The sequence below is a fragment of the Pinus tabuliformis genome, chromosome 2_2, assembly GCF_031772625.1.
Source record: "Pinus tabuliformis cultivar Carrire ecotype Pingquan chromosome 2_2, CPIR1, whole genome shotgun sequence".
Taxonomy (NCBI): domain Eukaryota; kingdom Viridiplantae; phylum Streptophyta; class Pinopsida; order Pinales; family Pinaceae; genus Pinus; species Pinus tabuliformis.
The window spans coordinates 439129531-439409424 of NC_142300.1; the positions used below are offsets into that span (position 1 = coordinate 439129531).

At 39.6% G+C, this 279894-nt stretch overlaps 1 protein-coding gene across 4 annotated transcripts; it reads right to left on the reverse strand.

The window, feature by feature from the left end:
* Nucleotides 1–86976: 86976 nt before the first annotated feature.
* LOC149193158 (diiron containing four-helix bundle family ferritin protein, putative (Protein of unknown function DUF455)) lies at nucleotides 86977–242853 on the reverse strand. 4 transcript variants are annotated; one of them, XM_089404799.1, is made up of 8 exons: nucleotides 242037–242853; nucleotides 201132–201373; nucleotides 181784–181880; nucleotides 88288–88471; nucleotides 88036–88117; nucleotides 87590–87671; nucleotides 87384–87415; nucleotides 86977–87296 (listed from the first exon to the last, which is right to left on the reverse strand). In XM_089404799.1, the coding sequence occupies exons 1-8, from the start codon at nucleotides 242616–242618 to the stop codon at nucleotides 87170–87172; spliced, it is 1428 nt and encodes a 475-aa protein (XP_089260925.1). In that variant the 5' UTR covers nucleotides 242619–242853; the 3' UTR covers nucleotides 86977–87169. The 4 variants fall into 4 exon arrangements, 3 of the variants coding, with proteins under 3 accessions (XP_089260925.1, XP_089260927.1, XP_089260926.1); XM_089404801.1 differs by having other exon boundaries at nucleotides 87384–87455; XM_089404800.1 differs by having other exon boundaries at nucleotides 87384–87473; nucleotides 242037–242852.
* Between the last annotated feature and the right edge of the window lie 37041 nt (nucleotides 242854–279894).

Genomic DNA, 279894 nt, shown 5'->3' on the forward strand with positions numbered 1-279894 from the left:
AAAGCCGCAGTGATGAAGAGCATGATGGTGAAGTTCAAAAGAACGGAGTGTCACGATGTCCACTGAGTCCTAATTCTGAGGACTATGAGAGCAGCAGTTTTGAAGAGCATGATGGTGAAGTTCAAAAGAACGGAGTGTCACGGTGTCCACTTAGTCCTAATTCTAAGGACTATGAGAGCAGCAGTTTTGAAGAGCATGATGGTGAAGTTCAAAAGAACGGAGTGTCACGGTGTCCACTTAGTCCTAATTCTGAGGACTATGAGAGCAGCAGTTTTGAAGAGCATGATGGTGAAGTTCAAAAGAATGGAGTGTCACGGTGTCCACTTAGTCCTAATTCTGAGGACTATGAGAGCAGCAATTTTGAAGAGCATGATGGAAAATTTTAAAAGAATGGAGTGTCACAGTGTCCACTTAGTCCTAATTCTAAGGACTATGAGAGCAGTGGTGATGAAGAGCGTGATAACGATTTTCAAAAGAATGGAGTGTCAAAGTGTCCACTTAGTCCTAATTCTAAGGACTATGAGAGCAGTAGTGATGAAAAGCATGATGTTGAATTTCAAAAGTATGGAGTGTCACGGTGTCCAGTTAGTCCTAATTCTAAGGACTATGAGAGCAGCAGTGATGAAGAGTCGGATGATGAATTTCAAAAGATTGGAGTGTCACAGTGTCCACTTAGTCCTAATTCTCTGGACTATGAGAGCAATAGTTATGAAGAGCGTGATGATGAATTTCAAAAGAATGGAGTGTCACTATGTCCTCTTAGTCCAAATTCTAAGGACTATGAGAGCAGCAGTGATGAAGGACAGGATGATGCACTTAGTCCTAATTGTAATGAGTATAAAGGTAGCAGTGACAAAGGACAGGATGTAGCATCTTCAATAAGTAAACAGTTACATTTTCGACGTAGTCCTAATTCTATGGACTATGAGAGTAGCACTGACAATGCACATGAGGAAGAATATCCATTAAACATCGAGTCAGATTTTCCATTCAGTCCGAATTCTAAGGACTACGATAGTAGCACTGAAGAAGCAGAAGATGAAGAATATCCTCCAAGTCAATATTTGAAAAGCAGAGCTGATCATAGTGTGGATAACATTCCTCTTAATGATGATGAAAAGCCTTATACAAATGATGATCCAATGATGGAGATGTTGCCAAGAAATATTGTATCGAGGAGTAGGAGCAGACCTTTTCGTATCAATGCAAGTTGTTCTAGTTATACAAGGGGTAGAGCAGAATATTTGACGAGAAGAAGTTCTATCAGTGCTCTCATTTCAAGTGAATGTTGCCAAAAAGATTGCTTGAAACATATGGATTTCAAATTTGCATTAGAAGGAAGAAAGAGATATTTGTCAATGAATAAAAGCATGCAAAATTCATATTTAGTTGGGTGCATGCAATCTACATTGTCATGGTATGATTATCATATTGGGACTTTATTTATCTGTAGAAAAGTTTCAAAATGTTTCATTACATTGGGAATTTTCGTCTCTCGAGAATTCAAGAAAATTTGGAAAAGGATTCCACATTTTATTCAGAAGTACGTCATAAAAGACAGTTTGGGCCATTATCAAATATTGCAATGTCATGGATGAAAGATTTCTTTTCAAAGCATGGAGAGTGTATGCCAAATAGAGAGACAATACATATTCCAGATAATTTTTCAAGACGAGAAATCTACAACTTATACAAAGAATATGCAGAAGGTGCCGAGGGACATGGCCAGTTGATTACATATCAATATTTTGTGAAGGTATGGAAGAAAGAATTCAACAATGTTCGTATTCCTAAGAAGACAAGGATGGGGATTTGCAGTACATGTGCTTCTCTTAAATCAAAAAGGGGAAAATGTGAAGGCTCAGAAAGAGGTAAGCATTCATAACTTTAACTTTTAAAATTGTATAGTCATCAACTATGAAAACATATTTCTTAATGAATTTCTTTTATGTTGTGTAGATTTAATTGTCAAAGAACTTCAGGAGCATCGCGAACAACAAACAAACGAAAGGAAGAAGTTGTACAAGCACCGAAAGAAGTGTTATGATAATCCAAATAAATATTTGGGTTTGATAATTGATGGTATGGACCAGAAGAAAACACTTTTACCACATTTTGTTCGCACACCCAAAAATTTACAGGAGGAAAATTTTATTCAGTTTCCCTTGGTTGGTTGTATGGTCTTCAATGGGAAAATGTTGCCAAGGGTGTACTTCACAGCTCCAAATATTCATAATGATGCAAATTTGACCATAACCATAATTCATGATGTGATTTCTCATTGGTCTGGTAATCTTCCTGAAGTTTTGTATCTACAATTGGACAACACTTGCCGTGAAAACAAAAATCAGGTTGTTTTTGGATATCTAAACATGCTTGTTGAATTGAGAATTTTTCAAAAGGTAAAGGTTGGTTTCCTTCTTGTTGGGCACACTCATGACCATATTGATCAGATGTTCAGTCGTTTTTCAGTCACATTGAGGAGGAAGGAAGTTGGGAGCTTGCCATCACTAATTGAATGTATTAAGAAATCATACATGCCAGAGCCTACTTTTGATGTGTTGGAAGAAACTGTTGACATGCGAAGGTTTATTCTGGGATCATATGGTGAGGGGAAATGCATTGAACAACTTAATGACATTAGCTTCCAACATCAATTTCGTATCAAAAAAATTGATGGGAAAACACTAATATGGGGCAAGAAGTATTCAACTACTGCAAAATGGGCATCGTCATCAGGTTTGCAATTTTTGAAGTTCATTCCAGATCATCCAATATTTGCATAAAAAATATTGTTATTACAATGAGTTGGTGAAGTTCAGAATGCACGCAGACAGAACAGAGATATAAATTATTCTGATTGCCTGGAAGAAATTAAAAAATGTATTAGATATACATATGAGTACTTTGACATTGCTGATTTAGTTTGGTGGGAGTCATTTTTCAATAATCAAAGTGATCTCATTTAAACAACAACAAATGAAGATATACCTTTGAAAAATCCATTTATTTGGCCACAAAATGTGTCAAATGAACATGAGGAAGTAAACATTGTTGAACAACAACAATCTCAAGGTATTATTAACTCTTCACAGGCAGCGGAAAGAGAGATGTATATTGGTTCTAGAAGATCTCGTGCACAACGTGAAGCCATGAAAGACCTTTATAGGGGTTCAGTACAGGATATTAAGGAGGGTTGCATGATTGTAGTGCTAGCAGATGGAGATCCCAATGGCTATCCATTTTGGGTTGCTAAAGTTATAAAGGTCTTTACAGAAAATGAGGATGTTACAAGTGTTGAAGTACATTGGTATGCCACAAATACACACCCATTCAATGGTGTGTATAAGCCAGAGATGGTAGTTGACAAAAAAAATGGCAGAAAAAGAAAAAGAAAGGGTACAAATGTAAATCGCCGCCGCACAGACATATTAAAATTGGAGGATGTTGGCATACTTGTTTATGACTTCAATTTAACAAAGAGAGGAACTCTTCGCTTCAAGACGATAGAGATTATAAAAAGGTTGTTACCAGAAGGAACAATGTTGACATGGGAGTCTGCTGAAACCAGTCGTAGATCTAGAAGAATTTTGAAACCTGAAATGTTGGGCATGCATGTGGACTCAGATGGGGCACTAGTTGATGAAAGAGAAGAATATGGAACATCTTCGTCAGCATCCAGTCAGTCATCTGAAGATGTGAACTCTGATGGTGTGAGAGAAAATATGAGTGATTTTGAATAATTGTTTAAGACAGTTTATATCATTGATGTATGCATCGTATCTTTTTCCATATGGTGTTGAATGAGAAGTTTTGAGGCATTTTTATGTTGTTGGATTATATGTCTTAATTATGATAAATTTTATTTTTTAAAATATCTACAATGCAATATTAAATTAGAGATATAATGTATGTTTTATTCAATATACAAATAATGACTTTTGAATTCATTTAATGATGTAATTTGTTCATAATGTCATGGTTTTTTAATTTTATAGTTGAAAAAATTTTAGTTTCTTTTGTATCTAGCATGTTATGGTTGAAAACATGTTAAATTTATACTTAGGAAAGAAAAATGAGATTCTACCAAAAACATTAATGTGTTTTTTTCCTCATAAACAACTTTGTTTGACACATAAAAATTTGGTTTTATTAGCATTTTTTTTTAAATTTTGAAAATTGACCCTAAAAAAAAAATCATTATTCGAGTATCATCATTTTCATTTTGAAGCTATATTTTGCATGAAAATTTCATAGTAAATTTCGTAGTCACTGCCATTTTTAAAACATGTTCAAAATTAACGCCTAAAAAATAAAAACATCGTTCCAGTATACACACTTTTTGTTTTTAGCACTGTTTTTGATGTTTTTTTGGGGTTTTTTGGCCAGAGTTCCCGTTTTGAGTTTATAGTTCCCGTTTCAAAGTTTACATTGTTATAAGCATATGACCCCCACTTGGTCTTGAATGTGGTCTTCAGTCTACCATTTGGATGTACAAGTATTTGATTATATCTTGAAAAACCATCTAAAAAGGACATCAGTTCAGAACCAGCAACAGATTGTAAAATTTGCTCCACTGGGGGTAAAGGAAAATTGTCCTTTTCACAAGCTTTATTCAAATTCCTAAAGTTGATACAAATGCGTATGTATCCATTATTCTTTCTGACAGGCACAAGATTTGAGACCTACTTGGAATGTATGACTAGAAAAATTATCGTAGATTTAAGAAGCTTGTTTAGTTCAGTTTTAATTTGAGCTTCCAAGCTAGGGTGGATCATCCTTAGCTTCTATTGAATAGGCTTGACGTTTGGAAGCATAGGAATACTGTGCTGAATGATGGATGTATCATAGGTTTTCAGATCATCATAATCCCATTCAAAAACATCCTTGTACTTTTTCAACAAATGAATGAAAGCAAATCTTTCATTTGGTGAAAGTGCAAGGCCCAAGTTAATGTTCCAAGGTTTATGATCAGATCCTATGTCAACTAATTCATATCTCAAGGTATAACTATGAGTTTTACAATTGGTGGTCCTTTTTAATCTATCCTTTAAGTCATATAAGTCTTCCAATTTAACTACGGGTTTGGGTAAATTATTTTCATCGGAAGACCTATTTTGCATCATGTCATGCTCATATTCATCAATAACTTGATCAGAGTAAGAACCTTCTGATGCTATGAAACTCAGAATATCATCATCATGATTAAACAAACGCCAATTCATTACATTATCTGGAATGGAGGGGTGAAAAATCAATTCAATTGAAAATCTATCAGGGCTAAAATCCTCGGGTGGAATGAGCTTAGAAGCAACATTTTCTAGGAGGTAGGAACTAGCATTCTGTATCCTTGGGATGGGATGTTTGTCAAATGTAGTAAAAATGAGTAGTGAGGTCTTGAATCAAATACTGAGAATGTCTAAGGTTACTACAAACACAGTGGATGGTGTTTCTAACTTGTTTAATGACAATCTCCGAATCACCAAACACTTTAAGGTATTTGATGTCAAGACTAATAGCCTTTTGTAAACCCTGAACCAATGCTTCATACTCAACAACGTTATTGGTCTGATAAAATTCTAATTTGCATGCAAGCATAATTTTCGCACCTTCAAGAATTACCAAGATACAACCAACTCCTGCACCTTCACTAGATTTTGAACCATCAAAATAAAGAATCCAAAATAAACTATCATGCTTATTTACAATGTTTTCTACAATATTAATACACTTAGATGAATTTGTTTGTGAATAATTTTCGATTTGAGATGAAACAGAATCAACTAAAAATGGAGAAGTTTGTGCTAGAAAATTTCCGAAGAAATATTCAAAAGAATAGTTTCCAAGGATGTTATTTGAAAATACTACTAGTTTGTTTTCTTCATCAAAATCGGTGACTGAATGCTTCATATGCTTCTCCCTATCGACATGAATTTGATTTGGTTTTCCATTATAGAGAAGCCACATATGTGACGAATCAGTTGCAAAATAGCCATGTAGCTTTTTAGACCAGTCTCTACTCAAAATAAGACCATAAAACTGAGGGATGTCAACTACTAATATATCAATTATCTAACAAAACTTAGAGTTTGAAGATGGTCTAATTAAGACAAAATTCATTTCCCTAAAACTCTAACCTTTAAGTGATCTAATTGAACAATTTCTACAACAGATTTCTAGGGTGATATATTCAGCTTAAGGCAAATTGCATAAGGCATGATATTAGATGATCCACCTAAATCTACTAAACAATTATGAACATTTTTTTTTTAATTTCAAAAGTCAAGAGAAAGGGAGGAGTACGAGAGTTTGATCTGTCTCCGATTAGAATAGCATCTGAAGGGTCAACTTTATCTGAGGATACATTAGGAGGCTTACTTTTTCCTTTTGAAGATTTCGCAGTAACAATAGTAAGTAATGGAGATGCAGGAATTGCATTTAATTTCTTGAGTAAGAATTTCTGCTGTTGTTTCAACTTTCTAACTTCATATATGGAGATGATGGATTTAACCTTATTTATGTCCTCCACAATGCTATATTCGATGGTATCAGAGACTACAAGGGTTTTAGATGAAGAAGTAGACTTAGAAGTAGTAAGATCAAAATTTGAGGGAGGAGTAGAAGTATTTTTAGCTATGATTTTGTCTTTGGGAGGAGGACCAAGAGACTTCTGTTTTTTATTTGCTGGAGGCGCATCAATAGGTCCTTTGCTTCTGGTACTGACAAGTAGGGCTTCTTCTTCTTCCTCATTTTCTGATGAAGTTAAAATATAATCCCACAAACCATGAGCTTCTTCTAATTCTTCCTCTTGGAACTATTCAATGGATAGGCCTGATTCTTCCTTTTCATCATCTCGGTCAGATTCTGCATTTGAGATGATGGTAGGTGGTTGTGATTGGGATGGATGAATTTTTCTAAAAGGCTAAAAAGACTTTTTGGATGATTCAACAACCTGTTTCTTAATCTCTACCATTTCGTTTGACATAGTCTTGAGAACCTTTTTTAATCCTTCTAGATCGAAATGATATTTTTGAGCTTTCTTCTTTGTTTCATCCTTGAAAGTGACCTTTTTGGTTTGCTTCCTTTCCTCAAGAGTTGTTTTTTTCTCAAGGGAAAGGATTCTATTTTCCATAGACATGACCTCTTTCATATTATCATATAATGATAATTTGTTTTCCCTATCTACAAATATTGCAATATTTGATGGGAGGGCACTAATGTACAATTCAACTTGTACATCTACTCCAGGTCTAGAAGTTTCTGGGATGTTGTTCATCAACTTGTTAAACCTTGAATTGAAATCCTTAATATTCTCACTTGGATTAGCTTTAAGATTTGACAAATCGTTAATCAAAGTGGTGGTGGTTCGGTCATCCCCAAATTTGAGTAAGAATTGTTCTTCTATCCCAGTTAGATATAGACCCAGTTGGAAGAGAAAAATACCATGACCCTACTGATCATTCAAAAGTATAAGGAACTAGTCTAACAACACAATCTTCTTTATTGACACCATTTAAATTAAAGGCCAACCTCAAATTATGAAGATGTTCCTCTACTGGGAGGCCATCATCAAGATTACATTTAGGAATCCATCTTTCTAGGTGTTTAGGCAGAGGATGTAGTGGTGGAGCCATCCAAACTACCCCAGGATTGTTCCATGGTCTGTTGGCCATCCTAGGATTTATTACAACAGAGGAAGTTGTAGAAGATGAAGAGGATTAGGCAGTGGAAGATGAAGAAGATTGGGCAGTGGAAGATGATGTCGTAGTGCTACTGATTACAAGAACAGAGGAGGTTGTAGAAGATGTGAAGGATGAAGAAAAATGGACAATGGAAGATGTCACTGTGGTGCTACTAATTACAACCGCACCAAAATATTGTGTTTGAGAAATGGATGAGATGAGAGGTTGATAAGAAGAAGGTAAATATGTAGAAGAATAAGTATGACCGTGAGGAGTAAAAGGAGGATATGATGATGTGATCTCACTAGCAAAAGAGTGAGTTTCAGGTGTGATTTTCTTTCTCTGATGAGTGATCAATGGAAATTCAAAAGGTTAGACTCCAAGCTTTTCACTTTGGGATCTAGTTAGTACACCTAAATACTGTAAAGAGGATGTAACACTTCCTTCCGATATGTTCGATTGAACGTGTTTTTCTCCAGAAATAGATATTTACTCCAATTTATGGATTAAATACTAAACTTCAGGGGACTCTGAAAGTGGAAGTGTGCTAGGAGTGTTGGTGGTTGTTTGAGAAACTTCAGATTGTGGATTTGAATATTTAGAATGTGATCTGGAAGTTGGTGGTGATTTTGAGGGGGATTGACTCTTTGAATGACCTTTTAATTTAAGAGTGGATCTTCTTTCCATTCACAGTCTGAAGGCCCTCCTTCTAGCGCCAAAAACGTTGAAGGCTAAAAAATACCGGCCTCAACATTGGGGAAAACCACTCGGTCGGGAACTTAGAGCAGCTCCTTTTCCGTTTGGGATGGTGGCTCCGAATGGGTTGATGGGACCAATTTTACTTAAAAATATATACAAAAAATGGATGAAAGATATATAGGTGTGAAGCTTGATGAATGTAGATAAAGCAGAGAAATAAATATAATCAAAAGCCTTACAATATCTATCTCGTGACAATGTTCTATAAATGTGACTTAAAAAGATTTCACTTATAATATGATAATGTAGATAATCAAATCATTCATGAATATAAAATGAGTAATGATAACTAATTTAATTAGATTAGTTGATAAAATTCACTGCGCATATAAGATACCGTTGTTTGTCTATATACTTAAAATATTTTGATTTAAACACATCAATAGTGATAATTCTTCAATCGCATGCAATAACATATATGAAAAAATTGAAATAAAATAATAATTCAACTCATAAACATAACATCAGGATACAGATAGTAGTACCCGCTACACATTAAATATGCTCATAAGTAAAATTGGAGTGGTTCTTCTTTCTATTAAGACTTCTTTTCAGCTACAGTAGTGTAAACCAAAAGGCTTCTCTCAAAAATTCAAAACTCCATTCTTCATAACAATGAAGGGGATTTATAGTTTGAAATCAACACTCAAATATAGAAAAGTTCCATAAAATGCTGAGGTGGTTTAAACAAACCACACTTAAAACAAAATACAAGATAATATAGTGTGGTACTATAACAACTTGATCATGACTAGGAGGAGGACTGCTTTGCCATTCCCTGTCGAAGCTCGCATATGTCTGTCATTGGCATCAACTCAGGTGGATGGTGAGGAATAATGTGCATTTGAGCAGTGAATAATGCATCGTTGAGTGCTTGAAGAAGATGAATGGCTGTATTTGCAAGACACCTCAACATCAACCACTGATTGTGAGGTTTGACTAGGAAATGTCGATGGCATTCCAAGTCAATATTTGATAGGGCCTCTATTTCATCAACCTTCTTCTTTGATGATTCTTTCCAAGTCCTTGTTAGCAATTTTACATTGGGCAAGGTATCTTCAGGGAAGTCCGAAATTAGATTAGCCTGCAGTAGGTTGTCGCTCATTGGTTCAATGACGTTGTTTGATATGTCCCTGACACTATAGATTGCCATCTCCGAATGTTTGAGCCTAATCTCCCATTCTTGAAAGACAATGTATTTATGAGATTCTTCTATTTTGGGGAGGTCGGATGATGAGCCCTCAGAGCTGTATTGCCAAACAATTAAGTCAGAAATCGTTTCCTCAACCTCTCTGCAATATATCCTGAGATCGGACAGTTGATTTATAAGTCAATCACTTGATTGGAATAGGTATTGGATGATGGCCAGTTTTTGACAAAATACAACCTATTGTTGATCAAGGAGGTTGTTCAACTCTCTTGCTTCGTTCTCGAACTCTGTTATTTCTGGATTGGCCTTCAGTTGCTCAATCCTGTGTTGCAACTCCTATATTTGGGAATCCCAACTCTTCATGTCAGATTCATATTGAATCTTCATGCTATAAAACTAGTTTGTAATTGTGCAAGCTGAACTTGCCATTGATGAGAAACTCCCTACTTTTCACTCTCTAAACCTTGCTAAAGCTGCCTTATTTTATCATCCTTCTCCCTAAGGAGCTGTTTCACCTCTAAGGCTTTATCAATTGTTTCACTGGCATAAGCTCCTGCATACTGTGATAGTCTTCCTAGATGTTTAGCAAGGGTGTCTTGGGCATCTTTCCAGAGTACTTGAAAGGAGGCATTGTCAAGGAATAAAGCCTGGCTTTGTTCAGTTCTTCTCCTCTTCCTCTCTCTGCTGACCACTACCTTATGCTTCAGACTGTAAAATACATCAAGAGGAGGATTCTCCTATACTTTCAAAATGACCTCGGAGGTCAAAAATACTGGGATGATCTCTGAATCATCAATGTCCACATGCTCCTTGGAAGCATCAACTGTGAACAAGGCCTTCTCTATGACTTTAGGAGTTTGTGTGATATTCATCTGGAATGGAGTTTGTAGATGTTTAGGGTTAGATTCTTTGGCAAAATTCTCCCAAATAGCTTTTAGATTCTTATCTATTAGAAATTCCTTTGCCTGTGAAGAAGAAGAAGCCTCTGTCTCTTTTGTATGCGCTACATCTGAGACCTGTGATGTTCTTGCTCCTTTGTCCCACTCTGTACTCTGCTGATTAAGTTTTAAGAAATATGTGGGCAAGTGGGAAATCCTTTTAGTCCTGTACTGATTGAACTGCACCATTTCTTTGGGACTGAATTGGACTGTTGCCTCTTTCTCAACCTTTGAATAGTCGGAGGCTGACTCAAACAAATCATCAAACTTATTAGGTTCATTTGTGAACTGCCTGAGCTTTTCCTGAGTTGTAACATTCTTGGCAGTATCATTGGGGTCATACTGCCGATTCAGAATGGTTGGAAAGTTCATAAGCTGGATTTCCTCAATTTCCTTAGTAGCATGCTTGAAATTATCAAGGGAATAGACACCACAACGAAAGGGAAAGATATGCCACATTGTCTTTTTATTTTCTTTCATGACCTTAGATAGGCCATTTCCCACAGTCTGATAGGTTATTTCCCAAGCTAGGAGCTTGTCGGGAATATATAGGGGAAACACATGTGGGTGTGCAAGGCTACCAAAAACCTGAACATAGGTAAATGACTCCTCTCCAAAACATCTACCAATTGATAAGAGGTTGTTATTGGCTTCAGGTGAGATTCTAGGGAATTTCTCATTAAAAACAAGATGGTGGATCAGAAGCACTATGCCATGGACTTTTTTTTATAGAAATGGGGCTGATATTTTGACTCCCAGAGAATACTATGATAGATGTGGATATGCATAAGGTCCTGTATGGTCCATTTCCATCCCATGGATGGGAAATCAAAAGTGAAGCAAATAGAATCCATTACGTAGGCACTCATGTAAAATGGGGGAACAATATTTAAAAAAAAATGCATTTCTTTCTATATTCTAGGATTTGGACAATTAAATTATTAGATAGAATAGTCCCCTAGTCAATAACATAGCTATCAAAGGTTGCATCAATCAGAGATACCCATTGCTCTGAAAACTTTTGGGCATTAGCATAAGCAAATAATCTACACATCATGACGACAACATAACATTAGGGTCCAACCAAAGAAGCTATAAACTACATACCCTTGTCCTCTCGCTTGTGCTTGCTAGCATCTCTTCTCCATCCTTTGATGAGCTCAGATTTGTCCTGATTTTCCTTCATGAATATCTCAATGAAGTCCTTATCATATTTCTTTTGAGGTGGCAGTCGCTGGTACATTTGAGACAAATCTTCGCTGGTGAAAGAGCCGATGACATGTTCCTCTTGGTCATAAATTTTATGTCTGTAATGTTTAGATGGTCGACGACCCATATGATCATATCCGTGTAAGGCAAGATGTTCGACTGAGCAACAATTCGGTGGAGGAACGAATTGGCCACATCACTGTATGTAGTATCAGAAACCGGGAGTGAATCTTCAGCTGTGACTACTCTTTCTGTGACCCTTGGCTCTTCATATTTGAATAGATTATACATGGCCTCCCAGGTATAAGTTTTGGCATCCAGGGTGCATGTGGTATCAGAGAATAGTGTAGGAATTTCTGCAGTTTCAGTGGGAGGAGCGATTGGTTGTTGATGAACAACAAATTTTCTTCTAGGTTTAGTCGACCGAGACATTTCCGTTGAATTATGTTTATCGGGATTGGCCTACCAAGAGAAACATAAGAGTGAGCAGCAACTTACACTTAGAGCGAATAACTTAGAGCAAATAATTGATTACACATGAATCCAAGAATTTTATGAGCGAAATATTAGGAAATCGTTTGTAATAATGAGGACGTTTATTATATCGAAAACCATAAATTCACTACATTTCACCATTTATTGATAAAACATGAATCCACATGGGCTACGTTACACATCAGCATATCATAGACTTTATCGAAGAAATTACATGGTTGCATCGTTAAATTATGCAACATTGTTTATCTTTGATAAGCTTATAGCGTATAAAGGCTTAAAGTTACAGGCATGAAGAATTACTGAAAGTTTTGCATTAGAGGTTTCATATTGGGGAGTTAAAAGGATAACTTCTAATTAGGAAATCCCGATATGATAGTTTTGAAATGAGAGGCGGGTAGTTTATCGGAGATCGGAGATCTGAGGTGAGACGAATATCGGAGATGAGCACTATGGTACTGGCGGGGTCACATATCAGAGAATGTAGTGGGAAGGGATATCAAAGATTGGAGGATCGAAGGGTCAAAGGTCTGGTCATGAACATCAAAATGAAAGCGTCGATATGGAAATCCCAATATGCTATGTGGTAGTCTTGCAAGGTCGGACCTTTATTATTATAACACAAATATAGCTCTTTTATTATTTTAAGGTTTAGACCTTAGACAACTCGATCGGGGAATGTTTTAATCAGAGTTTTTCTTAAGGGGACACGTTGAAATGTTCTGATAAAATACTTTCGAAGAGAGTTTAAAGTAAAAGCCAATGTTTAAAGGCTTAACCTTTGATATTTGAGTTCCGATAAGGGAAATCTCTCTATTCAATCAAGCTTTTGGAACAATAAAGCTACAATTACCTTGTTTTACTAGATTTTATTTTAAATTTTAAAAGGGTTCCCATTATTTATTAGTTCTATTATTAATTATAATGGGTGTTTGTTGAGTAGTACAACAATTGGCGACATATTCAGTGAAACAACTATGTCTGTTAAAAATAAATGAAGCTTTAAACAATTAAACAAGAAGACTTAGAAAGATAAAAATTCTTGAAGTTTAGTTTGATAAAATTTACTCTGAATAAAAGAAATCATCATTTTGTGAATTATCTCATAACCTATTTATTGATGAAAACCTTTATTATCCATGTTTGTCATTTAATCAGTTATAAAGATAATGTTAAGAACTAACATAAGTTTAGCTTTTAAGATAGACCTATTTATGACTGGTAGATCCACTGCTGCCAACAAGTTTCCATAATCTCGACAAGGTTACCATTTAACCACAAAGATATCAGTGTCCCTTCCACTTACATAGTTACCACACACTTGTCATAAATCTGAGCCTCATATCTGCAAGTATCAAGGTCTGAGTTTCAACGATCCTTCAAAGAGGTCTGCAATCCGAGTCTGAGGTCTGTCCTCCAAGATAGCTGTCCGAGTCTTTATTCGTGGCCTCTTATCCACAGATCTGAATTCTACACAAGTGGTTGTTCTTTATTCCGACCCTTCAACAAATTTTCTGGGCCTCCCACATGTGATAATGATCGATGTCTTTGCAAGTTAAGCTGGCACAGAGCCCGAGATATACAACACAGTTCTGAACCCTTAATTATCTTGTTGATCCGAGGCTTCAATAGAGACTGTCCACACGTTGGCTGCCAGCAATGTGACAGTCTGAGCTCCAAAAAACACGCACTGTTCCGAGGTGGTCTGCTTCAGGTGGCTGTTTCGATATTTTTAATTTAACACAAAAAATATGCCCACGCAATAAACCTCGACCTACTATTCTAGGTTATCACCGATCCATTAGTGCGTTTGTTGTGATTTCGTGAGATGTGAACTATTTTCAAGTGCTCCTCGCTTATTTTTTTCTTCTATGTGTATATGTGTTTCGTGTATCTTCTTTTCGAATTTCATATTCTCATGTATACATGTGAATATCAAAGGTGGTGGTTGACATATAGGGGAGCCAACATTGCTGAAGCTGAAGCTGACGGGATATGAGGTAAGTTTATAATGCGTAGTCATACCTCTCATAAAGTTTATAATGTGTAGGTATAAAGTTAAAATTTATATTTACTTTAATAAAGTTAAATCTTTTATTAAATTATTTACTTTTAATATAAATTTAAGATAATAAATTTGTTATAATGTAAAGGTACGAGTTTTGAGATTTTTTAGGATTGCTTTTAGGATTTAGGGTTAGATTTTTAGGGTTGGGGTTTTAGAGTTAGGGTTTGGCTAGGGTTTTTTTAGAATTAGGATTAGGGTTTAGGATTTCATTAAAGGATTAGCTTAGGGTTTGATAGAATTTTAGGAACTATGGGATTGAGTTTGCTCCATGTACATCTAGGGTTTTAGTATGGCATTATACTTAGGGTTTCATGGGCAATTAGCAAGGCTAGGGAATCATGTTGACTTAAGTGATTCTAGGGTTAGGGTATCCAGGACATATGCACATAGGAATTTATCCTAGGGTTTGCACAGAGAGAGTCTACCATGTTTGTTTTGTTGAAGAAAGTGTAACTAGGTTTGGTCTTCAAAAATGTACTTTTGATATTTGTCTTTATTCAAGAAAAATAAAATTATTTTTGTTATATTTATCAATGAGTTTCTTGCTTATTGAAGTAGGTCAAGCACATATTTAAGTGCTTCTAGGAAGTCAAAGAGTCAATGTATTTATTGAAGGCCTTAAGGGCATGTTACACAATGCACATACTTGTATAAAAGTCAAAATAAATCTCTCCAAAAAAAGTCAAGTCCTCTCCATGCAACGACATCATTCAAAGAGAAAAAACGATGAAAAATCTTCAAGTCGTCCTACAGTCATCAAGTCAGCCTCAAGCTAGCATAAAGGAGGGACAATCCTCTATATATAGAGGATTTCCACTCCTCCAATGATAAGCCAACTCACACTGAAATCAGCAAAGAAGGATAGCTGAGAAAAGGTGAAGAAAAGGCAAGGTTAAGGAGCCTCTAGTGTAGTGACGAAGGATAAGTCTAAACCGAAGTTGAAGGGACTGTTTTTAGGGTGAAAAACAGTCACACATGCGAGAAAAGGAAGGCAGTTTGTGGATATAACAACAATAGCGTCATAGCTTCTCATCTCTCATCATTTGGGCTAGAAACTTAGGCATATAAGGCCTCCTGCTTAAGTGAAGCTAAAATGAGCCTAATATACAAGGATACCTACCACACGTGCGAGAAACTAGGGCTGCTGCGCAGTGACATCAAGCCTACGTCTACACCTCAAGAAGGAAATCATTTGGTCAAAGACAAGGAAGGTGTCTCCATAAGTGAAGTATATTACTAAGTATAAAAGAGAAGCATCTCATCTAGATCTCACATAAACAAGGTCTCTCTCAAGTCAAAGAACGAAGAAGGAGAACGAAGTGACGAATATCAAAGGGCCGAAAGAAGCAAGACTAAGTGCGGGGAATGAAGTGCAGAAAAGAGGAAGGACTTGACTTTTGCTTGAAGGATATTATTTTCATGAGTCTAGGGTTTGGCATTGATCAATAAAATTTCAATAAGAGAAATTTACAAAAGGGTTTTCCTCTCTAAGAGAGAGAGGTTTTGGCCTTGGCAGAGAGCCAACATCTTATGTTTTGGTAGCAGTTTGATGAAGTAAACAAACACACTAATAATAAGAAGATCAAGCTAAGATAATTTGTAAAAGAACTTCAATTTTTTTTATCAAGTCTAGAATAATTCTACTATACACTATTGCCCTTGATTATTCAACATGGTATCAAAGCTTAGGTGACACATCAAGAAAAGGGCATCTCAAGAACACTCATCAAGGAAGGACATCTACAAAAGTTGAAGCATCAAGTAAAGAAGTCTCAATCTCATCAAGGACAAGAAAGGACTACAAGAAGACTACAAATCAAAAGGAGAATCCTTTTGTATAAAGGCACCTATAAGAAGATCAAATCAAGGAGGGACCTACATCAAGCCACACCATCTTCAAAAGGAAAAACACTACAAGCCAATTTATCAAGCCATCAATCAAGTCCATTTGAAGAAAGCAACTTAAAGAACATCAAGATCCAAGGAAGGCAAGCCATAAAATCTTCAAGAAGAAAGCAAGTCCACTACATCTCAAACTCTATCGAGTAAATATATGTCCCCATCTGATAATACATCAATGTATTTTTGCAAGGAAAGCAATAAATTGGTTGGGACCACTAACTTACTTGCATGGAAGAAGAGGACTAATTTACTTCTCAAGGAGAATGAACTTCTATAACACATCAAAGGGAATATCACCATCCATGCTAAGGAACAAACTCAAGCTATAGCCAAGTACAGTAAGGATGAGACAAGAGCTCAAAGAATTCTACTAGAATCCATCAAAGACTCTCTCATTCCTTATGTCTCCAAACTTGAAACATCAAAAGAAATCTATGACAAGCTAATAGAGCTATTCTTGGTAAGCACAACTAGAGAAGTGATATCTCTTCAAAATGATTTTTATAAGATGAAGATATCAAAGGAAAGAATAGCTCCATATTTCATGAAGATCTCTGAGATGAGTGATCAACTTCAAGAGTTGGGAGAAGTCATGTCTGATAGAGAAATGACAACTGTAGTACTCAATGCTCTACCTGAGGATTGGGGAAACTTCACATCAAACATATATGCCAAGAATGAAGCTACCCCACTAAGTGAATTATGGTCTCTATGCAAGATAGAGGAAACTAGACTCAAAGCAAAAGAGGATGTGGGATTAAAGTAGCAAGCATTTGCAACCATGGCCAAGAAAAAGGGAAAATTTGGCAAATTTGGTTCACAAAGAACAAACAATAGAGTTATGTCCAAAATCCAATGATTTGGATGCCAAGAATACAGACACTACAAAAGAAATTGTCCAAAACTTAAGAAGGACAACAACAGCAAAAGAAAAAGGGAAGAAGCTCACGACTCAAGAGGTGAAAGAAGAAGACAAGAAGCAAAAGAAGGAAGATCCTCCAGATCTATACTATGATTAAGTATGCTTCTTTACTTAAAGTCTTCTTTCAAAATTTTGAGTAGTATAGGAGCATGTAAGAATAGAATAAAAATGCATGACTAGAAACATCTTCTAGAATCTAGAAGCATGATATACATAGAGTTCAAAATACTCATGTAGAAGGAACATTTAGAAATAGAACAAAATGCATGGTTAGAAATATCTTCTAGAAGATAGGAGCATAGTGTAAATATAGATCAAGATATTCATATAGAAGAAGCATACCAATTATAAGACCTCATCCATGATAAAAGAATAAGTGATCATGATTGTAAATCCTAGAATGCCATCATTGTCAAAATAAAGAGACATTTGCAAGATGAGGATCTACAAGATCCTATGACAAGAATCTTCAAAAGAAGGTTCATAAATAAGAGCAGATGTGTCAACAAGAATTCCATTCATGGAATACAAGGAAGAATGATGTGCAGGAAAGAATGGATGAAGCAAAGAAGGGCTACATCAATCAAGAAGGGCCATCAAATGAAGTTGATATGATCAAAGCAGGATCAAGATGAGGTATTTATGCACTAAAAGGTAAATTCATGTCCTCTTATATATCATTAAAGTCATGGGAATAGATCTAAGACATGATCAAGTACAAAAAGGTCTCTTTCACCAAAGACATACTCAAGAGCATGTTCAAGTCAACAAGAGAAGTGCTCACATAAGGAGCATAAGGTTATTGACTACTCCATGAAGCAAGTGAAAATGCTCAACTAAGGAGTGCAAGATTGCTAACTAAAAGACATGTGAAGAAGAAATGGTGACTAGTTCAAATAAGAAGGAAAAGAAGAAAGTGCTCTCATGGGGGAGTATATGGTTGTTATCTAAACAACTCGAGAAGAAGCAAATGAAGAAAGAGATCAAGCATGTGAAGAACACCATGGTCGTAAGGAATCACTATTCGAAAAGATCCATTAAGGACATCTCCTGAAAGAAGGCATGACAACTCTGACAAAGGAAGAAAAAGATCAAAGGACCCTTGACACCTATGAAGGCCCTGAAGATATTAAGGTGCATATAGCTTATTCAACTCTACGAATATGTCATGATGAAGAGGCCAACAAAGCACTATCTATTGTTGAAGCAAGTAAGGATGAAGTCATGAAGGGCTGCCAAATCGAAGCATGGAAACAAGCAAGTACAACTATGCATCTATGTGACAAGTATTCTAAAAGAATAGACACATGACAAAGGAGTAGCCAGATGATGAAAGAACCTGACACACATCTAGAAGGACACTTTCCATGAAGAAGCAATGACATGACAAGCCAAGAAGGAAAGTGATTGATGGTCGGTGCCCTACCTAGAAGAAGTTAGAAAAAAGAATTCATGACATCAAAGAAGGAGATCAAGCAGTTGAAGGACCCACAAAGAAGAAGTTGTTGATGAATGGACAAGTCCCTAGATAAGAGGGAGTTATAACAAGTTCCAAATTACAAATTAACTTGGACAAGTACCTTGTCAAAGGATACTTTGGCATGTCTTCCTCAATTAAGAGGAAGAGATAGACACAAAATTATTTTCTTCACTTAGGGCATCCAAGACAAAAGTAGGCAAAAGGACCAATATTCTTTGAGGGCTGGGAACCCTAGACAAGAATAGTCCTAGAAGGTCATACTCAATGAACACTCGAGTGGGTATTTACCTTGAGAGACAATGACTAAGGTGTCTATAAGTCATTGGTCTCACCAACATTGTGCTCTGATCTTATGAGAGATAGAGTTGTTAGTCAAGGCCTTGTTATGGACAATGTTGGTTATTGTGATTCTATAAGAGATGGATTTCTAATCTGGTTTCTCTTATGTGGATTCTTCAAGATTGAAAAATAGCCAAACACATTGTAATGATTTATGAATACCTCCCTATTTAAGAGGGAGTGTTGAATAAAGTGTAACTAGGTCCGGTCTTCATAAATGTACTTTCTAAAAATAGCCAAACACCTTGTAATGATTTATGAATACCTCTCTAGTTAAGAGGGAGTGTTGAAGAAAGTGTAATTAGGTTCGACCTTAATAAATGTACTTTTGATATTTGTCTTTATTCAAGAAAAATAAAGTTACTTTTGTTATATTTATCTATGGGTTTCTTGCTCATTGAAGTAGGCCAAGCACATATTTAAGTGCTTCTAGGAAGTCAAAGAGTCAATGTATTTATTGAAGACCTTAAGGGCATGTTACACAATATATATACTTGTATAAAAGTCAAAATAAATCTCTTCAAGAAAAGTCAAGTCCTCTCCATGCAACGACATCATCCAAGGAGCAAAAATGATGAAAAATCTTCAAGTCAGCCTACAGTCATCAAGTTGGCCTAAAGGAGGGACAATCCTCTATATATAGAGGTTGTCCACTCCTCCAACAATAAGCCAACTCACACTGAAATCAAAGAAGAAGGATAGCTGAGAAAAGGTGAGGAAAAGACAAGATTAAGGAGCCTCTAGTGCAGTGAGGAAGGAGAAGTCTGAACCAAAGTTGAAGGGATTGTTTTTAGGGTGAAAATAGTCACATGTGCGAGAAAAGGAAGGAAGTCTGTAAATATAACGACAACAACATCATAACTACTCATCTCTCATCGTTTGGGCTAGAAAGTTAGGCCTACAAGGCCTCCTACTTAAGCAAAGAAGAATATCTCTCAAGCAAAGCTAAAAGGAGCTTAATATACAAGGATTCCTACCACATGTGAGAGAAACTAGGGCTATTATGTAGTCACATCAAGCCTACATCTACACCTCAAGAAGGAACTTGTTTGGTCAAAGACAAGGAAGGTGTCTCCATAAGTGAAGTATATCATTAAGTATAAAAGAGAAGCATCTCATCTAGAGCTCACATAATCAAGGTCTCTCTCAAGTCAAAGAATGAAGAAGGAGAATGAAGTGACGAAAATCAAAGTGCCAGAAGAAGGAAGACTAAGTGCTAGGGAACGAAGTGCAGAAAAGAGGAAGGACTTGACTTTTTCTTGGAGGATATTCTTGTAAAGGGTCTAGGGTTTGGAATTGATCAATAGAAGCTTCAATAAGAGAAATTTAGAAAAGCGTTTTCCTCTCTAAGAGAGAGAGGTTTTGGCCCTGACATAGAGCCAACATCTTGTATTCTTGTTTCTTATGTTTTGGTAGCAGTTTGATGAAGTAAACACACACACTAATAATAATAAGGTCAAGCTAAGATAATTTGTAAAATCACTTCACAAATTGTTATCAAGTCTAGAAGAATTCTACTATACACTATTTCCCTTGATTCTTCAACATGCATAAAGAGAGTCTTCTGTGAGGTTAGGGCAACATCACAAAAAGGGCTATTCATGCATCATAAGAGTTAGGACATGTTCCATCTCCAACAATGCCATATTGACATCAATGACAACTTTGACCAAAAATCTCCCCCTTTTAATTGATGGCAATATTCTCGGCCTTTCAACATTCTCTCCCCCTTTGACATCAATGGAAAATGGGGTGTCCAAGTACTCCCCTTGTCAAGCTGCTTCTTGACATGCTGCTCCATAATATTTTATTTATCAATGATAGTTCTCTATGATAGATATGTTGCTCCTCCTGTCATGGTGTTCCTTCTTCTGACAATGTGGTACATGATAGATGTGTTTGAATTTCTTCATGTGATGAACCAAATCCCCCTACTTGCATAAACTCCTCTAGATCTTATTTTTGCTCAAGACAAGAAAGATTGCTAGCTTGTGATCAAGTGGAAGACATCTTCAATATAACCTGATTTTATTCAATGGAATTACTGTTGAGAGATGATATATCAAGAGATGATTGTTAATCTATGACTCATCAAGAGTTTCATAGGGATATTCACGGATAGCTTCTATAAGTATAATCAAGAATCAAAAGCTCCCCCTAACAGTATGCATGGTCTCCTTTTTGGCAGAATTTCATCAAAACTTGGAATATCATATCTGCCAAAGATGTACTCATTAGATCAACATGAGTTGATGTCTTGAGTGTTCAAGAGGCTTTCTGATCTGTTGATGATGCTGGACCCACCAACTTGTCAAGGGGATATCCCCGGTAAGAAGTCCCAATTAGACCTCAGACCGTTTGGTGTAGGAGTCTCAGCAGTGGGTCATAAGGTAATGCCTTGACCGCAGTGTCGCACAGAGGCAAGTAGAATAACTCTGTCAGTAGCAAGGGTGTGACTGATGCAGTGAGTCAAGGAAGGTGTATGAGAGGTTCCAACACTTCGAAGGGGGAAGGAGGTGAATGTGAGTTCCAGGTTGAAAGGGATCAGTCCCAACTCGGCTAGGAACACACAACACAAAGGACATGCACAGCTTCCGACGAAGCAGTCTACTCAGATGAGGAAATCACATCATACAAGGTAAGATAACACATACAACACTCGTGCACCAATCCGAGATGAGTGTGATGGTTGTTATAACAAGGTTCAAGTGAAAGGTCTGTCTGATGTCCGATAGAGCAGTCAACATGGACGGTGACAACATTAACAACATATGCAACACATTAACAATAAGATTCATATAATTTCATGTGAATCATTTCATACACAAGTACGTAAGTTAAACAACACATATCATTAAAGCAACCAGAGCAGTCCAACTACAATAACAACATATGCATGAAAATGTGCTGGCTCTTATTATATAAAGAATTGTAAGTCACAATCATACAATACATCCATGTAAACCTGCTAGCCCCAACAATGGAACGTTACAACCACATCCGCCTGCTCCTCCAAAGAGATGTACTAGCTCCGTGCAGTGGAGAAGCCAAGGCACGTTACAATACTGTCCAAGCCTTCTTCAAAATAGTCTTAGTAGAAGCTTGGCTGACCAAAAGCCTATACAATGAGTTATGAGGGACTATTTATAGCAAAGGGTGGGGTGACCCTTGACATTCCCCCTTTGTGACAGTTCAACTACCCTCATGACTCTTCACCTACTGTATGACTGTTATGTCCAACTATTGACACTTGACTTATACTTGACATGACTCAACATTACAATGCACATGTAATCATGTGAAACAACATGGCTTGATCAAGCCTTGCATGACATCACTGACACTCGGTCCATTGTGATGAGACCAACTCTTTGACACGCTTGTGATGGTGAAGGTGGCGAGCTGATGCCAAGCTCAGTTGTCTGCGATGGTGTGTATGCACCTCATGGTGACATCTTGCTGAAGCGAACTCTTGCCTCCGTTGCAACCAATGCATTGGTTCGACCCCTTCATCCAAATCATCTGCTAACATGCGCATGGTCTTCCCGAGAACGGTTGAACCGACAACACACTGATGCATAGTGTCCATGATGATCTTCAAGTGTGTGTTGGTGGTCATGCACATCAACTCATCGAAGTACATGTTCATCCCCAGTTGGAATTGCTTCTTGCCTTCGCCTTAGTGAATGTGTTGAATGGTTGGATTGCATGTGTGTGCTCAATGACATGCATGCTGTTGAATCCCTTGCATGCAATCAACAACATTGCTCAACATGTCTTCTCTATGTCAGTTGTTGGGATGGATCCTTAACTTGTACGGACACAGTTTCATCTGTGAGTGCATGTTGCGCCCACTGCCATTCTTGTTCCTGTTGCAACTCATTCATCTGTCTGTGCAGCTTCATGTTCTTCCTGAGTTGTTGCTTCAGCACATGCAACTCCTCCTTTGTTCCATCTTCTACCTTCGCAAGATCTTCATGTCGTACTATCACTTCATAGCTAGAGTCTCCAAAGTTTCTTTCATTATCAATGGACCTGCTTGAGCTTGCAACCTTGTCCCACCTCCATGTTGTCAATAACCCTTCTCTTGCATTTGTTGCATTTGGTATGCTATCTTCAACTGCTATTCATGATGCTTCTCGCTGTGATGTTGTCGTTGTCATATCTTGATGTCCTTCTCTACGAACAAATTTATGTCTTCGTGGGTAGGCAAGTCCATAGACACTTGATCGACTGCATCCCCAAGTGTGCTCTAAACAGTGTCTTTGTCTCTGCTCTCTTGGAAACCATTGTACTTGTACTGCTGAGAGGCAGATGAACACCTGCGATACCTGGAGACATGGTAACACTCATGGTAAGGAATGTGTTAGTCGAAAACCAAAATGAACATGAGAACTGACTTGCAACATCCCTAGGTGAATGATCATGAAGGTTGTGCAATTTCGGCCGGGAGGTCAAGAGACCGACTGCCAAGACTGCACAAGGCACAATCTGGGCTGCTAGGAGACTGACTAATTGCTGGAATTGCACAATGAATAATATAGTATGGCTACTAACTGTTGGGATTACACAATGCACAATTCTAGCTGGGAAGGACTATTGACCTAGGAACAAATTTGCGCAATTTCTTGGGCCAAGCAGCCACTATCCTCCAAAAATGCGCAAAACAGTCCTGGAGGCCAGTGCTGGGCAGGAACGCGCAAATGCCCGGGCCAAGGTTGGCCCGACTTGCCGATTGGCAACTGAAAACAAGTAAGTCAGTGAATGCATGGTGACACTAAGTGATAGCAGAAGTGATTAACAGTGCATGCAAAACATGAATGAAAGATTCAACAAACATATCAACATGCATGTGGGTGAGATAGTTTTCCGGATGGGCGAACGTCCATGAAAAACAATTTCATGCATGCAACTGCAGTGAGATAGCAACGAAAACTGAAACAGAGCTAGGACAAGCTAGTATACATGTAAACAATAGTAAGTGCTCAATGAAATCAAGCAAACGATACTCCCACAAGCGAAAACACAAAAAGTGATAGAAATGCAGCACAAGGCATGGGAAGCGAGCTTACCCCAAAACAACTGAGCTGAATGTGCCGACTGCTCCTAGATGTGATGTGGGATGTCAGAGCTACAAGGTTGATGTGAGGAATGAGCTCTGCAACGTCTGGTTGATGAGTTTTGATAACATCGATGTTGTAACGTGCATGCCACAAATCTAGGGGAAGCAACACTAGGTGGGAGGTTTCTGAAATGATCCTTGGATGTAACCTCCAACTGCCAAACATAAATCCCTGAAACAAGGGATTCCTTTGCATGCTGCCTTGGGAGAAGCAACCCATGCATGTAAGTCAATTTTGCTCGATCCCGGAGGGAACCGGTCAACTCAGATGCACATGCAAGACACTGCTCAACTTCTGGAGAAAAATGCACATTTTTGGCTGGGAGTTGGGTTGGCTGCCAGGAGATTTGCGTAATTTCTGGGAAAAGCAACTAACTGCTGCCCAGATTTGTGCAAATCCTAGGCTGAACAGTTTGTTGCTGGGAAAATTTGCGCAAATCTTGTTGGGAGTTTGGCTGGCAGGATTGCGCAATCTTGGAGCCCAGCACGCTGTCAGAGAGGATTGCGCAATCCCTGGAGGGAAGGTTGGTTGCCCTCCAGAAATGCGCAATTTTCAAGGGGAAGCTGTTTAGCCTGCAACTAGACCAAATCCGGGTGAGCAGCCTGTGAAGGCAAAAGATCAAACTGTGATCGACAGGCTGCCTTTGAGAAAGAAAGACACTAAAGCTTGGGGACTTGACGAAGAAAGGCAAGCTGTTGTGAAGGTTGGTAGGGAGACTCCAAAACAGGCTAAGGAAAAATTTTGGAGGGTGGTTGTAGCCACTACAACACTTGGCGACACACTGGTAGAACTCCAGCTCTCTGAATGGACCTTGTTCGTGAAAAGCAAGTCTAACACCTTCGGAAGTATTGTTCATCTCTCAGCTTGTCTTGGCTTCACACTAGCTTGATTGTAAGATGTAGCATCTGCCAGAATCTTGGTCAATTGAAAAACATTCCAAGCCAAGGCAACACAATTGTTTCGATTGGGGTTGAGAGGTATATACGTGCACAAGCAATACAGTCGTCAGAGTCTAAGTTTCATCTTTGGTGTTGCTCCACTACCAGCAGGCCTGGACAGTACCTCGGTGGAGTTACATAGGAACACAAGCATGGTTCCGCTGCCAGCAAGCCTGGTCAGTACCCCGACGGAGTTACTTGCATCACCTCCCTGCACAGGAAGCCTTTCTCTTCTTTCGCCTTATTCATATTTCATTTTGAATTTTTTGACTTTTTATTTTTTCATTTTCATTTTCACTGTGCATAACACTTGTTCATTTCAGAGGCGGAAGAGGGATCCCGATTTATTGAGAGCAGAAGAGGTTGTTCTAGCAGAGAAGTCGTTTATTGTATCTATGATGTGCCTACTAAGGTTTTCCCCCTCACCTTACTCTACTTGACTGAGATGACAAGGTTTAACCCAAAAACAACTGACTAGAGAAGGTGACACTAGTTAGCATGCAAGCATTGTGTTTACACCAAGGTTCACTTCGAATAGTACGTATTTTCCTTCGATCTATCATGGACTAAGAGTAACAAGCTCATCATACAGAGGCGAGATGACAGATAACCAAGTAGTCATAGCTGTACAAGCCCTCTTGTAATTTACCTAGCTCATTTCATGAGTCACACATGGTTTCATGCAAACTAACCTACGAACGAAACGAGCGAATGAACTAATCAATAAACAAAGCAAAGCAAGAGCAGAAGCAAAAAATGAAAGCGAAGCAAGTAAACAAACAAGCAAACAAAGCATGTAAGAAAACAAGCATGCAAGCAAACAACTGAAAGCAAACACTACTCCTACTCCTACACTAACGATGCATGGGCCTGATCACATGAAGTGATATTTCCAATGCAACCATCGGTGCATTGGTAGACCCATGTTGGTGAAGGCTTGGTCTGCGAGTAACCCAGTTGTGCGGACCAGCAAACAAGAAAGATATAACAATGAAGACAACCACACTTCATGTTTCAAAGTGCCCACGAGACATAAGTGAGTGCATGTGCATGACGGGTAGTCCGTGGACTTATCGTGGTGTTGTGTGACACTACGTGCAACTTTGAAGCAAAAGCACACTCTTGACTGTGACATGTAAGCAAACAAAAGAAACAAAAATAACTTGCGTTGCACATGAGTGCTTGCCATGTAAGACTCCTCCAATGCATAATAATGGGATCGTGTAGTTCGAGTGGAGGAAGTAAAATCTGAGTGTTAGATTGATCTTGAGTGCATACATATGAATGATGAGGAGCCTTGAGTGTTTGAAAAATTTCCTGATCGAAAGTGAAACCAACCTCAGGACAACGAGGGCCTAACATAACCATCAGCTCAGGCTAAAGTGCCTCGATGGTTTGTGGGGTTTCGACTTCGTTGACAGATGGATCTTCGTAGACCAGTGGCTTAGACAAATTAACAATGAGTGAATCAACATCATGATCAGGTGATGAGGTGAAGAGATCACGACAACCAATATCAAAAAATTCAAGAGGTTGCTCGACATCCTCATGATTTGACGAATCACACAGCGGGGTAGATGAGAAGGAAGGATGTTCACCCTTTGCGTTTCCAGAAAGAGAAGATGGAAGATCAAGTGGATTTTCGATGAATGATTGGTCCTCTCTGATGTTGGATGATGGGCTAACATATGGTATGTCTTGCAATAGATCAACAATGGGTGCATCCATGGATGAAGACACACATGCAAAATCATGGATGGCAGGTTCACCAACGATGTTAGGAAAGAACGAAGGGGGCTCAGACCGAAGGGAGTCATCTTTCACGGAGTGTTGATGCTCAAGCTCCCACTCATACTTTTCATGAATGACAATACATGTTGGTTGTGCAACACCAACTCTGTTAGTGGGTTGTTCCTCATTCACAACAAGTGAAGAGTTCAGAATGGACGAACACAAGACAACATCATCTAGAGGAACACCCGGGTGCAAAGACGAAGGTAAAAGAAAAAAAGAATGCATATGAGAACTCGAAGGACTCAACCAAATCTGCGCGAAAATTATGTGGAGTGATGTTGGGAGGGTGTGAAGGTTGAACATGTGTGTGAACATGATCCTCAACATCACAGGGTGATGGTGGAACTGTTGAATGAGAGGGAGGCGGACAATCTGTTGAGACAGTGCCCGCTCCCACATGAGATTGCGTAGTTCCATCAACGAAGAAGGTTGAGTGAGGCTTGATCTCAAGCTTTCTCTTGGGATGAGCAGATTTCTTAAGGCAATACTCGAACCGGTCCCAGAGATAAGGAAACTTCATCTAGCTCCTCGGAGTTTGAAACTGTAAGTCCCAGAAGCGCTGCCAAAAATCAATAACGGATTCATGTGGAGCCCTCCGTTGCTTTAACAGTTTCCGGTCAAGATGGTCTGGATCAAAACGATAGAACATGTCTCCAATAAGATCACAAATGTGCTCAAATGAGTGCACAGTGTCAGCCGGTAGGCCGAGCACCCAATGAAATGGAGATTCGCGAAGTGTGAATGTAAGCAGCAAACCGACCTGTTCGTCAGTAAACTCATCTTCCTCATGAATCATGGAAAGAAAGTTATGTAAGTGCTCAGGCCAGGCGACTTCGACTTCACCATCACACGTGTGAGTGGACAAGAGATTGAAAATCTTCCCCGAGATGGAAACATCTTCACGATTCAAAAAACACCTCGGGAGAAGAAGAATGCAAAACTCCATGAGAGGTATGCAAAGGTTCAAAACTAGTTGAGAGAACACTGCTTGTCATTAGGCCCTCCTTCTAGCACCAGAAATGTTGACGGTGTTGGACCCGCCAACATGTCAAGGGGATCTCCCTGATAAGAAGTCCCAATTAGACCTCAGACCGTTTGGTGTAGGAGTCCCAACAGTGGGTCGTAAGGTAATGCCTTGACCACGGTGTCGCATAGAGGCAAGTAGAATAACTCTGTCAGCAGCAAGGGTGTGACTGATGCAGTGAGTCAAGGAAGGTGTATGAGAGGTTCCAACACTTCGAAGGGGGAAGGAGGTGAATGTGAGTTCCAAGTTGAAAGGGATCAGTCCCAACTCGGCTAGGAACACACAACACAAAGGACATCCACAGCTTCTGGCGGAGCAATCCACTCGGATGCGACAATCACATCATTCAAGGTAATATAACACGCACAACACTCATGGATCAATCCGAGACGAGTGTGACAATTGTTATAGCAAGGTTCAAGTGAAAGGTTTGTCTGATGTCCGACAGAGCAGTCGACACAGACGATGACAACATTAACAACATATGCAACACATTAACAAGAAGATTCATATAATTGCATGTGAATCAGTTCATACACAAGTCCGTAAGTTACGCAACACATATCATTAAAGCAACCGAAGCAGTCCCACCACAATAACAACATATGCATGAAAATGTGCTGGCTCTTATTATATAAAGAAGTGTAAGTCACAATCATACAATACATCCATGTAAACCTGCTAGCCCCAACAGTGGAACGTTACAGCCACATCCGCCTGCTCCTCCAAAGAGATCTGCTAGCTCCATGCAGTGGAGAAGCCAAGGCACGTTATAATACTATCCAAGCCTTCTTCAAAATAGTCTTAATAGAAGCTTGGCTGACCAAAAGCCTATACAATGAGTTATGAGGGACTATTTATAGCAAAGGGTGGGGTGACCCTTGACATTCCCCCTTTGTGACAACTCAACTACCCTCATGACTCTTCACCTACTCTATGGCTGTTACGTCCAACTATTGACACTTGACTTACACTTGCCATGACTCAACATTACAATGCACATGTACTCATGTGAGACAACATGGCTTGAGAAAGCCTTGCAAGACATCACTGACGCTTCTTCCACTGTGATGAGACCAACTCTTTGACATGCTTGTGATGGTGAAGGTGGTGAGCTGATGCCAATCTTGGTTGTCTGCGATGGTGTGCATGCACCTCATGGTGACATCTTGCTGAAGCGAACTCTTGCCTCCGTTGCAACCGATGCATTGGTTCAACCCCTTCATCCAACTCGTCTACTAACATGCATATGGTCTTCCCGGGTATGGTTGAACCGACAACACGTTGATGCATAGTTTCCATGCTGATATTCAAGTGTGTGCTGGTGGTCATGCGCATCAACTTGGCGAAGTACATGTTTAGTCCTAGTTGGACTTGCTTCTTGTCTTCGCCTTGGTGAGTGTGTTGAATGGGTTGGATTACATGCGTGCGCTCAACGACATGCATGCTGTTGAATCCCTTGCATGCGATCAACAACACTGCTCACCATGTCTTCTCTATGTCAGTTGTTGGGATGGATCCTTAACTTGTACAAGCGCAGTTTCATCCGTGAGTGCATGTTGTGCCCACTGTTGTTCTTGTTCCTGTTGCAACTCATTCGTCTGTTTGTGCAGCTTCATGTTCTTCCTAAGTTGCTTCTTCAGCACATGCAACTCCTTCTTTGTTCCATCTTCTGCCTTCGCACGATCTTCATGTCGCACCGTCACTTCATAGCCAGAGTCTCCAAAGTTGCTTTCATCATCAATGGACATGCTTGAGCTTGCAACCTTATCCCGCCTCTGTGTTGTCAACAACCCTTCTTGCATTCATTGCATTTGGTATGCTGTCTTCAACTACTATCCATGATACTGTTCCTTGTGATGTTGCAGCTGTCATATCTTAATGTCCTTGTCTACGAACAACTTGATGTCTTCGTGGGTAGGAAAGTCCATAGACACTTGATCGACTGCATCCCCAAGTGTGCTCTGAACGATGTCTTCATATCTTCTCTCTTGGAAACCATTGTACTTGTATTGTTGAGAGGCAGATGAACACCTGCGATACTTGGAGACATGTAAACACTCATGGCAAGAAATCTGTCAGTCGAAAACCAAAATGAACATGAGAACTGACTTGCAACATACCTGGGTGAACGATCATGAAGGTTGCACAATTTTTGTTGGGAGGTCAAGAGACCGACTGCCAAGACTGCACAAGGCACAATTGGGGTTGCTGGGAGACTGACTGACTGCTGGAACTGCACAATGCACAATCCAATCTGGCTTATGACTGTTGGGATTACGTAATTCCAGCTGGGAAGGACTGCTGGCCTAGGGACAGATTTGCACAATTTCTTGGGCCAAACAGCCACTGTCCTCCACAAATGTGAAAAACAGTCCTGGAGGCCAGTGCTGGGCAGGAATGCACAAATATGGAGAGGAAGGTGAGACTTCCTTTCCAGGATTACGCAATGCAGCCTTGGTGAAAGCAGAGCCCAGGCCAAGGTTGGCCCGACTCACTGACGGGCAACTGAAAGCAAATAAGTCAGTGAATGCATGATGACACTAAGTGATAGAAGAAGTGATTAACAGTGCATGCAAAACATGAATGAAGGATTCAACAAACAGATCAACATGCATGTGGGTGAGGCAGTTTTCCAGTTGGGCGAATGTTCGTGAAAAACAGTTTCATGCATGCGACAACAGTGAGATAGCAACAAAAACTAAAATAGAGCTAGGACAAGCTAGTATACATGTAAATGACAACAAGCGTTCAAAGAAATCAAGCAAACAATACTCCCACAAGCAAAAACACAAAAAGCGACAGAAATGCAGCACAAGGCATGGGAAGCGAGCTTACCCCAAAACAGCTGAGATGAATGTGTCGAATGCTCCTAGATGTGATGTGGGATGTCAGAGCTACAAGGTTGATGTGAGGAATGAGCTCTGTAGCATCTGGTTGATGAGTTTTGATAACATCGAGGTTGTGACGTGCATGCCACAAATCTAGGGAAAGCGACACTTGGTGGGAGGTTTTTGAAATGATCCTTGCATGTAACCTCCAACTACTAAACATAGATCCCTGAAACAAGGGATGCCTTTGCATGCTGCCTTGGGAGAAGTAACCCATGCATGTAAGTCAGTTTTGCTCGATATCGGAGGGAACCAGTCAACTCAGTTGCACATGCAAGAGACTGCTGGACTTCTGGAGAAAAATGTGCATTTATCGCTGGGAGCTGGGCTGGCTTCCCAGGAGATTTGTGCAATTTCTGGGCAGAGCAGCTGACTACTGCCCAAATTTGCACAAATCCTGGGTTGAAAAACGTGCTACTGGGAAACTTTGTGCAAGTCCTACTGGGAGGGTTGGCTAGAAGGATTGCACAATCCTTGAGCCCAGCAGGCTGTCAGAGAGGATTGCGCAATTTCTGGAGGTAAGGTTGGTTGCCCTCCAGAAACGTGCAATTTTCAAGGGGAAGCTTCTCAGCCTGTCGCTGGACCAAGTCCGAGTGAGTAGCCTGTGAAGGGAAAATATCAAATTGTGATCGACAGGCTACCTTTGAAAAAGAAAGACACTTAAGCTTGAGGACTTGATGAATAAAGGCAAGCTGTTGTAAAGGTTGGTAGGGAGACTCCAAAACAGGCTAAGGCAAAATTTTGGAAGGTGGTTGTAGCCGCTACAACACGATCCAATTTTCTTCCTTCTCCATACTTGTGTAACTTTATTTTCTTGCTTGGTAATCATGTTTTTAGCTTGTTTAGGGACCCAAGTCAAGTTACAATCACAAGCCATATGTCCAATTTTATGGAAATTGAAGCATTCCATCTTATTCATGAATGAGGAAGCATTAGATATTCTTACAAAGTTTCTTCTAGGAGATTGAGGGGGGCCATTATATTTGTCCATGTGATATGCCCTACAATATTTTTCCATGTGCCCAAAATTTGTACAAGAATAGAAATAACCAAAAAATATGCTTTGGTATGTGGAGAATGGAGATTGCCTTGATGTACTTCTAAAGTCATTCAGTCTTGGGATGATTTAATCAAATTTATTGCCTCTTACATTCTTGACACCATCTGTATATATTCTTGGAGTAGGGTTTCTTCCAATGTCATCTTGACTCTTTTCCTTGCCTTTGCTGGAACTGGGAGCATCAATATTTCTACCAAGCTTCTCCACATCCTTGTTGTTTGAAGCATTAGGGTTTGCATCATTTATATTTGAGGGTTCACCTGCATAACCAAGACCTGATTTATCAAGAGGATATCTTTGATGACTTAGGATGTCATCTAGGGTTTGAGAGCACTTTAGTCTCTTGTTCAGATGATCAACTTCATTCTTTATGAGATTAATTTATTCTTTCATCATCTTGCATTCTTCATCCCTCTTTGCTATATGGTTCTCCATTTGTTCCTTTATTCTTGTTGCTTCACATGATTGTGCCTTACGTGAGGTGATTTCTGATTTTAATTTGGAGATATCTTCATCCTTTTCTTCTAGTTAGCATATCATGGAATTTCTTTCCTTTTCTGCTTCATCGACTTGTCCTTCTAAGAGTGCCAAAGCTTCCATCACCTTTTCAGCTCCTTGTGCTTGTTTCTTTGCTGCTTCTAGTTGAGATTTAAGGGAGGGGACCTCTTCCTTGTATTGACCAATTTTCACTTCAAGGTTGTTCAAGTCCTTGTTCAAGATGGCTTGACAAAGTGTTTTCCCTTTTCTTTGCTTTATCCAATTGATTTGTCATGGATAAGAATTCGTCATGATGCCTTTTCTTGTTTTGATGAAATTCCTCCTTTAGCTTGGTGAGCTCCTCATCCTTTTCTTGTACTTGAAGCTTGAAAATGTCAACTTCCGTCCTTGTCTTGTCAAGATCATGGTCACCATTTTGTGCTTGCTACTTGAGCTCCTCATGTTCCCTTTTCAAATTGCTAATCTCTTCTAGGGAAGCTACAAGTTTTGCCTTGAGATATTCTTCATTTTCTTCATCTTCTAGGTCCTCATAACAAAGGGGATTTATAGTTTGAAATCAAAACTCAAATATAGAAAAGTTCCATAAAATGCTGGGGTGGTTTAAACAAACAACACTTAAAATAAAATACAAGATAATAATAGCATGTTGTTATAACAAATTGATCATGAACGGGAGGAGGAGTGCTCTGCTATTCACTGTTGAAGCTCGCATATGTCTGTCACTAGCTTCAATTTAGGTGGATGGTGAGGACTAATGAGCATTCGAGTAGCGAATAATGCTTCATTGAGTGTGATTAAGATGATTGGTTCTATTTGCAAGACACCTCAACATCAACCACTGATTGTGAGGTTTGACTAGGAAATGCTAATGACATTCCAAGTCAATATTTGATAGGGAGTTTGTTCCCTTAGCCTTCTTTGATGATTCTTGCCAAGTCCTTGTTATAAATTTTACATCGGGCAGGGTATCTTCAGGGTAGTCCGAAATCAGATTAGTCCGCAGTAGGTTGTCGCTAATTGATTCAATGATGTTGTTTGATATGTCCCTGGCACTATATATCTCCATCTCCGCATGTTTGAGCCTAATATCCCATTCTTGAAAGACAATGTCTTCTGAGATTCTTCTATTTTGGGGAGATCGACCGATCGTTCATTGGAGATGTTCTGTCAGTCAATGAAGTCAGAAATCATTTCTTCAACCTCTCTGCAATATGTCCTCAGATCGAACAGTTGATTTATAAGTGAATCACTTAATTGGCATAGGTCTTGGATAATGGCCAACTTTTGACAAAATACAACTTGTTATTGAACAAGGAGGTTGTTCAACTCCCCTGCCTCCTTATTGAACTTTGATATTTCTGGATTGGCCTTAAGTTGCTCAATCCTATGTTGCAGCTCTTGTATTTGGGAATCCCGACTCTTCATGTCAGATTCATATTGAATCTTCAGGCTATCAAAACTAGTTTACAATTGTGCAAGCTAAGCTTGCCATTGTTGAGCAACTCCCTGCTTTTCACTCTCGAAAACATGTTCAAGCTTCCTTATTTTCTTAGCCTTCTCCCGAAGGAGTTGTTGCACCTTTGAGGCTTTATCAATTGTTGCACTGGCATAAGCTCTTGCATACTGTGATAGTCTTCTTAGATCTTCAGCAGGGGTGACTTGAGAATCTTTCCATGGTACTTGAAAGGAGGCATTTCCAGGGACTAAAGCCTGGATTTATTTAGTTCTTCTCATCTTCCTTTGTCTACCGACCACTGCCTTATGCTTCAGGCTATAAAATACATCAAGAGGAGGAATCTCCTCTACTTTCAGAATGACATCGGAGGTCGGAAATACTGGGATGATCTCTGAATCATCAGTTTCCATAGGTTCCTTGGAAGCCTCAACGGTGAACAAGGTCTTCTTTGTGAATTTAGCAATTTGTGTGATCTTCATCTGGAATGGAGTTTGCAGATGTTTAGGGTTAGATTCTTTGGCAAATTTCTCCCAAATTAGTTTTAGATTCTTATCTTTTAGAGCTTTCTCTGCCTGTAAAGAAGAAGAAGCCTCTGTCTCTATGAGCTAAATCTAAGACCTGTGATGTGCCCGCTCCTTTGTCCTACTTTGTGCTCTACTGATTAAGTTTTAACAAATACGTGGGTAAGTGGGAAATCCTTTTAACACTGTATTGATTGAACTACACCAATTCTTCGGGATTGAACTGTGCTTCTGCCTCTTTCTCAACCTTTGAATAGTCGGAGGCTGACTCAAACAGATCATCAAACTTATCAAGCTCATTTGTTAACTGCTTGAGCTTTGCTTGAGTTGTAAAATTTTTGGCAGTATCATTGGGGTCATAGTGCCGATTCAGAATGGTTGGAAATTTCATAAGTTGGATTTCCTCAATTTGCTTAGTAGCATGCTTGAAATTCTCAAGGGAATAGACACCATAATGAAAGGGAAAGACATGCCACATTGTCTTTTTGTTTTCTTTCATGACCTTAGATAGGCCATTTCCCACAATATGATAGGTTATTGCCTGCGCTATGAGCTTGTCGGGAATATATAGGAGAAACACATGTGGGTGTGCAAGGTTGTTGAAAACCCGAACATAGGTAAAGGACTCCTTTCCAAACAATCTTCCAATTGATAAGAGGTAGTTATTGGCTTCAAGTGAGATTATAGGGAATTTCTCATTAAAAACAAGCTGGTGGATTAGAAGCACAATGCCATGGAAATTTTTGTAGAAATGGGGCTGATATTTTAACTCCCAAAGAAATACTATCATAGATGTGGATAGGCATAGGGTCCAAATAGAATCCATTGCGTAGGCACTCATGTAAAATGGGGGAACAATATTTTAATAAAAAAATGCATTTCTTCCTATATTCTAGGATTTGGAAACTTAATTATTGGACAAAATAGTCCCCCAATCTATAACATAGCTGTTAGAGGCTTCATCAATCAGGGGTACCCATTTGTCTGAAAACTTCTAAGTATTAGCATACGAAAATAATCTACACGTCATGGTGACAACATAACAGTAGGGTCCGACAAAATAAGCTATAGAGTACATACCCTTGTCCTTTCACTTTTGCTTGCTAGCATCTCTTCTCCATCCTTTGATGACCTAAGATTCATCTTGATTTTCCTTCATGAATTTCTCAATGAAGTCCTTATCATATTTCTTTTGAGGTGGCAGTCGCTGGAATATTTGAGACAAATCTTTGTTGGTGAAAGAGCTGATGACCGTGTGCCTCTTGGTCATAAAGTTTCTGTCTGCAATGTTTGGATGGTCGACGACCCATCTGATCATATCTGTGTAGGGAAAGATGTTTGACTGTGCAACACTTTTGTGGAGGAACGAATTGGCGATATCACTGTATGTAGTATTAGAAACCTGGAGTGAATCTTTAGCTGTGACTACTCTTTCTATGACCCTCGGCTCTTCATCTTCAAATAGCTTATACATGGCCTCCCAAGTAGAGGTTCTGGCATCCGAGGTGCATGTGGTATCGGAGAATAGTGCAAGCATTTCTGTGGCCTCGGGGGGAGTAGCGACTGGTTGTTGCTGAACAATAGGTTTCCTTCTGGGTTTAGTCAGCCAAGACATTTCCGCTGAATTATGTTTATCGGGACTAGCCTGCCAAGAGAAACACAAGAGTGAGCAACAACTTACACTCAAAGCGAATAACTTAGAGAAAATAACCAATTACACATGAATCCAAGACTTTTATGAGCGAAATCTTAGGAAATTGTTAGCAATAATGAGGACATTTATTATATCGAAAACCATAAATTCACTACATTTTGCCATTAATTGATAAAACATGAATTCACATGGGCTACATTACACGTAAGCATATCAAAGAACTTTATCAGTTAAATTATATGGTTGCATATATTGTTTATCTATGATAAGCTTATAGCGCATAAAGGCTTAAAGTTGCAGGTAGGAAGAATTATCGGAGGTTTCATATCGGCGAGTTGAAAGGATAACTGCCAATTAAAAAATCCTGATATGATTGTTGCGAAATGAGAGGCAAGTAATATATCGGAGATCAGAAATCAGAGGTTAGACCAATATTGGTGATGAGTGCTATGGTATTGGCGGGGTTTCATATCACAAAATGTAGCAGGAAGGGATATTGGAGATCGAAGGATTGGAGGTTTGGTCATGGACATCAAAATTAAAACACCGATATGGAAATATTGATATGCTACGTGGCAGTCTTACGGGGTCAAACCTTTATTATTATAACATAAACATAGCGCTTTTATTATTTTAAGGCTTAGACCTTAGGCAACTTGATCGATGAATGTTTTAATCAAATTTTTTCTTAAGGGGACATGTTGGAATGTTTCGATAAAATACTTCTAAAGAGAGTTTAAAGTAAAATCCAATGTTTAAAGTATTAAGCTCCGGTATTTGAGTTCCGATAAGGGAAATCTCTCGATTCAATCAATCTTTTGGAACAATAAAGCTAAGATACCCTGTATTATCAGAATTTTTTGGGTTTTATCCTAAATTTTTAAAGGGTCCTATTATTTATTAGTTCTATTATTAATTGTAGACTTCGTTGGTGCAAGGAGAGGATTTGACCATGCTTGGAGGTGTTCCCATGACCTTGTATGATGAATTACATGATGTAACATGCCCTCAAAGGGTCCTAGCATAATTACATTTTGACTTTGACTCTTTAGAAGCACTTCAAAATATGCTTGACCTATTTTCAATGAGCAAGAAACTCATTGAAAAATAATACAAAAATAATTTCTATTTTCTTGAATAAGTACAAATATCAAAATTACATTTATGAAGACCTGGCCTAGTTACATTTCCTTCAACACGAGACAAATCAGATTTGTATTATCCACATTTTATGTTCAAAGAAATATATGTATTTCAGCTTTTGTCTCAATGTTTAGCCTTCACATTGATTAGCATATCCTTTGCACTTCACATCACTTTTAGCCTTTTATATTCAACGTTCAACATTTATGTACACTTTCCATTCAACATAAATTATCACCAATGTGCTCAATGACATCAATAACATTCATCGACATTGATCAATTAGCTTGATTTGACATCAATGTCAATATTGCCAACATTCTCCCCCTTTGGCATTGATGGCAACACGACTATTCCTCCTCCTAGGCAAAAATAATATCTCTTCTTCTGCCTCCGTCTGTCTCATGCCTCCCCCTTTGGCATCAATGACAAGGAGTGGCTGTGATGAACTAGTCTCTGATTTTCATGCCCTCAAAGAGCCAAATAATGCTGCATATGAATGTGTTGAAGCATATGAATGTGAATATGAATACACCTTGGAATATTAATGAGTAGGGAATGCTGCCAAGACGGTCAATGAAGCTCAACAATGTTGCATATATAATAACACTGCATATAATAATGAAGGCAATTAACAGTGCATATGCAAAATTTGTAATGCCCTTTCAATGTAATCCTCCTTCAATGTAAAGTCGTTCCCATGTTGCGTAATTCTTTCTATTGAGCACTATGGAATTGAGATAGTTGGACCATCAAATTGTTGACACATTGTTTGGATGAACATTGTTGCAAATGACAAATTAGGGTTGCTCTAGATTTCTGCTTGAAAATGAATGCTATTCCAATTTTTCTTCAACATGTATTAACATTAGAAAGAATGCATTGGATAGACACATTGCAAAGCATTGTAAGAATTTTGTTGGGAGAACACTTTGTAAGGCATTGCATTGATGGATTTATAAGGTTGTTGAAAACATGGTTGAATATAAGAGGCATAATAACAATAATAATATGTCTGCATATTAATTCAATGTTTGCAATGAAAGTTGGAATATAATAATGCATTATAATAATAACCCTGCAATATTATCACTGCATATGTCAAGCAATAACATGTTGACCCTTCTCCAAGAATGAATTTGTATTAATGTTGCTCCATCACTCCATGTATTGTAATGTATCAATCAACAACCCCAACAAATAAGCAACCAATACCAATATGACCCATGTCTATTATCAACCATATACCAACACTATGCACCAACGTATTCACCAAGATAATATTCACTATTTACCAACATATTCGCAAAGTAATATTCACCAAGCTTTGCACCAAGATAATATTTACTTGCAATTGTGTGATCTTGTTTGACTAATTCTACTAATGATTTACCTGTCAAATAAATTCTCATGCACCCATGATAAAAAGAAACACCAAATATATCCACATGTGAATTCCACTCATCATTAAATCTGCCCTTATATAAACAACTCATGGTTTTTCTTGATAACCATTTTTCTTGTGAACCAAACCCATTCTCAAAAAGATTTAGTAAACTATGTGCCCCTCTGCAAATTGTAGCTCTCAAATTATGTGTCAACCCAGCATATTCTCTCAAATAATATAATAATAATGTTTCCATATAATATCAAAGTTAAATAAACCAACCCATATGCTGCTCTCAAATAATAATAATAACGTTTTTCAGTTAAACCATGCTCCAACCCAATTCAACCCACGCTCCAACGCTTTTCATTTAAACCATGCTCCAATGCTCCAATGTAATTCATACTTCAACGTTTCATTCACTTCTAATTCACATTTAACGCATACTTCAAAGTGATACCATACTTGATAGTTCAACGCATTAATATTTCAAAGTGACAGTTCAACCCATTAAAGCATTAACACATTAATATTTCAAAGTGATACCATTAATATTTCAACGATGTTGGGTAATATATTAATATTTCAACGCTACTATGTAATTTAAAATTCGAATAATTCTGAGGATAATGGAAGGTGCTTCCTTCAAATCAGATTCACATAAATGCCTCCACCTGGTAATTACCCACCTTCAATTTCACCACCTTCTGGCTTAGACCCTACCCATACCATTTGAATTAATCGCTTAGGAGGGACTGGTTGAGCGTGCAGGATTACTTTTCAGTTTGACCTACAACATCCAGTAGTTATGTAATGGTTGAAACTTATTTCTTTCATTTATTAAAGCCAAACTTACAGATTGAGATTGGATGGGATGGGCTTAGGATGGCACTTATTGAGGTCGCGCTGCAAATAAAAATAGGTTGGAGCTGGTAATGGAACGTTGATACCATAAATGAGTTGGCGCCATACCAAAAATGTGTTGTTGGAGTTGATAGTACTATTCTCAAATACGTTGAGATCAAGCTGCAAATAACAATATGTTGGAGCTGGCAATGGAATGTTGAGCTCCAAAATGCGTTGAGCTAATACTGGAAATGAAATGGCGTCATACCATAAATGTGTTGTTGGAGTTGATAGTACTATTCTCAAATACGTTGAGGTCGAGTTGCAAATAAAAATATGTTGGCACTGGGAATGGAATGTTGAGATTTGAAATGCGTTGAGTTGATACCAGAAATGCATTGGCGCCATACCATAAATGCTGGAGGTAATGCAGTGAGGTAAATGCTGAAGGCAATGGCCGTTATGATTCATTTCCAAGGCTACAAGGTAAGCTTAAAATAACATATTTGAAATGTAGGATGTCTGTAAGAAAACTGAGTGCCTAGGGCTCAAAACCCTAATTTGTCTTCTTGATGTAATAATGATTAAGCAACCATATCTCCAATAATACTTCAATAATGAACATAACAATAACATTATTGTTCAGTAATATTAATGATTAATCAACGATATGTTTCCAAAGTTGAATACCTATTGTGCAGTCTCAGCCAAAGGAGAAAGTTCTCATGGCACAAACCATGGACGATGCAGAAACAAAGCTACTTGCCCAGATCAGAACATTAGGAGAAGGAGAGATGAAGGAAAAGTTACTAGAAACTTTTCTAAGCACAATGCACAAAAATTAGGGGAGCAGTAGCAAGACTGCCTCTAAAACTGAACCAAAGGCATTATTCATCGATGCCTCATTTGAAAGAAATACAAGATCTTTCCAAAGAAGCCAACAACAATCTAAGACCAAAGCCCTCACATTAGGAGAAGTCAGCCAAGAGATTCATCATCTCAAAAAAGAGATTGTCTCTCTAAAAGCACAGGTCTATGAGTTAGAAAAAGGAAAGAAAATTGAGGATGCATATGATGAATACTACACTAACCCAAATATTGAAATATTTGAAGGAAAAAAGGATGATACAATAGGTTTCACCGACATGAGAGTAATGGCTATCCAATACCAGCAACATCATGTTATGTTAGATATCTGTATAAATGGTGAAATGTTTTCCCTAAGAACACTTATTGACTCCGGGGCAGATGTCAATATTCTGAACTCAAAAATAGTACCTGCAAAGTACTGGGTAAAATCCTTTAGACAAGTGATTGGGTTAGGAAACAAATATCTACTGTATGAAGTCCCTCAGGCCTCCATTTTCTTTAAAGAGCATTGCATCAAATTAAAAAAATTTGTTGCAGACATTCCTATTGGCTGTATTTTGGGGAATGTATTTTTAGCAGCTGTAGAGCCACATGGATCAGCCAGATTGAAAAATGGCAAGGCTGGTTATTTTATATCTGTACCAAGCTCAGATGGAAAATTACAAACAATCAAGTTACCCTTTGTCTCTACTCCCAGAGTGTCTACTATGGTACAAGCAATGCAGCAGATCGAAAAAGCAAAAAATAAAATTGAAGAGCTCAAGGAGCTAAAGACCACCATAAAGATAGGAGACTATCTTCAGACTCCTATAATTAAACAAAGGATCTCAAGTCTGAGATCACAAATAGAAAAAGAATGATGTGCTCAAGAACCAAATGCATTTTGGCATAGAAAACAACATTGTGTAGAATTGCCCTACAAAGATGAGTGTGAAGGGAAACCCTGCAAGAGCAGAGCAGTCCCTATGAACAAAGAATATACAGATCTCTGTTAAAAAGAGATAAAAAGCCTCCTGGAAATAAGATTGATTAGAGAATCCAATAGTCCTTGGAACTGCGATGGTTTTTATGTTAATAAACATTCGGAACAGTTAAGAGGCATCCCAAGACTGATCATAAACTATAAACCTCTAAATATTGTCCTCTCAGATGATACTTACCCCATTCCTCACAAAGGAAATCTTCTAGCAAGAATAGCAGGGGCTAAAGTATTTTCTAAATTTGATATGAAATCAAGATTTTGGCAGGTGGCAATCAATGAAGATGATAAATTTAAGACAGCTTTTAGTGTCCCAACAGGACACTATGAATGGAACATCATGCCTTTCGAACTAAAACATGCCCCCTCCAAACTCTAGAAGGTTATGGATAATATTTTCAAGCCATATTTTGATTGGTTACTAGTATACATTGATGATATACTTATATTTTCTAAAAATGTCCATGATCACTTTAAACATATCCAGAAATTTGTACAACTTGTCAAAACCAATGGATTGGTTCTTAGTAAGAAAAAGATTGAATTATTTCAGACAAGTATCAATTTTCTTGGCCATACAATTAAAGATGGGTAGATCACTCTGCAAAAACATGCTCTGGAATTTGCTGATAAATTTCCAAATATTATCACTGACAAAACTCAATTACAGAGATTCTTGGGATGTTTAAACTATGTAAGCAGTTTTTACAAAGATTGCGCCAAAGATAAATCATTACCCAATAGAAGACTGCAAAAACATCCAGAACCTTGGTCTCGGGCCCACACTGAAGCTGTCAGAAGAAGTAAAATAAAGGTAAAAACTTTTCCTATTCTTCATATCGCTGATAAATATTCTTTCAAAATTGTTGAAACAGATGCCAGCAATGAAGGGTGGGGAGGAATTTTGAAGCAAAAGAAAAAAGGATAAGAACAAATAGTTTACTTTGTCTCAGGGACTTGGAGCCCACCTGAGAAAAACTATTCCACTATAGAAAAAGAGGTCAAAGTAGCATGTAACTGCATTGATAAATTTGAAATCCACCTGATACACAAAAAGTTTCTCTTAAGAAAAGATGCCTTTGCACTAAAGGAAGTTCTTAGTAAAGCTATAAAGAAAGCGGGAGAAGCTAAGTTCACAAGGTGGCAGGCTCTATTTACAAATTTCGACTTTGAAGTCGAACACATCAGAGGCGAAAAGAATTGTCTGCTTGACTTCCTAAGCAGAGAATATTTAAATCAGAAAGACACTGCCATGGTGATAGTAATAGAATGGAACCCTTCCCAACATACAGGGACTCTAAGAAGTATTTATGAAACACAGAACTGGGAAGAAAACTGTTCCCAATGGAAACCAACATGGCAGCTAAGACACACAAAAGTGCTTGATGCAAACTTGCAACCTCATTTAGATATTCAACACTTAGTACCTGAAAGGAAAGTCTACCCCAAAGGTAGCAAATGGATACACAACATGGTGTATCAGAGGAGTATGATGGCCGCACATTTGGCTGAAGAATCCCTAAGCCAAAATTTTAGAGATATCAATATGATCTGGACAGAAGGAAGCAACCAGAGGAGAATCTTCAACAAATATCTTGCCATAAATCAGACCAGATGGTACGACATGCCAGAAATGTGGCCACAAGGTAATCCAAGAATTATCTTCCCGGATACCATTTACAACTTTTCAGACTACAAAAAGTTGTGGTGGGACATCATGAATGTAGATGGAAAAAACGAAACTCACTACACAAGAGTAAAATTTGGGGCCACATCGACTCTACAAAGACTACGGCAACATGAATGGCTTCAACAATGGTGGAACGACTTCGACCTCAACAAGACTGATATGGATCCTCTTTTCTTCCAGCGTGACTTTCAATATGAATGTGACACTTGTGGATTTTTAACTGAATGTTGGCATTCTCCATGTAAAACTGTTGGAGATGTCAATAATTATCAAGACAGTCAAATTCTTGGTTACTTTATGAAAAGACACCATGAATGGTTAGTCATGACTAAGATTAAACACCAAATCATCTTAAGAAAGCCTATGATTGTACGAAGAATTTATACAAAGGCTTGGGATTCTTGTAGATATTCTCAGATAAGATTTCTAAGGGCCACACCCTTGGGGGACTAATGGTTCTCGTGGGCTTGTCCTTAAAGCTTCCACAGTGTAATAATGATGTCTAGTCACAAGACTAAATGTGACCAATTTTCTCGTGGGCTTTTCTGTTTAAAAGCATCCACTATGTAAAAGTTATTTACAGTACAAAGTTTTCCATGGGATTTGTTCAAATCTTCCACAGTGTAACCTAGTACGAAGATTCTTCAGTCACAAGACTCGGAGCACTTCTCCGACTTTTGGTGAGCTTTGAGCCACATCTCTTCGACTGACGAAAGATAGTACTGAATCTGTCTGCCTGACTATCGGATGTTTGTCCCCTCATTTTCCTATATAAGGAAGGAGTAAGGCTCATTCTGGGGCATTCGGAGTGTGAGTGTGATTTTGGTTATGTTTTTGAGTTTTTGAGTCCAAGGAAGAAGTTCTTGCTTCCACCTCTTTAGAGTCGGATCTGAGAAGCCTACGCATCAGAGTGAGAGCTCTGGTGAGAACCTAAAGTGGCCAGATTCTTAGGTTTTTTAAGTCTATGTGTTTTCATAAGAATTCAAGTTCTAAGACAGAGTCTGTGAAAGGCCAGGAAGCCTTCAGATAGCTTCTTGCTTGACAAGTCGCAACATCTGATAAATGCCTACACAGCCTGTCTCTGGAAAACAGCTTCAAAATTTCTCTATGAATTTGTAAAGAAATTTCTGCATAGATATATGAGTAACCATTTTTTGAGCATGATACATTCTGCTTGAGTACATTTTTCATTTCTGCATGTGTTAAAATTGTCTGTTGAGGTAGTATCTGTGAGACAAGAGGTTTGCTTAAGGTTTGCTGGAGGTTCGCCGAGGTCTGAGGAACACCAATCCGTTAAAGGTAGGAGGTCGTGTGAAGGACGCTAGAGTGTGAAAGTCCAAAGGTTCATGTACGGGTTCGTGTAAAGGTTCGTGTATTGATCACAGAGAAGAGACTCAACAAGAGCAAGCTTCACGCCTTGATCCAAGCCTCCTTATATAGGATCCAAGCCCTTTAGAGGATCATAACGACACTTATAGGATGAGCGTTGGGAGCCATGGGCCTCCACCACAATAGAGCATTGATTGCTACACCATGGGCTTCTTCAGCACCACATATTTCTTGTTCGTGCCCAAACCATATAGAGATGATGATGTAACTGGACCACGTTGCCTAGTCGACCACACACTTGCACCCAACACTTGGTTGCTGATCCAGGGCCCAAATGGTGTTTTGTCTCAGGCATGCATCATATTCTAGCCCTCACTTATGGAGTATTGACTTGTTATTGAGCCATCGGAGACCCATGAGACCATTGATTGTGCCCCACAACCACTTGGGAGCACCACAAGATGTTTTGCTTGGAAATCAAGGGGCCACCCACTTGATCATGATTTTTGGAGCCCTCCTCTTCATCATGGCACATTGAGCCCTCATCTTGGCCTTCCAACGACCCTTTGCACCATTATTTTATCATTTCGACCTCATTAGGAAGGCTTATTTTACACATTTGAGCTATTTTGTGGGCTTGTCATCAAAATTATTGTTATTTTTCATATTAGAATATTATTAGGGGCTCAATTAGTCCAATTAGGCCAAATCAAACTTCTAAAGTCTCATATAAATAAAAGAGAACCTCATTTGTATTTGATCATCATCACTTGGATTCTTGTCTTGTAAAAGAACTCACACGTCTTCTTTGGAAGCTATTGGAGTATCTTGCATGCACTGTGATATTTGGAGCTAATTTTTTATCTTGTCTCGGAGCTACTTCTTGAATATGGATGGATATAGTGCATTATTCTTTTGTACTTTATTTTTGTTGATGAAATCTTTCTCTAGAAAATGTCTAATGTATGTAATTGCTACAACTAATGTTGTTAGAAAATCGGAAAGGAAAAAATATTTTGTTATGTTGATATTTACTTGTGATATTCTTGTAGTTTTATTATTTTCTCTTATGTTCTTCTATTATCTTAGTTTCATCAAGCAATAATCAAAACAAAGTATGAAGATCAACGACACCATATGTAGGCACTCAACCAGGGCTAAAACCCCTCTATAGGGGAAAACCCAGCCAAACTCTTCCACTAGTAAATCAAATTGAGATATACGAAGACCTTAGACCCAAAAGGCCTTCCTCCTCCACCAAGTCAGCCTTCCAATATGACTCAACAAACTTCAATAGTATCTTCTTGTCCAACTGATTTGATAATCACCCTATGAGTGATCTCAGCTAAAGATTTAATAAATGAAGGTATTACAGACTCATGTGCTGGTGTGTGTCTATGTTATTTAGGCAACGGATCGATCAGATTGCAAATACACAGACACTTGAAATGGAAAACAACAGAGAAATACAGTAAGCAATTATAAGAACACAAGAATTTAATAAGGAGTTCACCCTATCCTCCAGGGCTACGTCTCCAGTCCAGCTCTCAGTGGTGGCCTTCTTTTATTGTGTCTTAAAGCAGAGAATTACAATGAAGGAGCTCAATGTGAGTCTCCTGAACAGAATTTGCTTGGCAGGGTGGTTCTTGGATGCCCCAAGCCACTAAAGTACACAGACTCTTTTCCTTACTAGCTCTGTGACCTTCTGGTCTATAATGGAGAGAGCCCAATGTGGTGCTCAGTCCGGACAGATCCTCTCTGGGATGGCTTGAATCCCTCAAGCTCTCTGGTGCTCGATGCTGCCTTCGGTCAGCTCGGCCCTCTGTCTTCCGTTCTGCTTTTGCTTCACTGTCTTTCTTTGGTTTTTCTCTGTCTTCTTCCTTTTTCTGTTTTTGTCCTCCTCTCAGGGTTCTCCTGTCCTTCTGCTTTACCTGTGCACAACTTTAAGGCCACTCGTTCTCATGGCTGTTCGGTTATTCTTCCACTTCCCGTCGGATCACCTACTACAGCTTCACTTGGATTTCCCTGTTCGGCATCATCATCAGGCTCACAAGGAGTGGCCACTTGTGCTCCTGCAGCTGCACCAACTCGCTTCGTCGGTTTGGTTTTTTCATTACGTCGTGGAATGAGTCTTCTGCCACCTTGGCAGTGAAATCGGATGTCAAATTCTTATAAATCGCGGCTTAATCCCCCCATCGATTCCGCTTTCCCATCGGGCGCAATCTCAGCCATTAGATCTGGGGCCTCCAGATCCGATGCCATTCGCACGTTTCGCGCGGTTGACTTGCTCGACCGTTAGCGCGTGATCAACGGTGGTTTTCTCTCTCCTCCGCTTGCCACGCATTGGGCGCTGAGTGGAATCACTCTGTTTTCGCCAATTCCGCTTACCACTTGAGGATGCCCTCGATCAATACCGCCGATTTTTGGAGAGCGGGTCCTGCCTTGTCCTTTAGCCTTTTCCCCAAGGTTTTCCCGGCTCTTCATGCAACCGAGCGCTCGAGGCCTTCCCATTTCAAGGGGTTTTGCCTAATCGCGCATCAAAAACTGCCTCCGTTTCCCGATCCGGGCTTCTTAGGGGCTAGTTTCGCCTTCCGCGTAGTCTCCATGGGCCTCGGTCAACGCGCTTCGACCGAGGTCCTTATCGCTCCACGCTGGCTGCTAACTGCCACTGTTCAGAGGTGTTTTTGACCGTTGTTTTCTTAATTCTTTGATGGTTGTACCGACCTGATACAGTCATGGTCCTTCTGACAATTCTTCATGGATCCAATTCAGATCACGGCCTTCCCACTGAAAAGATTTTGGACCACCAAAAGTTGGTTTTTAAGCATCGACTAAGTGAGGGAATTGTTTTCTCACTTGCCCAATCTCAATCCACTTTGCACTGCTCGGCTTTGAACCTTTGAGCCCAATCTTGAGGTACTCCACATCTCCCCTGCGCGTCATCCTCACCTTTTTGTCCAGCATTGTGTCCCCCTGCAATTCATTAAGATATTCAGGTAGCAGGTCATCGATAGAAGGCAATTGACTCTGCTCTTCAGGGTCCTCAATCATTGAAGGTTCAAACAATCTCAAGCAATCTGCATTTACGACTGAGTAGATGTGCATGTAAGCTGGTAGATCAAGGCGAAAAGCATTTTCACCAATCTTCTCAAGTATCTTGAAGGGTCCATACCTGATAGGCTTTAACTTTTTACCTTCACCTTGCATCCTGTCCTTGCTGATATACAAACAGACCTGGTCACCAACTTGAAAACTATGCTCCATCCGATGCTTATCATGCCTAGCCTTGTACTTGGCTTGGCTCTTTTCCCGTTGTTCCTGTACTACCTGGTGGATCTCCTGGATCTGTTCAATGAACCTAGTTGCCCTGTCCACATCATTGTGTCCATCAACCATAGTATCTTTACCAAAGACAAAATCCAAAGGAGACCTTGGTGTGAAATCAAAACAAGTCTCAAAAGGAGATCTTTGTGTAGAAGAATGTTTTGCTCTGTTGTAAGCATGTTGCACATAACATAAATGTTCATCCCAAAGCTTAGGATGCTTGCTGCAATATCCTCTGAGTAACTGGATCACTGTCCTGTTAACTACTTCTGTCTGGCCATCAGTTTGTGGATGAAAAGCTATGCTTTTCTTTAGTTTGGTGTCCATCAGTTCCCACAGACTTGACCAAAACTTCCCCACAAATCGGGTGTCTCGATCAGATACAATAGAAGTGAGTAATCCAAAATGAACCCATACATGTTCAAAGAACAATTTTGCAGTCTGTTCAGCGGTAATCTGTTTATTACAAGGTATCAAAATACACATTTTGCTGAACCTATCCACAACAACATATAGATAGTCATGACCTTTCTTAGATTTAGGCAGTCCTCCAACAAAATCCATGGAAACACTTTCCCAAGGGTGAGAAGGTATTGGTAAAGGAGTGTACAAGCCTAGTTTTCTGTTGCTAGGCTTGCTTTTAACACACATAGTACACCCTCTTACATATCTAGAAACCGTCTCATTCATTTTTGGCCAATAACAAAACTTTTGCAGCTATGCAATTGTTTTACTTACCACAAAGTGACATGATATCAGAGAGGTATGTGCTTCCCTAATTATCTTTACTCTCTCAGTTTGTGGAATGCAAAGTTTTCCACAATGGTATAAGAGTCAGTCTTTTACATGATAATCAAATTCTTCTACTCTTTTGCCTTGACTCAAAGTTGCATATACATCTTTAAAGTCTATATCTTTAGCATACTAGATGCATTTATAATGGGTCTAGATAACATGTCTGCAGCTTTGTTATGTATGCCCTTTTTATATCTGATGACTAAATGAAACTGTTGTAGAAAACCCATCCATCTGTAATGTCTTGATTGCTGCAACTTAGTTTGGGAGTGTAAATATTGAAGTGGTTGATGATCAGTATGTATCACTGTCTCTTTGCCCATTAAGTAATGTTTCCACTTTTTCACACTCTGAACTAATGCATACAATTCTTTATCATATGTAGGATAGTTAACAACTGCAGGATTAAAAGTCTCAGAATGATAAAATGTGGGTTTACCATGTTGTGTCAACACTGCTCCCATGGCATAGTCACTGGCATCAGTTTGGATCTCAAATGGTCTTTGCAAATCAAGTAGTGCCAGTACAGGTGTTGTACTAATCTTTTCTTTCAAGGTGTCGAAGGCTTTCTGATGTTTGTCTCCCCACTGAAACACCTTGTTCAATCCGGTTAAAGCATGTAACGGAGCTGCAATTGAGGAGAAATTAGAAATGAACTTCTTCCGTTATTGTGCTGCTCCTAAGAAGCTTCTTACTTCTGTAGCAGACTTGCATTTAGGCCAGTTCACAATGACTACCACTTTAGAGGGATCTATCTTCAATTCACCACCCCTTACTATATGACCCAAATAATTTAGAGATGTCTTGCCAAATTCGCATTTTGAGAGTTTAACGTAAAGTTTTTCTCTTTTCAAAACATCTAGTGTCTGCTTAACATGCTTTAAATGTTCTTCCCACGTTTTACTAAAAATCAGAATGTCATCCAGATACACAATAACAAAATCATCAAGAAAAGGTCTGAGTACATCATTCATTAATCTCATGAAAGTAGCAGGAGCATTGGTCAAGCCAAAAGGCATAACCATCCACTCATACAATCCCTGTTTTGTTTTGAAAGCAGTCTTCCATGCATCTTGTTCTGCAACCCTGAACTGATGGTACTGTGCAAGTCTAGCTTGGTGAAATAAACAGCTTCCTTCAATTGATCTAAAAGATCATCTATGCGAGGAAGGGGATAACACTTTTTTATTGTTATCTTATTCAGTGCTCGGCAATATGCACATTCTCCACAAGCCATCTTTCTTTCTCACCAAAACAATTGGTGACCCACCTGGTGATGTGCTAGGCCTGATAAACCCCTTCTCGAGCAACTCTTGCACCTGCTTCTTGATTTCAGCATTCTCTAAAGCTGACAACCTGTACATTCCAATGTTAGGCAACGGAACATCTTGCTGCAAAATAATATCATGTACTATTTCCTTTTTGGGTGGTAGACCTTTAGGTTCTTGAAACAAGACATCATATTCTGAAACAACCTTTTCTAAATCAGCTTGTTGTTTAGAATTACAGCCCTCAAATACATTGGTTTTATCAGGTTTCTTTTCCTTTACAACCATCAGTAAGAATTGTTTGCATGAATTTATCATTCTTTTCATCTGCCCTGAGTTTATGAGAGTATAATTATTCTTTAGCTTATGAGCTCTTACAAAGTATTCGATTCCATCTTTAACAAGTAGATACTTGTTCTCAGCTCTATAGAAAATAGTCTTTCTATCATACAAGTAAGGACTTCCTAAAACAATTCCACATATATCCAAAGGAATTATGTCTAACTCCACCTCATCTACAAATGCTGACCCAAAAGAAACTTGAGTTTGCACTGTCTAGTCACTTGTAGTTGTGCTTTATCATTCAACAATCCTAATGGGTATGGTTTCTTGTGAGGTGTGGTTGCTAATCCCAATTTATTTACAATTGCTTCAGAAATTAGATTTACTTGTGAGCCACTATCAAACAAAGTATCAATCTTTTGATGTTTGGAAACAACTCGAATATGGAAAAGCTCATGTCTTTTTCTCTCATTTTCTTCATCAATATCAGATTGAGCAGAATTACTAGTAGATGCTTCAGAATTCTTACCTTTTATACCCGTGGCTGCAATGGTTGTTTCATCTCCCGAGTTTGACCCCAAATCTTTCTGAATCGCTGCAACAGTCTTCTTCTTCTTGCCCTCGAACTTCTTAGGTCTCAGCTCTGGATGCAAAATCCAACAATGCTCATCATCATGCCCACCCTTTTTACAGTGAGTGCATGAAGCTTTGCTTTTCTGTGCAGTGTTAGCCTTCCTTGCTTTCCACTTCTACTTTCTTTTCTCCTTGATCTTGCTTGCAGTGGGTTGGGATGGTCCCCTAACTTCTGGATTTCCATTCTTTCCTCTAGCTTCTAGATGAGTAGCTTGTACAGATACCTCATCTATACTAGTGGGATTAAACATGAGGATGGTATGTCTCATGTAGCTGTGTAGACCACCAATGTACTTCAACAGAGTTTCTGGTGAGTCTAATGAGATTCCTAGAATCAATGCTCTCTTTCTAAATTCTTGAGTGTACCCTTGCAAACTTTGCCCTTTCAACTGTCTAAGAGTTTTCCAACTCATCATGGCTTGTTGCATGTAGGCCAATGGATAGAACTGTTTTTTTATTGCAGAAACAAATTCACTCCAGACAGAGATGGTCTTACCATGTCTTTTCATGTTAGCTTGAGCTCTGCCTTCCCACCAAACCAAGGCAGTGCCTCCTAGGCGTAGGCCTGCCAGTTGAATCTTTCTCTTGTCTAAGTCTATGTTCTGTATCCTGTAATAAACATCAATTTGTCTAATCCAATTGTCCAACTTTTCAACATTTAACTCCCCATCATATATAGGCAAATCAAATTTAACATCTAGTTTGATTAAGGATGCCTTCTTGTTATGCACAGGGCTATTAGGAGGTGTGAGAAAGCTTTTCTCCTTCCCTTTTCCTTTAGAGTGGTCTTGGAAGTGAGACTCATCTTCTTCTTTGTCTTGTTTAGAACCTGATGAATCTTCAGCCTTATGTTTTCTAAAGTCCCTATACATTTCTTCTACCATGGACTTTATAGCTAGGAAGCTTTCTATGAATTGAGGGTCTGGCCCTACAGAACCTTCTTCTGACATTGTCTTCCGAGGATAGACTCTCCCAATTTCAGGATTAGTTTCCACCAACTCCCCTTCTCCTAATTTGAGCTTTGATCGAGTGAGCATTCAACAGCTAAACTAACACAAGCTTGTCTAACCTTTACAACCTAGAGCTCTGATACCACTTGATTTGATAATCACCCTATGAGTGATCTCAGCTAAAGATTTAATAAATGAAGGTATTACAGACTCATGTGCTAGTGTGTGTGTCTATGTTATTTAGGCAACGGATTGATCAGATTGCAAATACACAGACACTTGAAATGGAAAACAGCAGAGAAATACAGTAAGAAATTATAAGAACACAAGAATTTAATAAGGAGTTCACCCTATCCTCCAGGGCTACGTCTCCGGTCCAGCTCTCAGTGGTGGCCTTCTTTTATTGTGTCTTAAAGCAGAGAATTACAATGAAGGAGCTCAATGTGAGTCTCCTGAACAGAATTTGCTTGGCAGGGTGGTTCTTGGATGCCCCAAGCCACTAGAGTACACAGACTCTTTTCCTTACCAGCTCTGTGACCTTCTGGTCTATAATGGAGAGAGCCCAATGTGGTGCTCAGTCCGGACAGATCCTCTCTGGGATGGCTTGAATCCCTCAAGCTCTCTGGTGCTCGATGCTGCCTTCGGTCAGCTCAGCCCTCTATCTTCTGTTCTGCTTTTTCTTCACTGTCTTTCTTTGGTTTTTCTCTGTCTTCTTCCTTTTTCTGTTTTTTCCTCCTCTCGGGGTTCTTCTATCCTTCTGCTTTACCTGTGCACGGCTTTAAGGCCATTTGTTCTCATGGTTGTTCGATTCCTCTTCCACTTCCCGTCGGATCGCCTGCTACAACTTCGCTTGGAGTTCCCTGTTCGGCATCATCATCAGGCTCACAGGGAGTGGCCACTTGTCCTCCTACAGCTGCGCCAACTCGCTTCGTCGGTTCGGTTTTTCCATTACGTCGTGGAATGAGTCTTCTGCCACCTTGGCAGTCAAATCGGATGTCAAATTCTTATAAATCGTGGCTTAATCCCCCCATCAATTCCGCTTTCCCATCGGGCACGATCTCAGCCGTTAGATCTAGGGCCTCCAGATCCGACGCCATTCACACGTTTCGCGCGGTTGACTTGCTCGACCGTTAGCGCGCGATCAGCGGCGGTTTTCTCTCTCCTCCGCTTGCCACGCGTCAAGCGCTGAGTGGAATTGCTCCGTTTTCGCCAATTCCGCTTACCGCTTGAGGGTGCCCCCGATCAATACCGCTGGTTTTCGGAGCGCGGGTCCTGCCTTGTCCTTTAGCCTTTTCCCCACGGTTCTCCCGGCTCTCCATGCGATCGAGCGCTCGGGGCCTTCCCATTTCGAGGGGTTTTGCCCAGTGTCGCGCATCAAAAACTGCCTCTGTTTCCCGATCCAGGGTTCCCAGGGGCTAGTTTCGCCTCCCGCGCAATCTCCATGGGCCTCGATCAACGCGCTTCAACCGAGGTCCTCATCACTCCACGCTGGCTGCTAACTGCCACTGTTCAGAGGTGTTTTTGACCGTGGTTTTCTTAATTCTTTGATGGTTGTCCCGACCTGATACAGTCATGGTCCTTCTGATAATTCTTCATGGATCCAATTCGGATCACCAGGCGCTACAACCCAACAACAACTCATATTTTCGGCCCAGCTTTAAGACTGTAGTTTCGAACCTTCTAGCAGCTCAACAACTTTGCATCTGTGAGAAAGAAAGTGATAATTTCAACTTCTTGTGCTTGATAGAGACCTCCTCCTTTGCTAGCCCTTTCCTCTTTTTCCCTTGAATTTCACACTTTGTCTTTCCCCGAAAATTGCAGATCGAACTTGATGACTGAGTGCTCCAAATGAGGTCAAGTTGTTGTCTTTATATAGGAAATTATGCCCCCTCAATTAGGTCAGATTTTTCAGTTTGAGGCCTGCTTGGTGGAGAAGGCCTAGAAGACCTAATTTACATCAAAATAATTTTTTTTCTTGATTGACAATGCCCAATAAGGGTCTATTACATTATGACATGGACAAGGACACTTGACATAAATTCTAGAAGCCTACAATGGAGTCTTATGACCTATTAACAATTGACCCAAGCATGAAACCTATGTTTTAATAAGTCAATTTCTTTTATAATTAAATTTATTTTTCTTTCTTTTGACAAATACATTACATCATGACTCAAATACAATTATGAAGACCGACACTAGTTACACTCTTCAACACTCCCTCTTAACTAGGGAGGTATTCATAATTACATATATAGAGAGAGGTACATGGAAGATCTCAAAATGATATGCTCTATGAAGAGTCACAGCACATGCAGTGCCACAGATTAGATACCTGAAGGTTACTCTAATCGGGTGGGACTAAGGTGAACTCAAGCTTTAGCCACTCTAGGTACTATCAGGATTTTAAGCTCTATCACCAACCTAGGGATCTAGGTGTGTATCCAAGGTCAGAGCTCCATGACCAACGCCACCCTCCCTACTTCGGGATCTAGACATCAACACATAGGTCAGCCAGATGTCCTCCCAAGCATCTTGCCATAAGATGCTTCATCTCTCCTAATAAACTAAATCAGATATATCCACCAATCCAAGCATGCTTCAAATGTTTAATCTTTTATGGAGAGATCTCGCACAATCACAACCCTAATCAACAATAAACCTTCAAATATATATACAAGTAAACACAAACCTTCGGGGTCCTTAATCATTTTGATGTTGCTTATATCATCTTCAAGTTATTCAAATACATCTTATCAGAAGTTTTCCTTTTCCATTTCTTCAACAACACCAAATACAGTCTCAATACTTTTCAAGTCTTTTGTTTATAACTTCATGAATGACAAACATTCATTTGTGGTACTTTCATTCATTGAGTTTCATTCTTACTTCAAGGTATTCATTATGATTGTCATAATATGCCCTCCCTCTCAACTGGAGATATATACCCTTTCTTCTATCCAGGTTCACTCTCAATTTAGGGAGATCAACAACTTCATAACATTGAAGAAACTTCATCTTTTCAAGGCGTCATGGTATAAAGGTCATCTTGATCATCATTATTCTTGTAGCTTCCTCCATCATGCCCATCATTATTATCATCTTCTATTACGAACATCTTCAACATCTTGAAGATTATGTCACTGCAAAACTTTAACAAGTACAACCAAATACAAATATATGAAAGCATGAATTCATCTATATCAAAGACATGTCATTATAGTGGAAGCGTCAAAACATTCAAAACCTATTTAGGTTCATAATCAACAAGGGTCATATTCTAGACTTCAACTTCTTGCTAGGGTTTTGTCATAAACTCTAGACTCCATCTACAAAGTCTTAGATCTTAGTAGTTCAATTAAATAGCATTCCAATCATATTACTATACATCTAAGGTTTCAACAATATGCTTTTAGAATTACATGTTAGACTCTACTAGGGTTTGTTGCAAACCCCAGATTTTATCATCAAAACTAAATCATATCGAAAACAATATCATTATATCTTAGAATATCAATCTCTACTAGGTTTTGTTACAAACCCTAGATTTCACAAACTAAAACTTGAGCATCAACAATTAAGTTAGCATACTCGAATATACATATCTAGGATGCATTTCACATTAATATCTAGTAGGTAAACCCAAGAGACAAACATTAATACATCAAAGTTAGATATACAACAATTTTTTTACCAAACTAGGGTTTTGATCAAATCAACGAACATACACCTAAGGCTTCATTTCTAGGATCTTACTATTGCAAGGGTTTTGTTCATAAACCTTAAGTTACCAAACCCTAAAGATCTAGGGTTTCATTATATGACCTAGACATTAAATGTAAACCCTAAAGGACTAGGGTTTTTATTTATCAAAACCCTAAACTTCAAAAGAATTGAATGTCCAAACTTTATCAACAACCCCTAAGTAGATTAGAGTTTCATTAATCAACATTGACATACCCTTAGAAATAAGGGGCTAGGGTTTTATAGTGAACCCTAAGGGTTAGGGTTTCACAAGAATGATTAACATGATAGTATAACGAGGGTAAATTCAATCTAATAATCAATCACCCTAACAAAAATCTTTAAGATTCAAAACCCTAGACATAATGATGTCAGTAATGTAAAGCAAATTTCAAAAGAGAATGAACATGTCTTTTCTATGAAGAGAACCTTGTAACAAAACTTGTAATTTAAGATTTGCGTTGAATTGTTCTTTAACAAACCTTGTAGGACATAAATTCTTGAAGGGCTTTCTTTGCAACATAACTTCTTTTATGCTTCAAATCTATCCTTTGTGTTAGTTTTTGTAGCATCGGAGATGTTCTAGTCTCGAAACTTTGTGGAGAGGCTAAAACACAGAAGTTCTCTATAACCCAAAAATCATTTCTAAAAATTCCACCTAGAAGTGTCTCAATTAGATTATTAGTCTATTTTTAAATATTTCTTAAGTCTAAACTTAGGGAAAGTGGTTAATTAATCAATATTAATTGAGAAATGTGTGAATCATCTAGAAACTAAAACGGATCAACTCGGAAATAATCTTAGCCCTTGATTGAGTTTTAATCTTGGTCGTTGGTGTCTCAATGGAAGATTATAATAAGAATTTCATGGGTAGATGGAGAACACACTTGAGATCGATTTCCTTGGGTAGTTCGATTTTCCAGAGAGCAACAATCGGAAGAGTTTGAGCCATAGAAGGGAAGCAAAGGCAGAGAGGGGTAGGGACAGTGAGCCTGAAGGAAGTCTTTTAGATCTAGAGAGTCAGCAACAAAAAGGTCGTATTACCCAGAGAAGTTGCGCATAGGCACCGTAGATAGCTTCAGAGGGAGATCGATTTTGCTGAAGGAAAGAAAAATTCAATTGTTGTTGGTCCAGAAATTCTCCAGGAGGCCAAGCGAATTTCCCCTAGAGGCAGAGTAAGACAAGATGCCATTTTTCTTGCAGTTCTGAGCTTAGGGAGTTGGGGTCTGCACAAGCACTTCGCAGAGACTCACGCAGAGGCATAACGACTTGCTAGTTTGGTCAGTTATCGAAGCAAGATCAAGCATGGTGTTGTGGTATTTGCCTCACCAATATTTTGGCCAGTTTATTTTGTTGATTGGATTTCCAATTGAGCATCCATAGATTGTACTGATAATTTCATTGCTACTTATTAATAAAACCCTCAACTGTTGCACCGGTTTTCCCAAGTTGGGTTCTTCCGAGGACTTTTGTCCAAAAAAAACTGTGTCAAAATTTTGTGTGTGCCAGTATTTTCTCAATTTCCATGCTTTTATTTTCCGCAATATTTTTTTGAAAATTGTAGTGTGATTATTTCGCTGTTGCCGTAGCAATAAACTGATAAATTAATTTACAGTTAGAAGAAATAATTCCAATTGCTGCAATAGGATTTCAGTAGTGAAATTTCCACATAGTATCAACGCAATTTTGATCAGACGAGGAAAGCTCAAAAGCAGAAATAGAGATTCATTGTTTAGAGGGAGCAACTGGACGAATTTCTAGAGGCCTTGTTGATCAGTGGTTGTCATTGATGTCAACCCAAGCAGCACTGGGGCCTACCCCAATCTTGCATGGATATTTTGACTCAAAAGCTTACTCTATTCTGAGTCAAGGATATTCTAGATGGATTCTACTCATCGAGATGTTTCCGTTGATATATGGCATGCTAAGTAATTCTTCACGGTTTGAAACCCCAATTAGTGGGTAACCCCAATTAGTGGGCTAAAACCCTATGGGGTTGTGGCATGGCACTCATAATTGGTTGTGGTCATTGAATAGTCAATAATTAATAATGTTTTTTTGCTCCTAAAATCCCTCCAATGGTCACTTGTTGAGGACCCTCTCAACTCAAGACATTCATATAAATAATGATCATCATATCCTCCTCTAGTAGGGATTTTGAGGCTTCAAATAAGTCATCGTGGCATTTTCGCTATAAATTTTTTTTCTGCGAAGCTTCAGAAGTTGAAATTAAAACCCATTTGAGTCGAAATCTTGATGAACCTCATGACCAGATTTCAAATCTTGGTTTGCTATATTTTTGGAGATATGATCTGAGGAAGCAGGCTCCCGGATTCCATGTCAAACAGGTGACGTTGGGAAAATCGTCATAACTTTCTCTCTAACCATTAGATTCAAATTTCGTAAATAGTGACAGAAAGAGAACAAATTGTAATTTGTTGGGTATCATTTTCAGGGCCGAAGGTGGCAACAATGACACGTGGCACTTCATACAAATTCGCTCTACTGAACCAGTCTATAGTCAAGCCATCATGGGAGATTGGGCATAACTCTTTCTTAAAGAATCCAATCTTGATCAGACTAGTGGGGTTGGAAAGAGGACTCAGAGGGCTACCACAGGACGAAATTTCAGACCCTAGAGATCCAAAATTACATAAATACAACAGGTTCAATATCGAGCTCCTAGAATGCAAGAAAATGCATGCATTCAAGGATCACTGCAGTAAGGACCACACATCAACAGTCAAGAGTAAGTCTCCTATAGCAAGTTTTGGATATAGTCTTGCATAGAGTCCAGGCCTATATCAAGAGTGGGAGTCTTTGTCTACTACTGCAACAAGTCAACAACAAAAGTGACAAGCACACTTCAAGTATGCATTGTAATTTTAATTTGTATTTATTCATTATTATGCACTTACATGTGTTTTGCAGGCAGAGGTAAGTTGAAGGGTATTTTGTTTTGTTTTGGGATTGGTTTCGCCGGGCAAATTTTGCATGCAGGTAGAAGAAGATTCAAGTACAACTTCAAGCAAGAATTCAAGAGCAGAAGTATCAAATCAAAGGAAACATTGCAATGGGACATCCTTTGAAGACATGACAGCCATCCGTATATTGTGAAGAAGTGTCAAGGCCAAGAGTCATCATTGTAAAGTTGTAAAAGAGTCATTTGTAAAAGTGTCATCATTGGAAGAGTCATTATTGTAAAAGAGTCAATATGCCTAGAGTCGAAAAGGCATTATTGGGAGGTATAGGAGTCTCTGTTGTGATGATGTCATGGTTGGGTTGCAGGCCATATTGTGATTAAGTGTTTGGTCAAAATCATTGTAAATCATATTGTATCATGGTTCGTTGTCCCTGGTACCGGAATCCACACTCTTGTTTCATTTCAATCATTATAAGGTGGCAGGGAGGTGCTAGGCTGGTGCATGAAGTCGCCTACAGGTTGGAGCCTGTAAACACTTCAGGGTGGTAGGTTGGTCTAGGATGTTGGGGCATCCATTTAGTTGACTACTGAAGAAACCAAGGCGTTGGGGCGTCCTTCCAATGGGAGTTGGAGAAGAATTCTTTTCTAGAATTCTAGGAAGTTGTTGCTTTCATTTCAGTTGGGGCTGAAGATTAAAGAATTTATTAGAAAAGCATTCAGTGGTTTTTGACCCGGAGGGGGTTTTCCACCTAAAATTCTTATGTCTACTGTGTTCTTTTATTTACTATTATTATTGCATAAACATTAATAATAATTGAAGATTAACTAATGCTTTGAAAAGATTTAAAAGTGTTAATTGCTAAGGAATACTTATTCATCCCCCCTCTCAGTATTTCCAACAATTGGTATCAGATATTGATTCCTTTAACAGCTTAACTGCTGGAAGTCAGTTTTCAGAGCATAGAGATGGGAAAGTCAAAGAAGCAGGTTACAAAGATTTCAATGGTACAAGTACAACAAAATCTGAAGAATGTGAGTATTGTGTACCAACCCCTGATTTTGATGCAGATAATTACTGGATATGGGAATCCAGGATGGAAGTACATTTGCAGGCACATGGAGTATGGGAATCAATTGTTTCTGGAGACACATCTACTGACGAAGCTAAAAGGTACAATTCAAAGGCCATGAATTTAATTTTGAATGTTTTTCCAAATTCTGTGAAAACAAAAGTTGGTCAATGTTCAACAGCTAAAGCTCTTTGCGAAAAGCTTCATAATCTCTATTCAACAAAGTAATCAGGTCAAGATGTTATTGAATATTCGAATCCTTCTGATTATGATGAAGAAATGGGAGAAATGCGTAAAACACAGTTTTAAAATCAAGTGATCAAGTGATAAAGGAACTCAAAAAGTCAAAAGGAAAATACAAGACTTTTGGAAGCATAATTGAAGACAGCAAAAGAACTCATCAAAGAAAATGAAGAGTCTGAGAAGATGATTAGTAGTATTAGAACTCAATTGGAAGAAATCAAGAATACAGCGACACGAGACCTCAAGAGAGAAGTCCAACAAAAGCAACAAGAACTCGACATAGCATTTGCAGAGATTAGCAGGATCACACAACAGATGCAGGAAGCAGAAATTGAAAGGAAGGAATCTGATCAAAGATACATATCTGTTGTTGACCAAAAGCAAAAGGAATTAGAAACATCTTCAGTAGAAATAAGCAGGCTCAGGATTGAAAATGAGAAGCAGAAGGAACAGATACAGGTTCTCAACATAGAAGTAGAGAAGACCACTCTTCTCAAGCTACATGTTAAGGAGGTAGAAAAAAGAAGGAAGATCTTGAAAAGATGGTTTCAAGAAGATCTTGCTCAAAAGCAAGAAGAACTTGATGCAACCTGTGATGAGATCAACAAACTCAAGGGATCGCAAAAAGAACACTTACAAGATAAGATAGATGAAGAAGCAAAAAAGAAGGCAATTAAAGATGGTAAAGCTCTAGTTGATGAAGGTACAAGCCTCACATCTTCGCAGGATGATTATAAAAAGGAAGTTGATCAAAGTGAAAAGCCAAAGAAGAATGTTGCAACTCCAAAGAACAAGACTAAAGCAATCAAGAAAAAAGGACCACAACAAACTACAGCACTGCCTCCATAGAAGAATGAAAAATCTTCCAGGTATGTTCGTTTTGGTTATTGTTTTTCATGTGCTAACTATGGACATATGGCCAAGGATTATAAAGTTATTGACAAGTACAACTATCAAGGACCATCGCATCTGAAGGAACCATTCAGGGACGCACATTTATTTAATGGTTATTGTTTTTTATGTGCTAACTATGGACATATGGCTAGGGATTGTGAAGTTTTGACAAGTACAATAATTATCAACACAACCCTAGAAGCAAGTTTGCAGGATCACGAGACAGGTTCACGATGATATTGTCAAAAAATAATATGTGCTAGATGGACCAAACATTGAATGCTTCAAATTCCATAACTATGGCCATAGCGCTCGCGGATGCAGATATCAAATAGAATCACCTATGGACAACATTGAATGCTTCAAGTGTCATAACTATGGGCACATGGCTCGAGATTGCAGGAATAAGAAGGTCTGGAAAAGGAAACAGATACAGTAAGACCAAGCAAATAACAAGGTTTCAGCAATTATGCTTTCAGGATTTGTAAAAGAAAAAGGTCATGAGGAATTGGCAATTGCTTCAGATAATGACTATAGTCAAGATGGCCCGTTAGGTGACTCACTATTTTGAACAATCTGGCTTGTTGACTCAATGTTTGTAGAGGAGGAGTCTATGCAGCAGTATATGGCACAAGTCTACGATTGACAGGAAGGTAGTTTGAACAAGATGGCAATTTCATTACAGGTTAAGGGGAGAAAAACAGTTGAAGGATTACAGGTTACTAGGAACAAGGCAAGATTAGTCTACAAAGGATATTCACAGGTTGAAGGAATCGATTTTGAAGAAAAATTTGCTCCCATAGACAGAATGGAAGCTATCAGGATGTTTCTCGCTTATGCTTGCTCGAGAAAATCAAGGTCTACCAAATGGATGTTAAGTCAACTTTTCTAAATGGTGAATTGGAGGAAGAAGTTTACATTGAACAACCCAAAGGCTTTCTGCTCTCTGACAAAGAAGACTATGTCTGCAGGTTAAAGAAGGCTCGATCTGGTCTCAAGCAATCTCCTAGGGCTTGGCATGCTCGTCTTGACGGATATCTACATCAACAGGGATCCAAGAAAGGAAGTGTTGACAACAATCTTTATGTGAAAGTGGATCAAGATAACCTAACAATTATCGAAGTATATGTGGATGATATAATCTTTGGAAGCAGTGATGACAGATTAAGTAAAGACTTTGCCACAAAAATGCAAAGTGAGTTTGAAATGTCTATGATTGGCGAACTGACATACCTTTTAGGGCTTTAGATTTCTCAGCAAGATAAAGGAATATTCATATATCAAACCAAGTACATCAAAGAAATGCTCAAGAAATTCCAGATGGAAGATTGCAAGCCAGTCCTTACCCGCATGGTAATGTGTTGCAAATTAAGCTTAGAAAATTTGTCAAAGGATGTGCACCAAAGGTTGTATAGATCCATGATTGGTAGTCTCTTATATGTGACAGCCTCCCGGCCTGATGTGATGTAGGCAGTTGGACAAGTAGCAAGATTCCAAGCAACACCAAAAGAATCTCATATTATTGCCGTCAAAATAATTCTTCGGTATCTTAAGGGCACAGCGGAATATGGTTTATGGTATCCCAAAGGAAATGATCTGGTCATCCAAGCTTATATAGATGCAGATTGGGTAGGAAGTGTTGATGATCATAAGAGTACTAGGGGAGCAACGTTCTATCTAGGTGATTGTCTTGTTTCGTGGTTAAGTAAAAAGCAGTCTTCAATCTCGTTATCCACAGAAGAAGCCGAATATGTAGCGGCATCAGCTTATTGTACTCAAGTTCTTTGGATGAAGCAAACTTTGCAAGATCTTCAAGTCACGTTCAATGAGCCTATTCCCATATTTTGCGATAACAACAACGCCACCAGTATCTCCAAGAATCCTGTGATGCATTCCAAAACGAAGCACATTCCGATTAAATATCATTTCGTTAGAGAGCAGATCGCTAAAAAGAATATCAAGCTTGAATATGTTGGCACAAAGAAACAAATTGCTTACATCTTTACCAAACCATTACCTCGTGAGGCATTTGAGTATCTTTGCCAAAAGCTTGGGATTCTCCCAAGTTTTCATTAGACTCTTTCTCTTACCTACTCGAGTAGAAAGGGGGAGTGGAGGTGTGTACAGGTCTGCAGGATGGTTGTTTGTCAGGGGTAGTTACCCTTTGCCATTGATGACAAAGGGGGAGAGAAAAAAGTAGGAAGAGATGTCATGATCACAAGGGGAGTACTTGTGTTCCCATCAATGCCAAAGGGGGAGATTGTTGATCAATGGTTGTCATTGATGTCAACCCACGCAGTACCAAGGGCTACCCAGATCTTGCATGGGCATTTTGACTTGACAACTTACTCTATTCTGAGTCAGGGGTCTTCTAGATGGATTCTACTCAACGAGATGTTTTCGTTGACATATGAAACGCCAAGTAATTCTTCACGGTTTGAGAGATATTCATGTTTGAAGTTAGTAACCCCAATTAATGGGCTAAAACCCTATGGGGTTGTGGCATGGCACTCATAATTGGTTATGGTCATTGAATAGTCAATAATTAATAATGTTTTTTTTCTCCTGACCCTCTCAACTCAAGACATTCATATAAATAATGACCATCATATCCTCCTCTAGTAGGGATTTTGTGGCTTCAAACATGTCATAGTGGCATTTTCGCTATAAAAAAATTTCTAAGAAGCTTCAGAAGCTGAAATTAAAACCCATTTGAGCTGAAATCTTGATGAATCTCGTGACCGAAATTCAAATCTTGGTTCACTATATTTTCGGAGATATGATCTAAGGAAGTTAGGGTTTTTGCAGGCTCCTGAATACCATGTCAAACAAGTGACGTTGGGAAAATCGTCATAACTTTCTCTCTGAGCATTGGATTCAAATTTCGTAAATAGTGGCAAAAAGAGAATAGGCCGTAGTTTGTTGGGTATCGTTTTCAGGGCCAAAGGTCACAACAATGACACATGGCACTTCGTACAAGTTAGCTCTACTGAACCAATATATAATCAGGTCATCGTGGGAGATTGGGCATAACTCTTTCTTGAAGAATCCAATCTTGATCAGACTTGTGGGGTTGGAAAGAGGACTCAGAGGGTTACCACAGGACGAAATTTCAGACCCTAGAGATCTGAATTACATAGATACAACAGGTCCAATATCGAGCTCCTAGAATGCAAGAAAAAGCATGCGTTCAAGGATCACTGCAGTAAAGACCACGCATCAATAGTCAAGAGTAAGTCTCCTACAGCAAGTTTTGGATATAGTCTTGCATAGAGTCCAAACCTATATCAAGAGTGGGAGTCTTTGTCTACTACTGCAACAAGTCAACAACAAAAGTGACAAGAACACTTCAGGTATGCATTGTAATTTTAATTTGTATTTATTCATTATTATGCACTTACATGTGTTTTGCAAGGAGAGGTAAGTTGAACGGTATTTTGTTTTGTTTTGGGATTGGTTTCGCTGGGCAAATTTTGCATGCAAGTAGAAGAAGATTCAAGTACAACTTAAAGCAAGAATTCAAGAGCAGAAGTATCAAATCAAAGGAAGCATTGCAGCGGGACATCCTTTGAAGACATGACAGCAATTTGTATATTGTGCAGAAGTGTCAAGGCCAAGAGTCATCATTGTAAAGTTGTAAAAGAGTCATTTATATAAGTGTCATCATTAGAAGAGTCATTATTGTAAAAGATTCAATCTGCCTAGAGTTGAAAAGGCATTATTAGGAGTATAGGAGTCTCTGTTGGGATGATGTCATAGTTGGGTTGCAGGTCAGTGTGTGATTGGGTGTTCGGTCAAAATCATTGTAAATCATATTGTATCATGAATCGCTGTCTCTGGTACGGGAATCCACACTCTTGTGTCATTTCAGTGATTATAGGGTGGCAAGGAGGTGGTAGGTTGGTCTAGGATGTTGGGGCATCCATTCAGTTGACTACTGAAGAAACCAGGACGTTGGGGCGTCCTTCCAGCGGGAGTTGGATAAGAATGTTTTTCTAGAATTCTGGGAAGTTATTGCTTTCATTTCAATTGGGCCTGAAGATTAAAGAATTTATTAGAAAAGTGTTCGGTGGTTTTTGACCCTGAGGGGGTTTTCCACCTAAAATTCTTGTGCCTACTGTGTTAATTTATTTATTGTTATTACTGCATAAACATTAATAATAATTGAAGATTAACTAATTCTCTAAAAAGATTTAAAAGTGCTAATTGCTAAGGAATATTGATTCACCCCCCTCTTAGTATTTCCAACAAGCCTAAGCCAAGTAGTGTGAGTTGCTCCGGGAAGTTCGATTTTTCAGTGCAAGTTGGCAGAAAAATTCGGCTTGCTAGTTGAGTGATTCCAACAGGGAGAAGGAGCAACAACTCAAGTATTTTTGTTGGGAAGATTCCTTGTTTGGGCGCAGAAGGGTTTTGCAGCAGAATTCAATAGCAAAATCAACGTCGAGTGGAAGAGAAATTGCACACACTAAGGGATTTCAGGAGGAAATATGTATTATCCAGTTGCAGAAGGCCATGCAAGTTTTCCAGAGTAGCCAATTTGTGTTGCCAAGATTATAGTTCAAGTTCCAATCACCAGAGAAGGACTTCCAGAAAGGTTGAGCGAGTAGTTTCTGAGTGCAGCTGAAGGCAGACCAAGGCAATAGTAGCAGTTTTGAGCATTCTAGGAGGGAGTGTGATTAGCAAAACAGACAGTCGAGTCAGAGAGAGGAGGAGATTCATGTTAATTTCCCAAGTTTTGAGTTTCGTAAATTTTGTAGCTTTGCAGAGATGGTCGTATGAGATTGCGAGAAGAGGTCGTGCGTGTTCGCTAGAATGCAGATCTGGGCAGCAGATCGACTTCCAATTGTCGAAGACAGGTGTCAGAGGAAGTATGAGTTATCCAATGCAAGTTGCAAAGCGAAGAAGGGTCCCAGCCAGGGACTAGCCTCGAAAGGAGGTATTACATAACCCGATCCAGGTGGAGTATGAGACTCCAGTGTGCAAGATGGGTAGGGTCCAGCATAGTTGTAACAAGGAGATCAATCCAGTTTGTTGCAGCTGGACCATCACCTTTGCTACAGGAGCCCACATTATCACAATAGTAGTGTTAGCAAAGCTAGTTGCAGTCAGTGCACGTGAAATCATTGCAGAGCTAGTTGTAGTGACACAAACAATGTGAATTTCCTAGTTGCAAGCAACAGGTGTAGTTCCATCCAGAAGATTCCCAATGCAGAGCTATGTAGTCCAGTTTCTCGTACAGAAGGACAGAGCGAGTTGTCAGGAGGAAGAAGAGAGATTTCCCATAGGGAGATCGAAAGTCAGAGGCAGTCTAGCTTCAGAGGGAGCAGCCCTATGAAAGCTATTACTCCAGGATCTAGGGAGATCATACTCATTATTGCAGTAGTTGCAAAAACAAAGCAGTAGCAACATCAGTATGAGTAGATCAGAGTTGATAGTCGCAGAGATTTGGGCAGGGTCCATTGAGGTGTCTTCCTCATGGATCATTACCTTGCTACAAAGGCCCACAATATTCAGTAGCAGGATGGATCAGTGTCAGTTGATGCAATCAAATTCCAAAGTGACACTACATACTAGTAGCAGTCAGATTTTGAGGAGCGCAAAGCAATGTTGACAACATAGCAGAAGGCTTAATAGCAATGTTAGAAGTAGCGCAAATTCCCCAATGGACAGTGCAAAGGCTAGTAGCAGTCAGATGCTCAGGAGACAGATGCAGCACAAAGACACAGTGGATTCAGTATTTTGGATGCTTCTCAGTTGCAGTGGTTGCAATTGCAGCAACAACAGATGGGAGGGAGTTGCAGTGCAGATGCAGAGTTGTTAGTAGTTTAGCAATGCAACAGCACGGATGCAATATCAAAGTTGTTTAGTGGTTGGTGGGCAGTGGCAGGCAGTCACAGTGGCCAAACATCAGTAGCATGACAATGGGTGATACAAAGACAGGGTGTTGTAGCAACAATGCAACACTAAAACACCTTCCACGCTAAGTGGGAGTGTTAGTTTTTGTAGCATTGAAGGTGATCTTGTCTCGAAACTTTGTGGAGAGGCTAAAACACAGGATTTCTCCATAACCTAGAAATCGTTTCTGGAAATTCCACCTAGAAGTGTCTCAATTAGATTATTATCCTATTTTTAAATATTTCCTAAGTTTAAACTTAGCGAAAGTGGTTAATTAATCAATATTAATTGAGAAAGGTGTGAATCATATAGAAACTCACAAGGATCGACTGGGAAATAATCTTAGCCTTTGATTAAGTTTTAATCTTCGTTGTTGGAGTCCCAACAAAAGATTATAAAAAGCAGTCGATGGGTAGATGGAGAACACACACTTTGATACACACTTGAGATCGATTTCCTTGGGTAGTTCGATTTTCTAGAGAGCAACAGTCGGAAGAGTTCGACCCAGAGAAGGGAAGCAAAGACAGAAAGGAGCAGGGGCAGTGAGTTAGGAGGAAGTCTTTCATACCCGGATAGTCAGCAGCAGAAGGTCTGTATTTCCCAGAGAAGTTGTGCAAAAGCAACGCAGATAGCTTTAGAGGGAGATCGATTTTGTTGAATGGACAAGAAATTCAGTTGTTGTTGGTCCAAAAAATTCTCCAGGAGGCCAAGCAAATTTCTCATAGAGGCAGAGTCAGCCAGGACGTCATTTTTCTTGCAATTTTGGGCTTAGGGAGTTGGGGTTTGCGCAAGCACTTCGCAGAGACTCACGCAGAGCATAATGACTGGCTAGTTTGGTTAGTTATCGGAGCAGGATCAAGCATGGTGTTGAGGTATTTTCCTCACAGATATTTCGACCAATTTATTTTGCTGATTGGATTCCCAGTTGAGCATCCATAGATTGTACTTAGAATTTCACTACTGCTTAATAATAAAAACCCTCAACTGCTGCATCAGTTTTCCCAAGTTGGGTTTTTCCGAGGACTTTTGTCCAAAAATAATTGTCAAATTTTTGTGTGTGCCAATATTTTCTCAATTTCCAACGCTTTTATTTTCCGTAGTATTTTTGTGAGGATTGCAGTGTGATTATTTCGTTGTTTCTATAGCAATAAACTGATAAATTAATTTACAGTTAGAAGAAATAATTCTAGTTGTTGCAATAGGATTTCAGTGGTGGAATTTTCACACTTTGAAGTCTCCTCCATAACCTTTGTGTATTCTGCAATCTTTTCCTATGGAAAATACAAAGAAAATGTTATTAGCATATAATAGAAACAAATCTTAATATGAGAGGGAAACCAAACATAAAAGAGGAAACAAGGAACAAGATACTTATCTTTCGGTAAAATGGTGAAGGCTCCCTCTTAATTCAATCTTGAGGGATACCTACAACTTATCAAAATAATTCAAAAGTGTTCCAACAAGATATGTTAGACCTACAACCTCTAGAAATCAAAACATAAAAGAAGATATTGCAAAACTTAAGATAGAAGGATATGCGAGGGATAGTATTCGCTAACAATCCGGCAAATAGATCTTTGATTTCAGATTATCCATTCTCATTTCTCTTAGGTGGAGCTTCATCAGCAACATTCGCATGTTCTCTTTCTCTCTTCTTATTCCTTATATTCTCAGGACATTGGTTTTTGTAGTGACCGATCTTATGACAGTTGTAGCATTCAACCTTGGATAGGTCAGCTTTCTTCTTTAGTCCTTTGAACTTCTTAAAGGTTCCCTTCTTCTTGTGATGAGCTGAATAGGCATTAGAGGTGTTGTCTTCTTCATCTTCCTTTTTGTTGTTTACTAATGATATTCGGGCTTCTTCTTGACTACACAAATTCCACAATTTTCAGAAGGTTGGAGTATCCTTCCAACTACTAATACCTTATGCAAAAGCACTCCAAGTTTTTGGTAGACCTAGAAGAGCAGCAATTACAAGTTCTTTTTCTGGTACAACCTCATCTATTGCTTGGATTTCATCTCTTATTCTAGATATCCTTACAAAGTATGATGATACAGTATCGTCTCTTGTCATCCTTATTATCCTTGGTTCATTCTTGCGCCTTGCTATTTGACCAATGTTCTTTATGGTGAATAATTTGGAAAGAGCCTCACACATTTCTTGAGTGGAGTCTATGTTGGATATTTATGGAATTAGGTTGTCCTTTACTCCATCCATTATTAGATTCATGGCCAAGATTTCGGTTTCTCTAAACTTCTCTTTCTCTGATTCATCTGTAGGCTTCTTGATTTTCCTTGAACAAGGTCCAAAACTTTGTGCTTAGCGAGGATAAGAACTATCCTCTTTTTCCATGCCTTGTAGTTGGAAGCTCCTTCTAATTTGTTTTCTCCCTTCATTGAGTTTGTCATATTGTTATCTTCTACTCCTTGTCACCTTCCTTGAAACCCTTTTTCTTTTTCAATAGATCTTCAGTCTTCCTTTTTCCTTCTTCTTCACCTTACCTCTGAAACCATGTTAGAAAATCGGAAAGGCAGAAAGATTTTCTTATGTTGATAATTACTTGTGATATTCTTGTAGTTTTATTATTTTCTTCTTTTATCTTAGTTTCATCAAACAATCATCAAAACAAAGTATGAAGATCAACGACACCAGATGTAGGCACTCAGCCAAGCCTAAAACACCTATATAGGAGAAATCCTAGTCAAACTCTTCCACTAGTAAATCAAATTGAGATAGACCAAGACCTTAGACCTAAAAGACCTTCCCCCTCCACCAAGTCGACCTTCGAATATGATTCAACAAACTTTAGTAGTCTCTTCTTGTCCAACAGCTACAACGTAACAACAACACAAAATTCTGACCCCCATCAAGTCAGAATTTCGGCCCAGCTTCAGGACTTCAGTTTCGGCCCTTCCAGCAGCTCAACAGCTTCACACGTTTGAGAAAGAGAGAAATAATTTCGACTTCTTGTGCTTGATAGAGACCTCCTTCGCTAACCCTTTCCTCTTTTTCCCTTGAATTTCACACTTTTTCTTTTCCCGGAAATTAAATATCGAACTTGATGAGTGATTGCTCCAAATGAGGTCGAGTTGTTGCCTTTATATAGGAGATTCTGCCCCCTCAATTAGGCCAACTTGGTAGAGGAGGCCTAGAAGACCTAATTTACATAAAAATAAATTTGTTTCTTGATTGATAATGGCCAAGAAGGGTCTATTGCATTATGACATAGACAAGGACACTTGACATAAACCCTAGAAGCCTACAATGGAGGCTTTTGACCTATAAACAGTTGACCCAAGCATGAAACCCCTGCTTTAATAAGTCAATTTCTTTTATAATAAAATTTATTTTTCTTTCTTTTGGCATATACATTACGTCATGACTCAAATGCAATTATGAAGATCGACACTAGTTACATTCTTCAACAAATGTAAATGCTATTGTGCCCTAATTTTTTTGAAGAATTTTTTTGGTAGCCATTTGGTTAGCTCTTGCATCTGTTACTCAGGATATAACATGCAATAAATGTTCCTAGTGATGAAATGTTATTTTTCTTCATGAAACTCCATATTTTAATAGTAGGTAACTATTGAAGGTTAGTAGCTAGGGCATCAACTTTTGACCTCCTTGAGGACAAATTTGGCCAATCTAACGCATCTAGAACTCCATAGCCCAAAGAACTACGCACTAGTTTAAGAGGTTTGGTGATGAACTTCTCTTTCCTCTTCTCCTCCTAAATTTCGTTTCCCTAAAGGTAGGGTGGAAATCTAGGGCTTGCAGCGAAATTTTAGGGAGGCGAATTTTTGGGAATATGAGGATTCAAACATCAAGCTCAGGGTGTAGGCTACCTATGCTCCAAGTTTGGTTGGCATCCGCCCGAGTTTCATCCATAAAATCTCTTGCCTTAGGTGCTACTCTAAGAGGGAAAACCTAGGAAATCTAGGGCTTGCAATGAAATTTTAGGGAGGTGATTTTTCTAGAATCTGAGGGTCCAAACATCAAGCTCAAGCTCTAGGCTACCTATGCTCCAAGTTTGGTGGGCATCTGCTCGAGTTTCATCCATAAAATATCTTGCCCTAGGTGCTACTCTAAGAAGGAAAACCTAGGTCTTTCTCTCTCACCTTGGGAACTTCTTTGAGGGCTGTATGAGCTTAGTATTCATTGGAATAAATCGTAAGTGTGAAAAATCCTTGAAATGTAGCAACTGGGATTAATTCTCCTAACTGATTATTCAGTTTATTATTTTTCTGACTAATGTCGAATTAATCACACCGCAATTTCTTCACAAAATAAATAAACGTTGCAGAAATAAAAATGTTGGAAACTTAGAAATACTAGCACACACACAAAAATTATGACACCGTTATTTTTGGACAAATGTCCTCGAAAAAACCCAATATTCCATGGGGATGCGCCCCCCAAGGTGGGGGACGAGCTTCCTCGCTCCCCCACGCTCCTGGGACGGGGAAACTCTTGGTGAAACGCTTTCCCACGTCCCCTTTTTTGGGGAAACGCGAGGAAATCTAGGAGGGGGCTTTTTCTAGTGATGAAACGCTATTAAAATTGGCAACTAGGGCCAAACTCCACATGGGTCATCTTATTTATGACAACTGATATTTTTCTTGGATTCCTCTCTTCGAGAGGTGTAGGATTGATCTAGAGATCATCCAATTCTGACATGTACAAATAAAGTTATGAATTTATTTTGATTATGGTCAAATTGTCAAGGTCGACCAACAAACTTATGTAGGCTCAGAAGGCCAACAGTCACGTCTATTCATCCTCAGCGTTGCGTATAAATAGAAGGTGACTTAACCTCATTTGGACACAGTCATATTCACACTTCTCTCTCTCTCCTCATTGATTGGGTACAGATTTCTGGGCCTCCCTCTCTCCACATGTCCGAAATTTCAGGAGAGTGAAATTTTAGGAGGCCGAAATTTTAGGACGCTGAAATTTCAAGAGAGCTAAATTAGAGAGCGAAATTTCAGGAGGCCGAAATTTCAGGAGACCGAATTTCTGGACAGTTTGACCAAGCGTTGACCAGCATGTGTTGACCTCCTCTGACTGCGTTTTTGTGAGGGTTATCTCTGTTTGGGCAGGTCGCATTTCTGGGCACAAAAATCAAGGCTAAACGTTGACTGTTGACCAGCATTGACAGCAACTAGGGCTAAACGCAGGTGAGTTTTTTGACGAGACTTTGATTGGGCTAAACTTGACTGTTTTGAGGACTGTTTTATCTTCTTGTTTGGAGATCAAAGTTGACTAAAGTTGACCGATTTGCTGAGGGTCAAATCTTCCCTGTTGACTAGCGTTGACTTTTCTGGTTAGGGCTCTTTTGTTGCCGTTATAAATTATCAGATTTGTAAATTGTACTATCTCTCTCTGCTGAACTATTGAAGACTAAAAGAAGATTTGATCAAGGGTTTCCCCACATTGGGGTTTGTCCCTGGCTGGTGCCACATCTTATGTCCTCTTGTCTTGGCTTGTCTTCTATTGTTTATGTTTATGTTCTATCTGCATTTTACTATCATGTTGATGTGATTGCTAATCTGAATAATGATACTGGGCTAATAAAGAAATTGAAGTAAAATTGCTCTAAAGCATAGAACATACCATTGTTGCCTAAAATTATCATGGTATCAGAGTTGAGTTGAAGACAAAGCCCAAGCAAGAGTAAAAGAGAAATCACCAAAGATAGTTGGACAAGGACAAAAGGTTCAATGTGTTCCTCATCCTACTTCTCGGCTAAAGACAAGCTCCATGATAAATCTGACTATCATGGATGGAAGATGTCTCTTGATTTGATCTTAGAAGAAAAAAAAGTGATGGATTATGTGCAGGACAAAATCCTTGAACCTCCTTCAAATGCACCACCTGCTGCGAAGACCAAGTACAATAGGGCTGAAGGCAAAGCAAAGAAGATTATCAGGGATTCCATTGACAAGCATCTGGTGGCCTACATCTCCGAATTGAAGACCTCCAAGGAGATCTACGACAGGTTGGTCGGCATGTTCAAGGTTAGTAATGCTAATCAAATTCTATTTCTCAAGAATTAGTTGAAGAATATTAAGAAGGGCAAGGACAAGGATATTCAATCCTATTTCTTAAGGATTACTGAGATCAAGAATGATCTACTCTCGATTGGAGAAGTCATTCTTGATAGGGAACTTACTCTCACCACCCTTGGAGGACTCCCACCTAGGTGGTATGTATTTAGAACCACCATCCTCAATAATGATCGAATTCCAAAGTTTGAAGAGTTGATGTCGAGATGCATTCAAGAAGAAATAAGAATGGTGGAGCAAGAAATGCCTTCTAATAGAAGCAACCCCACTGCATTCTCCGCTCATGCCAAAAGGAGAAATAATGCAGGGACAAAAGGTCATTTCCATGGAAAGCTTGGATCTAAGGGAGGAAGGAAGGGCAAGTGCTTTTTTGCAATAAGTTTGGCCACTATGCAAGCGAGTGTCCAAATAGAAGGGGCAATCATTCCAGGGGCAACTTCAACAACAACGATCAAAGGAATGGCAGGTCCAATGGCAAAGGAGAAAGGAATGTCAGACATCAAGGAAATGGTCGACTCTCCAAGAAATCAAGGAACTCAAGGTATGAAGAATCAAATGTTGTTAACAATAAGCAAAAAGAGTACTATCTTATATTGACCCTCTCCATTGCCTCTCCTTCGAACACTTTGGGAAATTGGTTGATTGATAGTGGTGCCTCAAGCCACTTCACCGGAGACAAGGAAGCCCTCTCTAATCTGATAGAAAAGGATACAAACTTGGAGATCATCCTTGGAGACGATGCCACCTATCTCGTGAAGGGAGTAGGGAATGTTAGCCTTCAATTAAATCAAGGTAACATTATTCATTTGCAAGAAGTATTATATGTACCTGATCTCAAGAAGAACCTGGTATCTATCTCGGCGATGGTGGACAAAGGATTCAAGGTGGCCTTCATCGATGGAAAGGTACGTGTTTGGAAAAGAAATTTTAAGGATGATTTTGGGTTCAGGGTTGACACTTTGTATCAAGTTGGAGGAAGTCCATTGCAAGCCATGTCTTGCAACACATCTCTACAATCTGAACTATGGCACCGGAGGTTTGGCCATCTTCATTATAAGGCCCTACTCGATGTGAGACAGACGGTGACAGGTATGCTCGAGTTCAAAGTAGAGCATGAAGGTGTATGCCCAGGATGTGCCGAAGGAAAACTTACAAGGTGTTAAAATTGACAACTAGGGCCAAACTCCATGTGGGTCATCTTATTAATGGAAGCTGATATTTTTCTTGGATCCCTCTGATCGAGAGGTGTAGGATTGATCTAGAGATCATCCGATTCCGATAAATATTCATGGAGATATGAATTTATTTGTGTTATGGGACAATTCGTCAAGGTCGGCCAGCAACCAAATAAACCCCACTTGTGCTCAACATTTTAATATAAATAGAGGTGGCCTTCAAGTCATTTTCAACACACTTGGGATCTCTTCCTCTCTACTTGTCTTTGGGTTTTAATAGAGGAGAGATCCTAAGGGATAACGCTGCCCTAATCTAGAGGGCAAAAGCCGAAACTGCCGGAAACTGTCGGAACTGTCGAGAACTACTAGGAACAGCCAGAACTGTCGGGAACTGTCGAGAACTATCGGAACTGCCGGAACTACCGGGAACTGCCAGAAACAGCCAGAACTGTCGGAACTGTCGAGAGCTGTCGAAACAGCGGGAACTGCCGGAACTGCCAGAACTGTCGGGAACTACCGGGAATCGCCAGAACAACCGGAACTGCCGGGAACTACCGGAACTGCCGCGAACCGCCGGAACTACTGGAACTGCCAGGAACTATCGGAGCATCTATCTCCGAAGGAGAGCAACATGCAAGGGACAGCTAACTAACATTGGGACAGTTGTATGGTACTTAGCATCAAATACACCAAGCATGCAATGTTACAGCTACAGCCTACCATGCAAGGGACAGCTAGCATGCAACATCAAGCATGCTAAGGACAACAAGCATGCTAGGGACAATGAGCAAGCAAGGTGCAGCCAACATATAGATCAGTATGGCAACATGATGCAACAATGGCACATAATGCAGTATAGCGATGGGTACAGTGATGATTAATGAAGCGTGATGAGATGCAGCATAGTGATGATGGGTGTAGCATGGTGCAGCGCGGTGAGGTGCAACATGATGACAAAATGCAGCACAACGATAGGTGATGGAGTCACCTTGGAGAATTAGTTGAAGCAGCATGTCTTCAACTGATCTCATGTATCATCTTCTTAGAGATGATCTATGCTCTTATCTAGATAAGACAAAGTGTTGACTTCTATCGTAAACGTACTATTGAAGAACATATAAGAAGAATGATCAAGGGTTTCCCCACATTGGGGTTTGTCCCTGGCTAGCGCCACATCTTGTGTCCTCTTGTCTTGGCTTGTCTTCTACGATTTATGTTTATGTTCTATTTGCAGTTTACTTTAATGCTGATGTGATTGCTAATCTGGAAAGGATATTGAGCTAACAGTGAAAATTGAAATAAATTGCTCTAAGCATAGAACATACCTAAAATTAACATGGTATCAGAGCTAAGGTGAAGACAATGCCCAAGCAAGAGTGAAAGAGCAATCACCGAAGACAGTTGGGAAAGGACAAAAGGATGAGTGGATTCCTCATCCCTCTTCAAATTCACCGAGGGTGAAGTCGAAGCAGAGAATATTATCAGAATGGCGCAACAGAAGTTTTTGATGGCCTACCTAAAGATCACTTCATTAGGAAGTTTGGATCTAAGGGTGGAAGGAAAGGTAGATGCCTTGGTTGCAATAAGTTTGGCCATTATGCGAAGGAGTGTCTGAATGGCAGAGACACATCTCTTGATGAAGATAACAATCATTCCAGGGACATCTTCAATGATCAAAGGAATGACAGGTACTACAGGTCATCAAGGAAATGGACGACTCTTCAAAGAAAGCAAGGAACCCTAGGTATGAAGAATCAAATGTTGTTTTTGATAAGATAAAGAAGCGTTATCTTGTATTGGCCCTCTCCTTTAGATTCTTTTGGAATCTGGCTTATTGATTATAGTGCTTCAAGGCACTTCATCGAATAGTAGGGTGCACTCTCTAATTTGGTAGAGATGGAAACAATCGCCGGATTATACTTGTAGTCGATGCCACCCATCCCGGAAAGGGTGTAGGGAATGTTACCCCTCAATTGAATGAGAGTAACTCTATTCATTTACTAGAATCTCATTCATGTACCTAATCGCAATAAGAACTTGGTGTCCATCTCGGAAATGGAAGTCAAAGGTTTCAGGGTGGCATTCATCGATGGAAAGGTACATGTTAAAAAATAGAATTTTCAAAGATGCCTTTTCTCATGGGTTCAAGGTTGGAAATTTGTATCAAGTTGCAGGATGGTCCATTGGGGATCATGTCAATTGACATATCGCATCTATAACACCGGAGGTCTACCTATGGGGCTAAGTTGCAGGAAATGCTGGCAGGGGAGGAGTTTCCGTACGAAAACGGAAACGAAATGCGGAAACGCGTACGGTACGGCCCAAAAACGTGTTTTTGGCCGTACTGGCACATTTCTCGATGTGGACGTGGCCAGTACGGCCGGAAACGCGTTTCTGGGCCATACGACGCCGTTTCCACATGCAACTTGATTTTTTTTAATTAATGTCTTCTAATTTTTAATTAGCTTTTTCTAATACCTTCTAGTTGCTTCTAGATGTCTGTCTAAAGTTATAAAAGTGAACTTTTGCCCTAGTGTTGATATGCAGTTCATCAGGAAGTTTGAGGCATATGCAGTTCATGGTAATGTTAAATTCTCAAAGTAAAAGTGATATTCTCCTTTATTTTTCATTTTCATCCTTTTACTTAAATTTTTAACATTACCATGAAATGACTCAGGATGTTTGAGAGTGGTTTCGCCCTCATTGGATTTCATATGGAGAAAGTAGAATTTTAGATCTCACTCAAAATCCAGCGAACTTATCTGTTTTTCAAGATTTCAGGATTGGGGGGATTGCAATGTTTCCATTGGATTTCATCATGTACTAGGGTATGGAACTTGTATTTAATCAAGAGAACCAAGCCCTCTATGCAAGGGAGACTCCCAATAATCAAGAGCATGTAGGGTACTAGGGTATGAAACTTGTATTTAATCAAGAGCGCTAAGGTCGTTCGACTATGTAGGAGACTCTGAATCAAGCACGAGACAAGAAATTAGAAATTTCTTGTAATGTAATAAATTAGAATGTATCATATATGCTTTATGATTGCACATATTTCTTAAACTCAGAAACTTGTACCTGTTTCCCCGTTCCGTTTCGGAAACTCGTACACGTTTCCCCGTTTCATGCAACCTTACTATGGGGCCCTACCTAATGTGGGTCAGATGGTGATAGAGATGCCTGAATTCAAGAAGAGCATGAAGGTACATGTCTGAGATGTACCAAAGGAAAATCTTATAAGGGGACCATTCCCCTCATGCAGCAGGTCCACAAGTTTGGAACAACCCGAGGAGTTTGAGATTCATGATCGGGAATCTCATGTATACAGGTGGAAGAAAGCCCTCTATGGCTTGAAGCAAAACACCCCGGGCGTAGTATGAGAGGATTGATAGCTGTCTGATGAAGCTGAGATTCACTAGGAGTGAAACCGATCCAAACCATTACCCGAAGGTTGTGGATGATAGACCTCTCATACCAGCACCTTATGAGGACGACCTATTTCTGACAGGTGCAGACCCTCTCATTTGCAGAAGTAAGAGGGAGTTGGATTCCGGATGTGGAATGATAAACTGCAAACCTGTGACTACCTCGAGGATCTTAACTTTCAGAAGTTATATGGTAGTGATGTTGGACCAGATTTGGGAAATGCCTTTGAGTTTCATAAACTCATTCGCGTTGATGTTCTTGGTGAACTTCCGTCCGGACATATGTTTTGCAGTTAGCATGGTGAGCTCATATTTGGTTGAGCCTCACTGGATTGGTGCCAAGAATCTTCTGAGATATCTTCGGGGCACAATCTCTTATGGATTGAGATACATTGCCGGAAATATGAAACTGCATGATTATTCGAATGCTGACTGGGCAGGCAGTGTGGAGGATCACTAGAGCACTTCTCAGTGCTGGTTCTCTTTGGATTCTGCTTCGATATCATGGATGATCAGGAAGCAGAAGTCGGTTGTTATAAGCAACGTCGAGACCGAATACATAGCTATGAGTATGATCTCATGTGAAGCTGCATGGTTGCAGAAGCTCTTAAGTGAGTTGTTTGTACACATGATGAATACCATTGAGATTCTCTGTGACAACAAGAGGGGGGATTTGATTATTGAGGAATCCCGTATTCGATGATTGCTTCAGTAGATAAACATTAGATACTGCCTTATCTGGATATGGTAAACCGATGAGCGAGGAGGCTCCATCGCATTGAGACTGATGTACAGGTCGCAAACATTTTGTCAAAGCCTCGAGGAAAGGTCAAATGTGTGACTTTCCCAAAGGACTTGGAGTCATTGAGAGACCTTCTTATAAGGGTCCTGCATGTTGGATGCATTGAGCTCTAGGGGGCTTGGGGTACTTACTGGAGCAACATACGACCATACGGCAACTCACCCTCCCCTGGTGGTGCGCTATGTACAGGATGACAGGTTCAACCTTCCCCTGTGATACCCTGTGGCAACTGTGGAACAGGATGATTAGTTCTCTTGTGGGCCGGGATGATTAGTTCTCCTGTGGCAACTGTGAAACAGGATGATTAGTTCTCCTGTGGGCCGGGATGATTAGTTCTCTCGTGGCAACTATGGCACAGGATGATTAGTTCTCCTATGGGTTGGGATGATTAGTTCTCCCGTGGCAACTGTGGAACAGGATGATTAGTTCTCCAATGGGTCGGGATGATTAGTTCTCCCGTGGCAACTGTGGAACAGGATGATTAGTTCTCCTGTGGGCCGAGATGATTAGTTCTCCCGTGGCAACTGTGAAACAGGATGATTAGTTCTCCTGTGGGTCGGGTGATTAGTTCTCCCGTGGAAACTGTGAAACAGGATGATTAGTTCTCCTGTGGGCCGGGATGATTAGTTCTCCCGTGGCGACTGTGGGGCAGGATGATTCGTTCTCATGTGGACAGGATGATTAGTTCTCATGTCGAGGCATCCTACCCATGCAGTCTGCGACTCATGGGAAGTTCCTCTCATCTGATCAATAAGCAGGGAAATGGGGTTAGGGACCAAATTAGTACTATCGATGGACGCATCGTTGTATCTACCGTACTCCCTATGCTAGGATGACCTCCATTGATCTGGGATCAATGAAACTGATCTAGGATCAGTATGAGTGGTTTGAGACACTCTCTTGTGATATTGATCTGGGATCAATAAAACTGACTTTGGGTCAGTAAGAGTGATGCGACACACTCTCTTCAGATGAAATTGACTTTGGGTCAGTGGAGAATGGTATGAGACATTCTCGATCAATTCTTCTTCTTCATGGTTCAGTAGAGCAGAGCAGTGCATGACACTGATGGCAGAGATAGTACAGTCAAACATATGGATCAACAGATGGAGTTCTCCCTAGTTGAGAGGGAGTGTTAAAATTGGCAACTAGGGCCAAACTCCATGTGGGTCATCTTATTAATGGAAGCCGATATTTTTCTTAGATCCCTCTCATCGAGAGGTGTAGGATTGATCTAAAGATCATCCGATTCCGATAAGTATTCATGGAGATATGAATTTATTTGTGTTATGGGACAATTCGTCAAGGTCGGCCTGCAACCAAATAAACCCCACTTGTGCTTAACGTTTTAGTATAAATCGAGGTGGCCTTCAAGTCATTTTCAACACACTTGTGATCTCTTCCTCTCTACTTGTCTTTGGGTTTTAATAGAGGAGAGATCCTAAGGGATAACGCTGCCCTAATCTAGAGGGCAGAAGCCAGAACTGCCGGGAACAGCCAGAACTGCCGGAACTGCCAGGAACTGTCGGAACTGTCGGAACTGCCAGGAACTCCTAGGAACTATCGGAACTGCTGGAACTACCAGAACTACCGGGAACTGCCAGGAACAACCAGAATTGTCGGAACCGTCAAGAACTGTCGGGAACTGTCGGAACTGCCGGAACTGCCGAAACTGCCAGAACAGTCGGAACTGTCAGAACTACCCAGAACAGCTGGAACTGCCGAAAATGCTAGAACTGTCGGAACTACCGGGAACTGTCAGGAACAGCTGAAACAGCCGGGAACTGTCGGGAACAGCCAGAACTACCGGAACTGTCGAAGCATCTGCCTTCAAAGGAGAGCAGCATGCAAGGGACAACTAACTAACATTGGGACAATTGTATGGTACTTAGCAGCAAATACACCAAGCATGCAATGTTACAGCGAGCACGCAAGGGACAGCTAGCATGCAACAGCAAGCATGCTAGGGACAACAAGCAAGCAAGGTGCAGCCAACACATAGGTCAGTATGGCAACATGGTGCAACAATGGCACATAATGCAGTATAGCGATGGGTACAGTCATGATTAATGAAGCGTGATGAGATGCAACATAGTGATGATGGGTGCAGCATGGTGCAGCGCGGTGAGGTGCAGCATGATGACGAAATGCAGCACAATGAGAGGTGAAGGAGTCACCTTGGAGAATCAGTTGAAGTAGCATGTCTTCAACTGATCTCATGTATCATCTTCTCAGAGATGATCTATGCTCTTATCTAGATAAGTCAAAGTGTTGACTTCTGTTGTAAACGTACTATCTCTCTCTCTCTTTGCTGAACTATTGAAGAACATATAAGAAGAATTGATCAAGGGTTTCCCCACATTGGAGTTTGTCCCTGGCTAGCGCCACATCTTGTGTCCTCTTGTCTTGGCTTCTCTTCTGCGATTTATGTTTATGTTCTATTTGCAGTTTACTTTAACGCTGATGTGATTACTCATCTGGAACAGATATTGAGCTAATAGTGAAAATTGAAATAAATTGCTCTAAGCATAGAACATACCTAAAATTAACACAAGGGGACCATTTCCCTTAAGTAATAGCAAGACCACAGACATATTGCAATTGATCCACTCTAGCATATCTGGTATGATCCCTGTAAACTCTTTGGAAGAATACTTATATTATCTCACCTTTACGGATGATTATTCTCGCAAGACCTGGATCTACTTCTTGAAGAAGAAGGATGAAGTGTTCACCTGGTTCTGACAGTTCAAAGCATTGATCGAAAACCAATCCAAGAAGAAAATCAAGATATTGAGGACTGATAATGGGATCGAGTACAAATCCAATGAATTCCAAGATTATTGCAAAGAATCTGGCATTAAGAGGGTGACTACAATTCCATACACTCCTGAGCAGAATGGTCTGGCTGAAAGGAAGAATCGCTCTATTGTAGAAGCAGTCCGTGCCATGCTTCATGATCAAGGCCTTCTAAAGTTCCTTTGGGTTGAAGCTGCAAATACCGTCGTGTATGTTCAAAACCGATGCCCTCATCAAGCATTAGACTCCAAGACTCCCAAAGAACTGTGCACTGGTAAGAAACATGATGTCTCTCATTTTAGAATTTTTGGAAGCCCTGTATATTTTCATGTGCTGAAAGAGAAAAGAAGTAAATTGGGTGCATCTGGGACAAAAGGAATCTTTGTGGGCTATAGTGAAAATTATAAGGGATATAGAATTTATGTGGCTAGTCAAAAGGAAGTTGAGATAAGTCATGATGTCACCTTCGACGAAGATATGGCCCTCAGGAAGATCAACAACCTTCCTGTCCTAAGGAAGGGCAAAGAAGCTGACATCGGAAATCAAGGTGCAAAAGAATATGAAACGATGCCTGATGTTGATGAACCTATAGATCCTATTGATCCTCCTCCACATGAGCCCCCCTCCTCCAAAAGGAGACCCTCATGACTTAGGGAGACTCTCGAAGATGCCGAGAGACACATTGCACCAAGGGGGACTTTCCGTGAAAGTAAGAAGCCGAACAGGTGTCAAGGATATTTGACCGCTATGAGCACTATCATTCAAATTGAACCTTCATCATTCGAAGAAGTCATGAAGCATCAAGTATGGAAGGATGCTATGAATGAAGAATACAAGTCAATTATGAAGAATGATGTCTGGGATGTGGTTCCTAGACCCCAAGACAAATGGGTTGTCACCTCTAAGTGGCTCTACAAAATCAAGCATGGAGCTGATGGAAATGTAAACCCTCTCATTCACAAATGTAAGAGGGGGTTGGCTTCTGAATTTGAGATGAAGGACCTAGGACCGATGCACTATTTCCTACGGTTGGAGGTCTGTCAAAACCTAGGTGAAATTTTCCTCTCAAGGAAAATATGTTGTGAAGATATTGGAAAGATTTGGGATGGTGGACTGCAAGCCTGTGAATACTCCAATGGAAATTAACTTTAAGAAGTTATGTGGTAGTGCCGCTGAACCTGAATTGGGAAATGCTTCTGAGTATCATCAACTCATAGGAGCACTGATGTTCTTGGTGAACTCTCGTCCATACATATGTTTTGCAATTAACACACTGAGCCAAAATATGGTTGAGCCTCATCATATACATTGGATTGGTGCCAAGAATCTCCTAAGATATCTTTGGGGCACAATCACTCATGGACTGAGATACACTGCCGAAAATGTGAGGTTGCATGGTTATTCTGATGTTGATTGGGTTGGCAGTGTGGTGGATCGCAAGAGCACTTCTGGATGTTGTTTTTCTTTGGGTTCTGCTTCGATATCCTGTATGAGAAAGAAGAAGAAATCGGTTGCCTTGAGCATCGTCGAGGCAGAATACACAGCTGCTAGTATGGCCTCCTGTGAAGCTGTCTGGTTGAGGAATCTCTTCAGTGAGCTGTTTGGACATGTGCTAGATGCCACTGTGATTCTCTGCGACAACCAAAGTGGGATCTGATTATCAGAGAATCTCGTGTTTCATGATCGCTCCAAGCATATAGATATCAGGTACCACTTTATCCAGGATATGGTACAACGAGGAGCAATAAGGCTCCATCACATTGGGACTGATGAGCAAGTCGTCGATATTCTAAGAAAGCCCCTGGGGAAGGTCAAGTTCTTAGCCTTTTGAGAACTACTTGGAGTCGTGGAGAGACCCTCTTATGAGGGTCCTGTATGAGATGGACATATACCTCTGGGAGCTCCGGGGGGCTTGGGATACTTCTTGGAGCGATGAGCAACCATAGGGTGAGTGGTTCAGCCTTCCCCTAGTGGTTTGCTATGTACAAGGTGAGTGGTTCAGCCTTCCCCTGTGATAACCCTTGGTGACATGTAGGCAGGATGAGTGGTTCATCCTTCTCCTACTAAGACATCCTACCTATGCAGTCCGGGACTCATGGGAAGTACCTCTCCTATGGCCAATGAGTAGGGAAGTGAGGATAGGGACCATAGTACTACCGATGGATGCATTGTGTACTATCATACTCCTTATGCTAGGATGACCAATATTGATCTGGGATCAATTGGAACTAACTTCGGGTCAATAAGAGTGGTATGAGACACTCCCTTTTGATTGGAACTGACTTCGGGTCAATAAGAGTGGTACGACACACTCTCCTTTGATTGGGACTGACTTCAAGTCAGTAGAGAATGGTACAATACATTCTCGATCACTTCTTCTTCTTCATAGTTCGGCAGAGCAGTGTAGAGCAGTGCATTGATGGCAGAGATAGTACAGATTGGTAGATGGATTAACAGATGGAGTTCTCCCTAGTTGAGAGGGAATGTTAATATTGGCAACTAGGGCCAAACTCCACATGGGTCATCTTATTTATGACGGATGATATTTTTCTTGGAATCCTCTCTCTGAGAGGTGTAGGATTGATCTAGAGATCATCCGATTCTGACATGTACAAATGAAGTTATGAATTTATTTTGATTATGGTCAAATTGTCAAGGTCGGCCAACAAACTTATGTAGGCTCAGAAGCCCAATAGTCATGTCTATTCATCCTCAATGTTGCATATAAATAGAAGGTAACTTAGACTCATTTGGACACACTCATATTCACACTTCTCTCTCTCTCTCTCTCCTCATTGATTGGGTACAGATTTCTGGGCCTCTCTCTCTCCACACATCCGAAATGTCAGGAGAGAAATTTCAGGAGACTGATTTTTTGGACAGTTTGACCAAGCATTGACCAGCATGCATTGGCCTCCTTTGACTGTGTTTTTGTGAGGGCTATCTCTGTTTGGGTAGGCCGCATTTCTGGGCACAAAAATTGAGGCTAAACGTTGATTGTTGACCAGCGTTGACTGCAGCTAGGGTTGACCACAAGTGCGTTGTTTGACTAGACATTGACTAGGCTGAATTTAACTATTTTGAGGGATGTTTTATCTTGTTGTTTGGAGGCCAAAGTTGACTGAAGTTGACAGATTTGTTGAGGGTCAAATCTGCCCTGCTGACTTTTCTAGTTAGGGCTCTTTTACTGCTGTTATAAATTATCAAATTTGTAAATTGTACTATCTCTCTCTGCTGAACTATTTTTTTTTTTTAACCACATGGTGAATCGATAACTGCCAGGCCTAATCTATGGGAGACCAAGGATCAAACCTCATAGCTGCCACTATAACACCAAGAGCATAACCAACCACCTGCAAGTCGGGTATACTAAGTTCCTATGATTTTAGCAAGAGCAGACTCACGGGAAAGGGGAATCCGCCCCTCTAGCTGCCACCACAGCAGGTCATTGTACTCAATGAGATTTGAACTTCGGTCTGCCCAGGCTTCGCCCATGTGACTTACCGTCAAACCACACATCACTGTACCTCTCTCTGCTGAACTATTGAAGACTAAAAGAATATTTGATCAAGGGTTTCACCACATTGGGGTTTGTCCCTGGCTGGTGCCACATCTTGTGTCCTCTTGTATTGGCTTGTCTTCTACTGTTTATGTTTATGTTCTATCTGCATTTTACTATCATGTTGATGTGATTGCTAATATGAATATTGATACTGGGCTAATAAAGAAATTGAAGTAAAATTGCTTTAAAGCATAGAACATACCATTGTTGCCTAAAATTATCAAAAGCATCCCCCGCATCCCCCCATTTTTTTTGCTAATAACAATTAAAAACATAAAAAATTAAAACGCCCCGCCAAATTTTTTTGTTAATAACTATTAAAAGGATAAAAAAATTACAAATTTTAATAGAATTAAAAAAAATGAAAAATAAAAATGAGAGGATAAATTAAAACTTTAAAAGATAATCATTCACATTTCACATTAACCCTATAATTTTACCTTGCCGCCCAACATTTTCCTTCTGTTGTCGCTCGACATTTTACCTTGCCGCCCAAGATTTTCCTGTTGTCGCCACTTGACATTTTTCGTTTGCAATTTAGTATGATTCTGATTTACCATCAATTGGGTGCTTGAGACATTTGGAGCTACGATTTTTATTGTGACTTGGAGCTGTCGAATTGGAGCTACGATTTTCATTTTGTGACTTCGAGCCACCAGATTGGAGTTGTGATTTATTATTTAGTAATTTTTTAGAAATTTACTTGTATTTTCACTGCTTTCTATGTTTACTTTTAGTTTAGTATTCTATGGCTATTTTAGACATCAGAATAATGTCATTGTCATATGATGAAGTTACTTTTGATGTGCATTGTGCAATTTCAATTGTCAAATGATTACTTTAATTTAGATGTACCTTGCATAATATTAATGCCCATTGTCAAATGATGATTTTAGATGGAACATTGCATAATGTCAAATGATAGATTCAATTTAGCAATTTACTTTTAGATTTACAATTTTACATTGATGATTACAAAAATGTCAAATGGTAATTTTGATTCATAATAGTCTAATATGAAACAATGATCATATTTAGATGTACATTTCATAATTATTAATATTTACTATCCACTAATTTAGTTATTGACATATTGTTGGGATTTTATTTTTTATTTTTATATATTAAATTTTTAATAATTTTATAATTTTTCTGATTCTAAAGCCCCCCGTTTCCCCGAAATTTCCCTAAATTTTGGGGTTGCTTATATATGTCCCCTTTGTGCGTATCCCTGCTCCCAAGTTTCCCCGTCCCGGAAACTAGGTGGAACATTGAAAAAACCCAATGTGGGAAAACCGATGCAGCAATGAGGGCTTTTTATTATGCAAGAACAGAATTTCTGAGTACAATAAAATGTCACCAAACTGGGAATTCTACCCAAGAGAAATACTGGCAAAAATATATTGAGGGATTTTACCCTCTCTCTAAACCATCTCGACACCTAACTGCCTCTTAAAAGGAAGTTGTCCACCTTGCTCTGTGCAAGCCCTGCGTCAATTCTACGCAGATCCTCTCATGGTCAGCCTAAAACTCCTTCAAATCAAGTCATCCTACCTGCTGCTAACTAGGAAATTGTCTCTTCGGTGCTCTGGAAAATCTTCTCAGCCTCTGGAACTGAAAATGAGCTTCTCCTCAACTACATCGAACTGCTCAAATTTAGGCTTTGCATTGTCCCTGCGCAACCTCCTAGAGATAAATTTCGGCCTCCTCTTTTTGACTCTCTGGAACTGGAAACTCCTCCGATATCCTACTCTACTGCACCTCTGCTACCTACTACTCACCCATTGGCTCGATTTCCACTGTTGAATCACTCCTACTACTGGGAATTCGAACTACCTAGGCTACTGAGTATCTGCACTAGTGTGTTTTCCATCTACCCATCGACCTCTTCTTATAATCTCGAGTTAGGACTCCAACAGCCAAGATTAAAACTTAATCGATGGTTGAGATCATCTCTAAATCGATCCATGTGAGTTTCCAGAGAATTCTCACCTTTTTCAATTAAGTACTATTAATTAACTATAAGTTAGACTTGGGGAATTTTTAATTATAGTCAATTAATTTAATTGAGCCATCCCTAGGTGGAATTTCTAGAAACGATTTTTGAGTTTTGGAGAACTCATGTGTTTTAGCCTCTGCACAAAATTTTGAGACTAGAACACCATCCAATGCTACAAAAATTAACAATAAGAAGCCCTTTCTCCTCCCTTGCCTTGACCTAGCAAGTACCTTGGAAGTATTTCTTCCCACGCTTATTCATAAAACCCTAGGTCTAGTTCAAACCTTCCTTAGGTCTTTCAAAGAGACTGAAAAGCCTTTTAGAAGTATTAAATCAATACATAGAGCTCCCTTGAGAGGTACTACCTAATCTCCTAGAGTCTTGACCTTAGGAATACCTATTGTCATCATCATATCTAAAACCCTAGGTCTTGATCTCAACTTAAATCTTTTCTTGGAGAGTGTGTTAGCTTCCTTGAAGCATTGAGCCATTGTTGCGTCTCTCCTTGAATGGAATTTGTGGAATCACTTTGTACCCAAATCCTTGATCTATCCATCCTAGGTGATTCCCTTCCTAACGAGACTCCTCCCATCAATGAGAGTCCATAAACAACAGGGGACCTTGACTGAGGTGACAGTGGGTCATTGTCCTATTGTTGTCACTTAGTCTAGTAGTCATCCCTTAGGTTTCCCTTCCTTTGGGCCCTGCTAGATTGTGTGGTAACAATTCCTATTTCAGAAATGTATAGAAGTTGCCGTGTTTCTGCATTCCATTCACTCTTACATATCACATCCTCGTATAGTTAAAATTGTTCACATGCCCCGTATCTGCATATTGAGTTCACAAAAAATGAATAAAATAGAAACAAGCAAGCATCTACCATCCTTTTTTGATATAATTGACCCTCAAATTCTAACAACTGATATGCATTGCTCTTGATTTTGGTAAAAAAAATGGTAATGCCTCTATGACAGTAATGCCCTGAGAACAAAGCAAACCCTGAATACACATCTTTGCAAAAGCACATAAAAATATACACTTAGATAAAATTACAAGGTACAAATCCGAATATTTGTACTTGGTGTAAATGGAAATGGAACTCATATGTGACATGGGGATTAATTTTAAGATATATATATTACAAATTAACTGTCCACCCCAGAAGACAGACTAAGGCTTACCAATGTTACCAACGTTGGAAAAACCCAAGTAACCATAGAAAGAACAATTTCTATCACTATCATAGTTCAGAACTTTCTTTCTCCATGGCAACAATGCAAGCAAGCCTTTCATAAACCTGTTACAATTTTAACAATTCCACTAGTCACACATGGTCAAGAACACATTACAATGAGCAGCATACTTTATTGGATCTGATTCTCACCTCAGAGAGATCAGGATTGGTGGTTTTGCTACCTTCATGAGAAATTGGAGTATTATGAGAATTGCAATGAACCTGCTCAGTACTGGCAACCTTTCCATGACAGATAGGAATTATCAAAGCAAATTTCACAGACAGAAAAGTTTTTATCAAAACCAGATGTGCTAAATTATAGCATACCCATAAATTCTGAAACAAGCAAAACATACCTGCATTATCGTTCTCTCTTTCTCATTTTTCATGTCAAGTTTGTTGTCACATCTTGCCGGACCCAAATTTGATGTGTCATACCTATACCAAGCATTTAATCATATGAAACTCTTGAGTTGTCAACCTAGAAAATGGCATTCTTTCCCATGAAGCCCTAAATTCATAGTTTATAGCCAAAACCTGAAATACAAATGCATACATCATAACAAGCTTGCCCGCATTGATTATGATTGCTCTTGTACAATGTACTGATGGTAGTAATCATAGTGCTGATCTGGAATTTTGTAGTGCATTTCAAGAACAGGAAGGCAATATGGGTGGTTTGTCAAAATATACAGATTTCAAAATAAAACCATACAGAAAATGAGTGTATTTATGCTGAAAGTATAAACTAACCAAACAAAATACAAATTTCTTCTGCACCATAAGAAAGCATATTGCCTACCAATCACGAGGTATTCCAGCTTCTGTTCGTGCAGCATAGTTATAAGGCCCTTTTAACTCCACATTGAGCTCCTCTAACAGCTCTGTAACAAACATGTTATATGCAATGCTACACCATAATTTTGGATGTCACAAAAGCAAGTTGATGAACAAAGGAAGATCAATGAAAAGGCATGCTTGAGGCATGGCATTGCAAATATTATGAAGTCCACCTTCCATGTGTATCTATCAAGGTTTATATTTCCATACAGACCTGTAAATGTCTTGTCAGGCATGCGACCCATCTTCCCACATACTGTCAGAAACCAAGACACACCCACTGCAACATGTGCAATTTCTTCTTCTGCAATGCGTTTTACAATGTTGGAGGTCCTATTATCACCAAGGCCAACCAATTTTTGTACAAGCCTAGGTCCAGCATCAAGACCTCTGGCCTCCTAAGACAATTAATATAAAATGCTCAGATGACTGGAATATAATTATAAAGAGAAATAAAGGGTAGCTTGAAATAATAGCAGTGAACATGAAAATTTTGAACTTGAACTTCATTCCATATGAAAGAACAAGATCATTTGACACATATGAATATAGCATTGACAGGAGATAAAAGCATCAGCATATACAAACAGCATCTGCTTTTACCAGCATATATTTCCAAAAAATAAAAGTGCAATTTAGCACTGCAAAACACTGATTGAACAGAAACAATGGCAATAAGGCAATTAACATTTGTCACTACACCTTTACTATTTCCTTACTTTACCTTAAAGTTCTGTTATCTGCTATGAATTAGTGAAACATCATTCGCACTAATGTGTTCTCCAACAATCACAACTATTTTCTGCAGTGTTTTGACAGGAACCATGAAGTATCTACCACATTTGATAAAGTTCTGAATAATCAAAATATTTCTTAGGGTAGAAAATTTAGGGAAGCCTGCAATATCATCACAATCAAATTGCAGTATCATTCGACACCTTCATCCTATTACTATACAATAATAAGAGCATTGGCTTTATATATTTTCTGAAGGCCATGTTGTCTCCAAGTTGTCAATCACAAGAATAAACCTCATTGAGATATAATTTTTACTTGGTTCGTTTGAAGGGGGGAAGTTGCAATATGTAAACCCAACTTATCAGGCTTTTAGACCACATTAATTGTTGATTGGGTGGGCTTGTGGTCACATGGTTGAGGGTTTACGGGTAACCAACAAAAGAACTTGAACCAATTATACTGGAGGCCTTAGTCTGATTTGTAATTGAAAAAACTCACTTATGGATTGAGCGTCTCATTGGATAGTGGTTTTTCCTCTAAGGGTTTTTCACTATAAGATTTATGTTCTTGTGATGATGTACATTGGGATATTTAATTATCTTTGCTAGTTAGCATGGGTTTATTGAATGAGTTATGGTGAAATCATGCTTCATGATAAACTAATCTAATGCAATAGATTTCTCACATCACATTAGAGCAGGTTGCGCAGAAATAAAACAATGCCCTGTGAATCTGTGACAGTGATCGAGGAGAAATATAAGCCTTTGCACATTTTTAGGGCAGATCTGAACCATCTGTTTCTGTGAATTTTGTGGAGCTTTTAATTCAAATGGTGACTTCCAACTTCTTTGTTCTCGCCATGTTATACCTGATTTAGGGTTTTTGAGGTGCTTGAAAAAGCCTGGAACAGTGGAACCATTTTTGTCATAACTTTTCTTGACTGGAGAAATTTTCAGAGATTTCTTTCTGGGTGGTTTGTCACTGTATGAAGGCCTTGCAGACCAGATTTCAGCTTTTGAAAGACTGTTTTGCTCTTGTTATTGCCAAATTGAGGTATTTCATAAAATGATAAAATTTTCTCATATGACTGAATTTTTAATACCATTTTTTGCACTGTTCTTGTGAAAAATTTTCGCAGTTTACAGCTTTGCATTTTTCTCATACAGCTGAACATCTGCAGAAATATCACTGTTAAATTGGTCAATCATTTTTCATGCAGAATTCATTTATGGTGTCAACTTTTTTGTTGAAATCGGATTTTTGAGATCTACTAATCTGTGGCAGTGATTAAAGAATATTTATTTTGCTATAATAGGAAAAGAACAAAGAATACTTATATAGTTTGATATCCTTCCAGTGATATCCAGTTCAGTGCTGATAGATTCTACTGGAAGTTGTCATTGTTGTTGTAGGAGGATCTTACTACTTCATTGTTGCCATCTTTGCCCAAGTGACATATTGCTACTCTTACCAATGCCGCTCTTTCTTGCTTGACCTTTTCAATGGTTAGTGTTGATGCCACCTCGCTTACACACCTGGTTAGTGTGGAAAAAATCTTCAACCCCACAAGGTGTGACTTGGTGGCAAACTAAGAGATCGGACTGTCACCTATTCCCATCACTCACCGTTAAAACTCTCTCCTAGTTAAAGCTAAGGTGGTGGTCCCTAATGAAAGTTGGATGAAATGTGAGTTTTCTAAGAGACTAATGTGAGTGGAAGGTTTGTCAAAAATAACTTGTTTCCAAAGAGATGAGAAAGTAAATAAACATATATGAGCAATATTCAAAGATTCACTTAAAGATAAAGAACATGGACCAATGTTTTAAAGAAAATAGTTGCTCTAGATAAATGACAAATACTTGATCAAGATGGAAACTCAAAACATGATGACAAGTAATCTTGCAAAATGACAAAATGTTAGACAAGATATAAATATAGCATAACACTTGCAAGATTTATAAGGAGATGCTCAAAATTCAAATAAAGGTAACAACATTCAAGATCATAAGCAAAGGAAAATAACTTGCAAATGAAACTCAATGGATGCCAAATATTACTTGCAAAGTATAAATAGATATGTACTTGCTAAAGGTAATAATCAACCACAATAGATAATTTTATCAATGAGACATGATATCATTCATTATAATAAGTACATGAAATAAATAAAAGTTCCAAGTAAAGTTGAAATGCTCTATAGTGAAATAAAGTTAAAATGATATGCAATCTATGCTAAGGTGAGATGCAATTATCTTAGTAAATTTTTAAACTAAATGCCTATTCTAGGTGAAAGATTTTCCCTTCAACCTCTTACCAAGAGGTAAAGATTGGGGTGACTTACAAGAAAAAGGGGCTGAGGAAGGACTTGTCTTCATTAATGATTCCCTTCCCCTAATCCTTACAAGTCGTGTGTGTCTTTGTTCCTACAAGGGGACAAAGCTACCTTCATAACTGCAAGGTCATACACTTTACCTTACTCCGTACCAAATGGAAGAATTTTTAAGAGAGATCTTAGTCCTATTATGTCTATATAACCAAGCTTATGCTTGGACGTAAATTTTAAATATACAAGTCTAACTAGAATACCTAAATGAAATGCTTGGATGTTATTAGTGTTTGTAATTCCAAAGGAAAGTATTGATACAAATGCCTCAAAGTAAAGTAATTGCTCAAAAATAAGATGTGTACCAATATTACTCACAAGTTCCAAATAAAGTTTGCAATGGAAATAGTTTGCTTGCAAGTAAATGAAATGATTGCTAAATTGCAAATTGCTTCAAAGTAAATTGTTTCAAAATGTGTGACCAATAATTAAAGTAACAAATAAGCATAAGTTGACATCACATAATGAGGCAATGTGCTCCAAAGAAACAAATTGTTAAATAAATGCATTAAGTTTGCCACATAAAATGCAATGTCCCTTCCTAAATTAATTTGTCTCAAGTTTATTTTTCCACAATTTTGACATTTTTGGTGACCATGGGACCCACAAAATTTTGGGAGAAAGACTTAGGAGAAAAAGGGAGGCCGAAATATTTGGTTAGTGGAGCGTGGGGGCCACACGCACAAGGAAAAACACACTTGCCAAGGGAGAAATTCGAATAGCCAAGGAAGGGAGGTCGAAGAGCTTGATGGAGGGGCCCATGTGGGAAAGAGAAGCTCACAAATTATAAATAGGAGAAGCTCAGCCTCATTTTGGGTCTTTTGCCAATTGAACTTACTCTTGTTGCTCAAGCTACTTAGCCAAGTCACTTTGTTGTTCAACACCGAGTTTTCCAACCAAAGAACTCACCCTTTCTTCAGGGTACTTCGAGTGCCACCTTAGGGAGGTCAAATTGTACCACTTTGGAAAGGAGTTGGAAGGATTCAGAGAAAAACACTCAGCTAGTGCGTATTCCAGGAGGACGCATGAGAGGATACACTTGGGTCATTTCGGTGGTCTTCCGAGCAGCAATTGTCGGGAGAATTTTGGCATAGGAGCTTCAATGGGATATCAGCTTTTTGGAGGAGTTTGGGAGCAAGAGAATGTTGCTTGAAGGAAGCACGATTTGGAGCATCCAAGGCCAGCGCAGGAAGCTACTAATTGGGCACACGTGGGAGTTTGTGGGATGAGTTTAGGAGCTGGGTTTTGCCGAAAGAAATAAGAAAACCTCGGGGAAGGATAACTCAGCATTTTGGGAGTGATTGGAGGGATTTTCCTAGGAGTTTGCAAGCAGGCCGTATTTCCCAGCTGTTGGAGGAGGACATGGTATTTGGGGCCGAATTTTGGGGGTCAAAACCAGACCAAACCCTTTATGGGTTTTGGTGGGTTATTTGTTAGGACCTCGGGGTTAATTTTATAGAATTTTTTGAGCACGGAAGTGGGGTTTTCAACAGTTTTTTTTTAGCAAATAGTGTAGTTTTCTGGGGCAGCGCAGGGCATCATTGTAGAAGCATATTCTATCATTTGGGCTTGCTATTTTATCACCTGGATTTTGTCAAGCTTGCCATTGAGGCAAGCCCAAGTGCACTCCTTCCACACTATTGTACTATTGCTCCAATTTCTTAATAAAATGGCTCAATTCGTTGTCATTTCTGGAGTTTACATGGGTGTTCACTGAATGTTTAAAATTTTGTGTTGCATGTGTTGTTTTGCTTTACATTTCATTGTTTTTCCTAATTAGGAACATTACAATTGTATCAAAGCTCTGATATTGGCTCAATTATGGGGGAACTTTCCTATGAACGAGGAGGATAGGCAGAACGTGACTTACCGGAGACAGAGGTATAGGAGCAGGGAAAGGGAGTTGGAGATTAAACCTGATACAGAGGCACGTGGGAAGGCAGTATTAGTAGAAAATATGGGGGAGCCAAAGAGTAAGGAGGAAGCATCATTTGATAGCCTCTTGAAGGCCCTAAATGGATAAGCTAAGGGGCGGAAGGAGATGTTGGAGGAGATCAAACAGCAGAATAGGGGCAATAGCATTCATTGTGAGTTCTTATTTGGAGAGACTTCAAGGGCCTCACAACAGTATGACCACCCTTCACCAACCACTCACCCACCATCTTTCAGTGGGCCAACCAGAACCATGTTGCTTACCTTTTTACCATCAACGCCTAGTGAACAAGGAGGGTCAGATGACCAGATGCCCATGGGAGATTTCTTCAAGAAGTGGCAATCAATGGGAGAAGATTTCAAAGAAGCTTTGTCATTCAAAGATTATTGCTAGCTCAAACAGAATGAGAAGGGCAGGTACAGTGGGGGACCGAGCACACAGAACTCAGAGTTGCAACGTACTATTGGGAGGATGTACTTCCTCACATATGATGGCTTTGCCAAGTGTACATCTCAAGCTTGGGTGGAGAAGTTGGATACTTATTTCCAGCTTAATCGGATGACAAAGGTGGATGCCATCAAAATGGCTACCTTGCACTTGGAGGGAGAAGCACACGAGTGGTGGTTTCATGGCTTGTCCACATTGGGGCATGCCAGCGTGACCTCTTATGAGGACTTCACACAGAGAGTGGTGGAGTGTTTTGATAGGAGGGACCTGGAGGCTCACTTCAGGGAGTTGACCCAACTTAGACAGATTGGCCACCCTGAGCATTACATATCAAATTTTTTTAAGGTTTCAGTTATGGTACCAGACTTGTCCAATGCCAGGAGAGTGTACACATTCATAGAGGGGCTACTTGAGCCATTACGTGGACTGGTGAAGTCTTGCATACCCTCTACCTTGCAGGAGGCTGTGAATTGTGCCAAAGACTTGCAGGGGACAATCCCCAAGACTAGGGCACCCATTCCATCACGGACTCTCTACCCATAGAAGGGGAGTGACACTAGGCCCCCACCACAGCGAGCAACCCAAGGGCATGGGCAGTTAGATGAGGAGACCAGGAGAGACCTCTGGAGGAGGAAACTATGTTTTACTTGTCAGGAGCCATGGGCACCAGGCCACAGATGCACAGCAGGAAAGGCCCACTATATTGAGGTCTTCTCGGATAGTGATCAAGGGATGATGTCGAGTTGGAGTTTGGTGGGGGAGACAATGAGGGTCAGGCAAAGAGGGGGCCACCACCACCACCACCACCTAGGGGAGCACCTTTCGCACCATCTGGGGGAGTCCTTGCTTCTTTGTGTGGAATTCCCAAATTTTTGACTTTGAGGATCTGAGGCACAATGTAGGGACAACGTGTCTCGGTTTTGGTATATAGTGGGGCCACCCACAATTTCATTGATGCCCATATGGTTCAAAGGCGAGGCATCACTACAGAGGAGTTCGAGGGGTTCTCGGTTCTAGTGCCACGGGACAGGACTATGCAATGCACCCGATATGTCCTCGCTTTGACAGTGACCATGGGGAACTACTTGGTGACAGATCATTTCTTTGTTGTGGATGTGTCGGACACCAACGTGGTGATGGGTGTCCAATGGCTCTACTCCCTTGGCCAGGTCACCACTGATTGGAGGAAACTAGAGATGGAGTTCACAGGGTCGAATGGTAAGCTGGTAGTTCTTCGGGGCATGCATTTTATCCTCCACAGACAGTTTCAACGCACAGGATGGAGGCTGACTTAAGGCATGGGAACATAGCATGGGCAGTGGAGATGAGGATTTCGGAGGTTGGGGACAACCCAAGCCACCTCACCTAAACATACAGGCCATCTTGGACAAATACTCGATAGTGTTTGGGGACATATCACCAAGGCAGCCACCTGACAAGGGGTTTGAGCACACCATCGAGTTGGAGCCTGGGGTGTAGGCAGTTATCACGACTCCTTATAGGAGTCCCAAGGCCTACAAGGATGAGATTGAGCGTTCCATTAAGGAGTTGTTGGCATTGGGGCACATTAGGTCGAGTTCTAGTCCCTTTGCTTCATCAGTTGTTCTGGTGAAGAAGAAGGATGGGACTTTGTGCATGTGCATTGATTACAAGGTGCTCAACAAGAAGACCTTGAAGAACTGCTACCCCATTCCACGCATTGATGAGTTGATGGATGAGCTTAGAGGAGCCAAGTAATTCTCTAAGATAGATTTGCGCTCGGGGTACCACCAAATCAAGGTGAGGGATCAAGACATCCCCAAGACGACTTTCAGGTGCCATTATGGGCATTTTATTTGCGCTCGGGGTACCACCAAATCAAGGTGAGGGATCAAGACATCCCCAAGACGACTTTCAGGTGCCACTATGGGCATTTTGAGTTTTTGGTCATGCCCTTTGGGTTGACCAATGCACCTGCCACCTTTCAGTCATGCATGAATCATGTATTCCGTGGGTAGTTGCGAAAGTTTGTATTGGTGTTCTTCGATGATATCTTGATTTACAACCGGACGTGGGAGGAGCATTTGCAACACTTGAAGATGGTGTTGCCCATCTTATAGGAGCAACAATTCTATGCCAAGTTGTCCAAGTGTGAGTTTGCGCTGACAGAGATTCTCTACTTGGGGCATATCATTGGCGCAGATGGAGTGAGGAGCATGAGGAGAACATCAAGGTCATCCGGGATTGGCATGAGCCCTAAATTGTGACTGAGTCGAGGGGATTCATAAGCATATACACCTACTACAGGAAGTTCGTAAAGGGCTTTTCACAACGAGCGACTCCCCTTACAGATCTGACAAAGAAGGGAGCTTTTGCATGGATAGACAGAGCACAGTCGGCATTTGATCGCCTCAAGGAGGTGACGAGTAGTTGCACAGTTTTGGCACTCCCAAATTTCACATAGTGGTTCACATTGGACTGCAATGCATTAGGAGATGGGGTTGGCACAGTATTGTCTCAGAATGGACACCCCGTCACTTTTGAGAGCCAGAAACTCCTTCCACATGAGAGGTCGTATTCTATTTACGACAAGGAGATGTTGGCCATCATGCATGCATTGGCCAAATTCCAACAGTATCTGGTGGGCAACAGATTTCGAGTGAAGACAGATCACAATAGTCTTCGCCATTTTATGGCATAGCAAGGCCTCAGTAATACACAGCAGAGGTGGGTCAGCAAGGTGCAGGCCTTCGACTTCGATATTGAATATGTCAAGGGCAAGAACTGTTAAGTTATGGTATGTTCTATGCTTATAACAGTTTACTTCTTTTTCTTATTATATTCCACCGATTAGCAATCACATGTACATAAAGTAAAGTGCAGATAGAACATTAAACGATCGACAGAAAACAGGCCAAGACAAGAGACACAAGATGTGGCGGCTAGCCAGGGACAAACCCCACAATGTGTGGGGAAACCCTTTGATCAAATCTTCTTTTATCTTCAATAATTCAGCAAAGAGAAATAGTACAATAAATCTGATTCATATCAGCAATAGCAAACCCTAGATCAGCAGCATCAGCATTAGCGGCTTCATTATCAAACTAGGGCAGACCATATCTCACAAACCGACTGTCGAATTGACTTCATTCCACCACCAAAAGTTTCGGCTTCCAGAGGAGATTCAGATGAACCTACAACGCAGTTCAGATGAGGAGATCTTCTAGACCACGCAGGTCAATCTTTACTTCTGCAGTTGCAGCTTCAGTTTCAGCAGTTTCCGGCTTCAAACTAGGGCAGTCGATATCTTGCAAACCGTTCATCGGATTGACTTCATTCCACCACCAAAAGTTGCGGCTTTCAAAGGAGGTTCAGATGAACCTACAGCGCAGTTCCAAAGAGGAGATCTTCTAGGCCACGCAAGTCAATCTTTACTTCTGCAGTTGCAGCTTCAATTTCAGCGGTTTTCGGCTTCACATGTGTGAGAGAGAGACCCATTTCTGCGCAGTAGAGAAGAGACTCATTTCTGCGCAGTAGAGAGAGAGAGAGATGTGATGAGAAGTGTGTGTTCAAATGAGGAAAAGTCCTCTTGTATTTATACACAACGTTGGTGGGTGAATAGATGTGACTGTTGGGCTTCTGAGCCTACATAAGTTGTAGGTCGGCTTGATAATAATTCCATAATCAAAATAAATTCATATCTCCATGAATACTTATCGGAATTGGATGATCTTTATATCAACCCTACACCTCTCGACGAGAGGAATCTAATAAAAATATTATCAGCCATGAATAAGATGACCCACATGAAGTTTTGCCCTAGTTGCCAATTTTGACAAGCACAATGTAGTAGCAGATGCATTATCCAGGAGGCTCGTGACACTTTCACTTATGAGCATTTGCCATGATTGGAAGGCGCAATTGTTGGTGGTGTTGGAGAATGTAACTAGGTTCGGTCTTCATTATTGTACTTGAGACAAATGTAATATATTTGTCAAAAGAAAAACAAAAAGAAATTTTATTATTTTTGAATTGACTTATTAAAGCATGGGCTTCATGCTTGGGTCAAATGTATAGGTCAAGCCTCCATTGTAGGCTTTAGGTTATTGTCAAAGTCAATTTGTGAGGACTCTCCATCAAGTCAAAGTCTCCTTGTTGTTGAAATAATTCTCATCAAGTCAACCTACCTCAAATAAATCATGTCTGCCTAAATACAAAGACGCACCTCTTCATATATTCATGTCGGCTCATTTCAAGTTGGCAACAACTATATATACCAAGATGAGGACTTCGCATAACCACTACTGAAAATCTCCCATAAGAACTTCAGAAGAAATATTTGGGTGTTTTGCACAGGAGCTCAGACAGGGTACAAGGAGGATCTCGGTGTAATCACAAAAGCTCAGGTTAAATCACAGAGATAATTTCGCTAAAGACATGCGAAATTACAGTGACCATAGTTTCGGGCTATTACAGTTTCGGTGCAATTATAATCTCGTTGCTATCACAGTTTGGTGCTCCCATGTTTTGATGCTACTACTATACTACAATTTCGATGCAAATATTGTCTTGGTGTAACCACGGTATGGTAGGTTCGGTGCTACCACAGTATGGAAGGTTCGGTGCCACCACAGTGAGAAGGGATCAGTGTTATCGCAGCGGGAAGACCTTGGTTCCACCACATAAATAAAGTCTCTCATTACTATTACAAAGACAAGGTCTCAGAGATATTGCAGTGATGATGTCCCAGTGAAAGCTCAATGTCAAGTATTCGATGATAACACAGTGAAAGGAAGAAGGATGACTTGATGGAGGTAGTCTCGAGTCTAGATTGTAAGGGTCTTGGTCGTCTCATCTTTTGAATCTACTGAAGGAAGAATTTGTGACTGGGTTTTCCCCTCGAGGGGGGTTTTTCCCTGGCAGCATGCCTACATCTTGTGTACTCTTTTATTTGTTGCTTGGCATTAGCCTTGATGATAAGAAAAGATAAATCGAAAGAACTAATAATAATAAAAACATCACAAGATAATGTCATTAATAACGGAAATCATTTAACTGCCACCTCTATGGATTTCCCAACATGGTATCAGAGCTATGGTCAAGGTCAAAGTCAATTTGAAGAACACTTTGAAGCATTCTCAGTAAGAAGTTATGTTTGCAATTGTCTTAAAGATTGTGGCAGTTAAATCAAGATCCCTCAAGGTGACAACATAGTGATATTTCAGTGTTGCCACAAAGAGAGATTTTCAGTACCTACATAGTGAGACAGTTCGGATTTTCTAGAGATTGGGTTCTTAGTATTTTGGTGATGGCACAGTTTAATGAAGATACCACTTCGCTATATAGTATAGAAATGATTTCAATGACCACAAAACTCACATTACAGTGAAGACTCTCGGTGATATATCACTGTAAGGAGATTTGGTAACATCACAGTGAAGTATTATCACAATGAAGGAATTCGGTATAAATCACAGCCATGTTATAAAAGATATTTTGGACTCAGTGGTGCATGGCTAAAGCACTGATATAAGCGCTGAAGCATTGCTATGATATATATAAGATCGAAACAGTGAGAAATTTCGGTTTATTACAGTAAAGAAAACTCAGTCATCACAGGACCGAAGAACCAAAGTATAAGGCACCTTAATGAACTGTGTCATCATATAAAGAATCAGAAGTCTGTCCTATGGAAAATAAAAGTGATAGTCCAAGGAACCAACTTGAAGAAAGGATTCTTTGAGGATCTGAGTACAAGGAACCAAGTAAGTATTGTTACTACAACAAGTCTAATAAGTTATCAAATTATAGGTATGTAATCACAAGGTACGTACATTCATGAGTTTTGCAATATATCTAATATTAAATGTTTCTTGCTTATAGCCTAGACTAGGATAAAGGCTGTAATCCCTAGATGACTTATCCTTATCTTCTAGGGTTTACATGTAATCTAGGATGTCAAATAAAAGGGTCCTACTGATGTTTGAAAGAATGAACAGCTTATCATAAGATTCCCTCCTCCATGATTATGAAGATCTAACTTAAGAAATTAAATTATGTCCTTGGTATCACATGTTGTGCTTGTAAGTATGTACTACAAGTATAAAAGATGATGGTTTAATACAAAGAGAACACTTCAAGGAATCCTTACTAGGTTTTCCAAGGAACATCTCCCGATATGTCTCAAACTATACACCTTACAAGATTCTCTTAAAAGTATGGTCATTTTATTTTTGAAGTTTGCATTATATTACCAACATCGTTATGTATAGCTATCTTGAATCATAATGATTCTTGTTTTGGGTGATTCATCCCTTGATAAATCTAGCCCCCTTATATTCTTAATTGACTTTATAGAACCCTAGATAGGTTCTCTGGAAAACCCTAACCTAAGGGTATGTTAATGTCTGAAACCCTAAAACTGCGTAGGGTTATTGTGAAATGCTATTTGAAGTTTTTGTTGATGATGTCATATTTGGGATTTCGGTATGATCATGAAATCTTAACTTGTTAGGGTTGAATAATGTTTGTCTAAGATCCCAAACCTTTGAAATTTTGGAATAGTAGGGTTTGCTTTGCTATGTTATGAAACCCTAGATCTTTAGGGTTTGGTTGGGTCTATAAGCAAAACCCTTGTTATGTATTTAGAGTCCTAGGAATGAAACCTAGGTATTTGTTCATTTGGTTGAAACTCTAACCTATTCTCGGTCGGTATATGTTTAATTGTTAATTTTAGGTATGTTCTATGGTGAGAGCAAATTTACTTCAATTTTCCAAATTAGCTCAATATCAATTCCAGATTAGCAATCACATTTAGCATGATAGTAAAATGCAGATAGAACATAAACATAAATCGCAGCAAACAAGCCAAGACAAGAGGACACAAGATGTGGCACTAGCCAAGAACAAACCCCAATGTAGGGAAACCCTTGATCAATTCTTCTTATGTTCTTCAATAGTTCAACAAAGAGAGAGATAATACATATACATCAGAAGTCAACATTTTGACTTGTCAAAATAAGAGCAGAGATCTTCACTAAGAAGATAACACATGAGGTAGCTGATTTGAACTCAGGTGAAGGCATATTGCTTCAACTGATTCTCCAAGGTGATTCCATCACCATGTTGCACCCATCACTGAGTTGTTCTCATCATTATGCTACTCCCATCACTGAGTTGCACCCATCACTGTGTTGCTCTATGTTGCACCATTCATCACCATTATGCTACACCATTATCATGTTGCACTATGCTACACCATTCATCATCATTATGCTGCACTTCACTGTGTTGCACTCATCATCGCGTTGTCACCTACATGTTGCATACTGCAATATTGTTTCCTCTCATTGCACTGAGATGGACAATGACATAAGGACAATGACTTTACAAACCAGCACAGATACACACACACACACACACATATATATATACCGAGACCTGTTGTGATATCACTAATATACATATTAATATTGCAAGGAGGCAAATCCATATACTGTGAGATAAGGCTTTATACACAAAAATGCTAAGATTGATATCACAGAAATTGTGACTATGTCAAGAATGAATCTAACCCAAAATTCATATTAATACAGTGCCTCTTTTCTGCTCCATCCATCCGAGGACTATCTTGACTACGACTTTACTTTACAGGTATGCCGAGACAGGCATGTTCGTATATCCTCTCATTAGGACTGCGTCTAACTGTGTGAGGGACAACAGCTAGGGCTCCTTTTGGAGCATCCATTGGCAACGTATATTGCTGCATATAAAGGTCTCCTTTAGGACAGCATGAAGGGATCCTCCTCTAGCTATATAGAAACCTCATTTGACTTGTCGAAGAGACCTCTTCTTTCCAGCAAATTAGAGTGGAATAAGGCCAGCAATTAGGGCCTGCGTTAAACCTTCTTCCATGACTATGTTAGGTTCACTTTCATGACAACGTTAGGTTCTTTATTAGGGCAGCGTTAGGGCTCCTCCATAGCAGCATTGAAGCCTTTCCTTGTTGTGATATAAGAGCCTCCTTTTGGGCAGCAAAGATTCCTCTACTGTAAAAATCATCCTCTATGAACGTAGATGAGGGCAGCGTATAAATCTCTTTAGACAGCGTCTAGGTCTAGGGCAAACCTTCTAGGGACTCTTCCTTCCACTAAAACCCAAACAAGTGGAGAGGAAGAGATCACAAGAGGTGTGTGTCAAACGACTTGTAAGCCACCTCCTTTTATAGTAACACGTTGAGGACAGATGGGGGCAATTTGGTTGCTGGCCGACCTTGACGAATTGTCCCATAACACAAATAAATTTGTATCTCCATGAATACATGTCGGAATCAGATGATCTTTAGATCAATCCTACACCTCTCAACGAGAGGAATCCAAGAAAAATATCAGCTGCCATGAATAAGAAGACCCACATGGAGTTTGGCCCTAGTTGCCAATTTTAACACTCCCTCTCAACTAGGGAGAACTCCATCTGCTAATCCATCTGCCAGATTGTACTATCTCTGCCATCAGTGCCCTGCACTGCTCTGCTCTGCTGAACTATGAAGAAGAAGAAGTGATCGAGAATGTATCATACCATCCTCTACTGACCCGAAGTCAGTCCCATATAAAGAGAGTGTCTCATACCACTCTTACTGATCTGAAATCAATTCCAAATAAAGAGTGTATCATACCACTCTTACTAATCCGAAATCAGTTCCAAATAAAGAGAGTGTATCATACCACTCTTATTGATCCGAAATCAATTCCAAAAGAGAGTGAGTTATATCACTCTTACTGACCCAAAGTCAGTTCCAATTGATCCCAGATCAATATCATCCTAGCATAGGGAGTACGGTAGTAACAAGGTGCGTCCATTGGTACTACTATGGTCCCTATCCTCATTTCCCTACTCATTGTCCAGATGAGAAGTACTTCCCATGAATCTCAGACTGCATGGGTAGGATGTCTCAACAAGAGAAGGATGAACTACTCATCCTGCCTACATGTCGCCATGGGGTATCCCATAGGAAGGCTGAGCCACTCACCCTGTACACAACAAACCACTAGGGGAAGGCTGAACCACTCACCCTATGATTGTGTCTCGACAAGAGAAGGATGAACCACTCATCCTTCCTACATAGCGAACCACTAGGGGAAGGCTGAACCACTCACCCTATGGTTTCTCATCGCTTCAAGAAGTACTCCCAAGCCCCTCGGAGCTCCGAGAGCTCAATGTCCATATCATACAGGACCTTCAGGAGAGAGTCTCTCTACGACTCCTACTCGTTCTCGGAAAGTCAAAAATTTGACCTTTCCTAGGGGCTTCGACAGAATATTGGCGACCTACACATCAGTCCCAATGTGTTGGAGCCTTTAGGTACCACTTTATCTGGGATATGGTACAACGGGAGCAAGAAGGCTCCAACACATTGGGACTGATGTCTATATGCTTGGAGCGATCATAGAACACGGGATTCCTCAACAATTGAGTCCCCCTCTAGTTGTCACAGAAGATCACGATGGTATCCAACATGTGTCCAAACAACTCACTAAAGAGCTTCCTCAACCAGGCAGCTTCACACGAGGTTGTTAAATTGGCAACTAGGGCCAAACTCCATGTGGGTCAGCTTATTTATGGCAGCTGATATTTTTATTAGATCCCTCTCGTCGAGAGGTGTAGGATTGATCCAAAGATCATCCGATTCTGATAAGTATTTATGGAGATATGAATTTATTTTGTTTATGTAATTATTATCAAGCCGACCAGCACTTATGTAGGCTCTAGAAGCCCAACCGACGTGTCTATTCAACCTCTACATTTTTAGTATAAATTGGTGAGGATTCGAAGTCATTTTGGACATGTATTCTTGAGGTGATCTCCTCTCCACGTCTGGGTTTTTGGAAGGAGAGAACCAAAAGATACACTTGCCCAAGGTTGATGCCCTAACCGCAGGAAGCTGCAGGCATATGAGGATGAGCAGCAGACAGAGTTGGATACGAGGCACGCAGGCCCTAATCTATAATGAATCCGACAGCACAACTCTTATACGCACAGCGATGAATGTTGAACGTTGGCATGGAAGCAATCCGCATGGCTCTTTTTCGGTTCTGAGATTTGGGTAATTGTTTGCAAGGGTTAAGGTACGAGACATCAAGATTATGTTTCGTATGGGTTAGGGTGTCTCATATCTAAATGGATTTCTCACGGACTCTCTCGAAGGACTACTATGCTCTGTCTACAGGACTTTTACTCCACAAGACTCGCTTGCTCAATCCACGGGACTCCTCTCGCATACCAAATCTGAACATTGGCACTTGGATAATCATTATAATGCTATGATCTCATATAACATAACGTCATGATCTCATATGACATCTTTATATTATCCCTGGTCTTGACTTTGTGATATATAGTCTCTGCAATGTATGGTGTTAATCCTTTTGCATCTATATATTGTCTATTAATGATCTCGCTTTATGTTCCAAGGTGGAACTGAGACTTTTCGGAAGGTTCCTCTCTGTATTCCACAAAAGTTAAGTCTCAGATTGATCTTATACGTTTGTAACAACTACAGTCTCAGATTACATAGATCTCTGGGCATCAGGTCATTGCATTAAGGGCATCGCACCGACACTACATTACTATGTGTTGATTAATAATAAGTATACACATTATAAATGGCGTTCGATTTATGGCTCAATGGTTTGATCTCTTTTGCTCTTCAGTAACATCACTCATGTAGTATTGAATCTTGGAGACAGTCATACGAACTCAAATACTTTTGGATGTTTTGAAGAGCAGTTACAGGTATACGCTGTTAAGGAGAGACGGACTTCTCATATCCGCAAACAGAAGAAGATTCACATTAGGGCTTGACTGCACCTCGGTTGGGCATTAGGTGCAGTCATGGCAAAATCTCAGGTACATGATCTAATTCGATGAGAACGCAGCATTAACTAAGGTCTGGTGTAGGTTCCATTCTCAGCATACCTGTAGGTGCAGTCTAGATGAATCTCAGATCTCATACTTTGTAGATCATGGATGGATGAAGGAGAAAGGACTGCAGATAAGGTTACAACATTAGCATGAAGTCTGTGCTAATAATCTCGGCATATACATAAGTGTTTTTGTGCCCTTACTATCCTCACTGTCTGGGTCTAATTGAGATCATAATAATCCTGTAGTTGCTATCTCAGTCTCAGCATTGATGTGATCATGTTGGAGAGTATTTAAGTGATGACTGTTTTTACTACACTCTAAGCATAATCTACAGTGATAAAATGGCTTACCTGTAGCAGCCCTATCACAATGAACAACAGTGATTGAATGCCATCTGTCAAGGCAGCAACATGATGATGATGCACATTAGTATGGGCAGCATGATGATGAATGATGTTCATGGACATGAAGGGCAGTGTGATGATGAATGATGATCATGGACATGAAGGGCAGCATGATGATGGATAAGATCATAGACATGAGCAACGTGATTAGTGAAGTATGGTGCAGTATGAGTGGTACAGCAAGAGAACCAGATGCAGCTCGATGATAGGTGAAGGAGTCACCTTGGAGAATCAGTTGAAGCAGAATGTCTTCAACTGATCTCATTGTTATAGAAGATGATCTATGCTTAGATCTAGACAAGTCAAAGTGTTGACTTCTGTTGTAATTGTACTCTCTCTCTCTCTCTCTTTCTCTGCTGAACTTTGAAGATAAAAGAAGATTTGATCAAAGGGTTTCCCCACACATTGTGGGGTTTGTCCCTGGCTCGCGCCATATCTTGTGTCCTCTTGTCTTGGCTTGTCTTCTGTGTTTTATATTTATGTTCTATCTGCAGTTTATCGTAATGCTGATGTGATTGCTAACTGTGAAAATTTAAATAAATTGCTCTAGCATAGAAAATACCAAAAATTAACATGGTATCAGAGCTGAGGTGAAGACAATGCCCAAGAAAGAGTGAAAGAGCAATCACCGAAGACAATTGGGACAAGACAGAAGGATCAATGGGTTCCTCATAATTCACCTAGGGTGAAGTCAAAGCAGAGAATGTTATCAGAATGGCGCAGCGGAAGATTATGATGGTCCATCTTAAGATCACTTCATCGGGAAGTTCGGATCTAAGGGTGGAAGGAAATGCGGATGCCTTGTTGGTTATGAGTTCGGCCCTTATGCGAAGGAGTGCCCGAATGACAGAGATGCGGAGACAATGGTCGACTCTTCCACGAAAGCAAGGAACCCCAAAATCTCTTTTATGTACCTGATCACAAGAAGAACCTGATGTCCATCTCGGAAATGGAAGTCACAGGTTACAGGATGGAACTTATCGATGGAAAGGTACGTGTTTGAAAATCTTTCAAAGATGTTTCTGAGTTTAGGGTTGTATCAAGTTGCAGGAAGTCCACTGGGGACCATGTCCATTGACTCAGCACTGGAGGTCTGTGAGTCAGATGGTGACTTGGATGCTTGAATTCAAAAAGGAGCATGAAGGTACATGTCTGAAATGTACCGAAGGAAAATATTATAAGGGGACCATTCCCCTCATGCAGCAGGTCCACAGGTTTGGAACAACTCGAGGAGTTTGAGAATCATGATCAAGGAATCTCATGTATACGGGTGGAAGAAAGCCCTCTATGGCTTGAAGAAAAACACCTTGGGCATAGTATGAGAGGATTGATAGCTATCTAATGCCGCTGAGATTCATTAGGAGTGAGACCGATCCAAACCATTACTCAAAGGTTGTGGATGATAAACCTCTCATATCGGCACCTATGTCTAACAGGTGCAGACCCTCTCATTTATAGGAGACAGAGGGAGTTGGATTCTGAATGTGGGAAGATAAGCTGCAAGCTTGTGACTGCCTCGAGGATCTTAACTTTCAGAAGTTATATGGTAATGATGTCGGACCAGATTTGGGAAATGCCTTTGAGTTTCATAAACTCATTCACATTGATGTTCTTGGAGAACCTCCATTCGAACATATGTGTTGCAGTTAGCATGGTGAGCTCATATTTGGTTGAGCCTCACTGGATTGGTACCAAGAATCTTCTGAGATATCTTCAGGGGCACAATCTCTCATGGATTGAGATACACTGCCGAAAATATGAAACCACATGATTATTCGAATGATGAGTGGGCAGGCAGTGTGGAGGATCACTAGAGCACTTCTCAGTGCTGTTTCTCTTTGGAATCTACCTCGATATCCTGGATGAGCAGGAAGCAGAAGTCGGTGACTCTGAGCACCACCAAGGCAAAATACATTACTGATAGTATGGCCTTCTGTGAGGCAGTCTAGTTGTTGAAGCTCTTCAGTGAGCTGTTTGTACACATGATGAATACCACTGTGATTCTTTGTGACAACCAGAGATGGGATTCGATTATTGAGGAATCCCGTATTTGACAATTGCTCCAGCAGATAGACATCAAATATTGCCTTATCTGGGATATGGTAAGTCGATGATCAAGGAGGCTCCATCGCACTGAGATGATGTACAGGACAGAGCCCTGAGGAAAGATCAAATTTGTGATTTTCCCGAACGACTTGGAGTCGTCGAGAGACCTTTGTAAAAGGGTCCTGCAGGTTGCATACATTGAGCTCTGGGAGCTTTGGGGGGCTTGCAGTTCTATTGGAGCAACATACGACCACAGGGTGACTCACCCTCCCCTGGTGGTACGCACTGGAACAAGATGATTCGCTCTCTTCTGTAGCAGGATTGATGCTTCTCCTGTGAGGCCTGGATTGATGTGTTCTCCATGGCGATTGTAGCAGGATTGATGTGTTCTCCTGTGAGGCCTGGATTGATGTGTTCTCCATGGCGATTGTAGCAGGATTGATGTGTTCTCCTGTGAGCCCTAGATTGATGTGTTCTCCATGGCAGCCTGGATTGATGTGTTCTCCATGGCGATTGTAGCAGGATTGATGTGTTCTCCTGTGAGGACAGGATTGATTAAGTTCTCCTGTCGACGCATCCTACCCATGCAGTCTGGGACTCATGGGAAGTACCTCTCATTCGATCAATGAGCAGGGAAATGAAGTTAGGGACCATAGTAGTACCGATGGACGCATCGTTGTATCTACCGTACTCCCTACGCTAGGATGTCCTCCATTGATCTGGGATCAATGATACTGGTCTGGGACCAGTGATAGGAGTTGTACATACTATGACGCTGACTTCGAGTTGGCTGACACTGGTCTGGGACCAGTGGTACATACTCCGAGACTGACTCCGTGTCAGTGCAGGACTGGTCTGGGACCAGTGAGAGTCGTACATACTATGACGCTGACTTTGGGTCGGTTGAGACTGGTCTGGGACCAGTGGTACGCACTCTGAGTCTGACTTCGGGTCAGTGGAGAATGGTATGAGACATTCTCGATCAATTCTTCTTCTTCATAGTTCAGTAGAGATGAGCAGAATAGTGCTCGCAGAACCAGCAGCGCTGAGCAGAGCTGACTAGAGCAGAGCTAGCAAAGCCAGCAGAGCTGAGAAAAGCAGAGCAGAGCTAGCAGAGTCAACAGAGCTAAGCAGAGCAGAGCCAGCAGAGCTGAGCAGAGCAAAGCAAAGCCAGCAGAGCTGAGCAGAGTAGAGCAGAGCCAGCAGAGCTGAGCAAAGATGGGCAGAGCAGTGCAGGGCACTGATGGCAGAGATAGTACAGTCAGACATATGGATCAGCAGATGGAGTTCCCCCTAGTTGAGAGGGAGTGTTAAATTGGCAACTAGGGCCAAACTCCATGTGGGTCAGCTTATTTATGGCAGCTGATATTTTTATTGGATCCCTCTCGTCGAGAGGTGTAGGATTGATCCAAAGATCATCCGATTCCGATAAGTATTTATGGAGATATGAATTTATTTTGTTTATGTAATTATTATCAAGCCGACCAGCACTTATGTAGGCTCTAGAAGCCCAACCGACATGTCTATTCAACCTCTACATTTTTAGTATAAATTGGTGAGGATTCGAAGTCATTTTGGACATGTATTCTTGAGGTGATCTCCTCTCCACGTCTGGGTTTTTGGAAGGAGAGAACCAAAAGATACACTTCCCCAAGGTTGATGCCCTAACCGCAGGAAGCTGCAGGCATATGAGGATGAGCAGCAGACAGAGTTGGATACGAGGCACGCAGGCCCTAATCTATAATGAATCCGACGGCACAACTCTTATACGCACAGCGATGAATGTTGAACGTTGGCATGGAAGCAATCCGCATGGCTCTTTTTCGGTTCTGAGATTTGGGTAATTGTTTGCAAGGGTTAAGGTACGAGACATCAAGATTATGTTTCGTATGGGTTAGGGTGTCTCATATCTAAATGGATTTCTCACGGACTCTCTTGAAGGACTACTATGCTCTGTCTACAGGACTTTTACTCCACAAGACTCGCTTGCTCAATCCACGGGACTCCTCTCGCATACCTGATCTGAACATTGGCACTTGGATAATCATTATAATGCTATGATCTCATATAGCATAACGTCATGATCTCATATGACATCTTTATATTATCCCTGGTCTCGACTTTGTGATATATAGTCTCTGCAATGTATGGTGTTAATCCTTCTGCATCTATATATTGTCTATTAATGATCTCGCTTTATGTTCCAAGGTGGAACTGAGACTTTTCGGAAGGTTCCTCTCTGTATTCCACAAAAGTTAAGTCTCAGATTGATCTTATACGTCTGTAACAACTACAGTCTCAGATTACATAGATCTCTGGGCATCAGGTCATTGCATTAAGGGCATCGCACCGACACTACATTACTATGTGTTGATTAATAATAAGTATACACATTATAAATGGCATTCGATTTATGGCTCAATGATTTGATCTCTTTTGCTCTTCAGTAACATCACTCATGTAGTATTGAATCTTGGAGACAGTCATACGAACTCAAATACTTTTGGATGTTTTGAAGAGCAGTTACAGGTATACGCTGTTAAGGAGAGACGGACTTCTCATATCCGCAAACAGAAGAAGATTCACATTAGGGCTTGACTGCACCTCGGTTGGGCATTAGGTGCAGTCATGGAAAAATCTCAGGTACATGATCTAATTCGATGAGAACGCAGCATTAACTAAGGTTTGGTGTAGGTTCCATTCTCAGCATACCTGTAGGTGCAGTCTAGATGAATCTCAGATCTCATACTTTGTAGATCATGGATGGATGAAGGAGAAAGGACTGCGGATAATGTTACAACATTAGCATGAAGTCTGTGCTATTAATCTCGGCATATACATAAGTGTTTTTGTGCCCTTACTATCCTCACTGTCTGGGTCTAATTGAGATCATAGTAATCCTGTAGTTGCTATCTCAGTCTTAGCATTGATGTGATCATGTTGGAGAGTATTTAAGTGATGACTGTTTTTACTACACTCTAAGCATAATCTACAGTGATAAAATGGCTTACCTGTAGCAGCCCTATCACAATGAACAATAGTGATAGAATGCCATCTGTCAAGGCAGCAACATGATGATGATGCACATTAGTATGGGCAGCATGATGATGAATGATGATCATGGACATGAAGGGCAGCATGATGATGAATGATGATCATGGACATGAAGGGCAGCATGATGATGGATAAGATCATGGACATGAGCAACGTGATTAGTGAAGTATGGTGCAGTATGAGTGGTACAGCAAGAGAACCAGATGCAGCACGATGATAGGTGAAGGAGTCACCTTGGAGAATCAGTTGAAGCAGAATGTCTTCAACTGATCTCATTGTTATAGAAGATGATCTATGCTTAGATCTAGACAAGTCAAAGTGTTGACTTCTATTGTAATTGTACTCTCTCTCTCTCTCTCTCTCTTTCTCTGCTGAACTTTGAAGATAAAAGAAGATTTGATCAAAGGGTTTCCCCACACATTGTGGGGTTTGTCCCTGGCTCGCGCCATATCTTGTGTCCTCTTGTCTTGGCTTGTCTTCTGCGTTTTATATTTATGTTCTATCTGCAGTTTATCGTAATGCTGATGTGATTGCTAACTGTGAAAATTTAAATAAATTGCTCTAGCATAGAACATACCAAAAATTAACAGAGGTCATACTCGTAACTATGTATTTGGCCTCAACGGTGCTCAAAGCAACCGACTTGTGCTTCCTGCTCATCCAGGATATCAAAGCAGAACCCAAAGAAAACCAGCACCCAGAAGTTCTCTTGCGATCCTCCACACTTCCTGCCTAATCAGCATCAAAATAATCATGCAGCTTCACATTTTCAGCAGTGTATCTCAATCCATGAGAGGTTGTGCCCTAAAGATATTTCAAATGATTTTAGGCACCAATCCAATGAGGCTCAACTATATGTGAGCTCAACATGCTAACTGCAAAACATATATCCGAACTGGAGTTCACCAAGAACATCAATGCTAGTATGAGTTTATGAAACTCAGAGGCATCTCCCAAATCAAGTCCGGCATCACTACCACATAACTTCTTAAAGTTAGGCTTCATCAATGTAGTCACGGGCTTGCAGTTCACCATTTCAAATCCCGAATCCAACTCCATCTTACTTTTCTAAATGAGAGGGTTTGTACCTGCCAGAAAGAGATCATCCACATAAGGTACCAATATGAGAGGTCTATCATCCACAACCTTAAAGCAATGGTTTGGATCGGCTTCACTCCTAGTGAATCTCAGCTTCATCAGATAGTTGTCAATCCTCTCATACCAAGCTCGAGGTGCTTGCTTTAAATCATAGAGAGCTTTCCTTCACGTGCATACATGAGATTCCCGATCATGAATCTCAATGAGGGGAATGGTCCCCTTTGTAAGATTTCCTTTGGTGCATCTTGGGCATGTACCTTCATGCTGTTCTAGAATTCAGGCATCCTTGTCATCATCTGTCTCACATCGGGTAGGGCCCCACAATGAGCAGACCTCCAGTGCTATAGAAGATAAGTGTCAACCAACATGGTCCCCAATGGACTTCCTGCAACTTGATACAAATTGCCAACCCTAAAAACTCAAAAGCATCTTTAAAAATTCCTTATCCACACATGTACCTTTCCATCGATATATGCCACCTTGAAACCTTTGACTTCCATTGCTGAAATGGACACCAGGTTCTTCTTGAGATCAGGTACATAAAGAACTTCTTGTAAATGAATCGTGCTACTCTCATTCAATTGAGGGGTAACATCCCCTACACTCTTTCCGGGATAGGTGGCATCGTCTCCAAGAATAATCTCCACGATTGTCTCCTTCTCTATCAAATTAGAGAGAGCTTCCTTGTATCCAATGAAGAGCCTTGAAGCACCACTATCAATATACCACTTTTTCAAAGTGTCCAGAGGAGAGGTAGTGAAGAGGGTTGATCTCCTCTTACTTATCTGAAACAACATTAGATTCTTCATACCTGGAGATCCTTGCTTTCTTGAAGAGACGGCCATTTCCTTGATGACCTACATTCCCTTCTCCTTTTCTATTGTACTTGTCATTCCTCCTATCATTGAAAATGCCCCTGGAATGATTGTTATCGTCATCAAATGATGTGTCCCTTCTATTTGGACACTTCCTCGCATAATGGCCAAACTTATTGCAAGCAAGGCATCTGCCTTTCCTTCCATTCTCAGATCCTAACTTCCCATTGAAGTGACATGTAGGTAGGCCACCAGATGCTTCCACTACGCCACTCTGATAATCTTCTTTGCTTCGACTTCACCCTTGGTGAATTTGAAGTGGGATGAGGAACACATTGATCCTTTTGACTTTGTCCAACTGTCTTTGGTGATTGCTCTTTCACTCTTTCTTGGGCTTTGTTTTCGCCTCAACTCTGATACCATGTTAATTTTAGGTATGTTCTATGCTGAGAGCAAGTTTACTTCAATTTTCCATATTAGCTCAATATCAATTCCAGATTAGCAATCACATTTAGCATGATAGTAAAATGCAGATAGAACATAAACATAAATCGCAGAAAACAAGCCAAGACAAGAGGACACAAGATGTGGCGCCAACCAGGGACAAACCCCAATGTGGGGAAACCCTTGATCAATTCTTCTTATGTTCTTCAATAGTTCAGCAGAGAGAGATAATACATATACATCAGAAGTCAACATTTTGACTTGTCAAAATAAGAGCAGAGATCTTCACTAAGAAGATAACACATGAGGTAGTTGATTTGAACTCAAGTGAAGGCATATTGCTTCAACTAATTCTCCAAGGTGATTCCATCACCATGTTGCACACATCACAGTGTTGCACCAATCACTGTGTTGCACCCATCACTGAGTTGTTCTCATCACTATGTTGCTCCCATCACTGAGTTGCACCCATCACTATGTTGCTCTATGTTGCACCACTGTCATGTTGCACTTCATTGTGTTGCACTCATCATCACGTTGTCACCTACATGTTGCATGCTGCAATACTATTTCCTCTCATTGCACTAAGATGGACAATGAGATAAGGATAGTGACTTTACAAACCAGCACACACACACACACACATATATATATACCGAGACCTATTGTGATATCACTGATATACATATTAATATTGCAAGGAGGCAGATCCATATACTGTGAGATAAGGCTTTATACACAGAAATGTTGAGATTGATATCACAAAAATTGTGACTATGTCAAGAATGAATCTAACCCAGAATTCATATTAATACAATGCCTCTTTTCTGCTCCATCCATCTGAGAACTATCTTGACTACGACTTTACTTTACAGGTATGCTGAGACAAACCTGATCGTATATCCTCTCATTAGAACTGCGTCTAACTGTGTGAGAGACTACAGCTAGGGCTCCTTTTGGAGCATCCATTAGCAGCGTATATCTTGTTGCGTATAAAGGTGTCCTTTAGGACAGCGTAAAGGGATCCTCCTCTAGCTGTATAGAACCCGCATTTGACTTGTGGAAGAGACCTCTTCTTTCCAACAAATTAGAGTGGAATAAAGCCAGCAGTTAGGGCCTGCTAGGGATCCTCCATAACTGTTAGGTTCACTTTCATGACAGTGTTAGGTTCTTTATTAGGGCAGCATTAGGGATCCTCCATACTAGCATTGAAGTCTTTCCTTGTTGTGATATAAGAGCCTCTTTTGGGCAGCGAAGATTCCTCTAATGTAACAATCATCCTCCATGAATGTAGATGATGGCAGCGTATAGACCTCTTTAGACAATGTCTAGGGCTAGGGAAAACCTTCTAGGGCTACGTATTCTCTTAGGGACTCTTCCTTCCACTAAAACCCAAACAAGTGGAGAGGAAGAGATCACAAGAGGTGTATGTCAAATGACTTGTAAGCCACCTCCTTTTATAGTAACACATTGAGGATAGATGGTGGCAATTTGGTTGCTAGCCGACCTTGACGAATTGTCCCATAACACAAATAAATTCATATCTCCATGATACATGTCGAAATCAGATGATCTTTCGATCAATCCTACACCTCTCAACAAGAGGAATCCAAGAAAAATATCAGCTGCCATCAATAAGAAGGCCCTAGTTGCCAATTTTAACATTAACATATTAATATTGTCTGACATATGATGTGCTTATGATATGTTCATGAATTCCTAGATATATGTGTTGACCTAAGTGTTAATGGTCATGAGTCCTAAGGTTTGGAAACAAGCCCTAGTCAAAGTTTGATGGTCTAGGATGATGGGTTTAGTAGCTAAAACCCTAGTAGTAGTTAAATTCTCTAGTATGTATAATCGTCTGGAATTTATGAATCTATATAGCGATTGTTGAAAATTTGAAGATGGAAATCTGGAATTTACATCAAACCCTAGTAGATGCTAGTCATGATGTTGATTAAGTTGTGATTGGTTTTAATTGTTGAATCTCATGTATGAAATCTTAGTGAGGAGTCTAACATATGAATTCTGAAAGTTGTCAGATTCATTGATTTGATTCTAGGGTCTGCCAAATAAGGTAACTTGTCGTTGAAGGAATATTGAAACCCTAGATATAATGAGTTAATATCTTATGAATGTGATTTAGGGTTTGTAACTAAACCTGGGCAAGAAGTTGAAGTATTGAAGTATAGGCTCTTGTTGATTATGTTTATAAAGTCTAAATGCTTCCATTGTTATAAGATTTTGATATGGCTAACTTCATGCTTCTATAATTTTAGTTGTACTTGCTATCTAAGTTATGCAAGTACATCATCTTCAAATTGGTGAAGATGATCGTAAGTTGATGTGATAAGCATGATATATGACTCTGATAAGAAGGATGGAAGCCATGAAAGATTCTCCGATGTCGTAAAGAAGACGTAGAACTCCCTTAGTTAATAGGGAGTCTCGATAAAATCTCCCTTGATTAAGAGGGAGATTGAACGAAAGAAATCTCCCTAGGATAAGAGGATGGTTGAGAATATTCCTTGTACAGTAATAATTAGATCCTCTCTGTTTAAGAGTGAGTGACAGATATGATTCTCTACTTCATGTGTCATGCACTAGACCAGGACTAGTGGCCATAAGTTTTAGTGAAGGCCATGAGAGAGAAGGAAATTGGAGAATGCATTTTGAGGTGTTGCTGAAAGAAGGAAAGCAGGATCTGATTGAAGAATATGTTGCTACATATGAAGTACGAAAGGAAAGTGTTGTTGAAGAATCTCGGGCAATTAGGTTTAGTATGATTCTTTTTGACTTGATAACAATTTGTGGAGTCTTTTTACTTTTTCTTGTTAGCTTAATCTTCTTCTTCTTAGTATTAATGCATGTGTGTATACTTCATCAAACTGCTACCAAAACATAAGAACAAGAACACAAGATGTTGGCTCTCTACTAGGGGCAAAACCTCTCTCTCTTAGAGAGGAAAACCCTTTGGTAAGTTTTTCTTATTGAAGCTTCTTATTGATCACTGCCAAACCCTGGACCCTTGACTAGGATGTCCTCCAAGCACAAGTCAAGTCCTCTCCTCTTTTCTGCTCTTTGTTCCCTAGCACATAGACTTCCTCCTTCCGACACTTTGCTCCCCAGCACTTCGCCCTCCTTTGTTTCTTGCTTAGAGATAGACCTTCCTTGAGTGATCCTCTAGATGAGATGTTCCTCTTCTATCCTTTGCTCAAGTAGACTTCTTCAACCGAGATCCTTCTTGAGATATGGGTGTATGACTGTACTGATGTTTTGCTGCCCTAGTTTTCCCACGTGTGGAGGGTACCCTTAGTGAATTAGGGTCCTTTCACCTTCGCTAGAGAGAGAGACTTCTTCGCTTGTCTTGGGAGGCCTTGTAGGCCTAATATCTAGCCCAAAAACCAATGAATCTTGCATTGAAATGTTACTATTGTTATATCCGCAATCTGCCCTCCTTCTCTTCACACGTGTGACTGTTTCTAGCCCTAGAAACAGTCACCTACCTTCGTTGAATTTCCTCCTTCCTTCACTACACTTTTGGAGACCCTTTAGACTTGCTTCACCTTCCTTTTCTCGGCTTATCTCTTTGCTGATTTCAGAGCTTGCGTTGTGTCCTTTATGAGGGAGTGGACAACCTCTATATATAGAGGACTATCCCTCCTCTAGGCCGACACTAGGCCGACATTCTATCTTTAGGTCGACTTGACCATATCTTCATTATTTTCTTCGTTTAGCTTCTTGTGGAGGACGTTGTTGCATGGAGAGGACTTGCACTTGTTTTTGAGGTATTCCTTTGACCTTATACCTAGTGTAACATGCCCTCAAAGGGTGTTACATAAATACATTGACTCTTGACTTCCTAGAAGCACTTTAAACATGTGCTTGACCTAATTCAATGAGCAAGAAACTCATTGACAAATATCATAAAAATAATTTCTCTTTTCTTGAATAAATACAAAAGTCAAATTTACATCTATGAAGACCGAACCTAGTTACACTTCCTTCAACACTCCCTCTTAACTAGGGAGGTATTCATACAACATTACAAAGTGTTTGGCCATGTTTCAATCCTGAAGAATTCACATAAGAGAAACTGGATTTGCAATCCATCTGTTACAGCATCATATCAATCAGCGTTGTCATAGTGCAACGGCTTGACTAATAGCTCCATCTCTTCATGAGATCATGAGCTACAATGTTGGTGAGACCAATGACTTATAGACACCATAGTCATTGTCTCTCAAGGTGCATACCAACCTGGGTGTTCTCTGAATATGACCTGTTAGCTCTACTATGCAGCGCTAATTTTCTAGTGCCAGAAAGAGATCTGGTTTGTTTGGTTGTGTACAAAAGGAGGCTTACATTGGTCACTTTTCCCTTTTTTCCTCACCCCTCTCACCTTTAATCTTCCTCATTTCCTAAACGAACCTTCTAAACCCAACAAAATTCCCTTTGGCCTCAGCCCCAAGTGCAAAACCCCAAAGCACCCATAAAACCCTACCATATGTCTTAGCGCGTTCGTAACTCATCACGCTGCATCCCGCCCGTTGATCACCACCCCACCGATCCAACGGCTCCCGTCGCACCCGATAAAGGCGACCCGCTCTACCACTCTCCACCGTCATATCATCTCCACCAAATCCGACGGCCTTCGCACATATCGTGAGAGCGACTAGATCGAGCGATAGCGCGCGATGAGAGCGGTTTTTCTCTCTCATCCGCTGCTACATGTCGTTCGTTGATTGGAATCGCTCGGCCCCAGGCAATTACCACTTAGCGCCCGAAAGCGGTGCAATGAAAACCGTTACCGCCCAAGTAAACCACCCTCACCCGTTAGCGCCTGTGCAGCTCCATCACCCGATGATCGTCCGATCTGTCCACTGAAGATCCAACGGCCCTTACGCACCCCGCTCCCACTTCGGCCGATAGCCTTCGCCGAGCCATCTCCGTCGTTCATCTCCCCGATCTGACGGTCATCTCTCTCCCTCATCCCAACTGTCCACTTACCCATGCATCCCACGTCCTATGACCATTCTGTTGCCCGAAGAAGGAGATGACTAGCTCTGCTAGGACCGGTTACATTAAGATCCCCAACAACCACATTAAACAGAAAATATGGCCAAAGGGAGAAAAGGACATAGCACGGCACTATAACAGAATTTATCAGTCATGGACTTCACTGCTGCGAGCATTCCAACCGCCTAAAGGACAGCACAGTAGTTGTGCAGATCAGATTTACACAGTAAAGCAAGCAACCTCATTCAGAGACTCCATCAGGCAACTAAATGCAGTTGGTGGTCAATTAAGACCCCTCCATACCTAAACGGCCAGGTGCCATTGTAATGTAAACTTATAAATACCCAGAAGAAAGATGTAATCAGGGTTGGCATTTGATGTAAAGTTCAACTTTTGGAGACTATAGACACTTTGTAACTTGCAACGTCTCATCTTCATTTTCAGCAAATACAAGCTTCTTTTGCTGTTAACTGCTCACTCCCCATTTTCCCCTGTTCTAAGCTTGTACCTGATATGCTGTGTTCTTGATCTCTTGATGTTCAGCACTAGATAACTGTCATTTTATCTCTGTGTTAGAATATTGAATGCATCACTGAATTGGTTGCTCAGGTTTCTTTCTATCTAATGCAGGAGAGCTGTCATCCTATCTTTGCATTAATAGACTAGATTTGCAGGTTTCTATACTAGTTGCAGCCGGCCATCACATGGTCTTGTGTATCTGTTGGTGTGGTTAGTATTCTCCATATTCACCTAATTTCTAAACTGTGAGCATTGGTGGTCTAAAGCCTTGTAAGTCTGAGGGTGTTCATGCATGTCTGGAGTGAAACAGAGTAGAAGTGGTTATCTGGCTTGAACCAAATCATCATTCCTTCCATTAAACCTTGCAACAATAGTTGAATTTATATGTTACCAGGCATCTCCGAGCTACAACCTAGGAGAGTTTCTTGGAATCCCAACATAATTGGCGCCGTTGCCGGGGAGAGGAGATTGAAGCTCAGCTTCCCTGGGAGAACAACACAGATCCAGCTTTGATGATAGACAAAGTCTGGACACATTTTTGGTTGTAATCATCTATCTGGCGACTCTATTGGAGGCCGAACCTTTTGGGAACTCCACATCACAGTTCTGGCTCAGTTTGTGAGGCATACTCGGAGAAATCCTCAGAAATCACCAGCTGACCCAATACCTGACCCTGAGAAGATTGTCAAGCAGAGAAAGACATCACAAAAAGGAGCATCAGGATTAGGTAAGCCTAAACAATCTTATGTATCTCTGCCAAAAAGGCTTGTAACAGAGCATCTACATGTTGAAAATATAGCCTCTAGTACTAGCAGTGAAGAAATATTTTCAGAGAATCATAAAGCTCCCATTTCTTTAGGACCTCCTTTGGATCTCAGCCCAAAGGAAACCTCCCCTCCTGTCCATCATATTCCTTTAGCCCTGTCAGTCATTTCTCAACTCCCTACCTTTCAGACTGCCAGCACTCTTCAATCCACCACAGTAATGGCAGGCCCACAAGCACCCACCAAAATGGAAAGAATCATAGCTGCTAGGTATGGACCCCTAGTCCTGCCTATTCCTTTGAATGCCATGCCTGCAGGAGAATATCAGAAATACATGCCTAAGTTCACTGGGACACAGAGAGTAACAGTTGAAGAACATCTCGAGTCCTTTTACAGCTATGCAGATAACCTAGATATCGGTGAAGATGATGTTTGGATGACAGTATTTGTCCACAGCCTTGATGGAGAGGCTAGAAAGTGGTTCAGAGAGCTGACCCCTAGGTCTATAGCAGATATTGAAGCATTAGATGATGTGTTTTTAAAGCATTGGGGGGTGTTGACCACTGCGTGTCACTGTCAACCAATGTTTTAAAACTCCGACTCGGCCGAGGGTCGACTCCGACTCGGTATCGACTCGGCCGGCTCGATTTCAATGACTCAGTCGTTGTAAAAAATACATTAGATATTTATTTTTTATAAAAACACATACTTTTAAAGATTTTCATTCATGTTTCCAAACACACAGCATTAGAATATAGATAGAAGATAACATATGATCAAAGTAGGCTCATGAATATATCCATTATATCAAAATGGCAACTAGTGCATTGTCCAATACATACACGATGATGATATAGAGATCAAAACAAAAACGCATAACCAAGGAGGCTATAAATGGCCTCTACAACAAAAGTCTGTGACCAGTACTATTGGCTACTGCTAAAGTTGCCAACATCATCTAGCTCAGTGTTACTTGGGAGTAGGAGCGAAAGTGGGGAGTGAGAGCGAAAACGGGAGCGGGAGCGACATTTTCAGAAGCTCCTGGTTTGGGAGCAAATCCCAGAGGAGTTCGACAACCAATGTCACTAACATCAAGGTACATAGAGGGATTGGTGCTCTTGATTAAATACGAGTTCCATACCCTAATACATGACAAAATTCAATGGAAACATTGCAATCCTCCAATCCTGAAATCCTGAAAAACTGATAAGTCTGCTGGATTTTGAAGGAAATCTAAAATTCTACTTTCTCCATATGAAATCCAATGAGGCCGAAACCACTCTCAAACATCCTGAGTCATTTCATGGTAATGTTAAAAATTTAAGTAAAAGGATGAAAATGAAGATTAAGGAGAATGTCACTTTTACTTTAAGAATCTAACATTACCATGAAATTTGAATAGCATATCAATAGTAGAGAGCATTTGAGTGTGTTAAATAGGGTTTGGGAGGGGGAAATGGACCCCAAATAACATTTAACTAATTCATAAAACACATTGGAGTCCAAACCAATCAGCGAACACTTCAAAATTTCATTAAAAAAATTTCAAATCGTTGTTTTGATGGGGTTACGGGCGCTAGTTATGACTCGGTCGAGTCAATACGGAAACGACCGAGTTGGCCGAGTTAGCCATGACTCAGCGTACTGAACCATTTCCTCCACCGAGTCACATTTTTGGGCAATGAAACGGATCAACTCAGCCGTTTCTGTTTTGAATCGGCCAAATTTTAAAACTATGGTGTCAACTACCCATAGCAGTACACCCCCTTTTTCGCAAAAAAGGGGATAGCGCTTGATCGACGTGTTCGTGCCATTCGACTGTCATCATCATCCCGATCATGTTATGTTGTAAACCCAGTCTACATGTGTACATTGTAAATAATCTTAGCAAATCTGAGTCATGTATGTAAATTGCCTAGGCAAACCTAATTTTCTAGTGATAATCTATGTTCCGGAAGGTTTTTTGTCTCACCGATCCATGATCGGTAGAGTTTTCCTTCAGCTTAACCCTAAAGCCGAAATGGATTTTGTAATTAGAATCTTAGGGGAATCCTAGTGTGCTTCGAATCTATGTAAAAATAATTTGGAAATAATTCTAACTATTTGGTTAGGTTATTACAAATTGCTTGATCTGCTAGCAAAACTGGGTGGTCTATGAGGGTCTATGTCAAATGGGTTTTCCCCCCTTGAGATGTAAATTGTAAAAGTCATGATGTAAAGTGTCTTGAGGGTTAGAAAATGTTTTATCCCCTCAGAAGTCCTAAGTCCTAGGTCCTAGGTAATTTTTCCAAAGGCTAAGTTCGAGGATCCAAAAATAAAAAAATAAAAATAATAAAAAATTAATAATAAAATAAATAAAAATTTGAAAAATAAAATAAAATAATAATAAGTCAAAGTTTTGAGGAAATAAATGCAAGATTTTAAATTTTTAATATATTAAAATGCATTTAAAATTTCAACAGATGAGGTTAAAAGAGATTTTGATCCTCATTGACGGTCGAGATCATTTTGACATGGATCACTTGAACTAGCCGTTGGGAAATTTTTCTTTAAATAGGGTGTCAGAAGTCATTCAGATAGATTGGATCTATGAGTCGTGTGCTAAAGAAGGCTCTCTTGTAGTCATTTTTGTGCAATAAAGAAAGACTTTGGGGTTAAAAATCTTGCTAGTGTTACTCTTCGGAAATGTTGTAAGATGTTTTATTTTTCTGCATAAATTTAGTTTCAACCATTGATGATAGCTCGATGAAGATTAATTCAGGCACAGGTATCTTGTCTGATCTCTGGGGTTTGAATGATAGTTTAATTTCTGAATATAATGGCAAGTATCTCCATTTGATCTGAATTTCGTTGTTGTTTTCTCCCTCTATGTTAATGGTTGAATTAAGTTGTGCAGGATATCTTTAATTTTGAGTTTACTGAGCGTTAGGGGAAGTTCTCGGTTGAACCAGCCAACTCCCGGATTGCGTTTTCTGAAAGAGCCCAACCAGTTTTAATCCCGGGCTTATCATTAGAATTTTTGTTGCAGATGCATGAAGGGTTTTCTGAAGCACCTCACATTAAGTTTAAAATTCTGAAAATATTTATGTGGCATAACGATAAATCTGGCTACCTAGAGCCTTCAGTTTGTAAATACTGTAATTATTTAGCTGGTTCTTAGGGTTTTTAGGGTTTCATTTATTTTTTGTCATATTCGGTTTCTGGTTGTTTGTTTTCAGGTTGCAGGTTGGAAGAAAACATTTTATCTGAAGCCAGATCTAGGCCGTGAAGGGTAAGATCTGGCCTTAGGATCAGCGCTGGCAGGAATATTCATTTCAGATCTGGAAATTTCTTGTGGGGTTTTGCATCAGGGAAATCTGAAGCGGATTGATTTAAAATTTTTAACTCTTCTGAAGAATTTTGAGGGTTTTCAGGTTGTCTGTCTGTTGCTGCCTGTTGTTGCCGGGGGTTTCATTGCTATTACAGAGAAATTTTTCGAATTTTTTTTTAAAAAACAATAAACGCTGTAAGAGAATCGTTGCATCTATTCCTTTCTCTGCGTATCCTCCATCCGCTGCCTTCACTGCAAGCTCACGCTGCCTTCAGCGCTCAATTTCCTTCAAACTTCATTGCCAAGTCCCCTCACGCAGCACCTGCAAAGATTATCCCTACGAATTCACGCAGCTCTATGCACACTCAGAAACCAAAAACCGCTCAATCTGCATCGTTGTCCTCTCGTTGCTTGTCTGTTGAACATTCTTTACTACCTCTCCACGCAAGTCCACAACCTGCAAACACTGCGCATCTCCCTCCTCAGCCGATGCATTCCCTCTCACCTGCACATAATAATAAAACGTATTTCCTTTGCCACGCTGCTAGCCTCAGCGTATTTCCCTCACCATCCAAGCCGCCTAGCCAACCTGCAAAAGAGTTCCCACGCCTCCACCTGCAAAACGCGTGACCTCCATATCTGCCGCCGTCAAATTCTTCACGCTCGATCTGCAAACACCAAACGCCAAGCAAAGCCACACTTCTTTTTTTTTTATTTATGTACATATGCATAGGCAGAGAATTCGATTTTTTAGGTTTTGAATTGTATGAAGTTAGCGTAGGTAGTATTTTAGGTTTTAGCTTTAGTTTTTTTTAGTTTCATTTTTAGTTTAGATGCTTTTGTTTATTTTGATATAATAAATAAATAAAAAATAAAGTTTTTCTAGATTTGATTTAAGTTTTTTTTTTAATTTAAGTTTAGTTTGGGACTTTGATTTCTTTGATTATTATCAGATTTTCATTTTGTTATATACTTAGATTTTGATTTTGGTCCTAGTTTAACTTAGGGTTTGATTTTAGAATTAGACATTTTTTAGTTTTGTTATATTTCATTCATGAAAAATAAAAAAATTTCATAAAAATAAAAAAAGTTAAAAAGGGTTAGTCTTTAGGATTTATTTAGATTTTAATTTAGGATTTTAATTTTGTTTTATTTTGATTTTTAGCTTAGCATTTTTATGAATATATTAAAAAAAATATATAGAAAATGATTTAAAAATCGAAAAATTCTGAAAAAAGACTAATTAAAAATTGAAGATTCATTTTGAAGTCTTTTTTCTGTTGTGGTATAGTTAAAAGTGCTTAAAGTGTTTATATCTAGAGATTAACTATTTGAATTTGGTCATCATTTTAAATTTCGTGGTTGTTCAAAGCATTCAATCTTTAGAAGTTTAATTGTTGGAAAATTGTTAAAGCATTGTGCATTTATTGAATATCTTGCATTGCTTGGGTTACTTGATGATAAATGATTGTTTTACAAGGTTCATATTTCTGCAACATTTAATAAATAATCATCTAATCATTAACTCCATATGGCACTGGCACATTAATTTCTAAAATCAATCAGGTGCTAAGTTGCCTTGCTATGTCTCCCAACCCAACTGGTCCATAGTTGGTCTTCCTTTATCCCATAGGGTCTACCCCCCTTAGCCTCGGGAGACGGCTTAAACGGAGAGATCGAGGATCAAGGTGACAGCCCGTGGTTTGAGCATTGTCGAGCTGCCCAGACAATCTATGTGACAACAGGGGGATAAAAAAGATCTGCTCTATTATCATACCAAGTTTGGTAACCTAAAAAGGGAAAATGGGGAGTTATTGTCTGATTTCAATAAAAGATTCAATCGTATGTATAGCAAGATACCAGCTGAAGTGAAGCCTACCCCCACCTCTGCGAAACTCACCTATGCCAATGCCTTTGACTCTGATTTCTGCCTGCTATTAAGAGAGAGGAGATGTGCTTCTCTGGCTGAGATGCAAGATGCAGCCTTGGAGGTGGAATCCAATATCATGGCTGCAGAGAAACTCAAAGGATCTGCTGATAGAAGGAGGCAGAGAGGTGAGTCTTCCTCTTCTTCTTCATCTTCAGAACCCAAAATAGACAAAATGACTAGAATGATAGTCACTGGCTGCTGAAATCCACAATCTGAAGGTTGAGCAGAGTTTCAGGAAAGCAAGGCTTCCTAATACATTTGCTCCTAGAAATCCAAATCCATATAGAAGAGCAAATGAACAATTGCAGATCATTCAGAGGGGCAAAGAGGCCAGTGAAGAACAAAGGGTTAAGACTCCTTTCCAAAACGTAGTCATGGAGGAGGAGCAGTTTGATGAAGAGGATGAGATTCACTGCATGGAAGACAAGGGCAGTGCTGCCTTTTTTACATTAGCTGCCTACGAGGAGTCATTACTCAGGGACCAGACCAGTCAAGAGTGGGACAGGGAAGTTGTTCTGCAGACTGAAGACCAGCAGAGATATAACTTGAGATCAAGAGCGAGTAATGTCAAAGAGAGTCCTGCCCAAAGGACTGCAGTCCCCTTAGAGCAGTAGATCAGCAAGTAGAAGCGACCAGCAGCCGATCCCGTCATCCTCAAAACACCGGCTCAAGAGGTAAGAGGCCCTGACAAGTCCCCTTCCCCTTTCAGTTTTGAATCAGAAGTCCTGAAGTTAAAAATGTCTGTGCTTCTGATAGAACTTGTAAAGAGTGAGGTCTTTAAAAAGCCCATCCTTGATGCCTTTGAGCTAAAAGCCACACAAGAACCCAATGACTATGTGAATTTGCAAGATGACAAACCTGCAATTGTGCTTAGCCCAATGACTGAGCCTGCTGATGACAATTCCCCATCATTCTATGTCTCCCTGGCCATTCATGACAAAATCCTTCACAACTGTCTGTTGGATACAGGAGCCAGTCATAATATAATGCCCAAAGCTGTTATGGACGAGCTAGGCCTTGATATTACCAAACCTTATCATGACTTGTTCTCCTTCGATTCGAGGAAGGTGAAATGTTTGGGGCTAATCAAAGACTTAGCCATCACCCTAACTCAACTGCCCATGAAAAGCATGATGATGGATATTGTGGTAGCAGATGTCCCCCCTAAGTTTGGTATGCTACTTTCCAGAGGGTGGATTAAGAGGTTGGGTGGGACATTGCAAAATGACTTGTCTTATGCCACCGTCCCAGTTTTTGGAGGAGAAAGCAGAAGACTATACAGGGAAGCCTAGCTGGCCTATATCATCAGTGATGAGAAGAATCCCACTAATCATCCCATTTACGCTGTGGACACTGATTTTGGAGCATGTATTCTCCAAATTGAAGAATCCCAGAGGGCCTTGGTGCAGCTCAAGAAACCAGTATGCCAGGCCATGGAAGAAGAAGGGACACAGCCTTGGGACATGTTCTTCGATGGAGCCTGTTCAAAGGAAACTGCAAGAGCAGGAGTGGTGCTGGTGTCTCCAAAACAAGAAAGCACACATCTGTCTTTTAAGCTGACTTTTCAGGTCACCAACAATATAGCAGAGTATGAGGCTCTGATATTGGGCTTAAACGCTGCCAAAGACATGGGAATTAGAGACATAAAGGTGTTTGGAGATGTTGATCTCATCATTCAACAAGTGAACAAAACATTCCAAGCGAGGCACCCAAGGCTGAAAGCGTACAGAGATGAGGTATGGAGACTCAAAGACTCTTTTGATAACTTTTGTATCTCATAGATTCCTAGAGTAAAAAATTAGCTTGTTGGTTCCCTTGCTATGTCTGCTAGCATGTTCATCCCTCCCATGCCACCTAGATTGGCTTATGAAGTCCAGTTAAAATATAGACCATCCTTGGCTGATAATGTCCAGCACTGGAAAGTCTTTGAGGATGATGATGAAGTAAATAGGTTTCTGCAAGTTGTTGATGAATTCTCTGAAATGCAAATTGATCAAGAGAACGAAAGCTTGGAGGAAGATCCCCAGCCCCAGCTAAGGAACAGAATTGGCCAAGACAGTATTGTACAGTTGCCTAGCAATCATATACCTAAAGGGCTAGTGCCTCTGGAGAAGTTGTTTGACCATAATGATGTGCCTCATAAGATTGCCCAAAAAGAAAATCAGTCTGCAGTCCATAGGCATAACATAGGGAGTCCAGATCATCCAAAGTATATAAATCTATCCACCCATTTGTCTGCTGCCCAAAGTTCTGAGTATTGCACCTTAATGAAGCAATTTGCTGATGTCTTTGCCTGGGAATACAATGACCTTAAAACTTATGACAAAAATATCATTCAGCATAAGATCCCATTGGAGAAAGACACCATTCCTTTCAAGCAGAAGCTGAGACCCATAAATCCTTTGCTCCTCCCTCTGATTGAAAAAGAAATCAAGAAGTTGTTGGCTGCCAAAATCATAGTTCCTCTGAGATATTCAAAGTGGGTAGCCAACTTGGTAGTGGTGAGGAAGAAAAGCGAAGAAATTAGGTTGTGTGTTGATTTCAGGAACCTGAACAAATGTTCCAGGAAAGACAACTATCCCCTGCCAAAGATGGAACATTTGCTACAGAAAGTCTTAGGAGCTAAAGTTATGTCTTTCCTGGATGGATTTTCAAGGTATAACCAAGTTGCTATACATCCAGATGACCAAGAAAACACTGCTTTCACCACTTCTTGGGGCACTTTTCTGTACTCCAAGATGCCTTTTGGACTGATGAATGGTGGGGCCACCTTTCAAAGAGCCATGGATATAGCGTTTGTAGGAGAGAAGGATAAGTTTGTCCTTGTCTACCTGGATGATATAACAGTATACTCCAGCAGCCATCAGGATCATTTGCAACGTTTGAAGAAGGTGTTTTTGAAGTGCAGAAGGTTTGAGATATCAGTGAACCCTAAGAAGTCACATTTTGCTTTAGAAGAGGGCAAGCTTCTAGGACACATTGTTTCTGCTGCAGGTGTCAAGATTGACCCAGAGAGAGTGAAAGCAATACAGACCCTGTCTGTTCCAGGATCAAAAAAGGACATCCAATCCTTTCTGGGCAAAATAAATTTTGTAAGGAAGTTTATTCCTAATTTTGCAGAATTGGTAAAACACATCACCTCTATGCTAAAAAAGGGATCAGAGGTCAAATGGATTGATGCAGCAATAAGATCTTTCGAAGCCATCAAAAGAGATATTATGGAAGCTCCCACTTTGATCAGCCCAGACTATAGTAAGGAGTTCCATATCTTCTCCTTTGCTTCTTGTGACACCCTTGCAGTAGTCTTATTGCAGCAAGATGATGAGGATTCAAAGCATCCAATGGCATTTTTCAGCAAAACCTTAAGGGATGTTGAACTAAGGTATGATATTATCGAAAAGCAGGCTTATGCTCTTATCAAATCTTTAAAAACTTTTTGAATCTACATTTTGCACTCCAAGGTAATTGCCTATGTGCCCTCTGCTTCAGTAAAGGATGTCCTAATGCAGCCAGATGTTGATGTAAGAAGGGCAAAATGGATTGCAAAGCTTATTGAATTCAGCATAGAATTGAAGCCCACCAAGCTTATTAAGGGTCAGGGCCTTGCTAAGCTGATGGCTGAAGAAAATTGCAGGATGCTAGACATGAATTGGATAAGCACAAATTCAGATGACAGACAGACAGGGGGAGAAACAGTTGAACGAGGGCAAAACCAGTCTTTGGTTGAAAATCTGGCCTCTTGTGAATGGTATGATAAAATAGCTCACTTTCTATTGAAACTAGAAGTCCCTCTAGGTCTTAGCTCGAGCCAAGCCAGGACCGTTAAGCTAAAGGCAGCCAAGTATTGTATTCATGAAAGCTTGCTTTATTGGAGGGACCCATCAGGAATCCTCTTAAGATGTCTAGACAAAGAACAATCTGGGGAGGTCATGCATCAGTTTCATTCCAGCATCTGTGGAGGACATCACTATTGGAAAACCACAGCCCACAAGATCCTCAGAGCTGGGTATTATTGGCCCACTCTGTTTTCTGATGTCTTTTCATTTGTAAAATCTTGTGACAGGTGCCAGAGGTTTGAAGGAAAATAGCAGTTGAAATCCTTACCCTTAAAGCCAATACATGCCAGCAGCCCTTTCCAGCAGTGGGGTTTGGACCTCATAGGGGAAATTAATCCACATTCTAGTGGCCAGCACAGATGGATCTTAGTAGCCACTGATTACTTCACTAAATGGATTGAAGTCATCCCTACTAAGAAAGTTGATCGCCATGTTGTCATGAAGTTCTTGATAAAAAACATTTTCACCAGGTTTGGCTGTCCACACAAATTGGTTACAAACAACGCAGCAGCCTTCAGGGAAAAAGAGTTGGTGAACATGTGTGACTCAATGGGCATTAAACTAGTGCATTTCACCTCATACTACCCTCAAGGCAATCGTCTAGCAGAATCATTCAATAAGAACCTGATAAGGATAATCAAAAAGTTGTTGGAAGACAACAAAAGGAACTGGGATTCCAAACTGAAGTTTGCATTGTGGGCTGACAGGGTGACCACCAAGAAATCCACAGGGAATTCTTCGTTCAAGCTGGTATATGGCACTGAGGCTGTATTCCCAATCTAGTTGACCCTCCCTGTGGCCAAGTTCTTGCAAGAAGAGCAGAATGAGGAAAATGACATGGCAAAGAGGATTAGTGACTTGGCTGAAGTGCATCAAATCAGAGATCAATTGATTGAGAAGTCTACAGCACATCAAAAGAGAATCAAGGAAGCCTTTGACAGAAAGGCAAAGATGGACAATCTTCAAATTGGAGACTTAGTTCTTAAATGGGATGCATTGAAAGAAAAGAAAGGCAATCATGGAAAATTCGATGCTCTGTGGACAGGACCTTTTGTCATTGCTCAGGTCCAGGGGAACAACACTTTCATGCTGCAAAGTGTGGAAGGAGAACCAGTTTTTGATGGCCCAGTTAATGGGCGGTTTTTGAAGATTTATGTTGTTTAAGGCCTTTAGGCCCCAACATTGTAAATATGTTCTTTTACAGTTTTTAGTGTAGGCTTAGTTAGACTCCATGCCCAATGGAATACTAGGAAATCTTGTTGATCTTGTTTCTATATGAAGGCAGTGGTCTACGGTTCTTGAAACCTCACAGGGAGGATTTCATCCCCAGAAGGAGCCAATGTTAGCTCTGCTATGCAGTGCTGATTTTCTAGTGTCGGAAAGAGATCTGGTCTGTTTGGTTGTGTCTAAACAGGGGCTTACATTGGTCACTTTTCCCTTTTTTCCTCACCCCTCTCACCTTTAATCTTCCTCATTTCCTAAACGAACCTTCTAAACCCGACAAAATTCCTTTTGGCCTCAGCCCCAAGTGCAAAACCCCAAAGCACCCATAAAACCCTACCATATGTCTTAGCGCATTCGTAACTCGTCACGCTGCATCCCCGCCATTGATCACCCCCCCGCCTATCCAACGGCTCCCGTCGCACCCGATAAAGGCGACTCGCTCTACCACTCTCCACCGTCAGATCATGTCCACCAGATCCGACGGCCTTCGCACATATCGCGAGAGCGACTAGATCGAGCAATAGCACGCGATGAGAGCGGTTTTTCTCTCTCATCTGCTGCTACGTGTCGTTTGTTGATTGGAATCGCTCGACCCTAGGCAATTACCACTTAGCGCCCGAAAGCGGTGCGATGAAAACCGTTACAGCCCAAATAAACCACCCTCACCCGTTAGCGCTCGTGCAGCTCCATCACCCGATGATCATCCGATCTGCTCACTGAATGGACAGAAGATCCAACAGCCCTTACGCAGCCCGCTCCCACTTCGGCTGATAGCCTTCCCCGAGCCATCTCCGCCATTCATCTCCCCAATATGACAGTCATCTCTCTCCCTCATCCCAACTGTCCACTTACCCATGCATCCCACGTCCTATGACCATTCTGTTGCCCGAAGAAGGAGATGACCAGCTCTGCTAGGACTGGTTACATTAAGATCCCCAACAACCACATTAAACAAAAAATATGGCCAAAGGGAGAAAAGGACATAGCACGGCTCTATAACAGAATTTATCAGTCATGGACTTCACTGCTGCGAGCATTCCAACTACCTAAAGGATAGTACAGCAGTTGTACAGATCAGATTTACACAGTAAAGCAAGCAACCTCATTCAGAGACTCCATCAGGCAACTAAATGCAGTTGGTGGTCAATTAAGACCCCTCCATACCTAAACGGCCAGGTGCCATTGTAATGTAAACTTATAAATACCCAGAAGAAAGATGTAATCAGGGTTGGCATTTGATGTAAAGTTCAACTTCTGGAGACTGTAGACACTTTGTAACTTGCAGCGTCTCATCTTCATTTTCAGCAAATACAAGCTTCTTTTGTTGTTAACTGCTCACTCCCCATTTTCCCCTGTTCTAAGCTTGTACCTGATATGCTGTGTTCTTGATCTCTTGATGTTCAGCACTAGATAACTGTCATCTTATCTCTATGTTAGAATATTGAATGCATCACTGAATAGGTTGCTCAGGTTTCTTTCTATCTAATGCAGAAGAGTTGTCATCCTGTCTTTGCATTAATAAACTAGATTTGCAGGTTTTTATACTAGTTGCAGCCGGCCATCACATGTTCTTGTGTATCTGCTGGTGTGGTTAGTATTCTCCATATTCACCTAATTTCTAAACTGTGAACATTGGGGGTCTAAAGCCTTGTAAGTATGAGGGTGTTCATGCATGTCTGGAGTGAAACAAAGTAGAAGTGGTTATCTGGCTTGAACCAAACCATCATTCCTTCCATTAAACCTTGCAACAATAGTTGAATTTATATGTTACCATGCATCTCCGAGCTACAACCTAGGAGAGTCTCTTGGAATCCCAACATGACCTTCTAGGACTATTCTTATCTTGGGTTCCCAACCCTCAAAGAATATCGATCCTCTTGCCTAATCTTGTCTTGGATGCCCTACACATCCTCAAAGAGTATCGAATGTCAGATGATTAACTGATCCTCCCATTCTTTCTTCCCAAGTGAAGGAATGTTGTGTCTACATTTCCATTCATGGCCTTCATCTAGACTTACGGCTGTTAGTCAGGGGTGATCCAAAACGCCCTTTTGATCAAGGACTTGTCAGAGCTACCTCTTAACTAGGGACTCTTTCATTCATCAGAAACTTCTTCTTCATGGGTCCTTCAGTTGCTTGATCTCCTTCCTTTCTTTGATGTCATGAAGTCTTTGTTCGAACTTCTTCTGGGTAGGGCACCATCCATCGATCACTTTCCTTCCTGGTTTGTCATGTCATTGCTTCCTTCGTGGAAAGTGTCTTTCTTGCCATACATCAGGTTTTCTTGTCATCTGTCCATGCTTTGGAATACTCTTCTCATGGATGCTTCGTTGTACTTTCTTGTTTACATGCTTCGACCTAGTAGCCCATCATGACTTCATCCTGATATTGCTTTCAACGTTGCTTTTTCTTTTGCTGGATGGCTTCTTCATCACGACATATTTGTAGAGTAGAATCAATTATCTGCATCTTTCATATCTCCAAGGCCTTCATAGGTGTCAAGGGTCCTTCCTTCCTTTTTCAGAGTTGTCCTGCCTTCCTTCGAGAAATATCTTCAGAGTATCTTGTCAAATAGTGATTCTAGGTGATCATGGTGTTCTTCACATGCTTGATCTCTTTCTTCATTCGCTTCTTCTTAGATAGATAAGTCAACCATTTATGCTTCTTGTGAGAGCATTTCTTCATTGCTTACTTCCTAGACTAGTCAGCGTTTCTTCTTGCTTCGTAGTCAACAATCTTATACTCCTTATGTGAGCATATTCTTTTTGACCTTCATTGCATTGTAGTACATGCCTTCGAGCATGTTCTTGGTGAAAGAGATTCTTTCATACTTGATCATGTTATAGAACTATTCCCATGACTCAATAATATACAAATGATAACATGACTAAACTTTGATGCATACATACCTCATCTTGATTCTCCTTTGATCATCTTAGCTTCATTTGGTTTTCCTTGGTGTGGCCCTTCTTGCTTCATCTTAGCTTGCCTGCATATCATCCTTTTCTTGAATCCCATGAATGGGATTCCCAATGAGACATTTGCTTTGGTTCATGAACCTTCTTTTGAAGATTCCATTATAGGATCTTAAAGACCCTTGCCTTGCAAATGTTTCTTTTCTTTTGATGATGGAGGTCTTCTAAGATTCTTAATCATGATCAATCTTCTTTTATCATGGATGAGGTCCTATACTAGGTATGCTCCTTCATGAATATCTTGAGCTATGTTCATCATGCTCCTATATTCTAGAAGATATTTCTAACCATGCATTTTTGTTCTCATTTATAAATTATCTTTCTACATGAGTATCTAGAACTCTATGTACTTCATGTTTCTAGATTCTAGAAGATGTTTCTAGCTATGCAATTTTATTTTATTCCTACATGCTCCTATCCTACTCAAAACCTTGAAAGAAGACTTGAAGTAAAGAGTTTGACCTAGTCATAGTAGAGATCCGGAGGATCTTCCTTCTTTTGCTTCTTTTCTTCTTCTTTCACCTCTTGAGTCATGTGAGCTTCTTCCCTCTTTCTTTTGTTGTTGTTGTCCTTCTTAAGCTTAGGACAATTCCTTTTGTAGTGTCCATATTCTTGGCATCCAAAACATTGGATTTTGGACATGTCTTTGTTGTTTGTTCTTCGTGGACCAAATTTGCCAAATTTTCCCTTTCTCTTGGCCATTGTAGCAAGTGCTTGCTCCTTTGATCCCACATCTTCCTTTGCTTTAAGTCTGGTTACCTCTGTCCTGCATAGAGACCACATTTCACTGAGGGTGGTTGCTTCCTTCTTGGCATATATGCTTGATGTGAAGTTGCCCCAATCCTCAAGTAGAACATTGAGTACTATAGTTGTCATCTCTCTGTCAGGCATGACTTCCCCAAGCTCTTGAAGTTGATCTCTCATTTCAGAGATTTTCATGAAGTAGGGAGTTATTCCTTCCTTTGTTATCTTCATCTTGTACAATTCATTCCTTATAGATATTACTTCTTTGGTTGTGGATACCGAGAATAGCTCTACTAGCTTATCATAAATTTCTTTTGATGTTTCAAATTTGGAGACATAAGGAATGAGAAAGTCTTTGATTAAATCTATTAGAATCCTTTGTGCTATTGTCTCATCCTTATTGTACTTAGCTAAGGCTTGAGTTTGTTCCTTAGCAGGGATAGTGATATTCCCTTTGATATGTTCTAGAAGTTCATTCTCCTTGAGAAGTAGATCAGTCCTCTTCTTCCATGCAAGAAAGTTATTGGTACCTACCAATTTGTTGCTTTCCTTGCAAAAAGACATTGATGTATATTCAGAAGGGGACATATACTTACTTGATAGATTTTTGAGATGTAATGGATTTGCTTCCTCCTTGAAGACTTGATGGCTTGCCTTCCTTGGATCTTGATGTTCTTCAAGTTGCCTTCTCCAAGTGGACTTGCTTGATGATGAAATTTGCTTGATGACTTGTAGCTTGATGTAGGTCCTGCTTCGATCTGATCTTCTTTGTAGGTGCCTTTATGTAAGGCTCTTCTTCTTGCTATGTAGACTTCCTTGATGAATGATGGATTGGAGACCTTCTTTTCCTTGAAGTGATTGAGACTTCTAGGCTTGATGCTTCAACCTTGTAGATGTCTTTCCTTGATAAGTGTTCTTGAGTTGCCCTTTCCTTGATGTGTCACCTTAGCTCTAATACCATGTTGAAGAATCTAGGGCAATTAGGTTTCGTATAATTCTTCTTGACTTGATAACAATTTGTAGAGTCTTTTTACTTTTTCTTGTTAACTTAATCATCTTCTTCTTATTATTAATGCATGTGTGTGTACTTCATCAAACTGCTACCAAAACATAATAACGAGAACACAAGATGTTGGCTCTCTGCTAGGGCCAAAACCTTTCTCTCTTAGAGAGGAAAACCCTTTGGTAAGTTTCTCTTATTGAAGCTTCTTATTGATCACTGCCAAACCCTAGACCCTTGACTAGGATGTCCTCCAAGCACAAGTCAAGTCCTCTCCTCTTTTCTGCACTTTGTTCCCCGGCACATAGACTTCCTCCTTCTGGCACTTTGCTCCCCAGCACTTCGTCCTCCTTCTTTGTTTCTTGCTTAGAGATAGGCCTTCCTTGAGTGATCCTCTAGATGAGATGTTCCTCTTCCATCCTTTGCTCAAGTAGACTTCTTCAAACGAGATCCTTCTTGAGATATGGGTGTATGACTGTACTGTTGTTCTGCTGCCCTAGTTTTCCCACGTGTGGAGGGTACCCTTAGTGAATTAGGGTCCTTTCACCTTTGCTAGAGAGAGAGACTTCTTCGCTTGTCTTGGGAGGCCTTGTAGGCCTAATATCTAGCCCAAACACCAACGAATCTTGCACTAAAATGTTATTGTTGTTATATCCACAATTTGCCCTCCTTCTCTTCGCACGTGTGACTGTTTCTAGCCCTAGAAACAGTCACCTACCTTCGCTGAATTTCCTCCTTCCTTCGTTGCACTTTTGGAGACCCTTTAGACTTGCTTCACCTTCCTTTTCTCGGCTTATCTCTTCGCTGATTTTAGAGCTTGTGTTGTGTCCTTTATGAGGGAGTGAACAGCCTCTATATATAGAGGATTGTCCCTCCTCTAGGCCGACATTAGGCTGACATTCTATCTTTAGGCCGACTTGACCATATCTTCATTATTTTCTTCGTTTAGCTTCTTGTGGAGGACGTTGCTGCATGGAGAGGACTTGCACTTGTCTTGGAGGTATTCCTTTGACCTTATACATAGTGTAACATGCCCTCAAAGGGTCTTACATAAATACATTGACTCTTGACTTCCTAGAAGCACTTTAAACATGTGCTTGACCTAATTCAATGAGCAAGAAACTCATTGACAAATATCATAAAAATAATTTCTCTTTTCTTGAATAAATACAAAAGTCAAATTTACATTTCTGAAAACTAAACCTAGTTACACTTCCTGCAACAAGTGTATGATTGAGGAATCTTCTGTCAAAAGATTTGGTTGATAGTCCTACTATGAAAAGTTGAGAAGCAACATCAAGTCGTCTGGAAGATCCCAAAGGTTTGTATTTGACTATGTACATGTGAAATTATATTATTGATTGAGGTTGTGTTTGTACAGGTAAATCTCTCGAAGGTTTTTGATAGCATGTTGATTACTGATCAATTTGATTGGGAGAGATTTGTTGTCCTTGATCTGCTGGATCAAGGAGTGTCGATGCTTTGTAAGTGAAGCATTACCTGGGAGGATATATGGCCGGCACTTTGTGTTGATGTCTAGGTCCCGAAGTTGGAAGGGTGGCGTTGGTCATTGAGCTCTGACACGCACCTAGATCTCTAGGTTGATGGTTAGCAAGCCTGATGGTACCTAGAGAGGCTGAAAGCTTGAGTCCATCTTAGTCCCACCCAGATAGATTTCCCTAGTCAGGATTCTAGTCCATAGAATTGCAGTGCCTAAATTGTTGAGAGACCAATGGATAGATTGCCCTGGTCAGGAATCTAGTCCATGGCATTACGGTGCCTAAACTTCTTCATAGATGATGTGTTTTGAGATCTTCCATGTACCTCTTTGATTATATGTAAACATGAATACCTCCCTAGTTAAGAGGGAGTGTTGGAGAATGTAACTAGGTACGGTCTTCATTATTGCACTTGAGTCAAATGTAATATATTTGTCAAAAGAAAAACAAAAAGAATTTTTATTATTTTTTAATTGACTTATTAAAGCATGTATTTCATGCTTGGTTCAAATGTATAGGTCAAGCCTCCATTGTAGGCTTTAGGTTATTGTCAAAGTCAATTTGTGAAGACTCCTCCATCAAGTCAAAGTCTCCTTGTTGTTGAAATAATTCTCATCAAGTCGACCTACCTCAAATAAATCATGTCTGCCTAAATACAAAGACACACCTCTTCATATATTCATGTCAGCTCATTTCAAGTTGGCAACAACTATATATACCAGGATGAGGACTTCGCATAACCACTACTGAAAATCTCGCATAAGAATTTCTGAAGAAATATTTTGGTGTTTTGTACAGGAGCTCAAACAGGGTACAAGGAGGATCTTGGTGTAATCACAGAAGCTCTGGTTAAATCACAGAGATAATTTCGCTAAATACAAGTGCAAAATTATAGTGACCACAGTTTCGGGCTATTACAGTTTCGATGCCATTATAATTGCGTTGCTATCATAGTTCGGTGCTCCCACATTTTGATGCTACTACTATACTATAGTTTCGATGCAAATATTGTCTTGGTGTAACCACAGTATGGTAGGTTCAATGCTACCACAGTATGAAAGGCTCGGTGCCACCACAGTGAGAAGAGATCAGCGTTATCACAATGGGAAGACCTCGGTGCCACCACATAAATAAAGTCTCTCATTGCTATTACAAAGACAAGGTCTCAGAGATATTGCAGTGATGATGTCCCAGTGAAAGCTCAATGGCAAGTATTCGATGATAACACAGTGAAAGGAAGAAGGATGACTTGATAGAGGTAGTCTCGAGTCTAGATTGTAAGGGTCTTGGTCGTCTCATCTTTTGAATCTATTGAAGGAAGAATTTGTGACTGGGTTTTCCCCTCGAGGGGGGTTTTGCCCTAGCAGCGTGCCTACATCTTGTGTACTCTTTTATTTGTTGCTTGGCATTAGTCTTGATGATAAGAAAAGATAAATCGAAAGAACTAATAATAATAAAAACATCACAAGATAATGTCATTAATAATGGAAATCATTTAATTGCCACCTCTATGGATTTCCCAGCAAGTGGAGTACTCTGAGGACCGGAGGGCACGTGAGATTTTGGAGGGTATTCACATTGATGAGCGTTATAGGGTGATGGCTAAGGTCATTTACTACAAGGGGCGCATATTCTTGGTGTCGGGTTCACAGTTGAAGGAGAGGGTTCTCCATGCAGCTCATGACTCTCCACTATTAGGGCACCAGGGGTTCCAACTTCCAGAAGACATATATGATGGTTAGAGAGAGCTTCACATGGAAAGGCCTGAAGGGGGAGTTGACCCATCCAGCTGGGGTTGTTGCAGCCACTTCCCATCCCCGAGGGGAAATGGGAGAGTATCTCCATGGATTTTATCACAGGGCTCCCTACAGTGCAGGGCAGAGATTGTATTTATGTGGTGGTGGATCAGTTGACCAAATATGCTCACTTCTTCGCCATTCCGACATAGTATTCAGCATCACAAGTGGCCGAGTTGTTCTTCGGAGAGGTCTTTTGCTTGCATGGACTTCCTAAGACCATAGTCAGTGACAAAGACAATCGGTTCATGAGGGCATTTTGGTTGGATCTTTTCATATTAGTGGGCACTGAACTCACCCCAGCACTAGTTACCATCCGCAGACCAACGGTCAAACAAAGAGGGTCAACAAATGGTTGGAGGCTATCTTCAGAACTATGTGATCGGACAGCAAAGAACATGGATTTAGTGGTTACACTTGGGCGAGTACTGCTACAACATCACCCATCGCATGTCCATTGGTATGCCACCTTTCTGTGCCTTGTATGGTTATGACGCTTTGTCTTTTGCTGACATTGATTTTGGAGACAGTGGGGCCCCAAAGGCCAAAGATTGGATCCAAGAGAGCCAAGATATCCTCAAGGCTCTCAAGGATAACTTATTGACAACACAGAATCAGCAGAAGATGTATGCGGAGAGGCATGGGATTGAGAAGCAGTTTGAGGGGGACTTGGTCTTTCTGCAACTACAGCCATATCGCTGTGAAAATTTCTGAATAGAAATCCAACTGTAGTGACTAATATTATTTCTTCTACTTATTAATTTAGAAATAAGTTATTCACAGTGTTTATAAAGCAAATATCAAAATAAATTCTATTGCAACTTTCACAATTAAAAATAGTGCGGAAAGTCAATGCAAGGAAAAGTACTAGCACAAGTATAATCACAACGACAGTTATTTTTGGACAATTGTCCCCGAAAAAACCCAATGTAATATAACCAGTGCAACAGATGAGGTTTCTTTATTGATCTTCAACAAAATCTCATGTACAAGATACAAACAACAAAAATAGAAGAGGAATCTTTGTGAGAAATTTTACAAACAATGTTCTCACGCTCCACAGTGAAATTCTAACTCTAGAGAGGACCATCTACCCTCTCTACGTCACACTACGTCAATTGTTGCACAGTGATTGCACAGTCTCAGCGTCACTGCCTCTACGTTGTCCCTCCTCTGCTCTCTATCTTTTCTCCACTCCTGCACTCCCGACTAATGTTGATTCCCTCTCTCTTTCTCACCTGCAACTCTCCCTCTGATACGATTTTCTCTTGCCAAACTTGGACCAGTGAGAATATCTATCTTACTTGGGCAACTGAGTATCTACCTGGTGTGTCTTCCAAATGCCCATCGAAGTCCTTATAATACTTTAGTTGAGTAACTAACGGCTCAAATTAGATTCTAATCAATGGCTCAGATCATATTGACTTGATCCTCGTCTTCTTCTAGAAATTTCACCCTCATTTTAATTAATACCCTTTAATTATTTTAATTTCCTAAGTTTAGACTTAGGCACCCATTAAAAATAATTAATTATTTTAATAAAACTCTCTTGGTGGAATTTCCCAAAACGATTTATGGGTATTGTGGAATACATGTGACCTAGCCTCCCTGCAAATTTTGAGGCTTATACCACATCCGATGCTACCATAGATCAACACTCCCTCTTAGCGAGGAATGTGCTCTAGTAATGCAACCTGCTAAAGCATCACTCTGATTTTGTGACATCTCCCTTTGTGTTGCTGATGTCTGACACCACTATCCATCAACTACTGCACAAATGTTGCATTTGTACTACTGCTAGCCCTACCACCACCAATATTGCATCTGTATTGCAACTCCTTCTCATCTCCTGCCACTGCAACTGAGAAACCATTTGTTTCTGCTACTGAAACGGATTCTCTACCATACTCATCTGCTCCTTGAACTAGATGAACTTAGCTCTTCCTAGAGCTTTTGTGAGTACATCTGCTACCTGATTTCCTGTGGAGACATATTGCAACTGTATTGCCCCACGTTGAACGCAGTCTCTGATAAAGTGACATCTAATATCAATGTGTTTCGACCGATCATGAAATACTAGATTCTCAAAGAGTTTAATACAACTTTGATTATCGCAAAAAATACTAGTGGCTTCCATCCTCTTCCTGAACAAACTCACAAGCAGTTTTCTAAGCCATATAGCTTCGCACGTAGTTGTGCTAGCCGCCATATATTCTTCTTTTGCTGACCTCAGAGCTACCGACTTCTGCTTCCTGCTGCACCAAGAGATCATGCCTAATCCAACGCTAAAGCAATACCCAGAAGTACTTTTCCGGTCAACTAAACTACCTGCCCAATCTGCACCTGTGAATCCAATCAATCTAATGTCATCTCCTCGGGTGTATTTCAACCCATATCCCATTGTTCCACGCACATATCTAAGAATGTGCCTAGCTGCTGCCCAATGCACCCTTTTCGGTTCCACCATGAACTGACTAAGGGTGTTGACAGCGAAGGAAATGTCTGGCCTAGTGTTGACAAGATACATGAGCGACCCAATGAGTTGTTTGTACAAGGTGGGGTCCACTTCCTTGTCTCCTGATGCATCTAATTTCTTCCAGTTGGTGATCATGGGCGTAGCCATGGGTTGGCAATCCTGCATTCTGAATCTCTTCGAAATCTTTGTAGCATATCTTCCTTGCCAAAGGAAGATTTCCCCATTCTTCTACCAAACTTTCAACCCTAGAAAATAATGCATCCACCCCATATCCTTCATGTCGAATTTTGCTTCAAGATTCTTCTTGGAGTCCTTTATGAGCCTAGATGACCCGATTAGAAACAAGTCATCCACATATAATACCAAAATAAGCGGTTGATTCTCCACCATTAGATAATAGAGATTGGGATCAGCATCACACTTGATGAATCCCAACTGCTGCAAGTAACTATCAATCTGACCATGCCATGCTCTGGGTGCCTACCTAAGCCCATACAAGGCTTTCTTTAACCTGCATACATAAGTTCTCTTTTCATGAGTTTCGAAGCCTTCGGGTTGTTCTATATACACCTCTTCTTCTATCACCTCGTTTAAGAATGTTGTCTTGACATCCATCTGGTGAATATCCCATCCCATTTGAATTGTTAGGGATATAACGAATCAGACAGAGGTATATCTAGCTACCAGGGCGAAGGTCTACTCATAGTCTATTCCTTCCTTTTATGTGTACCCCTTTGCCACAAACCTAGCCTTGTAGTTCTCTATACTGCCATCTGCAGCATAATTGATCTTGTAGATCCACCGTGATGCTACAACTGATCTATCCTCTGGTCTAGGTACCACTTCCCAGACATCATTCGTCATGATAGAACTATATTCTTCTACCATGGCATCCACCCAAACTTGGTGTCGTATGGCTTCCTGAAAGCTGGAGGGTTCTTCAACCTGTGCTACCAAGGCTTGGTACCTGTCAGGTTGTCTATGTTGCCTCTTCTCGGTTCTGGGTGTAGAAATTTTGAATAATATGACACTTATTCACAGAGATTATCCTGATTATACACTATTTGCGGAATGCATGCATAATACATACCCTCCTCTACCATTGATCATCAATTTGCAGTATTTAGAAACAATCGCATGCGCACATTGAAGCATCAATCACACATATCAACACAGTATACCACGTGGAAAGCATACAGCTGAAAACCCCCAACTATCTGTATATTATATTGATTGAGAACATGTAACAATACATAGTACAATACTCCTCACAAGTACTCAGTACTATCTCCACCTATTACACACAAACTAGCTCAGATCTGAATCAATCACAGGTTCAAATCTCCTCCGCTGCTTGCCTGCCTCCACTGCGCAATCCTGCATGAGAATGGATGAGAATGGCTGATCCAAACTCGTATTTCCCTTGGCTGAACCACGCAATCCTCATTGGCAATACTCAATCCATTGATTGTGCAAATCTAATGCACAACTATAGTCACAACTGACACCTGTCTTGCCCTTTCACGCACCTCTAACACTTGTCTCCACTGAACTGTCCATGCACTGAGTTAACTAATGTATCCTTTAGTTGATTTATGAGTTAATAATTAGTGAATTGATTAATAATTAATTCACATCACTCATCACTAGTGTATTCTGCAGTTAGACTAAATACAACTAGTTCAACTAAGTCAAACTGAACACAACTCCATCAACTCCTCAATCAACTCCACCAAACTCAACCACTTGAGTTCTAACTGAAGTCCTTCATGCAATAGCTCAACTAACCCATAAGAAAAGCGTATTTCCTTTTGGCAGTTGCATGTGCCACATCCGTAGCTCGAACTGAAGTGCTCCAAGAGGATAAGATAATGTTTATAGTCCAAATATTATTAAGAGCTAATAATATTCGACTGTTCTATTTTTAGCCTGGCAGTCTAAAAATAGACTCCGCCCATATGTCTAAAAATAGAAGTCCATCTATTTTTTCCAACATGACCAATCATCCACAAATAGCATCCTGCAACTCATAGACCATGATCCATATGTTTAAAAATAGACATAGTCTAAAAATAGACTTTGCACCAAAAATAGTCTGCGGGCCCATTTAGTGAAGGCGACTCCTTTCCACTAAGCTCCATCATCTTGTTGCATTTTCAACACTCCCTCTCAACAAGATATGGATTATCTGCAACCCCTATCCTGCAACTCTGGAATGTTTTGCATGCAACACATTTGCCCGGTCCATTTGCTCCAACAACACTTGGAACAAAAACACTCCTAACTGACCACTCTGTTGGGCTAGGAACATACTCTGATGCTAAAGCTCTACCTGCCACTGACAAGTGCTCCCTCTCTGACATCTGCGCTACTGCAACATCTCCATGCATCTCGCACCATTGCACACTTCTCTGTGCCACCTAGCACTGTGCAAAACACTTGTGCCTCTCGCATTGCTACAGCCTGCTAGCTATGCGCTGTCCTGGGATTCCCTACATTGTCTCTCTCTCTGCCGCTCCATCCGCATCTGTCTCTACCCAATCAATCAGTTCCTGCTACTCCACATCGGGGCTCCCGTAGCAAGGCCTCATCCAAGAGGTTGTGTACCTCAAGGATCCTGCCCCTCCTCCTTGGGACAATCAATCCACATCACCCCACTTCCTACCTGGAGGTATGACTGCATGCGATACCTCAGCCCACCTGGCTCGAAGTTTCCCCCTACTAAAGGTCTCTGCATGAGTAGATGTCTCTACTCGATCTCCTCTCAGCTTCCCTTGTTGTGGTTGCTCCACAACCCCCTGAAGCTGCTGCACCAATCGTGGCTCCTCCACAATCGTCTGAGACTTCTTCTGGCTCTGCATGTTGAGAGGTAATATGCGCTCCCTCTCAACCACCAAGTCTCCATCAGTTGCCTCGCTGCTCAAGGCTTTGCATGCATCTTGAACCTCAAGAGCATACAGGTTCTTGACCCGTAAACCAATCTGCTTCACCTGTCTAGTGATGATGTGTCTAAGGAAAACTTTTCCCTTACTGAAGACTACATCACAGCCTCTGTCTTCCAGCATCACGATTGACACCCAGTTTCTCTTCAGTCCTGGTACATACTTGACATCGGTCAAGGTAAGGCGAGATCCATGCTCCCTCTGAAAAATAACCGTGCCTACACCTGAGACACTATACTTCTCATCATTACCCATCGCTATGAGTATCTGGAGATCTTTCTCCTCCAAAGTACTGAACAAACTCTTGTCACCGGTCATGTGGAAAGAAGCTCCACTGTCAAGAAACCAACCACTTCCCACCATGGATGAAACCATGCATGCGAAGAGTGTGAAATCCAACTCAAACTGTGAAGCAAGTGCCTCACCTTCAGATCCTTCCCCAGATCCCTTCTTGGATTTCCTCCGTGGACAATTTGAAGCATAATGGCCCACCTCATGACAACGAAAGCATCGCACTTTCGATTTGTCAACCTTCTTCCCATCATTGGAAGAACTAGTTCCGGAAAGAAAACCCTTCTCCTTCCCCTTCTTTGCTTTGGCAGCGAAAGCGCAAATTTCTTCATCAGATGCCTTTGATGAAGATCCGTCCCTGGTATTCCGCCTGATCTCCTCTTGCACAAGATCCAACCAAAGTCTCTCCCATCCTGGCAATTTCTCCCGACCATTCACAGAGTCCTGATAGGAATGCCAACTCTTCGGAAGACCAAGAAGAGCCAAGCTCACCAAGTCCTCATCATCGACAATCACCCCCACACTTCCCAGCACATCCCGGCATTGGGTGAACTTCGTGAGATACTTGGGCATACTGTCTCCATTCTCACACTTAATGTTTCTGAGTTTATCCTTGAGCGCCAACTTCCTCTAGTCGCTCTTGCTTTGGAATAAATCTGTCAACGCTTTCCACATCAAATATGGAGAAGCCTTTCCATGCAGGCTGGATACAATGTGATCCTTCATGCCCTCCAACGGAATCCTTCGACACTTTGCTGTCTTCTTTTGCCAAACCTCAACGTGAGCAACATCAGTAGGCTTTGGGACCTCAGCCTCTATGAACTCCTTCAGCCCATTGTCATCTAACACTGCCTCCATCCTGTCTTTCCATGCAATATAATTCGAGCTGCCCTCAAGAGCATACTCCAATCGCAATCCGTTGAAAGACGTTTCAACTTTGACACCAAGAAAACACTGCTACAAATTCGAATTCCACCAGCTCAACAACTCAACCGCCTCTGATCTAAAATTCGTGAGAACAAAGTATTTCTCGTACAGAGATTGACTGTATGGGCTTTTACCGAATATCTCACCTTCCAAAAGAAGGATGAATCCAGAGACTACCTGGCCTGATTACAAACTTTGCCTGAAGAAATAAAATGTAAACACTTTCTGAATAATAGATCTGATGTCAACTTCGCTTTGATACCATGTAGAAATTTTGAATAATATGACACTTATTCACAGAGATTATCCTGATTATACACTATTTGTGGAATGCATGCATAATACATAACCTCCTCTACCATTGATCATCAATTTGCAGTATTCAGAAACAATCGCATGCGCACATTGAAGCATCAATCACACATATCAACACAGTATATCACAGGGAAAGCATACAGCTGAAAACCCCCAACTATCTGTATATTATATTGATTGAGAACATGTAACAATACATAGTACCATACTCCTCGCAAGTACTCAGTACTATCTACACCTGTTACACACAAACTAGCTCAGATCTGAATCAATCACAGGTTCAAATCTCCTCTGGTGCTTGCCTGCCTCCACTGCGCAATCTTGCATGAGAATGGATGAGAATGGCTAATCCAAACTCATATTTCCCTTGGCTGAACCACGCAATCCTCATTGGCAATACTCAATCCATTGATTGTGCAAATATCATGCACAACTATAGTCACAACTGACACCTGTCTTGCCCTTTCACTCACCTCTAACACTTGTCTCCACTGCACTGTCCATGCACTGAGTTAACTGATGTATTCTTTAGTTGATTTATGAGTTAATAATTAGTGAAGTAATTAATAATTAATTCACATCACTCATCACTAGTGTATTCTGCAGTTAGACTAAATACAACTAGTTCAACTAAGTCAAACTAAACACAACTCCTCAATCAACTCCACCAAACTCAACCACTTCAGTTCTAACTGAAGTCCTTCATGCAATAGCTCAACTAACCCATAATAAAAGCGTATTTCCTTCTGGCAGTTGCATGTGCCACATCCGTAGCTCGAACTGAAGTGCTCCAAGAGGATAAGATAATGTTTATAGTCCAAATATTATTAAGAGCTAATAATATTCGATTGTTCTATTTTTAGCCTGGCAGTCTAAAAATAGACTACGCCCATATGTCTAAAAATAGAAGTCCATCTATTTTTACCAACATGACCAATCATCCACAAATAGCATCTTGCAACTCATAGACCATGATCCATATGTCTAAAAATAGACATAGTCTAAAAATAGACTTTGCACCAAAAATAGCCTACGGGCCCACTTAGTGAAGGCGACTCCTTTCCACTAAGCTCCATCATCTTGTTGCATTTTCAACATTGGGAGCTCCGAAAAACTCCTTTGTGTCCCTCAGCGTCTGCCATACTTCCCTGCTAGTTCTACCACTAGTGATGGGAGACTATCAAATCCTCCTCCTGTTCCTGTTTTCCATCTGCTGAGAACTCACTAGATTTCCTGTTTCTGAGGAAATATTGGTGCTGATCACTGTGCTCGATCCTGGTGTCTGTCCTCCTTGCTGGCCCTGCTGCTGTTGGACTAATGGAACATCTACTGAATGATCTTCTACAGGCATCTCTCGAAATTCCCTGAAAGCTCTATCCTCCATGAACTTTGCATCCTGCCTTACTACAATCTTCCTGCTACTGGGAATGTAGATTTTGTATGCCTTCGAGGCCTCGCTATATCCTACGAGGTACCCCTTCTCTACAGTCTGATCCAGTTTACTATGCTTCTCGTCCGGAATGTGACAATATGTCACACTTCCGAATATCCTAAGAAGACTCACCTCCGGCTTCTTCCTTGTGAAGACACCTTTAGGCGTTTTCTTCCCCAATGCTCTATGAGGAGTTCTATTTTGGATATACACCGTTGTGTTGCATGCCTCTGCTCATAAGAATCTAGGCAAGTCCTGGTCATACCACATAGCCTTTGCTGCCCCAACAATAGTTCTATTCTTTCGCTCTACTACTACATTCTGCTCTGGATTATATGGAGTTGTCCATTCTCTTTTGATGCCTCCTTTGCGCAAAAACCTGTGAAGTCTTTGTCCGTATACTCTCTACCATTATCTGAACACAATACCTTTATCTTTTTCTCTGTCATGTTCTCTATGAGAGCTTTAAACTCTCTGAACCGATCAAAGACCTCATCCTTGGTCTTTAAGAAATAGATCTTGGCTTTTCTAGAGTGATCATCAATAAAGGTGACGAAGTATTCACCACCACTAAGAGCTCTTGTGGACATTGGGCCACAAATATCTGAGTGTATCAATCCCAATATGCCTTTCACTCTGTTGTTACTTCTGGAAAAAGTTGTTTTAGCATACTTCCCTAGTACGCATCCTCTGCATACATCATCATGCTCAGTACTAAGGACTGGAACTCCTGTAACAGTCTCTCTGAGCATCCTCAGTGCTCCATGGTGTAAGTGTCCCATTCGCCTGTGCCACAGTTCATTCAGTTCCTTTTCACCATTATGATTGTTGCCTATCAGTGCCATTGGAGACTCGAGTTGCAATCTATACAGTCTGTTGCTTCGAGCTCCAATTTGTCTTTCCAATTTGATGTATACTTTCCTTCCAATGAAGTATACATCGTATCCCTTGTCCTGTAATTGGGACACTAAAATTAGATTCATTCGTAACCCGGGCACATGCAGAACATTAGTGGCTCGAATGTTGGTTCCTGCTTTTGTTTGAAATTCTATGGTGCCTCTCCCTACTGGAGTACACTTCGTTTTGTTTCCCATAGTAATCTGGAAGTCCATTTTCTCTTCTTGATAGCTCGAGAAATATTCTTGTACTCCAGTCATATGGGTTGAAGCCCCGCTATCAATATACCAAACATTTGCTGACGCTGAACTTGATAAGCATGTGAATTCTTCTTCCAATCTGGGAGATAATTCAGAGGCATCTTGACTTTCCATCCTTCTTTGTGCTTATTTTCCTATCGATTCCTGATGCTTTTCTGCCCCAGCAACTGCTGCAGAAAAACTGCATCTTCACCTGAAGACTGCTCTGCGCTGCTCCATCTGTCACTAACAAACTTCGATCTGGAGATCTTTCTCTCTGTCGACTCTCTCAGAGAGAGATTTTCCTATGAAAATTTTTCCCTCCTAGACTGGACTGCGCAATCCCTCTGGGGATTCGATTTTCTGCCTATGCAGCAATTTCAAACTCCCTCCTCTTCAACGTTGGCTCTTCCAGTCTGCACTCTTGCTTAAACTTGCTATGATACCATGTAAAAAATTCTGAATAGAAATCCTACTGTAGTGGCTGTAGTTATTTCTTCTACTTATTAATTCAGAAATAAGTTATTCATGGTGTTTCTATAGCAAATATCGAAATAAATTCTACTGCAGCCTTCACAATTAAAAATATTGTGGAAAGTAAATGCAAGAAAAAGTACTTGCACAAGTATAATCACAACAACACGGTTATTTTTGGACAACTGTCCCCGGAAAAACCCAATGTGGGAAAACTGGTGCAACAGATGAGGGTTTTTTTATTGATCTTCAGCAAAATCTCATGTACAGAATACAAACAGCAAAAATAGAAGAGGAACCTCTGTGAGAAATTCTACAAACAATGTTCTCACGCTCCACAGTGAAATTCTGACTCTGGAGAGGACCTTCTGCCCTCTCTGCCTCACACTGCATCAACTTCTGCGTAGTGATTGCGTAGTCTTAGTGTCACTGCCTCTGCGTTGTCCCTCCTCTGCTCTGCGTCTTCTCTCTGCTCCTGCACTCCCGACCAATGTTGATTCCCTCTCTTTCTCACCTGCAACTCTCCCTCTGATATGATTTTCTCTTGCCGAACTTTGACCAGTGAGAAAATCAATCTTACTTGGGCAACTGAGTATCTGCCTGATGTGTCTTCCAAATGCCCGTCGAAGTCCTTTTTATAACCCTCCAATTGAGTAACCAACAGCCCATATTAGATTCTAATCAATGGCTCAGATCATATTGACTTGATCCTCGTCTTCTTTTAGAAGTTTCACCCTCAATTTAATTAATACCCTTTAATTATTTTAAGTTCCCAAGTTTAGACTTAGGCACCCATTAATAATAATTAATTATTTTAATAAAACTGTCTCCGGGTGGAATTTCCCAATGGGTATTGTGGAATACATGTGACCTAGCCTCCCTGCAAATTTTGAGGCTTAGAGCACATCTGATGCCACCATAAATAAACAATCGCCAGTCTACATTGAAGCAGAAGGGGGGCGAGAAGCTACAACCACGTTTCTATGGGTTGTACAGGGTGACTAGGAGAGTTGGGGAGTTGGCCTATGAGCTGGAGCTTCCACCAGGGAGCAAGATTCACAACATCTTTCATGTCTCATGCCTCAAGAAGGTGTTGGGACAGCAAGTGACAGCATCTACGGAGTTGCCTCCACTTGATGATGAGGGATATCTGGTTCTGGAACCGGAAGCCATTTCGGAGACTACAAAGAGGAAGTTGAGGAGCAGAACTATGATGGAGTACTTAGTAAGTTGGTGGAGCTTACCGGATGAGGATGCCACTTGGGAAGGTGAACACATACTTGAGCATCCAGCGCTAAAGTTGCTTGGGTACAAGCAACATTTGGGAGGTGAGAACTGTAATGTCCCTTCCTAAATTAATTTGTCTCAAGTTTATTTTTCCACAATTTTGACATTTTTGGTGACCATGGGACCCACAAAATTTTGGGAGAAAGACTTAGGAGAAAAAGGGAGGCTGAAATATTTGGTTAGAGGAGCATGGCGGCCACACGAACAAGGAAAAAAGCACTTTCCTGTTGAAGAATCTAGGGCAATTCTATGTAGTGTGATTCTTCTTGACTTGATAGCAATTTGTGGAGTATTTTTACTTTTCTTGTTAGCTTAATCTTCTTCTTCATATTATTAATGCATGTGTGTGTACTTCATCAAACTGCTACCAAAAACATAAGAACAAGAACACAAGATGTTGGCTCTCTGTTGGGGCCAAAACTTCTCCTCTTGAGAGGAAAACCCTTTAGTAAGTTTCTCTTATTGAAGCTTCTTATTGATCAATGCCAAACCCTAGACCCCTGACTAGAATGTCCTCCAAGCACAAGACAAGTCCTTCCTTCTTCCTGCACTTTGTTTCCCGGCACTTCGTCCTCCTTCCGGCACTTCGTTCCCCGAAACTTCGTCCTCCTACTTCTTTCGACAATCGATGATAGACTTTGTTATCTTTGTTCTAGAAGAGATATTTACCCTTGATCCTTAGTGAACTCTTTCACATAAGATGATGCCTTCCTTCTCTTACCCAACCGAGCTCCTTCTTGATGTTAAGTTGCAGACTTGATGTGACAGCACTGCAGCCCTAGTTTTTCGCACGTGTGGGAGGTTTCCCTTATGTTTTGACTCCTTTCTCCTTCGCTTGTGAGAGTCTCTTCTTCGCTTGAGTAGGAGGCCTTATAGGCCTAAGTTTCTAGCCCTAACAAGAGAGATATGTAACTGTGATGTGGTTGTTGTAATGATCGCAGATTACCCTTCCTTTTCTCGCACGTGTGACTGTAATTCACACTTACAACAGCCCCTTAAACTCAGTTGTGTACCCTTCTTCCTCACTGCACTTGGAGACCCTTTTCCTTCGCTCTTTTCCACCTTTTTTAGTTCCTTTTCTTCGCTAATTTCAAAGAGGATTGCTTGACGTAATAATGGAGTGGACAGGCTCTATATATAGAGGATTATTCCTCCATTTAGGCCGACTTGAAGGCCGACTAGAAGATTGTTGGCCGACTTGACATACATAGCTCGGATTGCTTCTTTGGAGGTGTCTTTGCTTTGGAGGAGACTTGACTTTGCTTGGAGGTGACTTCTTTGACTATAATACATAAGTATACCTATAGTAACATGCCCTTAAGGTCTTCAACATTTTCTTTTGACTATTTGACTCACCTATAGCACTTTAATATGTGTTAGACCTATTTCAATGAGCAAGAAACTCATTGACATATATTATAAAAATAATATTTATTTTCTTGAATAAATACAAATATCAAAAGTACATTTATGAAGACCGAACCTAGTTACATTTCCTTCAACACTCCCTCTTAACTAGGGAGGTATTCATACAACATTACAAGGTGTTTGGCTATGTTTCAATCTTGAAGAATTCACATAAGAGAAACCGGATTGGCAATCCATCTGTTATAGCATCATAGTAACCAACATTGTTTCCACAGCAAGGCCTTGACTGACAACTCTATCTCTCAATAGATCAAAGCACAATGTTGGCGAGACCAATGACTTATAGACACCTTAGTCATTGTCTCTCAAGGTACATACCCACCCGGGTATTCACTAAATATGACCTTCTAGGACTATTCTTATCTTGAGTTCCCAACCCTCAAAGAATATCGGTCCTCTTGCCTACTCTTGTCTTGGATGCCCTACACGTCCTCAAAGAGTATCGGATGCCAGATGATTACCCAATCCTCCCATTCTTTCTTTCCAAGTGAAGACAAGAATGTTTTGTCTATCCTCTGACAAGGTACTTGTCCAAGTTCCTTTGTAATTGGGAACTTGTTATAACTCCCTCTTAGCTAGGGACTTGTATCAGCAACTTCTTCTTTCGTGGGTCCTCCAGCTGCTTGATCTCCTTCCTTCCCTTGATGTCATGAAGTCTTTGTTCGAACTTCTTCTTTGTAGGGCACCATCCATCAATCACTTTCCTTCCTTCTTTGTCATGCCATTGCTTCCTTCATGGAAAGTGGCCTTCTTGTCACATATCAAGTTCTCTTGTCATCTGGTTACTCCTTGTCATCTTGTCTATGCTTCGGACTACTCTTCACATGGATGCTTCTTTGTACTTGCTTGTTCCCATGCTTTGATCTAGTAGCCCTTCATGACTTCATCCTGATATTGCTTCAACATTAAATGGTACATTTGTTGGATGGCTTCTTCATCATGACATCTTCATAGAGTAGAATCAGTTATCTGCACCTTTCATATCTCCAAGGCCTTCACAGGTGTTAAGGTTCCTTTGATTTTTTTCTTCCTTAGTCAGAGTTGTCTTGCCTTCTTTCGGGAGATGCCTTCAATAGATCTTTGTCAGATAATGATTCTTTGTGATCATGGTGTTCTTCACATGTTTGATCTCTTTCTTCATTTGCTTCTTCTTGGATAGATAGGTTGTAAAGTTTTGTAGATGTTCTATGCTAAGAGCAATTTCACTTTTCTCACAGCAATCATACAAGTAGTTAAGCAAAATGCAGATAGAACATATAAGCAGATCTTACAGAAGACAAATCAGAAACAAGAAAAATGTGTGTGTTCGTTTCGGCGGTCAACAGGATGCTTCAACCAGCAAAGTCTCCTTTGGTCAGCCAGCCCAGATGTGTCACAAGATCCCTCCAACTAGTAGATGAGTCAACCCAAGTCAATTCTACAAAAAGTCAACGCTGTCCTGAAAAGTCAACGCAGGGGCAGCAAGCTAAAAGTCAACGCAGCAGCAAAACGGTCAACCCTTTGACCTCGATTTTTGTGCCAGATAGTACGGTCTTCAAAAATCGAACTTTCCACCAATTTTCAGCTTGATTGGACCAAGCGTTGACCAAAGTCAACGCTGGTCAAACTTTCTACGAAACCCTAGCAGCAGAAAATCCGTACGGTCTGTCCTCTTCGTCCTTCCCACGTGTGGCTGAAATTCGTCCTCCAGGTAGCGTACTCTCTAAGATGAGAGAGGAAGATGTGAGTTGAGTTGTGATGAAATTCTCTCCAACTTTTTCTGTATATATATCCATCAATGAGGGGTGTGTGACACATCTGTTGGGCATGTGAGCCTACATTACAAAACTGGCTGACCTTGCACATATAATTTATTAAGAATAATAAATTCACAATATAAGTTCTGCTCATCGGATTAAGACTATTTTTATATGGATTTTACACCTCTCAGAAAGAGGAATCCAACAAAAATATTAGCCTCTTAATCTGAGCATCAGAACATGGAGTTTGGACCTAGTTGTCCAAATTTAACACTCCCTCTCAACTAGGGAGAACTCCATTTATTAGTGCAATCAACATCGTGAGTCATCCCGCCGAAACTTGCTTTGCTGGCTTCTTTATTTCAGAACAGAAGTGGGTCAGTCATAAAGACATCATTCCCCGACTGACATAGTCAGTCCAGAGGTCCCAGACCTCACAAATCTTGATCCCAGATCAAGTGGTTGGACCATGCCATCCTAGATAGAGAGTACGGCAATCTCTGATGCGTCCATCAGTCTTTGCTAATAGTCTCTAACTTTTCCACACCTCATTGGCCAAATGAGAGGTACTTCCCATGAGCCCTGAAGTCAATGGGTAGGATGCATACGGGGCACAGATAAATGAGTGGCGAACCAGCTCAATAATCACAAGGGTGGGGCAAAAGCATTATGAGTGCTTATAGCTCCGAGAAGCTATCCCCAAAGCCCCCCAGAGCTCCCAGAGCTCATCGTCCAACAGGACCCACATCATAGGGTCTTTCCACGACACCAAGACTCTCACGGAAGGTTAGGAACTTGACCTTCCCCAGGGGCTTAGTGAGAATATCCGCGACCTGCTCATCAGTTCTTATATGATCGAGCCTTACGGCGCCTCGCTGTACCATATCCCGGATAAAGTGGTACTTGATATCAATATGCTTGGATCGGTTGTGGAACACAGGATTCTCAGTCATACGAATCCCACTCTGATTATCACAGAGTATCACAGTGGTATCTAGCACATGTTGGAACAGCTCACTAAAGAGCTTCCTCAACCAAACTGCTTCACAACAAGCCATACTAGCAGCAATGTATTCGGCCTCCGCGGTGCTCAAAGCCACCGACTTCTGCTTCCTGCTCATCCATGAGATCGAAGCAGAACCAAGATTGAAACAGCATCCAGATGTGCTCTTACGATCCACCACACTGCCAGCCCAATCGGCATCAGTATATCCACCGAGTATCACACTCCCGGCAGTGTATCTCAGCCCATGGTTTATCGTGCCCCGAAGATATCTCAAAAGATTCTTGGCACCAACCCAGTGAAAATGATGAGGCTCAACCATCTGTTGACTCAAAGTATTCACTGCAAAACATATGTCCGGACGGGTGTTCACTAAGAACATCAAAGCTCCTATGAGTTGACGATACTCAGTAGAATTGGCCAAGATAGGCCCTGCAGCGCTGCCACTCAACTTCTTAAAGTTGAGTTCCATTGGTGTCGACACGGACTTACAGTCCACCATCCCAAATCTTTCCAGAAGCTTCACAATATATTTTCCTTGAGAAAGGAAAATCTCTCCAGGTCTCTGCCAGACCTCCAGGCCTAGGAAATAGTGCATCAGTCCTAGGTCTTTCATTTCGAACTCAGCAGCAAGCTCCCTCTTACATTGATGAATGAGAGGGTCATCACCTGTCAGGAAGAGGTCGTCCACATACACCACTAGAATGAGAGGCTTTCCTTCCACAACCTTAAAGTAAAGGTTTGGATCAGCATTGCTTCGAGTGAAGCCCAGCTTCATCAAGTAACTATCCATCCTCTCATACCAAGCTCTGGGTGCTTGTTTTAACCCATAGAGGGCTTTCTTCAACCTGCAGACATAAGTGTCTCGATCTTGAACTTCAAATCCCAGAGGTTGTTCTACATACACCTCTTCCTTTATTGCACCATGCAGAAAAGCGGTCTTGACATCCATCTGATGAAGACTCCATCCTTGCGTAGCAGCAAGGGCTATGATGGATCGGATGGTGGTATATCGTGCCACAGGTGCAAATATATCGTCATAGTCAATTCCTTCCTTTTGAGAGAAGCCACGGGCAACAAATCTTGCCTTAAACTTTTCAGCACTCCCATCAGGTCCATGTTTAATCTTGTAGAGCCATTTAGAGGTGACAACAGATTTGTCCTTCGGTCTCGGGACCACATCCCAGACATCATTCTTCATAATAGCCTCATATTCTTCATGCATAGCATCCTTCCAGACTTGATGCTTGATGGCTTCCTTAAAAGATCCAAGTTCAGATTGTATAATAGAACTCATGGCAGCTAGATACCCTTGGTATCTACACGGCTTCTTGCTTTCTCGGAATGTCCCCCTTGGGGCAGCATGACCCTTAGCATCTTCGAGGGTGTCCCTGAGCCATGATGGCCTCTTTCCTAGAGAAGGGGAAGGATCAATAGGGTCCATTGGCCCTTCAACATCAGGCATAGTCTCATCCTGGGGTTCTTCCAGATTTCCAGGTCTTTCTTCATGATTTTCTTCAGATCTAGGAAGATCTACTACTTTCTTCACAGAAGCATCTTCGTCAAAAGTGACATCATGGCTTATCTCTACTTCCCTTTGACCAGGTACATAGACTCTATATGCCTTAGAAGTCTCACTGTAGCCCACAAACATTCCTTTCTTTCCAGTAGCATCCAGCTTACTTCTCTTTTCTTTCGGCACATGAAAATAGACAGGACATCCAAAAATTCTAAAATGTGAGACATCAGGTTTCTTACCAGAGAAAACCTCTTCGGGAGTTTTGGAGTCCAAAGCGGAATGAGGGCATCGGTTTTGAATGTACACAGCAGTATTTGCAACTTCTCCCCACAGAAACTTTGGAAGACCCTGGTCACATAGCATGGCACGGGCAGCTTCCACAATAGTCCTATTCTTGCGTTCAGCAACACCATTCTGCTCAGGAGTGTATGCAGTGGTAGTTTCCCTCTTAATGCCAGCTTCTCTGCAAAAGTCTTTGAACTCATTTGACTCATATTCAGTGCCATTGTCAGTCCTCAAAATCTTGATCTTCTTTCTGGTCATATTTTCCACCAAGGCTTTGAAGGTACGGAACCACATGAAAGCCTCATCCTTCTTCTTCAATAAGTATATCCAGGTTTTGCGAGAGAAGTCATCAGTAAATGTCATATAGTAAGAACATCCCCCTAGGGATGTTACAGGCAACATACCGGAAAGATCAGAATGGACCAGTTGCAATATCTCAGATGTCTTTGTGACACTTGAGGGGAAAGGTCCCCTTGAATGTTTTCCTTCAGCACAACCCTTACATACACCTTCATGATTATTTCCAAAATCAGGCATCCCTGTCACCACCTTCCTTGCTTCGGGAAGAGCCTTGTAATGAAGGTGTCCAAATCTTCGGTGCCATAGTTCGGTTTGACGGATAGTATCACAAGTCATAGCTCCCAACGGACTCCCTCCAACCTGGTAGAGTGTACCAACTCTAAAACCAATTGAGATAGCTTCCTTGAAGCTCTTCTTCCACATGAGTACCTTTCCATCAGAGAAAGTTACATTGAATCCTTTGTCTTCCATGGCAGATACAGACACAAGGTTCTTCTTCAATTTGGGTACATAGAGTACATCTTGTAGATGGAGGACTTGTCCTTGAGACAAGTGGAGGGTCACAGTCCCGGTCCCTTTCACAGGATAAGTGGCATTATCCCCAAGGATAATATCTAAATTAGTATCCCTTTCAACCATGTCAGAAAGTGCTTCCTTGAATCCGGTGATGTGTCTTGAGGCACCACTATCGATTAGCCAGACATCCATAGTGTCGGGCGGAGATGCAGCTGAGAGAGCGGATATTAGAATATACTCATTTCTTTTATCAACAACATTAGACTCCTCATACCTGGTATTTCTGGTTCTTTTAGAAGGTGGATTGTTTCCTTCAAAGTGAGCCTTCCTCTTTCCTTTGGATTTGTCATTTCTTCGATTCCCATTCCTTCGGTTGTTGTTGTTGTCGTCACTATCGGGAGAATTCTTCTTGAAGGGGCATTCTCTAGCATAGTGTCCAGTCCTATGGCAGGTGAAACATTTACCCTTCTTCTCTTGAGTCTTAGTCCTTCCTTTGTCCTTAGAACCACCAGAGTTCTTCTTTCGGGAATGAGCAACATAGGCAACATTTCTTTCATTATCAAATTCCTTCATCCTTGTTTCTTCTTGCATACATCTAGACAGAAGCTCATCAAAGTTAGGGATGGTATTATTGTTGAGAACGGTAGTTGTGAATACTTGCCATTCATATGAAAGTCCTCCAAGTGCGGTGAGAACCATCTCACGATCAGCTATTGTCTCCCCAATAGCTAGCAGATTGTTCATGGTTTCGGTCAACTTCATAAAGAAAGTTTGGATAGACTTGTCTCGGCCCTTCTTCATATTCTTCAACTTGTTCTTGAGGAATAGCACTTGGTTCACATTGTTTACTCGGAACATAAGTATCAGTTTGTCATACATCTCCTTGGATGTGCCTAGTTCAGATATGTAGGCAACCAGACTCTTATTTATGGATTCCCTGATCAGCAGCTTTGCTCTGATTTCTCCCTTCTTATACTTGGTTCTAACAGCAGCAGAGGCATTTGATGGGGGTTCTTGAATCTTCCCTGTCACATGATCTAGGAGATCATGATCTTCCAATTTGAGATCTAATAACATCTTCCAGGCATGGAAGTCATCACTTCCAGTCAGCTTGTCATTCTCCCTGAATTCAAGCTTAGCGGAATCCATTTCCTTCGATGATGATTGCTATAGATAGAGTTTGTCTTCACCTCCGCTCTGATACCATGTAAAGTTTTGTAGATGTTCTATGCTAAGAGCAATTTCACTTTTCTCACAGCAATCATACAAGTAGTTAAGCAAAATGCAGATAGAACATATAAGCAGATCTTACAGAAGACAAATCAGAAACAAGAAAAATGTGTGTGTTCGTTTCGGCGGTCAACAGGATGCTTCAACCAGCAAAGTCTCCTTTGGTCAGCCAGCCCAGATGTGTCACAAGATCCCTCCAACTAGTAGATGAGTCAACCCAAGTCAATTCTACAAAAAGTCAACGCTGTCCTGAAAAGTCAACGCAGGGGCAGCAAGCTAAAAGTCAACGCAGCAGCAAAACGGTCAACCCTTTGACCTCGATTTTTGTGCCAGATAGTACGGTCTTCAAAAATCGAACTTTCCACCAATTTTCAGCTTGATTGGACCAAGCGTTGACCAAAGTCAACGCTGGTCAAACTTTCTACGAAACCCTAGCAGCAGAAAATCCGTACGGTCTGTCCTCTTCGTCCTTCCCACGTGTGGCTGAAATTCGTCCTCCAGGTAGCGTACTCTCTAAGATGAGAGAGGAAGATGTGAGTTGAGTTGTGATGAAATTCTCTCCAACTTTTTCTGTATATATATCCATCAATGAGGGGTGTGTGACACATCTGTTGGGCATGTGAGCCTACATTACAAAACTAGCTGACCTTGCACATATAATTTATTAAGAATAATAAATTCACAATATAAGTTCTGCTCATCGGATTAAGACTATTTTTATATGGATTTTACACCTCTCAGAAAGAGGAATCCAACAAAAATATTAGCCTCTTAATCTGAGCATCAGAACATGGAGTTTGGACCTAGTTGTCCAAATTTAACATAGGTCAACCACCTACTGCTCCTTGTGAGAGCAATTCCTCATTGCTTGCCTCTAGGACTAGTCAACATTTCTTCTTCACTTGCTTCTTAGTCAGCGATCTTATACTCCTTATGTGAGTATTTATTTTGTTGACCTTCATTGCATTGTAGTACATGCCTTCGAGCATGTCATTGGTGAAAGTGATTCTTTCCTACTTGATCATGTCATAGAACTATTCTCATGACTCAATAACATACATATGATAACATGACTAAATTTTGATGCATATTGATCTCAAATGGGGCACTAAAAGGCTTCTTGTCATGCTTACAAGAACCTCTCCCACTCCAAAGCTTATATATTCCCAAGATCTAGCTTATGCTTGACAATTTGCGGAATTAGAAGTACTTGAAAGAGGTGTATGCTTATGTTTGTTTTTAACTGTTAAGTGCTTTATGTTTATTTGCTTGAACTGATATAAAACATTTAACAGCAAATACAATGCAGCAATACGCAATCACACATAACAGCTATATAATATGGAGCTCACCCAAACCTCTTGGGCTACTATCCTTGAGCTCTAATCAACTCGATTAGACTCTTTGGGATTATGGCTGAATTCTTTTACAAGCTCTACACTCAACTCCAGTAGGTTACGACTGAATAATTGGACTTAGAATACCATTTTTATCCCTAGCCCTTTGGCTCTCTGGCTCTCGACTCTTGGCTCTAGCTCTCGGCTCTCAGCTCTTGGCTCTGGCTATTGGCTCTTGCTCTCGGCTCTGGCTCTTGGCTCTGGCTCTTGGCTCTCTGGCTCTCGGCTCTGGCTCTCGCCTCTGTCAAGCCTCCAACCTCTAGTGGCTCTTTCGCTATCTTCCCAACCTCTGGTGGCACTTTGCGAATCTATGGCTCTCTGGCCTTTTGCGCTCTGCAACTCTGTTGCGCTCAGCTCTCTGGGAAATCACCCCTTCGCCATCGCCCCAACCTCTAGTGGCTTCTCTGGCTTTCTCGAGCTCTCTGGCTCTACGGCCTTATGGCTCTCAGCTCTGTCAGCTCTGCGAAGGGGAAGAGAGTACTATGCGATTCTATCTCTGCCCCCAACTGTGAGCTTCCTGAAGGGAGACTAACTTCTCTACTGCTACATTTTTGTGAGCTCCCTCGAGAGAGTCATACTCTCTGGCTTTTGAGGAATCCTCTGACTCTGCGGTTCCCCCAGCCGTTCCTCTGTGTGTAATCATCCATCTGTCTCTTCGATTAGCCCTCTGGCTCTGTGGCTCTGTGGCTCTCTACGTATAACGCATTCCTGTTACAACGCATCAGTGTTACAAAATGCCCGCTTACAGCGTGGCACAATGATTTCAGAACAAGGACAGTTACAAAGGAATCGGCAGGCACGGGCAACCCGGTTGTTTGGCCTTCCTCCTGTATAATTCCCGAATTATACTACATAACGGAAATACACAAGAAACTCACAAAAACACCATCATGAGCGTTATAGCCGGAACTCAAATAATATGCAATCGCATTTATAAACCTCTCAGCTCCGTGCTCTTATCGCACATTGCCAATCGCATTGCGTATGGCTAAAAACCCAAATACACGGAAATACACAGAAAATCCGAAAATCCAGATTTCAAAATTTATGAAATCGCATTCATAAACCTCATCGGGTCCATGCCTCGATCGCATATCGCATTCGCAACAGGGATATGTCAACGACCCTTTATGTGGTTGCGATCGCCGATATCGGTACATTGCATATCGCAATCGCAACGCCCAATGGACTGTGTCGGCCAATATATATATCGTCGATCCGATATATATCGTCGATGCCGATCTGCCGATCCGATCATCGCAATCGCTTTATCGGCCTAATCGCAATCGCAAGTTGCAACGGCTTGGGGTTCCGATATCGCATGAAGGCCTTCCTCCGATGCGATATATCGGAGATCGCTAATTGGGGGGGTCCTTCCACCTTTGCTTAAGTCCTCCCTTTGACTCTTCCGATGCGATTTTCTTCAATGAGCCTTTAAGTCCATTTTTATAAGAAATTGCCTCTTTTTCTAAGGATAATGGGCAAATTTCTTTTTACAATAACTTCTTCATCCGAAGTCCATTTTAGCCCATTCAAATTGTGTTAGATTCAGAATGAAGAGACCTCTGCAATGAAACTATTTTCAAGAGCATCCTTTGACTTTCATTTTTCCTCTGTGAGGAAAATTCATAGACTTAGAAGTCTATGTTAGATCCATTTTGGATCACGTCTTCCCACTAAAAAGCTTTTGGACTCCAAAATACTGATATACTGATCTAAACAGTAAATGAAAGTACCTCACCCTCTTCTTTCAGCCTCCATACACTTGCCTACATGGCTAGTGCCTCTGAACCAAAGCCTTTGAACACTCCCTTCCTAGATGTTCTTGTCCTCCTGGGAAGAACTGTTTTCCTCCTTGACTTCCTGCAAAACCCTGCTAAGAAAGGTCACAGAAGGTAGTTTGAACTTCTCTTCCTTGATCATTGATCCAAGGTGGCTCAAACCAATGTGAAGTTACATCTGCTTCACAAAAATTTTCATTTGTACCTGTTTGACATACTGTCAACAACAACTGTTAACAACAACATGATTACAAACAACAGTTGGATGGCCTAAACTCTTGCTTCATCAAAAGAAACAAATTTCACATCTTGTGAACACATCCATGTCTTTACATCTGCATACAAATGATTGACTAGATAACAAGCCAACAAAACATGCCTTTAAAACAATTGACCCTTCAAGTCAAGCATGTAGAAAAAGAATTCTAAAGTTCTTTTTCAAAAATGAAACACTTCATCATTATCTCCATATTGCATTACATGCATGTTTATAACAAAGTAATCAACCCTTCAAGTTAATCACACATACATGTTCAAATACAAGGAAATCATCAACATCCCTGTGTTCATGCATATCATGCTTATGCATGCATTTCATCCTTCAACTTTCGCTTAAGTACATTGTACTTTCGAAGCTGAAATGAACATAATGTTGCAGCAATAAAGTGAGTCTCCTACTCAACTTTTCCATTCACCTTCTTGGTAAAACCCTACAACTTGCATTCCATTAACAAAGAAATGCAAATAGATGCATTATATCAATAGACATGCAATCTTTAATTGGATAAGAACTCTAACCATTTCTTACCAATCCATTTCAAAGGTCCTTCCTTTGTCTGCACATCAACATCAACATGTGAATCATCTTGAAACACATCATTTATGGAATCTTTCTTTCCATTCCTGCCATTCTCTCTTTCCACCTTCTTCAAGTTTTGTGGAAGCATTGTTGGATTCAGAGTCCAACATTTTGCAGCAATATGTCCTTGCTTATGGCAGTAAGTGCAACACATGTGCATCTTCTTGATAGCATGATTTGCCTTGTCCAATGGACCTTTGGCTTCTTGCTTCTTTTCCTTTAAAAGTTTCCTATGCATGTTTGCCCAAGCCTTTTCCTTCATAGCCCATCTTGGACATTAACTTGGAACCTATGCCTCTGGAATTATTTACCTCTTCTTCAAGCAGATACTTGACCAAGGCTTCTTTTGCAACAAAGAGTTGTGTCTCCAACTCATGAATCCTTTCCAGGTTCATATTTGCAATATGAAGTTGTCTTTCCATTTCCTGCAATTTGTAAGAAAGCAACCGCTTCTCTTCCTTCATGGAATTCAACTACTCTCTAACTCTGGTGCTCTTTCTTTCATCCTCATACATTTCTCTCACCATATACATCATGGTGAACAAGTCTTGCTTCATGTCGTCATCAAAGAAGCTTGTGAAGAAGGAAGAATTTGAGGGCTCACTTGTAGAAGTTGTCATTATCAAAATGAACAAAAGAACTTCAAACAAGATTAACAAAGGGCTTATTTAGCAACCTTTTGCAACAAATCTCTTGTGCTTCAAGGATTGCTTTGAGGTCCTTTGGGATAAGAAGAATGCCTTCAGCCCTTCTTCCTTCTTGTCCTCTCCTGGACTTAGCTAACAATAGCTTTCCCTTCACCTCTACAAACTCACACAACAGTGAGTTTACAAACAATCAAACAGCTAAATCCTTGCCACTGTTTGAACACCTTTCAAGTCAACAAGCATATACTAGTAACATTTGCATCATGATACCATCTGCTCTGGTATAACCAGTTCTGATATAACCTTCTTTGAAGGTGGGGTTAATCAACCTGATGCTCTGATACCACCTGATCTGAAATGGGGCACTAAAAGGCTTCTTGTCATGCTTACAAGAACCTCTCCCACTCCAAAGCTTATATATTCCCAAGATCTAGCTTATGCTTGACAATTTGTGGAATTAGAAGTACTTGAAAGAGGCATATGCTTATGTTTGTTTTTAATTGTTAAGTGCTTTAAGTTTATTTGCTTGAACTGATATAAAACATATAACAGCAAATACAATGCAGCAATACGCAATTACACATAACAGCAATATAATATGGAGTTCACCCAAACCTCTTGGGCTATGTCTCCTTGAACTCTAATCAACTCGATTAGACTCTTTGGGATTATGGCTGAATTCTTTTACAAGTCTACACTCAACTCCAATAGGTTACAACTAAACCATTGGGCTTAGAATACCATTTTCATCCCTGGCTGTTTGGCTCTCTGGCTCTCGGCCCTCAGCTCTTGGCTCTTGGCTCTGGCTCTTAACTCTTGCTCTGGCTCTTGGCTTTGGCTCTCGCCTCTGTCAAGCCTCCAACCTCTCGTGACTCTTTCGTTGTCCTCTGAACCTCATGTGGCACTCTGCTAATCTACGGCCCTCTGGCCTTTTGCACTCTGCAACTCTGTTGCGCTTAGCTCTCTGGGAAATCACCCCTTCGCCATCGCCCCAACCTCTGGTGGCTTCTCTGGCCTTCTCGAGCTCTCTGGCTCTACGGCCTTGTGGCTCTCGGCTCTGTCAGCTCTGCGAAGGGGAAGAGAATACTATGCGATTCTATCTCTACCCCCAACTGTGAGCTCCCTGAAGGGAGACTAACTTCTCTGCTGCTACATTTTTGTGAGCTCCCTCGAGAGAGTCATACTCTCTGGCTTTTGAGGAATCCTCCGACTCTGCGGTTCCCCCAGTCGTTCCTCTGTGTGTAATCATCCCTCTGTCTCTTTGACTGGCCCTCTGGCTCTCTGGCTCTGTGGCTCTACAACTGGCCCTCTGGCTCTGTGCCTCTGTGGCTCACTGTGTATAACGCATTCCTGTTACAAAGCATCATTGTTACAAAACACTTGCTTACAGCGTGGCACAATGATTTTAGAACAGGGACAGTTACAAAGGAATCGGCGGGCACGGGCAACCCGGTCGTTTGGCCTTCCTCCTGTATAATTCCTGAATTAGACCACATAATGGAAATACACAGGAAACTCACGAAAACACCATCATGAGTGTTACAGCTGGAACTCAAATAATATGCAATCGCATTTATAAACCTCTCGGGTCTGTGCTCTTATCGCACATTGCCAATTGCATTGCGTATGGCTAAAAACCCAAATACACAGAAATACACAGAAAATCCGAAAATCCGGATTTCAAAATTTATGCAATCGCATTCATAAACCTCATTGGGTCCGTGCCTCGATCACATATCGCAATCGCAACAGGCATATGTCAACGACCCTTTATGTGGTTGCGATCGCTGATCGCCAATCACCGGTATCGCATATCGGAATCGCAACGCCCAATGGACTGTGCCGGCCGATATATATATCGCCGATCTGATCCGCCAATCCCATCATCGCAATCGCTTTATCGGCCTGATCGCAATCGCAAGTCGCAACGGCCCGGGGTTCCGATATCGCATGAAGGCCTTCCTCCAATGCGATATATCGGAGATCGCTAATCGGGGGGATCCTTCCACCTTTGCTTAAGTCCTCCCTTTGACTCTTCCGATGCGATTTTCTTCAATGAGCCTTTAAGTCCATTTTTATAAGAAATTGCCTCCTTTTCTAAGGATAATGGGCAAATTTCTTTTTACAATAACTTCTTCATCCGAAGTCCATTTTAGCCCATTCAAATTGCATTAGATTCAAAATGAAGAGATCTCCACAATGAGACTATTTCCAAGAGCATCCTTTGACTTTCATTTTTCCTCTGTGAGGAAAATTCATAGACTTAGAAGTCTATGTTAAATCCATTTTGGATCACATACATACCTCATCTTGATTCTCCTTTGATCATCTTAGATTCATTTGGTTGTCCTTGATGTGGCCCTTCTTGCTCCATCTTAGCTTGTCTGCATATCATCCTTTTCTTGAACCCAAAAGCTCTCTTCTCTTGAGAGGAAAACCCTTCAGTAAGTTTCTCTTATTGAAGCATCTTATTTATCAATGCCAAACCCTAGAACCCTGACTACAATGTCCTCCAAGCACAAGTCAAGTCCTTCCTTCTTCTTGCACTTTGTTTCCCGACACTTTGTCCTCCTTCTTCCGACACTTTGTTCCCTGGAATTTCGTCCTCCTATTTCTTTCGGCAACTGTTGATAGACCTTGTTATACTTTGTTCTAGAAGAGATATTTACCCTTGATCCTTAGTGAACTCTTTCACATAAGATGATGCCTTCCTTATCTTACCCAATCGAGCTCCTTCTTGATGTGAAGTTGCAGACTTGATGTGACAGCATTGCAGCCCTAGTTTTTCGCACGTGTGGGAGGTTTCCCTTATGGTTTGACTCCTTCCTCCTTCGCTTGTGAGAGTCTCTTCTTCGCTTGAGTAGGAGGCCTTATAGGCCTAAGTTTCTAGCCCTAACAAGAGAGATGTGTAACTATGACGTGGCTGTTGTAATGACCACAGATTACCCTTCCTTTTCTTGCACCTGTGACTGTAATTCACACTTACAACAGCGCCTTAAACTCAGTTGTGTACCCTTCTTCCTCATTGCACTTGGAGACCCTTTTCCTTTGCTCTTTTCCACCTTTCCTAGTCCCTTTTCTTCGCTAATTTCAGAGAGGATTGCTTGACGTTATAATGGAGTGGACAGCCTCTATATATAGAGGATTGTCCCTCCTTTTAGGCCGACTAGAAGATTGTTGGCCGACTTGACATATATAGCTCGGATTGCTTCTTTGGAGGTGTCTTTGCTTTGGACGAGACTTGACTTTGATTGGAGGTGACTTCTTTGACTATAATACATAAGTATATCTATAGTAACATGCCCTTAAGGTCTTCAACATTTTTTTTTTATTATTTGACTCACCTATAGCACTTTAATATGTGCTAGACCTATTTCAATGAGCAAGAAACTCATTGACATATATTATAAAAATAATATTTCTTTTCTTGAATAAATACAAATATCAAAAGTACAATTATGAAAACCGAACCTAGTTACATTTCCTTCAACATTTCCAAGGGAGAAATTCGAATAGCCAAGGGAGGTCGAAGAGCTTGATGGAGGGGCCCACATGGGAAAGAGAAGCTCACAAATTATAAATAGAAGAAGCTCAGTCTCATTTTGGGTCTTTTGCCAATTGAACTTACTCTTGTAGCTCGAGCTGCTTAGCCAAGTCACTTTCTTTGGGGGACTTCAAGTGCCACCCTAGGGAGGTCAAATCGTACCACTTTGGAGAATAGTTGGAGGGATTCAGAGAAAAACACTCGACTACTCACTCAACTAGTACGTATTCCAAGAGGATGTAGGAGAGGATACGCTTGGGTCATTTATGTGGTCTTCCGGGCAGCAATTCCCGGAATAATTTTGCCATAGGAGCTTCAGTGGGATATCAACCTTTTGGAGGAGTTTGGGAGCAAGAGATTGTTGTTTGAAGGCAACACGATTTGGAGTATCTAGGGCCAACGCAGAAGCTACTTACTGGGCACACGTGGGAGTTTTAAGGACGAGTTTTGGTGTTGGGATTTGTCGGAAGAAATAAGAACCTTGGGGCAGGATAACTCAGCATTTTGGGAGTGATTGGAGGGATTTTTCTGGGAGTTTGCAGGCAGGCCGTATTTCCTAGCTGCTAGAGGAGGACGTGGTATTTGGGGCCGAATTCCGGGGGTCAGAACCAGACAAACCCTTTCTAGGTTTTGGTCGGTTATTTGTGAGGAGCTCGGGGTTAATTTTATAGAATTTTCTAAGAAACGGAAGTGGGGTTTTCAACAATTTCTTTCCAGCAAATAGTGTAGTTTTCTGGGGCAGTGCAGGGCATCATTGGAGCAACTTATTCTATCATCTGAGCTTGCTATTTTATCACCTGGGTTTTGTCAAGCTTGCCATTGAGGCAAGCTTAGGTGCACTCCTTCCACACTGTTGTACTATTGCTCCAATTTCTTAATAAAATGGCTCAGCTAGTTGTCATTTCTGGAGTTTACATGGGTGTTCACTGAATGTTTAAAGTTTTTTGTTGAATGTGTTGTTTCCTTTGCATATCATTGTTTTTCCTAATTAAGAACATTACAATTTACAATGAAATGCTAAGGAACTAGGTGATGGCTAATGAGGGGTAGAGCTTATGCTAGGCCTTTTCCCATGTGCTTACTAAATCCTAACCATATTTTTCATTTTTCTTTTCTTTAATTGTGGCCTTATATGATTTTATCATTCTTTTAGCTGCATCAACCTCTAAAGGCAAATTTTCAGGCCCTGACTCAGAGATGAGGATATAAGGTGCTAGTCCCAATTACAAAATCAACCCAAAGAATGGATGTGGATAACAAGGGAAACATAGAATGTGGTTATTGTGCATTACCTTGGGCACACTAATTCAATCAGTGTCTCCTATTAGTGCCCCTTCTGAAGAAAAGTCCTTAGGGGAGGTCACACTAGACTAGGGGAAAAGGATAACCTCCCAAGTGAAGCATTGGAACAAGGGTACAATCAAGAGAAGTCAATCTTCTAACTTGGCTTGTGATCCATATATGATATTACTATATGCCCTAGAACATTAAATGAAAGCACATGATTACAAGAACGGTTAGTGTACCTTCCGAAAGATGGCCCTCTTTCCTTCAAGAAGCATGTCAAATGAGAGAGAGTACTGACTGGAGCATAAGTGGAGAACTTTGATGTAAAGTTATTTATAGGCCATCATAGGGCCTATTGGTTGGTTGTCAAATGAGGAGAAATTTTTTCTCATCCACTTTTGGTGGGTTGCTACTATAATATTTAGTATGATTTTTATATAATTTCAATATTTGGGTGGCTTTTCAAATATACTTTATAGTTTATTCTAATACAACATTACATTTTAAATATGATTACTAGATAACTATAATAGTAGTAATTATTATTTTCTATTATGTGTGTCTACTATCTATGCATTGTGCCCACCTAGATGAGTACAAATTTATATATATCTTATATTATTCAAGCCCGTGCAACTGATTGTTGCAATAATATTCTTTATTTACATTTGATTTCATGGTTTATATGACATGGTATTTTGTCCTAAATCAATTGCTTGGTTTTCCCTTGTAGCTTGGCCAAACTAGTCCAATGGCTTGGTTTGTTCAACTTGCTTGGCCTAGTTGGCTCTTGTCTATGGCACGTTTGACTCAATAAACTTGTTATAATTTGATTGGACTAGTTTGCCCGTTTAACCTAATTAACTAGGATTGCTTAAATAGGAGGTTCAAGTTCAAATTTATAGTGAATCTCAAAGTTGTTGGAAAAATTCATCGAACATCTATACTAGTTGGAAGCTTGAACACATTTTCAAAGGGCGGAAGGTTAATGTATGAAGGGTTTGGGAGAATGAAGGCAAAGATGATGGTGCCCCTCATGAGTTTTCTATTGGTGTGCTAGATCTATGTGCCATTGGTTACCATTGTATTCGTTTAAGATTGTGAGTTAAAGCACGCAAGTTAAGGGTTGTTGTGAATAGTGAAGGGAGGGAAGCAGACAGATAAGGGTTTTACATGGGTTATTAGCTTTCATGGTTTAAACTTTTAAGGAATTAATATGTTTGGGATAGTAAATATTTCATGCTTTAAATTTTAGGGGACTATTATGTTTTTAAAAAATTAGTGTGGCTAGGAAAACATTTAATATTAACATATATAAATTTATATATAGAAGTTAAATACAATTTAGTTCAAATATGTATATGAATATTTATATATGAAGTTATATAATTTAATAAACCCATCATATTTTTGCAAGAAAATAATGACAAATGGGGAGAAATTTGTACAATATCTTTCAAAACCTTTTGGAAGTCGGGAATTTAGATATTGGTGTAATACGGAGATTTGGGGGGGGATGTTACAAGGTGGAAAAATGATTTACTTATATCAATTCGTGGCCCTTCTCATCAAGTCTAGGGACTACATTCGTTTTCTCTAGACCTAGACAAAGAAATTGCCTTTTGAATATTTGTGGGCTTTATATGGAAAGAACGAAATTTTGGGATAAAATATTTAGTAGAGAATCGATTGAAAAATGTTTGGTTGTGGTTTGTGGGGACCTAAACTTCACTCTGAGGGTGTCAAAGGTATGGCAACTGTTGACCACTGAAGTTGCACCTAAAATTTTTGAAGACTCCATGCCCGAGGATATATCAGAGACTTCATGTACCATCAAAATTCATATATTATAAGAGTTTTTTAGCTCTAACTTCTTCTTGTCATCTTCTTCTATGTTATACTCAGATTCCGCAAGCCCTACGAGGATGATGTAAAGTGATGCTAGTGTGATGAATTGAGTCATGTAACAGGCCTAGGTAACTTGGGACATTGTCATCAAGTGAGTTTACTCTGGGAGGTTTTTTTTACTTGGTTAATTATTAGGTACTTTCGAGGACTTAATAATTAATTGAGTTTTTTCCTTCCAAGCATAACCCCAAAGCCAGAGTGCGGCTTGATGGCAAGGCCTTGGGTGAGTCCTAGTGTCTAGAGTCATCATATATTACCATACTAGATTATTCGTAAAATTTTGCGGAATTTGATTAGGTCTAGGGGTTAGTTTTTTAATTCTTTAAATTTCCCGCTGGACGGAAATTTTAATAAATTTTGAATGTAAAATGTAATAAATGATGTCTAGAGAAATTATATGGGGTATGTGTGCTCAAAATTACACCTCTCACCCTAAACGTTTTACTAAGACACACTTTGAAGGGTGAAAATTAAGTTATAGACCCTCAAAACCCACTTTTCGTATGTTTTGTGGAAAATGTGCAATAAATTAACTCAACAATTAAATAAATGGAGAAAAATAAATATCCACACATGCTAAAATGATGTGGAAATGAGGTGGAAATTCATCTAAAGTTCAATTTCAATTAAAAAATGATGTGGACTCCACCTAAGACACAAATCAAGGGAAATCGAATTTCTTGGAGGGGACCATGAGTTCCACTGGGCAAATTGCATTTTTTGAGGGAGATAGCTCGAGTTTCATGGATGGATCACTCTTTGGTGGGCTTTGGACTTGAAGGATCATTGAGATATGAGTAAAGAGTGGTGTCCTACCACTCCACTCCCACTTACACATGCCCCTCCTCAATGAATGCGTGGAAACCTCTAAGGAATGCATTGGGTCCGCTAGAGAATTCGAATTGCATGAGGGTACACTTGGCTCCTCCAACTCTACTTGTCACATGGTTTTCTCATTGGTGTTTCCTCCTAAATTTGTATAAAGAGACCCATTGGGCTCTCATGACGTATTCTTGATGCTAGCTATTGTGCTTGCAAAAGCATTGTTGCCTTGTACACTTTCAAAATATCAATAAAGACTTTGGGGTTTCATTCATGAGTTGTTCTTCCTCCTTTGAGTGTGGTATGAAATTTTGATCATTGTTATTATTTCCTTCTACTTATGTTATGATCTTATTTACTTCCATATACTCTTAGAGATGTGTTGATGTAGAGCTATTTTGCATTGACATATGATTTAGAAGTTTTCTCTTGATATAGAATGCTTTATGATCCGGATTGGTTCATTATATTGTTTGTCACCCATTTCAATGCATTCAGTGTGGAAAAAGTGGAGGAATCAGCTCACAAGACCGTTTTTACTGGCAGGACCCAGTCTGGCAAAATGGGGTCTAAAACCTTTCGGGAGCATTTTGAGGCATCAAATGACGTTTTTTGGGGGTAAAACTTTGTCGTCTTCGAGCTACACTTTTATATGCTATCCTACGCAGATATTTCCAATGGCACAAGAAGCGCATCAATCAGAGTTCATATGCAAAAGTTATGCCACTCAGAGGTTGACCTTCCTGTTTTCACACATATAGTTTAGGAGGATGCCGCGTCAGCCCCCATTATTCATGTAAAAGGGGCTAGCCACATGTTTGTGATGTAAAAAAACTCTAGAAGAGTCTATTTTCTAACTCTAGTTAAGAGTTAATGTAGTCAAACTTAACCACTAGTAGGCTATCGAGTTATGTTATAACCGGGCCACTGGGAGGAGGAGGCATTCCATTCTTTCGAGGGCATTTTGTTCCATAGTTGAGAAAAGATAGCCAGGAGAGATAGGAAGTAGAGCACACAGAGAGGATTTGTGCACTGTAGCAGGCCATGGGCCACAGGCATTACTTCTTTGTACCTATAGCCTTATTTTCCAGACAAAGAAAGAGAGCAAAGCGGCCTCACCTTCCAAGTGGTTTTCTCCCAAAAGGGTTTCCCAGAGAATATCTTGTGTCATATGTGTGTGTGTGAGCTTATTTTGACATTCTTTACATTTCTGCATAATTTTCATTTGCATGCATGTACTAATTAGAGTTAAATTTACACAGCTATAAGTTTAATAAAATTGTAAGTGTAAAAATTCAGAATTTTAATATATTATTATCAAATATGTTGTGACGAACTGTCCAGTAGAATATCCACTGCAATTTACGGATCACTCTAGTTGGTTTCACATAAATCTCTAGAATTTGTTATCATTGTTTATTGCTAAATCTATATGGAGCTAATCTTTGTTGAAGTTTTGTAGAAACATCTTGTTTGGATCAAAGATCAAGCGTGAGAGGAAATCTTTGGAGAAACCAACCCACTCTTGATCTACTTTTGAAGGAACTCTCATTTGTTCTTTGAGCCTCATAGTCTAATCTTACAAGTGGTTTTGCAGGGGTGCTAGCCATAGCTTGTATACAAGCCAAATATTCTCAAATTCAAATCATTCTTCTTAAATCTTGTGCTTCATTGTTTCAAATTTGTTATTTCAAGAGCTTGAAAATGGCCAAGCAAAGAGGAGAGTTTACTCATACTCTTTAGCTTGGCTCTTGTAGATTAGATTTTGTATATATATTGCATTTCCTTGACTAACTTTCCACTAATATTTGACTTGTTTTGCAGCCCTTGTTTGAAGTGTTTGCTAACTCATATTTGTGGCAACTTGAGGGAGTTTTCACTTGAAACATCTAACAAATTGTTTGCAAGACCTTGGCACATGTTTGGAGCTGAATTTTAAGGAGGCCGTGGGCATCTAAAGACACCAATTTCTGCAAGGTCGAGTTGCATTTAAGGGAAACAATACTTTTGGATAGGATGTGGGCTTTAGGAGGCTCACCCTCCCTTCTCCAAGCTTAATTTTTCCACCATCTTTAAGGCTGATTTGTTGCTGCAATAACAGCCCCTTGTATTTCAGATTTGAGGAAGTTTCATTTGTAATTTTGGTTGCTAAGTTTTACCTTGCCTGAGGAGGAGATTTAGCTCTCATAAGTCACACTTTTGGTAAACTTCTCCTTCATTCATTTGGCAACCTTTGAGAGACTTCTCTGTGAAAATATGGTGACCCAAATCCCTACTGCAGCAATCTGATGTTATTTCTCCTACTTGCTAATTCTCTTACAAGTTATTTACAGTATTACACAGTAAACATCGAAATAAATACAACTGCAGCCTTCACAACATAAATAATATGCGGAAACAAGAACTAAGCAAGAAGAAATAACACACACACAAGTGACACCGTTGTTTTTGGACAAATGTCCCCGGAAAAACCCAATGTGGGAAAACCGGTGCAACAGCTGAGGGTTTGTATTATTATGCAGTAGTTTCTGAATACAATCTTTAGATGCCTTACTGGCTATCTGATACAGAGAATCTGACTGGAAAAAAATTAGTGAGAAATACCTCACACTATCACTGGAGATCCGACACTGATCCAGCCATTGAATGGTTGGCCCCACACTGCCTTTGCGCAATCACTGCATTGCTCTGCGTCACAGCTGATGGTGACTGCGTCACTCCTTCTGGCTGATCGATTTGCTAGTTGGATGCTCAATCCTCTGGCCCTCCGGTCTCACACCCCGGCTCCTGACACTGGATCTGATCTACTCCTCAACAAAACTGTGAATCTCCTCTCAGGCTCTGCGCTACCTCAGCGTGGTTTTACGCTGTCCAACGTGGCTCTACGCTGCCTCTTCTGGATCTCTCTCTACCTCCTCTACAATGTATCCCTGAATCAGGAAACTCTCCAACCGGAAAACTATCTATGCCCCTCACTACAAGAAATCTCCTCGATGACCTCTCCAGCAACTGTTGCGCTGCTCTCTTGAGAAAATCGATCTCTGATCTCTCACTCGATGTGTTTTCCAAATGCCCATCAAGCCTATTCTTATAATCCTCTCATTGATCAATCAACGGCCCAGATTAGATTCTAATCAGATCATTTTGACTTGATCCTTGTCTTCTTCTAGAAGTTTCACCCAAGCTTAATTAATACCCTTTAATTATTTTAATTTCGTAAGTTTAGACTTAGGCATCCATTAAAAATAATTAATTATTTTAATAAACTATCTCTAGGTGGAATTTCCCAAAATGATTTATGGGTATTCTGGAATACATGTGTCTTAGCCTCCCTGCAACTTTTGAAGCTTAGAGCACATCTGATGCTACCAGAAATCAACACTCCCACTTAGCGAGGAATGTGCTCTAGTAATGCAACCTGCTAAAGCATCACCCTGACTCTATAACATCTCCCTCTGTGTTGTTGATGTCTGACATCACTGCCCACCAACTACTGCGCAAATGTTGCATTTGTGTTGCTGCTGACTCTACATGCTGCTACCAACTGCATATGCACTTCAACTCTGCACCAATTGTTGTTGTTGCAGAAGGCAACAACTACAATGGAAAAAAATCCAAAATACTGAACCAATTGTGTTCAATATGATGCATCCATCGTCCGAGTTTTTATTGCTGCTAGCCTCTGCGTTGTCACTGAAGTCTCTACACTGTTGTTGACTCTGCGTTGTGTCAACTACACTGCGGCCAACACTAGCTTTGCGCTGTTCAGTATGTAACTGCTACTAGCCACTGCATCTATCATTCTGGCACCTGACTGCACCAACTGTCACTAGCACATCCTGCTACTACTGACTATGGGCTCCCGTAGCAAGGCCTTGATCCAAGAGGTGGACTCCTCAAGGATCCTGCCCATTTGTGGTTCTTTCGAACTAAAGTACTAGATCACCCCACCTCTCCCCTAGAGGTATCTAGGCAATCATGGCAAACTCCTCCTCCTTGATCTTTGCGGTTGCAGCCTGCAGATCATGTTTCTCGTCCTTGTCCTTCTTCTTGAGAGGACACTGCGTAGCATAGTGACCAAATTCACCACACCGGAAACATTTGATCTTTGAGACGTCCTTCTTCTGCCTTCGCTGCTCCTGCTGCCCCTTTGATGCAAGGGTTGCATTCTCCTCCTCCTCCTTGGGCTTCGTCCCATTGTTGTTGTTGCCATCAAGTTTGCACTTGACTAAGTCTCGCCTCATCTCTTCCTGTTGAAGAGCAGCCCACATCCCTTCCTAATCCGGCAATTTCTCTTTGCCCAGGATACTCTGGACAAATACTTGCCATTCTTCTGAGACTGAATTCAGGGCCAACCTCACCATCTCTGTAGGCTGAGGTGATGACCCTACAACTGCCAACTGATCTCGGACTTCCTGAAGCTTCGATAGGAACGGATCAATGCGTTCCCCCTTCTGCATCCTCGCAGATCTCATTTTCTCCTCCAAGTACATCTTCCACTGCTCGGAAGATCCTTGATACAACGTAGCCAAGGCATCCCACATCTCTTTGGTTGTCCCTTTGCCAGCAATGTGACATACAACGTGATCCCTCACTCCATCGAGGATCAACTGCTTGGCCTCTACCATCTCAACCTTATACTTCCTGAACGGATCTACATCGACAGGTTCAGCTACCACACTGTCGACATAGGCTTTGAGATCATGCTCATCTAGAAGGCAAGAGATCCTAGCCTTCCAGATCACATAGTTGGATGCTCCGTCCAATCGATCTTGATCTCTCAACCCATTAGCTGCCATCTCTGCCAACAAAAAAGTTGAACTACTCCCTCTCTCCTCTGCGCAGCTGCTAGGCTAGCCTATGCACTCCCTGCTGGAGTTAGTAGATCTGCTCCTCGCTATTGTTGCTCAGCAACTGAGAAATAGAATTCCTTGGCTCAGAATTCACTGAGGAAGAAATTCCCTCAAAAGGTGTCTTCTTCCTTCTTTTGACGTTTTTCTACTCAGCAACTGCTGCAGAAAACTGCGTCTCACCTGAAGACTGCTCAATGTTGGATTCGCTGCTGCGCTGCTCCCTCTGCCACTGACAAATCACGAACTGGAAATCTTACCTCTTTGTCAACTCACTCAGAGAGAGATTTTCCTCAAGAATCTTGCCCTCCTGGCCTGGACTGCACAATCCCTCTGGGGATTCAATATGCTGCCTACGCAGCACTTTGATCTCTTCAACGCTGGGCTCTTTCGGTCTTCTATCTTGCTTCACCTGCGCTCCGATACCATGTGAAAATCTAGTGACCCAAATCTCTACTACAACAATCTAATGTTATTTCTCCTACTTGCTAATTCTCTTAGAAGTTGTTTACAGTATTACACGGTAAACATCGAAATAAATACAACTACAGCCTTCACAACATAAATAATATGCGGAAACAAGAACTAAGCAAGAAGAAATAACACACACACAAGTGACGCTGTTGTTTTTGGACAAATGTCCCCAGAAAAACCCAATGCGGGAAACCGGTGCAGTAGTTGAGGGTTTGTATTATTATGCAGTAGCTTCTGAATACAGTCTTTAGATGCCTTACTGGCTATCCGATACAAAGAATCTGACTGGCAGAGAATTAGTGAGAAATACCTCACACTATCACTGGAGATCCAACACTGATCCAGCCACTAAATGGCTAGCCCCACACTGCCTTTGCGCATCTTCTGCATAGCTTCTGCGCAATCACTGCGCTGCTCTACGTCACCGCTGACGGTGACTACGTCACTCCTTCTGGCTCATCGATTTGTTGGCTAGATGCTCAATCCTCTAGCCCTCCGATCTCACACTCCAACTCCTGACATTGGATCAGATCTGCTCCTCAGCAAAATTGTGAATCTCCTCTCAGGGTCTACGTTGCCTCAGCGTGGCTTTACACTGCCTAGCGTGGCTTTACACTGCCCAGCGTGGCTCTGCACTGCCTCTTCTGGATCTCTCTCTGCCTCCTCTGCAATGTATCCCCGGATCAGGAAACTCTCCAACCAAAAAACTATATCTGCCCCTCAATACAAGAAATCTCCTCGATGACCTCTCTAGCAATTGTTACGCTGCTCTCTTGAGAAAATCGATCTTTGATCTCTCACTCGATGTGTTTTCCAAATGCCCATCAAGCTTCTTCTTATAATCCTCTCGTTGACTCTAATCAATGGCTCAGATCATTTTGACTTGATCATCATCTTCTTCTAGAAGTTTCACCCCGAGTTTAATTAATACCTTTTAATTATTTTAATTTCCTAAGTTTAGACTTATGCATCCATTAAAAATAATTAATTATTTTAATAAAACTGTCTCCAGGTGGAATTTCCAAAACGATTTCTGGGTATTCTGGAATACATGTGTCCTAGCCTCCTTGCAACTTTTGAGGCTTAGAGCACATCTAATGCTACCAGAAATCAACATTCTCCTCATTGAAACACAACGCTAACAAAATTATTCTTTTGACTTGAGGGAACTTGAGAAGTTCTCCGATGGTATGCCACCTTCTCATTTTGAAGGAGGACCCTATTGGGTGGATTGATTTGCATGTTCTAGTTCTTGATTTTCACAATTAGTTTACTTGCATGCATATCTAATTTGCTATCATAATTCACATGTGGTAAATCTTGGGAATTAACACAACAGTCACATTTCCTTTCATTTGCTAATTTAGACAAATCAAGTTTGCTATTTCATTACTTGAGCTTTTGCATTGTTCAACTTATTGTTGCCTAAGTTAGAAGATTTGCAATTTACTTTTGAGCAACTCATTTTATGCACAAGCACTTTACATGTTGTTTCGCAAGATTTGATTTGTTCACTAGTACACATTTTTTACTCAACTTGGTGAATTGTTTCATAACTATTTGGGTACATGCTTCATCATTTTGTCAACTTATGCTACATGTCATTTTAATTATTGTTGATATTCCTTGGAGCATTACATTGTCATCATTTACTTGAAGCAATTTACTTTAAGCAACTTACTTGTCTCATTTCACTTAGCTCATTTACTTGCAAACAATTGGTGAAGTACATGCAAAACTTGTGAAGTAATGTTGAGCTAGTTCCACTCTATTTTTCCATTGAAGTTATTGGTGCATTTATTTTGAGCATTCTCTCATTTCACTTCTTTTTTTTTTAAGTTATCAACACTTCTCTTTGGAAGAAATATCCACATGCATCTCATCTAGACATTCTTAGCACTAACATGCATTTCTAATTAATTTACCTCCAAACATAAGTTTGGTTGAAAGACTTTTAGGAACCCCTTTATTTCACCAACTTGAGGGACATAGATCATCTTTTGTAGTTAACATGGTGACCTTGCAGTTGTCAGAGCCACAGTCTCTGCAGCGCCAGAGGCATCAGGCGTGTTGGATATTCCAAGGAAGGGGTCATTAATACAATCTCAGTTGTTTTTCCCTGGGTGTCCCTCCACAACTCACATTAGAGATCAACACTTCTCTTTGGAAGCAATATCCACATGCATCTCATTTAGGCATTCTTAGCGCTAACTTGCATTTCTAATTAATTTACCTCCAAACATAAGCTTGATTGAAAGACTTTTTAGGGACCCCTTTCTTTCACAAACTTGAGGGACATAGATCCTATTTTGTAGTTAACATGGTGACCTTGCAATTGTCAGAGCCATAGTCTCTGTAGTGCCAAAGGCATCAGGTGCATTGGATATTCCAGGTGAGGGATCATTGATACAACATTAGTTGTTTTTCCCTGGGTGTCCCTCCACAACTCACATTAGAGACTTGTTTCATAACAATCGAAAGAAAGGATACACCTAGATAGGCACTTAGTTTAAAATTCACCAAGATAATTGCATTTCACATTTGATAGACTTGCATTTCATGCTAATCAAATCATCTTAGGTATATTTAGATTTACTTGCAATATGATTTGTTTCATATACTTGTTATGATGAATGATCTCATGTTTCCTTGATGAAATTATTTCTTGTTTTTTATTATTTCCTTTAGCAATTGCACATCTATTTACATTTTGCAAGTAATACTTTTGGATCCATTGAAAGTTCAAGTCATTTTTCCTTTCAAAGTAGCATCTAGCAAGTGGTGTGGATTTTCATCTTACCAACTTTACTTTACTTGTCAAATTGCTATCACATGTACTTGATGTTTAGCTTATGATCATGGAATAATATTATCTTTTACTTGAGCATTTCTTTACAAGTACAATTTTCCATTTGTATCTTGCAAGTGATATTTCATATTTCATCTAACATTGTTCTATTTTGCAGGACTACTTGTTATTTTACTTCAAATAGCTATTTGAGCAAGTATTTGTTTATTTCACTTTGAGCAATTATTTACAAGGCACTGGTTTATATGCTTATCTCTTGAATGTTGTATTGATTATCATTGAATATACATCTTTATATTGCTCATATATTCACAAGCTTGCTCATATCTTGAAGTAGTCCCACTAACCTTAGTCTCCTAGAAAACTTACATCTCGTCTAACCTTCATTTAGGGACCACCCCCCTTAGCTTTAACTAGGAGAGAGCTTTAATAGAGAGAGTTGGGAATAAGTGACAACCCCTTCTCATAATTTGCCACCAAGTCACACCTTGTGGGGTTGAGAATTTTCCCCGCACTAACCTAGGTGTGCAAGTGAGGCGACAACATTCTTTTAGCGTTGTTGCCAAGGGCAAGTCCTCTTGTACCTGAAAATTGACTAACTTTTGGTTTTTGCATATTGGATTTTTTTAGTTAGGTTCCTGCACAAGTGGTGACCCTACTTGAATCAATTTTTGCAAGAGTTTCTACCAGGAGGAATCTAAGTGGTCTAGTTAGCCCCACTCTTGAGCTTGAAGGGTTTTTAGAGTGAAGTTAAATAGACTCTCTCATAGTAGACTTCTTGCTAATCTTGGGCAGGAGGCTATTTCTTATATCCATTTGCTTTTCCAAGGACAAGTACAACAAGACATCATGAATGATCTTTTTGGTCCTTGTGACTTTACTAACATTAATGGCTATCCTCACAATATCCCTGACAAGGCTATTACAAATTTGTCTTCTTTTCAAGGTAACAATGCCATTAGTGTTGCATCACATGTTAAGAATTTCAATGTTTGAATTTACAAGTGGTGTAACACTGCTAACCATGAGGATGTAAAGATGAGACTCTTTGTCCTCTCCCTAGAAGAGGATGCTCTTGATTGGTTCACTGAGCGTCCTGCTAACTCTTATGACTCATTGCAACCCATCATAAGTGCCTTTATGGATAAGTTTGGAGAGAAGAAAGAAGATAGGTGTTGAAGAATCTAGGGAAGATTGAATTAATGAGATTCTTCTTAGCATGATAACTATTTGTGAGGTGTTTTCAACTTATTCTTGTTAGCACAATCTTCCTTTTGATATTATTAGAGTGTGTCTTCATTAGTTCATCAAATAGCTACCAAAAACAAAGAGACAAGAACACAAGATGTTGGCATTCTGCCAGGGCCAAAACCTCTCACTCTTTGAGAGGAAAACCCACACAAATTCTTCTTATAGAGATTCCAATTGACGAAGACCAGAACCAAGACCCTTGACCTATACTTCCATTCCTAGACCAAGACACAGTCATCCTTCTTCTCTTGATTGTTTGATTACTTCATGGCACCAAAACATGATCACTGCAATATTCCTATGTTGTGATCTATCCCTGAACTTTGGCCTCATCATTCCTTCATCATGTAACATTTAGCAGCATCATGTAGTACCTTGCATCACTGATCATATCACTACAGCACCTGCTATCATCGAACATCACTGAGCACCACTATTCATCCGCATTTTAGTGAGTATAATCCTGAGACAGCGAGGAGAATATCACTATAATATTACCCCAAAACAATCCGCATTGTGATCACTACAATAACCGATCTTCTTGCTGCCTAGATCACCGAGAAACTCAGAGAATATGCCGAGAAGGTTTCTGTGTATAATCCGCATTTTTCTTTCTTGTACCCATCCGAAGTTTCAGAGATATGTCGAGTCTGTCCATTGTGGAAATGCGAAGGTACAGGCTCCTATTTATAGTTGTTGCATCATACATTTAAGTCGACCTATCCTTATGAACCAACGTGTCATTTTTGTTGCGCTGACATGCCATATATATATATATATATGACATTCTCCAAAGGTTGTGTCTCCATTTATTGAATCCGACATGAAGTTTGAGCATATATATATTGATGTCGTGAGGATGATTGTGCTTGTCTATTCTAGAGGACTCTTAAAAGTGTAAAAACACTTCATAGACTCTGAATTATATATTTATGACAACATGATAAATCCCTAAAGACATCAAGAAGAAGTCTTTGACCTATGAAAGACGCTTGTTGCTCATGAAACCCATGATGCAAGGAATACAATAAATATATTTGTTTCTTCTTTACATAAAATCATAATTACAAGTTGTTAGGAAGACCGAACCTAGTTACACTTTCTTCAATAATAGGCACTTGATAAACGCCATTAGCTTTATCAAGAAGAAGGAGAATGAAACTATGGATGAGTTTAACAAGATATTTAATGACTTGGTGAAAAGTATGCCTCAAGATGTTAAGCCTCCTAAAAAAAATTATTGTTCTCTTATTTGGATGCTTTTGGTGTTGACACATCCTATGAGCTGAGGAAGGAACCTGCAAATCTAAATGCAGCTCAAACTAAAGCCTTGAAGATGGAAAAGGCTAGGCATGAATCAGGAAAATCTGAAATTCCTGGTTATAGTAGAGGGCCATCAAAGTCTCATGACTCCAAAGGGAAGGCCAAGGAAGAAAATGCCCATGATCCTATAAAAGAGTTAACCCAACTCATCAAAACCATGGAAGCAAATCATACTAATCAAATGAATGCCATCCAAAATAGATTGGTAGCCATGGAAAGGAATCAAGTTGGGAGATTCCAAAATAGAGGAAATGAGAAATGGCAAAAGAGAGGACCTCCCAATGAACATAGGCCACCAAATCCACTTGAGTCTACTAACTTAGTTGATGATTCTATTCCTTATTGTAGACCTTGTGAGGAAATGCATGATGAAGCCACTTGTTTGTGAAAACTCTAATACCGAAATCTTATTGCAACAACTAGTATTATTTCTTTTAACTGATAATTCAATTGTTCAGTTTATTACTATGGCAACATCGAAATAAACACACTGCAACCTTCACAAATAAAATTGTAGAAAATAAATAGCGTTGAAACTGAGAAAATACTAGCACACACAAACTAAAAATAACACTGTTGTTTTTGGACAAAAGGACCCGGAAAAACCCAATGTGGGAAAACCGGTGCAACAGATGAGAGTTTTATTTTATTATGCAGCAGTGAAAATCTGAGCACAATCTATGGATGCCCAACTGGCAATCCAATCAGCAAGTATCTGAAAGAAATAATTAGATAGAAAATTCTCTCACCCCACAAGCAATCTCGGCATAGGCTTCTACAGAAAACTGGCCATCCAAACCCCAACGTGAGCCCTTATGCGTTGCCTTTGCGCTATCTCTCACACGTGTGGCTTGATACTACCTCTAAGCAAGCCATCTAGCTTGTCTCTGCTGCTCGAAGTGACTCTACGACCCTTTGGAAGACTTTCCCGGCCTTTGGAAATTGAATCGACCTCCTCCTCAGCTAAATCAAACTGTTTTGTGTCAACCTTTGCGCTGCTTCTGCGTGGATAACTTTTGTCACTTGCTGCTGCCTCTCCAGATCTGGAAAATCTCCTCCGGACTCACTGTCCCTGCCCCTCACTCACTGCTTCGATCTCTAGCTCTCTGGCAGCTAACTGCTGCTAATTTGGAAATCGATCTGCCAAAGAAAGAAAAATAAATTTTATTATTAAAGAAATTGACTTATTAAAGCATGGGTTTCATGCTTGGGTCAATTGATTTTAGGTCAAAGCCTCCATTGAAGGCTTCTAGGGTTTATGTCAAGTGTCCTTGTCCTTGTCATATTGTAAAGAACCCTTCTTGGGATTTATTTGTCAAAGAAGAAATTTATTTTATTGTATTTTAGGTCTTCTTGGCCTCCTCCACCATGTTGGCCTCAAGGAAAGGTAAGTCGGCCTCAAACAGGGGAGTTCGACCTCACAAGAAGCCTATATATAGGATCAACTCGACCTCATTTGAACCATCAACTCACCAAGTTCGATCTGCAACTTCTAGGGCCAGAAAAAGTGTGAATTTCTAAGGAAGAAGGAGGACCTTATCAAGTAAGAGAAGTCGAGTTTTTCTCTCTCTTATCTCACACATGCAAAGTTCTGGATTGTTGTTGGGGACCAAAATTTTGCAATTGCTGAGGAGGCTGAAATTTTGAAGCTGCTGGAGAAGTTGGGGCAGAAATTTATGGGTTGAAGTTGGGCTATAGTTGCTGGACAAGAAGAGACTATTGAAGGTTGTTGTATCTCATTGGAAGGCTGACTTGGTGGAGGAGGAAGATTTGTAGGTCTAAGGTCTTGATCTATCCCATCTTAAATTACTGAAGGAAGAGTTCTTGACTGGGTTTTCCCCTACATAGGGGCTTTAGCCCTGGCTGAGTGCCTACATCTGGTGTCCTTTATCTTTGTGTATTGGTTTTGATAATTGCTTGATGAACTAAGATAAAATAAGAACATAAGAAAGATAATAAGAACTCAAAGAAATCACAAGTAATTATCAACAAGAGAAAATATTTCTGCCTTTCCGATTTTGTAACATAGACCCTCAAATAATTACCCAATTTTGCGACACAATATGACGTAGTAGACCAAGTTATCTGTAATAAAATAATTTAGCCAAATAGCTTAAATTATTTCCAAACCACTACTCGCCTAAGACCTTGTCAATAAATTCCACCCTAGCTTTGGGGTTTAAGCTAGAGGAAAAACTTTGTCGATTATCTGTGTTTAGAAACACACATAATGCAATGAGGTTAAAGAACCTCCTATGATGAAATTTGTCGCCAAAATCACAGGCTTACCTAGGTGTTGTTACATAATTAAACGGTAATACTAGCATCATTTACATTATAATTTGCAGAAATTGGGTTTACAATGATATATCATGTAGTTGGCTGATGATTCTGATCTTTGAAAAATTTTGATCACTGCTTCCTTGGACTGTGACAAAATGAGTACAACACAAACATTAGTAGCTTATGGCTACAATTATGACCTTAAGGACTGAGTAGACATCTAATAACAATCTATTGTTTGTCTTTTGATGTGATACTAAACTTATAATATGCCATGATTGTTTCTAAATACCTGGACCATAGGAATTGCGGCCATACGTGCTATGACACTACCAGATGTTCTTTGGCACTCCCTCCAAAGCAAATTATGAGCTGGCATGTCTCCATATCTACAGAATATCAACATGTGTTAAGTCTATAAATGCCAAACAAAGACAAATAAATAGATAAAATTGTCAATCTGCTAGAAACAAAAGACATAGCAATCAAACTTATAGTGACTCCTAGTATAGATTTGTTTAGATCACCATTTATATACTTCAAACTTATAGCATTGTGTTAAATAATTCCAAATTGCTCAATTTCATTTTCCTTGGGACAAGTACAATTTTTCAACATATTGGAGCACAGATAAAACTTGAAAATATAGATTATTTTCCCAACATTCCTAGTGTTAATGCATCTATAAATTAAAGAATTGCCAAACCCCAAATAACTAGATTGAGAAGGCATCACAAATTTCAAACATTAAAGGCTTAGAAAAGAGAAACTTACACAAATTTGTAATGTCCCCTTCCAACAAATCAACGTTGGGACAACGACCTAGCCTAAACAATTCCTGTGGGGTATAGTCGTTAAAGGAAAAAGGGAATCAATTGATTATTCATGTCACTTTCGGGTGGAAAAAGCAAATTTTTATAAAGTGATGTTGAGTAATTAATTAAGAGGGGGAGATAAAAACTGACTTTGGGAAAAGTGCATGGAAAGTCGCTCAAAAATCAATTTGAGAGGGAAAAGTGAATTTTAATTTTGAAATTGAGGGGGAAATTAGAGAAAAAGGTTAAAAGAGGGAAATCGACCTCTCCCCTCATTATGCATTCTATTTTCTCTTGTGACTGATTTTTGCAAAGCTCTTGAAGCTATTGGCATTCAAAGACAAAAACCCTTGGATGCATTCTAGTTTCAATGCTGAGATCATCTACCCTAGCTGAGTGTTGGAGAGATTGGGCAGATCTCTCACTTGATCACATTAACAGAAGGAAGTATGTGTTCAAATTTATCATTGGGTCAATTTCCATTCCCAGAGGGCCAAGTTACTTGATTCCAAGCTGAACATCATTGCAGGAGGGGCGATCTCATAATTGTGAGCAGAGTTGAGGCAATTCCATAACCAAGAGGGGGCCGAATTCACTATTTTGGGTGAGCACACTACAGGGAGGGCACACCATCAACTAGAGGGCCGATTTTAAGTTGTGTGGACCACAAACACTCCAGGAATCGTGCACTTTGTATATAGTGGTTCAATTTACTGTTTGGGAGGCTTTCATTGCAATTAGGAGTGCTTTGAGACTGTTAGGGAATCATTTTCTCGGTGGGAAATATGTTTACAGCGATCTGGGAATTGTTATGACAGATGATAATGAATAAATCAAATATGGTAAAATGCATGTACAGGATCCTTCCAGATCTGTACCTTGTCATCATCAAACCAAGGAATTGTTGTACCTTGTTGAACAATTTATACCCAGATCAATTTCTCAGTTGTAGGGGACTGTTTGGTGGTGATTTATTATCTGAAATCTATAATAAGTGGACAGAATTGGTAAACAAGCTTGTGGACAAAAGGATGAGACAAGTTCCGTTGTGTGGACATTGAAGTTTATTGTTGTGGGCAGCGGATAATTTTCAGAATGTGATGGCGGCATCAGATTACTCCTTTAAGCTCCTACATCCATTCCCAGGCATGTAAATTTTGATCTTAAGTCAATAAAATTTCAGATCTGCAATCTATTTATTATTCATTGTTAGTTAGTGATAGTAGTATTTGTGAATTGCACACTTCCCATTGCATTCAATAGAGTTTACATCTAGTATGAACAACCATCTCAAAAATCTCGAAATCATATAAACTAAACCCATAAAACAAGAAACAAACACAAAACAAATTGCAGCATTTTGAGAAGGCACTTTACAGTGTTATCAAAGTTGGTAATCCTGCCAGCTTGTGGGTAGTGTTGAAGAATGTAACTAGTGTCGGTCTTCATAATTGTACTTGAGTCATAATGAAATGTATTTATCAAAAGAACAAAAAAGAAATTTTATTATTAAATAAATTCACTTATTAAAGCATGGGTTTCATACTTGGGTCAATTGTTTTTAGGTCAAAAGCTCCATTGAAGGCTTCTAGGGTTTATGTCAAGTGTCTTTGTCCATGTCATAATGTAAAAACCCTTTCTTGGGATTTATTTGTCAAAGAATAAATCTATTTTATTGTAAAATAGGTCAATTAGGCCTTTTCCACCAAGTCGGCCTCAAATTGGACAAGTCTGCCTAAACTGGGCAGCAAAATCACTATATAAAGGCAGCAACTCGACCTCATTTGTCACTCACTTACAACAAGTTCGATCTACAATTTCTGGGGCTAGAAAAGGTGTGAATTCCAAGAAAGAAGAAGAAGAAGAATAACAAAAGAAAAGGAGGTCTCTCACAAACATAAGAAGCCAAAATTCTCTCTTCTAACCACACGTGTGAAGCTGTGAAGCTGCTAGTTGGGCCAAAATTCTGCAGTTGCTGGGGAGGCCGAAATTCTGAAGCTACTAGTGAAGCAAAGGCAGAAATTTCTGGGTTGAAGCTGCTAGACAAAAAGGGACTATTGAAGAGAGCTAAAACATATTGGAAGGCTAACTTGGTAGAGGAGGAAGGTTTGTTGGTCTAGGGTCTTGGTCTATCTCATTTGAATTACTGAAGGAAGAGTTCTTGACTGGGTTTTCCCCTATATAGGGGTTTTGCCCTGGCTGAGTGCCTATATCTGGTGTCCCTGATCTTTGTATTTTGGTTTTGGTAATTACTTGATGAACTAAGATAAAAAGGAACATAAGAAAGATAATAAGAATTCAAAGATATCACAAGTAATTATCAACTAGAGAAAATCTTTCTGCCTTTTTTATTTTCTAACATGGTATCAGAGCTAAGGTAAAGAAGGAAGAAAAAGACAGGTTAAAGATCTATTGAGGAAAAAGAGATCAAGGAAAGTTCAAGAAGATCATATATAGTGAAAAGTCTACTATCTACAGGAACTATGTCAAATTCAATGAAGGGAGAAAACAAATTAAGAGGCCTCCAACTACAGGGCCTGGAAAAAGAGAATAGACCTCATTCTCAAAAAGAACAAAGTTTTGGATCTCGTTCAAGGAAAAATCAAGAAGCCTACAAATGAATCAAGTGAAGCAGAAAAAACAAAGTTTAGAGAAATTGAAATCTTGGCTATGAACCTTATAGTGGATGGAGTTAAGGATAACCTAATTCCATACATATCCAACATAAATTCCACTCAAGAAATGTATGAGGCTCTCTCCAAGTTATTCACAATCAAGAACATTGGTCAAATAGCAAGCCTCAAGAATGAACTAAGAACTGTTAAGATGACAAATGATGATACCGTTTCATCATATTTTATAAGGATATCTAGAATTAGAGATTAACTCCAAGCAATAGATGAAGTTGTCCCAGACAAGGAGCCCCTAATTATTGCCCTTCTAGGACTACCAAAATCTTGAAGTGCCTTTGCATCAGGACTTAACAGTTGGAACGATACTCCAACATTTGAATAAATGTGGAATGCATGTAGTCAAGAAGAACCCAGAATACCGTTAGTAAACAACAAGGAGGAAGAAGAAAACACCTCAAATGCTTATTCTGCTCACCACAAGAAGAAGGGAACCTTCAAGAAGTTCAAAGGACCAAAGAAGAAAGTGGACCTATCCAAAATTGAATGTTATAATAGTCACAAAATGGGTCACTACAAAAGCCATTGTTCAAAGAATCCAAGAAATAAGAAGAGACAGAGGGAACATGTGAATATCGTTGATGAGGATCCACCTAAGAAGAACAAGACCAAAGAATCAAAAGTCAAAGACTTATACTACTAAGTCATCTCTCTCTCACATAGCCCTCTTAGTCTTTTATTTTTGTTTTGAATTGTTTTCCTTTATGTTTTGATTTCTAGATTTCAAAGGTCTAACATGTCTTCTTAGAACATTTTTTTTAATAAGGTTGTAGGTATCCCTTAAAAGGATTAGGTTAAGAGGGTGCCTCCATCATTTTACCAAAAGATTAAGTATTTTATTCTTGGTTTCCTCCTTACATCAAGGCTTGTTTGCATTGTATACTAATAACCTTTCTCTTTATATTTTCCTTGTATAGGAAAGCTTGTTGATTGCTTAAGAGTTATGGAGGGTACTTCAAAAGATAGAATTGAAGCATGAAAGAAGTTCAATTGAAGCCCATCAAGATTTGATGTCCTACAAGGTTTGTTAAGGAACAACTCAAAGGTATGTTGATTCCTAGTAGCATCGGATGTGCTCTAAGCCTCAAAATTTGCAGGGAGGCTTGGACACATGTATTCCAGAATACCCAAAAATCGTTTTGGGAAATTCCACTCGGAGACAGTTTTATTAAAATAATTAATTATTTTTAATGGATGATGCCTAAGTATAAACTTAGGAAATTGAAGGGTAATAATAAAACTAGGTGTGAATCTTCTAGAAAAAGAAGGAGATCGAGTCAATATGATCTGAGCCATTCATTAAAATTTAATCTGGGTCGTTGATTACTCAACGAGAAGATTATAAGGATTTCGATGGGCATTTGGAAGACACATAAGTGAGAGATCAAGAGATCAAATTTCTTACAGAGGGCAGCGCAACAGTTGCTAGAGAAAAGATCGAAGTGATTTCTTGCTATGAGGGGCAGGGATAGTTCTAGTTGGAGAATTTCCTGATCCGGGAATACATCGCAGAGGAGGCAGTGAGAGATCCATAAGAGGCAAAACAGAAGCTATGCTGAGAAACATAGTCTGATGCAAAAGCAGTGCGGGGGCTGAGAAGAGATTTGTATTTTGTTGAAGAAGTCGATTTTTGGAGCCAGAAGCCAAGGTGTGAGACCGAGAGGGCAGAAGTCGAAGTCTAAGAGGCAAATCGATCTACATAAGGAGTGATGCAGTCCCCAGAAGATGTGACACAGGGCCTACGCAATGACTATGCAGAGGCGGCAAGGGACTAGCCATTTTGTGGCTGGATCAGTCAGGATCACCAGTGATAATGTGAGGTATATCTCAGTCATCTCTCTATCAATCATATTCTCTGTATTGGATAGCCAGCAAAGCATCCAAAGATTTTATTCAGAAAACTACTGCTTAATAATACAAACCCTCAGTTGTTGCACCGGTTTTCTCGCATTGGGTTTTTCCGGGGACATTTGTCCAAAAACAACGATGTTAATTGTGTGTGTGGTTATTTCTTCTTGCTCAGTTCTTGTTTCCGCATATAATTTAATTAGTGAAGGTTGCAGTCGTATTTACTTCGATATTTACAATGTGTTGTCACACAGAATGTCTACGCACCGCGACAACAGCTCAAATCGGGGGTTGACATCCTGATCCCCAATCTCTCCTTTTAAGTTGTCTCCCTACAGCAAGCTAAGGTGGGTAGACCCTATGGAAATGGAATGTAGGAGAACTAGTTGAGAACCAACAAGTTCGGGAGACACAGTGAAGGGACCAAGTACTTGATTAAGATTTAGCAAGACTTATAAGATTTGATTAGATTTAAACAATTGATACCAGTGCCTTACGGAGCGAACAATCTTGCTAGGAAATTTAGGACCAAGTAATTGATTAGCAATTGTTGTTTGGATGAATAATTATCTTATATAAAATGCAGATCCTAAAACTAATGTGAGATGCAAGAATCTTGGTCAATTTTAGTTAAATGCCTATCTAAATTTAAGCCCTTCAATCCTTTCTATATTGAGCTTGATTTCGCAGTAATTGGCAAAGAGAAGATAAGGTGAAGCACACTAAGGTGTGATTAACAATACCTCTCCTGAAAATCTAACATACCTAGTGCCTTTGGCGCTATAGAGAGTTGTGGCTCTGATGATTTTAAGTACTATTAAAAGCAGGCTTCTCAAGCAAATATGGATGGGTACCTATCTTTCTATCGACCAAGTTTAAGCTTGGAAGTACATTTTAGTTATGCAGAACTAACTTAATATGCAAATGCACGAGAGGATTAGAAGATGAGATGAAGTTAGATTCAAGGATTAGAAGCACTTATGCCACAATCTATCAAAGCCCTTAATCACCAAAATGAAATGTTCACTTTACTAGACAAAGACTGAAAGATAAACCCTTAAAATATCACAATTAAACCACAAGTTTACTTCAAATATTTTTTAATACAATTATAGCTCAAAAAGAACAAAAGCTTCTTCACACTTTAATATCAGATGCTCAAAAAATACTCAACTTAGGAAACAAAAGATATGCAATTTATCACAATTCCATGACAGAGTACTTTAATAATTACTCGAAATATTCGCAAAATATTTAACATGCAATAAACATCAAATAATTCAAGTAATTAAATAACGCTTAGAGATAATTCAAACAACGAACAATCACAACAAATGTCAAGCATAAGAAAATGCCCAAAACCTTAGCATCCAATATACTCTAGCATCCAATATACTCTAGCAGTTGCCCACGGGGCTTTGGATTGACGGTGAATGGGTGCGTTGTTAAGGCACTCCTTGCGATAGGTCACCAGTTCAAATCCCCCGTGGGTACGTAGGTTAGTCTTAACAAGCAAAATATATATATATATATATATACTCTAGCAGTTAAATTTAAATACCATGAATAACCATGAAAGTTAAATGCTAAGCACTTAACAATTCTAGAATTAAAATGATTTTTCTTAGGTGACCCAATCCAAAAAAAAAAAATCTTGCTTTACTATAGTCAATCTTTAAAGATGATTTAAAAATTATTTAACGTGTTTGACTATAGAGAAATTAAAAATTTTAATACCACAAAATTTTCCCTTTAAATTTTAAAGTCCCAAAACCCCTGACACAAAAACAAACCCCAAGAAGGAACTTTAGATTAAAAAATTAATTATTCCTTAAGCAAATTTTAATGTGCTAAGTTTTATGAAAAAAAATTAATGTGGCAAATGATTAATCAAGTTTCTTTTTTATTGTGACAAATGTAAAAAAAACTCAAAAAATTCATGAATTAAATTTTTAATGGGCCGAAGGCCACATAAAAATTTAAATTTTTAATGTGAAAGCACAAATTTTCTTTTGATTAATTTTTTTTTAGAAATATCAAAGTCACAAATAAAAAATGGAAATGAAGAATTTTTTTTTGTTTAAAAATAAAATCAAAACAAAAGGGAAAAGCCAAAATTAAAAAATGAAATTTCATTCCTAAAAAAAAAAAATCAAAGTCATACACTTTAAAAAAAACAAACAAACAAAATTTTAGAGCTTCTTTTTAATTTAAACAAAGGTCAAAAAACTAAAAAATAAAATAAAATGTAAAAAATAAACTCAAAACAAAACAAATTGAATTTTTGTTTAATAAAAAGTCTAACCCTAAATGAAACACCACAAAAGTATTAAAATTATAAAAAAAAAAGTCGAATGCTTTGCAGGTTCGATGGCAGAGGATGGAGCTTCGAAGGACGTAGGGACTACGAGAGGGAAGAGCTACAGGTCGAGTAGCGATGAGGCAGAGCGACAGCAGCAAGGGAGAGAAAATGCAGGGAGCGATAGCAGCGACAGGAGGAGCAGCTACAAGGAGGGAAGAATGGGAATGAAGGAGCCTCAGGTAGCACAGGTCGAGCAGCGATGAGGGAGCAGGGAGCGGCGGAAATGAAGAACACGAGATTTAAAGGCGACGCAAAGGAATATGGGACGCAGAAGGAGCAGTGACTAGGGAAGACAGCCAAATCGAGGGAAAATGAATCAATGCAAATCAAGGTAGCCGGCAGCGAGGGAGAAGAAACTAGGTTTGAGCATCATGTAAGATGAGGCAGCCAACAGCAAAACAAAAAAATGCAGACAGAACAAAATCAAAAATTTGCTGAGGAGACAAATCGCAACAGAAAAGAGGACCGATTTCAAAGAAAAGAAAGGAAAATGCAGACAGAGGGAGCAACGAAATTTTAAAGGGCTTCATAGTAGCAAACGGTGGCCCAATAACCTTTAAAATCTTTCCAAAAATTTATATTTTTAAAATGATGTATTCCTGCTTCAAAATCCTCTCAGGAAAACTCATGAAATCCCCAGATATAAATTTTGAAACCCTCAGACTGTAAAAAAAAAATGAATAATGTCCTTGCAAAATAGTATCGAGGCCAGATCTTACCCTCCAAGGTCTAGATCTGGCTTCAAATAAAAAATTTCCTTCAAATCTGCACTTGCAAAAATGAAAACAAAAATACCCAGAACCTAGATATACAAAACTAAATAAAACCCAAGTTAGAAAAAAATTACAGATCTATGCACAAAGATTGTAGATCTATCAGATCTTAGGAGTATGAGTCCAACTCCACTATGAGATCTGATAATCTAAGGCTCTCAATAGCCAGATCTATCAATTTTTCCATAGATATTTAAAAAAAAAATTAGAGGTACTAGCCCAAAAACACCCTACAGAAAAAGAATTTAATCTTAAGATAAATCTTGGAGCTTATATGAAATAGGCTCTTCAAGAAATATACACTGAGAGTTGGCTAGTCCAACCGAGGACTATCCCCAAACACTTAACGAAAACCTGAGAGATGAGGAGATGAGGAGTTGTGATTTGAAGGCTTGTAGAGGGATTAAAAAAGCAAATGAAAAGATGGAGCTGCAAGGAAAGATGCAGAGAGAGCTAAGGATCCCAAAAAAAAATTGCCCAGGAATTTCTATTTCAAACTGATATATTTCTGCTTCGAATTGCTCCTAGAAATTACTATGAAAACCTCAAATCTGAACCTTTAAACAAATGATTTAGTCACTTGGTCCCTGCACACAAGGGTATGAGGCTAGATCTTGCCCTCCAGTGCCTAGATCTGTCTCAAATCCCAAAAGTTTCTTTGACAAGTTTCAGATCTGAACCTGCACAATCAAAAAACGAAATACCCAAAACCCAACATGTACAGATATTTAAAAATAAAAATCAAATCTACAAAATTTAATTGCAGATCTATACAAATAATTCAGAGATCTATCAGATCTGAGGAGTATAAGTCCAGCTCCACTCCCATATCTGTAGATTTGAAACTCTTTTTAGTAAGATCTAACAATTCAACACAATATTTTGAAGATAAATAATTTTTTAAGTTTTAGGTATTAGTCCAAGACACCCTACAAGATATAGTTCGTTAGATAATCTAGGAAATTTAATCTGGAAGGCTCTCCAGATCTTAAGTTTCGGGAGTCGACCGGTTCAACCGAAAACTTCCCCAAACGCCCAAAATTTATGAATCAATTGATTTCTACACACTTATAAAATAATTTGTTAAACCAATAGAGGTATAAAATAACTATTAAATCTTTAAAGATTAGAGATACCTGCTCATCAATTAAAAATCTTAATGTTATCTTAAAACCCAACAACCTAAGCAAGATACATGTGCAATAGATTGATTTACAAGAGCTATTAACCAACAGCTTATAAATAAGATCAACAAAACTTTAGATACAAGTTACCATAAAATACCAGAGAGGAACACTACCATTAAGTAAAACCCCAAAGACTTTGCGTTGTATTATTCCAGAAAAGTTTACAAGAGCTAGTACACGATTTAATGATCGGACCTTTTCGAATAACAAATGACCTCTAATTTATAGATTAATTTTCCAACGGCTAGTTGACTTGATCCCCATCAAAGTAATCTCAATCGTTAAAAAAGATTTAATTATCTTTTCATCTCCTTCATCGAAATTATTTTATTTTTTGAGGAAATTCGAATTTTTCATTTAATTGACTTTTAATCAACTCAAAATTAATTATTTTGAGTTGATTTCCTCAAAAAATTGACTTTGACTTAACTATCAAGGCCCAACGGTCTAAAATCTCTTGAAATTTTCAATATTCCCTTGATCGGGGACCTCCAAAAGTTAATTCTTCTAAAACCCACGAATTTTTTAATTTGGACATTTAATTTTTCCTATGACTTAAAATTAATTAAATTTCTGGCTTATAATTTTAATTTATTTTTGCCAGAAAATTTAATTAATTGACTCATGAGGGGATTAATAATTTTTCCAACCCTCAAATAAATTACCCATTGTGTCTAAACATGAGGGACCATGCACTAAAATATTTTTTACATCAAGATATTACAATTTAATACATGAAAGAGGAACACCTGTTCGTTATAGACCCTTAATCATTTACCCAATTCTGCGACTCAAATATGATCTAACAAACCAAGTAATTTGTAATAAAGCAATTTAGCCAATTAGCTTAAATTACTCCCAAATTACTTTACGGAGACTCGACTAAAACACTAGGACTTACCTAAGATCTTGATGACAAAATCCACCCTAGATTTGGGGTGAAGTTGGAGGGAAAAACTCTGCTAACCATCCGTGTTTAGAAACACACATGAATCGGTGGGACAAAAAACCTCCTAGGATAGAAATCATCAGCAAAAAAGTAGGCTTCCATAGGTTGTTATATACATAGATGATCTTACTAGGATCATTTACATTATAAACTTGCTGAATGGGTTGACAACTTTTACAAAAAGATCATTGAAGATGATGAAATCTGGATAATCTTCATTGCCTGAGCATGATGGAATCTGCTTGCGAAAATGTACACTACTATAGGGTAGTTGACGCGGAGTGGTCAACGGGGTGATTAATCATTAGATTGAATCTACCCTTGTTATACTATCTCTTGTCATTTGATCATTCTTGTGAAACCCTAACCTTTAGGGATTCGTCGTTAAGCCCTTGCCTCTTGATGCTAAGGGTGTGTCAATGTTGATTACAAAACCCTAGTCTTGTTAAGGTTTGTTGATAAAGTCTAGAACATATGATGAAATCCTATTCTTTTAAAGTTTAGGGTTTTGGTAATGTCGTGGTCAAAACCCTAGTTCTTTAGGGTTTATTGTTAATATCTAAATGAAATCCTAGATCTTTAGGGTTTGATAAGTTAGGGATTATGACTAAACCCTTCTAATAGTCAATATAAAATCCTAGAAATGGATCTCTGGGTATTTGTGCTTCCATATAATTGAAACCCTGGCCTGATTAAAATTGTTATATATCTAACTTCTATGTCTTGATGTATGTATATTAGGTTTACCTAGTAGATATTGATATAAGATGCTAATAATGAAACCCTAGATATGTATATGCGAGTATGCTAACTTGATTGTTGATGAAATCTAGGGTATATAACAAAACCCTAGCAAAATCTATCGTGAAATTCTAAAAGCGTATTGCTGAAACCTTGGATGTATCATACTATGATTGGATTGATAGCTTGATTGAGTTGCTAAGGCTTTATGTCTCGAAGATAGAGTATAGGGTTTGTGAAAAAACCCTAGCAAGTTGTTGAAGTCTAGAATATAAAAGATGTAACCTTTGTTGATTATAAACCTTACTAAGTTTAGGTATTTGATGTCTAAAGCTTGAATGTTTTGATGCTTCCACTGTAATAACATGATTTTGATATAGTTGACTTCATGCTTCTATATATTTGTATTTGGTTGTACTTGCTATTAAAGTTTTGCAGGTACATAATCTTCAAGATGTTGAAGATGTTCATAATTGAAGATAATAATAATGAGCATGATGAAGGAAGCTATAAGAATGATGATAATCAAGATGATCTTGATGCCATGAGAAAGAAATGAAGCCTTGAAAATTTCAAGTCTCTCCACTGCTATAAAAGAAGGAAATTGTTGAGTTGAGAGGGAGCTTAGTTAGAAGAAAGGGTATATCTCCCCAGTTAAGAGGGAGGGCATATTATGACAGCCATAGTGAATACCTTGAAGAAAGAATGAATGAAAGTACTACAAATAGATTTGCAAGCAAAAGCCTTGTGAAAGTATTGAGGCTGTATTTGGTGTTACTGAAGAAGTGAAAGAAGAAGAAAGCTTCCGACAAGTTGTATTTGGATAACTTAATATAAGTAGCATCAGAATGACCCTGAAGGTTTGTGTTTACTTGTATATATTTGAATATTTATGACTAATTGAGGTTGTGAATGTGCAGGATCTCTCCTTAAAAGGTTGAACGGTAGAAGCATGCTTGGATTGGTGGATATATCTGGTTTAATTGATAAGGAGAGATAAAGAATCTTGCGGTGACAAGATGCTTGGGAGGACATCTGGTCGGCCTATGTGTTGATGTCTAGATCCCGAGGTAGGGAGGGTGGCGCTTGTCTTGGAGCTCTGACCTTGGATACGCACCTAGATCCCTTGGTTGGTGTTAGAGATTAAAAGCCTCATGGTACCTAGAGTGGCTAAAGCTTGAGTACACCTTAGTCCCACCCGATTAGAATACCCTAGCCAGGTATCTAATCTATAGTACTGCGTGTGTTGTGACTCTTCATAGAGCATATCATTTTGAGATCTTCCATGTACCTTTGTATATATGAATACCTCAGTTAAGAGAGTGTTGAAAAATGTAACTAGTGTCGTTCTTCATAATTGTATTTGAGTCATGATGTAATATATTTGCAAAAGAAAGAAAAAGGAATTTTATTATAAAAGAAATTGACTTATTAAATCATGGGTTTCATTCTTGGGCTAATGATTTTTAGGTTAAAGCCTCCATTGTAGGCTTCTAGGGCTTGTGTCAAGAATCTTTGTCCTTATCATTATGTAAAAGACCCTTCTTGGGCTTTATCTATCAAAGAAGAGATTTATTTTGATATAAATTAGGTCTTTTAGGCCTCCTCGACCAAGTTGGCCTCAACCTGGGCAAGTCGACGTAATTAAGAGGCAGAATCCACTATATAAAGGCAGCGACTCAACCTCATTTGGAACATATTCACAACAAGTTCGATCTGCAGTTGTTGGAGAAGAAAATGTGAAAATTCTGCTAACCCCGAATCCTATTGCAGCAACTAATGTTAATTCTTCTAATTGTTAATTCAATTAAACAATTTACTTGTTGTGTGCTACGGAAAATATCGAATTAAATACACTGCAACCTTCACAAATAAAATACTGCAGAAGAAATAAAAACATTGGAAGGAATAGATGCACACACACAATATGACACCGTTATTTTTGGACTAAGTCCTCGGAAAAACCCAACTCGGGAAAATCGATGCAATAGCTGAGGGTTTTGATATTATGCAGTAGTGAAAACTGAGTACAATCTATGGATGCTTAAACTAGCAATCCAAACAGAGAAATAACTGGCAATAATAACTAGTGAGAAAAATTTCTCACTCCACAGGTGATCCAACATTGACCTTAGCTCGAATTGAGCTACTCCTTGCTCCCTCTGCGTAGTCAATGCGTCAGCCTACGCAGTTATTGTGTCCCATAAGCTTGGAACTGCGTCTCCTCTCACTGTCTCATCAGCTGCTGTTTGAGAAACTGATACTCTTTGCCTCCGGACCCTCTGCCCAGCTTCTGGCTCATAATTTCTCCTTCTCCCCAACAAAACAGAAATCTCCCCAAGAGGGCTTTGCGCTACCTCTCTGTGACAATCACTGCCTCTCTGCAATGTACTCGCGGGAACTAGAAAAGCTTCCTTCGGCCTCACTATCCCTACCCCTTTCTCACTACTTCGATCTCACTAAATCACTTCCAGCAACTGAATGTTGCTCCTCAGGAGATCGATTTCCCAGCAAAATCGAATGCTCAACTTATTTGGTGTATCTTCCCCAAGCCCTATCGACTTCTTATAATCCTCCGTTGAGACTTCAACGGCCACGATTAAATCTTAACCAATGGCTAGGATTAACTAGAAATTAATCCATGTACTTTTCTAGAACATTCTCACCATGACTTAATTAATTTTGATTAATTAATCATATATCCAAAGATTAGATTTAGAAAATATTTAAAAAACTAACTAATAAATCTAATTAAACAGTCTCTAGGTGGAATTTCTAGAAACGATTTCTGGGTATTGGAAAATACATGTATTCTAGCCTCTCAACCAAATCTCGTGGCTAGAACGCATCCAATGCTACAAAAACTAACACTCCCTCTTAGCGAGGAATGCGTTCTAGAGTTGCAACCCACTGAAACAACACTGTCTCTGCATCATCTCCTGTCACGCTGCTAATGTCTCACTGTTGTTGCCCATCAACCACTGCGCAACTCTAATATACACTGCATCTATGTTGCTGCTGACTCTGCAAAACTGTTGCCAACATTACATCTGCACTACAACTCCCTCTCCATCTGCTGCTGCAGCAACTACAACATCTGCAACTAAAAAGCATCCTAAATATTGAATCAAATGTGATTAGTATGATGCATTTGTCACCCAAGTCTCCGACTATTGCTAGTATTTGTGTTGTCACTGAGGCATCTGCACTATGCCAATTGCATTGTTGCCAACTCTGCACTGCGCTCCCCAGCATCTAACTGCTACTAGTCTCTGCAATTGCCACTCTAGCATCTGACTGCATCAATTGTCACTGATCCATCCTGACACTGAATACTCTGGGCCCCCATAGCAAGGTATTGATCCATGAGGTTGGGTCCTCAAGGATCCTGACAATCTATAGCACTCTGGGGCTACAAAACCAAGTCACTCCACCTCATTCCTGGAGGTATATTAGCAAACATGGCGAAGTCTTCCTTCAGCGTGGAGGAAAACCTATCGATCTATGTTGAAGCTGCTTGCTAGTCTTGCTTCTCCTCCTTGTCCTTCTTCCTGAGAGGACACTGGGTGTTGTAGTGACCAAGCTCACCACATCTGAAGCACTTGACCTTTGACAGGTCTTTCTTCTTCTTTCGCTGCTCCCCCTATCCCTAACTGGGACCCTGATGCGAGGGCCACATTCTCCTCCTCCTTCACCTGCTTCGACCCGTTGTTGCTGTCACTAATGGAGCTCTTCACTAAGTCTTGCCTCACCTCCTCCTCCTGCAAATCAGCCCACATCCTGCCCCACTTTGGCAAGGTTTCTCTACCCAAAATGATTTGGACGAATACCTGCCACTCCTCGGAGACACTGTTGAGTGCCAATCGTACTAGCTTTGTGGCTTGAGGTGCTGCTCCAATAGCTGACAGATGATCCCGGATCTCCTAAATCCTAGTGAGGTAGGGGTCTATGCATTCCCCCTTCTGCATCCTGGTGCATCTCAGCTTTTCCTCCAAGTACATCTTTCACTGCTCAGAAGTGCCTTGGTATAGCGTGGAAAGTGTATCCCACATCTCCTTGGTCATTCCTTGGCTCGCTATGTGTGATACAATGTGATCTCAAACACCGTCAAGAATCAACCTCTTTGCCATTATCATCACCATCTCCTTTCAATATTCCTTCAGCTGATCTGCATCCTAGGGAATAGCTACCACTGCATCAATATATGGCTTCAGGCCATATTCATCCAGAAGGAAGGACATCCTTGCCTTCCAGATGACATAGTTGGAAGCACCGTCCAACCTGTCCTAATCTTGTAGTCCAGTAGTGGCCATCTCAGCAAAATAAGTCAAAATCCTCCTCTTCTCTTCTACTCAATTTCTGCTAGGCTCTACGCACTCCCTGCTGGAGTGAGTAAATCTGCTCACAACGACTGCTGATCTGCAAGAGAAAATTGAACTTCTGAAGCTAGAAGTCCCCTGAGGAAAATTTCCCTTAGTGTGTGCTCTTTCTTCCTCCTGGCGCTATTTTGCACTAGCAACTGCTACAAAATACTGCGTCTAGCTAGAGATCTACTCTGCAAGGAAAATACTAGTTGCTCCCTCTGCCTCTGGTAATCCTCGAATTGGAGAAATCTGATTTCTCTATCGCTCTCTTAGAGAAATTGATTTTTCCTCAAGAAATTGACCCTCTTGGCCAAGAAATTGCGCTGCCTCTGAGGGTTTCAAACTGTTGCTTACGCAGAGCTACGAAATTCCTCTTCCCTTCTGCTACTGAGCTCTCCGGCTTACAATCTGCGCTCTGATACCATGTGAAAATTCAGCTAACCCTGAATCCTATTGCAGCAACTGATGTTAATTCTTCTAATTGTTAATTCAATTAAACAATTTACTTGTTGTGTGCTACGACAAATATCGAATTAAATACACTGCAACCTTCACAAATAAAATACTGCGGAAGAAATAAAAACGCTGGAAGAAATAGATGCACACACACAATATGACACCGTTATTTTTGGACTAAGTCCCCGGAAAAACCCAACTCGGGAAAACTAGTGCAACAGCTGAGGGTTTTGATATTATGCAGTAGTGAAAACTGAGTACAATCTATGGATGCTTAAACTAGCAATCCAAACAGAGAAATAACTGGCAATAATAACTAGTGAGAAAAATTTCTCACTCCACAAGCGATCCAACACTAACCTCAGCTCGAATTGAGCTGCTCCTTGCTCCCTCTGCGTAGTCACTACGTCAACCTACGCAGTTACTGCATCCCATAAGCTCGAAACTGTGTCTCCTCTCACTGATACTCTTTGCCTCCGGACCCTCTGCCTAGCTTATGGCTCAGAATTTCTCCTTCTCCCCAACAAAACGGAAATCTCCCCAAGAGGGCTTTGCGCTGCCTCTCTGTGATAATCATTGCCTCTCTGCAATGTACTCACCAGCACTTGAAAAGCTTCCTCCGGCCTCACTATCTCTTCCCCTCTCTCACTACTTCGATCTCACTGAATCAACTCCGGCAACTGAATGTTGCTACTCTAGAGATCGATTTCCTAGCAAAATCGAATGCTCAATTGATTTGGTGTATCTTCTCAAAGCCCCATCGACTTCTTCTTATAATCCTCCGTTGAGACTTCAACGGCCACGATTAAATCTTAATCGATGGCTAGGATTAACTAGAAATCGATCCATGTACTTTTCTAGAACATTCTCACCATGACTTAATTAATTCTGATTAATTAATCATATTTCCTAAGTTTAGACTTAGGAGATATTAAAAAATTGACTAATAAATCTAATTAAGTCGTCTCTAGGTGGAATTTCCATAAACGATTTATGGGTATTGGAGAATACATGTATTCTAGCCTCTCCACCAAATCTCGTGGCTAGAACACATCCGATGCTACAAAAACCAACAGAAAAGAGGGTGTGAAATTCAAGGGAAAAGGAGAAAAACCCTAGGGAAGAAGAGGAAACCCTAGCGAAGAAGTTTGGAGACCTTTTTCTCTCTCTTTGACTGACACGTGCGATATTCTAAAGTTGATGTGAAGGCCAAAGTTTCAGATCTGCAGTAGGGCCGAACTTCTGGAAGTTGGGGACCGAAATTCTGGATTATTGTTGGGCTAAAGCTGTTGGACAAGAAGAGACTACTGAAGTTTGCTAAATCATCTTGGAAGACTGACTTGGTGGAGGAGGAAGGTCTTTTGGTCAGGTCTAAGGTCTTGGTTTGTCTCAATTTGATTTGAATCTATTAGTGGAAGAGTTTCACTGGGTTTTCTCCTATAGAGGGGTTTTAGCCCTGGCTGAGTGCCTACATCTGGTGTCGTTGATCTTCATGTTTTGATTTAATGATTGCTTGATGAAAAGAAAATAAAAGATCATAAAGAAAATTAATAAGACCACATATATCACAAGTAATTATCAACATAAGAGAATCTTTTTGCCTTTCTGATTTTCTAACACAACATCCACTAGAAGGAGGCGACAACCTCCTGAAGGAAACTACAAATTCCTTGCCTAGAACCACCCTGCCACTCTTAATAATAAAAGATAGAACAAAAAATTTGGGCTCATGTACCAGGGATAGTGACCCAATTACAACAACACTGAACAAACTCAATAATTATACAATCTTGTCATTGTCCTCTTACTCAACCGTTGTCACTCATCAACTGTTGTCTTACTGCATCATCATCATTAAACTTGCACTCATTTAAATCCACATCCTCAAGTTGTGTTCTCAAACACAATTCAATGTGCCTTTGGTCTGCCCTATGACCAACTTCTAACTGCCTCCTAATTTGTGTTTCGTATGCTTCAAATATTCAGTAGCTCATCTTCAAATCCCATTGTCCATGCTCAGCCAAGTACTCCCTTGCTCACTTATGTCTCAGCAGTCTTCTTTAGCAAGGTCACGGCTCTTTAACTCGGTTCTTTTCAACCTCAGATTATCTCCTTTCATTCAACCTCTGCGGTCTGCAATAATAGTGACTTCAGCCTCCAACCAGGGTAATAAATTCGGCCTGTATGCAGAACGTCTTCTTAGAAAATGTGCACAGCAGAGAGCTCGTATCCGAGGCATTTTCTCCAACAAGAAGCACAGTAACAGAACCACAAAATAACCTCAGAGAAGTCCAAGTTGTACCCATGAACTCGATCCCAAAAGGTGTCTCAACTTCAGCCTCAAGTAGCTCTTCCTCTGCGACTAGATCAGGCCCAAATTCGGCCTTACTGTGCCCTTCCTACAATCTAGAACAAGACCGAAATTTTGGCACCCAACGAACCTCTACCTGTGGCCTCCACTGGATGAAATTTGGCCCTCAACAGACTTCTCTCTGTGTTAAAACTCGACCTTTCTCTGCAGTCTATCCAGGCCTAAATTTGGCCGCCTTCTATAGCCAAGATAGGGTACCTTCTGCAGTTTAACATAACCCTATCTGCGGCTTAGACAAGGTCCCTTCTACGGCCTGACACTGGTTACTGTGGCCCTACAAACAGACTTCAGATTCTCGGAAATGTCTTCAAGAAACTCGACTCTTTCCCCAGCGAAAACACCATAAAATGATAAACAATAAAGCCAAGAACCATTGAGAACTCGGCCTCTTCTTCAGAGAGACAATGCTGCCCACAGCCTCAAGAGTTTCAGAGCTCCTTTCTTTCTTAGATAGATGCCACGAATTGTGACTTTGGGGCTCCACAGCTAGGGAATTTATGTTGTTTGGAGGGAGCCCTATTTTAGGGACGACTTGAACCAAAAAATAAAACTTTGCCCTTGAAAAGACATGTCTGTTTGTTGGAGTCGTTCTGTCCACAAAACCTTTATCAGGCCGTTCTGTAAAAGTAGGCTCAGGCTTCTTAAAAGAAATAATTTTTGTCTTCCATGATAGCTTCTTTCAAGGCTGACTTGGACACATGGACTTGGGGTAAATTTTATTACAATCTAGACCTTCTTCTAGGGAAAACATTGAAGCTTAAAGACCATGGATTCTCGGGGCATGACTTGGAGACACCCATCCATTTGGGGCATCAACCTTCAAACTTGAATATCTCTTCAACCAAGAGGACCCACGAGGTGTACCACCTATCAAACGAAATGGCGTGACGAAGACAACTAAATGGTGATGGTCAGGTATCCAAATTCACAGCCTTTCACACGTATATCAACAAGCAGGTAATGGCCCATTTGCCCTTTGACATCAATGACAATTTCTTCCAGCATAGTCTATATTTATTATAAAGTAATAATAACATCAAAAACACAACTGTGAGAACAATTAAAATCATTAGGCTAAACATACCTGAAGCCAAGCTCACCCAATCTCTGTAAGCACCAACTAAAATGACGACTTTCGTCATCGGCAACATGAGCAAAATCTGAAAAGAACTGAGATCCAAGGACTTCACTGACAGTGGAAAATCTCACAACTGTATCCCAAGCTAAATCAATGGCATTGAGCTCTATGTGAGCAAGGTTGTGCAGTATATGAGCATTGTGTGGCAAAGGGGAGTTCTTAGGGGAAGGTATTTCCCTGGGGGAAACCTGCACCACACAATGGTCTAATTAGTTGAAAGAAAAGTGCTAATATCCTCTAATTAGTAACTCTCAAACCAATAGTAACCAAAGTCCCAAGCTTATTTTGAACATACAAAATCAAATTAGCTTATATAACTTGAATAATCTCAAACAGCAAAAAAAATCAGACAAGGCCAAGCTCTACCCATTACAACATGCATCACTGCAAAATACCAGGGCTTCAAACATACAAATTCCAACAGCGAGCAATTTTACTTCCTGATAATATATCAGATGCAAAAGATGTTGATGCATCACCAATCATTTATTCAAAGAAAACACACAGCCATGTCACATATAATTTACACCACCATGTAAGTCAAATTACTTCAATAAACAAGCATAGGTAACATATGAAGAATAAGGTTCAAGATATTTTATTACAAATCAGCAATCCCCTTGTCGATACAAATAAGCATTTGCAGTTTAGTGCTATCTACCATATTGTGTCTCTAAGTTGCCAACAAAAATGTGTTAACTTTGACGACATGTCATTGATGAAGCAAGAATTGTCTAGTGATTAGTGGTTGACTATAGACTACCAATGGGCGTACGTTCAACTCCTTTATAAAGTTACACAACGTCCTTGCATAGAGGTTCTTGTAGCATGAACATATATGCCTAGAAATGGGAAAGCTAGAGCTCTATGACAATAGAGAGTAAAAGCGTTATGTGGTATCTTTGCATGACAAGCAGTTCAACAATCTATAGGAGATGCTAAGAATAATAAAAAGAAATACATGACATAAATGCCTCACTTGTAAGATAGGATAAAATTGATGGTGTCCTGACACGACTAACAAAAGCCAATGGGATCTGGAGATCGTAGTAAGCATACATAAATCCAGGGAGTACACAAGGCATTTCCAAATCATAGTAGCTGTGCTAGGGTAAAGCAAAAAGCGATGAGTATAACCATGAGAATAAATTTCCGAGCCGGTAAACAACACTAAGAGGAATCGCTATCAAGGCTATCAAACACCCATCAGGATGATTTCTGATGACAAGAATTTGATTACAGAGTTTATTATATGTCCTCTCCGTTGTGGACTTATAAGTTTCTCGGCCAAAATAGCTATTGTGCAACTGATGTAGTGTATTTCCAATCCATTATCCATGTCCTTGTCTATCGGTGCTAACAAGAATGATGTATTCGTGTGGCAATTATTGCTGGTATCAATTCATTAATGTGGTTATTATGACCATCGCATGTTTGTTCTACCCTTGCAATGCGCTTGGATAACGTATACCTGGAACGTACTGTGGATATGAAATATCACCATGGTAAAGTCTCCGTCGTAAACACGGATATTTAACTGGTAAGAAATTGGCAAATTCTTATTTTTATGTATATGATTTCCTACTATACAAATTATAATACAGTAAACTGGTTAGAGAATGCATGACTTACTCATCACATTCTACATAGTTGATTTAGTAAGCATGCATTGCACATCAGCAATACCCACCGTAACCATTTTTTTCCTTTTAACCTATTCTGCAACTGATGTAGTGTATTTCCAATCTAATTATCCTTGTCCTTGTCTATCAGTGTTAACAAGTGAAATGTGCAAAAAAAAAAAAAATTGATGATTTTAAATTTTATATATATATTAATATAATTTTAAATTAATATAATATTAAAAACTAATACAAAATTTTAACATATTAAGAGCTTAAGAACCTCATAGAATTTGATTAAAAATTTCAAAACTAATTGAAAGTCAAAGCTTTTAAAATATTTTAAAATTGAAATGAGTTATGGTTTTTGGGCAAGTGGTATTGATAAGCCATGGTACTTGCTCATGGTATTGTAACAAAGCCAGTTAATAATATCCATAGTAAAATGGGGTAAATATCCATAGCCTTTGTTTTAGAAGAAAAAAACCTAAGCTTTTTATATTAATGAAAAAAGACCAGTACATGTATCAAATATATACTAAAAATCTAGATAGACAAACAGAAACAGTCCTGCCAGAAAAATTGCTGCAGCATCCAAAATCAACATGTGATATGCATCCTGTGCCATCCAAATGTCAGTTCAAAATAGCAGAAAAAACAGCAGACCAGAGCAGTCCATAGACACAAGGAGCAGAATATAGGAAAAGTACAAAAAACAATCAGAAGCAAGATCCAAAATTATGGCATGCAAATCTCGCCAACCTCTCTGATATGCTGGTCCATATGTAGAGTATAATGAATGATTCCAAACTGATCTAATAGTTCATCCTTTGACAGTCTGTCCGCATCCTCGTTGTTTTCTCTGAGAATATGTGATCCAAGTGGAAATGCATCGGCACACAGTGCCATGTCGAAGTGCTCAACGATACACACCCAACACCGCGAACAGCACGTCTAATGGACATCGTGTGCAAAATCTATGCTCAGTTGAAGTGTGTCCAGTTCTGCAAAAAGAAGGGCCACATGGCGCCACCCAGGAGCACCACATGACCCCATGACTCAGCAGTGACTGGGCGCACAGTTGGACAGTGGGTAACACACAGCCAATCTGGAGCCACCACGTGGAAGGTCGGACAGTAGGGTCCACGGCCAATCTGGAGCCACCACGTGGCAGTTCGGATTGAGGCCAAGTGGCCCAAGGAAATCGAAAAAAGGTTGCAACAAACTCCATGGGAATCACAGTTGAACAGCGGGGACCACACGGCCAATCTGGAGCCACCACGTGGCAGGTCAGACAGTGGGACCAGACGGCCAATCTGGAGCTGCCACATGGCAGTTCGGATTGAGTCCAAGTGGCCCAAGGAAATCGAAAAAAGGTTGCAACAAACTCCATGGGAATCAAACCCTTAACCTTGAAATCCGGCAAAGACCTCACCAAATCCGGCTAGCCAACTTTCCGGTAGACAATTTGTGATGTAGTAGAGGATGAGGATATATTTATTGGCAAACGTTGGAGGCAGAGATAAAGGAGAGGGGACGGAGGCCACCCCTTTCAGGTAGACAATTTGTGATGTAGTAGAGGATGAGGATATATTTATTGGCAAACATCGGAGGCAGAGATAAAGGAGAGGGGACGGAGGCCACCCCCACCTCTAAACTAGCATGCAGATATCCAACCGGCACATCGAAATCTTAATATAACTATGAAACCGCATAATCAATGGTTATATCACCAAAAACGCGCCATGGAATGGGGTCGAGGGAGTCAAACCTCAAACCTCCGACCTTCCCTCCCCCGCAATGTTTTATAAACCAATGCGCCAAAGCACTTCCTGATAGAAGAAACGGAACTTAACATATTTTGAAGTTGCAGGAACCAGGAGCGCCAGCCAAAGATAGCGGACCTCCACTATAGTTAGTGGAATTGTTTCTTTTGGCGGATTTTCTCCAAATTTGGCAGTGTTGCAAGTGGAGAATGACTTTTGGTAGGTCCAGAGGTCACCTGGTCCAAATATAGTCGAGTTTATACTCTAATTTCACGATTTTCGGTGCTAAGTTCTATTCTGCAGTCCTTGTCTGCATTTGAGCCTCTAATTTTGAGGTCATTGCTGTAAGTGCACATTTGAAGCCTAATAAGAGCGGTTTGTTGATTGACAAGCGGCCCAGAGAGATAGCCAGAGAGGTTCTTGTGAACTCCGTAATCAAATACTGTGTTATTTGTCTATGTTTGCTCAGATTGGCTTTATGTTCTTTTATTTATGTTAATTCGCAATCTTATCAATCTGGTGCACACATTCACATAAATGGAATTTTTAACATGTTTGTACGACCTTTTTGACATTTAGATCAATATGTAAGATGAGAATGATGTGAGAGATGCCAGCAAATGTCTTACCCTGTTGGTCCAACCAGCTAGTAGAGGAGGGTCAAAAACAACATGTCTTATCCATAGTTAATAATCTTGTTATTTAAAAATGCTATAAAATTAAATTAAAATTAAATATATTGATTTTGAAATGAGTTAAAGTTTTTGGGCATGTGGTATTGATAAGCCATGGTATGCCCATGGTATTATAACAAAGCCTAAATTATTATGACACTTGGCAAATAGAAACTATTTTTAGATTTTATATTTTTTTAATATAATTTTTATATTTGACAATTCAATTTAAAACCACATAAAAATAATTACAACTAATTAGAAGAAAGCAATTTACATTTTAAAAAATTAAAAATTACTTTTTAATTTTCGAAATATTTAGTGTAATATTTATTTTTTTCAAAATTTTAATAAACATAGAATTTGTTTAAAAATTTTAAAACTAATTGAAAGTCAAAGCTTTCTGACCAAAATCAAAAAAATATAAACTGCCTTCAACAGATATAACAAGAATGATGTATTCATATGGCAATTATTGTTGTTATCATTTCATTAATGTGTTTAATATGACTATCACATGTTTGTTTTACCATTGCAATGCCCTTGGATAATGTATACCCAAAACGTACTGTGGATATCAAATATCATTAAATTCTGTGTCATAGATTATGGATGCTTAGCTGGTAAGAAATTGACAAATACTTAATTTTATGTATATGATTTCCTGCTATACAAATTATGACACAGTAAACTGCTTAGAGAAAGCATGACTTAGTCATCACATTCCACAGTTGATGTAGTAAGCATGCATTCCACATCAGCAATACCCAGCATAACCATTTATTTTGTTTATATTCTTGCTTATTTGCACTGTAATTTAGGTGTGGAGATAAGATAAGATACAGAAAATTATTAACGTCCAACGAATAATCACAAAAAAAAATCCATGGCACTATTGAGTACAATAGTGCCAATACACAATGGGAGCACAAAAAGTAGCTCCTAAACCAGCTTAGATCCATCTCAAAACCTGGATCTAGCAAGCATTGAGAGGATTCAAATTTTTTGAGTTGTAATTTTTTCTATCAACTAAGGAATTAATACATGACATGGAATTAAATGATAAAAACATTACACCTTAAAAAATTTGAGTTTTTTTGGTCCTTGATAGATCCTTTGTTTAAGATGGATCTATGCAGGGTAAATGTTTTTCGATGTTGTCACATCATATGTACGTATGCGACATCTATGCCATATTGGGATATAGAGCACCTCCCTAATCCCAGTGCAATAAATCAAGATGCAGAAGTGAAATAAAGTGTACTGCTCTAAGCCAAAACCTATAAATCAAATGTTGGATGTGTAAAAACATATTTAGGGAAAATGGACCAGAATTTTGAATGTTTGTAACATGAGTATATTAGGATCCAGTTGCACCCACTCCCCTAACATTCGAGGCCAAATGGAGAAAACTCTGGATAGAACACTCACTGAAAGTGGGGCAGGAAGATAATCTAGACTATGCACTAAGTTGTCGCCAGGGTGAGGTCACCCACTATCAAGCATAGTTTTAAAGGAACCGACCGCCTATCTAACCCTGATTCAAACCAGAATCTGATCAAACAGGATTCAATAAACAGGGAATTGAAAAAAATATATAAAATAATTATTTTTCACTGAAAAACTTAATTTTAAGATTGCAAACCATGATTCCAAACCATTAGAGACAAAATATGGAAATTATTCTCATCTATATACTATGTAAGGGTGCATATATCAAAATGGCACCAAGTGCAATACATATCAATGATATCATCCACAAAATATATAACCAATGAGGCTCTAAATGGCCTCTAGAGTCCAAAAACAATGCTAAAACTCAAGCTACTAGGCCACTAGCCTACTACAAGTACAAAGTACAAACTCAAACTCAAAGTACAAATCATTGATCAACATGATCACTCATCAAACTCATCACCACTACTAGAGATGGGATCATCAACAAGAGCTACATAAACATCATTTGGGTCAGAGTCAGAGGACTCCTCACACTCCTCTCTAGCCTCAATAGCAATACTAGCCCTAGCAGAACTAGAAGCACAAGTTTGCCAAGCTACACGGATATTGTTCCCCTCACCAATACCATATGCCATGCTTGGTCCTCGTGGTTCGCTTCCTCCAACTACCAGATCTGCATTGGGATCAACACCCCCCAACACCATGGCATCAATATCAAAATCAACATCAAACTCAACGAGATGAGACGACTCCATCCATTCTGAAGATGGATCAATATCATCCAACACAATGGGATTTGTATCAAGTCTTTTGTTCAGCAACTGGTTGCGCCTTAGTCGAAGGTTGTACTACACGAAGACAAGATCATTCAATCATTTTTGTTCCAAATGATTTCTCTTCTTCGTGTGAATCCGTTCAAAAACAAACCAATTGCGCTCACACCCAGAAACACTGCAAGTTTGGCTAAGAACTCTTACTGCAAACTTTTGCAATTGAGGGCATTGGCTTCCAAACGACTCCCACCAATGTGCTACAAAGACAAAGACTAGAGTTATTTCATTTTTCAACAATTTAGATGTTAAGTTTGAACTTTGAACAATTTACAAAATACAAATTATAGCTTCAATTTTAAACAATTGAACTTCACAAAAGAAAAACAAATAAATTGGAATTGCTTACCTGGTTGATCCACTTCTCTTGCAATCTTTGCCAAATTTTTGCCAAATGTGTCTGTGGCCCTAGAGAAAGCAGTGAGTTGTTGATGTATTTCCAATTGCTGCAACTAATCAGGTACCATGCACTCCGAGCACTAATACAACCCATCTCTAACCTACCCAGTATGATCTTCTCCTAGAGTAGCTTTATAATGATACTTTGAGTTTAGGAAATACCCAGCTGCATGTATAAGACGATGGGGTTGATTGTTCCATATGTTATCAATGATCTCCCAAATAGGCCCATATTTACCTCCTTTGTCTTTGTAGGATGCCTATATCTATTCCTTTCTTGATCCATAGCCTCATAGATGTATCCCATGGCCAATTTTTCCCCATCTACTAATCGTAACACCTTAACAAGTGTCTCACCAATTTTCACAACCTTTGCTGCTTTTTTCCAAAAAGGGTTGTCAAAAACTTTCTTTTTGGTGTCTTTTCCATCTACTTTGTGAACCCACAGAGATGAATTCCATTCATCACTGGAAAACATTTTTTGCAAGTTTTGTTGTTGGGAAGTGTTAAAATTGGCAACTAGGGCAAAACTCCATGTAGGTCACCTTATTTATGGCTGCTGATATTTTTCTTAGATTCCTCTCGTCGAGAGGTGTAGGATTGATCTAAAGATCATCCGATTCCGATAAGTATTTATGAAGATATGAATTTATTTTGATTATGGACAAAATTGTCAAGTCGGCCAGCAACTTATGTAGGCTCAGAAGCCCAACAGTCATGTCTATTCAACCTCAACGTTTTGCATATAAATACAAGGAGCATTCTCCTCATTTGGACACTTCACACTCACACACATCTCTCTCTCTCCTGTGCAGAAAGAGTCTCTCTCTCTTTCTCACACATGTGGCTAAAAGGAAGTCGTCCTAGGGCAAAGAGGACACAGAAACAAGACAGCAAGTCATCTTTGACTAGCGTTGACCTTCCAAGAAATGCGAATTGGGTGTAGTTGCCTCTCCTAGGCAGGCCGCAATTTTTGGCACAAAAATCGAGGTGATCTAACCTCTGGTTTGACTAGTATTCACTGCCCTAGTTTAGGGCTGCAGTTAACTTCAGAAATCTGCACTTTGACTGAACTTTTGGGGCTGTTCTAGGGCTGTTTCTTCAGGCTGTTCGAGGACAAGTTGACCAGAAATTGACCGAGTATTTTAGAGGTCAATTTCAGCTAGTTTGACCAAGTTTGACTTTGCTGATCTAGGGTTTGTTGTTGCTGATATAAAATTACAGAATTCAGATTTTGTAGTATTTCTCTGTGTTGAACTATTGATGATAAAACAAGATTTGATCAAAGGGTTTCCCCAAATTGGAGTTTGTCCCTGGCTAGCTGCCACATCTTCTATCTCTTGTCTTAGCTTGTTTTCGGTTGATCATTTAATGTTCTATCTGCACTTTACTTAATGTATATGTGATTGCTAATCTGTGGCTAATAAAAAGAAAAATAAGTAAATTGCTCTAAGCATAGAACATACCATAATTTAACATGGTATCGGAGCTGAGGTGAAGACAAAGCCCAAGCAAGAGCAAGAGCAATCACCGAAGAGAAGGATTGGTAGACAATCTTAAAACATGGGGTCCTCAACACACTTCCCTGCTGAATACAAACTCCGTGAGAAGTCTGCCTATCACAGATGGAAGATGTCTCTCGATCTAACATTAGAAGAGCAGGAAGTATTGGTCCATGTGAGAGGCGGAATTGTTGAGCCTCCATCAAATGCATCCGTTGCTGCTAGGAACAAATGGACCAAGGGAGAAGTCAAAGCAAGGAAGATCATCCGGGACTCTATCAACAAACATTTGGTGGCCTATGTTTCCGAGCTAAACACCTCCAAGAAAATCTACGATAGACTGGTGAGTTTATTTAAAGTTAATGATGCAAATCAAGTCTTGTTTCTTATAAATAAGCTGAAGGAAATTAAGAAGGGCAAAGATGAAAGTATGCAAGCATATTTCTTAAGAATCACCGAGATCAAGAATGATCTCCTATCTATTGGGGGAGTAATTCCTGACAGGGAAATGATACTCACAACTCTAAAGGGACTACCATCTAAATGGTATATATTCAGGGCTACTCTTCTGAACAATAATGTAATTCCTAGATTTGAGGAATTAATGGCGAGATGCATTCAAGAAGAAACAAGGATGGAAGAGCAAGAAATGCCCATACTTAAAGGTCATCCTGCTGCCTTTTCTTCTCATGCGAAAAGAAGAAACAATTCCGGGGCTAAATTCAAAGGAAAGGCTGGACCAAAGGGTGGAAGAAAAGGACGATGTTACAATTGCAATAAAACAGGTCACTATGCAAGTGAGTGCCCTGAAAAGAAGGGACACACCAGGACGATGATCAAAATCCCTCTCATGGCAATCAAAGGAATGGCAGGTCTAATGGCAAAGGCAAAAGAAGTGTCGGAAATCAAGGAAGAGGACAACCATTCAAGAAGGCAAGAAATTCCAGGTATGAATCTAACACCGTTAACAATAAGCAAGATGAATATTATCTACCAGCAGCTCTATCTACCTCTGCTCCCCCGAACTCGCTGGGAAATTGGCTTATTGATAGTGGTGCCTCAAGGCACTTCACTAGTTACAAAGAAGCTCTCTATAATCTGATAGAGAAGGAAACCAACCTGGAAATTGTTCTTGGAGATAATTCAAAATATCCCGTGAAAGGCATAGGAAATGTCACTCTTCAATTGAATCAAGGTAATATAATCCACCTACAAGATGTATTATATGTCCCTGATCTCAAAAAGAACCTAGTGTCCATTTCGGCTATGGAAGACAAAGGCTACAAGGTGGCCTTCAGCGATGGCAAGGTACATGTATGGAAAAAGAATATTAAAGATGCCTTCACTCTTGGGTTTCGAGTTGATTCATTATATCAGGTCGGAGGAAGTCCGCTAGGTGTCATGTCTTGTGGCACATCTCTTCAGTCCGAACTATGGCATCGGAGGTTTGTTCACCTTCATTATAAAGCTCTACCCGATGTGAGACAAATGGTGATAGGGATGCCCGAATTCCGAGTAGAACAAGAAGGTGTATGTCCAGGATGTGCCGAAGGAAAGCTCAAAAGGGGACCATTCCCCTCAAGCCAAAGCAAGACCTCCGATATATTGCAGTTGATTCACTCAGACATATCTGGTATGATGCCTGTGAACTCCTTGGGAGGATATTCATATTAGCTCACTTTTACAAATGATTATTCTTGCAAGACTTGGATATACTTCTTGAAAAAGAAGGATGAAGTGTTCTCCTGGTTTCAACATTTCAAAGCCTTGATCGACAATCAAACCGAGAAGAAGATCAAGACCTTAAGCACTGATAATGGGACTGAATATGAATCTAAGTTGCACGAAACGAGGAAATGGGTACGAGTTTCCGAAACGAGAAGCGATACGAAACGCGACCTCCCCAAATTTTGGAAACGGGGAAACGCGAATATATATATATATATTGAAAATATTTAAATATATATATATATATATGTGTGTGTGCAATCATAAAGCATAAATGATACATTATAATTTATTACACTTAAACATTAAGATTTAATTTACATCACATTTACTCATGAATGATCACATAATGAAAATAAAAATATCGGAATATCCAAAAGCAACCTTTATTATATATCCAAATCTCAAAATCAGTCTTTATTTATATTAATATATGAGGCTGCAAGTACAATAAAGACTATAAGGCTGCAAGAGAGAGATCCAAATCAGGATTTTCTGCATCCACATCCCATTCTTTAGAAGGACCACTGTTGTATTGGGAGTCTCCTCCTACATAGTCGAACGACCTTAGTGCTCTTGATTAAATACACGTTTCATACCCTAGTACCCTACATGATCTTGATTATTGGGAGTTTCCCCTGCATAGAGGGCTTGGTTCTCTTGATTAAATACAAGTTCCATACACTAGTACATGATAAAATCTAATGGAAACATTGCAATCCCTCCAATCCTGAAATCCTGAAAAACAAATAAGTCCGCTGGATTTTGAGTGAGATCTAAAATTCTACTTTCTCCATATGAAATCCAATGAGGGTGAAACCACTCTCAAACATCCTGAGTCATTTCATGGTAATGTTAAAAATTTAAGTAAAAGGATGAAAATGAAAAATAAAGGAGAATATCACTTTTACTTTAAGAATTTAACATTACCATGAACTGCATATCCCTCAAACTCCCTGATGAACTGCATATCAACACTAGGGCAAAAATTCACTTTTATAACTTTAGACACGCATCTAGAAGCAACAAGAAGTCACTAACATACCCTAAAAGTAAATTAAAAAACAAATTAAAAAAAACACAAGTTAATGAGGAAACGTGGGTCATACGGCCCTGAAACGCGTTTCCGGCCGTACTGGCCACGTTTCCCGAAAGGGAAACGTGGCAGTACGGCCAGAAACGCGTTTCACGGTCGTACCAAACGCGTTTCCGCGTTTCGTACCCGTTTCCGTACGGAAACGGACCTCTATACCACGTTTCCTGCAACATAGATATGAATCCAATGAGTTTCATGACTTTTGGAATGAGGCTAGCATTAAGAGGGAGACTACTACACCATATACTCCTGAACAGAATCGTGTGGCGGAAAGGAAGAACCATACGATTGTGGAAGTTGTCCGTATGCTCCATGATCAAAGACTTCTAAAGTTTTTATGGGCCGAAGCTGCAAACACCGTCGTATATGTACAAAACCGATGCCCTCATCAAGCATTGGGTTCCAAGACTCCCGAAGAGATGTTCACTGGTAAGAAATCTGACGTATCTCATTTTAGAACTTTTGGAAGCCCTGTATATTTTCATGTGCCAAAGGAGAAAAGGAATAAATTGGGTGCATCTGGAAAGAAAGGAATCTTCGTAGGCTATAGTGAAAATACTAAGGGCTATAGAATCTATGTGGCTGGTCAAAGAGAAGTCGAGATCAGCCATGATGTCACTTTTGACGAAGATATGGCTCTTAGCAAAGTAGACAATCTTCCTACTCTAAGGGGATCTAAAGACGCTAACACCAGGGACCCAAAGGAAAAAGAAGATGAGACAATGCCTGATGTGGAAGAACCTATTGGATCCTATTGATCCTCCTCCACCTGAGCCTTCCTCTTCTACGAAGAGGCCTTCATGGCTTAGGGGGACACTTGATGATGCTGAAGGACACATTGCACCCCGAGGAACCTTCCATGAAAGTAAGAAGCCAAATAGGTATCAGAGATACCTGACCATCATGAGCACGATCATCCAAAATGAGCCTTCATCATTCATAGATGTCGTCAAGCATCAAGTATGGAAGGATGCTATGACCGAGGAATATGAATCCATTATGAAGAACGATGTCTGGGATGTGGTCCCTAGACCCCAAGACAAAGCAGTTGTCACTTCAAAATGGCTTTACAAGATAAAGCATGCAGTTGATGGAAGCACGGAAAAGTATAAGGCTCGTTTTGTCGCTCTTGGCTTCTCCCAGAAGGAAGGTATAGACTATGATGAGATATTTGCACCTGTTTCCCAATATACCACCATCCGCTCGATCATGGCCCTTGCTGCTTCGCAAGGATGGAACCTACATCAAATGGATGTCAAGACTGCATTCTTACATGGCTCGATCAAAGAAGAGGTCTGTGTGGAGCAACTCGAAGGATTTGAGACTTATGATCGAGAATCTCATGTGTGCAGGTTGAAGAAGGCCCTCTATGGGCTAAAGCAAGCACCCCGAGCATGGTATGAGAGGATCGATAGCTACTTGATGAAACTGGGATTCACTAGGAGTGAAGTCGACCCTAACCTTTACTTTAAGGTTATAGATGACAAGCCTCTCATACTGGTGCTTTATGTTGACGACCTCTTTCTAACAGGTGCAGACCCTCTCATTCACGAATGCAAGAGGGAGCTGGCTTCTAAGTTCGAGATGAAAGACCTAGGACTTATGCACTACTTCCTAGGACTGGAAGTCTGGCAGAAACCAGGGGAGATTTTCCTATCTCAAGGAACATATGTGGTGAAGATATTGGAAAGATTCGGCATGGTGGACTGCAAGCTTGTAACTACCCCGATGGAGCTTGACTTCAAGAAGTTAAGCGATAGTGCTGCCGGACCTGTTTTATGAAATGCTACCGAGTATCGTCAACTCATAGGAGCATTAATGTTCTTGGTGAACTGCCGTCCAGATATATGCTTTGCAGTCAACATATGGTTGCGGCTCACCACTTAGATTGGATTGGTGCCAAGAACCTGCTGAGATATCTTCGTGGCACAATCATTCATGGGTTGAGATACACTGCCGGAGATGTGAGACTACTTGGGTATACTGATGCTGATTGGGCAGGTAGTGTGGTGGACCGAAAGAGCACTTCCGGGTGTTGTTTCTCTTTGGGATCTGCCTTGATATCCTGGATGAGCAGGAAGCAGAAGTCAGTGGCTTTGAGCACCATGGAGGCAGAGTACATTGCTGCTAGCATGCCCTCCTGTGAGGCAATCTGGTTGCAAAAGCTCTTCAGTGAGCTGTTTGGATTTACATTGGATACCACCGTGATTCTATGTGACAACCAAAGCGGGATCCGTTTATCAGAAAATCCTGTATTTCATGATTGCTCCAAGCGTATCGTTATTAGGTACCACTATATTCGAGATATGGTGCAGCGAGGAGCAATAAGGCTCCAACATATCGTTACAGATGAACAGGTCGCCAACATTCTGACAAAGCCCCTAGGAAAGGTCAAATTCCTAACTTTCCAAGAACGACTTGGTGTCGTTCAGAGACCCTCTTATGAGGGTCGAGTATGATGTATTGAGCTCTGGGAGCTCCAGGGGGGCGCGGGGTACTTCTTGGAGCGACATGAGACCACAGGGCGACTCACCATCCCCTAGTGGTGAACTATGTACAGGGTAAAGGTTCAACCTTCCCATGTGACACCTCATGGCGACTATGGAACAGGATGATTAGTTCTCCTGTGGGCCAGGATGATTCGTTCTCCGTGGCGACTGTGTAGCAGGATGATTAGTTCTCCTGTAGGCCATGATGATTAGTTCTCCATGGCATCCACTGGACAGGATGATTCGTTCTCCTATGGACAGGATGATTAGTTCTCCTGTCGAGGCATCCTACCCATGCAGTCTGGGACTCATGGGAAGTACCTCTCATCTGATCAATGAGCAGGGAAATGAGGATAGGGACCATAGTAGTTCTATCGATGGACGCATCATTGTATCTACCGTACTCCCTATGCTAGGATGACCTCCATTGATCTGGGATCAATGATACTGATCTGGGATCAGTGAGAGTGGTACACACTCTGAGACTGACTTCGGGTCAGTGGAGGATGGTATGATACATCCTCGATCATTTCTTCTTCTTCATAGTTCGAGCAGAGCAAAACAGAACAAAGCAGAGCAGAGAAAAGTGGGGTCAAGTTGTACAGGACAGTGCATTTGATGGATGGAGAGCAGTGACGGTCTGACAGATTGCAGATGAAGTTCTCCCTAGTTGAGAGGGAGTGTTAAAATTGGAAACTAGGGCCAAACTCCATGTGGGTCACCTTATTTATGGCTGCTGATATTTTTCTTAGATTCCTCTCGTCAAGAGGTGTAGGATTGATTTAAAGATCATCCGATTCCGATAAGTATTTATGAAGATATGAATTTATTTTGATTATGGACAAAATTGTCAAGTTGGCCAGCAACTTATGTAGGCTCAGAAGCCCAACAGTCATGTCTATTCAACCTCAACGTTTTGCATATAAATACAAGGAGCATTCTCCTCATTTGGACACTTCACACTCACACACATCTCTCTCTCTCTCCTGCGCAGAAAGAGTCTCTCTCTCTTTCTCACACGTGTGGCTGAAAGGAAGACGTCCTAGGGCAAAGAGGACGCAGAAACAGGACAACAAGTCATCTTTGACTAGCGTTGACCAGCGTTGACCTTCCAAGAAGTGCGGATTGGGTGTGGTTGCCTCTCCTAGGCAAGCCGCAATTTTTGGCACAAAAATCAAGGTGATCTGACCTCTGGTTTGACTGGTATTGACTACCCTAGTTTAGGGCTGCAATTAACTTCAGAAATCTGCACTTTGACTGAACTTTTGGGGCTGTTCTAGGGCTGTTTCTTCAGGTTGTTCGAGGACAAGTTGACCAGAAATTGACCAAGTATTTTAGAGGTCAATTTCATCTAGTTTGACCAAGTTTGACTTTGTTGATCTAGGGTTTGTTGTTGCTGATATAAAATTACAGAATTCAGATTTTGTACTATTTCTCTCTGTTGAACTATTGAAGATAAAAGAAGATTTGATCAAAGGGTTTCCCCAAATTGGGGTTTGTCCCTGGCTAGCTGCCACATCTTGTGTCTCTTGTCTTGGCTTGTTTTCGGTTGATCATTTAATGTTCTATCTGCACTTTACTTAATGTATATGTGATTGCTAATTTGTGGCTAATAAAAAGAAAAATAAGTAAATTGCTCTAAGCATAGAACATACCATAATTTAACAGGAAGTGAGAGATTGCAATGTGAGGAAGTGAGTTGCAAATCTTGTGATGGCGAGCCTAACAAGCTCCTTGCCCCCAGTGTTTTTCCTCATTAGGCTCAACACCCATGAGTGGTTGTAGATGTATTTTGTGATACTCTTGGCATGCTCTACAATGTTCTTCACCCACTCCACTTTTCCTATGTCCTCAAGCATGAGGTCTATGCAATGTGCAGCACATGGGGTCCAAAATATGGTCTTGTATTTGGACTCTAGCATCTTTCTAGCAAAAACATAGTTTGAGGCATTATCAGTGATGACCTGCACAACATTATGTACCCCTACTGATGTAACGATGTCATCCAAAAGCTCAAATAATAGGTTGCCATCTTTCACCTTATCAGATGCATCAACCAATCTCAAAAACATGGTTCCTTGAGGGCAAGAGACAAGGAAATTTGTGATAGTGCGGTTTTTTCCATTAGTCGATCCATCTGACATTGGTCAATGACTCTTTATATTCATTCAAATATTCTCCAATGGATGCAATCTCTTTTTGCAAAAGTCTTCCCCTCAAGTCATGCATAGTAGGGCCTCTGAAGCCCTTTCCTACAGCAAAAGAAGCATCCCACATAGCTTGGTAGTAAGGTGAGCGAGCAGCATTAAAGGGGATATTTGCATCATACCACCATCTGGCAATGTATTCAAAAGAAACATCTTTGCATTGTTTTTTCCAATGAGCATCTAAGGTGGGTTGACTTAGACTTGGTTGGGAGGCAATGGCACTAGCAGAGGTTGAGGTGGAGGAAGGTGTGAAATAGCTCATAATGTTCATCCTTTTTTTATCTTTGGCTCGGCCTTGAGGTTGAGACCCAAGGGAGGGAGGAACATAATAGAAGGGGTTTGAGGATTGGAGGAGTCTTCAAAGTCAAAATCATCATACCCACTTGCTTCTCTCTCTCTCCTAGCCATAGCTTCCTCAAGTTCCTTCTTCCTTGCAATTTCATCTTGAATAGCCTTTTCCCTAGCCTTTGCCTCCTGATACTTCTCAAACTTTTCAAGGTATTCTTTCCTAATAGGCCCTATGACTTCATTTGGTGCATCACAAGGGGTTACTTGGCCTCTTATACCAGCCAAGTGTTGTTTCAACCTATAAATACCCCCTCCTCCCATTGGGTGCTTGCAATATTTGCACAACATTTTTCCATCAACAACATCACAGTGAACCCATGCAGCATCTTTGGCTTTTGGGGCCATAATGGATGGTGAAATTTCAGATTTTGAATGAAAGAGATCTGCAAATAAAATAGGAAAATGCAAAACCTATGATCAACTACTATCCTTCTAGTTCTTCCTTAATGCATTTTAACTTGAAAGTTGAAACTTGAAAGAGGGGAAAAAAATTAAAAACAAAGACCAATAAATCTGGAAATTTTTTAGGGAAAAATCATACCTGGAAGGTTGGAAATGAAAACTAGTTGATGAAGTCTCCTCCCAAAGATGCCAACTACACTTGAAAGCTCCTCCAAGATGACAAAGAACCTCCAAACTTGTTGTTGTTGCTCCAAAACTCAAGGTTGTTGCAACACTGCCCAAGCTCTCAAACTCTCACAAACACTTGAAATCAATTGTGTGAGACAAATGAGAGCTTGGGCTTGCTTTTATAATTGTAAGTGAGCAAATTTGGAGGGAAATTTGCCCATGGTTTGGGCAAAACCACCTTAAGAAACCATCTGTGATCTCCACAAAACCGCCCAACTTCGCGCGCGTCGACCTGTTAGGTGCCAAACCGATCCTAACCGGCCAACGAATCGGGTTTTTTACTCCGGTTTGATGCCAAGGCTATTTAACCGACCGATTTGGCCGATTTTCGGTTTGAACCGACCAATTTTTAAAACTGTGCTATCAAGGCTTGGGTGGCCTTGTCTAACTACCAGTATGGGCTCTCGAATGACAACAACACTAGGGGCTCTGAGATGTAGGAACACTCCTCAAGCCTGTACTAAATTAGAATCGAGGGCCACATTGTTAACAATTTGTCTCTTGGTACCCATAGTAGATGGGAGTGTTGCCACACAATCTAGCGGGAGTCCTAGGAGGAATACCTAAAGGACAACTACTAGACCAAATGACAACAATGGGGCAAAGACCCACTGTCACCTCAGTCAGTGTGTAGCCCAAAACGTGCGTGTGGAGAAGGATTTGTGCAGCAGATGAAGGGCAGTCCTCCTAGCCCGTGTTCACTGTAGGAGATGGACATCTTACAGTGATAGGTGGTAGCCCTCCGTGCCCTTTGTTGCTCTTCATCAGAGCAGCACAGGAAGACCATAGTGGGCTAAAGTCCCAGAGTAGCTGAGGATCAACAATGGGCAGATTGAGAGTTATTCACAAGCGGAGTTGTGAACAACTCGACAGGAGTCTCGATGAGTTGTGCCCTTGATGGATGAAGGGACAACTTGAGAGCAAATTGGATAGCCTAGATTCAGTGGCCAGATGGACTTGGAGCATTGATAGAGGCAGGAGCTACAGATCGGGAGCCAAAGGACCGAACAGGTACAGGGTACGACCGAGAGGAGTTGTTAGATGCTACAGCCAAATGGTCAAAGTATCTTGTCTTGTACTAGTGGATGTATGAGGGCCATTATCCTTGGTACGAGAGCCCTAGACCTTTGTATTATATGTTGTTAATATAACAAAGTTGGGTTGAAAAATTAAAAAGTTGTCTATGTTCTGTGCATATGTGATTTACTGCTTCATATTTCCGCTGTGCAAAGTAGTTTATGGTTGAGATTCTTGGTTTGGTAGCAGCGTAATCATAACAAAAAGGTCCCTTACTTGCCCTAATTCGGGAGGATATCCCTACATATTCTAGCCCAAAACAGTCCCTTATCCATGCGGCCCTCCAGCAAGGTATTTCGGCCTCCTTCCAACACTTCAGATCCCTAATCTTGACCTCAAAACAGCCCTTCACTCCTTCGCTGCTTGTCTTCCTTGCTACGGACCTTAACATATGTCTTTCTCCTCCTCTGCTCCTCTAGACTAACTCGGCCTCCCTTCACATTGGAGTAACCCTTCAAACAGACCTCAAAAGACCCTTACGCGGCCTTTTCTTCTTGCCGAAGTGCTCCTCCATCTGCAGCCCAAATTAGGAAGGTATGTCAATTTTCGTCAATCATCTCATGAGCTTTGCATTGCACAAAAAGGATGCTCATTAACCTTGCCTTCACCCTCTATTTATACATAAATGAGGGGCTCCTTCCAACGTCACTCTAGGGCTTGACAAGCCTAAATAACATTAAGCCGACCTTGACACTTCTTGTGCAAACCCACACTTTGACTTCAAAAATTCATAACTCCTCAATGACAACTCGAAATCGGATGATTCTCGTTGCGTTAGAATCGTCTCACTGAGATCTATCATCCTCATCCACCTCATGTCATAGACTCATCACGGTTTTGGCCCAAACGTCTATGGGTGCAAAACCCTAGGCTTGGGTTCTAAGCCCACAAGCCTACTTGTGGCGCTTTGACCTCCAACCCTCGAACACTAGAGCTTGGAGTACCTCCCAAGCTACACAAAAATCAACACCCACCAAACTTGGAGCATAGGTAGCCTAGACCCTGAGCTTGATGTTTGGATCCTCGGATTCCCAAAAAATCACCTCCCTAAAATTTCGCTGCAAGCCCTAGATTTTTGCCCTACCTTTAGGGGACCAAAATTTAGGAGGAAAGAGAAGTTGATCACCAAACCTCTTGGACCAATGCCTAGTCCTTTGGGCTATGGAGTCCTAGATGCATTAGATTAGCCAATTTTGTCCCCAAGGAGGTCAAAAGTTGATGCCCTAGCTACCAACCTTCAACATTTACCTACTATTAGAATATGGAGTTTTCCGAAGAAAAATAACATTTCATCACTAGGAACATTCAATGCATGTTATATCATGAGTAACATATGCAAGAGCCAACCAAATAGCTTCCAAAAAAAATTTCAACAAAATTAGGGCACAATAGCATTTACATTAGTTGCAGCAATTACATACATTAGACATTTTTGAGAGAAATATTTCATCAACAAAAGAACTTACAAGATAATCATGCAATATATCCATCCATATTCAAGAAGTAGCTCAAAGACAAGATCAAAAATCAACTCCAAATATCATAGCACATCCAAGATACTCCAATAGCTTTCAAAGAAAAAGTGTGAGTTCCTTTTTTACAAGATAAGAATGCAAGTGATGATGATGAGTTCTTACAAATAAGACTCATCTCTATTTATATGAGTCTCTCCTAATTCAATTTAGCTTAATAAGCCCCCTGAATTATAGAATAATGTGCAAATAACAAATCTTGGTGACAAGCCCTCCAAATAGCTCATAAAGTGAAGAATAATCCATCCAAAATGAGGTTGAAATGATGAAACAATGGTGTAGGAGGGTCGTTGGAGGGCCTCGTTGAGTCCTCGAGGTGCCATGATGAAGAGGATGTGAAAATTTCAAAATTGAAATCATATTGCAGCAACTGGAAATTATTCTTCTAATTGTTAATTAATTTTAACAATTTATTTGCTATCGCAAATACTGAATAAATCACTGCAACCTTCACAAATAAAATACTGCGGAAATAATAGCGTTGGAAACTAAGAAAATACTAGCACACACACACATAAAAATGACACCGTTATTTTTGGACAAATGTCCCCGGAAAAACCCAACTTGGGAAAACCGGTTCAGCAACTGAGGCTTTTTAATTTTATTATTATGCAGCAATGAAATCTAAGTACAATCTATGTATGCCCAATTGGGAATCCAAACAGAGAAAGAAATATTGGCAGAAATATTGTGAGAATTTTTTCTCACCCCCACAGGCAATCCTGGCTCAATCAAGCCAATCGAACTGGCTTCCCAACTGCCTCTACGTGGGCCCTGCGTCAACCTTTGCGCAGGCCTGAAATACGTTGTTCTGAAACTGCTTCTGACTGACTGTCGCTCGTCTGGAATCCTCTGGCTTGGCTCTCTGGAAATTCTTCCGGCCACTAGCACCTGAAATGACCCTTCCTCCAGCTAAATCGAAATGCCCTCTAGAGGCTTCTGCGCAGCTCCTGCGTCAGCCTCACTATGGCTCTTTCTGCCTCTCTGCAATGCACTCGCCGGATCTGGAAAACTTCCTCTGGCCTTACTACCCCTGCCCCTCACTCTCTACTTTGATTTTTGGCTTTCCGACAACTGTTGCTGCTCTCTAAAAAACGATCTGCCCAGGAAATCAAACTGTTGGTGTGTTCTCCATCACCACATCGATCCCTTCTTATATCTTCTTATTGGGACTCAAATGTACAAGATTAAATCTTAATCGATGGCTCAGATCATTTCTGGATCGATCTGTTTGAGTTTCTAAACTATTCTCACCTTGGCTTAATTAATTCTGATTAATTAACCAGTTTTCCTAAGTTTAGACTTAGGAAACATTAAAACCATAGGCTAATAATTTAATTAAGTCATCTCTAGGTGGAATTTCCATAAAGGATTTTTGGGTTTTGGAGATCTCATGCATTCTAGCCTCTCCACCAAATTTTGTGGCTAGAACACATCCAATGCTACAGAAACTAATACTCCCTCTTAGCGAGGACTGTGTTCTCTCTAGTGCTGCACATCCTGCCACGACACCCTGTCTCTGTGTTGTTGGGTGTCAGAATTACAATTTAATTGAACTCCTTCAACACTTAATTTGTCAAACCAGGGCTACGTAAGCTTCGAGGCATAGAACGGGAAATGCCAAAGATTCTGGGCTTAACTTCTGCAAATCCTACTTCTAATCTACTAACTAAATTATGCAGAATCAGCAAGAAATAAATTGCAAAGAAAACCTTTCAACAAAATGACACCATGCCACTCTCGGTATTGGATTCATTCAAGAAAATTATTAATCAAAGACTTTGATAAAAAAATAAAGCATGCCTTGCAGTCAAACTCAAAAAGAAATCAAAGAAAAAAATTATGTCCCTATGATCAAATTCCAATGCTTAGAAAACAAAAAAGGAATGATATTCTATTGTACTCTTAAGTCTGCTTCCTGTCCCAGAAAGATCTTATTTCTGCACTGGAACAGTTGCATTCCTGTACCAGAATGAACTCATTCTTGCACCAGAATACTTTGTTCCTATACTAGAACACTCTGTTCCTGTACTAGAATGTTTTGTTCCTGTACTAGGACAAACTCATGCTTGATGACCCTTCATTCATAAATGGATGTGCTATAACCATTAAGCAAGAAATTAACAAATGCAAAAGGAAAACCTTAACTTGAGCATCAATGAAAAGAATCCCAAATCGAATGCAAACTTCTAGTAAAAGACAAATTGCAAATATTCAAGGAAATTACAACAGTTACATGAATGACAAACTCTTGCATTGTAATAAGAAATCGCTATTTAAAAGATCCAAACTCAAACCCTTTCTGAATGTCTTTCACAGTGCGACATATACTCTGCATAAGCACAGATTTAATCTAATCATATGAAGCCTTTAAATTTGGAAAAGTATTATTAACGATTCATGTACTTAGTAGTGATTGATTCACAGTCATTCAAAGGATATCGTTATAACTTAAGGTTATACGCAGAGAAACCATCACACAGTTATAACTTATGTTTCAACCAGAGTGCGTTCACCATAAAAGGAAATAAACCTTCAAAAAAGTATTAAAGCATCAAAACCTGCAACCCCAACTAACTTTCAGAAATGATTCAAGAAAACTCTCTCAGAAAAGAAAAGACATATTGCGATGCTTTGGGAAAAGAATGAAAATACTTGAACTGAAATAAAACCCACTTAACACACACAAAGACTCCTCAGATCTGAGATCACACATAAAGAAAATACACCCACAAGAACTTCATCAAACCTGCATGCTCAAGCATAAAGAAATCACCCTTCTAAACAAACATTCTTGTATCTAAGCACACCACGATAAAATGGGGAGAACGAGTTGGGTTGGTTGGGCCCTAGCCAACCAGCTTGTTTCCCTTTTTAAGAAAACTTTGAGCTTAAATGAACAAAGATATCATTACAAATAATAACATGAACAATGGATAAAAATCGGCATTAACTCCTTTTTATTCAAAGATCTCTGCAAATATACATGACGAAACCATAGATCCAACCCCAGAGGGTTAAGGTGCTACAGTATCTCAAAATTGCAAAAAAGAATACCAAATTTCCTTCACGATACCGCTAATCGAACCTATTTCAGAACCCTAATTTATACATGATTATTCGGCTCTTGGCCGCAATAGATGACTTAACAGAAAAACGCAGCAACGTTGACCCACCTCCATCTTTGGCATATTCATAACGCTCCAAGCTCGATACAGGAAGTGGTACAAATCTCCAACGATAGGTGCGCGTCATTCCTATTAACAGTTGTGATATTTTTGGAGGCAATCTGTAGTGAATCGGTCGGTTGTCCATCTGGTGCAGGAACTGCGGTGAGTACAGGAATATCAGATCCTGCACCAACCACTCTGACTTCGATTAATGACAAATATTCATCAAGCCTTAAGGAAATGTAAAATAGATAAGTTACAAGGAAATACAAACCTATTTAACCTCTTTAATAATTAATAAGCCTATGTAATCCATATCCAAGAAAATCATTAAAAGGAACCAGGAATCATATGTAAAAGGCTTAATTTAATTGTAAAACAGGGGTTAAGGTAGCATGATTTAGGATAAAGGTAGGGCAAAAGAAGACAATTATGGCAACCAATCCCCCCAACCTCATTTTGTTGTGTGTCCTCAAACAACCACTAACCTTCGCAAAAAACAAAATTGAAAATCCTTTCCTTCACTTCTGAATCTAAATGTTGATCCCTGATCCTTCTACTTTCACCTTCTTGACACGGGGTTTCTTCATGCGCTTGACCAATTTCCTCATACGAATTTTCAAATGAGCTGCATGGGATTTCCATTTCTTCACGTGTCTTTTCCATTCGGACACTATCTCCATCAACTCTCCATTTCTGCCTTTTAATGCAGTATTTTGTTCTAATATATATCTATTTAAAACTTCTAGTTCATATATTTGCTGCTTCAACTCCTGAATTTGACTTATTCGCTCACCAGAGACAGAATCTCTCTCTTCGTCTTCTTCCTGCACTGTTACTTTTTCGGCCACTGATTCATGGGGAACATCGTCATTTTCTCCTTTCTTCTCCAGCTCCTGTGTTTCAGGACTCAGAGGAACATTATCCTCATATTTCTCTATTGTCTGCTCTTTTGTCACCTCTTGCCTTATTTCCGGTCCATGAGTCACCTTTTTCTTCTTAGCTTTCTTTATCAGAGACGACAGAGGAATATCATCCTCTTCTTCATTATATCCTGGACTAAAAATTGAAGCACCCATAGCTGCCACATCTACTAACATTGAAAGATTATTATGCACCGTTAAATTCTCTGCAAGAATTTCCATAGGAGGGTTTTCTGGAGAGGCACACCCATTTGAGTCACCAATTACCTCGACTGTGGCAGTCGTCGTAAACGGCTCTTTACCCGAAGAAGCATGATGTCTCTTCAACAGACTTTGTGTAAACCTACGAGAAGGCCTTAACTTCTCAACATTACTATGTTCCTTCTTTCTTGATTTCTGCTTCTTGGACTAGGGTTTACCAGTCTTAGATTTCCCATCCTTGCCACCTTTTGAAGGTGTCTGTTTTTCCTCCTGTCGCTAGATAACCCTCAGTTTAACAACCCTCTTAGTCTCTTTCTCTGATTGATTCTTACCACGAGGTCTTTTTACAATGCTTTTACCTTGAAACAATTTCAAAAACGCTTCCCACGTAGTACCCCTATTTTCTACAAACCATAATGGCAAAGTTTAAACCCTATCTGGTCTTTTCGACTCTTTTGTACACTCTTAGACATTTTGTCTAAACTCTTCAACAAAAAATAAGGGAAATTAATCAACTTACCTGATTCAAAATGCAACATAAGCCGAATATGATATAGTAAGTTAAAGAGTACCTTCCTTCACAGGTAAGGAATTTTTGAAGGATATATAGCAAATGTCACCATTTTTCAATCACCGCATTCCTCTGCACTCCAGTGTTCCAATCCACGGCATAGTCATCTTCAATTAAAAAGCAACGCCATGCACCCTTTTCTACTTCGCCTTTCTTAAACCACTTCTCCCCTGTAGCTGGTAGCTCTGTGGCTTGAGAAATAAAATGTTCTGTCACCTGAAACTGTAGAGAGCCCACAGTGGCCATCCTTCCATCAAAAGTTTGTGCGAATTCTTGAGCCACGACAGAATCATAGCCATCAAACTTGAGTAAGAAGGGAAGAAAACCAGTTTCCTGCAACACAAGCAGGCTACCCTCATACTCCACTGTCCCTTCCAATTCTTTCACGGACAAGGGTTCAATTCAAACTGGTGCCATGATGCTCAAGGATTGTTACTACTCCCAATATCCTGCAAAATCTCAAGGAAATCCTTCTCAACATATAATCTTTGAAATTCAGAGGGTGCGCCTACACTCTCTGCATCTATCAATAATTCAAACTACATGCATCAACACCTTAATTCACGATCCATTATGCCCTGTCCACTTGCACCAGTTATTAAAACAACTTCTATCCTATCAATACAAGAATCTAATTGGGCAGGTCGTGAATTGGCATAATTTCCAAGGCAAGCGGGTAATGATGCTTAGAGGCGGTGGCTGCAATGGTTAAGATTTCAAGAAATGAATGCATAGTTCGCACATGATGACGGCCAAATCATTTTAAAAGGTAACAAGGCTCGGATATAATTAACAGATAGTGAAGCGACCTTTTACACATGTACCCGACCCTTATCATGACTTTAATTGGAGATGGTAGTGCTTGTTATAGTGAGGTTATCTAGGCCTATAATATTCCTACACTTTAAACATTCATTCCTTTTAGGCTACGATAATAATGTCATTTAAAACATGAATACAAAGGTCATGGCTTTCACAAATAGCCATAATATCTTTAAATAAAAATTGAAGTCGATCTAATGAAGCTCATCATTATAACAGAATTCTTGTACTGCAACAGGGTTCCTGCACTCGAACAAGGCTTCCTATACTGGAATACTAGTATTCCTGCAGTAGAATGCTATAGTTCTTGTATTGTGATTCCTGTACTACATCAAAGGATTCTCGCACATATGATAAAACAATCTTAATCAAATTATCTCTATTATAACAAGCTAGATTTACAAATAAATTGCAGAATTAAAGGAGTTTTTTTTATCACCAGTTTTCAGGAGTCACTGTGTTTCTTGATCAAATCAAGTAAGGTCTTCAGAGATTTTATCAGATCCTGCAAAAATTCATGAGGGAAAAAGAGAAGCGGGACGGGGGTATTTAGAAAGGGAAGGAAAATTATTAGGGGCACTTAGAATGAGATAAACCAACCAAGGGGATATAAGAAAAAGGGAATAGGAAAAAAACTTTCAAGGATAAGAGGGAAAATAGAAATCGAGACAGGAAGCTTATGAAGAATACGAGGGATATTCCAATCTAAGAAAAAAAAAGAACTAGAGGGAAAATTAAGAAAAGGGAATAAGAAGAAAGGTAGAGTATTTACCTCAGACAACAAATGTCTCTGCCAAATAATGTTGTATCCCAAATAAATTAATTGCAGCGGGAGTTTTGTGTCACTTGTACAACATTTTCCATGTCAGTTGCCCTAAACTTGGGTAAGGGCTTGGTTCTTCCAGTCATTTTGCTGCCACCAGAAAACCTCACAGAAACTTGCTTCTTCTCAATGACAATCAACATTTATGATAATCAAGTAACATCCCATTTTATTCAAAAGATTAATCCACCTACCAACATGTTGGTTTTCAAGCAGACCCTTCCATGACTGTGTCAGCAAGCTGATTTTCATAGTGGTAGATTTATATTTTTTTTCAATTTATTAATTTCTGGTTTTTTTCTTTTTTCTTTCTTTTTTTTTATTTTATTTATTTTTCTTGGAAAAGAGCAAATCAAACTCACAATAGGTTGGTTTCAATTCTTGTTGTTGTTGCACTTGTTGTATGAAGTTTTCTTTAGTGGTGGGTTGAAAGTATATTTTAAGTATGTGCCCATTCACAAGGAAAATTGATTCATGTCCATCAATGGTCTTAATTTCCACTGCTCCATTTTCAAAGACTTTAACTACTTCATATGGCCCCATCCAGTGTGTACAAAATTTCCCCTTAAAATGTTTAAACTTGGAATCATAAAGGAGTACCCAATTACCTGGTTGGAACTACCTCTTCTTAATCAACCTGTCATACCATTTCCTACGCTGTTGTTGCATTAATATATTCTGTTGAACAACATCCCTCCTGATTTCATCAAGTTCATTCAACTGTAAAAGACGTTATTGTTGTTCTTCCGAGAGATCTAATCCCAACTGGATTGCAGTCCTAATTTTAATCTAGAATTCAATCGACAGCAGGACCTACTTCTCGTACACCAGCTCATAAGGTGTATGACCCATACTATTCCTCCAAGTAGTTCTATAAGCCCACAATGCCTCTGGTAATCTATTCGCCCAATCTTTCTTATGAAGATTCATTGTTTTGGTAAGAATGGACTCGATCACTTTATTAGTAGATTCTACCTGGCCATTTGCCTGCGGGTGGTACGGTGTTGATTTCTTGTGCCGAATTTTGTATTGATCTATGATACCTTTTACCATATTAGAAACAAACTGAGGCCCATTGTCAGTAACAATTTCTCTTGGAACACCAAATCTAGTAAAAATCTCATTAAATAAAAAATCAACAACTTTTTCAGTAGTGAAAGGAACAGCTCTAGCTTCTACCCATTTTGTTACAAAATCTGTACAAACCAAGATATGTCTTTTGTTTAAAGATGTTGGAGCTATAGGTCCTACAAAATCAATAGCCCATTTTTCAAAGGGTTCTATCATGACTTGAGGACACAAAGGCATTTCATCGGCTTGACCAAGTTGGCCCATTTGCTTACAACTATCGCAGCGCTTGACATACTGTTTGGCATCCTTAAACAAGGAGGGCGAAAAGTAGCCAGCGCGGAAAATTTTATTTGTTGTTCTTTTATCAACAAAATGGACCCCACAAGGTTCATCATGGGCAGCGTTCAAGATATCAAACACTTCTTCCTCTCTCACACATCTACGAATAATAAGATCAGGTCATGTGTAAAAGAGGTCTCCCTAAATCCAGGAATATGAAGCATTTTTCTGAATAATTTTCTACCTCTCTCGAGTGGATAGGTGAGGTGGTGTTTTACCTGTAACTAAATAATTAGCTATATCAGCAAACCATGGAGAATTTGCTGACACGGCAAAAAGATGTTCGTCGGGAAATGAATCATCTACAAGAATTATTTCGCCAGGATTATTTAATCTAGAAAGATAATCAGCTACAACATTTGATTTCCTTGGCCTATCGATTATGGTAACATTAAATTCCTACAGTAAAAGTAACCACCTAGTCACCCTACCACTAGTCAAAGGTTTGTTCATTAAATATTTTATGGTGGAATGATCTGTATGTATAAGCACTTCATAACCCGTAATGTAGTGTCTGAATTTGTTAATAGCAAATATCACGGCTAGAAACTCTTTCTCAGTTACTGTGTAATTTAGTTCAACAAGTGACAAGTTTTTACTAATGAAGTAGATGGCATAGGATTGTTGGTTTTCTTCTTGTCCTAAGGCTGCGCCAATAGCAGTATCTGAGGCATCTAAGGAAATATGGAATGGAAGGGACCAATTAGGTCCCCTCAAGACTGGTGCTTGTACTAGTTTTTCCTTCAAGTCCTCAAAAGTTTGTCGGCAAGCTTTAGCCCAAGAGAAATCGTTATCCTTAGCTAGCTATCCTAGAAAAAATTTCGATGAATCTTCGGTAATAGCACGCATGTCCAAGGAATCCTCTCACCTCCCTTTGTGTTTTAGGTGCAGGAAGACGTAAAATAACTTCTATTTTGGCCGGGTCTACTTGGATACCTTTGTCAAAGATAAGATGGCCAAGAACCACCCCCGCTTTGCACATCAATCTACATTTCTTATCACTCAGAGCAAGGCAAGCTTCTTGGCATCGAAAAAACACTTTTTTAAAAATTTTAAGGGCTTCCTGGAAAAAATCACCAAATACTGAAAAATCATCCATGTAAACCTCTACACACTCAAGGTCAGCAAAAATAGCCAAGACTGCCCTTTGAAAGGTAGTCAATGCATTACAAAGTCCAAAAGGAAGCACTCGATAAGCGAATGTTCCCCATGGACAAGTAAAAGTGGTCTTGTCCTGATCCTCGGGTGCGATTTGTATTTGGTTATAACCACTAAAGCCATCTAAAATGAAAAGTACTTTTTTATCAGCAAGGGTATCTAGCACCTGATCAATGAAGGGAAGAGGAAAATAATCCTTGAGAGTGGCTTTGTTTAATTCTCTATAATCAATACAAATACGCCATCTCCCATCTTTCTTCGGAACTATCACCAATGGGGAGACCCACTGACTATCAGATATAGGATAGATAAAACCGACATCTAAGAGCTTTTGTAATTCTTCTTTAACAATCTCTCTTAGTGCAGGGTTCATACGCCTTTGGGGTTGTCGAACAGGTCAGGCTCCTTCCTTAATAAATGTGATTAGTACAAGTTTTAGGAGGGATGCCTTTCATGTCCTCGTAACTCCATGCAAAGGCACCAAGATGGTCTCGTAACAAGCTCACAAGCTGCTCTTGTTGGGATAGGTCCAGGTTTGAGCTAATATATAAAGATTTGCCTGGACTAATCTCAACAAGAGTGGTTTCGAACTCGAGAACACCAGTAGATGCTGCTAAACTCTGTAGTGGGAAAGGTTGGGGATCGTAGTTTTCCTAAAACCTGGGTTTAAAAATTTGATAAAGTGAGTCAAAATTTAGCATTGTGTCCAGGTTATTCAAGAAATCCCGAATCACACCCTCCTAAGTTGACTCGGCATACTGATGAATCAAAGAAACAGATCGAGTCTCCTCATCACTACTATCACAGTCTAGCCATAAGGTATCTCGAAGCTCCTGGATAGATCTAGCAGGTGGGTACAAGGTGACTTTTTTCCTAGCATCTCCATGGGAAATATACATATCACCTAAGCGGCATCCTATATAAGCATTTGTTGTAGCAAGCCATGGTCGTCCCAAAATCAAGGGATGTCCCCCAATAGGATTTTTTGGCTGTAGCACAATAAAATATTCCCAAGAATCAATCGAGACAACCACATCATCCAACACACCATCTGGCTTGATTTTAGATCTATCAGCAAGTTCAAGCACAGTAGGGGTAGGACAAATGTGAACCAACCGAAGTTGTTCCATGGTCTGCCTAGTCATAACATTGATGGTTGCTCCCAGGTCTATCAATACATTGGGGACAAGGACATCACCTATCTGAACAGAAACAACTGGGTTTCCAAGATCGGTATATTTTTCCATTTGAACACATCCTGTCATTAACTCAGTTGCTCTTCCAACAAACTGGATAGTGTGAGGCTCTACTCTTTTCCTCCCTGGCTTTTTAAGACAGAGTTCCTTAACGATTTTAGTACAGATAGGGATCTCTTTAATAGCCTGAAGCAAAGGGACCTTTATACAAAGATTCCTAAGCTCGGAAGCCAGGTTAGACTCAGGAGTGGGGTCATCTTTCTCCATAACTAGCCTCTCTAGAAAGGGAGGTTGGCTTGAAGAAGAAGGTAAGGGCTCTGAGTGTGTGGGAATAGGTTGAATGGTGACATCTTCCTTCGAATGATTAGGGGTTTCCTCCTCAATTTTCTCCTCAATGATCACCATAGGTTGTTTTGTTTTTGCTTTTCTAGATTTACTACCCTTCTCGATCTCAATTGAAGGTCATTAACCCCAACTGGCATGGTTTGATAAATAGGGAAAGGAAGCGGTCCAATAGAATGGATCATTTGCACCGCTTTGTTATTTGGGTTTGGTATTGGTTGTGCAGGCAATTGAGGTGGTCGAAAGGGTGGTGGTAATGGTAATGATGGCATAGCCTGAGTTTGTTGAGGCAAGGCTGCTGGTAATGTAGGTTGTGCCATGGGATAAGGTGCATAAGTAGTGGGATATGACTGTGTTGGTGCAGGATAGGAATAATGAAAGTGTGGTGGTCCCCTCCATCCTTGTTGCCAAAGAGGAGGTGATTGTCCATACTAAAAATGATGTCCATGCTGCCAAGGTTGAGAGTAATTTACATTTTGATAGGAATATTGTGGTGCATTATAACCAGAAAAATATGGTGCATGTTCAGGAATCATACTTGTACCTACCTGAGGCCATGATTTTCGTGCTCCCATAGCATGCAATGGCTCAGGCTCCTGATGCTCTCCTTCAAATGCTGCTTTTAATCCCGGTATAGAAGGGCATTCTTTGGTAGGGTGTTTTCCTGTACATATCACACAATTATTAGCACTCTTAACATCTACAGGACATTCACGTAAAAGATGTTTTTTTCTACATTTTAGACAATAAATGGACAATGTCTCTTGCTCTTCTACTATTTTTTGTTGAAATTTTAAAGAATCTATTTGTTTACTAACAGTATTCATAATTTCAGTTTTCATATTGTCCATTTTATTTTCCAAACCAATAATCATAGCATCCATGGATCCAAATCTGCTAATTTCTAGAATTACTTCGGATTCCTCTACCGATCTAGATTGATTCCGTGAGAACTTCCTGCACAAGTCACAAATCTGATCAAAAGTCTTTTGAGCAATATCCCCTTGTCCTAGCAAGTTCAAATTATTTCTAGCATCATCAGTAAGTCCTCGCAAAAACAAGGTTCTAATAGTACTTAGATCAAATTTATGTTTCGACCTTTGAAGGATATATAAAAATCTTTCTAAATAATCTTCCAAGGTCTCATCTTCACCTTGTGCAATAGTGAAAATCTCATCCTGCATCTCTCTTGTTTTGCAATATTCTTAATATTTAGTTAAAAACACTCTCTTCATCTGTTCCCAAGAAGCTATAGTATTTCCTCCTAGTCCCATGAACCAGCGTAAAGCTGAATCCTTGAGAGTTGCAGGAAATAGTTTTAACTTTTGGGCATCTGAAGAATAATCATAACTCCTACACAGTATATTGAATTCAAATAAAAAAGAATATGGATCTTCATGTACCTTACCATGGAAATGGGGAAGAACGGATGGTGGAATATTCTTCATTTGAACTATTGCATCCGATCCACAATTGGGAACCCAAAGGTGGACTGTTCCTCCATTGGTTGATTCTCACTAGTCCCCTCAGCATGGTCCTCATGATCTACCATTTTTCTTCCTCCAATCAGACCACTCCCAACAGAATGTGAAAGTTGACTATGGTTCAGATTGATCTTTTGGGTCCCAGTAGTCTCCTTCTTTCCTCCCGCCGGTTGTGAAACTCCTGAACTATTGTTTCCAGAGTCCAGTTGAACAATACCTGCGTGGTGGGTTTGTGTTTGCTTGGACTTTCTACCTACAATAGAAGGCCCAAGATGAGAAAAAAATTCCAAGGCCCTTATTGGGCTTCAGACCCCTACCTCTCCTAGCCATACAGTTTAAAGCAAATCAACTAAAAATAACAAAACTGAATAAAATAAAATAAAAATAAAAAACAACAACAACAACAACTTTGTTGAAACAACTCAATCAAATGTTGCAATAAAGAGAAAAAATAACACGCAAATTAATTCAAATAAAATTCCTTCAAACAATAGAAGCACACTATGTTGGAAAAAATAAAAGCAGACTTACCCCTATTGCAAAAAAATCAAAAGTTTTACCAGATTTCTTTCAACACCTCCCTAACAACGGCGCCAAAATGTTGGGTGTCGAAATTACAATTTAATTGAACTCCTTCAACACTTAATTTGTCAAACCAGGGCTACGTAAGCTTTGAGGCGTAGCACAGGAAATGCCAAAGATTCTGGGCTTAACTTCTGCAAATCCTACTTCTAATATACTGACTAAATTGTGCAGAATCGGCAAGAAATAAATCGCAAAGAAAACCTTTCAACAAAATGACACCATGCCACTCTGGGTACTAGATTCATTCAAGAAAAATATTAACCAAATACTTTAATAAAAAAATAAAGCATGCCTGTAGTCAAACTCAAGAAAGAAATCAAAGAACAAAATTATGTCTCTGTGATCAAATTCCAATGCTTAAGAAAACAGAAAGGAATGATATTCTATCGTACTCTTAAGTCTACTTCCTATATCAGAAATATCTTATTCCTGCACTGGAACAGTTGCATTCCTGTACCACAATGAATTTGTTCTTGCACCAGAATACTATCTTCCTGTACTCGAACACTATGTTCCTGTACTGGATCGTTTTGTTCCTATACTAGGACAAATTCATGCTTGATGACCCTTCATTCATAAATGGATGTGCTATAACCAGTAAGCAAGAAACTAACAAATGCAGAAGAAAAACTTTAACTTGAGCATCAATGAAAAGAATCCCAAATCGAATGCAAACTTCCAGTAAAAGACAAATTGCAAAGATTCAAGAAAATTCCAACAGTTACATGAATGACAAACTCTTGCATTGTAACAAGAAATCGCTATTTAAAAGATCCAAACTCAAACCCTTTCTGAATGTCTTTCACAGTGCGACATATACTTTGCATAAGCACGGATTTAATCTAATCATATGAATCCTTTAAATTTGGAAAAATATTATTAACGATTCATGTACTTAGTAGTGCTTGATTCACAGTCATTCAAAGGATATCATTATAAATTAAGGTTATACACAAAGAAACCATCACATAGTTACAACTTATGTTTCAACCAGAGTGTGTTCACCATAAAAGGAAATAAACCTTCAAACAAATCTTAAAGCATCAGAACCTGCGACCCCGACTAACTTTTAGAAATGATTCAAGAAAACTCTCTCAGAAAAGAAAAGACATATTGCAATGCTTCGGGAAAAGAATGAAAATACTTGAACTAGAATAAAACCCACTTACGCACACAAAGATTCCTCAGATTTGAGATCACGGATAAAGAAAATACACCCACAAGAAGTTCATAAAACCTGCATGCTCAAGCATAAAGAAAACACCCTTCTAAACAAGCATTCTTGTATCTATGCACACCACGATAAAATGGAGAGAACGATCTGGGTTGGCTGGGCCCTAGCCAACCAGCTCATTTCCCTTTTTAAGAAAACTCTGAGCTTAAATGAACAAAGATATAATTACAAATAATAACAGGAACAATGGATAAAAATCGACATTAGCTCCTTTTTATTCAAAGATCTCTGCAAATATACATGACGAAACCATAGATCCAGCCCCAAAGTGTTAAGGCGATACAGTGTCTCAAAATTACAAAAAAGAATACCAAAGTTCCTTCACGGTATCGCTAACCGGACCTATTATTATATATGATTATTTGGCTCTTAGCCGCAATAGATGACTTAACAGAAAAACGCAGCAACGTTGACCCACCTCCATCTTTGGCATATTCATAATGCTCCATGCTCAATATAGGACGTGGAACAAATCTCCAGCGTTAGGTGTGAGCCATTCCTATTAACAGTTGTGATATTTTTGGAGGCAATCTGTAGTGAATCGATCAGTTGTCCATCTGGTGCAGGAACTGCGATGAGTACAGGAATATCGGATCCTGCACCAACCACTCTAACTTCAATTAATGACAACCATTCATCAAGCCTTAAGGAAATGTAAAATAGATAAGTTACAAGGAAATACAAACCTATTTAACCTCTTTAATAATTAATAAGCCTATGTAATCCATATCCAAGAAAGTCATTAAAAGGAACCAAGAATCATATGTAAAAAGCTTAATTTAATTGTAAAACAGGGGTTAAGGTAGCATGATTTAGGATTAAGATATGGAAAAAGAAGACAATTATGGCAACCAACATGTGTCACCTCCTGTCACGCTGCTGATGTCTGGCCATACTGCCCACCAACCACTGCGCAACTATGATGTTTCATCTGTGTTTTTGCTAACACTGCCATACTGCTTCCAACTCTGCATCTGCACTGCAACTACCTCTCATCTGTTGTTGCTACAACTACAACTACTGCAACTGAGAAGCATCCAAAATACTAAATCATATGTGTTCAGTATAATGCATCTGTCTCCCGAGTCTCTAACTACTATTAGCATTTGTACTTTCACTGAAGACTCTACGTTGCTGCCAACTCTACACTACACCACCTGCTTTGTTGTTAACACTGCACTGTGCTCCTCAGCATTTGACTGCTACTAGTCTGCAACAATCACTCTGGTACTGACTGCATTACCTACCATTGATCTGTCTTGCTACTAAATACTATGGGCCCCTGTAGCCAGGTAATGATCCTATGAGGTGGACTCCTCAAGGAACCCTACCCTATCTCTGCAATCTCTGGGACTACAGCTTCAAGTCACCCCACCTCTCTCCTGGAAGTACGGCTACAAACTTGGCAAAATCTAATCTACTCATATTGTTGTTGCTACTGCTCTGTTGATGCTTCGTACTGCTGCTACAATTACTGCAGTAATGAGTCTGATCTCCCCTAATCCTGAAGTGCTAGTTTCCATAAGGTTGCTCCCTCTAAAGCTAGACTCCCTTTGAGTCTCGATCTCCCTATGGAAAATCTCTCTGCTCCCTCCTGGCAGCTCGCACTGTCCTCCTGTACTGGAAACTGGACTGCGTAGCTCTCCGTTGGAAATCTTCTGGATGGAACAGCACCTGCATACTGCAACTGGGCAATTCGCATTCCCTGTGTCACTGCATCTAGTTCTGCAACTGTCTCCCGGGTACTAACTGCAACTAGATTTGCAACTATCTAATGGAAGATTGCATCTGTTGACACTGTACCTGGTACTATGATATTGTGGGCTCCCGTAGCAAAGATGATGGTCTCGTTGCAACAATCTGGAATTGATCTAACTAATCTCCTTGTTGTAACTATGTTGGACCTTGCCCCTTTGGCACGCTAGAGTTTCATACTCAACCTGGATCTGGTGCCCCACTATCTCCTTTCAAGCCTAGTCCCTGGTTGGGACCTTTCCTTTCTTTGCAACTCGCACTAGACAAATCGCACTCCCTTCGGCATTTATTTCCGGCATTTGGAAGTCAAACTGTTGCCCAGATTTGCATTATGGCTAACTCGCACAGCCTCCTCTAGCAATCTCGTACGATCAACCCTGCAAAGCCGCAAAATCTGTGAAACCCAAAACTGGAGAAAATAAACTTGAAAATCTCCCTTTGTCCCACTGCTCAGTTGTTGGATCTGCTACTCGCACTCCCTTCTAGAGTGAGAAGATCTACTCACAACCACTGCCAATCTGCAACTAGAAAAAATTAGCTCTAAATCTCGAGATCCCCGAAGAGAAATTTTCCCTCTAATATGTGTGCATTTCTCTTCCACCTGACGTTGGTTCTGCTACTGCAAAAACCCTCTACGTCCAACCAAGAAATTTTCTCAGCGAAAATATGAGTTGCTATTGCTCCCTCTAACTGTTGGAATCACTATTTCGGGCAACTCGAATTTTCTGCAACCTTGCAACTGAAAATCGATCTTTTGTACCAGCAATTCGACCTGCCTATCAAGGAATTGTGCAACCTCTAGGAATTTTGGCCTATTGTTTCCACTGAACAGCGAAATTCCCTTCTTCTAAGCTTCTCAATTGATCACTCAAGCTTTGATACCATGTGAAAATTTCAAAACTGAAATCTTATTGCAGCGACATGAAATTATTCTTCTAATTGTTAATTAATTTTAACAAATTGCAACCTTCACAAATAAAATATTGCGGAAATAATAGCATTGGAAATTGTGAAAATACTAGCGCACACATAAAAATGACACCGTTGTTTTTGGACAAATGTCCCTAGAAAATACCAACTTGGGCAAACCGGTGCAGCAACTGAGGGTTTTTATTATTATGCTGCAGTGAAATCTGAGTACAATCTATGGATGCCCAACTGGCAATCCAAACAGAGAAAAAAACACTAGCAGAAATATTGTGAGAAATTTTCTCACCCCCACAGGCAATCCTGATCAATCAAGCCAATCGAACTGGCTTCCCAACTGCCTCTGTGTGAGCCCTGCGTCAACCTCTGCACAGGCCTGAAATACGTTGGTTTGGGAACTGCTTCTGATCTGCTTCTGACTGACTGCCGCTAGTCTGGACTCCTCTGGCTTGGCTCTCTGGAAATTCTTCCAGCCACTAGCACCTGAAATGAACCTTCCTCTAGCTAAATCGAAATACCCTCTAGAGGCTTCTGCGCAACTCCTGCATCAGCCTCATTATGGCTCTTTCTTCCTCTTTGCAATGCACTCGCTGGATCTAGAAAACTTCCTCTAGCCTCACTGTCCTTGCCCCTCACTCTCTGCTTCGATTTCTGGCTTTCCGACAACTACTGTTGCTCTCTAGAAATCAATCTGCCAAGGAAATCAAACTACTAGTGTGTTCTCCATCACCACATGGATCCCTTCTTATATCTTTCTATTGGGACTCCAACGGCCAAAATTAAATCTTAATCGATGGCTCAAATCATTTCTGGATCGATCTGTGAGAGCTTCTAGACTATTCTCACCTTGACTTAATTAATTATGATTAATTAACCAGTTTTCCTATGTTTAGACTTAGGAAACATTAAAAAAATAGGCCAATAATCTAATTAAGTCATCTCTAGGTGGAATTTCCAGAAACAATTTCTAGGTTTTGGAGATCTCATGCATTCTTGCCTCTCCACCAAATTTTGTGGCTAAAACACATCTGATGCTATAGAAACTAACAAGGAGGGCTCCAAAAATGATAATCAAGGAAGTGGCTCCTTGATTTCCAAGCAAAACATCCTATGGTGCTCCCAAGTGGTTGTGGGGCACAATCAATGGTCTCATGGGTCTCCAGTGGCTCAATAACAAGTCGATGCTCCATCAGTGAGGGCTAGAAGATGATGCATGCCCTCCTGTGTCTCTCCAGATGAGACAAAACCCCATCTAGGCCCTGGATCAGCTACCAAGTGTTGGGTGCAAATGTGTGGCCGGCTAGGCAACATGGTCCAAGTGCATCATCGTCTTTGTATAGTTGGGGCACGAACAAGCAATATGTGGTGTTGAAGAAGCCCATGGTGTGGCAATCAATGCTCTGTTGTGGTAACGCTCACCCTCCAAGTGCCATTATGAACCTTTCGAGGGCTTGAATCTCGTATAGGGAGACCAAGTCCAAGATGAAGACCCACTTGCAATCCTGTATAAAATCCAATGTGTCTCCTCACCTTCCAGTACAACAATTCATTAGTGCAATTGAGTAAATAAGCTTGGTAATCAGGGGCAAAAGTGGACACTTCATAGTGGCATGTCCTTCCAAATGGGCTTTAGAATGTACAGGTGTTACCTTGCTCGACAAGAGAGGTTAATAAAGGACCCTATTAGGTGGTTTCATGTGAAGTAATGATGGAACAAAGTGGGGGCAAGAGGGAAGGCTCCAAGCCACATGCCATGGTACAAGGGTAGCTATAATGAAGGACGCCCACACATTGGGTGTATAAATGTAGGAGGGAGCAATCATGGGTCACATGGCCAACCTCCTCGTTTCACATGTTTTCACCTAGGTGTTGGACTTTACATCTTTGGGAGAGAGATTGTGTCGTAATAGGTTTTCAACCCTCCCTCTACTCGCCACAACGGTTGACATGTGAATTCTCAACTACACAAATTGTCTCTCTCAGCGCTCTCTCTGGTACACTTATACATATACTCACTATAGCTTCATCATCTCCACTCTAACTTGCTAAATTTTCTCCATCCTACAGTCTGCCTTATTATGAGCCATCTCCAAACGTTAGTTACAATAGTTCATCTTCTACATTCCCACACTAACAGAAAATCCTACAACTCTCTTCTCCTGTCTCTTTCCTTAGAAAATGTTTAGAAGACAAAATGATTTCTATCCGTCCTCAAAGATTTCTCCAAGTTAAGTCTGGAAACTAACAGTTCTAGACAGTGATGGAAATTCTGAAGAAATGATCAGTGAGTTAGTTTGACAATTATTGTTGATTTGTCGCCAACATTGTGCTCATATGATGCTACAAAACAAGCTATCATGCATCCACTTGTCCTTCCTCTAAGATTTGGTTACAAGTCCAAAAATAAACTATTATGGGTGATCGAGCTTCTTTGTAACTATCAGCCACATTCCAGTGGAACGACACTTCCACCGCCATCCTCGTAGTGTACCTGTTAATTTTAGTTAACATGTTCTTTGTTTAGGACAATTACTTCAATGTTCCATATAAGCCCATTTTCAATTCCATTAAATTTCCAATAGCAATCACATAAACCATTATCACATGGACAGTAACTGAATAAAGAACATAAATATTAAATGCAAAAGACAAGCCAAGACAAGAGAACACCAGAATTTGGCTAATGACAGGGAAAAACCCCAAGATGGGGAAAACCTTTTGATCAATTCTTCTTATTATTATACCAAATGTTCAGCACAGAGAGAGAGAGAGAAAGTACAATAATATAAGTCAAAATTGACTTGTTAAATCACTGTCTGTAAAGTCTGAAATTCTGACTGATGTAGCTTGCTGCTTGGTTAGGGCTACTAATAGCCACTATCAAACTCTTCCAAACAGTTCCTATGGTCTCTCAACAACTGCGGCTTTCCTTCCTAGGCTTTCTGCATTAACATACCTTAAATCTCCTTTGTTCTGGGTCTGCTTCTCTGCTGTAGGTTCCGGTGACCTGGTTAGGGCTAAGCACCAGCACTTTAGCCCTCTTCCACTGCTCCAAAACACCTCTAACAACTACGGCCAGCCTCCAAGCAAGGTCTGCACTATATATACTGCTGTTCTAGCCCTAAATCAGACCTGCCGCTCCTGGTTCAGTGACCTGTCCACACAAAACAACCTTCAAATAATGCCCAGAATTACCCTTAACCACAGTGGCTGCCTTCTCGTCCTACTCGCCCCCCTGAAAGAGACAAAACAGACCTCAAATGATCCTCTTCCCAACCTCGACCTTCCTCCTAGAGCTGCGGCTCACCTCAGATTGATGTAAGGCTATGAAAGATGTTCATAGAATGTGTCAAATAAGGCTGGAGGTCATCTTTAAGTCGATTTTGGTCCTCTTGAAAAGAGGAATTCAATGCAATGATTATCTCCATCAGATGAGATGTCCAAAGTGGAATTTAGCCCTAGTTGCCAATTTTAACAGGACCAATTATTCATTGTCTACACTTTGTCAACAAGTGCTCATCAACCACATGTCTTTAACCATCCAAGTATCTTTTGACACACTCAATCAGCATTATTCCCATTGCCCTCATTCTTTCATTGACAATGTACTCTTCCATTTGATTCTACCCTATCAATTATATCCCTTTAATTCTTCCTTGTCAACTCTTACCGGGTCAGTTTTCTTAGTCTATCACTTATCTAGTCAACCATTCAACTACTTAGCCAATGCCTTACCCTTAAACTTTCTGCACTTTCTTAGGTCTCACTTACCTCCATTATCAACATCCGATTAGATCACCTTTCATGCCCCTGGTTTGATAAACCTTCAACACGCTTAGGGATTGAAGAAATGTTTGAGATAAAAAACTAAAACGAGATTGAGACAACTGAATCTTTACAAAGTAAACTACGAAAAAATATAATAGAATCAATGCCAACTAGGCAAGGTTACACAAATTGTGGGTGTGATCAGAGTCAGCACAAGAACCCAGAGTGGGTGTGGCACTCATCAGGAAATTAGGAATTGGGGAACTAGAACCCCAACCCTAATTGTCTTAAAAAAAAAAAAAAAAATCTGAATCTATTGTAAAAATGCATTTCTTAAGCATAAATGTTCCATTCTATTGCTCTATTTTCTGAACGAGAGGCTGAGTTATTTTTATTTGAAAGTCTGGGATCTTGATGAAAGATCCAATTATGTTGCCCTTCAGGTCACTCAGCTCTGGCCATACATGCTGCAAACAAACATTTAGTTATGCTCAATGCAACTTAGTAGAATGGAAAGGAATAAAAAGAAAACGTGATCCAATGTAGCTCTTGAGAAATTATTTAATGTTAAAATTGCCGAATCATATAAACTTTAGATATTATAAAACTTATTTTAAAATTATGCTTGTCGCTTTGGTGCAATGTTGTTGTCTTAGTGTGAAAATACACTAGTTTAATCTTGATTACCTCTTTCAAGGTAGTGAGAAGGAGATTTTATGCCAAGATGACACAAGATAGGTGGACTGGCTGTTGTTTCACACCACAACATTGACAAACTGTATCGGCTCTTCTATGCTATAAGACGCAGTAATAAGACCCGTAAACAGCAACACTACAATGCAACAGTAGGACATTAAATAACACACAATAAGTGCAGAGATAGGGCCTGCAACTGATGCAGGTGAGAAAATTAGGTGTTTGTAGTTGGGGAGACTTAAGATAGCCTTTATATTCAAATTTTAGTAAATGGACAGAGGGAAGAAAACACACTACAATGAAAGAATAGGATAGTGTGAACAGAACGCGAATTCTTCTCTGGCCGGGCTGTAGAATATTCTTCTCTGAGAGTAGTTAACTTATAAAAATGTCAAGACGAGAAGGAAGAGCATTGCATATATACATACCAGCTCTGGTTTGTCTGGGCGGGAGGGCTTCTCGGGGGGCTCTATTGCACCAATGGGGATTTTTCCATTGCACCACTGTTTATATGCGTAGTGGGAGAGACGGGCCTTGTGAACAGGATCCGCAGTGGAGAGAACCAGGGCTCCCCACTCGGCAAGGGAAGAGCATGTATTCTCATTGTCGTTCTCATAACTCTTCTTGTGGTGTGCAGTGGAAAGTGGGAGTTCAGCAGCCTCCTCTGGACCTTTAACACCCCACCTGCGATTCTCGTTCACTCTGCTTTTTCTCCATCCCGGCAGTCCCTGCCATTCGGATGCATTTGTCTTAGTAATTGTATGTGAATGCCTAGAGAATGGAAGAGAGGAATAAGAGGTAGGGCGATGGGGTCGAAGGTTCGAGGCGCAGGAAGTCAACAGGTGCATGACAGATTTGGCCTGCATTACCATCTTCATAAATTGGAAGCTGCCTTCTAACCTGTAACCATCTTCACGATTTCCTGGTTGTATTGTGGGTAGATTATTATTTGTATACAAAGGAGTCACTGAATTGAGCTTGAAACGTACGGAGCAATTGTTGCAATACATAAGGCCACTGCCTATTTACAAAAATATGTTCATTCTGAGTTAACAAGAGAATAAGATAACGCCCAGCGATTTGGATTTTCTGAGCGGCTAACCGATACGTGCGGTAGAAATTTGTAAGCTTTCATTTTTTGAATCCAAAAATAGCGAAACCATTCTCAATTATCCTGCTCATTACATATGTAAACCCCACAAATAACAGAGCGATTGCCTCGTATATCCATCTCCTCTTTATTTTTGTTAATGATACAATGTAGTGATCAATGCATGTGGAAAGGGATAATCAATTAATTGTGGTTTTAGTTTATTTACGAGTTTAAGATGAATTTATAATAATAATAAATAGGTTAAAATTTTAAAAATTAATATTTTTATTTTTATTTTTAATAAAGAATATCATAGTAAATTATTGTATTTTGGTCATAATGGAGATTTTTGGTCATATGGCTTATTGTTCTTATCCGGTATTCTTTGGCATTCTAGTGGTCGTAGATGGTCATTATTCCCTTGTTGGTTTGAGTTCCAATTTTCAAGGACGTCTTATATGTTCTATGGTTAGGGTTTAACTTATGGCATACATTTGGAGCACCAGCGGACCATGGAATGTCAGATTGTTGGGCAGCTTCTTTCATGTTTCAATCTATCAAAATCTCGGTAGTTTCCCCCTAAAAGAATTTCAAATGCTAATGGAATCTCCACCCGTTGTTGGCAATTGACAAAGTATGAAAGTGAGTCAGCAGTTTCGGCAAGATATTGTACATTTGACCTCGCTGACATGTGTTTGAGGTTGATATATTGAATCGAGTGTGAATTGGGTTGTGTTCAAGGTTTCAAGCTTGAAAACTCAAGTTTCAAGTTTTGGATTACTCGGGCGCACCAAAGTTCGTAGAGTGTCATCATTCCCTCATTAGCCTAAGTTTCAATTTTCTCGAGGAAAAATCATATTTTTTGTGGTTAGGGTTTAACTTTTTTGGGTTGTGTTATATTCTTTCCACGTAGTTAACAGGGGGTTTGAGGGGCACTCGTAACCCCACTTTATGGGGTTCGGGGCAGCGCCCCAGAAAATTTTGGTTTTGGGCCCTATGTCAGGTTGGGCGGACCCACCTATGGTTTTGTGCATGATTTTCGCACATGTTTTTTGGGATCAATGGTTTTCGGTCCATGGTATTGGATGCTTCGGCATGTATAAATATGTATTATAACATTGAAAGGAACATAATGAAAAATCAAGCTAGTAGTCCGGTTTTGGGATCCAGGGAAAATATCTGTGTATATGTGTTTTATGTGTTCTACTCTCGCATTATTTATTTTCTGTGTTTTAGAATTCGTATGCAGATAATTTCTGTACGGGGTTAAAACCTACATTTGGTATCGGAGCAGATTTGGCTTCAAGGGACGCCTTTGTTGCTGAGGGGTTTCGCTCGGGCTTGTTGTAGACCTTGTTCAGTGGGAGATCTGCGAGATCGATTCTGGTGGTGAAAGAAGATGGCGAGCAGTGGAAAGATAGAGATCTAGAAATTTAATGGTCAGAGTTTTGAGTTGTGGAAACTCAAGATGGAGGATCTGTTGGTGGATAAAGATCAGTGGATCGTGGTAGATCTGGGTACTAAACCAACAGGAGTGTCCAATGAAGAATGGAAGAAGTTGGATCGGAAGGCAAAGAGCACAATACGATTGTGTGTCTCAGATTCAGTATTGCTGAATGTATCAGGGGAAGCTACAGCAAAGACTTTGTGGGACAAGTTAGGGACTTTGTACCAATCTAAGTCTCTGGTGAATAAACTGCTCTTGCAGAAAAAGCTGTATAACCTGAGGATGAAAGATGGAGACTCGGTGACAAAGCATCTGAACGCATTTAATACTACGGTAAGTTAGTTAGCATCTGTTGATATTAAATTTTTAGATGAAGATAAGTGCATCAGTTTGTTGTGTTCTCTATCAGATTCGTGGGATAGTCTGGTTATTGCAATAGGTAGCAATACAACTACCTTGCAGTGTGATGAAATAGTCTCAGCCTTGCTGACGGAGGAGATGAGACGGAAAAATATGGAGAGCCAAAATGGTGATGCGTTGTCTGTATGAGGACGGTCCCAGAACAGAAACAAAAATAAGTCATCGAGTGGGAGATCTAAATCTCCAAGAAAACCTGTAAAGGTGGTGTGCTGGAAATGCGGAAAGGAAGGCCACTTCAAAAGGGACTGTAAATCTAAAGCTCCTGACAAAGGAAAGGGATCTGATGAGGCTCCTTCTACAGAGGCGAAAACCACCTCAGATGAAGGTGGGGATGTGTACTTGGTTTCTTCAAGTACACATGTAGATCATGAGGCATGGTTGATTGACTCAGGTGCATCCTTTCACTTCACTCCCCATAGAGAGTGGTTCTGTGAGTATGAGAAATATGATGGTGGTGATGTCTTCTTGGGGGATGACAGGAAGGCTAGAATCATTGGTCGTGGAAAAGTAAAGTTGAAGCTGCAAGGTGGAAGGGTTAGAACACTTCCGGGTGTTCTGCATATTCCTGCATTAGCCAGAAATCTGATTTCTGTTAGTAAGTTGGATGATGCAGGTGTAAAAACAGTGTTCGAGAAGGATACCTGCAAGATGGTTCGGGAGCACTAATATTGATGCAGGGAGTTCGTATTGGAACTTTGTACAAGTTTCAAGGTAGCACTGTTGTTGATGGGTGCAACAGTTTCGTGGTTCCTGAAAGTGGAGCAGAAAATCTAGTGGTCTCTGGAGAAAAGACCATGCTGTGGCATCAAAGGCCTGGACATATTGGAGAGACGGGCCTTCAAATACTTCATGGTAAAGGTATGGTAGAAGGTATGAGTAATAGCTCTCTGGATTTTGATTTCTGTGAAAATTGTGTATACGGGAAGCAGAATCAGGTGAGTTTCCCCTCTGATGGTAAGAGGGCGAAACGTATATTAGAGCTTGTGCACAGTGATGTCTTTGGACCTGTGAAGGTTCCATCACTAGGTAAGTCTGTGTACTATGTATCATTTATAGATGACTTCTCAAGGAATACATGGATATATTTCCTTAAGAAGAAATCTGAAGTCTTTGATAGGTTTAAAGAATTTAAGGTTTTAGTGGAAAACCAGACAGAGAAGAAGATAAAGGTGTTGAGGACAGATAATGGTGGAGAGTTTTGCAGTAAGGAATTTGAAGAATTATGTAAGAAGTGTGGTATAGTACGGCAAAAGACTACTCCATATACACCTCAGCAAAATGGAGTTGCAGAAAGAATGAACAAGACGTTGATGGAAAGGGCAAGAAGCATGCTCAGTGGTGCCGGGTTAGGACAGGAATTCTGGGTAGAGGCGGTGGATACTGCATGTTACCTGGTCAACAGGTCACCTTCATCAGCGTTGGAGGATAAGACTCCACAAGAGGTATGGACTGGTAAGAAACCCTTTCTTTCACATTTGAGGGTATTTGGATGTGATGTATATGTACATGTTCCAAAGGAGAAAAGAACAAAGTTGGATAGTAAATCTGAAAAGTGCATCTTTATTGGGTATAAGGATGGTTTAAAGGGTTATAAGCTTTGGAACCCAGTAACAAGGAAGGTTATGTACAGTCGAGATGTGGTGTTTAGAGAGGTGAGAGATGTTATTAAACATGAAGTCCAACCAAAGGAACCTAAGAAGATAGAGTTTGAGCTAAAGGAGGAAGAATCAAACTCTACAACAGAGGAGGAATCAGAAGATGAAGAGCCACAAACTCTGTCTGTGAGAAGATCAGTTCGAGAAAGAAGGCAGCCAAAAAGGTATAGTCCATCTGCTTTCTATTCAAATTTTGCTTTGTCTGTTACTGATGATGATCCCAGAACTGTGAAGGAAGCAGTGGATTCAGAGGATGGAAAAATCTGGAAAGAGGCCATGGTTGATGAAATGGCATCTTTGCACAAAAATGAGGCTTGGGATCTGGTGGAGTTGTCGGCTGGAAGGAAACCCATTGGCAATAAATGGGTGTTCAAAAAGAAGACAAATGCAGAAGAAAAGTGGAGAAATACAAAGCTCGGTTGGTAGCAAAAGGTTATTCCCAGGTGCCGGGAATTGATTTTGGTGATATTTTTTCTTCTGTTGCCAAGGTAACTTCTATTAGATTACTTTTATCTGTTGTTGTTGCTTTTGATTTTGAGGTAGAACAGATGGATGTGAAGACAACATTTCTTCATGGGGATCTAGAAGAGGAGATCTACATGAAGCAACTTGAAGGCTTTGCGGTGAAGGGTAAGAAAGAACTGGTATGTAAGTTAAAGAAGTCTCTATATGGGTTAAAACAGTCACCAAGGATGTGGTATCAGAAATTTGATACATTTATACGGGGACTTGGCTTCACCAGAAGCAAAGCAGATCACTGTGTGTATTTTAAATTAATTGGTGACCGTGTTATTTATCTGGTCTTGTATGTGGATGATATGTTGTTGGTTGGAAATGACAAAGAAGTTATCCAGGATTTGAAGACCCAATTGTCCTCCAAATTCGACATGAAAGATCTTGGTGCTACAAACTATATTTTGGGCATGGAAATTAAAAGAGATCGAGCAAAGAGGAAGCTCTGGTTAAACCAGAGGAAGTATGTCAAGACAATATTGCAGAGGTTTAATATGCAGGATAGTAAACCGGTGAAGGTTCCTATTCCTGTAGGTGTGAGGTTATCTGCTAAACAGTGTCCCAAGACACAAGAAGAGGAAGAGGACATGTCCCGTGTTCCATATGCAAGTGCAGTCGGTAGCCTGATGTATGCAATGGTCTGTACTAGACCAGACATTGCACATGCAGTGGGAGTATTGAGCAGGTTTATGTCAAAACCAAGGAAGGAGCACTAGACAGCAGTGAAGCGGGTTTTCAGGTATTTGCGTGGCACTAGTGATTATGGTTTGTGCTACCAAGGAAGACCAGGATTGGACAGAGTGTTGGATATTCATGGCTTTGTTGATGCAGACTGGGCTGGAGATCTGGATCAAAGAAGATTTGCAAGTGGGTATGTGTTTAACCTATTTGGAGGTGCAGTCAGTTGGATGAGTAAGAAATAATCTGTAGTGGCACTGTCAACTACAGAGGCAGAATACATGGCAGCCACTCATGCAAGCAAGGAAGCAGTTTGGTTGCAGAGATTGTGTTCAAGTATGGGGTTAGTACAGGAAGCTATAAGGATAGACTATGACAGCCAAAGTGCAATTTTCTTGGCAAATAACCCCGCATATCATTCAAAGACAAAGCACATTGATGTTCAGTATCACTTTGTGAGGGATATGATAGAAGACAAAAAGGTGTTGCTGGTAAAGGTGGACACTTTGAAGAATACTGCAGATGCATTGACAAAATCTGTGAGCTCTGAGAAGTTCTCTTGGTGTAGAGAGACAATGGGCATTTCAGGGCTGGAAAAATGACTAAGCTCTCTTGTGGCCCCCTGTGGAAAGAAAACAACAAGTGGGAGAATGTTGGGTTGTGTTATATTCTTTCCACGTAGTTAACAGGGGGTTTGAGGGGCACCCGTAACCCCACTTTATGGGGTCCGGGCAACGCCCCGGAAAATTTTGGTTTTGGACCCTATGTTAGGTTGGGCAGACCCACCTATGGTTTTGTGCATGAGCTCCGCACATGTTTTTTTGGACGCGATGGTTTTTGGTCCATGGTATTGGATGCTTTGAAATGTATAAATATGTATTATAACATTGAAAGGAACATAATGAAAAATCAAGCTGGTAGTCCTAGTTTTGGATCCAGGGGAAAATATCTGTGTATATGTGTTTTATGTGTTCTGCTCTCGCATTATTTATTTTCTGTGTTTTAGAATTCGTATGCAGGTAATTTCTGTATGGGGTTAAAACCTACAAACTTATGGCATTCCATTGGAGCACCAGTGAATCGAGGAATATTGGATTGTCAGGTAAGCTCTTTCATGTTACAATTTGCGAATTCCCGACATATTCCCCTTAAAGGAAGTCCAATAGTTAACATATCATCCTCTCGATGTCGACAGTTAACAGAGTCCTATAGCGAGTCGGTGTTTTCAAGAGGATATTATATATCGAACCTTATTGACGTATGTTAAAGACCGATATATTGGATCGAATTTGAATTAGGTTGTAATCCAACCTTCAAGCCTGAAGGCTGAAAATTGTTAGGCAATTTTTTAAATATATGGCTTTCTCAAGCACATCAACAATCCTTAGAATGTCGAACTACAAGGAAAATTGTGTGTGTTACAATATGTTGAGTGCTTGATAAGACTCCACTGAAGGAACCCAACAGTTAACATATTTTCTTCCCATCCCTGGTAACCAACAAATCTCGATATCGAGGTAACAACTTGGTGGGATGATGTTACATCGGATGAGAGTTGAGGGCTTGGATACAACCTTTGTCACAAGGCTGAAGTCGATTGTCGGTAAGATATTAATGGACAAATCCTTGCCATGCCCACTGATAGAATGGCTCAGATTGGTTCTTCCTAAGATTACATAATAGGATTTCTTCCTCCGATTTTTCATGTGATCTTTGGGCTACTTCCTTCACTACGTGTCCAACCTGCAAGCTCTGTCACTATTTTTCCTGGGCATCTATGCTCTCCTCCTATTTGGATTGACCCACTGGCCTCTTTCAGTCCACCTATTTTACTATGACTCATTTGGCCCTTTTTGGTTCTAATCAAAATCCCTTTCCCACTCCCTATGGAATATGGGGAATGTGAAATGGTGGACTATGAAGTTAGCCCTCCCCATAAGCCTATCTTCCATAGCCAGCATGCACTCTTTTCTCATGTGGGCTACTCATCATTATCTGCTCGTGGGAGGCCCCCTGTCGTGCGACAAGTGACACAATCTTTGTGTCCTTGTTGAGCTTATATGATCCTAGCCCCTCACAATCGTTTTTTCTCGCATTGCTCCCTCTCCCTCCGTCTTCTTTGGTCTTTGCTTCCCTTTGCTCTGAGCAGTGTTCCTTTGGATTACCCGAGCCCCCCTCTAACCTAGCACACCTTGCGGCATAATAGCGGGGGAGTCAATGCATTCGTATGAGGAAAGAGATTGCAAATGTAATCATAGGGAAAGATATTGCACACGACCAGATTTTGGAGTATACTGGCAAAACCCCAATCGAAATATTTGGTCAAAACTTATTTTATGCAGTTTCTTTAAGAAATGGGTATCTTCATCTTAGCAATCCTTACTAAGGTGTGATCCAATCATTCATTTTTTAGTGAGAGGATGGGTTGCCTTTGTCCTTAAATCATAAGAGGATCGCTTGAAGACTATAAGTAAGAGTTGGAACAAGGGCAAAGATGGTTTTTTATTAAAATCACGGACGATGGATTTCAACCCTATTAGGAACTTCTTGATGCTCTTAGGATCTAGGCAATCTTTACTAGGCTTCTATTACACTGTTGGAGTTTGGACTTTTTCATAGTTGTAGGGGACAAACTAGGGTACTTTGTTGGAATAAAGGATGGTTGGAAAGAGAAGGAATATAGGTAGATAGCTTGGATCCAAGTGGATGTATGTATCAAATGGGGCTTGGTGGGTGAGTTGGAGATTTCTAATGTCGAGTCTATATGGAAATAGAGAATTCATTATTGGAAAATTCCCTTTCGATTCTAGAGGTGCCATGAGGCCAATCACATTCAACGTTTTTTCCCCTCTTTGGGTCCTTTTGTGATCCCTCGGGGTCCCCCAAGGGCTCGAAGGCCCTAGTCAACTTGAATTTATCAAATTCAAGTATATTGATTTCCTCTCTTGGTCAAGATCTTCATGTTGCTCTAGTTTATGAGGGAGCTAGTTGCGAAATGAATTTGGAAAATATTGCACCCTTTTCTCCCATTTAATCTATTTATTTCCCTCTTGTTTTTCCCCCATCCCTTGTGATGCACACCCCCCCCCCCCCCACCTACATCCCTTTCATAACCCTATGTCTACACGATTCCTCCCCATCCTTTGCTTTCTACTTCCTCCAGTGTGGATTCTTTGCCCCCTTCTCCCCCATCTTACCCTCTCCTTGAGGAAATAGAATACTCACTTCATCCAAGTTGATCCCTAAAAGAAATCCCCCCCTCCTATAGTGGGCTTGCAAAGGACCCACTTACTCAAATCTCTATTGGTAGAAAGTTAAACATGCAAAAATCTCAAGAAAAAGCTAAGATGGAGAAAGAAACGGAAACAAGTTTCCATATCTCAGCCCCTTAGATAGAATTATGCCCAATGGGAAGGTGCCTCGTGATCATCCTCTCTTTCAACACGAGGGACAATGGGGCACATGTAAGAAGCTTTCCCTCAAAATACTTATGGGATCTATAAAAACAGACATCATGTTAATTCAAGAAACCATGTAGCCCCGATCAGCTCAATTGGTTGAGTCCCCAGCATTAAAGCACCTTTGTTATTGAGATGTCGTGGATTCAATTCTCTTGGCACTTTTGGGGTCGAGATCCATGGTTGAGCTAGCACAAAGTGACCCCTTTGGATGGATCTACCTAGTACAAATATTATGTGGACATAGAAATCATCGATCTCTGGGGTTTTTGAACCACAGAGAAAAAAAATAAAAAAACCATGTGCTCAAGTCTCAAGGCTCATTAGGTGTTTGAAAGCTCGCTTAGAAATTGGTATTTCTACCACCTTGACTCAAAAGGTCTTTCAAGTGGTTTAATTATGGGATGGCTCCCACATTGCAAAGTGATATCCTCCTCCTTGTTTCCCTCAACCTTACTGGGGAAGATAGCAATCAAAGATTTTGACTATCCCATCTTCATTTTAAATGTATATAGGCCATATGATAAGCATGAGCTCTTTTGGGAGGAATTGAGCACTATAAGGGCACTTGTAGATCAAAATGTTTTCCCTAGGGACAACCTCAACTTCACCATTTCTCTTAGAGAATTTTGGGGCCCCTGTACTCCCATGGATCCTATAATTGATTTTTCTTTGATTTCTTGTTAAATAATCATCTTGTGGATATCGAACTATCAGGCTTTCTCCTACATGCATGAATGGATGATTTGGGGGCAACGAGTTATCAAAGAGGCTAGACAAGTGCCTTGTATCAGAAATTTTAATGAGCTCAGGCCTCTTATGCAAGTTGTGAGTGAATATTGGTGGGATCTCATATCATTTCCTATACTATTGTAATGCAACCAAGATGGGGGGCACAAGATGATCCCTTTCCACTTCAATCCCTCACGGCTAGAGGTGGAGGAATATAGGGCCCTTGTGATTATTTGGTGGAGACATTTAAGCCCATCAAGGTCCACTTATTTCATGGAAAAGTTAGCTAAAAACTTGCACGAAGTTAAACTAGCATCCAAGGCATGGGTGAATAACTTAAGTGCTAAGAAGATAGAAAGACTCTATGAGGTGGAAGCCAGGATAGCTGAGATACGTACCCACATGGAATCCTCCCCCCTCGCCTTTGACTCCTCAAGGCGCTTAAAATCATTCGAGGAGGATAGACATTCCATTATCCTTGAGGAGGAAGAGTGTTGGTGGCTCAAAAGTAGGGCAATTTGGCTATCCTTGGGGGACAACAACAAAAGGTTTTTTCAACAATTTGCAAATGCTCAGAAACAGGTCAATACCATCTCGAAAATTCATGCTTCTAATGGTTCTATGCTTCATTCCTTTGAGCATAAAGCTGCAGAAGTTGTCTTCTCTTTCTGCTCTCTCTTTTTAGCTCCTCAAGGTAGCCCTATCCAAGAGATTCTCCTAGTGGTGTCCAAATTTCCTAATGTAATTTTGGAGGAGATGAATGTGATCCTTTTGGAAGTAGTTTTTGAACATGAAGTATTGTCTACTCTAGTTTCAATGCATGTGTCTAACTACCCCGGGCCCAATGGATTCCCCATTGAGTTTTATCGACGTTTCTATGATCATATCAAAGAGTATATTCTAAAAGCTATCAGGGAGTCCCAAAGTGTCGGTAAGATTCTAGGATATTTAAACTCTTCCTTTCATTGCCTCATCCTAAAAAATCAAGAAGGGACTTCTTTTGATGACTACAAACCAATTGCATGTTGCAATCTTATTTATAAATTGATCTCGAAAATCATAGCAAAGAGAATTAAGTCAATCCCCAGCTCTATAATCTCAGAGGAGCAGTTTAGATTTTGATAAAATAAAAACATTCACAACATTGTTGCTTTGGCTTAGGAGGTTTTCCACTCGGTGAAACCATCAAAATTGAAAGCGACCATATTAAAATTAAACCTATCTAAGGCTTATGATAGGGTTAATAAGTCCTTCCTTCACTTGGTCCTTACACCGAGGGGTTTCGCTTTACAAATGATAAATTGGATTATGGGTTTTTTGGAGTCAGCCTCTTTCATTGTAATGATCAATGGGACTCCTTCTGAGTTTTTCCATGCCACTGGTGTGCTTTTTCAAGGATGTCCCCTGTCGCCCTTACTGTTTCTTATTATAGTTGAGTCTTTGAGAAGTTGATCGAAGAGTATCACTCTAATGACAAAATTCATGGCATTAGAGTTTTTGATGAGGTGGAGGTCTCCCATCCGCTCTTTGTTGATGACTTTCTTTGTTGCATTTCTAGGGAAAGTAGATATTTTATCACCCTCAAAATCTCGCTTAATATCTTTTGCAAGGTTATGAGAATTGTCATCAATCTTCACAAATATTGTATTATCCACAATGGTATTATAGGTGTTCCATTGGCTCATCTTATAGATTTATTTCCTTTTCCTGTCAAAATTTCGACAACAATTTGAAATATCATGCCTTTTACATCAAGCCAAACAAATACATGATAATAGAATGGTTTTGGATGGTAAATAAGGATGAAAAAATAATCTCCATATGGGCAAACATATTTACGTCTAGAGGTGGTTGACTTATGCTGGTTAAGGCAGTTTTGGAGAGCATTCTAGTTTATTGGAAATATTTGTCATGCCCAAAAGCATGACAAATCCAAAGCCAACCAAACAAATGAATCCAATTATGTCGATGTTGGATTATGACACTCCTTGGGGAATTTTTGATGGTGCAAGTTAGTTACACCCTCCTTAATGCGACATAGGGGTCGTCTCTACTTTATTCATTTTTACTTCATTCACTATTGTTATGCCTCGGGTAGGGGCTCAAACAACAAAACTAAATTTGTAGCTTATGGTGCCTATCAGAATCGGATAGAAAAGAGGTGCCTCCAGATTGCAAGTTTTTGGGGATTCTAAATTAGCCATTGATTGGGAAAACCAAAAGGTGGAGGTCTCCAATATTGGGCTCAACTCACTGCTTCTTGACATTCGTGATGTTGTTATCACCAAAAAATTGATCATCTAGCCTAATTTACTAGATGGATCGAAGTACACCATGTAAAGCCAATTTTACTATAGTAAAATTGTTTTCACTGTGAGAAATTACCTAATAAACCACCTTTGTTAAGTAATTTATAGTTAAACCCATGAAGAATAATTAAATAAATCACTATTTATTTGATTTTCTTAGAGGAATAATTAATTAAACCATCTTTTTATTATTATTCCTTGTCAAATTTGACCCAATCATGAAAAATAAACAGATAAATCATTAGTTATCTTCATTTTCTCTAAGAATAATTATTAATCACTAATTAATTATTATTCTTTGTTAAATTTGACTCAATTCCTTAAGAATAATTAAATAAATCCTTATTTGTTTATTGTTCCTTCACTAAGTCCTTGAAGATGATAAATAAATCATTTATTTATTTATTATTCCAAATAAAAGTTTAAATACTTTTGCCCTCCTAATCAAATATAATAAAATATTCCAAGTGGTTATTCCAAGAATGGGATCAATAATATTTTATTATTATTCATTATTCAAGGATAACTCAATATTTTGTTATAAATAGAAGGGTTTTCCATTCATTATTCACTTTTGATTATTTTCATTGTTGCACTCATTGTTGTAACTTTGATTATTTTCATTGTCGCACACCATATTTTTGCTAGGTTTACACATTATAGAGGAGAGAGACTCTACACAAGCTGAAGACGTTTGAGGATGGCTAAGAACCCATCCCATAGAGGGGGATTGGTAACATCTATTTGTTCCCTTCACAGGTGTTATAATAAAATTATTCTTTCATATCTGGTTTCCATTGGATAATTGGAGTTATTAGTCTTTCTTTTTGTTGTTTAGCTATGATTGTGGCATAGATCTGGACTTTAGCACGTTTGTTTCTATCAGTTGCTGCAGATCTACAATGTTTAGCAGCCATTTATATTGTTGAGATTGTTTGTCATTCACAATCTTTAGTGGGTTCTTTTCGTACATTGTTGAGAAGAAAACACTACAACAGATGTCGTGAGATCCTTCGACCATGTACCTTTTCAATCATATCTTCCATTAACTAAACTTGGAACCAAATGGTCTCTTAAAGGATTCCCTTGCACTCCCAATTAGATCATTTGGGATTTTCAAGTGCATAGATGGTGCTGAGACCATTTCCATGGAATCCAACTCCCCTTTTTAGCAACTCTTTATATTTTTACTCTTGTAACAAACATAATATAAGATGTATAGTGTGAGAGGTTCTTAAAATTTATGAGAATCATATGCTTCCTATAGGAAATACTAGTTTTGACATAAGATTTTCTTTTTGACATAAGATTTTCCTGACTTGATATCAAGAACATCAGTTAGTGGATATATTATGTATATATTTTTCTTCCAAGTATATACAATTTTTTTCTTTTGTAAAAAAAAAAACATATTTTGCCAAAGGAACTTAGCTCGAGTGGTATGATTCACGATTTGTGTCCCAAATAGCGTGGTTTCAAGTCTCTGGAGACATGTTGGCGCTTGTGGCATTTACAAAATATTGGTTCTTCCGGGTGGAATAGTGGAAACTATTTTTACAAAGTTATTGATTGTGCCTAGTGGAATATACTCATTATAGTAAAAAAAATCAATTATTGGTTAAAGGATTATATTGGCAAAGTCTAATTGTTTAATGTTTTTGTTTTTAACTAGAAAGTGATGATTAAATTCTTGGTTTGACGGTTATTTTTCACTGTTTGAAACTCATTTTTGAATACATAGAGATTCAGATCCCTGAAAAACCCCTGAGGCACTTAGTATGTAAAGATTTAACAACCCAAATCTGTCATTCCAACAATTTTTAGATGGATTTTGAATAAAATTCAAAGTATACCAAAAAAAGAACAAAAGTATAGAACATTCATACTAAGTTGATTATATTTATTAGTTTATAGTTAGGAGAAGTTATAATTGACTATAAATGAAAAACTATCTCCTAAATTTTGTAATTGTATAATCTAGTAACTAATTATGATTGATAGGTTGTTATAATAACCAATTAAGCTTATTAATATGAAAGGATTTGATAGGTAGGTTATTGTAGTAATCAATTATGTTTATTAATAAGAGGGTATTTTCAATTGATATCGAGTATTTATTTTTATCCTACATAGGTGGGGCACTCTAGACTCTCGCTAATATGCATGATAATATTAGTCTTATTATGTATGTAATAATGCTTGTCGACAACTCAACCTTCCAATTAGGAGAGAGTTCTAAACCTTTCAAGCTAAGAAACATTTTTAATATGTAATTAATTTGAAAAATAATTTGAATTTGAAGACTTAATTTTGAAGGAATCACATATTTGATCCATATCAAGCTTTGATTGAACTTGTAATACATTTTCTCTAAATTTTGCTATAATTAAAAAAATATAATACTGGATTCTTTTAATTAAGAATACAATTGTTGTTATGTTGTTGGCCTGAGAGACCTGGCAAGAGTAATAAAGCCTTTATTTGATAGGTATTAAACAAAGTATATATATATAGTCTCGAGATGGTACTGCCTTCTCATAGGTAAACAAGCAAAAGACATATTGGAATAATTGTATAAGAAACAAAATTAGATTATGAAGTTATAGTGGTGGAACCAAATGCTCAAGGAAAAAATTGGACATTAAATCTGGAAAAATCCAACCTCTCTGACTACAAAGCTTACACTGTCAAGATACATGCATATTTTTAATTAGTGGTATAATGTGTTTATCCATGTATTCCAGAGATGTCGAAGGCCAAAACCAAGCTATTCCCATTGTGGGATAAAGTGAAGGAGAAATGTAATTAAAAGGAATGATTAGTGCCATTGGTCTACTGAAACAATTTCCACTAGAATACCTTGATGCTTCTCTAGAAGCACACAAGATCAGTGAAGAGGAGAATATATATAACTATGTAGTAGTCAATAGGGCACTCAAAGTCCAAGATAAAATGGAAGAGGACATAGCTTTATCTATGCTCCTTTACGAGAGGAACTATGCCATGGTATAAAAACTTAAAAAAATGAAGAAATTTATATCAATTGGAAGTTAGTAGGAGGCAAGGCTAGATATTGAAGTCACTAAGGAACTAGGAGAGGCTCTAAATGTGAGGGAGTTATCATTTAACATCTTCTTTAGTAAGGTAACCAAAGAATCATTAAATCAACACATAATAGAACTATCTAAACAACAAAACATGTTTAAATCCTTCCCGTTGTCTCTAGAAAAGGACATTCAAAGTTTGGCCTAGAATACAACTAAGAACCCTATCACTATGGAGGGATTAATACCTAGTTGAATTAAAATTATGATCTCATCTCATTATCAAGTTTGGTAAGCCTACTTGCATGACATAATAAGTGTAGAAGCGAATGTTATTGTGATCTTGTAACAAGTGGCTCCTATCTCATTTTTTGAGAGTGATGATATTTTTTGTAATCAAATAGAATAGGATGAAGAAATGAAACTAAACAATTATAACTACTCTTGGGGTAACTAATAAGCCCCAATAAGTAGTTGCAAGTTGTATCTATAAAGTTTCTAAAGCTCTAGAATAGAGGATTTTTGGAAGATTGTAGATTGGAGTAAATTATTTTTTTAATATAATATTAAGAATATGTGAGGGCCATTTGGGAAGGAGCGAATTGTGAATTCGGTCACAAGTTGATGATGACTATTCTGCAATGATTTATGTATGCTTATTCTTATTTACCTGTTTAGAAGTAGACTTTTAAATTTCACATGTTCAATCTTTCTTTTAAAGTTTCATTCAGATTTGGATGGATGACCGCTTATTGGTTTTATATATTTAATTTTTTGTACTTAACGAAGTCAAATGATATTAATATTGCTTGTATGTAAAAAACTAACCATTTTCTCCTATCTATAAGCAATATTATATGTTGATTGTTCATTCACCATTTGCGAATAGATCTTGATTATAATAAGTTCAATTTGTTATATTTAGATTAGAAGATTTTTGCTTCTTTCTTGTATGATCCAAGCTATGTGGATCTCCCCATATCACACAACTTCCAACACACCTTAATGGTTGTTGGGCCAAAATCTGAATAGGGCTCTTACCCTAAATGATGTGAGGTGTAATTAGTACTTCATACCAGAGAGTACCCCTTTGATTGTTGTTAGGAATTTCATCCTTGACCATAGTTATTTTAGAATTTGAAGGAGGGATTGAGTTACATGGATGGTACGAGTCCTTAATCATTTTGCAAACACCTTCCTAATGATGAAAACTCCACCCAATAACCATTCACCCACTAAGAAGCCTTTAAACTACCCAAACATGAAACTAGTTGCAAGGACGCCCCACTTGAAATCGAAAACCTTGATTCCTCGCATGAATATTAGTATATTATTCCACCCACTGAAGCCAATTCCCTTAGACACATTCCCCATGCATACACCAAACAAATGTGAAAACTCTATGTAGCCCCTCTTTTACCCATAAGAAATGTTTTTAAAAGGCATGTTATGCAAGTAGTCATCCTAGATGATTCTATAGAATATTTAATTGAGCTATATTTGCAAGAAATCCTAGGGATCTCAACCAGATAACGCTCACTCCAACTAGGTCGTCCCGCTTTACCAGTCCTTCCTTTGAATTCAACTACAAATATAACTTGATTATTATTGTCAACCCAATGGGCTACAATCTGAACCATCCACCTATGTGAATTTCTCAAGGGTCCTTGAATATGAATGGAATCTTGCATGACTTACCTAAACGCCTAGAAAGAATTTTGCCCAAATTTGGCCATGATAAGGCATGCAACCCAAAACATGTTGGTTCCCTATAATACTAGTGATTACCCCATTACTATTGTAGTTGCATCCCTTATTAATATTGTTTTTCCCCTATTATCCCCATATTGTTATTACTGTGCCCCATAGAATCCCTCTATTGTTATTTTTGTGGCTTTATATTATTATTGTTAGGTCGGCTGGGTTATATTGTGAATCCTTAGACTCCTATATATAGAAAGGAGGTTTTTTCATTTGAATCATCCAAGAATTGTTCATTTATGTAATGTAAAGGAGGTTGCCCCCTCGAAGAGGCTGAATTCTAAGGTGTTGATCTATCTTTTCTATCTTTTCTTGAGCTGGTTTCATAACATTTGGTATCAAAGGGTTTGGATTCTAGGGTTTCGCTGCTCCAAACAGGTCATCGTGGCATTTTCGCTATATATCTTCTTCTTCTTCTTCTTCTTTTTTTTTTTGACGTTTCAGAAGCTAAAAAAAAAACCCATTTGAGAAGACATCGCTCTGAATCTCGAGTCCGAATTTCAGAGCTTTTCGTGCTATATTTGCGGAGATATGATCTGAGGAATTTGGTCTTTTTGCAGACTCCTGAATTACATTCCAAACAGGTGACCTGGGGAAAATCGTCATAACTTTCTCTCTGAGCATCAGATTGTAGAAAGAGGATGGACTGTAGTTTCTTGTAGATATTTTTCAGAGCCAAAGGTCGAAATAGTGACTCGTGTCACGTCCTACAAGTTCGCTCTACTGAATTAGTCTATAATCAAGTCACTATGGGAGATTTCGCATAACTCTTCCTTGGAGAATCCAATTTGGGTCAGACTGGTGGCATTGGAAAGAGGAAATAGAGGGCTACTACAGGTTGCAATTTCAGAGCTGGATGATCAGAAAGTACAGAGATACATTAGAGGCAATATCGAGCTCCTACAAAGTGAAAAAAGGTGTGTAGATTTTTTAAATTTTGCTTAAGCTTGGTTTGAAAATTTATTTTGAAGGAATTCAAAGGGCATAGTAGAGCATTATTATTGGTAACTGATGCCCTGAGGAAAGAAAATGCAAACACCTAGTAAGCAACCTAAAAGCCCTAACATGACTCATGAAGAAGAGGAAGAAATGCTACATGATATATCAAAATTACAAGAACAAGTGCAACAAATGTCACTCTCACAAAAGCTAACAGAAGCTAAGATAAATGGCGTGGAATCTAAGATAAAGGGCGTGGAAGCTAAGATGGATGATTTGAAGATAGATTTGAAGAGAGACATGGCAGATTTGAAGACAGATTTGATGATAGACATGGCAGATTTGAAGACAGATTTGACAAATTTTCTACAAGAACTACTTACTAAGGGTGAAAAGGTAGTAAAGGAAACTCATGATGCAAACAAAAGAAAGGTTAATCATGATTTCTTAGACTCTAATGTGGGATCGAAGACCCACCATATTCCAAAAATCGATATGGGGAAGTTTGATGGCAAGAATCCTGCAACATGGATATTACAGATGGAGCAATTTTTCGATCTCAATAATGTGCAAAACACACAAAAGGTACGTATTGCAACTTTATATTTGGAACCAAATCAGTTTGTATGGTATCAATGGCTTTGCTCTCGTAAACAAATTATCACTTGGGCAATTTTTATGGAAGAATTGACAGCACATTATGAGGATACAAAAAGCAAATTTTTTTTAGCCAATTGATAAGTCTCAAACAAAAGGGTTCAATAATGGAGCACATTGAGGAGTTCCAAAAATTGAACATAATGGTAAAAAATATGGAAGCATTGTTGTGCACCATTTCTATTATCCAACCAGATTGGATAAATGAAGCAAGGGAGGAATGGAAGAATGAAGAAGAAGTGTGGGCACTTATTCGAAAGTTACAACAAGATTCTAGTACGTCTGATACATTTAGCTGGCAAAATGATTCTTTATGGTACAAAGATCGCTTATACCTCTGTAAGAATTCCCAACTAAAACAAAATATTATTATGGAATTGCACACTTCTCCCTTAGGAGGGCACTCAGGATTTTTAAAAACTTACCACAGGGTTAAGAAGGAATTTTTTTTGGATGGCCTTAAATCGGATATTCAAAAATTTGTGGCAGAATGTTTGGTTTGCCAACAAAATAAAGTTGAAACAATTAAGACACCGAGTCTATTACAACCTTTATCCATTCCAAGCCAACATTGGGAGGAGGTTTCAATGGATTTTATCATAGGTTTACCCAAGTCTAAGGGAAAGAGTGTCATCATAGTGGTAGTTGACAGACTTACCAAGTATGCACACTTTTGTGCATTATCACATCCATTTAAAGCCAGTACAGTTTCTACTGCATTTATGGAAACAATTCAAAAGCTACATGGAAACCCAAAGATTATTGTAAGTGACAAAGATCCCATTTTCACTGGAAATTTTTGGACATAATTATTTTCTTGTCTTGGTACTTAGTTAGCTCATAGCTCATCTTATCATCCTCAATCTGATGGGCAAACTGAGATAGTAAACAAATGTTTGGAAGGATATCTTCGTTGCTTTGTATCTGATAAACAGACACAATGGGTCAAATGGTTGCCTCTGGCTGAATGGTGGTATAACACTTCCTTCCATACAACAACAAAAATGACCCCATTTATGGCACTTTATGGATATCAGCCACCGTCCATCACATCATATTTAAGAGAAAATTCTAAGGTTCAAGTAGTGGAACATCACATGGAACATCAACAACAAGTCCTCCAACTCTTAAAGGATAATCTCGTGTTGGCACAGAATATAATGAAACAACAGGCAGATCAACATCGCAGCGAAAGAAGTTTTGATGTAGGTGATTGGGCATTCCTACGGCTACAACCATATAAGCAAATGTCCCTCAAGCACGCTAAGAAGGATAATAAATTATCACCAAAGTATTATGGTTTGTACAAGGTGTTGCAAAAGATTGGTACGATGGCATACAAATTGGAGCTTCCTGTAGCTTCTCGATTGCACCCAATTTTCCATGTTTCATGTTTAAAGAAGGTTATAGGCGACAAGCTCCCAGTTCAAACAATATTGCCAGAACTTGACGAGGAAGGAAAAATTATATTGGAACCGGAAGCAGTCACAGAAACAAGAACTCGACAGCTACGAAATCGATCAATTTCGGAGTATCTTATCAAGTGGAAGAACTTATCCGCTGAAGATTCCACATGGGAGGATGAGGATTTTATACATAAGCATCCAGAACTACTTAAGCGTTGAGGACAACACTTTTTTGAAGGAGAGGAGCATGTTGGGTCCCTATAATACTAGTGATTACCCCATTACTATTGTAGTTGCATCCCTTATTAATATTGTTGTGCCCCTATTATCCCCATATTGTTATCACTGTGCCCCATAGAATCCCTCTATTGTTATTTTTGTGGCTTTATATTATTATTGTTAGGTCGACTGGGTTATATTGTGAATCCTTATACTCCTATATATAGAAAGGAGGTTTTGTCATTTGAATCATCCAAGAATTGTTCATTTATGTAATGTAAAGGAGGTTGCCCCCTCGAAGAGGCTGAATTCTAAGGCGTTGATCTATCTTTTCTATCTTTTCTTGAGCTGGTTTCATAACAAAACACCACATAAAACATTTCTATTTAGCTCTACACCTAATGAATGTGTTGCATGAAGATATGGTTTGTAAGATTTTTCCTTGTACCTTCAAAAATAAAGCCTCCACTCGATATTACGAGCTCCTCACTTGATCTATTGGGAGTTGGGAAGCATTTGAAAAGTCCTTCATCAGTTTAGTGAAGAGAAAACCCCTACTACCAAGCTCAAGGAACTTATAGCCATGCAAATGGAGGAAAGGAGAAGGCAAAAGATATCAATAAAAGGTTTACCACTATCCTTGACATATTCCAGGAAAACTTACAACCCTTAATTACATGGCTATATAATACTATGCATATACATTAGACACATCCATAACCATGTTTGTTATGAGGGATGATAAATGCACCCTCGATGAAAATTTTGAAGGAGCTTAGAAGGTATAGAAGGAGATGTTATCCTTGGGGATATATGCTCCTAGAGAAGAGTCTAGCAGGTGGGTAAAAACATTTGTTGTTAACCAAACCCTCCAAAAATGAATCTACCAATATCGAGAGTGTCCTGAAGCTAGTTAGAAAACTATTCAAGGAAGTAGTTTACTTGAAAAGTGATTGGGAGAATGGTCATCCACCCAAAAACCTTTCAAAATTTCCAGAAGGGGACTAATAATCAACCCAAGCATATTGAAAATATAGTGTGAATATAAACTTAGATGCTTTTAGCATGGGTAACTTTTGCTCTCATCATCAAACCAACCATTCAAACAAAAACATGTCCCTAACGGGTAAACTCCATGACTCTTTTCATTAATCAATGTTGTAAGAAAAAATCCATTTGTTTGCCAACCATCTCAGGAAGCTAATAATGAACCTACAATAGAAGTAGAAAATACAAGTCAATTATGTTTATATGGGATTTGGTTGTGGGCATAAACACCTAAACTATAGGAGAGGTTTCCCTAGGGGAATCCCAAGTCATCCAAACCACCCCAAAAACCTACAACTTTTATAATAAAGGCCCTATTCCTGATCTCCCTCTACCATCTAAGAATAAATGTACTCCATGAAAGGTTATTTTTCCACTCACAATGCTTAGAAAACATACACTTGCTAATAAGGCAATGCCTAATGTCTCACAAAGCATCAAAACCACAACTCCTTTGATTTTCAATCCATGGAATATAATGTCATTGATGATATGAAGAATTCCAAGTCCAATATCTCCTTGTACGACATCTATAGCCTCCCACAGTACAAAGAATTAACCATGAAAACCTTCAAACTTATGTCCCCCCATAAAAAAATACTGGAACTATGGAAACCTCAATTGATACAACTGCTACCAAACAAGAAAATGAAAATGCTAATATGTCTAGTTTTAACATAGCCAACATTGGAACGCACTACAAATCTTAGATTCCACCTTTCCTTCTAACCTTCGAGATATCCAATCACAATGTACATAATTGCCATGTTGATTTAGGAGACTCATCAAATGTCATGCCATACTTTGTATGTGAAAAAATAAATGTTGTCCCACTGAAAACCAAAACCAAAGTCATTCATCTAGACATATTTGAGGTTAAAATTATAGGTGAGCTAAAGGATGCCATGATTAGGTTAGTCTCTAACCCCATAGTACACTAGATAATAGATATTGTGATTATGAATATACAAGAAGCCTTTGGTCTATTGTTAGGCATAGGCTAGACAAAAAAATTTAAGGGGTACTTTGCTTTTCACTGGTCTTGGTTTCCTTACAAAGGGAGAAATAATCATAATAAAGTGGACAATGAAGACCATATGAAACACATGGTTATAAAATTGGAGGGCTAGAATGAATCTATTAGTCTTTCTCAACCCCCTATGGGTAACTATTTTTTAGAAACTAATATTGACTGTTATGCAACTCAATAGTCACCTTTCCCAATAGATACATGGTTTTAACTCCGTAAGTGCACTCAAATCAATTGCTACCATTATAATATAGTAGATGTAAATAGTAATAGTTCTACTAACTTAGGATTAAATAATAACTTGTGAACATTGTACTTCAATGGTTCCAAAACACAAAATGGAGGAAAATCTAGATGCATTATGATGGAGCCACAATGAAGGAACACCCTCATCTCTTGTTGATTAGAATCAAATGCACCAATAACACAATGAAATGTGAATCTCTAATTAATGGTTTGAAAAGGAAATCAATCTCAAAGTAGACTACATGAAAGTTTCCAATGAATTAGAAATCATTGTTAGACAGGTACGTAACTCCATTCAATATCTATCTCCTCACCGTAGAGGATAATAACAAGAGGTATGGAAGCTTATCTATCATTCCAATTTCCTTTATTCATTGCTCCATGAACGCTACTGTTGATACATTAGCTAGCATAATTGCCATGTTTTCTCCTCTTTTTCATAGTTTTTTAGTTGAATTGATGTTCAAGATTGATATCCTGTACAATATCACTAACTGGAGAATTTTCAATGATGATTCACATATTGTGGAGTTTTTTACCAAGATATGTACATTCAAAGATTTCATACATGACGATGAACATGAAAATCAATCCAGGAATGTAAAGAAAGCCATAGCATCATGGAAGGGAATCCTATCCCGTGGGTTGTGTTGTTATTGGAAAAATTGTTCGATTTACGAACAAGATTATGGGTGATGGTGATGCCAAACTAGCAGTCCTAATATGATGCATGAGTTATTTAACCTAGGAATTGTTGAAGATAAAAATAAATAAATAAAAATACATCAATATTGGGAATTTCTATTTTCTGGCTAAAAAGAACAACTTCACATAACTATTCACAAGATATAGAGACATATTTATGTGGAATTATAAAGACCAAAAGACTTATGATACCTGCATCATTTAACATGTCATTCTAATCAAAAGGGTGTTAAAAATTTTCAACAAAAATTACATAAAATCCATCTTACTATTGAGCTCCTGATTGAAAAGGAACTCAAGAAACTATTGGATGCAAGGGTTGTTGGAAAATGTAACTAGTTTCGTTCTTCATAATTGTAAATGTACTCAAATCATTATGTATATTTTATGTTACAATAAAAAAGAATAAAGAAAATTATTATTTTTGAGTATGGGTTTCATGCTCCAATTTGATGGTCATCTAGGTAAATCACGTTCTTCATGCTCCTAGGGTTTGTCATGTCAAAAGAATATTTTTATTGATTCAAGAGAGTCATTATATTTTGTATAAGACCCTATTGGGTGAGTTGTAACATGTAAAAATTAATGATTTTGAGTCTACAAAGTCCCACGATCCTCCAAGAACAAGTTGGCCCTAGTTAATGATTTTGTCATCTTGAAATAGATTTTTTTTATAGGGATGACTTGGTCTAGGGTTTGGGTCTTGGTTTTCTTATTTTAAGCATATTCTATAAGAAGAGAAGATATTTTTTGGGTTTTTCCCTGACTTGGAGCCTAATTTTGTGTCCATTGTCTTTACTGTTTTTTCACTTGATAATTGTTTGATGAAAGAAGATCTAATAAAGAAACATAAGAAGATAAATAAAGTAAATGAGCAATTATTAAGATTAAGGAGAAATTAAATTAATAGCTACCATATTGAATTCTCTAACATGGTATCAGAGCTAAGGTGAACAAGAGAAAGCAACGAAAGGATCATATTAAAGGGTTTTTCAAAGGAAAACATTTGTAGAAGGACACAAGGAAAGAAGAATAAGACCTATTGGCTTAGAAGGAGGGTTACTACATTGAAGAAGATCTCATCATCAAGTTATCATTGGAAGTTCTCTAGTATATTTGTCATCTTGAAAAATAAGGAAGCATCAAGGAGTCTTGGGATCGTCATTCACTATTCAAAGCTATTTTAAGACATCATTATTGAAGGCATCCTAAAAGATATCAATCTAGGACATCTTTGATGTCTCCTTGTAGGTCTTGAGAACTTCAAGATAGTTAGAGACATCACCTAGAAGGAGGAATCTGGTTAACAAAGTAAGTAGTATATTATATTTTATGTCTCAATCTACATATAACATGGCTACATTTTGCAAGGAAAGCAACAATCTAGTTGGGTCAACAAACTTCCTAGCATGGAAGACAAGTATCGAATTAACACTCACAAAGAATGAAGTCATGGAATATGTCATTGGAGAAGTAGTTATACCAGACAAAGAGAAGATTCAAGAGTTAGCAAAGTGAAAGAAGGGAGAAGTAAGGGCACAAAGGATCATTGTCGAATCCGTTAAAGATCGTCTTGTTCCCTTTGGTGTTGATTTGAAGACATCAAAGGCTATGTATGACAAGTTGGTAACTCCATAAGTACACAAGGTCAAAATATTTCCTTGAGAAATCAACTATATAGAATAAGGAAATCAAAGGATGAAGACATGGACACCTATCTATTGAAGATATCACAAATAAGAGACTTGTTGCAAGGGCTTAGGGAGACTATTACAGATTTTGAGATGACTATCTATGTACTAAATGCTTTGCCACCTAATTGGAGTAGTTTTGCAATGAGTATATACTCAAAGAAAGATACTACACCCTTTGATGAATTATGGGCTCAATGTATCTTGGAAGAATCTATGATCAAGGAAAAGGATGATACTGAATCAAATGAAAGGTCACAAGCTTTCATTGCAAGAAATAAGAAGTTAAAGAAAGGGAAGTTTGGAAAGTCCAAGAAGAAAACCTATATGTCCAAGATTCAATGCTTTGGATGTAATGAGTATGGACACTATACAAGGGATTGTCCAAACATTAAAGTGAACAAAAAAAGGAAGGAAGGAAGTGAGGCTCACATAGTTGAAGAAAGGGGAGAACCTAAGAAGAAGACGAAAGGATAAGATCCAAATATCTGTATTATTGAAGGAAGCTCCATCTATGTCAAGTTCTTTATAAAATTTTGCCTTTCTTTTATTAAGGAGAAAGTAGAGTAGCATGTATTATTAATCTAGAAGAGTCTTGGTTTTGTAAAAGGAGTGGCATCATAGATAGAAGCACATGATAGTAGAAATATTAAAATCTATTTGTTTAATTTGTTTTGGGAAAGATCATCTAGTTTAAATAGAGTGAGAAAATTAGGACCATATTGCATATTATTGTTCATCTGATCATTTCCTAACATCAAGTTAGAGGTAGTCATTTTGCAAAGAAGGATAATCAAGATCCTATAAGAATCATCATTATGGAAGATTCTTGGAAGCAACATTATGACTAGTATATATTCCATATATTATGGAAACAATGTTTCTATAGATGAAGGAATGGTAATGGTCAAGTTACAGTATGAAAGACATAATAAAAGTCTTTCTCTTCTTGGAAAAGGAAAACATATTTTTGACAAGTGTAAGAAGAAATCTCGATCAAAGGATGGCTAGATGATTATATGAAATCAAAGGTATGCATGTTTGAAGTTTATTCTTCCCTAAAAGCATGGTTCATATCTACAAGAATCATGAAGGTAGAATGTGCTTGGTAAGTCTTCCATATGGCTGCATGATGCTAGAAAATAGAAATTTGACATGTTGTCAAATGTAAGGAGATCAAGACTCTCTCACAAAATTGCATGGCATAAATATAACAATGTTGATCAACATCAAGTATAGTCTCTGGAAGAAAGAAAGTGAGTTTACAATGACAAATCCAAGGAAGATATTACAACTTGCTAATCAAGTTCGTTCCATGTGCACTCTATTTAAAATGATTGCATGGAGAAACACTCATATGGAGATGGATCATGTGAAAGGATGTCGATCTCGAAGAACTCTAGTAAGCTGATGCTTTGATGAGAAGGGCCATCATGACAAGGTAAGTCTGATAGTTAATATTTTGATATTTGTTATTTTGTTAACATATATTTTTGCTACCTGGGAGGATATTGCAGGAATGCATGATGACAATTGAGGCAAGTTAAATTGTAGGTGCTGAACTCAATTCAACAAATGCATGAATTGAGTATATTATCTTGACAATCCTTGGAGGGTTATGTAGTCAAGGTGTTCACATCATCACCTTGGGACTAAGAGGTAGCAATATAAGAAGATAACTTAATGATCATGTTCCTACAACATTAAGGATCACTTTTGTGTTTAGAGGGAGATATAACTAGCTTAAAGTTTTGATAATGCTAAACATAATGTATTCATTGATGATGATTGAAGGAAAGTGATGTGAAAAGTTGATCGCCTGAACCCTGTCACAAATTGAAGAAAGAAGATGGCTCCTTAATATCCAGGAAGGAAGGAAGATCAATATAATAAGATGCAAAGGAAAGAGGGATCCATGCAACTATCTTCATTAAGGACTGATAGTTGATGCATGTACGAAGGCAAGTTGTAAATCTTGTGGTGACGACTTCCGAAATTGGAAGGAAGTCAAGAATCTCCTCTATTATTGACAGAAAGTAAAGGATTCTCCTTGAAAAGGGGCAAGGATCTATTCCCTAATAAGGAGTGATGATGAAAATCACATTTGTATTATCTTCTTCATGTGTCATGCACTTGACTAAAACTAACAGTCGTAAGTCTAATTGAAGGCCACTAAGACGTAAGTCTAATTGAAGGCCACTAAGACAGAATGAAGGATGGAGGATTGGACAAGAATCTATGATTTCCATGAGGATAGAAAAATCCAACGTAGGAAATGAACTGACACTCTTTGAGTATTGGACATGTATCCAAGACAAGAGTGGTTGAAGAGGACTAATATTCTTTGAGGATTGGGAATCCAAGATAAGAATAGTCCTTAGAGGACATACCTAGTGAAAATCGAGACGAGGTGTGTGCCTTGTAGAGGTAGTGTGGTATCTCGCATAAAACCTCCAAACATTATGCTCTTATATATGAAAGAGCTTGTGAATTTAAGGTCTCACTATGATGACAATGTTGGTCATGTTGTTTATGCTTAAAGATTTCTTACCAATCCAACTCTTCTTATGAGAACTCTTGAATTTGAAAATAACCTTGTACTAGGTGTACAATTATGAATACCTCCCTAGTTAAGAGGGAGTGTTGGAAAGTGTAACTAGTTTCGGTATTCATAAGTGTTAATGTATTCAAATCATTATGTATATTTTATGTTACAAGAAAAATAAGAACGAAAAATATTATTTTTGAGCATGGGTTTCATGCTCCAGTTTGCTGGTCTTCTAGGTAAAGCATGTTCTTCATGCTTATATGGTTTTTCATGTCAAAAGAATATTTTTCTTGAGTCAATAGAGTCATTATATTTTGTATAATACCCTATTGGGTGAGTTGTAACATGTAAAAGTTAATGATTTTGACTCTAGAAAGTCCCATGGTCCTCTAAGTACAAGTCAGCCCTAGTCAAGGACAAGTTGGCCTAGAGAGGGCTAATCAACTTCTTGGAAAGGCTATATATAGAAGGAGCATCGACCTTGTTGACACCTAATCCTCTGCGATTGGGAGAATTTGGAATGTGAAAAGTCATCAGAAGATGAACTGAGCAGTCACATTCTTTGTATATAACAATAGCTACCTAATGAAATAAATCGTATCAGTTTTCTGCCAAACTGGAGTTACTCCTAGCCTGACATGGTATCAGAGCCAACCCTTTTTTTAGCTGTTGTAACTCCCTATTCTGCTCCTCTGCTTTCCATTCAAAAATGTTGCCTGTTCATAAATATGGTAGCCTGCTCCACATTATCACCTGAACACTGCTGCCTGACATTGCCTGCACCCTCTTCTCTGACCATTTTTTTCATATTCACTATAAGTTGCGCTGCTCATCCTCTGAAATACATTCTGGACGTTGTCAGAGGCGTTAGAGGATTTGACAATCGTAGGCGTTGGAGGCAGGCAGAAGCGAGCATACATTGGAATGAGTCTATCTACATGCCAAAGGAATGTATGAACGATGTTCCTGATTTGAATGTTGCTCCTGAGTTGAATGGTAACCCTATATTGAATACGTTGCTCCTGATTTGAATGCACTTTGGAATGCTGCTCCGTTCTGAAGAACACTGGTATATATATGTTGAATGTGTTTTGGCTATACGCTGTCCTTTTTTTTTGGCATATGCGTTAAATACACCGCCCATTCTACCTACGGATCTTGGTATTTGCTACCCATACATACAGTTACGCTGCCCATGTTTTACCTCTCACAACGCTGTCATGCTGTTTTGAACGTTGTATACAATTGGCTCCAGAAACGCTGTGTTAAACGCTGCTTTATATAAACGCTGATGTTTATATATTTATTAAGTATAGGTAACATGGATTTGGTTGCACCCTATGAACATGATTCATGCAAATTCCAAGATTGAATTTGTAATCACGTGAAAGGTAAACTAAGCAGGAATCCGTGGACATTGAAGAATCGATGCAATCATCTATTAACTAATCACATTTCTGAGCATTTCACAGATTCAGAATTTACAGTGAGAGCTGGTTATTTATTCATCTTCATCGTATGAGCTGAATATAAGTCGTATGATCCTTTTTTTTGTGGACGTGCCTGACATGGTAATTGAGTTTTTAAAAGGAGACGTATGCCATATGCATATATAATAGTGGATTTATATAAAACTTATATGAAGTTTATATGAGATTTATATGGTGGATTCATATGAGGTTTATATGAGATTCATATGAGATTTATATGGTGGCCTATGAAATTGATTTATATGAGGTGGATTTATATAATGGATTTATATGGGTCACATGGTGGATTTGAAATCTTTTGACAATGCCATTTTGAGTACAATTTTACTGTATATTGGCAGAAGTTTTTTTTTATCAGCAGAAGTATTTTTTTTTACAGAATGCATTCAATCATCTCTATGGTAGGAATAGTTCTCACTGGCAAGGAGAACTATCCTGAATGGTCCCGAATGATAAAACACACCCTCATCTTCAATGAGTTGTGGAAAGGAGTGTGTGTCGGAGAAGGAGACAATGACCCAGTGCAGCCTACATCAGACAAAGAGCTCGTCATTTGGGAAAACAAGAATAGCAAAGCCTATGCATTAATCACAGCATCTGTAAATGAAGAGGTGAGTCACCATATTTCATCATATTCAACTGCCTTTGAAGCTTTACAAAAGCTGAAAGAACTCTATGACTCACATTCTGCACTTGAAGTTGTTCAGCTCATGATTAAACTCTTCACTCTTGAACTGAAAAATAATGATCCTCTTGCTCTTGCATTTGAAGTAAAATCTATAATGCATGATATCAAATCCACTAAGGTTGAGCTGGATATCCCTCTTATTGCTTTTCTCAAGGCACTCTATCCTACTTACTCCAATTATCTTGAATCTTTACAAGCAAATGGAAATCTTAAAGATATAACCTTTGACTCTCTTGTGAAAAAGTTTGTTGAAAGAGAGAAAGCCTTTGGAAAGAAGACAACCCCTGAATCTTCTGAAGAGACTGTGTGCCTTGCTCATAAAGAAAAGCATCCTACTCAAGATTCTACAAGAGGAAGAGGTGGACGAAGAGGAAGAGGAAGATACTTCAGAGGCAGGGGGGCAGACATTCTCAAGGAGAAAAGGCAGACTTACATTGCATTTGCTGCAAAAGAAATGGATCACATGATGCCTCTACATGCAAGCTACCATGGGACAAAATTGAACAGAAAAGAAACCAACAGAAAGGTAAAACTGATGATACAGACAAAAGTAAAGCACCTGAATCCGCTCACTATATTGAGGCACAATGTAACATTGGATTAAATGAAGATTTGTTTAATGCTTCACTTGCTTCTTCGAAAAATGATTGGTTGCTTGATTCAGGAGCAACCTGTCATATGACTCATAGAAAAGATTTTTTTGAAGATTTCACTGATAATGTTGATGGAGCAGTATATTTTGCAGATCAGTCAAAAATCAAGCCATCAGGACTTGGCACAATCAGGATTAAACTGCCTGGCCTTCCAGACTTTCTTCTGGATCATGTTCTATATCTCCCACAGCTCAAGAGAAACTTGCTGTCCTTGGTCCACATCCGCCAGCAAGGTCACTCCATTCATATGTTTGATGGCAAACTTGAGGTAAGAAAAGCTTCTGACCACTCACTTGTCATGAGGGGAATAGAAGAAGAAAGGCTTCTCAAACTGCAAGGAACCTCTGCTCATGCACAACATTTCTCATATATTTCTCATCATGAAGAAGGTACACTTCCATCAAGTTTATTATGGCATGCTAGATTTGGACATTTAAACTATGACAATCTTCGCTTATTGAAGAAAAATGGTGTTGCTGGTTTGCCTACAATTCCTAGGAAACATAAGCAATGTGATGCTTGCATTCTAGGAAAGCATAGCAAACAGTCTTTTCATGATTCACATTCAAGAGCACATAGGAAGCTTGAACTCATTCATTCAGATTTATGTGGTCCAATGCCTGTTCCTTCTGCAAATGGAAATAAATATATCATGACATTTATTGATGATTACACCAGAATGTGTTGGGTTTATTTATTGAAGAACAAATCTGATGCTTTTCAAACATTCAAGAATTTTCATAAATGGATTGGAAATGATGCACAATCTCATATTGGCTCTATTCGCACTGATAATGGAAAAGAATATACATCAAATGAATTTGAAAACTATCTTCGCCAACATGGGATCAAACATCAAACAACTGTGCCTTATAATCCCCAACAGAATGGTGTAGCTGAAAGAATGAATAGAACAATCTTGAATATGGTACGATCCATGATTTTCTTCAAAAATGTAAAGATAATGTTTTGGGCTAATGCTATTCTATGTGCTGCATATATAAAGAATAGATGTCCATCTAATGCTATAAGAAACAAGACTCCTTATGAATTGTGGTATGGACATGTTCCTTCGGTAAAACATCTCAGGATCTTTGGTTCCACCTGTTATGCTTTGATACCAAAGGTACATAGAAACAAACTTGGTGCTAGAAGTCGTAAGTGTATCTTCCTGGGGTATTCAAACACCTCCAAAGCATACCGCCTCTATGATGAAGCAAATAAAAAGTTTGTTGTATCTAGAGATGTAATTTTTCTTGAATCATCCAAATCTGACAATGTTGTTGAGCGACAACTTGATCGCTTGGATAGATTCGCAAAAACGAAATCATTTCAAGAATTTGATAATCAGATTCCACATCTTGAAGGGGGGATTCCTATACTAGATCAACATGTGGAATCTTCTTCTGAAGAACACTCTCCCCCGAATGAAACTCCAACAACGGATGATGCTTTAAGTGATGTAATTGATAGAATTGGGAGACTCAATCTTGATTCAGTCCCAACTCAATCAACAGAGCAGCCTGGACCATCTCAGAAAGGTCCCCCAAAGTGGTTGACAAAGACACTTGAAAGTGTTCATCCTGATGAAATTGGAAAAACAGGAACCAGAAATTCAAACCGACAAAATGGAGGTGATGTAGATGACTCTAATTCACCTGTTGATATGGATGTTTCTTATGATTGTGAATTGAACTTGTCTACAGATTTTGAACCAACTTCCTTCAAAGAAGCTTCTTCTCATGATGAATGGAAAGAAGCGATGCAAAAGGAGTATGATGCCCTCATAAAGAACGGCACTTGGAAGCTGGTTGATCCTCCATTTGGAACCAAACCAATTGGCTGCAAGTGGGTCTACAAGAACAAGTACAAAGCTGATGGCTCACTTGACAAGCACAAAGCTAAGCTTGTGGCAAAAGGATTTGCACAGAAGGAAGGGGTCGATTATGAGGAAACTTTTGCCCCCACAGCAAAATGGGCCACCATCCGGACACTCTTTGCACTAGCAGCTCAGAACGGTTGGAAAGTCCATCAAATGGATGTAAAAACTGCCTTCTTGAATGGAGATCTAAAAGAGAATGTTTTTATGTCCCAGCCTGAAGGATTTGCTGTGAAAGGACATGAACAAAAAGTATGCAAACTTGTGAAGTCCTTGTATGGCCTCAAACAAGCACCGCGAGCTTGGTATGAAAAACTAACTGAGCATCTTCTGAAACTCAACTTCAATCATTTTGATCTTGATGATGCAACTTTATTTGTCAAGAAAGTTGGCAAAATAGTTGTATATCTTGTGGTATATGTAGATGATCTTTTAATGACAGGGAACAATGAAAGCTACATTGCATCCATAAAGAAGGAATTGGGGAAAAGTTTTGAAATGACTGATTTGGGCTATGTTCATTACTATCTTGGCATTGAAGTAACCCAACATCCAAAATCCATATTTCTTTCTCAAAAGAAATACATTGGAGATTTGTTAAATAGATTTGGCATGACAAAGTGCAATCCTCTTTCTACTCCAATGGAACAAAACTTAAAGCTCACATCTATTGAAGGAAAGGAATTTGAGGATGCAACAAAGTATAGACAGCTTGTAGGAAGTCTCATCTACCTCACTACTACTAGACCAGACATTTCATTTGCTGTTGGAATCCTCTCCAGGTTTATGCAAAAGCCTTGTGAGGGACATTGGTCTGCTGCAAAAAGAGTTCTAATGTACTTGAAGGGAACTCAAGACCTTGGAATCAAGTATACATAGGTGGACGACTTCAGCTTGATTGGATACTCTGATTCAGACTTCGATGGAGACAAAGAAACTGGGGTATCTACTTGAGGATATGCTATGGGTCTTGGATGAGGAGCTGTCTCTTGGAGATCACGCAAACAATCAGTTCCAGCAGATTCCACAACAGAAGCAGAATACGTGGCAGCAGCTGAAGCAACGAAAGAAATTGTGTGGCTTAGGAAAATTCTTGAAGATTTGCAGGCAAAAAAAGTACAATCAACTCCACTCATGATTGACAACACCTCTGCAATAAAGTTGGCCAAGAACCCAAAGTTCCATGATCGTACAAAGCACATCAATACTAAATATCATCTGATCCGACATCATGTTGAGGCCAAAACAATCCATCTCCGTCATTGTTCCAAAAATGAGCAAATTGCAGACATCTTCACCAAAGCGCTTGGAAGAGAAAAGCTTGAAAGATTCAGAACGATGCTTGGACTCACCAATATCCCTTCAGATTAAGGGGGGGGAATGTTGACACCTAATCTTCTGCGATTGGGAGAATTTGGAATGTGAACAGTCATCAGAAGATGAACTGAGCAGTGACATTCTTTGTATATAACAATAGCTACCTAATGAAATAAATCGTATCAGTTTTCTACCAAACTGGAGTTACTCTTGGCCTGACAGACCTCATTTGGCACTCACACACACACAAGTTTGATATGCAATAAATAGGACGAAATACGAGCGAAAAAGACAAGAATAGAAGGAGAAAACCAAAGCGAAGGAGGAAGACTTGTTTTTGGGATAATTCTCTATCACACATACGAGTTAGGGTTTTTGTCTTGCTGTAGGGAGGTCAAAAATTGCAGGCCAAAATTCTGAAGCTACTGCAGGTCCGAATTTCTAAACTAAAGGGCTGAAATCTGTGATTGAAGCAAGATTGAAGAGGGTTGACTCTTGCTGACTAGAAGCTGATTTTGTCATCTTGAAAAGACTTTGTTGGAGGGCTGACTTGGTACTTGGAGGAGGAATTGGTCTAGGGTTTGTATCTTGGTTTTCTCATTTGAAGCAGATTCTATAAGAAGAGAAGATATTTTCTAGGTTTTCCCCTTGAAGGGGTTTTGCCCTGGCTTGGAGTCTAATTTTTGTGTCCATTGTCTTTATTGTTTTTGCACTTGATAATTGTTTGATGAAAGAAGATCTAATAAAGAAACACAAGAAGATAAATAAAGTACACAAGCCATATTGCATTCTCTAACAAGGATCATCTTTGAAGGTTCAACATTCTACTTAGGTTTTCAACTTAGTACCTAGGAGGAAGAAATTATTTGAGATTAGGCTGTGTAGATTTTAGGAATCTCAATAGAACCTCATATAAGGATAACTATCACGTACTACTAATGGAACAGATCCATCAAATTGTCTCTATATCTAAAAAAATTTCCCTAATAGATGGTGTCTCCAACTACATCTAATTATTAGTGGTTGAGTTAGATCGGTTAAGGACTACTTTTCACACCAAGTTGGGAACCTTCACATATCTCTAATTTCCTTTTGGGTTGATTAATGCAAGAAAAACCTACTAGCATGCCATAGACATCACTTTCAAAGGGTTGATCGATCACAATGTGTTAGTTACCTTGATGATGTCATTATTTTCTCCAAGAAGAGATTCGATCATCCTCACCATCTGAAACAAATATTTGAAAGATGCAAGAAGTATGAAATATCCCTTAATCCCAAGAAGAGCATCTATACCGTTTAGAAAGAAAATTACATAGACATATTTTCTCCAAAGATGGAATTTTTGTTGACCTAGAAAGGATTAGGAAATCACCGAGATCCCATATCCCACTAACAAAAAATCCATGCAAATATTCTTTGGAAAAAATATTTTTGTGAGAATTTTTATGGTAGAATTTGCAAAAATCATCAAATCCCTTCAATAGATTACAAAAAAAGATGTATAGTTCAAATGGGTGGATGTAGGGAAGGAGGCATTTGACAAGATAAAAGGTTCCATAATAATAACCCCTTCATTATATAACATAGAATTCGAAAACGACTTCTTGTTTTACATGCTCACTTCAAACTTTTCTCTTACATTAGTGCTCACACAAAAGGATGACCAAGGGAATGAATGGCTAATATCTTACATGAGCATGGGTTTATAAGGGGTTGAACAAAATTATCTAGACATGAATAAACAAGCATATGTTGTTTATAAAGCAATCAAATAGTTCAAGCCCTACATAAAAGTAATTCCATGATAATAATACTCATTATGTTATTAGATCATTATTGATCTAGAAGGAGCTATGATAACATAGAGGCAACTAGATGACCTCGCTGCAAGAATATAACATCAAATTTAAACCTACCACTATCTTCAAAGGTCAAGGCTCATACAAGCTTACAATGGAGGCTATAGACCTGGAAGACCTTCACGAAGAAGGATGGGAGAATGAACTCTCAATGTACACCTATGAAATTCTTTACACACCCTCTATAAATAATTAATGTTATAAGGAATTGAAACAATATCTTAAACACGATGTTATCTCTTGTAATACCCCTAGATTAATCCCAAAATCATAGTGCATATGTACATGTCACACCTAGGTTGGTGAATCGGGTTTTGTTTAGGCATGTTTGCCTTTATGGATATTCGAGGCAGTGGGGTTGCATGTATACATGTTTTAAGGCTATGGTGCCATGTGGTTAGGCCAAAGAACTTGTCTTAAAGGACCAATGAGCCTAGTGGATATAATATGTAAACATATTGAGATAATAAAATAACACCATAGTTGTAGACCAGGGGTTGAAAAGAGTATCGGGAGATAAAAATCCATGATAGGAAAGGCAAGGGGGCTCGGGAGCTTAGCAGGGCCTAAGCCAGAAAAACAATATTTTATTCCCAGCTAATGTTATGATGGTAAATTAGCTTGATATTAAAACTATATATTGCAATATTATAATATATTATTAAAATATAAAGTAAGGGACACCATTGATCCATATTTATGAAGAACGAAATGGAATACAAATTTCAACTAAAAACATAGAGATATAGCAAAAATGAACTTCAAATAATAAATAGAAAATGTTGAAAACTAATTACATCATAATGAAAGAAAACTAGCTCAGGTTGTAGTAGTTTATCTTTGAAAAGAGATGTGATGGTTACATGCCTTCTAAATTGTGTCACAATGAGGCTTAAAGGCCTTTTTATCACAAAGTAGAAATGAGAAATCATAAACATCCAAAAACCTAACCCTAGGAGATGAAGCGGCGAAAGCTATGGGCCGTGACAGGGTTAGTTGGAATGTCAACTTCCCAAGGTCATAACATTGGCATATGATCTTCCTTCAACACACATGATAACCCATTAGAAAGGTCTATTCGAGGACAACAACTTTTGACTACAAAACTCAATCTTTGTTAAATGTTTTGTCATTTCCCACAAAAACATTGTTTAGGGCCTCAAAATGACTCTAGAAGTTTAGCACTTGAAATCTGCCAAAAAATGAAAATTGTCGAAATAGGAAACTGTGTTAAAATATAGGAAACTGATAGAAAATAATGTTGGGGGTCCAGGTGGCATAGGTGGGTGGCCACCAATATCTACTTGGATCAATCCTCCCCCTTAGGAAGTAATGGTGATCCAGGTGGATATTAGTGGCCACCTGTCTGTTCCATCTAGACCTCTAGTCAGTTTCATCTGTTTCCTTGTTTATTTCAACATTTACCATTTTTAGCAATTTTTCAGTTCCTGAACTTCTGGCGTAGTTTTGACCCCCTAAACAACATTTTTTTTGAGGTCTACTGCAAGCCCATAGTCATGGGCAAGGGCTTTCCACAAATCCTATAGTACTCGGAGAGACCTTTCCAACAAGGTATTGTATGTGCCAAATGGAGATAATATGACCAAGTTACGACCTCGGGAAGTTGGTTGCCCAACTAACCCCAACGAAGCCCACAAACTCTTGGCGTTACATTTCTTGGGGTTAGGGTTTGGTTTGTTGATGGTTTTCTCTTGTTGTTCAATAATAAATGGGCCCTTGAGCCTCATTGTAACACAATTAAGAGGCATGTAGCCGCCACATCTCTTCTCAGAGATAAGCTACCATTGCCCAAGCTAGTTTATTTCCATTCTGTTTGTAAGCATATTTCAGTATTTTTATATTAATGAAATGAAGTGTTATTTTCGCTACATCTCTGTATGTTAGGTCCCTATAATACTAGTGATTCCCCCATTACTATTGTCATTGTAGCCCTTATTGTTATTGGTGTTCCCCTATTGTCCCCACATTGTTATTATTGTGCCCCATAGAAGCCCACTATTGTTATTGTTGTGCCCCTATATTATTATTGTTAGGTCGGCTTTGATTATATTGTGACCCCTTAGACTCCTATATATAGAAGTGAAGGTTTTGTCATTTGTATCATCTAATAATTGTTCATTTGTGCAATGTAAAGGAGGTTTCCCCCTCGAAGAGGCTAATTCTGAAATCGTTGATCTATCTTTTCTATCTTTTTGTGACCTGGTTTCTTAACATTTGGTATCTGAGCTTTGGATTCTAGGGTTTCACTGCTCCAAATAGGTCATCGTGAAATTTTCTCTATAACTTTTTCACTACGACCAAGTGCAACAAAATTCCCTCTCACAAAAGGTAATGGAAGCTAAGATGAATGGCATGGATGCTAAGTTGGATGGTATAGAAGAAAAACTGAAAGGCGACATGGAAGATTTGAAGATAGATTTGACTAAGTTGCTACAAGAAATGCTTTCTAATGATGAAAGGGTAGTAAAGGAAACTCATGATGAGAACAAAAGAAATAGTTGAATTGAGGCTTCTGTGATCCATAATATTTGAAAGAATAACTTCGGCGTAAATCACATGTAGACAAACATTTGTCGACGCGTTTCGAACCAACTAGTGTGGTTCATCGTCAGGACAAGTTGAAGAAACAGATCCAGCTTAGCATGATAAATAGTCTGAGCAGAGTCTCCAACGGCTAAATTGACTAACGGCTAATTTTGACTTTAGGACCCAGGTCAAATTCTTATTTATTAATTTAATGTTATTATTATAATAATAATAATTATTATTATTTTTATG

What these genes read in the sequence shown, in the direction of transcription:
- LOC149193158 (XM_089404799.1), bottom strand. Translation starts at nt 242,618, where the DNA reads ATGTATTGCAACAATTGCTCCGTACGTTTCAAGCTCAATTCAGTGACT. An exon ending in GCCCAGACAAACCAGAGCTG is followed by an intron (nt 201,374 to 242,036) that starts GTATGTATATAT and finishes TGTGTGGTGCAG; the next exon opens with GTTTCCCCCAGGGAAATACC. An exon ending in CCGCAATTCCTATGGTCCAG is followed by an intron (nt 88,472 to 181,783) that starts GTATTTAGAAAC and finishes TAATTGTCTTAG; the next exon opens with GAGGCCAGAGGTCTTGATGC.